The sequence below is a fragment of the Nipponia nippon genome, unplaced genomic scaffold (assembly GCF_047370975.1).
Source record: "Nipponia nippon isolate SJK-2023a ecotype South Korea unplaced genomic scaffold, ASM4737097v1 scaffold_1, whole genome shotgun sequence".
Classification (NCBI taxonomy): domain Eukaryota; kingdom Metazoa; phylum Chordata; class Aves; order Pelecaniformes; family Threskiornithidae; genus Nipponia; species Nipponia nippon.
Window position 1 is genome coordinate 81,903,033 of NW_028262290.1, and position 288,358 is coordinate 82,191,390.

At 41.0% G+C, this 288,358-nt stretch overlaps 2 protein-coding genes across 5 annotated transcripts; one reads left to right on the top strand and one right to left on the bottom strand.

Annotated features, from left to right (window-relative positions):
* Positions 1–10,368: 10,368 nt before the first annotated feature.
* Positions 10,369–206,441, top strand: FBXL7 (F-box and leucine rich repeat protein 7). 4 transcript variants are annotated; one of them, XM_087736892.1, is made up of 5 exons: positions 10,912–10,929; positions 58,678–58,767; positions 76,917–76,986; positions 196,748–197,359; positions 203,406–206,441. In XM_087736892.1, the coding sequence occupies exons 4-5, from the start codon at positions 196,762–196,764 to the stop codon at positions 204,140–204,142; spliced, it is 1,335 nt and encodes a 444-aa protein (XP_087593018.1). In that variant the 5' UTR covers positions 10,912–10,929; positions 58,678–58,767; positions 76,917–76,986; positions 196,748–196,761; the 3' UTR covers positions 204,143–206,441. The 4 variants fall into 4 exon arrangements, with proteins under 4 accessions (XP_087593002.1, XP_087593018.1, XP_087593028.1 ...); XM_087736876.1 differs by lacking the exon at positions 76,917–76,986 and having other exon boundaries at positions 10,369–10,929; XM_087736881.1 differs by lacking the exons at positions 10,912–10,929; positions 58,678–58,767; positions 76,917–76,986 and adding exons at positions 65,252–65,326; positions 67,410–67,483.
* A 35,066-nt stretch (positions 206,442–241,507) lies between these two features.
* Positions 241,508–276,843, bottom strand: MARCHF11 (membrane associated ring-CH-type finger 11). Its single transcript, XM_087736916.1, has 4 exons — positions 276,335–276,843; positions 275,032–275,187; positions 249,705–249,897; positions 241,508–242,592 (listed from the first exon to the last, which is right to left on the bottom strand). The coding sequence occupies exons 1-4, from the start codon at positions 276,638–276,640 to the stop codon at positions 242,270–242,272; spliced, it is 978 nt and encodes a 325-aa protein (XP_087593042.1). The 5' UTR covers positions 276,641–276,843; the 3' UTR covers positions 241,508–242,269.
* Between the last annotated feature and the right edge of the window lie 11,515 nt (positions 276,844–288,358).

A 288,358-nucleotide genomic window follows, 5' to 3' on the forward strand; every position in this document is an offset into this window, starting at 1 on the left:
GTGGCAAGGCTGCTGGGGTCTGGAAGATCTCTGAGCCTTGACTGACCAATGGCTCAGTCCCAAGTGCTCCCTGTTGGAGCAGACCATATTTAGCTGCTAATGCCTTGATAGTCCACTGGTTCTGGTGAGAATAGCTACTTCAAGGGCATCATAAGCTTTCATTTTGGGACTCACTCTTGTGATTTATATCTTAAGTATCTTGCAGTGTTATGACCTAAAGGAGAAAGCTGAAGTTCACTGTTTCTCCTAGAAACTGCTTTACATTAAGACACTGGCTCATGTTCCTCCAACAAAGGGCTGTGGGAGTTTAATATGCCACTGTCCTTCACCTGTTTGTAATGTCCATCAATTGCCCGTGGACCTGGTGTGAAGCAGAAGGAGTTTTTTTGCCCAGATGTCTGTCATTCCGGTGTGCTAACACAAACCTGCATTTACTGATGGTTTAAATGAACACCTGGCACCTCGGTCAGAGGTGGCTGAGGAGTACCACTCAGGTTTTAAGCCACTGGTATGGTAAAAATTGAGTACTGACAGAGCAAAATCTACCAGAAAAAAATCTGTTAAAGGCTTTTAAACTTTTCATGGCAGAATTTAAGCTATTAATTTTTATAGTCCTTTAAGCAGTAGAATATTAGATTTTGACATATAAAGAGAAGGCAGTGGGGTGGAAAAAAACATCTAAAGAGACCCAGAGCCTCAATAATAGATGATATTTCAATACGGGATCTAAAGTTTTATGTCACACACTCCTGTATGGATTGCTATCACCATCTGCTTGATCTATTTGATCTTCTGTCCAAGGGAAAGGAATGAGTTAGGTACTTGATCCCAGCTCCTGTAATCTGCCAGTTGCTATGAAGGCCTCCTCTTCATTTCTTTCCATCAGATCCTGAAGAAAAGACCTACTCTTGTCTATTGCGCTCTTTGCACTGTCATCAGGTGTCTCTTTAAGCCAAGTTTTGTGGTAATGGAATGGGCAGACTCCTCCCGGAGCCATCAGTGAGGGGCACGTTGTGCGGTGAAGGGCAGAGGCCCACAAAACAGAAGTATCAATGAAAATCAAATTTAAAAAGCAATGCTTCAGCTGTTGGCTCACTTTGTAATAAGATCCCTGTAATATTTCTCTTAACTATGAAGGACATGTGCAAGTGATTTAATATGTATGAGCAAAAATATTTAGAATAATAGATCTGAATGTTAGAAATGAAGCAATGACACTTTATTTTCCAGAAGCAATTGACTGATTTAATTAAACCAGAAACCAGCCGGTTACATGATGGCTTATAAAATTTCTGGAAATACCAAATGCATGCTAATTGTGTTGGCTTTACATGTGGACACTGTCCTTATGGCAAATTTCCAAATTAGTCATGGACATATGGGACAAGGCGAGCTGTCTGTGGGGGGATGAAAACTGGAGGAGGCAGGGGGTCTTTTCACCGAACCTGATGCACTGCGTGCTCGAATCACTCTGCTGGAATATTTGCCATAGGCGGAGAAAACTTGCTCTGTTATTACGTGAAAAACCTCCTAGCAGAGCACACAAACAAGACTGTCCTGTTGTGCGAGGGGAAGTATACATGCTCTTCATGGGCTGATGCTTGAACCGTTCCTTTGCCTCAGGACAGCTGCCATCAGTGTCCTTCCTCTGTGGGTTCATGCCTGGTGTTCGCACCTTAGCTTTGCTTCAACAGTTAAATGCTGCTGCTTACGTGGATGTGCGCTTTTCCTGCACTGTAGCACAGTAATCCAGCTTACAGTATTGAAAGAGCTTCTTATGCATGCTTCTTCAAGCACCCATTTTTCTCAGAGTGCCACACTGCTGTTTACAAACCAAGTTCTGGTTCTTGGTTAAGAGTGCAGGGTGTGGTGATAGAGTGGCATTAGCGTTACTGACAACAGAGGCACCATTTGTTGGCTTTACCTTCGGGAGAAAGCACATAGCTTGCTCTCAGTGGGCGCAAGCTGCCTCAGAGGAAACCTAGTTCAGCTCCATCTGTGAGTCAGGTCACCCAGTGACTGGGCAAGATATGATTCTGCCAGGCCTGTGAGGAGATCTAGGGGCATCAAAGAGACTTTTACCCCCCCCCCCCAGTAAGCCTTGTGCAGAGCTACCTGTCTGTGAATTCTTCACTGAAAACCGGGGGAAGTCAAGCCAGGATCTGAAGGAAGACAAGGCTGGCTGTGCAGGGAGTGACACCACCAAGGGAAAACGAGGCATTTTGACTGCAGGCTGGACAACTCAGTTGTGATGTCTCAGAAAGCTCTGAAATATAACAAAACTTTCTGATAGAAACTTGGTGGAACTCCCTTTCGTGTGGCTAAATTGTGCTGCCGCTCCTTATGAAAGGAAGGAAGAACTGGGAGGGAGCCCATCAGGGCTGAACAATTCAAGAGCCACTGCCTGTGAATTTTCTTAGGATGTTTTGCATTAACATCAGTCTGAGGCAGAAGAATGGAACTGGCAGCAGCAGCAGCGGCAAGAGACCAGAAGAAAGCAATTGGTTCAGGGAACACCGACAAAGACTGAATATAGAGGGACATTAGCAGAGATTAGGGCTGAGCAGAAAAATTCTGTGGAAATGTAAGAGGTTACTTATTACTGCCTTAGGAGGGAAGACAGTAGAGGAAGGAAGCAGGAAGGGAAGACCAGATGGGTGGAAAGGAGATTTGTTGAGTGAGGCATCTGGGATAAATGGGGCTCAAGAAGCTGAGACTACAGCTAGCCAGATGCGAAGAAAGGATGTGAAATGAGGTGTCGGTGTGCGTGTGGTGTGGCACTGTTTATATGGGTAGGGGACCAAGGTGAAAGCAGAAGGAACAGTGCTTAGAGAGATGCAGGGGTCAGAAGAAGCTTGGTCTAATGCAGCGTCCTTTGTCCAGCACCCCGTGATCCCGCAGCACCTGCTGCTTCTTGGGAGAAAATACACATTGCTGAAAAAATGCTTTATTTTTCCCCAGTGTTGATTCCTGCAGGCTGTTTCTAGACAGGGGTTTCCAGAGTTCGTCCACATCCCTGTTCAGGGAGTGTCCACAGTGCAAGTGTCCGCTACGTGCAATCCAGGGACAAATCTCACCCTGCTGTTTTTCACTGAAAGGAAACCTGGCCACACCAGCTGCACAGTGTGCTGCAGCCAGGGTCCTGAGAAGAAGCACAGCGTAGACACAACCATGGTGCTTGGAAAAATCTGCTGCTGCCATCGGTGCTTCTCTTAGTCCAACTAACAGCAGTCTGTTTAGTAGAGCTTAGGCTTCCAACCCTGCAAATGATCGCTAGAGGTGTCAATGAGGCAATGTATCTTCCTAAGTTCATTCTTTGCTTAGTTCTTGGAGGACACACCAGCCAGCCTGGTGTTTTAAACTAAACAAAACCCCCCTGCATTAAAATCACAAGGTCAGACATAGGCTATGAAATGCCAGAATTAATTTTGCCTCTGCAGTCCTACTATGTTTCCATTGTGCTTATGCATTATAACGCCATAATTTACATAGTTGCAAACGGCTTCTGGGAATGAAGTGGTTTTGCAGCGTTGGCTGTAGGCCCCAGCCTTGTATGCTGTGGAAGGTGTATTGTGGGCAAGGCAGGGGAATTCAGGACAGTGGTTCTGGAGTTGCACACCGTCTTCATTCCTGTGTTTTCTAACACTTGAGACTTAGGAGCTTGACTTTGCAAATTCACTGTTCTTTTCAACAGATTTTACATGTAATGTGAAACATGTTTCAACACAGTTTGAACTTTATTGCTTTTGTTGTTGGAAGAAGGGAAAAATCAGGTCTGAGTGAGGATTTTCTCCTGTAAAAACTGAAAAAAATCAGCAAAAATGTGTTAAAATCTCAGGCTGGTTAAAATCTTTTTGTTTAAGATTTTAATTAATTGAACTCCTGAAAGAAGTTTAAAGCTGTGTTTTTATTTGATAGAACTGCTTGTGCTTCATCTGTTCTGCGATCCCATCAGCACCTATCATAAGACAAACTCGTTAAAGTCCAAAGTGTCCTAGAACTTGATCACCACCTTGATTTAACGCATTTTACCCAGACCTGTTGGAGTCGCTGTGGGACCAGAGCCTTTCCTTGGCTGGAGCAGCCTGACCTCCTGCGAAGCGGTGCTATGAGAGTTCTCAGCCAGCAGAACAGACTCTACTAAAAGCTACCCCTTAAAATTCAGTCTGAGCTGTCCTTAGATCCTGCAGCTTTTTAGCCATGTAGATCGAGTCACTCGTAATTATACTAAGGGTACTAATGATAAAATGGCACATACTCTCAGATCATATGGCGATGAGGCCGTAACTTTTACCTATAATGATGGAGATAACCTAGATTTTTTTTTTTTCTTTAGGAGGTAGGTAGTATTAATGGATCATTTTGTAGTTAATAAAACAATATGCTTTTGATAATTGTTTTAAGTTGCCAGCAACATATTAGTCAAATTGCTTTTGGATTCTTTTTCACTTTAGAATGCCCAAAAGCAGTCAACACAGATATCATCATGGAGCATTCACAAAATATATGCAGCCATATGAACATGGTGATGTAAAAGTAGAATTAATTAGAAAAATATTACTTGGCTTCTGCTATCTTTAAAAGGATACTCATTTTTTTCACCTTTTTATTTAAATACAAAGTGTGAAAACAAATGCTTAAAATGTCTCAAGTATGAAAAATCAAAGCTTCCTACACCAAATAGCAAACTAGTCTGAGTTTTGTTGCTGGAATTTGAAGGCCTGGGATACAAATGCCTTTTAAACTGAAGTTCTGCATAAAGCTAGTTGGAAGTAGCTGGAAGTTTTTGATTTTTGTTTATTATTATTTCAAAGAGGAAAGCTTAGGCTAAAACTGAAGGAAAAAAACCACCAAAAACAACTGTGGCAAAAATTCCAGAGCCAAAATATTTAGTCTTGGAATTGCTGCGATGATGCCTTATGGAAATAGTTCAGTTGCTTTCAAATTTTTATTTTTTTCTTTATCCAGAACCCTTTGTTTGGCGACTTCTTCCAAAAGCGCTGTGGTTTTATTCATGGAATAGAAAAATGGTGCATCATGAGACATGTAATGCACCGCAGAGGGAGGCTCATAATGAACAGAGATGTAATACAAACACTCCCGGGAACGATTGTAGCAACACATCCAAATAGAAACATTTTGGACCATAGCTTTCTTGTTCTTCCTCAGACCTAATAATTTCTAAGTTCCTCTCGCTGGGACAGGATACAAGCCTAAGAAAAATGCATTGACGTCTCCTCATGAAGAAGGAAAATGGCAATATAGGAAGGCATGTCTCATATAAAAACTAATCTTTCCCAGTCTTGCAAAACCAGTAGTTGATAGTACTCCATTTCCTCCCCTCTGAGGTGGGCTCCTACTGCTTATATTAAGAGGCAACGAATGGGAAAGTTATTCTTGTCCTTACAGAAAGCACTTCGTCTCCTTTGGATTGTTGAAAAGATGGCAGAACCGATGTGCTTTCAGATTCTTTACACTGTTTTAAAGGTGAGGATATCTTAAAGGGTTATTGTAAAGTTTCACAAAGGAATTGTATGATGTGGTTCAGGCACAGCCAAGAGACTCCTACCAGTCCTTTGTATTTATATACAAATATACTATGTTTGTAGTTCAAGCTGAATAGTCTCAAGGTATAGGGTACTGACCAACTGGAAGACAAGGAGGAAAAAAAAAAGACTACTACATAACTCTGCCAAGAATGAGTGAAACATCTCTGAATCTGTTAAAAGAAAATACCTTCTTAGGTCTCATCCACAGGCACCATAATGGTACTAAGTCCCAAACCGTATGGCTGGGCATAACAGGCCTCCCAGACTCCCACAGCAAGTCCCACAATGAACCAAGCGTTTGGTAAATACTGAAGGGCTGTAAGATGACTCAGTCCTAGTTGAAACTTGTAGGTCTTCTTTGACCTAGCATTTCCCAACTTCTCTGTTCATGTTGGTGTTTTTGGGCTTATGAAGCTCCAAGACTGACTGTCCTAAATGCCTTTCACAAAACGGTTACCCATTGTCAGTAGTATCATCTGTGACAAATATATTTCTGCTGAGAGTTTTATGTCTTTGTACCAAAATGAGTTTGGTAATTTACTGCTTCTCCATGTGCCCTCCATCTCATTCTCCTCTAGAAAGAGTGTAACGGGATGTGCAGCAGAAATATTCAGTCCTTCATCTGAAAGCTGAATTCAGATCTCCTAAACCAAGATGTTCTTTCTTCTCTAGGCTTTTTTTCTGTTTGTTTTTTTCTTTTTTTTTTTTGGTTTGGCGGGGGTTTTTTCCTTTCCTTTTGGTTCTGGTCATGTAGGGATATTCCTGGGATTTATGCCATAAACTTGACCGAGTGGTAACTTGTTCTTTACAGGGCTCCCCTGACAGCTGAACTCCCTGTCTCGCAAAGCACCAGCCTATGTTATTCTTGATGAGCAAAAATACTCCTCAGCAAAGGGATTAATTTTCGTTGTGGTGCATCAAATTTTGAGTTTGGAGGGAAACTGCTATATTCTTTCTCAGGGAGGCTTTCCTCTTTCTGAATCACATAACTTTATTTATGTACAGCTATGCACTTTGGTCTGTGTCAGGTTATGTTTCTAAGCGGTCCAAGAAATCTCTCTCTTATATGCAAGAAAGGTTTCTGCAACAAATGCCAGCCTTCTAGGCGCTCAAAGTGGGACTGTTGGCCCACTCCTATGACCCACACAGGAAAACTTTCAGGTGGTTGACCGCCACGGGTTGCACAGCACATGACGTGAGATAAAGAGCTGAGAGGTTGCCTAGGGAGTCGTTTGCAGTGGCTACTCCTGTCACTGTATTTCAGGCTAAGATTAAATGCAGCTGGGCTGCACATGGAGCAGGGACACGTGTTGGTTTCAGCCTGTGTGCGCTCTCCCACAGCTGGGGACCAGCACTGCCCTGCAGTACTGGCTGGGGGGGAGGATGGTATGGCTGGGCCTGCTAGCCACAGCTGCCCATCGCTGAGTTGGAGGTGAGGGCTTGAGTGACAAATGTAGGCTGCCGTGCCATAGAAAGCCCTAGTTTTTTTCTTTAACATCCTACTCTCCCTAGATGAGTTCCTAGCAAGTGTTTGGGGTGGGGTTTTCAAACCCTACAAGCCACATGGCAGGAAAAAAATGCACTTGGTTTTGTGCTGGGTTTGGCTGGGATAGAGTTAATTTTCTTTAAAAGTAGCTGGTTTGGGGCTATGTTTTGGATTTGTGCTGAAAACAGTGTTGATAGCACAGGGATGTTACTGCTGAGCAGTGCTTACACAGAGTCAAGGCCTTTTCTGCTCCTTGCCCCACCCCGCCAGCGAGTAGGCTGGGGGTGCACAAGAAGTTGGGAGGGGACACAGCTGGGACAGCTGACCCCAGCTGACCAAAGGGATATTCCACACCATATGACGTCATGCTCAGCCTATACAGCTGGGGGAAGAAGAAGGAAGGGGGGGGATGTTCAGAGTGACGGCGTCTGTCTTCCCAAGTAACCATGACGCGTGATGGGGCCCTGCTTTCCTGGGGATGGCTGAACACCTGCCTGCCCATGGGAAGTAGTGAATGAATTCCTTGCTTTGTTTTGCTTGTGCGCGTGGCTTTTGCTTTCCCTATTAAACTGTCTTTTTCTCAACCCACGAGTTTTCCCACTTTTATCCTTCTGATTCTCTCCCCCATCCCATCATGGGGGGAATGAGCGAGCGGTGGTGTGGGGCTTAGTTGCCGGCTGGGGTTAAACCACGATAGGTTGTACGTCTTTGTTGGCAGTCTGTGGGCCCATATGTGAGGCAAATATTAACCTTGCACTGTAACCTTTTACCTTTTTACAGAAGGCAAATTGCTTCTTCCCCACCCTCTGAACAGGTAACTCTCAAGAAGAAAATAGAGAGGATGTTAAAAGCAAACACTTGTGTCAAAGCCTGCCTGCCTTGGCACAGTACAAAGTTTGTTTAATATCAGTGGTTAGAAATTAGCCTTTGATTACAGAAAACTATATTTTTAGACTAATTCACATTTTCTTTCAAAAAACCTAGGATGATCATTTGATGAGTCTGACCCCAGAAGGCAATATTTTCTTAGACCTTTACTGATTTTTGAGAATTGAAGGGTGTGTGTAGTCATCTTGAATCAGGACCAAAACTTTTTCACAAGGACAAGCATTAATGACCAGTATCTGATGGGATTAGAGCCTAATTAGCATTGCCTGATTACTTGTCATCTGTGCTGCTGGTACTCATTTCAGCTTCAGGTAATTAGCTGACCTCTTAATGAAAATGCACATTTTTTCTTTTTAAGTTAACCTCCTGTCTACAAAACTTCAGATTTTAGAAACTTTCTCTGTAGTGCTGTCAGTGCTGATGCTTTTGCCTCTGCAGTTTCATATGCCATTTGCATATGTTGACAGAGATGTAATTTGCTCAGAATTATCTGTACATGCAGTAATTGTCTAGTGTGTGCTGTGATATATTTAGGAAGACAGGCTTTTTCATACATAAGATCATAGCGTGGTGCAGGGAAAACTGCTCAACTCATGGTTTAAATCAAATCAGGATTAAAGCTGTTTTGTCTTTTTAATAAGGACGTGTAATGACCTGGCAATCAGTGAGCTCTGTGTTGAGGATCAGTAATACAACACACAAACCACGGTAGATAGATAGATACTTGCAAACGTTAGTAAACAACTAAAAAAATTCTAAAGACCCTTCTGTAACTAATGCTAAAGAGTCCTAGTCTCACACACGCGCGGCTGTGGGCACGCCACTCCCCAGGATGCGTGGGTTACAACATGCACCCTTCTTCTGGGGGCATGGGTCCCCCCATTCGCACACACCTTCTGCGGGTACCTGCATAACCCACGTTCTAGGTGTATTTACGCATACCCATGCTGCTCTCTACGACTGGCTAACACACGTGCCACAGGTACCCCCGCACACCTGGGACGTGGGTCCCTGCCCGTCGCACCCTGAGCTGCCCGCGGGCAGAGCCGGCGCCATCAGGCCGAGGCAGAGGCGAGATGCTGGTGGGGCGGCTTTCGGCAGGGTCAGAGCAGGTGGGACTGCTGCTCCGTGCCTGTGCCAAGGTCCCTCTCCACCTCTCGCAGACTTTCATCCTTCTTTTTCAGTTCTTTTCAACCTGACTCTTTTCCAAAAATCTTTTGGTAACCCCTGATTACCACTGAATCTGGGTAATAGTTGTATTGAGCAAACTTCATCGTTACTATTTTTGTTGTTTTAGTGTTAGCCCTTTGGGGGCAAGCATCCTCCCAGGACTGGCAGTTTCGGGTGTTAACCTGTTCACACACGCAGTTTACTTTCGCATCCGTTCGAGAGTCTGTCTCTCGTTATCCAGCGCCTTCCGCCGGGCAGGGGCAGTGCGGGCTCTCCCGCGGCAGGGAAAACCATCATCCCCAGTTCTGTCGTTTGGGTGGGCTGCCCTCGGGAAGGGCCCTTATCCCATCGGTGCCATCCCTGATGCCGCTGAGCGTACTCCGCCATTGGAGATATGTAGTGTCCTGTTAGCTGACGTTGGTGACCGTAGGTGAGTCCCTATCAGAGTTTGTAATAACAGCCCTAACGCTTGTGCTGGACGGGCGTACGTTGCTTCGCGTTTCCTGACGATCCCCGTGGTCTGTGAGAGTTAAAGAGTCTGTCTTTTGGGGTGAAAGAAGTTAAGAGAAAGCTGAATTAAATAGAAACATCTCATCTCAAAGCACCAGCCCTATGGGATATCTGAAGAACTAATTTGGGGACGTTAAACCGTTGGGTTTTTTCTCTCTGATGTGGTGGCAAAGGCCAGGGGTGATCCACTAAAGCGGAGTGTCTGTGGGAAGACTATTTTGCAAGGGGGAAAACAGCTCCAACTGCGGAGAAGCGGGGAACAGAGGTATCGGACCGCCTGGGTGGCTCCCTGTGCGCACCCTGGCTGCCGGCAGCTTCTGCCAGCCGCAGCGACCTGCAGGCCGCCGGGGCGGTGCCGGGCCCTGGGAAGGGCGCCCGGGCAAAGAGCTTCCAGCCGCGCCCCGCAGGGACCCCCGCCAGCCCTCCTGCAGGGACGCCCGCTGCCCTCCTGCAGGGACCCCCGCTGCCCTCGCCGTGGGCTCCGGGGCTCGGCCGGGCAGCCCGGGGAGGGCCCGCCAACCCCCCCCGCCGGGGCACGGCCCGGGGCCAGCTGAGGAGGGAGAGCCCCGAAAGGAGAAGGGCGGGAAAGCGGGGCCGGGGGAGGCAGCGGGGGAGAGCGCCGTTCCGGGCGCTGTGTCTTTAAAGGCCGGGGCCGGCTCTCGGCTCCGTCCTCCATCCTCCATCCTCCATCCTCCATCCCTCCCCCCGGCCCGGCGGTGCTGGGCGCCGGGAGGAGGCGCCTGCCGCTAACAAAAGTCTGCGGCGGCGGCGGCGGCGGCTCTCCCTTTCCTCCCTCCCTCCCTCCCCAGGCAACAAGTGGCTGGCGGCAGCTTCCCGGGGGAGGCAGGAGCGGGGCTGCGAGGAGGAGGAGGAGGAGGAAGAGGAAGGCGGAGCGGTGCTGAAGGACCGGAGGAGCCCCAGCGCCGGCCGCGGGGCGGTGGAGCCTGCGCCCGGGGGCCGTCCCGCCCGTGGATTATAACTGGAGCCGCCTCCCCTGCCCTGACACCCTGGCTGGAAACCGGGGCGGCCCGATACACGGCATTTTTTATCCTTTCCCCCTCTCTCTTTTTTTTTTTTTTTTTTTTTTTTTTTTTTTTTTGAGGGTGGAAGGGAGGGTGTCGGCCACTCGAGAAGAAAGTTACAGAGCCGTTTCGGACATATCGCCGTGAAAACCCCCTTGGGTTTTTCCCCATCCACCACCACCCCGGCTCCGCTCCATCATCCCCGCCCCGCGGTAGAGATGCTGCGAGGCGGCGTGAGGAGGCGACGGCGAGCATGAAGCCGGCGGGATGGGGGCGAACAATGGCAAGCAGTACGGCAGCGAGGGTGAGTCGGAGGAGGGGGAAAAAGAGGGGGGGCTGGGGCAGCAGCGAGGTCACCCCCGAAAAAGGGGGGGGGGGCCGGGAGAGGCGCCGCGGCGGGGTCTCCCCGCCGCGGCGCCTCTCGCCCGGCCCCCCCCCCCCCCCCCCCCCAGGTTTGGGCGACCCCCGCTGGGATCCAGGACGCGGCCCTCGGGTTCCCACTGGGCTGAAACCCTTAAAATACCTTTTTTTATTTAACAGATAGGAGGTAACTGCCGTCTTAATTCCCGATGTAGAGGCAGCGGGTGCGGCTTAAAACGTGGAGGCAGCTCAACTTTTTGCTACAAAACTTTTAGAGCGCTCTTTGTAATCCTTCTCTACTTGTCCTTATATCCCAGGATCCTTATATGATGCAGTATGGTATATGACTGCTTCCTGTCTGAACAGAAAAAAATAAAAAAAATTAACCCCAGGAAAGGAGGCGGGGGGGGGGGGGGGAAGTTAATGTTCTCCAGCTGTTATCCATAGATTGTACTCCTGCAATTTTGCTTCAAGTGAAACTTTAGCGGGTTTGGTTTTAGATATGCAGGGCCTGATTCGTTCTTGTGGAAACCTATCAGTCTGGCTGGGGTTGCATCAGGGACGAATTTCGCCTGCTTTGCTGCTGGTGTGAAGGGCTACTGGAAGAGTCAGCTGGTGTCAGGCAAACCTATGGCAAGTACCGAAAGTCTGTCTTCCTGCCAGCAAGTTTTAAGCTTTCTTTAACTTTTAGCAGTCTTGTATATGTCTTGCCCTCATAGCATTTAGGCAACTATATAGGACATATGCCTTCCCCTCATAGTATTGGGCGACTATATAGGATCACTACGTTACCCCTCTCCGTTTTTTCTTTTTTTTTTTTTTTTGTTGAGGGCTTGTGGGTGGAGCGAGGGAGATGGTCCTATGGTCTGCTCCGTTCTTTGGGAGTCCAGAAGGCAACTGCCAAAGAATACACCTCTCTCACATCCAAAATATGCATGAAGATTGTGAAGAGGAAAGGGGAAAAACACCATTTCTTGAACAGATTCTGCAGTTCCTTTCATTTATTGCCAAATGAGCTCTGCTTTCGGAAGAGTTGAAGAAGTCGGAAGCTTTAAGCTAAAGATACTCTCGCTGTTGTAGGGTTTAGCTCACTTGATACCATCACTGGAATAACTTCTGCATAAATTCCGTGAACCTGGAAGTCGCAATCAAAGCCTCTTCGGATTCCTCCTGCAAGGGGAAGTCCTAGTTCGCCCCCAGAGTTGAAAGGGTCAGTGTTCATAGTTCTGGTCGCTTGCAAGAATCACGTTGCCAAGGGGTGTTTAGTGCGATGACAGGAAGGCATGGCTGCATCCCTGAGCTTGCCTGTGAGTTCAGAGGAATGCTTGCTTCAATTAATGTACAGTTTTGCAGGAGGAATGTGATGGGCACTGAGTCTTCCGCAGCCCTCGGTGAAGCGGAGGAGAGCTTTACTGCTCCGGAACTACCTGATAGGAACTGTGAGGAAAAGGAAGATTGGTGCAACTAGGATATTCTTAATTCAGTCGCCTCTTTCCTCCATTCCGAGTGGAGGTTGGATCCTGGGAATGCAGACTACATGTGGCAAATTAATCTTTGCAGTACAAACCATTAGTTGTGTTGAGAAATAGATAGAATACTGGTTTAAAAATAAGAGAAAATAAAAACAAATAAAAAAATCCCCAAACCCCATGGCCAAAACTTTCATCTTTCAATTTAGGTAACTTGTCCCATGCATCATTAGTGTGCTCATAAATCTGGGTTTCCTGGCACCTTCTAGCATCATTAATTACTGCGAAACTTGGAGAAGCTCTTGTTTGCTACCTTCTTTCTAGGTGATGCAGAGAAGAACAAATCTAAATCTGGTAAAGGGAGGCCTTTTCGCATAAGCTACTGAGGCTTTTGGTGCCTTTGACAAACTGAGCTGCTTAACTGCCACAAAAAGTTGCTTTTTACAGGATGCGATTGTGATCCCGGGTGGAGGGGTGGCGCTCTGAGGAAACTCCCGATTGCTGTGTGCTTTAAGAGCAACCTGAATATCTGGGTTGAAGTTCATAGAGCGGTATCTGCGGTTAGGCATGTGGTACGTCGTTTTCAGCATAGTGGGCTTTGTAGGCTAATGTTGTGCTATGTTATGCCATTTTAGGGGCGGAGAAAAGTACCTTTATTAGCTGAACTTCTTGAATGCTGTTTTTGCATTTGCCGCTTGCTGATGTCTTAGGTGAGATTTCAGAAAGACAGCTACAAATGATTTTTAAAATGGCTGTTGTTCTTCACGCAGCTGCTGTGAAACTGCAGAACATCAGGAATTTGCCCAAACTGCTTCTCATCTCAAAGCTGAAGAGAGAGATACATTAGGGCAAGGAGAACTCCTGCTCAAGATACCACTTCTAAAACACTAGATAACCTTTATTACTAGGAAATTATGTTTTGCATGGATTTTTACATTGTTACGCTTAGCAGTACTAGACAATTTTTTGTAATTCACATATACACCGTGTATGTGATAATCGCTAAGTGTTTGGACTAATGACAAAAACTACACTGTACTGCCTTTTTTTTTCTTTTTTGCTTGTCTAAGGCTTTATTGAATAGATTTTTATTGGAAGCAACAATTGTCATGTTAAGATGGACAGGAGAGTGGGATGTTTGAGGAGCCTAAATCAGTTTGTTTAGAGAGTCTGGTGAATAATTCCTGGCACCTTTGAGAAGTATGTCTGTTTTCCACACATTTAGTTTTCTAAGACTGGCTAAAACTTGCTCTAAACAAAGGTTAAACGTGAATAAAAGTGCTTCTCTGAAAAATCGTGTCATGCAGATGGGATATGAACACAACACTCATTTTAAAAAAATACAATTATAACATACCAAATTTTGTCTACAGGAGTTTACCTCTTTTTAAAAGCAAATTATGAAATACAAGTTTATTTTCCTAGTTTTCATTTGGCCTTTTAAAATGTTTCTATAAGGGAGATGATTTCTGAAAGCTTGTTTACCTAGAAAAATATGGAGCTTGAGATTTCAGGCTTATCAGAGTGTGCAGTAGATTTGGACTGAAGTGTTAAAGCTCGAAGTTAGTCTTTCTGAATGTGTCCCGGCAGTCATGTTTGAACAGAACAACTGAAGGTAATAGATCACTGGAGCAAGAAATCCATTTGGTTCTGGAGCAGTTCTTGTAAGGCTTGCACCTATGCAGTGGAAATGTATTGTCAGTTACCTTAGCAATTGTGCTTATTGTTGTCGTCCTTCACTTTCTTGCGTTAGGGAGAAATCATTCCCCTTTCTGTCATTGATTTAGTTCTTTACTTGATTTTTATATAAGAGGAGGCATGCCTATCTCATGTCTGATAGCAGAAGGAGCAGCCTGTTGTTGTAGAAGCTATCAAAAATCAGGTTTTTTGTTCAAGGACCTTTGTTAAAATGTATTGCTGAAGAGAATTGCAGCTGACCAAGTAAGACATGATTCATCATCACAGATGAGGAGGTTGAATTGAACTATATCGCCCTTTAACTATTGCAGAGTTGATTAGACAGTTGCTGTTTGTACTTTGCTGCACACCATTTCTATGGCAGTTCTGCACAGAATAACCTCGTGTGCTGGGCACGAGGCTAGGCGGGGGCTGGCTATAGAGCCCGCTGCTGGAGCGGGGAGTAGCTGACATCTACCCGCTTTCTTTGGGAAAGGTGACTGAACGCTGTCCCTCTTATCGCCTGAAACACTTTTGCATCTGCAAGATGAGAGGGAGGACTTTAAAATCACAGGTTTCTGTTTTATAAGGAAATTGGCTTTGTGACGTGAACCAGCAGAGCAATCTGTGTTCCTGCATATGAAAGGAAGCTGTGGCACTGAGGTGGAATGGCTGCTTTCCAAAATAACCATAGCTTTTCAGCATTTGCCATCCTCATTAAATTGTGAGACTTGGGAACCAGTCAAATTTGAGAGCAGCTAAATAATAGTACCACATTTTGACAATACCAATGTTCAGACCTTATGAAGAGATGTCTTTTTAATGAGTCAACTGTCCAGATTGCTGCAGTTGTTGATAAAAATTCCTTTGGGTATCTCCTGCCCCTTCTCCTTCCAGAAGCTGGTCTAGAGAGGGTTGGTGACAGCGTGCAACAGCTCTGGTCGATGTGCTAAAACGCACCATGAAAGACTTGATATGATGCAGGAGCCTGGTGCTGTGGAGAACAGAGGATGGCAAGGGAGAAATAGATGAAATGGCAGCTTAGGCAAGGAAATCAACATCCTTCCTGAATCACAAGCCTTGCCGACAAACTCTTTTTTTTTTTTTTTTTTTTTTTTTTTAATCTGAATATTTAATTTGGGAAGATTTAAATGGAAACTCTTTGGGAACAACTTTAACTCCATTCTGGTTTTGAAAGAGTTCCTTCTCCAAACGTTTATTTGTGGCATTCTATAGTCACAACCCACTTGGAGAGAGAAATTCTGTGCAGATCCCAGTGTCCTGCTAGTGTAAGTGCCAGTGCAGAAACCTACCTATGTAATGGGATATAGATGCCACAAAGCACAGGCAACGTGGTTCACGAAGGTGGCTTTAAGTACGACGGTGTGTGAGCTGGTGTATGGGAGCTGAAGCTCTCTAGGGGTTGTCAGCATGTAGCACTGTGGTCAAAAAGGTCAGTCTGCGTTCATTTTGGAGTAGGCTACTCCCCTAAATCCCTCCCTTCAGCAGAGGGAAATGGTTACGGTCTGCTTTACAGACCTAAGATTTCATACTTGTGTCTTCTTTCTTGAAGATGCTGTTGGACACAGAAACTCCTTGCGAATGCTGCCTTTGATTAGATCCCTGCTAATTCAGTGATGGCAAGTGTTCTGACACATCAGACATCGCGTGTGGAAATCCTTTAAATCCAAAAGTTCTGTTATTCAGGACATGTAGACTTTTGCATACGTTAGGCTTTGTTTCCTCTCAAAGTTTTGGTAGACTAACTTCATGTGCAGTGTTTATGTCAGGTCTGAAAAGTGGTATAATATGGTGGTCTTGCACTAGAGAAATGCTATTACTGATAGGTAAGCTATTTTGTTTAAAGAGTCAAATCAGAATAGTTTATCAATGGTTTATACTGGTTGTTAGTATCTGTGGAGCCTCACAGGATATGTTAATGGATGTAAGGGAATGGAAAAGACAGTGAGTTAGCTTTTATTGAATTATTTAATTACAAAACTATGATTCCTTCCCCCCCCCCCCCCCCCCCCCCCGGTATCTTCTCTGTGCACTACACATTCAACAGCCAGGGCGCTTTTTGATTCTGGTGTTATTTTTTTCTTTTTTTCCTGCCCCATTAGACTCCCAGAATCAAGTGAAGAGTCTCATCAAGTTAGGTGCTAAATGGCTCCTAGGCTGTGCAGTTTATTCCCACTTTGCTTTGATGTCTGAGTTGCGTTTATGCATTACTATCTGATGTGTTAAACATGAAATTTAGCATGTAGCTTTTACCAGTGTCTTGCTTACTGTTCTGACCCTTTCCCAGGTGGTGCGTTGAGATAATGTATCTTGCTGTACTTGAAGAAGTCTTTTTGTCCTGGTTTGGCCAGTCTTCTCTCCCACACCTCCCCAGTGCGTAATAGCTGCAATTGAACCTTAACACCCTCCATAGGACTACTGTAAATATTATGGTGCTGCTCAATGGCACTTCTTGTGTTGTGCTTACTTATGCAATCATGTTCCGCTTTCTGGTGCGCGGCTGGGATCGGTTCTTGCATTTTACCTGTAGCTGTGTTTCACTCTGCTGCCTTCAGGGAGCTGAGACTTGCCTCTGAACAGGCAGATTTGGTCAACAAAGATAGCAACATTCAAAATGTCAATCCTTCAAGCAATGTTGATTTTAAAAGTGAATTTGCACTCTGACAGTGGCCAACTGCTGCTAACCAAAGGTAACCTCTGCAGACAGAAACCTAAACCTGCTTAGGATATTCTTGTTTTAATGCAACTTTCAACTGAGTGATGGAAAAGGATTTTGTGTGTGTGTTTACTCAGTTTGTTTCCAAAAAGTAAATTTACTCTAACCTCGGTGCTTATGTTGCTGCTTGTTGTCCAGATCACATGGCAGGGGCAGGAGGAGGGTCGGATACTGCACTTAACTGAGCTGCTGTGCTGCTTTTGGTTTCTCATAATACAGTATTTTTTTTCTTTAAAAAAAAATAAAAACACAACAAAACCAAACCCACAAAAAACCAAAACAAACAAAAAAACCTCCAAAAAAACCCACCCAAAAAACCAAACCAAACCAAACTGCCTCTGCGTGTGTATGCAGGCATGTGTGTTTATATGCACACACAAAGTAACAGATTTGTGGGGGGTTTAGGCTTAAAAAGTTGCTAATGTTCTCTGTAGCTTTCTAGAAAGTAACTTAGTGGGTCACATGCATGTTATTTCATAGGATGTTACTTGTTTCATAAAATGCTTCTGGTGGAAGGTAGGGTCTCTTTTACTTTATTATTATTTTGTTAATAGATATAAGCTAAGTAACTGTACTCTAGGGAGTTATCTTTGGCTTGGATGGTTGCTTCAGCCCAGTGCAAAAGTAACTGGATGCTCCTTCTTTCGCACATTTTATTTAAAAAAAAAAAAAAAAGGGGGGGGGGGGGAACTTAACTGGGTGCCAGTTAGAGGCCTGAATAAACTTTGGTGCTGGTGATGCATGTCATGGAAAGCTTCCAGCAGAACCCTCTCAGCTAAGCTAGTAGGAGTCTAGGATGTGCACATCCTCGTCTGTCTTTTACCCACTCCCCACAGGCAGCGAAGGAAATGAGATTGCTTTGGTAACTTTCCTAAACTGAAACTGCATTTTTGTTTTCTTGAAAGAAAGTGCTTCTACCAAACTGGCCTCATAAAATCCAAGCTGAAATTGATACTGTATCGTTACTTGTGGAAAAACATCAACATGTATTCAGAATTGGCTACATGATTTTAAGTCTAAATTGCTAACCCCAAAAATCTCCTCAGCAAACTTCGTTTTCTGGTGTTTTCAGTCCTTCGGCTACTTCTGGATTCCTCACTTCTGTGAACAATTCCTAACTAGGAATTGGTTTGCTTCTTTGTGGGTCTTGTTAGTGTTAGGAAAGTGATTGGCAGAAGGCAGTGGATAACATTTGAAGGCTGAAACGCACAAGTGGTTTATTTCTGCTCTTTGTTTTGTAGTCAGCTATGCCTATATTCTTTAGTACAGGGTGTGTGCTTTGCTAAATTAGGACAACTATTTCATTAAGGAGTAAAAACCTTCAAAACTTGAAAAATGGGTGGTAGGCTGTCAGTAGAATCTGCTCCTTTTTCATAACGAAAAGAAACATGCAACATTTTCTAGGAATATGGATGTACAAGTTGTGACTGGATAGATGTGCTGTGGGATTCTGTTACTCAAGTAGCACTTAGGTTGAGTACTAGTAGTAGTGTAGCTGGCCTCAGGGGGAAAAGCTATTGGTTGTATCTGGTCATGTTCCTCACTTAATGCCAAGTCTACCTGCGTGCCTTCTAGCATAGACATCACATGAAGGACAGTTTTGTGCAAGACCTCCTTGGAGGAGCTGAACCATAGAGGAGGTAGCACCATCTTGATGTTACGCTGTAGGTCATTAAAGAAGTCCCAGTTATCCTAGATCACACCTCTTACGTGCTTGCCACTGTGGTTTCTGTATCTGTAGATGTCTCCATACAGCAGGAGACTTCAGCAAGGAGCATGGCCATTCTTCTTATGAAATTAGTAAGATCTGTGTATTGACCAAAGTAAGGGTCTTTACTCCAAGAAGCTCTAAAGCAAAACCAAACAGGACTAAACTGTGCTGATCAAATAAATGCTCTCATATATCTTCTATACGGAGGTGTGAAGAAGTGCTGTTGTGATTGTGTAACATAGACTGAACTGTAGTAAAGCCTGGAATAGGCACAAGCAGTTTCAAGTACTGCCTTAAAGAAAGGCTTGAGTTCGCTGTGCTTTGAACAGATATTTAAGGAAAAGGCTCCAACTTTGTGCCAGTATCCAAACTCAATAAAAGTAATTTCTTGGCAAAGTAGGTCTCTTCACCCTACACACTTTTGTGACCTCTGTCTTAAACAAGTAAATGGGGAAAGAATTGCTGGGTGGTTTTTTTGTTTGTTGTTTTTCCTTTCTTTTTTCCTATATGCATTTTCCTCACCCCACCAAGTTGAAACCCTTGTTGTAAAACTACCTGTTCACGCAAATGGATGTTTAACACACACATCTGTATTTATTTGAACTGGGTAATTACTGTAGGCATCCGGATGGCATTGGGAATCTTTTTCCTTCCTGTGCTCAACAGCACTGTTTGCTGAAAATGCAAGCCCAGGTTTCATTTATATGCGTGGGCTTTTGAACAGAGGAATCTATAGTGGCATATCAGTTATTGCTCTGATTTTAGTGGATCTTTGCTCAGTGGGAAGGGTTTGTTTTCTAACACATCCATTTTCAGAATTGAGATATGAAAATGCATAACATACAGCAGCTTTCATTCAGAAATAGGTGGCATAGGGACTCACTTGAGCTGAAGAGTCATGTAGTTAGACTTACATTGCCATCATAGCCTTGCTTTAGTAGTGTGCGTGGTAGCACAGTACTTAAGCTGGAGCTCTGTATTCGAGGCAGGCTGTGCTAGTAAACCCTTCCAAAGACCCTTCCTGGAGTAAAGAGAGAAACAGGAAGCTCTCTTTCATGCCCCTGTTTTGAATCAGGAAATTCCTGTCTGCAATACATAAATTTGCCATATCAACATCTTAAATCATGTGGCAGTTTGCTTTCTTGGGGATTTGTGTACAAATGTGTATAATAGCCACAGTCTTCTCAAACAGCATACTAACTTGGAGGAAGGTGTTTTAATAGTCTTTTCAGGGAATCTATTTTAAAAATTATCTTCCTCGATTTCCTTCTCTGTTTCCATAAAAACACTAATGAAATTTGCAGATGATATTATAAAAGGAGCAGTTATGAGGTCAGATGTCTTTGTTTGGTTGGGTTTTTTTGAGAAAGAAAAGGAGAAGCCAGAAACACTGGTGTAATATCAGCGATAGTTAACTAGGAAGAACTGCTTTTGATCAAGAGTCACACAGGCTTGTTTGACAGGGAAAGGAGAATTTGGATCAAGTCTAGCTGTCATGTTACAAGTGTAACCTAGTCAGTTCTTGGAGAGCCCAGTCTTTTATTGCTGGTATGACCGCATGCATTGTGGAGAAGCAGGCCATCTATTTAAGGCTCTATATTACTTTCTTGCCAGATTGCACACAATCCTCTTTCTGTGTGACTGCATGGGACAGAGGAACTCGGAGAGTTTTTTCCTTAAATTGTGTAATAATTACTTAAAGAACTAGTGTTACATTTAAATCCTGTCCTTGAGAGATAGTAAAGCTATTGTGGGAACTGATGAACAGAAAGTGCATGTATTTGAGAGTTTCTTACAGTGCTCGTGGCTCTGATAATGAAATATGTTGTTGTTTTGTCACTGGCACAATGATGGTAGTACTTTATCTAGCTCACCACTGGAGTGCAAGACAAAAGGCAACAGCTGGTCACCAACAGAAGTACTGAACAGATCATCTTTTATGTGGTACCTAGTAAAACATATTTCTATTCTCTGTATTCCATTTGCCTTTTCTCTGACAGTTTATAAGGAAGTTGCTTGTGGCATCAACATAACTTTTTTTTTTTAAACTAAGATGATGGAAACAATAAGCAATTGCTGAAATATGTGGTGAAAATTGTTGATATTATACTACTACGACTCATGCTTTTAGAATTTTTGGAACCTTAGGATTTACTAAAAGAGGTATAAATAAAAGCCTCAGCACAGAAGGATTTCAATTCCAGTTAGCCATGCTAGCATTAAGTTGAAACTAACAACATGCTCTTGTATGTCAAGAAGATCTAGTAGCTGACCTTCCTCCTTGAGTTCATGTTTGATTGTACTCTTTTGTAGCCAACAAGCTTGAAGGCCCTCATCTGTTTTTAGCAGGGTTTGAGAACATAGGTGTTCTTACTGCAGAGCCTTTTGCTGAGGAACTGCTCTCTTGCTCTGCAATGCTAGACTGTCAGGGGAGATCAGTACAGGCAGTAAAATTAAATTAGAACATCTTCCAATCAACGCCTGGTCATATCTTGATGTCTGCTTTAGAGCTTGAAGTATACAAACTCACAGATCGGAAGTGACACCTCTGGAGATGTCTAGGCCAAGCCACTGCTCAAAACAGTCAGCTAAGAGCAGGTTGCCCAAAACCATGTGCAGTCAGATTTTTGAGCACCTCCAAAGATGGAGACATTACAACATCCCTGGGCAGCCTGTTCCAGTGCTCAGTCACCTGTAGATTTAAAGAAAATAAATATGGATGTTTTCTTATGTTTAAATGAAAGTGCTTGTGTTTCAATTGTGTCCATTCCCTCTTGTCTGCTCACTGGCTGTCACTGGAAAGAGTCTGATTCTGTCTTCTTTACTCCCCTCTCTTTCTCCCTCCAGGTATTTATACACATTGATAAGATTACCCCTTGAGCCCTCTCTTCTCCAGGATAAACTGTCCCAACTCTCTAAGCCTCTCCTTGTGTGTCAGATGCTCCAATCCCTTTATCCTCTTTGTGGCCCTTTACTGGACTCATTGAATGTCCATGTCTCTCTTGTACTGAGGAGCCCAGACCCTGACCCAACACTCCAGATGTAGCCTCACCAGTGCTGAGTAGAGGGGAAGGATCAACTCTTTCAATCTGCTAACAATGCAGTGGTGCAGGCTGGGATACAGTTGGCCTTCTTTGCTGCGAGGACACATTGCTGGCTCTTGTTCAACTTGATGTCCACCAGAACCCCCAGATCCTTTTCTAGCAAGCTGCTTTCCAGATGGTTATACCTCCCCAGGTGCAGGACTCTGCATTTCCTTTCATTGAACTATCTTCCTGAGGCTCTTGTTGGCCCATCTGTTATCCTGTTGAGGTCCATCTGAATGGCAGCAAGCCCTTGATGTATCAGCCAATCCTCCCAGTTTTGTATGATCTGTGAACTTGTTGGGGGTGCACTCTGTCCCATCATCCAGGTCACCACTAGTGATGGGGCTCCAGGTGCACTTCGTGCTGCTGATCACAACAATTTCAGCCCAGCAGGTTAGTCAGTTTTCAGTTTGTCTCACTGTTTGTTTAGCTAGTCTGTACTTCATCAGTTTGTCTATGAAAGTGCTATGGGAAACAGTTCGAAAGTCTTACTGAAGTTAGGATAAACCACATCTGCTGTATTGCCTTCATCCACTGAGCCAGTCGTTGCCTTGTCAATGTCTATCAGGTTGGTCAGGCATGACTTCCACTTATAAATCCACACTAATGACTCTGGATCACCTTCTTGGCTTGGAAATGTTTTCCAGAAGGCTCTGTCATTTTTCCTGGATTGAGGTGAGGCTGACCAGCCTGTGGTTCCCTAGATTGTCCTCCCTGCCCTTCTGGAAGACAGGGGTGACTTTTGCTTTCGTCCTTACATACCTCTTCTGATTGTCATGGCCTTTCTAAGATAATTGAAAGTGACCTCACCATGGCACTGGCCATACCACTCAGCCCTCGGAAGCGCATCCCATCAGGTCCTATGGATTTGTGTCTGTCCAGTTTGTTTAAATGCTCCCTAACTTGATCCCCCTGTACTTCTACTGGTTACTTATGTTTACAGAAGGTACTACCAGGCTTTCAGAAGCAGTAGAGTCAAACTGTAGCAAGTTCTGTCAAGTGTTAAGGCTGTCTTACAGTAGTTGAGTATCTCTAAAGAGCGCTCTGTAAACTTGTATCTACAGCTGGTTTGCAGTTTTTCAGCTATAATTTATTTTTACCTTGTATTATTAAGGTTAAAAAAGTCTTCATTTCCACTGTATAAAGAAACTCACTCTTTCTCAATGACTATGCTTTCTCTTGGCAGAGAACAGATAAAATAGAAGAATCCTCCTAAGAGTTGTGGTGGTAGAATCCAGCTCTGGAGTTTTTTTGTTGCTGATTCTGGCAGCATACATGGTTTGTGCTTTCATGAAAAGCTTCTTCAGTGGAGTTTTGCTTGTTTCAGAAGGAACAGCTAGCCCAGGATCACATTTTTTTGCTCTCCTAGATAATGAAGATTGTTGCTTTAACTAATGAAGAAGTTATATTTGTATTAATCATGGTAGGAAATAATTTCTGCAGTTTTCAAGTTGATGTAGCCATGACTGATAAAAATATTTGACAGTAATCCATGTTCTACTGGTGTAAAGATTTGCTTCTTTCCACATATTCTAGAATTGGATCAAAAAGGATTTAGATCTCCTATTCAAATTATGGTGCAAGGGGTAGGTTAATATTCAAGTTTAGAAGAAAGCTTATTTTTCATAAGTGAGATAATGAAATATGATTGTCTTAAATTTTCTTCTGAAAACAAAAAACAATCATTAGCAGATGACACAGTTAATTTTTAATGCTCTAAAGCACTCATAGATCCTTCTCAGTTTAGAATCTTCTGTTTAAAACTAAAGCTATGTACAACACAATGTCTTTTGGGTATTGCTACGTTACGCTACTCGGCAATGAAGTTTACATTTTGGTTTTAGTACCAAAAAGCTACCTTTAGGTTAATTCACCTGTTAATATTATCTATTCCTTGAACATTTGATCTGTGTGGCAGAGGGGGTAACTTTCTAGCAACATGGAAGGTTAAATGCCCTGTGACATAATCAGGTCTATGAAAGATATTGGGATCAGAACTATATCCACAGTGCCTGAATTAAAATGTTCAAACAAAAAATTTTAGGGGTGACTTTTTTCAAACAGGCTTTCTTTCCATTTCTATGTATAGACTATACAGCATGGCCTGGTATGAAGTTTTCTTTGGCACTCAGGCATGAGCAGAATATTTTGCTTATGTCTTCATTTCTCTTGGGAAATTATTGCTTTTTATTCCCCTGTGGGTGTACCTTTTGTTGCACTGCGTGGTTGTCTTTATGGAGAAACATGAATGCTTGTTGTGGGTATTTATTTCTCTTGCCAGGAACTGCTGGAACAAAGGTGAATGTGAAACTTCCTCTCCCTCAAACAATTACTAATTTTTCCTGCTTTGATTCTGGTTTCAAGAGACTGTATGTGAGAGAGCTTTTCTCGTATCTGAGAAATTATCCAACTGTGAATGGGCTTACAGTTTATCAAGAGGTAACACAGGAACTGTGAGTAAAGGGAAGGGTTAGTTTCTGTTTGGTTGTCCAGGAATTTATTGATTGAAGGACTGTGTTTTGATTTAGGGCTTTGGTAATGATGTCATTTGCATCTCACTGTGAAAGTACATGGTATGTCAAGCTGTATTTCTGTCTCTGAGAGCGGAACTGGAATGACTGCCCAGCATCTTAAAAATTGTACATGTTTCTCTAGCTGTGCATCAGGTAACGAGGTGGAATTGAACCACCCTATCACTTACCATTTTTGAGCACAAGAAGAAATGTTGGCAGCGGAAGTTGGTCACAAGTGAATGTTGCAGACCTGTTCCTTTCTGGGTTTCTTGCTTTCATTTTGCCAGGCCTCATTTTCTATAGAAAATAAATTCATGCCCTTCTGTGGATAAGATCTCCTCCTGCCCTTCCCCCCGCGTCCTTCACTGAAGTGTAGGGTTTCTTCATTAAGTCTCTACATGAGCAAAAACATTCCTAGAAAGTGAAGTTTGGCTTCCACAGGATTAGAGTCTAAACCAGAACAAGTCTAGTCAGACACAGGAGCCTTTCACGCAGCTGAGTTGGCTGTTAGTGGTTGTGGGGTTTGTCTGTTTGTGCCTTTTAAGTACCAATTAATCCTACCCGTGTTCTCCTCAATTTTCTTCCTAACTGAGGTATCGGTGCTTGGCTGAAAGGAATGTGGTAGGTAGGACACAGAGCCTGGTCTTTTCGTGAATTGAGTCATACTGATAACTGCCTTGTTTCTAACGCTAGCCGTCCATGGTTTTGAGGAAATGTAAGACAAATTGTGAAGGATTCTGAAAATTTAGGAGGTATTTTTGAGCCAAGGCCAGGTCTCTAACTATGCACGTGAGAGAAAAAGAATCCTCACACAATCTTGCTTTAACTCTGTAGGTGCTGGCTTATGCGTAGCAAGTGGAGTGTGGACGAAATCCCTGTGTGATCAATAGAACTAATTCTTCTAAGTTTTTGTTTTAGTTGAACAAATCCTGTACTTACTAAGGGCTGAAAGTGGAGGTACTTGGCAGTTGGGCAGCCCTGTGAAGAGAGCCCTCAAGTCTGCTGGCTTATGCCCAAAAGCAACCGTTTTGTACAAGATGAATCCTTGATCTCACATGGAAAAGTCTTCCAGTAGCTAGCATTCTCCAGAAATAATGAACACAGTCTAGTACAAAACCTCTCTGGAACAAATGGGATAGATCAAGCTCACATATTGGTATGTAGCGATCTAGCCCTGTAGTCCTAGATGGCTGATGAGGAAGCCTGCTTTATGTACCCAGGTAAGGAAGGGCAGGGTGGGGGAGAGGGTGGTGTCTCTGGAGTTCCTCAGTCTTTCACACAAATCCTTAACTAGTAGGCAGCATGACCACACTTAAACAAGTGTGTGATGTTTTACTCTCAGTTTTACATGAGAAATCTGCTTTTGGTCTTTGTGTTTGTAACCTGTAGCAGTGTTGGACATGCAGGATGAGCAATGTGAGAGCTCAAGGGCAAATGCAAAGAATTCTCGGGGTTTTCATTAATTTCTAATCCGCTTTGATTTAGCATGCTCTCCGGAAACTGTATGATAATGGTGCAATGCTGCTCTGTGGTACCTTTGCACTCAGATCTTTCCAACTGTCCCTTAAGCCCTCCGCAATTCCTTCCATCTCTCTAGAGCTTTACCTTTCCACAGGAGGAAAAAGTATACATAGTTTCTTCTTCATAGTTCTTGCAGGAGCTATACTTCGCCTGGTTGGAATTTGATCTGTTTGAGGTTCTGTAGTGTCCAATGAAAAATCTTTTTTGTTATGAGCAAGAACTGCTGCTATCCCTTTTCCATCCTCATTGGTTTGGAAGTGTGTTGCCAATACAGCTTATTGCTGCTTAAATCAAGCAGGGTCACAGGAGAATTGGGGACTGCTCTTTAGTCGGTAGCAGTGGATGTCAGAACTAAGACTAACAAAATTGTTCCGCCTCCTCTCCCCCACTTCACAAATGGTAGGTACTCTAAGTTGATTTGAAGATGAAGATTAGTCCTTTCCAGCACTTATTGCATTGTAACAACGCATGCTGTTCCAATATGAGGATTTTCGTGTAAAACTTTTTCTTTGCTGTAGACTTGACAATAGGAGGTCTGAGGAAAAAAAAACCTCAGTGTAATCTCAACTACATATTCTAGCGTCTTGAGTCTTACAACTGAAAGCACAAAGAGGTGGAGTTGCAGGGGAAAGGGGTGTGTGTGTATGCAGAAGACTGAGAAAAACCTTTCCTGGACCATGAAAGAGATGTTTAGCAGGTAAAACATCCTTTGAATGAATGCCTTACAGAGAGTAGGTCAATTTGTTTTTCTAGTGAATCATCTAGTGAACTGAGATGTTCCTGGTTTTAACTACGTGTGTATTTGGATGACAGAAAATGGTGGAAGATTAGCAAATTACATGAAGTGTTCTCTGCTATTCTCTTCTACAGTAATATCAAAATTGACTTTGCTTCAGTTTTGAGAAAGGGACCTTATCTCATGGTATGGCTGAGCCTATTGCCTCTGGAATAAGAGCTACTGTTTTTTTTTTTTTTTTTTTTTTAAAACGGTTATTTTTTAAAATAAGGACTCTATTTTTTTAAATCTTCCTCCATGATGGAGCCATAAAAAGTAAAAAAAAAAACCCCAACCAACCAAACAAAAAACAAACCAAAAACCCCCACCTTCGTATGCTAATTCCTACGTTTAGGTTTTGAGTTTGCCTGCCAAACAGCTGAAGTCCTGTGTTAGTGATACCAAGACTGCAACATTAGCAATAAGTTTTGGACTTCTGCAAAGCTGTATGATGGGAATAGAAATACCTGAACAACAAAATTCTTTAGGAAACTGGCCTTAAAATTTTAAGTTCTATAAGGTCAATGTATATAATGGAGATGTTGTGTATTCACACTATGCAGTGTTGTTGATATTCTGGCCTTTTAGTTTAAGTGTACTGTATTTAAAAAAAAAAAAAAAATTGCATTCATGACTTGCTTCAAACCCCTGCTTCTTCTTAGTATATGTGTTAAGTTAATGGAATTTCTAAAATTTTAAGCTCTAGAATTCCAGTAAGAATCCTTAAAGGAGTTTTCAATCTGGTTCCAGTAAAATGGCTTTGAAGAAATAAGGCTGAGGATACGATTTTCAGTGTTCTGTGGTGAGCATTGACTTTTGTGATCTAAAAGGGATGGCTTATTTCTGAAATACTCCATTTGAGTAATGGAACTGTATTTTGTTTTGTTTTTTTTTTTTTTTTTATTAAAATGCAATATTCTGGTAGGGACAGTCAAATGTACTAAGTTTTGCCTTAAAAAAAAAAAAAAAACACAAACAACCCAGCACAAGTGATGTGAGAATGAAATGTGTTAAGGAGACTGGAAACCAGACTCACTGTACTTTCCTTGAGACTGTCTAGCCCACATCAGTTACACAGGAAAGTCATTAAATCCTGGCCGTCTTCTGAAATGCATCAGCTGAGTCCTGATAATTCTAGTTGCTAGCAGACCAGAAACCAACTAATTGCATTTTTCATAAACAGTTTACCATAATGTTTTCATAGCTTCAGCAGAGAAGGAAAGGAAAAGATATGCTTTCTGACTTTTTTATGTGAGACTGAGAAACAAATTGGCAAAAACTGTACTTGTCAACAGATGCATGCATCTTCAACTCTGATGGGTTTTATGGAGGTGTTCTTCTTTTCACCACTGTTGTCTGCTTTCTTTTAAACAAGTTGATATCTACACACACCCTTTCCTGGTATTAAAAGCCTTAGCAGTATCTTCATTAAAAGCAGAATGTGATTTGTATTTGAATGTATTCAATATATACAAACAATGCTAACACTAATGCTTTGTGTTAATATAATTAAGGTAGTGCATTGAATTGACCCAGTGAAATGTGACAGGCCTAGTCTTGTTTTTTTGTAGGGCTATCCCCTTCGGAAAGTTGCGGAATTGCAATTCTTTTATTGATGTAATGTGTTCTTAGTTTGCTGCTCTTCTGATGGAGATGAGATGAGACATCAGATGCAATAAGCTGAGTATTACCCTGGGACTTTTTGGTGGGGTGTTCTGTGATGGAGGAAACAGGGATGCTGCATCTGAGCAGTGGCAGAGTAACTCCTATAAAGTGCAGCTTTAATGTGCAATCAAAACTTTTGTGAACTTAAATAAATTTGTTGCTGTCTTCCATCTATTAAAGGACTGACTTTTATCTTCCTCTTTCCCAATAGGTAAAAAGAACTAGAGTAGCTTAATATTATCTCCTGTTTGGTCGTAGTCCAAAACACATCAAGGATCTGGCACATCAGGCAGTCCTTCAGTGCTTTCTAACTAGGTTGGGAAGAGTATCATTGGTTTGATTATTTTTTTTTTTCCTTTTTTCCTTTCCTTCTACTCTTTACAGTAGACATAAGAAAACTCCTCTGAAGAGATTGCATTAGTTGTGAGAAGTAAACGGACAACTCTTCCTATCTTATGTTTTGTAGTTGCTTTGCCATTTATGTTAAGATTTGCTCTGAAGTGTAATGGATTTATGATTTGATAACATTGTATGTATAGATAACACCATTTAGATGAGTGACACAAAGGCTTTCAAAAGTACTTTTAAAGAAAGCTTGCTGCTTCAGTTACTTCCTGTGCTATCCTGCAGTGTGAACTGCTGCAAAGCTCTGCAACAATGTTGGAAGGGTTAAGGATTAGGTAAGAAAGATGTTCTCATTTTTCCAGCTAGGGCTTTGAATGTTTGAAGGAAGTTGAAAACATAACAGGTAAGGAATCCATCCAGAAACTGCCAAAGGAATTCAAATTTGTAATTTTGGGTCAAATCTGCTACTGCTCCTTCAAGAGCTGCCACTCAAATTGTCTCTCAGGAGCAGAAAGTAAACTTCAATCTAAGATCAGTCTGGATTCACCTTATTGTGTTCTGAGAGACGAACATCACTGGTTGCCTCTGCTTCTCTGATCCTTGGACTCACTGTTAATCCAATTGCCTGCTGTGCTCTTGTAAAGTCTGACAACAGTTCTTCATAGTTCACTGGCTGTCTTCAAAGTAAATAAAACCTTGGGTATACTCCCATGTGGAGATGGCTGGCTGGCTGCAACTGCTGCTTGACTTTTTGCAGCTCAGGTAGTGTTTTTTCTGTACTGGTGTAGTTCAGACTGTCCAGAAGTGTTTAACGTCTTAAAGAATTTTCCCTTATACCTCCTAATCCCTTTTGAGTAAATTGTGAAGTGGCTAAGAAGCTATTCTTCCCTTGCTTAATGGCACAGTTGTCTCCTCAGATAAGCATAAGTATTTCTATTCTGCTGTATAGCTTGAGGAGAAGTGTGGGAGAGTGGGCACTGCAAGTGCTTGTGTTGTTTTGTAAATGCTTTTTGGGACCCAGACAAAAAGTAATGTCTGGAATATTTCTGTTTATTGTCTGTGAGAGGCACAGGAAATAAGAAAGGCCAACTAAATTATAGCAGCCAGAAAACTCCTCTGAAGCAAAGGAAAATTTAGGAGTGACAGAACTGGGCCTTGCTGTCCACTGGGTCTCTGTTGCACATTTCTCATAAATCTGGTGACAGAACTGGATCAAGGCTCCTTCATTCCAGAAAAGCAGAGGGGGAAATGAAGCCAGAGGTTCAGAGCCAGATTATCAAGTAGAAAAGGGAGAAACCTCGCCTTGTCTCTCCCAGAATCTCCTAACTCTGTAGGTGAGTTCTCAAGTAGGTACCAGAGCTGCAGGCAAGTTTGTAGGCAGGATTTTCTTCCACATTCACTTAGTAGAATAAATGGTCTTGATTTCCTTTTGCTAGTTGGAGTTGCAGACGGTAGTGGAGGATGCTAAGGACAGGTACTCTAAGTGAGTCTTGTCTACTCAGCAAGTTGAACATGAGCCAACAGTGTGCCCTGGCAGCCAGGAGGGCCAGCCGTGTCCTGGGGTGCATCAAGCACTGTATTGCCAGCCGGTCAAGGGAGGTGAGTGTCCCACTCTACTCCGCACTGGTGTGGCCTCATCTTGAGTACTGGGTGCAGTTTTGGGCGCCACAGGACAAAAAGGATACGAAGCAACTGGAGAGCGTCCAGAGGAGAGCCACAAAGATGGTGAAGGGTTTAGAGGTGAAGCTGTATGAGGAGCGGCTGAAGTCACTTGGTCTGTTCAGCCTGGAGAACAGGAGACTGAGGGGAGACCTCATAGCAGTCTACAGCTTCCCCCCGAGGGAAGGAGGAGGGGCAGGGGCTGATCTCTTCTCCCTGGCGACCAATGATAGGACCCAAGGGAACAGCAGGAAGCTATGCCAGGGGAGGTTTAGGTTGGACAGTAGGAAAAGGTTCTTTACCCAAAGGATGGTGGAACACTGGAACAGGCTCCCCTGGGAGGTAGTCATGGCACTGAGCCTGACAACATTCAAGAAGCAACTGGACAATGCCCTCAGACATATGGTGTTAATTTTGGGGTTGTCCTGTGCAGGGACAGGAGTTGGACTCTGATCCTTCTGAGTCCCTTCCAACTCAGGACATTCTATGGTTCTCTGATTCTATGAAGTGTGAGGAAATTGGTGTAAAATACTGGATGATCCTGTACTGCCTCAACTAATTGGGAATCTCCAGTCTTGGCAAAATTCCACCTATGTTGCTGTAGAGATAAATGACCTGCAAGGTTTTCAAGTCCCCTCGTCTCAAGGCAAAGTTGTTCGCATTTTCTGCCTTCTGTTTTCTTGCAGCCTAAACTGTCCAATCTTTAAGTTAAACACATGCATGAAAAAAAAAAAAAATTAAATCTGGGCATTTGGCCATAGTAAACAGACTAGAGTTGCTGCTTCTTTGAATGTTTAATGACAATAAAATAAATTGTTGCAAAGTACTTTATGCCTCATTTGTAGCAAAGTACCACTTTTCTCTTAAAATGCACGTGAGATGTAAAAGTGCTATTTAGACTTGAATGTCTTTTTTGGTTGATACTAACCTCAAATGGTGATTGATTCCTTGGGATTCATTGGCGCGCTTTCTGCTAACACAAAACGTGTACTTGACCTGTGAGAGTGTGCTGCTGTGGGACTACTTGCCTTCCTCTGTAACATGTGGGCATCTGAGTGTCCTTCAGAGCGGAACTTTTTTGTATGGATTTACATCAGGGAGAGACTCTGTGCGTTGTGCTGTTGTATTTCTGTCATGGAGTTTAATACTGATTATTTGCTCTTATCCTAAGAAATGTTGTGTATTGACTGTGCTCATCTCTCAAGACTGAGAGCTCAGGGTTTGTGTAGTGACTCTGTGTGTGTCCAATGATTCATGCTTTAAATTTAAGATTTTAATGGCAGTTATCAACAGTGGCAGAAGTAGGAATTGGAAGAAAAGCGCTGTATGGGCAAGATCGCTCTCTCAAGATGTTCGTGGAAATACCTTTGCACAGAGCCTGAAATACACGTACTGGCTGAAACAAGAGATCCCTGTAGCCGGGTGTCCTATCTTCCACAGTAACCCTTAGTGAATTCCAAAGAAAGAGTAGTTTAATGCAATCACATGAAGAATTATTTGACAGAACCTGTAAGCTAGATTTTTTTTTTTTTGCGGGGGGGGGGGGCGGGGGCGGGGCATGACTGATATCTGAAGCAGGAATGAGAGATATGTGGGTCTGCTTTTCTTGTTCAGTCTTCACTGCTCCGTATTTGAAATATTACAATTCTACTGCCTACAGTAGTCAGCAGAAGTAAAAAGCTGCGGTCATATTTTGTGTTTAAAAAATAAATCCTGCAAATTGTGATCATGCATCACTACAGTTATCTGAAAATGTTTGTTTCTGACACCTTGTGGTTGAGCCCCAGAGCAGCAGCAATATGAGAAATTTCATTAGGGCGAGTCTGTTTTTATCTTGCTGTATAATGCTACTTTTCTAGCTCTACTCCAAAAGTACAGACTTGTTATGTGACAACATATTAACCTAGTTGTGAAAACTACTCCTCTCAAGATGATAAAATTAGTTGAAGCTCCATGAATTTGTGTTGAACTGTGAAGGACCATTCTAGGGTTCTGGAAATTCAATTTTGTCACATGTATAGTACATCCCTAACTATTGGATTTATGGACCATAAGAAATAAAGCTGCCTTTTTCCAAGCTTTTTATTTTTTTCTGCATAAGCATTTTTATTGTTCATCTGTTTCTAATAGCTCTCAATAAGGGATGGGTTTTATAAAATATTTTTACAGCAAAAGCTTTGAAGCATATCATTGTTTGAGTTCATCTTACCCTGAAATATCTTTTTCTCAAATACTTTGCTTGTATCACATGGGAGTGATGGAGCTCCAAGCCCTGGCTTGTACTTGATGGGTCTGAGTGGGACAGCTTTCACTGAGAGTGACTTTGTCTGCAAGTCCAAGCCTCTGTTCGCATGCAGAAGGTATGCTTGTTCTTCTGAAAAGCTCTACTTCAGAAAAATGAGACTACCTTTAAAACTGAGGGTCAACATATAATGAGAGCTCATCTATCAGCTAGGTACAGCTATAAGCCCTCTTAGTTTTAGTTTGGCTTATATGGGGAAAAGGGCATTTTCAAATGTAGTCTATAATGATTTCCGCAGATCAGGTAAAATACCATTGGAGAATCCATTTATTGCTGCTATAATTGTCTAAACTGAGATCCTCATCCATGTAGAAGCTTTGCATGAGAAGAAATGCTGTTCCTAATGGACATTGCTTCTTCAGCAAAAGTTTCTAAAGTTGATCTGGCCTGTGAATTTCAAATAACTTGTGCAGAATTCCTTTATGGACTTGAAGCCATTCCAGGGGTTTAAGAAGGATTGTGAGGTTTATGTTTCCTCCTTGGTAAGGACAGAAGACAGGCAAATGGACACATTTACTATCTGTGATTATTGGCTGAATCCCGCAAAAAGCGGATTTTGTAGCTTGATAACCACTCTGACTCAACGCTGCATAACTTGCATGTCTCTCTGTTTGTAATTATCTAATCCTGCCTTAGGCTTGCTTTTCCTGAATACTGGTTTTTGTATGGTGAGCATTTCCTGCAATACAGGACTAAAAAGTGTTTTGGAGAGGTTCTTTCCCATCACAAGATGGGATGGTCCATATCTAGACAAATGTCTGGTAGTAATGGCTTAAGTTTTTCTGACTTATTCTGTAGGTCATATTTTTCTTTAGCCTTAATGAGGACTGTTGTTCTCTCCTAGACTATACTCTTAAAAGAAGAATGCTAAGTACTCTGAATAATTTAGGTACTTTACTAAAAGCTGAATACTGTCAGCAGCTGCTGCACTTCTCCAAGGAGTACTCTTGTCACTGGCCAGTTTGTTCATGTTTTTTGTCTACTGGCAGTAACAGCTCCTGATAGCTGGACGTCAGATACTCACAGGCATGTCAACGTGGCTCTGCTTCCCATGTTGGGGAATCTATCTTAATGCTCTGGATTAAACAGAGCAACTGGGACCTGGAAACACTGATTGTTCTGCATGCCCTGGCCCTTCCTATCTTAAACTATCAAACAGCTGTAATAGGTGATTCAAAGTGGGGGGAACCCCCTTCAGGGAAACTTGTTCTGCAGAAGTGTAACCAGAGAGGAAACTTAGGCCTGAGGAGTTTTTTGATCTACATGTGCTGAATTTTAGGTATACTGTTTATCATGTAATTCTGGAAACACAGAAGTAATCCAACTACATCTTAGTTAAATGCCACGTCTTTATTAAAAGGTAAAGTATTTGCATGATTTACCAGTCATTGATTGATTAATTTAAAAAATAAAATAAAAAATGTTTTAATAAAAACCACTATGGGAATTGTAAAGATAAGTTCCAAAAATGTAGAGGTTAGATGTGGTTCTCACTTCATACACAAATGAATAATAGTTAGGAAACAGATGGAAAATGACAGCATAAGTAGATATAACAGTGTGGCTGGACCTTCAGAAATTTTTCCAAGCAGGCATTCAGACTTCCTGCCATGGGAAAATCAAGGTAAATATTTTGCTTGTTTGTAACAGCAAATCATATAAATTCTTTTTTTCTGCTTAGTTATGCCTTCTGTTAGAGGGTCCATGTGTTGAGGATTGCTTTTATCATTAGTTTTCTGTTTCTGTTCATATTCTTGTCCAAATCACCTGCAGCACAGGATCCAGAATCTTAAGTAGCCTGTCTAGACTATTTAAGACCTCTACTATTTGAGCTAACAGCAGTCTGTGGTAAGCCCTGATAATATGTTGTTGTTATCCCCAAGGATTTGCTTATTCAGTTGCACAATTGACGAACACATCAAAGATTGACTGGTAATCATGGTTGCCTCTCTTTCTTAATATGGTTTTGCCTGAAGATCAGGATGGTGACTACCATCTATTAGTACATCTTTCTGAAGCAGGTCTCCCAGGCATTCAGAACAGTTACAGGGAACATTTAGTGGTCATTTCAACAGTTTTCACTTCTACACAGGTGTCCCTGGGTAGCTTTTAATGTGAGTGGTGTTGCAGAGCTCCTAAAGGATATGTAGACTGTGAAGTGTTTGTAATACTAATTCCCACAGTAACTGGTGTATAATAAGGCGGTTAAGGTTTAGAAAGGTCTGGTTAAAAATTGCTGTCCATTCACGAAACTATTGTAACCTTTGACATGAAAGGAAAATAAGCATATAGATTCTTTATGTTAAAAATAAAATTTGGCAATAGAATGCAAAAAGCCATTTTGACTGCTTCTGACTGAGTTTGGAAACCGGGTGGGGAATGCCTGACATTAAGCATATACTGTAACCCATTATGAAGTCAGATCGTTGTTAGAACTTTCAATGTTTCTTTAAGAATTCTGACTCAAATGTAAGTAGTTATTGAAATAATATAGGTATAGTGTGAGGTACCCAACCAGTGCATATCATTTACCAGTACATATGTAGTTACGTACTTTTTTGTTGCAAGGAGATTGTGAGGAGGAACTTTCTGAGATGAGATCTGACACCTCTACCTCGCTGGCCCTAAGTGGCATAAGTTTTTGTATTAGCAAATGTGTTTGTTTTACTTCAGCTGTGCTCTGTCTTGCCTGCCTGCCACAGTACTTCTCTCTACTTCAGATGTAGCAAGTTAATGGTGGTCTTTGGAAACATATTCCAAAAGCCTCATCTAAAATGTGGGTGTACAAAACAGGTGTTTGCTCAAGGTCATCGGGACTCCCATTGCCTCTTGCTCAGGCAGAATGGAAATTATTGGCCTAGTCATAGCCAAGACCCAGGAAATACAGTTAGTATTGGTATCAAACAGATGGAGAAAAATAATCTGCTGTTATTAATCTTGACAATAGAAATTGCATTCACATCGTGTATCAACTTTCAAGGTGTATTTAATTGTGTTTTGAAGTCATTGCAGTCATATGAATTTTGACAGCCTTCAGGTACCTGGATTTTTGTGGAGAATTTTAGCCTCCATTTTAAAAAAATGTCTGTCTCTTCAGAGTTAAAATGACTATGCATACAAGAACTTTAAAATCTGATATGTCATATTGGATTAAATTTAAAATTTAGTGTTTGCTACTGTGCCCTATAGAAATCCAATCTTGACTTGAGAACAACTTACAATACCATACTGCAGCTATTGCATACAACAGAGAAACTTTTAAAAGGTTCCCCATTCCCGTAAATTTTCATTTGAACATGCAATGTGCTTGTAAAGACAGTCCAAGCTCACATCTTCCCTGTAAGGTACTTTGTCTGGAAATCGCTCAATTTAGTAGGTTCTTATGGCAAAACGTTCGAAGTTTTGACTTGGAGCACTACAGTGGAGCACTACAGTGTTTGTATACTAAGGTCAGGTATTCTTGAAAATGTGGGTTAGACTTAAAACAAGTAGCTTGATTTTTCATAGCATTTCAATAATTTTAGCTGCAGGTATTATTGCTGTTATTGGTTTGTTTGTGATTTTTTTTGTTTTTGTTGTTGGGGCTTTGTTTGTTTGTTTTTGTGGCTGCTTAGCTTTTGATTTTTATATGTGCAAGTATGAATCTTAGTTAACTAGAAGTTCAAGTTCATTTTTATGAGGTTTGACCATAGATCAGCCCTATGAGTCTTCAATTGACCTTGTGTTCTTGGTGGCAAGTGTTACACTTTTTTTTTTTTTTTTTTTTAAGATTGCATTGAAAGACATTTGGTAAAGGGAGAGGAGACCTTTGAATAGATCTGTTACATATTTGGTGTCTTACTCTTCCTTTTCTCTCCAAATGCCATCAAAGAAAGTTTCATGATTGACAGTTCACAGATAGGAAGCTGTAAGGTTTTTGTAATGCTTGTGGTAATGGTTGTCATTATGTTGAACATGCTGCTGCTGCATTGTATTTTCAAACTTTCATTTTTGTCCAGCTGAATTTTAGTACAAAATTATATCAAAACCAAACGTATATCAGTTTTAGTTCCTTAATGAAAGGAAGCTCTGCCTTAGGTTGCTTATGTTTAATGTTTACTTCAGAAAGGGAGTGCGTCTTTTCTACTGACCAGTACCTGCAGGGTCACTGCAGCTCTTTGCTGCCTCGTCTCCTTTTCCCCTACCACCAGTAGTCCTTGCAAACCTGTCTCCTGGGACAAGGCATTAGCCTCTGAGCATGCAAATGCTACTGCCATGGTAGTCCGAATTTTCTCAAACAGCGAGGCCAGCCTGTGCAGATCCTGCCTATCACAGGCCTTTTAAGGGCTTAAGGAAACAAAATTCACACACAGTTTGTCTGTGTAACCCTTCAGCCCTCTTTCAGAATCCCCTTCCTGCCTGGGCTGGTAATCCTCTTTTGTAGAGGCCCAAAGATCTCTTTACTTTGGGGTAATACCTGCAAAGAAATCAAAACAGTACAGCAGCAGTTTTCTGGTAGCCTCTCAGGTTGGGGAGCAGATGGTGGTGACTTGGGTGGAGAAGGGACAAATTAAATACTCAGTGGGAAATAACTGATTCAGGTAGTTGGCCTTATTTTTGTCTTCTCCAATCCTCTGCATTTTTGAAAATGAGAGATCAAGCACAAGAGTTAAATATGAACTCAGACAAGAGATGCTATCTTGGCAAAGGTGGGTAATTTCTAGTTGAAATGTAAGACAATTGATTACATCTACTGCATTAGCCTTGCCTGTGTAAATTTAATTAAATCCTCTGATACAACTTCCTGTAGGGGGAAAAAAATGGGGATTGAAATGAGACTTGTCTTTGAATGAAAAAAAGCTTGGCTGATATGAAGAGTATAGTAAGCTCTTTTCAAGAGGAAGTTACCACAACGGAGATGTTACTAGTGCTGTTCCCTCAGACCTGTCTTGACTACGCATTTTCATTACTGACGTTGAACTAGATGAGCTCCAGCAATTTGTAAATAACGATGGGAAACATCCCTGCTGCAAAAGGACTATACCATACTACAGTGAAAGAACTTTGTGGAGTGGAAGAGCAAACGTGGCATGAACTCAGTGGTGCAAAATGCTGAGTACTGCAGGAAGGAGACCATTACAGTAAAATTTTTAGTGGGCATCTCACTGATTGGAGGCAGCTAAGAAGAAGGATCAAGAGTGTATTGCTTGAATCTAAACTGACCATGCACTGTCAGCATGGCATGGCATATAGCTGGAGGCAGGGGAAAGGCTATTGTACATCAGGGAATGTATTTTTGATAAAAGAATACTAGAACCTGTGTAAAAGATCGTATTCAGAGGGCCAGGATGGCAATGTTGACTTAAACCAGAACCTCTGTAGGCAATGGGAACTCTACCTTCCATGTAGACTTCCTTTAAGACTGCTGTGTTCAGGACTGTGAAACCAGAAACGGGTCTTGTCTCCCAGAGGTAGAACAGATGTTCTGGGCGGATGTGCTTACTCTGCATGTGCTTCTGGGGAGTCATCCTTGGTTCCTCTACACATGTTCAGAGGGACATAAATCAGTCATGGGGAAAAAAAGGCTGAAACTAGAAGTTGTAATGCTTGATCAGAGGAATGAAGTTTTAAAGTTATCTTCCAGACCTGGCAGCAGGGGTAGGGATTCTGTGTTAAAGCAAGAGGTCTTTAAACTGTTACAATGGTGCTGGCCTTTCTCTGTAACCTGGGGAAAAAGTCACTTTCTAGGTAAAAATGCCTAAAAAATTCTGACTGTCATGCTTGCTATTTTGTTATCTTCCTGTTGGGCCTTACATTTCTAAGTGTGTAGGGAAATGTGGTGGCAAGGCTACTCTGTGGACCTTTTTTCACAGAAGGCAATTTGGAAAGACCCAGACCATCTTTTCCTAATACTGGTTTCAGCTGGTTTCAGCTGGGATAGAGTTGATTTTTTTCTTCCTAGTAGCTGGTATAGTGCTGTGTTTTGGATTTAGGATGAGAATAATGTTGATAACACCCTGATGGTTTAGTTGTTGCTAAGTAGTGCTTACACTGGTCAAGGGCTTTTCAGCTTCCCATGCTCTGCCCAGTGCACAAGAAGCTGGGAGGGGGCAGAGCCAGGACAGCTGACCCAGACTGGCCACAGGGATATTCCATACCATATGACACCATGCTCAGTATATAAATATGGGAGGAGTTGGCCGGGGGACAGTGGTTGCTGCTCGGGGACAGGCTGGGCATCGGTCGGCGGGTGGTGAGCACCTGTATAGTGTATCACTTGCTTTGTATATTATTATTGTATTATATTACTATTATTATTGCTACTACTACTATTCTATTTCATTTTACTTCAATTATTAAACTGTTCTTATCTCAACCCACGAGTGTTTTGACTTTCACCCTTCCAATTTTCTCCTCCATCCCACTGGGGTGGGGGGAGTGAGTGAGTGGCTGTGTGGTGCTTAGCTGCTGGCTGGGGTTAAACTATGGCAACTGGCTATACAGCTTTCATTTGCCTGAAGTCAGTCAACTGCAGTTTCACTGCTCTTGGAAAATGTGAGTGGCTTTTGTACTCCTGGGTGTAGATGACGCCCTTTAGCCTGATTTTAGGCAGCCAGTGACCTGAAATGTTACATTTCTGGTAGGACAGGACTACTCACAAAGTTAGTACTGGGCCATAGGGAAAGAGCTGTTATGAGGCTCATCTTCAGGTCTCTGTGTCTCTTGGTCTGCCCTACTGTGGGCTTTGCTTCAATAAACGGCTGTTTAATTAAATGCCAGGACTGTTGCCAAACTCCAGCATGATGTAACTCAAATGTTCTCCACAGGCAAACTCTGACCCAGCCGTCAGTGTTGATGAGAAACCTGATGCACCATGGGGATTGTGCTTTCTGGTGGGTGTTCTTCCAGTTCGAACAGAGACCAAAAGGGGGTGAACAGATGAGGAGTAAACAAGGTCGTCTGCAGTTTGTAAAGTTTTCAGTGAACTGAATCTCTTCCTCCCGCCTGTGCAGGAGAAGTAGCCATTTGTAAGCACACAGCTCAGTCATCCATCAGTTACTGATACTTTTGTGGATTTTGACAATGCTGTCATGAAAGTCAGTCTAGTTCAGTGCACTGTATCAGTGCAGACTTGTTAGATGAAGAGAGTGACATGACCACCTACTTCATCCCCTGATTTTTTTACAACTTTTTTAAAGGAATAAATCATTGTGGAAGATAGAGTATATCATGACCCTGCATTCCTTTGCAGGGATCCTGTTACATGTCACTTGGCAGTTTGTTTTACCCACTGGGGTGGGTACTTGATCAACTTGCAGAGAGGTTTTTATTCTCTGCTGCTCTTTTCAGTGAAAATTAGAAGATTAACTGCTTGCCCTTGCCAGCAAAAGGAGGAAAATCTTTCCCTGGGCTCTTCCAGATTTGAAATGTTGGTTGGGTTGGTTGTTCTTGCTGCTGGACTGCAGCAATAAAATAAAATTAGAATCCTCCAGAGCTTGTTGTTTTGTGTGTTGAATGAGTCAGATGGATACAGGAAGCCAGATTTAAGCAAACTAATAGCATTTAATACTAGGTGGCTTGATAGAAATTCACCTACCTACTGGCAGACTGCCTAACTCACGGACAACTTCAGCTGAGAGATGCAAAGAGGGAGGTAGCTTTGCAGAGATTTCATGAGCTTGAAGGTCACCTTTGGAAAGAGCCTGTGACCTGTGGATGTCACTAGGGAGTAGCTGGAATTGAAGGCTGTGAAGAAAGAGGCTTTGGGTTGGTTTGTTTCAGTGGACCAACAGGCAGGATGGGTACAGTAAACCATGAATGAGTCTGAATCAACCAGTCGTACCTCCCTTGTGTGAGGTAGTCCCTGGGGATAGTTTTCATTGTGTTGATTTTTAAAATGAACAGTGCAAGCAATGTGAGTTCTTGCTGTAATATGTTTTTTTATCAGCGGTGCCTGTTTTGGAAAGGGGGACTGCCAAAATGCTTAAGGAAGGTTAGTCTGCACTATTGTAAGCCAGTGGAGTTGGGGTAATGAAAACTGAGGCTGAGATTTATCCCGCTGAAATAGGGATAGTTTTACATAGTGAAAGGTCACCCTGGTGACAGATGGAGCTTTACATAATGGATTCCTCAAAAAAGGTTCCTTTTCAAACAGGTATTTACTAATAGTTGTTATGTGGCTTTAAGGTAAGAGATAATGACAAGGGCGTGATAGTAGTCCTTTCTGAGAGAGGTGTGCTTTTCTTCAGTGTCAGATATGATAACTGTGCCAAAAAAGGCGTCTGCTGTCTGGCATTCTCAGCCAGAGCTCAGAGACGGATCGACCTTTCTGTCTGACCCAGTCCAGTGGATGCATGCTCAGTATCCATCTCTTCCTTTGTGTGCCAAAACCACTTTGGCAAAAGATCTTCAATACTTGTGTATGTTTTAAAATGCTTTAGATATTAGATTAAAAATGTATTTGGTCAGTTGTGAGTGGACTTATTTACCAAAGTTGTTTGTCATTAACAGATGCCTATCTCTACAGCTTCAGGTTTTATGGTGATGCTTTCTGAAGCTCGATTTTATTACTATGGCTCAAATTAGACTGTCTTTCACTTCAAAAAGTGTGCAGTATTAGAAAGGAAAAGGTCAAGGAGCATCGCACCTTAAGAAGTAACCAGTGAGAAAGCTTGCTGTGAGGCGTTCACTGACATCTGAAATCATGAATTTCAAAGTCATATGGGTGCAGTTGTTGCATTGTATGACTTCCATTTCCAAATGATCTTAAAAATGGAAGCACTACTACATTCCTCCTTGATTGTATGCCTCTGCGTGTGTGCATTTATATGCAGAAATAAAGTCCCTCGCTGAGCTTTCAAGTAAGCATGGATGTTCAAATAGCATTTATTCTTTGGTTTAACTATGAATTACTAGATGCGCCATGCTGATATCTTGTGTGCTGTACCTAGTAAAAACAGTTGCAGAGGGAACCTTTCTAGAAAAGAAACGGTGGTGTTACTGTCTAAAACTCTTCTCAGTTATTTTCCTACGGTGACTTTCTTTTGGTAGATTTTTGATTTATTTCAGAGGTGCAGTATGATCATTCCCTTAGTACAAACATCTGTTCCATACTGTTGGAACCACAGGGGTTTTGGTGGGGTTTTTGGTGTGTGGTTTTTTTTGTTTTAGAAAATATTGTTTATATCATCTCACTTCTGCTGCCCAACATTTTACATATATTCCTACTTATTTTCTGACATAGGCATAGGATAAGCTTCTCTTGTATTCTTCAGTTCCCCTTCCTTCCCGTACAGACTGTCACTGTTTATGTTTTGAGCAAGTAACATCTAATAAAGCTTGTCACTATGTTTGCCAAAAGAAGCAGCAGACAATGAAAAAACAGGTGTGGATGATTTTAAGTATTCTTGCCTCTGGTAGCGCACTTTAAGATGAACATGCAGTTATTGGCTCAAGTGGAAAAATCAACCTGTTTGGTTTAAAATGCTGCTGGAGCTGGCTTGAGCTAACACAGCAGATTTTTGCACGGAGGCACATACTGTGCAAGAATGTGATCTGCTCCACTTGTGTTTGCAAGTATTGCTTACCATCAGTGCAGGTGAGACAATAGCTGAAGGGAGGGTAGCAGTAACACGGGAGGCGGCTGCTGCTGCACTGGGACCTGGTCCGGGTACTCTACTCCCTGGGCAGAGTTAGTGGGCTTGATTGTTCCAGGCTGGTGTAGGACTGTGGTGGTCTTCCTGCTGCTGTAGGGCTTGTACCTATGTTTAGAAAAACGTTAGCCTGAGATTTCCTTTAATAAAGGTAAGGAGTACCTGAGGAAGTACTCAGATAATGTTTGAGAAATTGCTGCTTCAGTGTGTTGTATAGTTTTGGAGAAGTCAGCTTTAGTAAATGGGTGCTCGTGTTTCAGTATTAATACATGTCCATTGGCAATTACCCCCTGACACATGGAATTATCTTTGCATTTCAATTCCATTATATTTTGCACGACATACTAATGAACTTGTAGAAGAGTATCTTGAAACCTTCTGAAGGCCCTTTCTGTGTTTTCAGTGGTTTAGCTCATAGACTTTTCACTGAATGTAGCACTGAATAGCATGGTTGGAGAATGAGATAAATCAGCAAAACTTCTAAATGGGTTGGACAAGCAGTATTGCTCCTTGTTGTCACAGTACAGATGGTTTCTGAAGACTAAATTTTAAGAGGAGTAAGTCAGGTTCTTGGCTTGGCATGCAGCATTTCTCAAACTGTAATTTTATAGTGGCATTTAGTTAAAACATATGTTAGAAAAAAAAAAAAAATCATATGAGCAGTTAGCAGCTCTCCTAAGTGTAGTTAGCAAAGGATAAGCTGTCCTTTTAAAAGGATATTGTGGAAATGAACACTGGAGCAAGCTTCCTGCACCTGTGTCTCTTTGACATCAGCTATGTTTTGATCTGATATGCAGCCATGGGCATACTAAGACCAGAGAGATGCAGGTGTTTCCCTCTGGCTCATGTAAACTATATGCTTCCCTGGAAATTAAATGCAGCTTGCAATTGCCTGCAACTACAAAAGTAGATGCTTACTAGTTAAGGAAGTGCTTAGGTATGAAAGGTGCCAAATGGCACTAGGCAAGATTTTTCAAAAAGGGGGGAGTGGGAGGAAATACACAACTGTCTTCAGTTCCCGGGATGTAACTTCTCTGCTCCATGCTCTACTTCTGCATAGGAAAGTCCAGACTTGCTTTGTCTGCTAGCAAAAACTTACTAACGTGATTGCAAATTTTATTAAACTTAGTTGCTAGAAATCATTAGACAGGTTGGAGCGAATGCAGGAAGATGCAAAATACATCCCAAATGGTTAAATTGTCAGACCTCTCTACTCGACGCTTGAAAGTCGCATTGAGGATGTTTCTTGTCAGACAGATTGTGATCAAGGAGTTGGAGTAGTTCTTACAGAAGTGAGTTAGCAGTGATGACTGCTTTCAGCAAAATGAAGCTAACCAGAGAGACTGAAAGAACTGGAAAAAGTTGAGTTTTATTTTGTTCAACAATAAAAGTATTCACTTATGCTAGGATACTCTGGCCTCACAGGTCTGCCATAAAGGCTGCTGTTCTGGAGTCTGTTTAATTTCATTTTGGTTCATCAGGTCACATCTTTCAAAGTCACAAGAAATAAGGTGCTAACCCTTGAATAGAGCCAATGGGGCCATGTCCCTTCATTGCACTACATAGGTAGTGTAGTCAGTTTCAGAATGATGCAAAAAACATTAAAATGAATAATTGAGTGGAAGTTTATGCAAGGAAAGAACCAGGAGGAGCTTGCAGATAGTGCACTTGGACCTTAGCCTGTTGACCACAGAGCCTGGTCTGTGTTTTCCATTAACCTAAGACCAGTTGACAGCCCCATTTGCATTTCTAGTTTCATTCCCATCTTACCAACCCTTCTTGACATCCTTTTTTTGAGATAATGAACTGTTTCTTCTGTACTCATTGCTGTTGCATTGCCATAAGCAACTGTACCACTTTCTATGCCCTCTCTGAACTTTTAGCAACTCCCTTACTTAACAATGTTTTTTGTTGGATCATTTTAGAGGATTTTTTTTTTTATATTTCTTTGGTGTGGCTTTTGTTAGTTTTTACCAGTACTGCTTAATTAAAACATGCATGTTAAAGTGGGGTCAAGAAGCAGAGGTGATTTACTGAGGTTACACCAAGTGTTTCAGGTGCTCACATGGCATTGCAGTAGGTGAAGACCTGGTGTCAGATGACAGGATATCAATGTAAGCATTGTGTCTTCCTCTGTCCCCCCTTCTGTACAGGTGATGAGTTGGGTCAGAGGAAGAAACTTAGCATTAGTAAATGAACATTGCAAGAATCAGTGTGGCACAGGGCAGGGCTGTGGGGAGCCGGAGACCGGCCCTGCTGCAGCATCACTGAGGCAGGGACTGCTGGCCCTAAGAGGTTGAAGTGGGGTCCTGGGCTGTGGTCAGGTGGGGGGAGGTCTGAGGGGATGTGGTGGGCATGAATAGACTGGGCTAACTGTGCCTTCCAGGCCATAACAGTAGTAACTTTCTTCTGGTATGCATTTTGATTCCCAGAAACCATCCAGACAAAAATGTCCTGAGGTAGATATTGTTTGGACTGTCATATGTCATGGTCACAAACGCACCCACTCTATATAAATATGGCTAACCCCTTTGGCTTCCAGTGTCCTGGCGATTCTACACCATTGTCAAAGGCTCTTGTGATTTTACAGACCTAATCTACTTCTCATTATCTTTTCTGGTTTTGTCTTAAATGCAAGAAGTCTAGGCTGGTTAAAGTTGAACTGTGTGAGCTACTCTGGCAGTTAAGCAGTTGCTATCCTTACCTTTCTTCCAGCTGCTTATCTTGGCTCTGGCTATTCGTGGCTGTCCTGTTGTTTCTGCTCTCTTTACATCTGCTGCAGATGTACCCTAGTTTCAATATTCTTTTCCCCTAATGAGGTGCTAATACTGAATACTACAAGTATGATTTATCATGTCTAATAACAGAATTATTTCTTGTCTGTACTGCAGGAAAGAAAAAGGACTGAAGCATGCCTTTTCACAAAGATATGGGATAAAACACTTTTGAAAGCAGTGCTGTTCTAAAATTTTTTCAGAATTACTCAGTTCAATCTGAGCTTTGCAGATACACTTCAGAAGGAATTTTTTTTATCCTCAAATTGTAACCAAACAATCTTTATGCCAGTGGCACACATACTAGTAAATAGTGAGAACGACAAAAATTTCAAAATTAATTACTGATTAATCAACAGGGTAGATATTAGCTACCTTCATTTTTGCCTTAATGTGTCCTTCCCCCACTGAATACCTGTATGGGTTATAAATAACAGTGCCCTGGTGAAGGTTGTAGGGCAGGCTAAAAAGTGTCCTTTGTCTTTTTGTTGCTAGTCTGTTGGGATACCTTGGAGTACGCTATGCTTAAAATAGATGAGAAAATTCTAATATCTTGTAGCTAATGCATTTATATTTAACTCTTCTGAGAGTTTCCATGCCATGTTTCCATGTTCTCTGAAAGGAAGGTTTATGTGGAAGACAGCTGAAATATAGATAATGCTGCAGAAGAAACAAAAATGCTGAATTGGCATTGAAAGCCACATTATTTCTATGGAGAATTAGTATCCTGCTCATATTCTGGGGATAGATGAACCTCTGTGTTGTTTCGGATAAGCATCTATTCCCAGTGTTCAGGCAGTGACTGCGGCAGCAAACTGTAGTGTGCACAGTCTCCATATGAAGTTAAAATCAGATTATTAAATTATGCAATTGAAACTACAGAGAGTTTTCAATAGGAATAATGGAATTATTTCTATTATAATAGTGATCTGTTAAAACTCTGTTAAGAAAAAAAAAAAAAAACAAACAAAAAAACTCCCAGTACCTGTCTGATTTTTTTTATTTATTTATTCTGCTTGCTAACATTGCCAGACATTCTGTGGTTAGTGCAACATTAGAGCTTCTTTAGATTTCTTCCTCCTTTTTCTCTGAATTCTGTGAAATTCAAAATTGATTTCAAATGTACAGTGTGAAGCCTTAGTTTAATTCAATTTTCTTTTCTAAGCATAGCTTCTTTCATACTCTTAATTGTTTTTAATCTGGTTATGTGTGCTGATGAGTTTGGTTTCTGAACCTGCTAGTACATGGCTTGTAACTTTGCCAAACCTGACGGTCAATAGAAAAAATATAGACATATTTTCCAAGTGCAGGTTATCTCCTTTTAATTGCCTTTAAGATACCACTTTGTATCACTGTATGCCTCTTTTGCAAATCTGTTTTATTTAGTTTTTGTAATCCCACAATTTTTGAAAGTCTCCTTTTACTGGCATCTTTGAGTCAGCCACTTCCTTTCCCCCGTCCCCCTCCCTGTATCCATCAGTGAAGAAAAGCTGGAAGTGACTGTGCTTATCTAAAGCAGTAAAGTGATCCTTGTCTGTTTTTCCTTAGCTGTCAGATTCCTTTGTTCTTCTCTACTTAAAAAAGTCTTTCAGATCTGTATTGTCATGTGAAAGATTTTCTCATCGCTTTTCACAGTGTACATTGATACCAGAGTACTTTGTACGCTGCCTCGATGAAGATATTTCACTTCCTCACCTCTCTACTCTTGACTCTGACTTAACCAGCTGTCAACATTCAGACTGAAAATTTGGGGGCTATTTTGAGGTTGGCTATTGTGGTGTTACTATGTACTATGCCAAAAGAGCTGCTCCCCCAGCACTGCTGCAGCAGCCACCTCCAGCTGTGCGTTCCTTCTGCTTCCACTGTACCTGATTTAGCAGTCATGCAGTTATAGGAAGAATGTTTAGTTTGCTAATCCAGCTCGTGACTAAGGTACAGGAAAAAGGAATTACTTTTTTTTTTAATCAGATCTGCAACCCATGCTATACCTTATTGTGCCAATTTAGTATCAGACCAGGAAAGTAAACCACCTTTAGTAGAAACTTCTGCGTGAATATTTTCAGCATGGTAGCCAAACTTTGTTAGATTTCAGACAATTACATCAAAAGTAGGCTGTGGGAATACTGATACCATAGGTGAGGTTTTGGAGATCTATTACCTGACTTAAGCACATGCAGAAGCTCCTATTTGGGTGGAAAGACTTACATAAAAATCTAGACTTCAGTCCAGCTTGACAGATGTCATACCAATTGCCTTTGCTCTGTGTTACTGCTGCTGTGCTTGTTTTGGTAAGTTGGAGAATTTGCCTTCACTTGTCAAGCTTTCCCAGGTGGTGTTCTGCAAACCGGTCATGCTAAGAACCAAGTCCACAAGGGAGGCTAAGAGCAGGGACTGGTGAAAATTTAGCCAGCCAGGAAAACGTCTGGAGAAGTTAACAGAGTAATGTGTAGTAAGATTTCAGTGGAAGAGATAAAAGTCAGTTATTGAAAACAGGTTGAGAGCTGGGAAGTGGATTGGGACCAAGACTTGCTTTGGATCCTCCTCACAGATGAGCAAGTGGAGTTGTGCAGCCAGATGGACTGGGTAACTTTGCTTTTAGGCTTCCTCTTGGATGGACAGATGAGGCATGACTGGGGACTAAACACTGTATTAAAGAAAAGGTTCTGCATGCCCAGTAGTTACATCTTTAAGTGCTGATTAAAACTCCATCTGTGAGATTGATGATGTTTTATAAGCTGTAAGCAGGATAGCTGGGCCTTGATACCAGAACATTCACAACTACTCTTGACTGTGAACATTGTGTGTCTGTTCCTGCAGCAGTAATAGGCACTTTGTGTTTTAGTGCATGCATTGGATGCAGTTCTAATAAATGGATGAAAATTATCATTGAGAATATTGTAACTTTTGTGCTATAAGTGAAATGAGCAGTAAAATTGATAGTTCAAGTTTAATATTAACCTTTTGTGTTAAAATGCTGGGACTAGTTGCTTGTGAAAATCTAAGCACAGATATTAAGTGTAAATAGTGTTATTGTGGAAGACAAACATATATTTGGTGGTTTTGATTTTGGACTTCTAAACAGTATGTTACTATCTAATGAAATTCAGACCTATACCAAATGCCTGATGCGTTCCTGCAGCCACTTCAGAATCTATACCGGAGTTTATCCTCTTGGGCTACCTCCACCCACTGGCACATCTTATGTGGTAACATGCAAATGAAGTCTCTACCAATTTATGTTTGGTATTGAACTGACTAGCCATTGCCTTTTCTGAATATAAAGGATGAGAATTTTGTTTAAATTTCAGTGGAGTTGGGGAAAAACAAATTTGAAGCAGCCATTAGTGGAGAACTTGGCAACGAAGTGGCATTCTCAAAGACAGTATAAAGCCAAACCCAGCATTTTGTTTTGCTCTGACTCAATTGTGTTTATTAATTTCTTGTGTTGGTTTAATAATTATTTTCCACTGTTGGATTAAAATAGTAGAGTTAAGGTTAGGCAATATATACTAAGGGAGCGTTTCTAACTAAACTTTACAACAGCCTATTTTCAGTAAATACCCTTCTTAAAACACGTTAGTGATTGGAAGAAGACAATTTGTAATGAAAAGCCCAATATTGAATGAATGTAACAGCTTCTAAGAAAATTCTGTGATTGGTAGGAAGGCCAAAGTTTTATTTGCCTGTTTCTGCAGCAAAATACAAGGCTACAGAGTAGGAATCGCTTTTGGAGTACAGGCTAAGCCACTTCAGTGAAAGGTAGTATTTTAAGACTCAGCCATGAGGCACGCTAGTTCTGTTAACTAATAAAAAGAGGATGTTACAGATTTCTCATCTTGTTTTCTCACTTTGGGTTCAAGTAAGAAATGTACTTGCATTCTTTCCTTCTCAGGCAGCATTACTTAAATAATATTTACCTCCTAGACTAAATTGTTCACGAGCTTTTACCAGTGTTTGAAATGTAGAACTTAACACTGGGAGTGGGTGCAAAGTCTGGCTGCAAATTAGCATTATCTTCTGGCATGCAGGCTGCTTAATAGGCTTCAAAGAGAGGCCTTGTACCAGAGTAGTTTATAACACATTACTACTTCCTTATAAACTCAGCAGTGGTATGTGGTCTTCATCCCTCTGTATTGTGAAATGCTTTTATAAGCAGAGATGTACTATCTTCAAAAATTATGGTGACTTTAGTACTCCCATTTAGCAGTTCTTGGTTAACGAGCCTCATCAGTGAGTGTTGAAATTCTGGAAAAGGGATCGATATCATCAACTGTTACACAGGGGGGGCAAAGGTACAGGAGTGAGATAGGTTACTTGAGAAAACTAAAATATGTGCCCTGCCCCTTTTTAATCATTAGATTAGATGAGTCCACTTGAAGACTTCATTAAGTAGTCTTTAGCCATTCTGAAATCATAGTGAGTTATTTGGCACCAATACGTGAGTTAAGGATGTCCCAACTACAACCCCAGCAGACTTCCAGCGGGGCACAGCAAGTAGAGTCTGTGTCTATATGAACAATCTTACTTAAGCTTTACATTTTTAATCCAGCCTCTCTGAATAGGCTTGCCTTGCTAGCAAGAAACATTCTGCTAAACAGTTCTGAAAAATTCAATCCCACACATGTATTTTTATATAAATTTTTCAAGCATTTTGCAGTACAATGGATAAACCATTATTATCTTACCAGCTGCAGAACTTCACAGTTGTATTTACATCAGAATTACACCAATCCTTATTGCCCTCGGTATTTCATCTTCACCTTGCAAGTGACTTGCTGAATCTTGGTCTAACACTGATTAAAATAGGCGATACTAAGAGGCCGTGTCTCAAGGCTTTGCTACTCTGAGGCGCCGGCCCGTGGCTGAGGGGCTCAGCTGGGCCCTGCGCTGGGGCCGCTGGAGCTGGCTGGAACCGGCTGTGTCCAGCGTGGGGCCGCCCCTGCAGAGCCGCCCCGCCGCTACCAGCACCCGATAAAAATTCCTAGAAGACATTAAAAATGAGTAAGGTGACTGCCTCCCTGCAATTATAGAATCAATCATAGAATCATTTAGGCTGGAAAAGACATTTAAGATCATGGAGTCCAACTGTTAACCTAGCACTTCCAAGTCCACCACTAAACCATGTCCCTAAGCACAACATCCACCCGTCTTTTAAATACCTCCAGGGATGGACACTCAACCGCTTCCCTGGGCAGCCTGTTCCAGTGCTTGACAACCCTTTCAGTGAAGAAGTTTTTCCTAATATCCAACCTAAACTTCCCTTGGTGCAACTTGAGGCTCTTTCCTCTTGTCCTATTGCTTGTTACTTGGGAGAAGAGACTGACCCCCACCTCGCTACAACCTCCTTTCAGGTAGTTGTAGAGAGCAATAAGGTCACCCCTCAGCCTCCTCTTCTCCAGTCTAAGCAACCCCAGTTCCCTCAGCCGTTCCTCATAAGACTTGTTCTCTAGACCCTTCACCAGCCTCACTGCCCTTCTTTGGACACGCTCCAGCCCCTCGATGTCCTTCTTGTAATGAGGGGCCCAAAACTGAACACAGTATTTGAGGTGCGGCCTCACCAGTGCTGAGTACAAGGGAACGATCACTTCCCTGGTCCTGCTGGCCACACTATTCCTGATGCAAGCCAGGATGCCATTGGCCTTCTTGGCCACCTGAGCACACTGCTGGCTCATATTCAGCCAGCTGTCGACCAGCACCCCCAGGTCCTTTTCTGCCGGGCAGCTCTCCAGCCACTCTTCCCCAAGCCTGTAGTGTTGCATGGGGTTGTTGTGACCCAAGTGCAGGACCCAGCACTTAGCCTTGTTGAACCTCATGCAGTTGGCCTTAGCCCATTGATTCAGCCTGTCCAGGTCCCTCTGTAGGGCCTTCCTACCCTCCAGCAGATCAACGCTCCCGCCCAACTTGGTGTCATCTGCAGACTTAGTGAGGGTGCACTCAATCCCCTTGTCCAGATCTTTGATAAAGATTTTAGACGGACCTGGCCCCAATACTGAGCCCTGGGGAACACCACTCTTGACCGGCCGCCAACTGGATTTAACTCGAGATGATACTTTAGTAGTTATGCTCTGTTAGTGTTTGCAGGAGACTTTGAAACATGCTGTGGTACTTGAAAAGGTGAGGAAGGCGGTGACTGGAAGAAGAGTAACGAAGGCCAAACTGGCCTATGTGGCCTGAGTTGAAATTTAGCTTAAAACTTACAGAAATGCTGCAGAACTAAGTATACTATTTCATAGCTAAGTTATGCCAAATTTCACAGCCAAATTAAGTGATCCTGGAAATTGGAGTTATGATTTAAAAATAAAAAAAAAAATGTAAAAATGTTTGTGGAAATTGTACTCTTGGAAGTTTTAAGAAATATTGTCCTAAAGTGCCAGTGCTACCACGTATCTGCAAACTCTTCAGTCTTCAGTATGCTTCCTGTGAAACATTCAGCTTGTTTCCTCGGGGTTGGAGTTTGTGCAGATTACTGCATGTTTTATCACGTCCTGACAAATGTTGGGTGGAATGAAATTTGTAGCCTGCGTGTGTGTTATGTTGGCACGTGTTTTAATTTGGTTTGAAAAAAAAAAATTACTTGAGAACCCTACTCCTAAGATTCTAGGGCAGAAGGGCAACGTAGATTTGTAAATTAACGTACAACCTATCCTGAAAGGAGTTCAATGAGTGACAACGCTTGTAGGTAGGTAACTTCAATGTTAAATCAGTGGCAGTTTGCTCAGCAGTTAAAAGTTTATTAATGAAACCAGTTTTATGATGTCTAATTTCCATTGGTAGAAATGTAAAGTCCAAGGAGAATGAGTGTCCAAAGTGTGTAGTCCAACTTTGCTTTTACTTTGGATAAATGAATTGATATATTGCATCTTTGGAGGATGCCATATATCCTCAAAGCCGAAGTACCGCAGCGGGCTGCTGATTTCCATGAGGATACTTAGAAATATACTAGGAGTCTGCAGTCTCTGGAGGTGCAGATTCTAAAGAGACACATTTGAGGTTTTGGAGGCTTGGACCAGCATAACGCGTGTCATGGAAACTGGAGAAGGAAAAGATATTTTTCTTTCCTCTTGCATGATCTCTGATGCTTTGAGGTTTGGATTTTTTTTTTCCCCTGGATCTCTTCTTAATGTAATTGGCATATATTTGATTAAAAAAATCTTAGCTGAAGAGATAAAAGAGAAAGTAATGATCATCTGCTAGAAAAGCCATATGCATATGCCCCTTCATGTTGAGAAGTTGAATTTGACTAACGTCGTTTGTATAAGAATTGATGGCTTAAGTAAAATTTTTCAGACTTCTATACATCAAAGTCATTGCAATATAATGCTTTTGGACAATTAAAAATATTAATGGCTCTTATTCTGGGCTTTACTGCTTTTTGCTCTTTTTTCTGAATTATTACATTTTGGTTTTCTGTTCTGGCATTTCGTCTAATGTTTCACTTCAGCATGGCAAACAGTGGATTTGGCCCTACTGTCCATTTAACTCCTGAGGTAACAGTCAGTGCCTGCTGAAGGCAGGTGTCATTGGATTAAAACTTGGTAGAGTAATACTGCTCTTATTTTGTAGGGTGGCATATAAGAATCCAGCCTGTTTGTATGAGATCTTAGAAGGGCATGTAAAATGCAGCACAAAAATGCCCATACATCAGAATTCAAAAGCATATGTGCTGCAAAAAAGCTAGTAAAACTATTCCAGAGCAGAGTGAAAGGGACTTACTGCCAGGACATACCTTCATCTATCACAGAGGTCAATGAGCCCCGTGTATCTTATGACTTGCATCACATAATTCAAGCAGCCTCTGATGATGCTGGCTGGATGTGCAGTAGCAATGAGGAAAATAATAAAATGCAACAGAAGAGGTGATAGTCATACAGTCAGAAACGCTGTCTGTAATAGGACAGGCTTTGCATATGTGCTTCTGAAAATGAGTTTTCAGTCTTGGATGGTTATAGACTGTACTTTCCTGGGTAAGTTTAAATTGCATTGCTTCTGTCCTGACTGATGTGTGATGTTTTTGACACTTCTCAGCATGATTGTGACTGGCAGAATCCACAGTTAGCTTTTCACCAGTTCATGCTGTTTACGTTCCAGTGTTTATCAAATGCTTCCATTTGGCTAAGATGCCTTGCATGTGTTTAGTCTTACTTCTGTCCTGCAAGTTTTTGACAGCCTGAAATACATTGATAGAGGTGTTTGGAGAAATACTGCTCTAATCAGTATGCTTTTGAAAAAAAAAGATTATAACTAGGTATACAAGCAGCTGGGAAAAGCTATTGCTTTTTTCAGCAATACTGAAATATGGAGTAAGACTGCCCAATTGCATGCACAACCTTCTAATAATCATAGAATCATAGAATGCTTTGCGATGGAAGGGACCTTTAAAGGTCATCTAGTTATGTTTCTAGTCATCTAATAATGTTTCATTGGATAGTCTGTATCACCTCTTTTATTTATATAGGTATTTATTCTGTTCTGATAGAAAAACTGAAGATGCAAACACTTTTATAGAACAAACAAACCTAATGTTTTAGTCAGTATAGCCATATGTGATAAAACCAAAATGGAACACATTATTTTAATAGTCATGACTCCAAAAGAGACAAGGTAGACTTAATAGGACTATAGGGCTACTGAGTACAAAGACAGCTAGGACTAAAAAAATTCCTTGGGCTACAAAAAGCTGGAGGCAGAGACAGTGTTCAGGGGAAGTATGTGTTACATGCTTGCCTTATTCTAACTTTCTTTCCAGCAGGATCAAAATAAAATGTGTAGGAAACAGCATACTAGGTTAGATGGCTGGAATCTTGTTCCTGTGACTATTGTAAGGCTTTGGCACTAGCATATGGAAAAAGATATCCATAGTCTTACTTCTTCAGAAGCAGGTCAGAGACATGATTTGAATTGCAACTGTGTAGCTGTGTGATTCTTTGCAGGTGTGGTGAAGTCCATGCTACCTTCCCTCCTGGTGTGAATTATGTTGTATTGTAGGAAAATTGCTTCTGCCACCATATCTACCTACTAACACAGTGCCGTTTGCTTTCTTTTGGATTGCAGCTTCTGGCTTTGAAATAAAAAACTGTTGAATGTATGAGGGAAACTCTAGACAATCCCAAGTCATGCTAGGGAAACATTTGGCAGGCCTTTAATTTGTTTAAGCAGAGGGTCAAATACAGTCATCACTTCCGTAGTCTTTGCAATATTGCCCTCTGTTTGATCCTTCTAGTTGTCATTGTGTTAGAACCCCTGTCAGGTTATATTTACTTGCTATGACTTTCTCAATGCATTTTTTTAAATTAGAGAGGTGAACTGATCTCTGAATACTAGTGTTATGCTACATGTCAAGTTTTCCTATGGCATTAGGGCAATCAGCAGTCTTTGAATTTACATGGCATATTAAGCAGATAATGCCCTGAGAAAAGCACTGCAGAAGGACCCTGCCGCAGATGAGCTCAGGTGAGCGTGAGATCTGGGAATTCACGCTACTTGCTGAATGCTTGACAGCACCGGTCCTGTATACTAAATCATAATTTGCCTCTTTCCTTTGCCTTGCGACGCGCTTCCTGAAAATAGTAGGTGGGCACCAAATATGGCATGGCAAAAGGCTTCTCTGTCGAGTCAGGTATTTTCTGCCTTGAGGACTAGATGGTGTCTCCTCTGACACTGAACTTCTGCTTAAAGCATTTTTATTGAAATGCTCCCTATTGTTACAGACCTTTCTTGATGTGGTTTTCAGAGAATGAACCCTTCATGACAGGCCTACTTTCTTTCATGTCTGTTTAGTTTTGGGTGTTTAACTTGGTGTACGTTAAGGATCACAGAAGGTGGCTACTACTTTTGCTGTTATTCATTGCTAGTGCAGCTGCCTGCAGATCTTCCCTAAAGAGCTTGATTAAGATAAGCTGTCTAAGGAAAAAAAGACAACATCTTTGAGAGCTATTTTTGCAGCTATTTTGCATATATATTTGTTGGATATGTAAGTTTGTAGTGGTCACATAGTAAGATCTAGTACTTTACTACTAAGTTGCTACTATTAAAGGCAAAAAATGAATGTGTGGTAAAAACTGGTGTAGTCAGCTGGAAAAGCATTTGTATAATGAATTTTTCATAGAAGCGCTGAAATCATGGGATGATTAACACAGCCTACTGGTCTACAAAACACTGTCCTCACAGACGTACCTGAATTATAAAATTACAGAATTGTTGAAGTGGGAAAGGACCTCTGGATCATCTGGTCCAACCTCAGTGCTCAACGCAGGGTCAACTAAAACAGGCTGCTCATGGCCATGTCCATTTGGGTTTTGAATATCTGCAAGGATGGAGACTCCACAGCGCCTCTGTGCAACCTGTTCCAGTGTTTGACCATCATCACAGTAAAATAAATAAGTGAATAAATATTATGTTTAAATGTAATTTCTTATATTTTGATTTGTGTCCATTGCCTCTTTTCCTGTCACTGGGCATCACTGAAAGAGCCTGGCTCCCTCTTATTCACACCCTTCCTTCAGGTATTTATATACATGGGTAAGATTCCCTCAGAGCTTTCTCTTCTCCAGGCTGAACAGTCCCAGCTCTCTCAGCCTTTCCTTTTAGGAGAGATGCTCCAGTCCCTTCATCTTCATGGCCTTTCTCTGGAATCTCTTCAGTATATCCCTACCTATCCTGTACTGGGGAGCCCAGAACTGGGCCCAGCACTCCAGATGTGTCTCTCCAGTGCTGAGCAGAGGTGGGGAAGGATCAATCCTCCTAATGCAGCCCACGGTGCTGTTGGCCTTCTTTGCCACAAGGGCCCGTTGCTGGCTCATGTTCAACTTGGTGTCCACCTGGATTGTCAGGTCTTTCTCTGTCAAGACAATTTCCAGTTGGTCAGTCCTCAGCATGCATTGGTGCATGGGGTTATTTCTCCCCAGATGCAGGACTTGGCATTTCCTTCTGTTGGCCTAACTTCCTGAGGTTCTTGTCAGCCCATTTTTCTCAGCCTGATGAGGTCCCTCTGAATGGCAGCAACCTCTTGGTGTATCAACCAGTCCTCCATGGTTTGTATCATCTGGGAACTTGCTGAGGGTGCACTCTCTCCCATTATCAAACCCAAGTTGTGTGGAGAATGCTTAGATACTCTTATGTGTTAGCTCTTGCATGTGTACATGAATCTGCAGTAGCCAGATCTAGCCTATTAGAAGTGAATGGTTTTGTTTTGCATTAAAAGAATAGATATAGTGTCTTCTAGTCTATTTAAAACACATTGAAAATTTACTAGAAACTATCTCCTGCTTCCCCCCCTACCTGAATGGAGAGTTTCAAAGTGGACAGTGAGGAAGAAGGCTTGTTTTGGGGTTGTATACAATAAGACAAGACTCTAACAGTGTCATAAAATATTAAAAGTATAATTGCAGGAAGAACTGGTATCCAACCAAAGCAGTAAGCACTGTGGATTCTTTTTTCTTAATTTCTAGTTTTAACTTCTCACAAGGAGTTAAAATGTTTTAAAGTTCAAGTAGATTTAAATGGCAAATATCTGAACTTATATCTGGCATTTCACAGTTTCTACAGAAGTGTGCAATTGTAAATAATATGTTGCTATTGGATGTACTGGAAATCAGCACCCTACAGTGGGTAAAATATTTCTGTTGTGCTCCTGGAGGCTTGCTTGTATATGGTGTAAATAGAAATATTATTGATGTTAATGAGGGAGGTATGTAGCCACAGAAAGCATAAACTTTGTGTAAACAACCTATGCCAGAGTTGACCAGCTAGCAACTCTGCTGTTGTTTGGTATCGCTGACTTCCTTTTCCCTCAAAAAGATTTTTTATTTTTTAGAGGAAATCCTGTTTATTTCCTTCGAGAAAATATTTTTTCCAGTTGGTCTTTTTTGTTTTGGTTGGTTTTTTTTCTTTCTATTAATCTGTTAAGGAGTGCTTTCTATTAATCTGTTAAGTCCCTGCAAGTTTGTTTTCTGCCCCTATAGTTGCAGTGCTTGGTACATGAAGAGTTGCTGGTAGTGCCAATGCCATCTAAATACGTTTCTCGTCATTAATGATTTGATTATCAGCTATTGCAGGTGTTCCAAGTTGTCTGGCCTCTTCCTGGGAAAAAGCATTTTACATTTATCCTTCTCTTTTCTCATCTGCCTTTCTTCTACCACAACCCTAGTTGCCTTAGCTGGAGAGCTATTTTGGGGCAGTCATTTCTACAAAGACCACAGTCCATTACTCCAACTCATGTCACAGCTTGAGAGCAATTGAAGTGATATTCTAGAGGCACTGCTTCTGGGGTTTGCTTAACTTTTTAAAGGAATGTAAAAAGCAGTTAGTGAATCACTGAAAATATCCTTTTTTTTTTTTTTTTTTTTTTTTTTTTTCTTCACCCCACCCAACTACTAGCCTTAGCCATTTATTTTTTTACTTCCTTCTGGTCTTTTTAATATCCTTTCACTCCACAATCATCTCTCAAATCTGAGCATGTTAACTTAAGCAACTTTATGTGGAGAATGATTCTCTAGGGCTGGCTGACGGATTAAGTGGCAGTACCTTGGTTGTGAAGCAACCTACGTTTGCACATTCTCCAGTCGTTTCCCATTAAAACTTAAATCCTTGTTCTGTTGTGGTACCTTTAAAAAAGCAGACCTCCTCCTTACATCTAAATGTTATGAAAACCAGGCATACTGTAACCCAGAACCCCAAGGAATGCTTGATTGAAATAACAGATCAGAAAAGTCTCTTGCTAACATTCCTGTGATTATAGGTTTATTCAAGTGACAGAAACATGGTGTCAGCTAACTTTCTGCCTACAGCCTAATTTTGGTCCAAAAACTAGCATAGCTCTTAGAGGCTTCGCCAATGCAGTGTTTGTGGGGATAGATAACTTCTTAAAATGTAACAGTATTCATTACCTTTCCTGTCTCTAGAATTATCTTATGTATTGGTGATTGGTCTGGTTCCTGCTGCGGATCAGAGTGTATTCCCTGTTAGGAGTTACTGAGATTGAGTAGAGTGAGCAAAGGCAAAGAGAAATGACTCATTCTTAGCTCCCCACAGGTAAATGAAGAGACAACTTTGGTTTAGCCCCCTCTGCTCTTCTGTGGTATCTATTTGAGTTAATTTTTTCTTTGTATTTGGATTTCTTCTGTTTGTAACTTGTACCTGGTTTAACATCCCAAAAATAGGTCTGGGGGTATTGATGTAGGAAATGCAGGAAAAAGTCTTATGAAAGAAAATAAGAGAAGAAACATCCATTGGTTCTGATTTACAGTTAAAAAATGAAAGGTGAAGAACAGCAACTGTAGAAGTTGGTTTTAAAATGGTGTATTACATCAAGCAATGAGCATGGTGTAGGAGGAAACAGCAGATGCCTCACTTTCATTTTCGTGTGACCACATGACTTGAATACATGATGTGAACACATAAGCCAGAAATCTAAACTCATTTAACACATTTTGAATTTAACCCTTCATGCTAATGAGGGTCAGAGTCCATTTGTCCTGATCTGTGTTAGAGGTATTTGAATGAGAAAACTGATCACGAAAGTTCTTCTAGTGTTGTTCATCACAAACTTTTCATTTACAATGGAGCTTAGCAAATACATAATGAGAGCCCCCGTGACACAGGAGGCTGTTTGCAGCCTTAGTACACGTAAAGATGCACGTGCTATAAGTTATAATGCAGTTAACTCCCACCCCAGTGTGTACAAAATGAACACCAGCTGCTTTAAACTTAGTTTAAAGCTTCCTGGAATTGTTCCAGGTTCTGATATGGAAGGTCTTTCTATTTCGCTGTTGATACTCATGTTTGTTCTCTCTCCCTCCCACCCTCTCCACCTCTTTCGCCCTTTGCAGGCAAAGGCAGCTCAAGCATCTCATCCGACGTGAGTTCAAGTACAGATCACACGCCCACCAAAGCCCAGAAGAATGCAGCTACCAGTGAAGGTAGGCAGCTGGTACTCATTTCCCAGGTCAGGCCCCACAACATAATCCTAGCTATTTTCAGAAAAAGAACCCCTCCTCCTCGTTCCTTCTGTCCCTTCCATTGGCATACTAGAAATTAAAAAAGTTGTTCTTCCTATATGCAGTTTCCACTCCTACCTGTTGTAGTTTCTGCTTTAAGCTTGTGACAAAGGATTTAAGATTCTTCTGCAGAACAAAAATGTAGAGGGTTTTGAGTAATCTTGCATGTTACTTTTTCAGCAAAGGCTTTTATACTTAAGATTTGATGCGATCCAATTTTGAACTTATTTTTGAAGAATATACTTAATGGAAGCTTTTTGGCATACGTTCTAGGTTAAATCTCAGCCTCTTATTTTCATACTATGAACGCCATGAAAATGTGAGTTTTGTGTGCCAAGTTTTCAAAAGTGTAGCTATGAATATGAAGAGCTGACAAGATTTAATTAGATCAGTGCATCTTACCTGCAGTTGCTGGAGTATGGGATCATCTGGGACAAAATTTTTAATGTCTAGGGGAAGGAGATGTTTTATGTGTCAGTGTTAATACAACGTTATACTAACTGGCCTATGAATAGAGAAATGCTGATCCTTTCTTGCTGCCTTCTTATATGTGAGTAGGTGTGCTCTGTTAAATGAAAGTATATTGGCCTTTGTTTTTACAAGAGTGTCTTCAAGGGCTGAGAGGAAATCATTAAATCTTACGTAGCTTAATGATGTAAGCTGAAAGGATTTTTTTAAATGATAAATTTATGTGACTTAACTAGCATTTCTGCTCAACTCTGCCATAATAAGTTGGTGATTATCAAATATTAATTCTGATTTCTTTACTTCTGTCATTACAAATTAAGTTACAAGCTCTGATTGCTCTCAGTCTGGCTTTATTTCTTATGGTTAAAAGAAATCATAGACTTTGAATAGTTCTAGTTTGGCAAGTCTGCCTATGACTGTAGAACCTGTACAGTAAAAGCAGTTCATGTAAGTAATAAATGACCATATAAATCACAAGAGTTTATTGTTAGGCATGCATAATCCTGTATCAAGAATGAAGATCTGGCACCTGTGAATCATGAGAGATACTGGTTTAGAATCTCTGCTTTTTAGTTTGGGCAATAAATTTAACAATAAATTAATATATGGTAAATAAAGTTAAGTTGAATAGTAGACTTCATGTTTCTCTAAGCCTTAGATTCAAAAGTTTTGAGATACCTGAAGGAGGTGAATTGCCAAGGCACAAAATAAATTTAGGAAATGTATAAAATCATTTTAACTTTTCTGTATGACAGCCAGGGAAGAAAAAAAGAAACCACAAAGGAATAGTGGAAACTCTGAAGTCAGTACTTAAAAATTGCTTTAAATTTCTGTTTTACTTCAGTCAGTAAAGCATGTTTTTTTCCTTATTTTCAAATCAGATAATGCAAAATAATCCTTTACTAATCTCTAAAATTTATGTTCTTAATCTAGTCCATTGTAGACCCAGTGAATACCAATGTTGACCCTGAAATCTTCACCACTGTTTTGTAGCTGATTAATTCATTAGTGAGGGAGGCTTAAATGCAGGTCAGCAGATGCTGTAGTAAAGATATGTTTTTATGAGTTCTCGTGAAGATTCAGAAAGAGTTCAGAGCAGTGGAGTTGTGTATTCTATACTTGGAGGCAATTTCAGATGTGAGCCTGGTTTTTCTTTGCCCTAGAAGAGTGTGATTTGACAAACACTTACTTTGACAACAGCAGAAGTAGTTTCTTCCTCAGCCTGTGTTACTACTACTTTCCTATGAAGTTTTTCTGCTGAGGAGTTACTAATGTGGATCAGTTTAATATAAATTGCCTTAATGTGGATTGCTGTATAATCTGACAGATATTTTGAATGTCATAACCAGGGACCATAAGAGTTCCTTGAAGGCAAGTGAGAGCAGAGACATGGAAGTGGTGTTGGGGAAAAACAGGGACTGTTGAAAGCAGTGCTGTTACTGGAAGGCACATTTATCAACTGGTGTGTGTCTGGATTTTTTACTAATGCTGCCTCTTTTCCCCATGTACAGTAGACTCATGCTGTAGGAGGATTCAGCTGAACAGAAGGCCTCATACCTTCTGCAAGACGAGTAGAGTTCTGTGCTTACAAGGCTGAATGCTTTTACACTCTTCAGTTATAGCGTAGTGTCTAGGGACCAGCTAAGAACAGGAGCCTGATTGCGTTAGATGCTGTACAAGCAGTGGCAGTTATATCTTTTCATTGGGGTGTTTACATAACATTTTATAACTGTTTGTTAAATTTACCTTTATAGCACTCCATGCTCTAGTATTTGCTTGCCATGATACAGTAGTACCTGCCCACCCCAGAGACTGGTAATTGTATCTTGCTCTTCACCATGAGACTGGGTTATCGCAGGGACAGAAAGCTCCAATTCTGCCGTTTGCTTTAGCCCTGTATTGTAAATTCATAGCACTGTATACTGTCCTGTGAATGAGCCACATGTTGTGTGTGGTGAGATGTATGCACTCTAGGTATGGGGTGGGAAGGACTGTGAAAGATTGTAGGTGAACTTTTCTTCACGTTCATTGACAGGTGAAATGATCTTAATTGAACAAGTTGCAGACAGCTTCTTTGCGTCCCTTAAATTTCTATTGGTAGCTGTATTCCTGAGTGCCCAACTCTGTAAAGAACATAGAATTTGTGTTTGAGGCTGAAGGCCTTTCACGTCTCCTGCTTTCCAGCTTTGCAAACAGACCTAATTCTTTCCAGTTCTGCACAGCATGTTTTCTCTTCTGTTTCTACAAGACAGTTGACACAACACTTGTTGAAGTTGAATCAATGAAATGCCTTGAAACAACTAGAAAGGGAATCTGTGGGGCTGATTCATACAAGCTCTGTGGTACTCTACAGCAGAGAAGCAGACATGTAAAGTACTTCTTAGACAGGTATGGATTCCCAAGGACTGCAAAAAGGTGTCAAGCAGGAATCTTGCTTGAAAGAGCAAACCATCTCAGGAAGCATCTGACAGCAGGTGTTACCTTGCCACCAGTTTGAACAACCAAATGAACCACACTCTTCATTTGTCTACTGCAACCATTATATTTTTCAAGTTTCAGTACTGTGATGTTTCTCTATAGGATGGGTACAAGGAATGGGTAACAAGCTGCTTGAAATGCTTATGTGGTGTTCCAGTCCTGGATATGCTGTTAAGGCAACATCAGTGAAATCTCTTGATGGGAATGGGAGATGCAGTTATAGCCAAAATATGGTACGCTCCCTCACATTGTGGATTAGGAGCATCTGTAGAGTTGTGGAAGGAGATTTTATGTTTCAAAGAGGCAAGATGCTTGTCATGCTATTAAATGTGCCTGGGTGAACTACACATCCTCTACCAGTGAGGAACAGACAGCATGTGTTAGTATCCTTAGCCAAGCCAGCTTCACTCAGTGATGCATTAGAGAGGTAACTACTACCCTGTTTCTGTTGTGTAGAGGAATGCAGACAGTAGCTGGCAGACCATGCAACTTCCTAAATTCAAACTTGAGATACCAGTGGTGCACTTGAGAGGGATGCAAAGGTGAGGCTGTACTGGTGCAGAAACTGAAGTCCAGTCGCTATCATTGTGGCTTTCACTTTCTGTACTTCAGTGAAGGGCAGGTGGCAAAAAATAGATGTCTGGTCCTCTCTGTAAATCACAGAGCGTGCTGTAGGGACTGTTTGTTTGCCTACAGCTTGTCTCAGAAGGAAGCATGGTAGACTGTGGGTGTGCATGCGCACTGATGCCTCCACACTGTCTCCTCTTCTGAGGATACAATTTTCTTTAGCTTTGAATATGCACTGCCTTTTACTACTTTTTCAGTCTCAGACATTGTCTGCAATTCTTTACCCCATCAATCAATTACAGTTAGAAACTTGAGAACGCATGAGTTTTTGCTACCCCCCATTGCTCTTCTGGCAAGTGAAAGACTAAATCGATTTTTGTGGGCCATTTAAATGCAATTTGCTAGACACAGTCTCAGCTGGAATATTATTGTCTAAAACTTGATTTAGAAGATTAGACTGAATGTTTTTGTACGGGCTTACCTTGATCAGGGAGCTTTCTTCTAACACTTACCTGCAGAGTGTGGAATGTTATGTCCAGGCTGGATGCTTCATATTAACTTGACTGTTTTTCAAATAAAAAATCAACACTGCACTTCATGTATATGGCTGTTAAGTGGTAATCCAGAGGCAGCTTTAAATTGAGAGCTTGTGTATGAGTTCTAATTTATTTCTTGGTTTCTATAAAATCAAATTGAAGGATTAGGCCTGAAGCAAAACACTGGTTTAGCAGAGGAGCTCATTGCTGAAATAACTCTGAATATATCCTGTTAAATGTTTATACTTTTAATTTTGCGGAAATACAGTGAAGTCAGCTGCTGTATTCTGCCGAAGCTAAAATTATATCTGCTTTTAGTGATGTTGACTTTTAGAGACCTTCAAAAAGTAAGTATTTAACTTTGTTTTTCCTTCTGCAGTACTCTGAGAATTCTAGAGTCTGGCTTCCTCATATGATGTTCATGTACCTTAAATATACTTAAAGACTGTGTTTGGAATACAGACGAATTAAGAGAACACAGCATTTCACCCATTAGTGCTGTGATGTATGTTTAGTGTGGAGATCAAATGCATTTGTTTTGGCAGTACCTGTTTGTATGCATCTCAACAGAAGAGGTATTTCTTCTGAAGTTTACCTGTGTACTAGAAAAGTCCCCTATTCTCGTAGTTGTATCCTCCTTTCTGTTTTATTTGGGTTTTTTAGTGGTTCTGGTGGACTTGGTAGTGTTAACAGTTGGACTTGATGATCTTAAGGGTCTTTTCCAACCTAAATGATTCTATGATTCTGGGAGAAGCAGGCCTTATAGCCTGGCTGGAATAATTACAGTCATTAGGAACCATTCCCTCCATGAAATCATGTTTGGGGGGTAACTAAGTGAAAATGTAGCATTTTGCAAATATGTAATGCTTTAATTACTCGTGTAAGAGTGTTGCTTTATACCCTGTGCAAGACGATACCTGGCTAAGGTTGATCAGGCTGTGTTGCTGTGGTCCTCAGCATCCTTTTATGGTGGGTCCCTGCCACTGAAGCTTCTTGAAGTGGATGGGATGTTAGTGAGTGCTGGTCTATGCTATGGAATTTCTGCTGTCCGTCATCTTCCCCCGGCACGTGATAAGGTCCAGAGAAAAGGACGGCTGAGAATGAGGAACTAGCCTTCTCTCAGTACTGATTTTTCGTTCTGCTGAAGTCCTTGAAAAAAACAAAAAACCCAAAACAACAACTACAACAAGAAAACAACCAGACCACCCCCCCAAAAAAACCCTCCAAAACCAAACCAACACAACAAAACAAAACAACCAAAACCAACCAACCAAACCCACTTAAAACCAGGCAAAAACCAAACAATGCCCTCCCCAAAAACCAACCCCTGCCCCCCCCCCCCCCAAACCAAAACAAGGCTAAGAGTTACAACTGATGGCAAATTTTATGAATTTAGGAGCTCTCAGTAGGACTTCTACCATTTTGAATATAGAAGTACAGGTTTTCTTCAATTATAGAAATACCAGCTACTCAAGTAGATGAACCTGGATTTATATCCAGTTTTACGTGAAAAAAGCATAGTTGGATAAGCTTTTCTAAGAGAAGTTAGCCTCTATTTGTGTAATAATAGCAAAAGTCCTTCATGCATTTGCTGTACTCTTCTAGTAATTTCTTAAGAAAATAACTTTCAAGTGATGTTTTGAAAACCATTGGAATTTGACTGCTACTACTGTATCACTTTATTCTATAAATTTTAAGTGGATTAATCCGTAATTAAAATCTAGTTGAGGAAAGTAAGAATAGAGAGTGTTCAGTCATACCATTCTTACTTTGACTCTTAAGATATTAAAGTCATTTTAGAAGACTACAGTGAATAATGGAACAAGCAGCTACTTTTGAAACATTTTTTTATGAACTGTGGAAAGATAGCTTGAGCTTTATCAATGTGTAAAATCTCTCAAAGCAGTTGTTTTGCACTCTTATTTTCTGTGTCTAAGAATGATAGACACTTTTGTCCCTGGCTTTCATACGCGGAGGTATAGAAAATTAGTGATATCTTGGCTCTCTATATAGAAAAACTTCTTTTCCAGAAAAATTTGAGCTCTATATCAGAAAATGTTTATCACTGCTCTACGTGGGAATATAGTAGCTGACATTTCTTGAACACAGAAGGATTTATTTGGGTTGTGTGCCTTTCATTTCACTTTGCAAGTGAGGGAACAAAGTACACATTAAAGGATATTTTCAGGGAGGATGTCATGCTGTTAATTTCTCTTGGCTTCATAATCACATTCTTTCAAAAGGCTGGGTGTCTTTTGGATCTCTGAGTAATTCTTAATTTATTCATTGAATTTAAGAGGAGGGGCCCTTGCGTTGTGCACAGTAATGGACACTACAAAAAATTTATAAAGATGGAATGGGTCCTTTGCTACCGAATACTTTTGGTATTTAAAATGGTTCCTGATAGAGAATCAGCTCAGACTGAGATTCAGGTGAGTGCAATCCTGATCTTATTTCAGAGGGAGATAAAAAATCTCAGAGAACGTTTGCAATTAAGCAACCCTTCTGTGTATTATAGTTCATATAATAAGGTAGGTAGTTATGTTTCATATGCTGCAGTTCCATTGAACCTTTTGTGTGGTTTGTGTATCTTCTTCTCAGGACATTGAGCTAATAAAGTGTTGTGGCAAAAGCCTGTTGCTGAAAAGAGATGCTGTTTTCTGCCCATTTTTTCTTGACAATCCTTTCTAAGTCTGATACCTGTTAAGAAATCTTTTCCCACTTCGGTTCTTTAATATTTTTCCTTTCGTTTTCTCTTTAACATTAGAAGCTTACTAATCCACTATCAGAAATGAAAACATATATATGCTCTTTCTGGATGCATGCAAGCATATACGTAATTCCTAATTCTTTTGATGGCAGTTCTCTCCCTGTTTATCTCCATTCTCGTGTCTTTGTAGTGTCTCTTACTGGGAATTTGGGCTCTTGGTTCTGCTGTTGAAGTGCTGTCTCAGCAGACTTTCTGTGCACCAAAGAAAGTCTGAATTTGATATGAATGCCTGAATTTGCCCCTGCTTACTTGGAACTGGGCTGAGATTCAGTTGGCTTTGAGTGAACTGTGGCTGTTTTGAGTTGGTAGTGAAACTGGAGACCAGGTAAGTTTCCTAGGGCTTTGTGTTACTTTTCTAGCAGTGGAGTTTTCTAGAAAAGTGAAATGTTGCATTACTCAATGTGCCAAGACAGAATCACTTGAAGCCAAAAAATTGGGGAAGAATTAGAGGGGGGTGGGCGGTGTGACAATAAATCCAAACCTATGAACGCTTTGGCAGAATAAACAGAGCTCACTATTTAAATTCCTTTAACCAACATATCTGAATGCATACGCAAACATAATCACCTTGAGCAGTATGTAGAGGTACCAAGTAGTATAGAGGTTGTTCTTAGGCACTATTTTTTGTGTTTAACCACATCTTGTTATGCTTTTGTTATCTAACAGGCTGTGTTCCTGTAAAGCTGTTCTGCTAATTATAACAATACCATTGCAATCGGCATTTAAATCAGAGTTCAAATACAAGGCAAAAGTAGTTGGGACGTTGGCAAAGATAAAGCTGCAAATTGAAACCTTACGTTATTCTGGCTAATTTGTACTGAAATGTTATAGCCAAATGTTTAAAACTTGCCCAAACAATACTAGGAACAAATTGGAAAGGTACATAAAACTGCAGCCTTACTTGATCTGCTGCCTGAAACATGAGACCTACCAGAGCAAATGCACTTACAGTATAGTTAAAGAGAAATGATCCCAATTTAAAAACCTAGCATTAGCTTTTCTAAAGTAAGGTCTGATGTTTGGTAGGAGTGATTACGGTTTATTAAATTACCTGTAAATCTGATTTTAAGGAATCCAAGATCCCAAATGTAATTCTTTCTGTAAAATGCTGTACCAAAATACTTGAATACTGTTATCACAGGGAGGTTCTGGCACTAAACTGTTCTTTGGCTGGTATTGCCAATGCTAGTTGTTTTTGAAGTTGTTTCCTTCTCTGAAAAGTAAAGAGTCATCTTGAAGTATCTGATGATTGCCCAACATTTGCTAGTCTAAAAACCATCTTTCTTGAATGCTAGACTGTCTCCTAAGACTGCTTGAAGAATATATACAACCTGATAATGCATATTTAAATATGTCGGGCTTATCCATTTTCCAGAATTTATGAACTGACACTAGCAAGTTTCTCCACATTAATTCTAGTACTTGATTGAACTAATAAAATAAAATTGGAACAACAGGTTTTTGCCTTTAACTTGACAATCCCTGGTAAGATGCTGTTGTTTAAACTTATCGCACGAAATATCCTGCCTTATTTTCCTGTATCTTATCTTTTTTTTTATGTCAGCTTGTCAAATGGCTGTATAATTTTTAAGAATGGCCAATAGTGCCAAAACTAGCAGCATGCTTGAGAAATATCTGCTTAGAGTTGCTGACTCATTCTGTTCTCTTCTGGCTATTGTACCATAGTGCCTGCTACTGTGTTTTTCTCAAGTTACTGAAGTTTGGCATCTCCTTGTTTCTGCCAGCATTCCTCAGATTTCCCTTGAGAAGTATGTACTGAGACTGGCTGATGAAAATGGCAATTCAAGAATGGACAATGGTAATTCTTATATTCTTGTTAATTCTGCCTGCTGGATCATTGTTGGTTTAGACAGTTACAGTAGACTAGGCTGGAAGTATAAGCAGAAGTTATGAGCATGAGTATAATCTGGCGATTAGCAGTCTACATATTCCTCTAGCTTTAATCAGCCACGCTTCAACATATAACTTGTGTTGTGGTGTTGCGCTTGTTCAGCAACTGTCCATTGTGATATTTCCTTTCGTATTTAAGGCTAGTTTTCATCTTGAACTGTGATGATGGATTGGGAGTTTGTATCTCGTGAAACTGAAAGTATAATTGCTGTTTTAATGGTTTAAATAAAGGATTTCTTTTCTGATACAGGAAAACAAGTGCCCATAGCAGCCTATCAGCTATACTGAGCTAGGAGATTTCTACTCACCTACTCTGGTCTCTTGTGTGTACATAGTCTTGCCAGAAGGCGGGCAGGATTTCTTTAGGGATGCATTGTAAATGCTTGTTTGTAAGATTTGGTAGTCCATTTAGATCAGCTAGTTTGAGTTACCCTCCAACAAAGTGAAGTATGGAGACTTTTCGTAGGCATGTGATATGTTTATGCTACCTTACAGATGTGAATGCATGGGTGGGAAGAAGCTTGATGGCTGTACTGGATGACTGTAACCTGCCACGCTGCTTGCAATGACTTGGATATGTCACAGTTCTCCATTGTAAATTATTATCAGACTCATGATAGTGAAATTCCAGTTTGTGCCAGTGCCTTATTTAATCTGTAACGCTTTTGTTTTTCCCTAACATGAAGTCCATTTCCATCTTGTATATCCAAGAAAGTGAAATTTTACAGCACTGTCAGGTATTCATTGTTTGTGGGAAGTCTTTTACTTGTTCATTATATGTAAACAGTGCTAGGTGGGAATCTCCAAAAGACAAACATTAATGTTAAGAGGTCTCAAGGATGTGGGTAGTAGGAACAAATTCTTCTTCTCAACTGCGAAGTTTGTGATTTGCTTAATCCGAAGATATTTATATATTCATGTAGACATATGTAAATGTAGATATCCCCCCCCAATCACACGCCCCTGGCAAGATAGACATTTGTAAGCCTTGCCAAGTTAGGTCTTTAGCTCCCATTTGAGCAATAAAAAATTTTGTGTGGCACCTGAAACCTCAGAAACTATGCACTGTGCAGAGCAGTTGTTTACATGGCACAAGGAAGGACTTTTATGGTGGTTTTCCTTATAGAACAGAAACAAATGTGGTCTAAACAATAAAATCATAATTGGACTGTCTTCAGTGGGCTCTGGCTTGGGAGACTATGTTTACTTGGTCTTTCTTTATTGTGGACTGAGATAAACCATTAGCTTGAACTCTGCTTTCTGAAATCATCTTGCTCTTTGACCCTTTTGCTTTTCTTTCACTTTTGAAAAAAGACTTCAGTAACTTTTTGCAATCTGAGGCAAAATTACACTCCAATCTGACTTTAGCTGTGAGTGTATTTTCTTTGCTGTTCTAGCAGAGTTAACTTTCTCAAATTTCTTTTAACGCCCTTGTACCTCAGATTCAAATGTACTACACATTTTCTGTCTGGCCTTGCATTTGTATTTGGAAAGCTTTTGCAATGTTAAGCATGTGAAGCTGATAAAGAAGCTGGTGTGCCTGGTTTTAATGGGAGATTATTCTGGATCTGGTTAAAATTCACAATATACTGAATCTGCTTTGGCTGCTTCCAGTAAAAAGAACTGACATCAGTAGGTGTCAATTGGTGCTGCTAATTTGTCAGACTACTTGACAAATGTATTTTTTAGGAAAAAATTCTTGAGGAACACTTGTTTTTCTTTCGGCTGATGTGGCATTGGATGAATGATTAATCTGCTTCTATCCTTCAATATTTAGTAAAGATAACTTCTGTCAGTGTCTAATTAAGGAAGGCAGACTCCCATAGCATTTAATGAAATCTGAATATTTTGCTGGACTATGGTAAGAATGTCATCCCCAAGGAAATTATATCCAAATCAAAATAACAGCACTGCCATTCAGTCACTGGGTTCAGGTTTTACCAATCATATTAAATAGCTCTTTGGGGTGAAGGAGAATTAGTCTCTTCTCAGCTTGATGTGTTAACGCTTTCATATACTTTTAATTTTGTAAATGATTTTTGTTTAGAATGTGCATTTGTATATGGCCAAAAAAAAGAAATGAACCCAAAACACACAGGAAAAACTCACCCCCACCTGATATTTTCTGTGTTTACTGTGATGACACCAGTCTTTTTTAAAATATTGCTCATAAGAAGAAGACTGGGAGGCTTCAAAAGTAAACGTGAGATTCTGTCATCAGAAACAATTTGTCATGGTTATCCATACATGTCCATTTTGAATTAGACAAATGCTGATGTGAACTGAAAAAACAAATGGCATCAGATCTGAGCCTTATCTCATGTCCTGATTTCTGTTATTGGTTATTCCAGTTCTGATTTGGACAGATACCTAAAGGGGAAGTACAAGGGTATCCTCTTGAATTTGGTAATAAATTAAATCCCAGATTATTAGTGTAACTTTATTATACTTCATTCATGCTTTGACTCAGAACTTTAAGGGGTTCTATGCTGCTTCAATTTTGCACCTGCTAATTTAGTAGAAATTGGAACATATTAGAGCAACTCCTTATTTATCCCAGTCTAATAGAGAAAGATCTTTTCTTGTGCATCTTGGAAATAAGATGAGCATAGAAGGACAATATGCCATGAACTTGTTCCTGTTTACCATTTGTGGATTTTAAATTAGAGCAACCATGTTTAAATATGTAATATTCTGTGCTATTTAGAAGGGAAGAATAATGAAACCATAACTAAGCAGTAACTAAAATATTGGCCTCGCTAAGGGGAGGAAAAAGGAATGTAGTTGGAAACTGCAAGCAGTAAAACTAGTTATGTGAAAGAAACTGAAAAACAAATAATACTAGCTGCAAAGTCATAAAAAAATGAGAATGTGGTTAAAAGTATGAGTGACCAAACCTTTGTATCCTACTGTCTATTGCTCAATATGATATATTATGCTTATAAACTTAGCAGGCTCAGGTATTGCTGAAAGGATTAAGTATTTTCTTTGGGCCCCTTCATAGAAATTGTGTCTTTTTGTCTGAATGATTAGCCAATTCAGACCAGAGAAACAAGCATTTTGTAGTGGATGATTTAGTTAACAGTAAATGTCATCATGGTTAATCTCTGGAATTTGGTGGCTGCTGGGAAAACTGATGTATGATGTTACTTTGGTGACCAGATAGGCTTCCTTAATCCAAAAGATAACTCATAAACTCTATGTGAAACTTAATGATTTTTATGTTAGGATTGTGACTGTGGTTCTAAAAAATAGTTCACGTATCAGTCCCAAAGTGTTGCTTATTATCATGGATTAAATTATGATTTTACTTTCGTTGAAATTCAAGTGTAAGTGTCACTTACTAATTTCAAGTCCTAGCAGAGGCCATATTTCTTCAAAGCTTTGAAAGGGTTCAGTCAACATTTGAGGCAGTCGTGGAACTTCGCAAATACATCCCATCAAGAAGTTTCCTTAAAAGCTGAAGTATTTGACTGTTTGAGCCATTCTTGAAAGAACTTATTTTCACTGGAATAGGGGTCTTGCAGATTTAAAAATGCAGCCATCTTCTTAAGTTGTTACTGGACTGAAATAACTCATCAAAAAGTTATTCCTTTGTTAAAGGGATATAGAAAATTTATATTCATAGAGTTAGTAATAAACTGTTACATAAAGCCCCTATGAAAAGAAAATAGCTGAAACTTGAGTGAAAATCTGAGGCATGTTTGTCAGCTCTTTTGAACCTCAGGACCAAGGTCATCTTTGGTATGAAATGAGGTGCTGTCAGTGACACTGGTCTCCATTTATGTCCTGACACATTTCTCTATAGCAAGAAAAATATGTGTATTTTATGTGCTAAGGTGCTATTTGTGTGTGTGTGGTTTTTTATTTATTTGTGTTTGCATTCATTTGCTTGTGTCCAGGAAACTAAATTCAAGATTTGGATGAGCTTCAGCTCTTCCCATCTGTGCACGTATTGGAATTTTCAAGAAACCTGGCATGGGAGGATGCTCAAGTGAAAACACGTTGCCAGTCCTCACCTCTACTACCAAACTACTGCAATACACGCTGTATTGCAGTGGTTTGCAGTGTGTGTTTTACTCATTAGGAGAGCTACAAAGGTTTTGTTACCTTGGTTGCTTCTTGAAAGTTAAACGAGTAACATCAATTCTGTTCTGACTTTGAGTATGTTTTAATATTAATGTGGTTCAAATATTAATTGAAAGAATTTGTTTCTCCTTGAACAGTAATCTTCTTTTCACTTCTGACCCAGTTTCGTGTGCACTCTTGTCGTGGTTTGTGAATGACTTGCTCAGCTCAGAATTAGGTCTTCTACCCTGGAAGTTTTTAGGCTCCTGTGCTGTTTTATTGACAGACTAGCTTAACTTCCTTATTTGTACATCTGTGTTAATTTGATCCAAATGAAGGACACTCCTGCCCCCAATTCATTGGGGCACCCTATGCAGAACTCTGGAAGTGTGATGTGATGCCTTTGCTCACCAGGTCAGATGAATTTAGAATGATTCATCTTAATACAGATGTACAGATTATCTGAAGCTTTTGAAGCTTCAAGTATCCTGGTCAGAACCACTTCCATTTAACATCTGGAAGTAGTAGAAAAAACAGCATTTTTTCTTTTTCCTCAAGGAAAGGATTGTAGGCTGACAGAGCAAGGCCACGGAAAACCAGGTGTTTAACTGTGTCACACCATCTTGGAAACGTTGTCATCTTACACATCCAGAGTATAATAGTCTTCAGATACAAGTATTCAAACCACAAATCACTCAATGGCAAAGGTTTTTTAAAAAAAAAATTATATATAGGTGTTGAAATACATGGTCTTATTCTCAGTGTTTGACCATTGCATGTTGTATCTTGGCCCTGAGTGAAATACTGTGTAGGAAAGTGACACTGATTTGTAATGGTTTTTAACACCACCCCCCCCTTGCCCCCCCCCCCCTTTTTTTTTTTAAGGGTGAACTTTTGACTGTGGTGTTGAATCTGATAACTCCCGTTCTTTTGTGTCTGATTTTTGAACTTCAATGGAACTTAGCTCTGGTATTGAGCTTGTGACTGATGAGTCTGAATGGACTAGGATTTTTTTTGCCATTTCTGCCACAAGTTAGTTTGGTTCCGTATCATGGAAGTATCGAACAGAATTTTACTTTTGGGAGGGAAGGGACTACTCAATCTAAAGGCACTGAATTTAGACTAAAAGGAAGCAGTGATGACAAGAGATAGCAAAGGTAGTAAACCATAAGTTGAAAGTAAAGCTTCTGTGCTGTATAATAGTAAAAAAGGTAGATGTAGTTCTGGGTTTCATATGTAGGGGTAACACACTGCTAAGCAGTGAAAACAGACGTTAAGGAAGATGTAGGCCATTTTATTCTGGCCCTCATGTCCCTTTACAGAAAGCTTCTGGTGGAAGCAACAACATAATCTTGATAAGCTAATATAGAGATCTAATAAAAGGAACCTTGCCGATTCTAGGAGTGTGGAAATCTGGAAATGCTAGAAGACTAGTACACTGTTGAAACAATAATAGCTTGTGATGTTGGATAATTTTGAGTTTTATTCACTGAAGAATCCTTATGTCCTGGGCTACCCTTGAATAAGGTCTGTGTCAGGATGTTCGGATTGTTATGCTCCAGACAATAATGGCTTTCTTCATACACCGGTTGGAGCTCATGATTGTAGGTATGTACCACTGAATGCAGCTGAGCAAATGCATTTCAGCTATGAAAAATGGCATGAATGAGCTAAAAAGAGTGCTTTCTGTTGTTCATAGAACATTACTGCTTCAGTATTAGAATCATGATTCTATGATTACATAGAATAGAATATTATATACATAGCATGTGTAATATACTGTTAACTTCTTGAAGGACAACTGATAAAATAAAAGTTGAGACTGAAATTTGTAGTGTTTAACTAAAGTTTACAGTGGAAACGGTACAGTTCAGAGTTTAATTCCTACTTTTCTCTTTGAAAAATCTTATAGAAAATACTTAATATTTTCTTTAATCTATCATGATGCTCAAACATGTAAGTCAGGCCAGCAAAATCCTTTTATTTCTGTCTGCTTTCCTGTGGCAACAATACCTCTTTGCTTGGCCCTGGTTTTACCATTGCCCTGGCAAGCTTTGGAAGATACCAGTAACCAACATACTAGAAACCCATCGAATGATGGAAAGGCGATGGCTTTAAAGACCTGTATGCTTGCCACCTCCTTCTCTGTCATGATCAAAACTTGTTTTGCTGGGCACTGTGTTCCCTTGGTCACACGGATGGTACCGGACCTCATCCCTCTTAAGTTCACCTCCTGGAAATGTCTTGCCATTCCTTATTCCTACCCGAGTCTTCCACTTTCTGAATGTGAGATGAAACTGTCCTCACTGCCAGCTTGTTGTTTTCCTGAATATGCTGGCCAGGCTGAAATGATATACATCATATTACAGGCTGCTTGCTGCCAAATTTTAGTCATATATATATTGCTCAAGCTGCAAACCTCCAAAGCAAACACAGAGAGGAAATCAAAATTAAATTAATCCTCTCTAAGGATGTATAAAGTGTGGCTGCACTGAGGTTTACAAGTTGAGGGTGAGAGGGACTATTGATTGTGTGGGAGTCAGAAGCCACTGGTATGCACAGCCCCTTTCTTACTGCATTGCTTGTCTGGGCTGGAGTCGCTTATGCATGAAGACCGTAAGGTTTTTTAATGATAGCTAGACAAATGACTTTGCAAAACCATGGTTAACTATAGAACCATAGGGCATTCTTGGCAGTTTGCGTTCACGGGATTAAAGGCAAATGAGTCACCCGTTTCTCTGGAGCCCTCAGAGCTGTGCATTTGCTTCATGTAATGTACTCAAAGCGTCTTAGGTGAGACTGAACAAAGCTCTGGACATGGTATTAAGGTTAGGTTGGATACCTACTTTCTGTTGTTTATGGTTGAGAGGACTGGTTTAGGGACAGTGCTTAGTTCTGTTGTACCGCTGCTTTCCTTAATGCTGAGTGTGGGCTGGCCAGCAGAAGAATTCAGTGTTTCTTGAAGGCTTTGATGCCAGCTCTCTCTCAACTGTCATGAGGGGTGGAGGCGTGAGAAGTAGTGGCTGATGGCTTTTTTGAAACACCTAATGGCTATACCTAGTCCATTTTCATGTGGAAAACATGGATGAAAGGAGTACTGCCTGCAGGAGATTAAAATTAAATGGCATGGCATAGCAGGACTTTGTGCAATTGCAAAGTAGACTTGAATGATATTTCATCCAGAAATTTTTTCTTTTTTTTTTTCTTTTTTTTTCTTTTTTCTGGAGTTACAGACTTTGGATTTTGATAATCTCACCTGAAATGAAAAGATATCCCATATTGTATAGTTATTCAGAAAAATGCCTTAAAAAGCAATAGCAATTATAAAGTAGTTAATCTGCTTCCACAAGCAGAAAAATAGGCTTGATTGATGGAGTGACAATCATGACTACTCTTCACCAAATATTGTGCACAGGAAGATGGAAATAAAAACCTTGCCTGTTTTTTCTATAGGCTTAAAAGGGCGTCAGGATTGTAAACCTAATATAGAATGTCATCAGTGATCACCATGATCTACCTGCCGCTTGCTCTGAAGTTTTTTAAATTATTAGGAGCAGTTAAACTGTTGTCTAGGATAATTTAAATGTCTGGTCAAATTGTTTTGAGAAGTAAATCTGTAACTGAATAGCTTAATCTTGAGTTGTTTTGGGGGAAAAACTTTGAAAATGAACACACCTGAAGTAGATGAGTTCAGGGGTTGAAAATGTGCCCTGCTTATCCTGCTAATGCAGAGGAAAGCACTGCTTGCAGTCTTGTAATATTATCTGTTACTGAGACTTTGCTACTACTCCCTGTTGTTCAAGATGAGACTTGCAGAAAGTAGTAAAGCTTTTCCAGAAGAGTTCCTGTGGTGGGAAGTTGCCAGTGTGTTGTCCTGCTGCAAATTAACTGTCCCATCTTTTGTAAGCTTAATCTTTGTACAAGTCCTGTATGATTAATTTCTACTGATAGACGAACAATTTTCCATGGCTTCCTTGCTAAATATGTTGGTTTAGGTTACTGGTGAAATTCGGATGTCATTAATCAAGCACATAGTGTAGACCTAGAGGGGAGAATGTAAGAATTATTGTCTATACTTCTTGATGACTGTACAAGGGCTGACTGCTTGCCAAAACGGTTAACAGAGTTGAAGTAATGTACTGTGAACGTCAACTTGTTGATCTGCAGACCTCAGAATGTTTCCATGGAGTACAGAGTCCAATCGTGAACTTAAGTGTGCTGACAATGGGCTTGCTTTTTTTTTTTTTTTTTTTTTTTTTTTAATATCACTGATAGTAAAAGGTCTGAACCCTCAGGTAGAAACTTCTGATGTAATGAGATCTCTGCCAAAAAAGGAGCTGTTCTGGGGACAATCAAGGAACTTGCATGTCTTAGAACCCGTCCCTTGAAGCTGTCATTTATCATTTCAGTCCACTTCCTCACCAACAAATGAAGCAGGGCAGCTATCTGCCATTGAAGGGAAACTTTAACAACATGTGAAAAGGTGTTTTTTTTTTTTCCTGTGTGTTCAAATGGTGAATATTAAGTTATAATCTTAATGACTCATTTAACTATACTTTGTTTTGTCCTATATGTAATAAACTTGTTTCTAATTTGAATAAACAGGTATTAAGTATCCATCAGTTTGATACTCGCTGACTCTGAATCAAGTTAAGGTTCTGACTTAAATTGTATTACGTAGCAAAAGCTTGGAGCACAAGACTGACTTAGAGCATGTGCTCTACTTGATTAATAGTTAGCTGTGTAGCACAGCAGAAAATACAGTAGGAAGGGTGGCATGTATCTTGCAGTAGTACTTAAAAATGCTGAACAGATTTGGCAAAGTTGCTTTGGGATCATAAGAATACAGTTTCTTCCTTAAAGGTCTGTAAACTACACCATTAAGATTATTGCAAGATATGTTCACTAATGGAGAAAATTTTTAAGATGAAAGATGTCATGCCAGTGGGCAACGCTTTCTCATTGCTTTTGTATTCTTGCTCTTGCTGTGTTGTAGATATGAATGTCTGCCAAACTAGACTGGTTTGTAGAAGTCAAATGCAGGCCCTAGTAAAAAGGAATTGTGTAGTTTATCTTTCATAATCCATTAACTTAATTAAAACTGATCATAACTTGGTTGCGGTTTACTGAAACGCCTGGGAATAAAATGGAAGCTGAATTTCATCAAAGTTAAATTCTAAAATAGAATAAGGATTTTGCTTTGATTTTTTTCAAGTTCCATGAATGACAGTGGTTAGCCAATTAATATTTAATTTTTTTCTTTTTTCTCTAAGCTGTTACAAAAGTTCTTCTGCAATTGGAAAGCTCTTCTTATATAAACAGATACCTAAGTGTGCATATTTGGTAAGTGTTTCCTGGTAGTATCTAAAGCAAGCATTGATATTGTAAAAAAGAAGCTTCCCTTGAAAGACAGCGTAAAATGAAGTGTAGTTTTTTAATCACTGCAGCTTTTGCTTGAAACACAGAGAAGTTTTATATTCCCATTAATGGATGTATGCTTGACATATGGTATATATTTCTTTATAGCATATATATATTTTTAGTTGTTTTATTAATATATTAAAAAAAGTACGTGACTGGAAGCTCTTCAGTCTTACAAGAAATGCTAGCAACTGTCTTAGACAGTTGTAGTAAAGCCCTTAAACTATGGAAAATAAGTATATTTCCCTTTACTAGCTTAACTGAAAATTATTCAGAGATATTCTTTTTGTATTATGACTTTTTCACAAAAATATGTTTTCATATTTAGCTAACATTGTCTTATGTCAAGTACCATGGCTTGAGAAGTAGTCTTTTGAATCTTCAGATTTCAAATGTGTTTTTTTTTCCCCATCTAACTTCCACTTTTGTCCTGTGTACATAAAACTATAGTGAGAAAATTGTTAACAGTATTGAGTTGCATTACTTTCTCCTCTTTTTCTCCCTGTCTTATTTTAGAGGCCAACTTAATGCTCCATCTAGGTAGACTTGATAAATGGAATTGTTCCAAGTCTTGTGTGTGAAAACAAGGCAAGGATAGACTGGAGAGTTGAAAATCTGCCAAAACAAACTTGAGTGGAATAGCTTAGTTCATCCGGTGCTGCACTTTCTAACACCATGGGGCTTTTTAAAGGTATTTCCGTTCTCAGATATATGTGGTCCATCGGGTGTCGCAAGACGCAAGCGCCTTTGTAATGAATGAAGTCCGTGTCCTGCAGCACTTAGGTGGGATTTCAGCCATCTTGGTAAGGAAGAAGGGACTGAGCTAGGCCCAGCCATACTGTTTGACAACATAGAAGCTTGTGGTATTTAAAGTAAAATCTGCTATTATGTATATAGGTGGCAACCTGGGTCTTAAGAAGGCAAGTTAATGTAGGTGAAGTTCTTTCAGAGTTCTTTCACATTGGCATTTCAAGTGCCATCCTCCAGCTTGCAGAGCACTGAAGTAGAATATACAAGCTTCTCTCTAGATTGAATTTGAAGTACTTTGCATTTTAAGCCGTGTGTTTGCTTTTAAGAAACATCTTGATAGTTGATTTGAGAGTTTATGAGTGTATTTCATTAGAAGTGTAATGATTAGAGTAAGTTCAAGGGAAAACAAGAACAAACAGAAGACCAGAAAACCTGACCTACACGGGAGATCACTGAAAGATCTTTATTTCCTTAGCCTAGGATAAGGTTGGGAAGGGAAGAGGAAATAAGCATGTCTTTGAATACAGAAAAACTTACTGCAGAGGAGAAAGGATTAAGATCTTGTCCATGCTTGCTATGGATGAAAGAATTAGATTTTAATATTAGATCAAATTTTCCTATGTGCAGTGAATTAGACTGTAGTAAGTTCTGGTGTCTTTGCTGAGACGTGAAGAAAAGAAAGATTGACCTAGATATTTGTAGGACTTAGACTAACTAACAGCTAACACTGTTGTGAAACAGAAGAACTAAAGATCAAAAGGGGCTATTCATGACCTTTTGCAGACTGCAAATGAACATTTTCCTTATGATAGTGCTAGTTTTAACCTGTAAATTGGAAATGAATTGTAATTTATGAATTAAGAGTGTATTCACACTGCGGACAGACTCCACCTGCCTACGTGAAAGACAACATCCTTCCAGCTTTACTACAAAATTCTGGATTTTCCCTTTAGGAGAATACTAGCCTAAAGCAAACAGGGATTTGAATTGCCTCACTGGCTGGAAAAGCATCACTGACAATGTAACTGCCAAGGTAGTTTTCTTGAAAATGGCTGAGAGGTTTTCTAAAGGACCTCCAGGAAGCCTCCAGTACTTTTGATCTACCTGTTCTGTTGTTGGATCAACTTTTATAGGCGTTAAAACTATGGTAAAATCTAGCAGAGGGGCACATGGGGAAAAAAAATTATTTGGCCTCTCTCTTTGTAGAAACACGTGAGATAAAACAGAACTTAGATGTTCTCCTGTGCACAGGAAGGACTGAAGTATATGAAAATGTGTTTAGGGAGTTCATTGAAAGTATGATGCATGGTAAATGAATAAATTATTTTCCTAGAATAAACACATGTAAATAACAGGGATCACTATTTGCTATAGATGTGAAGGTCAGGAGTTACCCTTTTATAGTCTCCACTTCAGGTAATAAACTGTGCTTAGTTGCTGCATCAAAGCTTGTAGGCTCTGACTAAAATAGAGTATGTCTCGGGATATTAACCTCACTGTAAAGTTTGATAGAGTTAGAATTTACTTCCAAATTCTAGATGCTGAATGTCATAACTTCTTTCTCTATTACATTAAAGTCCTTCCTTAAACCTTAGGATGAGAGAATAATTGATGTAGGAAGGGTCAACAGGAGGTTGCCTGTAGCTTCCTGTACAATTCCCCTGGCTTTTTTTTTTATGATGCTATCTTTTTATGATGCTATCTTTGTAGTAGCTTTTGTCAAAACATCTCAGTTTTCTTAGTGAACTGATAAGACTGTAGGCTTAGAGTGGTTTCGAGATGTGGAATCTCCCTCCCACTCCCTTCTCCAGCTTGGACATTACATGTATATGTGGAGGTTCACGCTGATGCTATATGCAAGTGACGGTGAGCATGATTACCAGGAAGAGCCGAAAAGTTTCTTTCCTGAAAGTGTAATCAGTCAGCACTGCGGAGTATGAATAGTAAATATGGAAGATCCCTGAAGGTAAACAGAACAAGCTTACTTTGAGGAGAAAAATAGGTAATAAAAAAAATAAGGAGATGTCCTTCCATTTTTCAGTCTAGATAAATGTTTAACAATTTTAGTAAGATTACTGCTTGAAAAAGTATAGCTCTGTTGTCTAATTTTGAAACTGCTAGGCCTGCTAGAAACCAAGAAGAGGTTTGATATGAAAAAGTAAAATAATAGATGAAATTAAACTTTATTTTCTTATGGAAAGCACTAGCTGTTTTTGAAATATTTCAGGTACAAAATTATATGGTGCTGTTCAAAAATCCCATTTTTAAATATGGGGTGGTCTTATAACAAGATAAAATATAATTCATTTTAGCAAATAATTTTGGACCTTTTAAGAGGAGCAGATATGGTTCTTAGAGTTCAAAGCAGCAATTTTTCATGTGTGTGTTGAAGCTATTCAACCATTAAGATAACCTGCACAACACTTACACGGAAGGATGACAGAAGTTAAGTTATATCACTTCTTGGTGTGTATCTGTGGCATGTGCTGTTGATCTTTAACTTTTTTTAGCCTTTTTCATTGCAGCAGATTAACTATTTGTGTGAAGGGTAATTGGGAAAAATACTTTGTAATCATACTATGAGGTTTACTGGGGTTTTATTGTTTATTTCTCTAGGTGTGGAATGCAGAGTCCCTGGTTTGAATTACGGTAGTGTTTGTCAGAAGCATGTTTCCTTGGGGTGCCTCATCCAAATTATGTTGAGTTACAAACCTTGGAATTTTCAGTTTGGCTGTGTTTAATGAGACTTGTTAGAGCTTAGCCTTTAAAACCTTAGGTGTCACCGTGAACACGACCTAGAATCATTTGCAGAGGTACTAAAGCTCATCAAGAAACTGCTTCCTAATTCCCCAATGTCATCCCTCTGTTGCTTGCACAGATGCTGTGGTTTGGACTGAGAAAGTGGAGAAAAAAAAATAAGGAAGGGTGAACAACTTGCAAAGAAGAAAAAAAAAACCCACCCAAAATAAAAAATAAAACAAAACCACACCCTCTACACCTTCACACCCCAAACCTCAAAACCCTAGAAATTAGGGGCAGACACTGGATGAGGAAGTGTTTGTGTTTTACAGCCATCTGTGAAAAGGAAGATGGACAGGTATCTGAAGGGGGAAGGAACGTAAGAATAAAAGTCTGAATGGTAGGAGTCCTTGCCTGGTCAGGAAGAGTGAGACAGGGTAGAAAACCTCCAAGGTGGAAGGCGGGGAAGCTACTTAATGTCTTCTGTTTGTAAATGCCTGTGAAACCCATTGGTCACCTCTCATTCCAGTCTACTGCCCTCCACCATGGTATTTGACAACTGCTATTTTTTAATTCTCCGCTTGCTTGAATAGCAGAGGTTTGTGTAGTGGGTCAGAAGGTGATCAACAGTTGTTGAAACAAGCAGATTTCAATGCAAGACTGTAATGTAAAATTTTATTTTAGGTTGGATTTTTTTAAATAAACTTTGAAGTGATATGCGACCTAAGTTCAAATAATAGTCATGGCATTGAACTCAAGCACTCTATAATTAGGAAATTTGTAAAACATTAACTTACCTTTATCTTGCTTATGAATTCTAACAATCTGCATTTCAGAGCTTTTCTATCTCAATTGATGTTAAGACCAGAGGATGCTCGTTCAAGGAGCTTCTGTTTATTTTTTGTGGTCGCTCTTAACTGTGGTACCAGTATTACAGGTATAGACCTCACAGCATATTTTGGATAGAGCAATGTTTTCCTATCGTTCTGATGTATCAGGAAAGCTTTGGGGCGAGTTGCATGTAAGCACTCTTCAGTTGCCTAAGAGCTCTTCGGGGTGCAGTGATGACCTGTCTAACAACTACGTCATTTTGGCATTGTCAAGTGTCCTACATTTTAACCTTGAATTTTACCTTACAGCAAGAACATATGAAAGCACATTCCATATGGGCAAAATGGTGGCCCACAGCTCTAGGGACTTTGTTAGGGGATATCTAAGCTCTTGGTATTGGAATACTGAGCATCACAACAGCAAGCTCCTATTGTGGATTTTGCTGAGAATAAACTAGCCCATTAATAATCTCATCACACAGTTCTCTTTGGGCAGTGTGCCCTGTGCATGTTGTGTGGACTTCTCTCTTGAATGAAGAGTGAAAAACCAGTATTTTGTCTTGTAAATGGCTGCTGTGTAGTATAGTCCCACACAGTAGGAAAGGACAAAAACTAATAGGGCTCTGATGTTTATTTTCCAGCTCTGGAGTGCTTGACTTTACAATCTTAGTAGTGTTTTTAAATGCAAAAAAGAAAAAATGTATGATTCCAGTATTGCTCAGTCCAGTTGCGCAGGCAACTGAATGGAAGAGTTAAACCCAAACTTCTGGCATCTGGATTCAGCTCCCAGCTTTGCTTCATACTAATTCCTGTTGCCTGATTTCTGCAACTCTTCCTAGTTTTCGCATAGTTATTGGCTTAGATTTTTGAACTAACTCTTAATGTATTTTTAAAAAATATATACATTCTGCTTTTCTTAAATGCCACGTTTAAAAATTTTTTGGCTACCTGAACCTCTGTGTGTACTGTAAAACATATGAGTTCCTATGACCATCAGATGCTAGTGTGTGTGTGAATTTATTCTTACGGTGTTGTGAATGAACAGGAAACAAAGTGTATCTGTAAGCTTCACAGCCATCCTCTTTGCAGTTAACTATGATTTCCGTAAACCTAAGATCCCATTTGCTGTGACCTCTCTAGGTAAGAGAAAGGGAATGGGTTTGTAGTTTGCCTTACCACTGAACTCAGGCCAAATAGTGACTAATGAACACAGCAGATGTTTCTACTTTTGAAGGCTTTTTTTGGAAAGGGCTTTATTAACCAATTATCCTTCCTCCCAGGAGATAACAGGACGGCGGCATAGCTGAGATCTGAAAATTCATTACATAAGAGAAGAAAATATTAATGTTGACCCTTGCTATGTTGACAGTAGGATTTGAATCTAACCTTCTGCTCTTTTTGCTCGGAAAAACACATTCAAGTAGAGTTTTCTTCAAATCTTTCAGCTACTGTGCTACGTTGTGATGTCAGCCACATATTTAGGAATTTGGAATATAACGAGCCAGATTTTGTGTGCAAATCCAGGGTAGCTCCATTGACTCAATAGTGTTACTCCAGATATTTATTCATTTTACCATGAGATCGTAATCTGACCTCTGTTTTTGATGAACAACCAACCCATGTTTGATTTTGTTTGCCATTGGGATAGGAGGGCTGTGGAGCTGAAAGGTTATAGCAAGTTCCTTCTCCACTTTGTCGATGAGCTCTCAAAGGCATTCCTCTGTAGTTAATTATGTTAAGTATGAGAGAGGATGGCTGGGTGGAAGTTTCTTACCAGACAGTGCAAGGAACTTTTTGCAGGCAACCTCATTTCTAAAGTTCTTTTTGTGCTTCAGTGGATGTTCTCCTACCTTCTCTTCCTGGCAGGAAGGTAAAGGTAGCAGCTGTGAGGGCCTGTGTGTCAGATAGCCAGTGAATAAGAGGTGGTTGTAGTTGCTTTAGTCATTTTTAGTAGTAGTATAAGTTATGCAAGAAGATCATGAAAAAGAGAATACAAACATGGAGATATCCTCATAGTCTTTGCTCTTTGCAGCTCTTCCCTAGGGAGTCCCTCTCTGGGTGAAAAAGAAGGTCTGCTCCTTGGTATCTTGTCCTGCCTGCCCAGGGGAGTGAGTGGCAGCTTCCACAGACAGAGCAAGGTTTTGCATGGCTCCTCTCCCTCCCTTTCTCTCATTATGTGCAACCATTCCCCTAATGGCCAGCGTGCAGCTCTTACTCCAAACACTTCAGTTCCCTCATCCTGCACTCAAGAGTTCAGGATGCAAAGATATTTTGAGCACCTCATGCAGGTGGTCTGTGTGTCAAGAACTTATGACCTTTAAAATTAGTTTCCTTTGATCACGCTCTGTTCCATTGTTCAGGAAATATGGTTAACTCCAAGGGGTGAAGTCAGGAATGATGTAATCGTCATGGAGCCATTAATCAGTACAGTCACTGTGCCTTTCCAGGTGGAAAATAGTAACAACAGTTAGTTATGCTCACATCTGCATAGAATATGTACAATAAATTATGCACAAAATCAAACATCTTCTAAGTGAGCAGCATTATTTAGGGCATGCTTCCAGAAATCAGAAAAACCAAACCCACTTGATAAGCAGGCAGTTGCATCATTTCTACTGATTGCTTGCAGATTTCTGCTGAGGCAAAAGACTGGAGCAGTGTGGGTCAGCAAACCAGTTTGTTGTCTTGAGCCACCCAGTTAATGTGAGAATAGTCTCCTTAGAAAGCCTTTTTCTGTGCATGTGTACATCATGATCTCTCTAGATTGTTTATTTCACCTATAAGATTCAGGAGATGTTAAGCTTAAAGGTCAGTAACTTTTCAGTGCTGATTTCTCAGTTTCAGCAAACCCCATGCTGAGATGAATGTAGGAATTAAATGCAAGAGTGACCTACGCTTAAACTTTTGAACATCAAATTTTAAACAATAGGCTGACACTTGTAAAAGGTCATTTTAGACCAAAAAGAGGCTGTTCTTGATGTTCAGACAAATCAGATTTAGTCCCTACAATCTATCCATATCTCTGTGAAGCAGTGTAGATTTCAAGTTAGTTGGAAAAAGCACTAGAGCACTTAAACTTCATTGCTAAGCAGCAAGGGTTGCTTTGCTTTTGTAACTGGACATGTGTTCTCCTATAGTAACATCCCTGTAATGATTTGTGTGTGTGCTGACTGCTCCCATACACAATGTGGGCTTGAATCCTTTCTAGGTGAAAATTCAGGAGTTTCCGGTGTACATTATTGTTCTTCCATGAAACACAGAAGCTTCTTATAGAGCTGTGTTGATATATGCCCTGCGCAGGCTTGTGGAAGGGCAGAAACAGTCCTTTTAGTCTTCTATGTCTGTGGCAGGATGCTCCAGCTCTGAGCTGGAGAGGGGAAGAACAGAACCAGACCTGGCAAAAACTGAATCTGGTGTTTCAGTCTGTGGTCCTTGTAAATAGAGACTGTCTCAGTTTAATACCTGATGTGCCAGGAGGGTGCGTGCAATTGGACAGCATATCTAAAAGTGGGATTTTTTTTTTTTTCCCCTCTCATTTTTAAGCTTGCTTTGTTCCAGAATGTGGTGGCTGCTTATAGGTGGTCTGATAGCAAGATTTAACTATGTTGCTTCTTCCTTCTTGCTCATACGTTGGACTGAGTGCTTATATCAGCTAAACTGTGATTTCACCACCTCCAGTCTGATCTGGGCCTTATTTTATGAGCTAGTATATGTATAGGCCGCATAGTGATAACTTAGTGTAAAGAGCTTTTGAGCTGCTGCTGTTCTTGTGTGGCTTTGGTTTGTTTCGTGTGACTTAAGGTGAGAAAGAGGCTCTTGACCTAAATACTGTATTAATATTTCACTTGTCGTCTTGTTAGATGTTTTCACAAGGTTGTAAGTGTACTGGAAGACAAGAATAAGCTTAAAGATGAGTTCTGAAGTTGTTAGGCTGAACTTGGAATATCTTTCTTGGAGCAAGACAGAGAAGGGAAGAATAGTGGAAAAAAGGCAGCAACTGAAGGGGGGAAAAAGCTGGATGGGTTTTACAACCATAAATGGTAAAAGTAACCTTGCTCTGCTGCCAGCAAGCAGAACGATGGAATAAGGTTTTGATTTACAGGAACAGCTCAGCAAGGGCCTTGTAGAGTGCTTCATGCCTCCTATAAAAATGTGATTAGCTATAAAATGGGAGAGATTTAACAAGAGAATTTAAGCAACGGCAACAGTGCTGTTTCACGCAGAATGTGGATGCCTGCTTTTAGAGTTCTGGGAACACAAGCTAGTTTGGAAAACATGAAGTTTTCCAAGAGAGAATGTGGATTATTTTGACTTATTACCTGAACATGTTAAACTTTGGTTCCTTGCCCATTCATCATGAGGTCTCTAAAATTAAGCAACATTTATCCTTGTAATTATTTCTTCAGATAATTGTCTCCCAGGAACTAGGTTTACAGTAAGCCACCTAAGGACATACAGGTAGGTGTGAGATGCTTTCCTTAATTCCAGTATTCTGTCTTGTTGTTACATAGCCTGTATGGTCTCTCCCTACCTGTATATTACAGCTTTATTCAAGAAGGTAAATTTGTCGGCTTTAAGCTCATGTGGTCAGTTGACCAGTAAAACTTCACAGTTGTGGACAGCAAAAGCCTCTCTCTACTTTGCTGTTCCCCAGCCTCCAGCCCTGGAGTGATGGAAGCTCGATACTTAAGTTTTCTTGATGGAAAGCTCATGAGCAAATGACTTATCACCAAATGTGCCAAGTAATGTTTGGGGAGTGGAGGAGGGGGAACGGTAGCATTTTTGGATACCCAGTGTCATTCCTTGTCAGGGCTTCACTGGAGGGGAGAAGAAGAGAGGAAATGGGAATTTCTTTCTGAAAAGTGAAGCATCAAGTTGACTGATGCTGAATTAGCTGTCCCTGTTGAAATCTGAGACCAAATGTTTCCTTTAAAGGACTTGCTCTTTGTCAAAGTCAGAAGAAGGGGAGACTTAGTTGTATGTCACTATATGACTTAAGCTGAAATTAAATGCTGAGATTATCCATCACTCTTAATTAAGCCAAGTTAAGCCTTCTTAATTTGTTTTAATTGCATCTCCATAATATTACTGCTATTTCAGGTAGTTCAGAAAAATATATCCCTGAAAATGTGCAAGAAGCAGGATTAAATTATTAATGCCAATTATTTTCTTTACATTAAATTGGGAAGCAACTCAAAGATTGTGGGACGCCAATGTAATAGAATGTATAGGTGCCTATAAACTTGTGGGTATCATCTTAAGATGTTATTTTTGTTCCTTTTCAAATCAAATGGAAGCTTTCTTAACCTCTAATGAAGAATAAGAGATTTTTATCTTAGTTGTTTGTATTGCTTCTCTGAAGACTATTGATGTAGATGTCATGTCTTTATAGGAACTTAAAAGACATGATTTGAAGTTTCATTTGTGTTACACAGCTGAACTATTGGATTTAATCTGCCATGCATAAATTCAAAATAACAATATGCTTTTTATGTGTGTATAACTGAAAGCTAATAAATACATTAATTTATACTTAAACATACTATTTGTGCAACTATTGATACGGTTCTGCCAGCATTTCAAATCTAAACTCTTCATTTCAAGGTTTTGAAACTCTACACAGTGGTAAAACTGTGTTCCAGACTATCTGGAAGATGTTATCCTCAAGAGATCAGGGATAAAAGCCCAGTACTAGAAGTATTTACTTTTTTTTTTTTTTTAAAGTTTTGTTGTATGCACAAAAAATAAATGCAGAGCTCCTGAATGTGATAGTACACCTTCTACTAATCTGACCTGAAGGATATTTGCTTAATAAAACCAAAATGGCTTAAAACTTACTTTTCAGTATATTTGCACTATAGGATCAATAAGCAACACTTTCAAACTACTAAGTAATAAATCTCCTTAACTGAAAAGAGTAATTGAGAGGATCCGTACAGGCAAAGTTTTGATTTTCTATAGTATTGTGATTAACATACAATGACTTTGGGAAAAAAGATTGCTAAAATCTCTCAAAGAAAAAAAAAAAAGTTCTTTTTTCTCCACTGCAGATACTGTGTTATTCATTAGTATCATGATATACTGAGAAACTATTGCACTGTAACAATTTTATGGCTCTCTAAGTATGCTTACATCAGGGTTATGATACAGATGCAGAATGCAGAGTTGGATTTGGAATACCTTTCTTTGGCAAAAATGTAAGTGTAGCTTTCCTCCCTGTGTTATATACTCTTTAAATACTGAAGGTTTAAAATGTTAAAATTAAGCCCAAAGACACAAAATCGGTTGCTGAGTAATTATTTCTTAAATATGACAAAGCCATTTTGCGTAGTCTGAATACAATTCTGTTTTTAACCAGGAAAAAAGTTGTGACTGAATACAGTGCATTCACCCTCAAAGGAGGAAAGTATTTAATCCATTCGAATTTCAAGGTCAGTGATGTTTCTTGGTAGTTCCAAAGCAAAAAGAGGTTAAAAATTTGGATAGTTCTGCTAACTCTGAAGACAACTTATTGATGACTGAGGTGAAACTATGGGTTTGATCTGCCGTGTTCTTGTTCTGGTCTCTCATTTCCTAGCTGGAATGTGAAAACTTCTTCCCCAAGGTTCAGAAGCGTATCTAGTTACTTAGCAGTGATTTCTTCCTTTCCTCTATCAAGTTACGGACTTTAGGTGGCATCAGGTCAAACTTCAGGGTAAGGAGGTAGCTGCTAAAAAAAGTCTTGACCTTATCCAAATTCAGAGGTTTACAGAGGTGCGAGACAGAAAACGCAATTCCTGAACTGTGATTAAAATCTCCTTGCCTTATTTCTGCCCCCCCCCCCCCCCCCCCAATGAAAAGCTGATAAGCAATTCAAAGTTTGACACCTGTACTTTAGATTTACTATTACTATGAGTTAGCTTTGTGTGCTTTGGTCTGACTGAGAAACATAGGGTCATACTGTGGTAAAAGCTGTTTTTTCTCTGGTTTTCATGGTGCAGGGTCTAAAGATGACTTGTCTGTGTAGAGTAAAAAGATTTCGTATCTTCTCAGTTTTATCTGTGTCTCTTTAAGTACATGGTTATCCCCAATCTTCACTTACATGAAATGGAAATACAGTCATTAATATCAAAGCTGAATCTTGCAGTGTGGACCTGTAGTTAAGACTGGAAGCCATGTCAACTTTTTCTTAACACTGGTGCAGAATTTTCCTTCCATAAAGGTATGGTTCAATCTCAGTCATGGTCAATGCAGAAGAAATGTTGCAGTGATAATGATTACTTGGTCACTGTTAAGATAGATGGTGACTTGCAGAAAAGAGGGTGCTCCTGCATGTTCTGATTAGCTGACTGTTGTCTTAGCAAGCCTAAAGCACAACTTACCCTATTCCCCAATGTTAGTGGGAAGTTGAACTTGTCTCACTCTTTGCAGCTTTGCAGGTGTTTTGTCAAATGATTTGGGCTGCTTTTTCAGCTGTAAGTTGATGTCTTAAATATATTGTTGTGACCAGTCCTTGTCAGCATGAATATCAGTACACAGAATCACTGGTTCAGAAAGCTCAGCATTATTCTACTGCAGTGATGCTTTAGGTGATACTGACTTCCCCTTAGACTATGTTCATTACTTATGTAGACAAAAATAATTAGATGTTTCTTGCATACACAAATGTCTGTGTGGCAAAGCAGTCCTACTTAGGATTTAACAAATGATTTTGTTTCACTGATACAAGCATTAATCTCTATATTTTTATGCTTATATTAAGTAAGCTGCCAAATAGAAATGTGAATTAATGTAAAAGACAAAAGTAATATTTGTAAGCTTTTATTATAAAGGCTTAAATGTAACAGTTTTATTTGGATACTGGAAAATACCATTGCCACACCAAGATAATGTACCATAAATATCCAGTGTTAGGACTTAGTCTTGTGCTCCCCCCCCTTTTTTTTTTATGAATTTGCCTCATTTATTCATGTATTTAGCACTGTGGATTGAAGTTTTTGTTCTGAATGTCGCATACAGCTTCACAGTGCAACATATTAAAACATTTAAAATTCTCTGTGAGCAATACCACATGCTTGACATTTCACATAAATTAGTGAAGTGCACTAAGAGCATGGGTAGTGCTAACTCATCGCTTCTCATTTTTCTCAGAGGTTAAAAGAGAACATATCCCCCTGCATTAAAAAGGGGAGAGAGCTTGATGCTTCCCTTGCTCCCTTTCCTTATCTGACAAAGATGACTTCTCACCAGTGGAACTTTGAATGATTGTAACACATTATTTGAACAGACAAACCTATTGACCGAAGCAGGACTTTATTATTCATCAGTGTAATAAAACCTGACCAGAGATGTTTAGCTGTGTTGCTCTAATTTCATCATTTTTCCAATGTTGACTGTGTACCATCTTCTATCCTAATGCTGGAGTTCCTTTGTATTCATATTTTGATGCCATTAGGATCTGAAGAAACCATCTGAAGATAGCTTTGTGTTTGGGGGGGGGGGTGTAGACATATACATATGTGTGGTCTTTTTAAAGAATTGGGCCCTCTACACATTTGAAGAGGAGGAGGTCCCGTTGGTAGTAGTGGGTAAGTAGTAGTGGGTCAGTGCCTTATTTAAAGCTAAAGAACTTGCCCCTCTTGAGAACGTGTTCTTTACTTTCCTACATGGGCTTATGAGGAAGTGGAAAAGGCACTGGTACCAATTTATTTGCAGGTACAGGACTCTTGGCTCAGTGTAAAGTACAGAATTGCTGTTATAGGTTTAATCAAACCTTGTCAATGATATGAGGGTCAACTGTTGTGTAGCGATATCGCATTTTATGGTTAGATCTCAGGGTGGGGCATAGTCCATCAGCACTTTCGTCTACTGAAAGGTGTTTCTTTGCTGGTGTGTGTTTAAGTGTACTACTATAATTGTGCCACAAAATGTATGGCTAGCTACCCACTGGCAAAGGTTTTTGCCTGTTTAGTATGCAGAGAAAGAAAAGGAGTGATGATCACCTTCAGGACTGAGGAATATGAAGATGAAGAGAATAGAGCTGCTTCTGCTAAGCTCCAAAACCCTACAGAGAATTTGTTATAGGATGGACTGGAGGAGACTTGCTTGTAATTCTCCCAAAGTCCAGCTTTTATCTGAACCCAGTTAGGATGTGTCCTCTGGCTAGTAACCTGCTTGCAAATGCGTTGGAATTAATTCCACTGGAACCTGCACAGAGTACTTAGGGTGGGGAAGACCGTCACTAACTGTGTAAAAACTACTGAGTGGTTCCACATGTTGAATTTCCTTCCCCTTGTCGTTCACATCACCACCAAACGTTCTCTCTGGCAAGCACACCCCTGCTTTCAGGTATTTAGGCTTGGCGTTGAGAAATAGAATGTAACATTCTTTTTTCTGTCTTCGTGTCCTTGCCTGTATTTTTTCCTCCCTTAAATCTCTGTCTCTGCTTACTGTACTTAGCTGTGCCCTTTTGGATCCTTAAAACTCCAAACTTTATTTATTCTTGTCTGCATTCCATTTTATACCCATAGAAATTAATTTAATTTCCTGTGCATACCTACCTCCCCCACTTTTTTTTTCTTCCCCCAATCTGCAACTTTGTGCTGTTTCTCATTATCCTTTGCTGTGAGACTTTGAGAAAATTTACAAAGTAGAGGGGGCTTAATCCCTGTAACTATTACTCCCCACCACCCAACCCCCTCTACCCCCAAAAAACAACCCTTCTTTAACAGACACTTAAACAGTTAACTGTGATCTAACATTCAAGGACAAAGATTGCTTTTTAACTTTTAAAGTCAAAGTTTAGTTACTGCTGGTGCTTGAGCAGAGGGAGTCTTCCTCTGTGACATTCCTGCTCCTTGCCTCTTTCTTAATCCATTTTTCTTTTTGTGCAGGAATTTATGAAGCTACGTAGAGCCAGATTTCCCTGCAAAAGGACAAGCATAGTGTTACCTCATCACCATGGTTCCACTTGGTTTCTTTTGGAGGTGGCAGGTCTGTGGGATTGTATAGGGTACCTCTGGGTAAAACTGTTTTCTCAATAGTGCAGGTTCTACAGTATAACTTGATTTTTGGTTTCTTCTCTTAATTTTCTTGGTAGAGTTAAGCATCCTCCACCTAAACACATGCCACTTTCATGGCCGCAATGAAAAATTGCATGTCTGTAGCTGTTCTGCCTCCAGCAGTGACACATCCTTGTGCTAACTGTGGAGAGAGTTCCCATCCAGTATGAATATATTCCTTTTCTTTGCGACCACTTGTCACAGGTGTGATTTTGAAATGGCTGTACTTCAGAATGGAAGGTCACCAGGCTTTTCTTAGTAATAGGTAGGCATATTGAGAAGTGGTTGTGGTTAAGCTTTTGAAATACCCTCTTTTTTCTGTAGAACTGAATCCGTGATCCTAGTGTGTCTTAAGAATCCACTTTGTGAAATTTCATTCTTGGTAGATTTGTTTTGAGTAAAGCCAAGAAATGAGACTTCCTCGGGAACAGCAACTCTTGAGTTGTTGTCAGCTCTGGTTACACATGCTGCTCTTCTTACAGTTTCCTTTGTGAAAGTTGCACTTGTAGGAAAGGAATTCCTATCTGATAAGGAGTGTATTGTAGTTATTAGTCCAGAAACATTTTTCTTCTTACTGTTAACCTAAAATAATATATACTTTTGTAAAGTAACCATTTTATAGCAATCAGGAGAAAGGGATAAAAACACTCAAAGACTTTAGCCAGTCATGACTCTTAGATGGTAGTGTTACCCATAAAATTGAGCTGACAGGAAAAATAGTGTGCTGCATTTTCTGTTACTGCATTGTTCTTAGTCATGGTCAATTTTGCTACTTTTGAGGAGATTATTACCTCTAGGACTTAGACACAAGGACTTAGTTCACCAGCTTGCCATGGTGTTTTCTGATGGGGGAATCCCTTAGCTCTTTCCCTCAGTTCCTCCTAGAAAGGAAGGAGTAACAGCCCATCCTGTTTTTCTAGCTGGCTGCACCTGGAAACTTGTGCCTGGAACATCTTTTGTGAAAATGGGAGTGTTTTTCCCTGACATCTAGTGGAAAAGAAACACTTCATGATTATGTAGGCTGTTACCTGAATTCAGTTTTCTATCATTCTGTTCAATTCAGGAAAAATCTAATCTAAGTCCTGCTAGCAGTTGAAAAAGCAGTCATTGCATTGTGGTGAAATGCCAAGCAGAGAAGAGGGCTGTAGTTAATGAAGTATTCAAAAAACGTGTGGATGTGGTGCTTAGGGACATGGTTTAGAGTGGGCCAGGCAGTTACGTTAACAGGTTGGACTCGATGATCTCAGAGCTCCTTTCCAACCTTAACGATTCTATGATTCTGCAGTTGTATGATTCTAATGTAACTTCCTGATTATTTTCTGGAGAGCCGCATGTATTCTGCTTTTCCCATAATATTAACTGATCTATATTTTATGACCTTCTGTGCTCAAGCAAACAAGTTTCCATCCTTCCAGCCTTTCCCTCTGATACCTGTTGTCCAAGTTATTCAAGCTTTTCAGTACTAGACTAGCGCAGGAATCCTTTGCAATTGCTCCGATATGAATGGGGTTCAGAACATTTACATCTCTGTAGGCACAAGATTTGCAAACAGAGACTTGGCTTATTTTAGGTAATCTTTGACTGTATGATTACTGCTTGGTCATTGCTTAAGAACAGCTTTGAGACCAGCAGAGAAGAGCCTGTATAAAACCAGCACTACTCTTTTCAGTTAGCAGAATTCAAGAATTGAATTTTAAGAACATTTAGAGGGAAAAATTGTTCTTGCAGAAACTAGCCTCTTATTAAGAACAGTATGATTGTCACTATTACTTAATAGATAAGGCTTTGAAAGACGTTCACGTTCCTCTCCCAAACGCTAGGAGAAAAGTGCTTTTCCTGTCCTAGGCATGGAAGAGCATGCTTGTGGTGCCAAATGTGAACTGTATTAATGGGGCTTTTTGGACAAACCACAAATGCTTTGAAGAGCTACTTTCCTGTAAACGTGTGTCCTTAAACACACTTAAATTTCACCCTCTTTGCAGATGGCTGTTTAGGAAGGCGGGGAACAAACAAAAACCAAACAAAATAACAATTGAGCATCTTGGTGATAATCAGAAGTTTTTCATTCGGAAATGTTTTCCCATTTAGAAATTATTGCTTTCAGCTGTGAAAATAACAGGCTTTTCCTGCAAAGAAAAAGAAGAGGGAAGGAGGGAGGATGCATTTAAGTATTTAAAATAAATATAAATTCTGTTTTGCAAAGATGGAAAAATAATGACTCGTGTTTTAAGATCGCACAGGGATTCCATAAATATTGCTTGCATTTGTGGATGAGTTATTTCATTAGGTCAGGTCAGAGAAGCCCTGTTTGAAAGTAGACCTCTTAATGTTAATGCTGAAGCTGTGCTGATGCCCTTTTTGAGCACCTCTTAAAAAAACAAAACAAAAAAACAAAAAACACCAACAAACCTTAGGGGCTGTATGTAAACAGAAGCCTCAAAGTTCTTTTATTGGTTGCATGGCATAATCTAGCAGCGATAATTATCTCAGGGCTGGCTAACTGCAGAGTGCTTGGAGAGATTTGCTGTGTTGGAGTGAGAACCACCAGTCTATCAAAAGATGGGATGTTTCAAAACACTGCTGATCAGGTTCATTCATATCTCCCACTTTTCCTAAAAAGCAGCCTGACATTTATTCATGGTACCTTTTCTCTGTGACAAGAACAACTGCTGTTCGGGCTTTTTTCCAAGAATAGTCAAATATTTTACAGTAACATACTGTGACTCAACAAAGTGTGACTTGGTAATCGGAGTGGAAGCCTCCAGCGAGCGTGCAGTATCAGATAGCTGGACAATAAAACTTCTTGCTGGCGTGTTGCTTTCTCTGACTGTTCAAGCGTTACTGAAGGAGAAAAACAAAGCTTTGTGTCAAGGGGCTACATGTGCCACCCAGTGAGGGTTTCAGGCCTCTGTGGGTTTTTTCTATTTTCTTTAAGAGCAAAGGTCAGAGTACCATTTGTCTGGTTTCATCAAATTCTTCCCCCTGCCCCCCCCCCCCCCCCCCAATGGGTCCAATTCAGTCTGAGATCTCCACTGAGTGCCCTGCTCCAAGAGCCGTGTTACCTGCTGGTCCCTCCCACTGCAGCGTGGAAATCTGCTGTCCCACGTGGGAGGATGGGCTTTGAGTGAGAAGGCCCAGTGTTACATTGGTTTTGTGATCTTTTTAGGCAACAAGGATGGAAATGTTTTGATGTAGGGGCTGTTTTTAAACAGAACAGGTAGGTATTATGCCATGTGCTTGTTGCTGGGTCGTGTTGGTTGTGGCTTTGTTTTAAAGAAAGATGACAGTGTGTTTTTCAAAAATAACTTAAGTCTCATGCCAAAGTATGGCTTAGTGAAAGTACTGTGTGAAAGATGCTTTAATCAGGCATGTACTACCCGTTTTTTTATTATACTAGTCAAAGGAAGAATTTTCGGCAGAAATGTATTTAATAGGTAGCCAATGGCTATTGCTTTTCAAGGAGTTGCAGAAGTACTACTTGGACCCTAATGTTAGGTTACTTGGCCTTTCCTGAAGGTGATGTACAATAAAAAACAAATGCAGTTTCATGTTCAGACATGCTTAGTTTGCAGAGTTGACTGTTTGAAAAGCTTAAACCTATGTGTGTGATAAGAGAATGGAGCATGGTTTCTCTTTTCAGAAACTTGAATAAAATGTTAAATGAGAATGGTTCTGTGAACAGCAGCACTTCAAAAGAATATTACTGCAAGTAATGCCCTCCACATCCTGGGAGGAACGAGAAATAAGCACGACATATGTGCAGTGTGGTCCTGCACATTAAAGCATAAGGAGTCCAGTTTTTAATTTTGGGGCTTACATTCCGTGTTTAACATGAATTGAAGAAACAGGGAAAACTACTACCTTTTTTTTTTTTTTTTTTTTAAAACTCTTTAGTTAAAACAGCAGTTCAGACTTAGTGCAGGCGGCTATTGGCCAAAAATGGTGAGTAGCTGTAGTGTGTTCTCCCTGAAGCACCTAGCACAAAATAACTGTATTCCCATTTGGCCTGGGTTCAGCCTCAGCAGGCAGTGGTGGTTGGATGGATTTTCTCTTTCAGGATGGAACTAAAGATACAGCTCCTGATGTGTTCTGGTGTGGTTAAAGACTTGTAGGAGACTGGTAGTGACTGTTAACATACTTAGGTTGCCTAGGAATAAACTTCTATTTACTCCATTAGTTTTAAAGGATATACCTCCATGGTTGCTAAAGCTTTACCAGACCAACATTGCCATAGAGTAAGATGGAGGGAAAACCAAAGACATGAGCACAAACTACCAAATGCTAATCTGAAAGTTTCTTTTAACTAATTCTATGGCACTGGTTGATATTACTAGAAAAATATCTTTTGATCATTATCCTATTTGTGTTATTCCACTGTTTTCCATGCTCTGGCTCATGAGACACAATCACTTGCTTTCTGTTTTCCTCTGATTTCTTTTGGACTAGTTTGTTTTGGAAGGTGAGTAGGCTGCAATAATTAAGCAATTACGTTGTCAGCTTGAGTTCTGCTTCCTCTTCAGATTAGATTCAGATCCATGAGTGTAACTAAGGAAGAAACATTCATGCCAGGAAAAGTAAAAATTTTGAGTAGCTCTGACATGGAACAATAAGCTATTCTGCTCTTGCGTCTTTCCTAGAGGAGACTAAGAGATTTGACAGAACGGTAGGTTCTTGGGAGTCAAGTGCTTTGTGGTCTGGAAGCCATCAGTTCTCTCTCAAATGTCTCTCCAGATAATATTCTTAATGAAAATGATGAGACTCTCTTGTGGTGGATTATCAACTAAAACCTGCAGTTTGCCTCTGGGGTTTTAGCTCAATTTGGAGTCTGAAATTTGAGACTTTTTTTTTATTCTTTGATGAATCTCATTTATTCATTAGTTGGAGTTTCTAATGGACATTGCTCATACAAAGTGAGGATATTTTTTTCTGATTAAGGAGTCTCGTTTTAAGATATCTTTGAAATACTGGAGTCATGTTGTGTCATCATTTGGGTGCAGATTTAAATGATAATTATAGTTGAGGGCTGTAGTTCTTGAACCACTGGAAACTGGCATGTTTCACTAGAAACTGTGATGAAGTGTAATGGGGATGCTTATATGCATCAGATTGAACACAACTGTCAATAAGTGTAGGGCGAAAAACCAAAGAATTCCAATGATACAAAATTACTTTGCAAAAATGCCTTACGTGACAAATTCTATTCATGAGCACTTGTCTACACGCTAGGTTTCAAAACAGGCCTTGTACATGAAGACTCCCAGTTCAGACTCAGGGCTTTGCATATGAATTTTGAAGTTGTGTTTTCGTTGTATAACTGGGAAATTATTTAGGTTTAAATGAACGATATTGCTTTAATAGATGTAATAATGTACATAAAATGTTTGATGTGTGGCTTAGGTTGGAACCTAGCTTTATCGTTTATGGTGTGGAGTTAGCATTATGTGTTTTCTAAAAGCATAGCAGCAACTTCTAAGTGTAGAAGAAATGCTGTTTGGATTATGCTCGTTGATGCTTTTCTCCTATGGTACACAGCACAATGGGTGGTTTTTCTGAATATGACAGCAGATACCAGTGCAGTACCAGCTTGATAAGAAATAAAATCTGCATGTGTTTTAAGCAGAAGAAATCATTAAAAATCTTGTGTATTAATAAGCTAAACTCTTATTTTGGATAAAGATTAAAACAATTTAAATGCAATATTGTCTTTAAACAAGTTTTGTGCCAAACATGACACATTATAATGTCAAAAATGTTGCTTGTCTGATTTCTAGCTATTGGTGTGACACAAGTTTTGTTCTGGGGATGTTCATAATCTTGGTCCATGGATTTGGGGGGAGGTCTATCAACACAATTAGTGCAAAAGGCAGTATCTTAAGTTATTTTTCACTGTAAATGTGGAAGTTTAGGAAAAAAGAAACATTCTGAAATGATTGAGATTATTTTGGCAGGATTAGCTGTTGTGGAAACATGAAAGAAGAATTTAGTGACTGTGGCTGTTGTTTTTTCTCTGAGATCATCTAGAAATTGTGAACTCCTTTCTCACCCCCTGCTTGCAGAGGATTGTTCACTGTTTTATAGAAATTGCTGCACAAGACGCTAACTCCACGAAGACCTGTCATGTATGTAGGGTTCAGTCCTACTTGGAATGAAGTGTGCCTGTAAATTCATTGGTTTCGGTCAGTGTTGCTTCTAACAAAAGCTCTTTTTGTCTTCATGTGGAGACCTATGTTACTAAATATGCATCAGCCAGATAATGCTCTCTGACCATAGATAGTCTGCTTGAGAAAATGTACTTTGGTGAAAATAGTATGGAAGCTATCTAAACATAATCCTTTGGCTTCAAGAGTCTTGGTTCTTCATGTTGAGAGTGCATACCTGCTCAAAAATTGGCAGATAACTTATTTTCTCCCAGTAGCACAGCCGGCAGACTGTTGGCTGATCATGAATATATGAAGTTATCTGGTTCAATTTTGTTCATACTCTCAGTTTAACACTGGGCTTCCAAGGCATTGCTTTGATGTGAGAGCAAAATTTGACCCTTACCTTCAGGGTGATGGTGCTTACTCTGCAAGAATTAAGATGTATCTAAACATTGGCTATGAATTTCATAAATGTATGAGATAAATATTAGATGGGAACCATGAGTGATAAATACAGTAGTGCAGAAGAAAAGTACTGTTAGGCAGAGAGATTTATTCTTTCTAGTACATGACATTTTTGTTTCTTATGAAGGTGAATTATATGACTCAGTAACTAGCTGTGATTTATTTAATAATGATATATAACTTATTCTCAGAGGCATTACAGTCAATGGGTGGCCACAAGAGCAGTTTCTCTGTGTTACTTTGTTAATCCAGGAATTTCCCAATGAGATGTTGGCTTATTGGTCTCTTACAGCCCTCTGATACCTAAAAGAATGTACGCTATATTTTGGTTTTGGACACTGATAAGTGTTAGCCTTTTTTAATGTACTAGATCTGATATTCCAAGTCAAGCGCTGCTTTCTGTGTACAGCGATATTAGTCTGTGTTCATAAGCTGATGCAATTTGTTTTGCTGTATTTTGAAGCAGCTGAGCAGAGCCTTGCTAGTATCTTTCTTTACATGTAAACTACATAGTGACTACTGGGCCTGGTTTCACTCACACACACAAGCCTTTTATCTAATGGAGTTATCTGCATGTATACAAAGTGGATATAGCGTAATGATGTAGGATACTCGTTTCTAGTCACTGTGGAGGTACCAAAATAATGGAAAAAATGGTGTATAATGGTTTTGGGGAGTTTGGGGGGGGGTTGGGTTTTTTTGGGTTTTTTGTTTTGGGTTTTTTTTTGAGACTTGAATATTGACTGAACTTGAAGTAGTTTAAAGTTAGAGAGGATTGCTGTTATTGTTAACTTTCTATGAGCTAGTAAGAGACTTCAAAGAGAACCACACTAACAAGAAACTGAGGAGTAAAACAAGCACATCTGTTCAGTAATGTGAATGTCATGAATATTATGGGAATTGTTGGGAAAAATGGTGTAATTCACATTTAAGTGTTATGCTGCGTTGCTGTATGATCAGATGAGCGATACATACGTGAGAAGCAAAAGCTGCGCCACTTAAAGGCTAACCACACATTTTGCTTAGGGGGGAAAAATCATATGGGGATTCATACATTCAAGCAAATTGAATGGATATGTTAACGCCGTAGCTTTCTCTGTGCCTAGGAGTGCTAAAATGGCACCAATCTACACTTTTCTATTTGTATTTCCAGGTGTTACTGTACATTGTGTGGTCATTCTGATTATGTAAAATTTAAGGGGAATCATTAACCCTTTTGGTGGATCAGTGGGTTTTTATAATCATAGCTCAGATCAATTTATCACATCTTCAAGTGATGAAGCGTATGTGCAAGCCTGTGTATTACTTACATTAACAACATGCATTTTAATTTTCTCTTACACTATATGTATATATATGAAACTTAAGTGTAAGAAAACAGGTAATAGAAATTACAGGAATTTTAAAAAGTTAATTTAAAAACAACTGTTGCAACTGCAGTGTGTCTTTAAAAAACTAAAAGGTAGCGACTGCTGCAAACTAACATCTGAATTTAAAACAATAGTTAAATATTCTGGATGCATTTGTGAATATCTGTAGGCAACAGTATAAAAACTTGGGAGGAAAAAAAGAATTGTGATTCTAGCAGGTTTTTTTTCTTTGTCTCCCTGTAGAACCTGTGATGTGCACGCGAACTTTTAAGCAATCCTCTTTCAAACTGGTCAGTTGTGATAGTCAGTTAACACGACAGTACCATGGAATTCCCTTTCAGTGTTATTTAGAAGGTGGTAATATTTCTGGTTGTATCTATTGAGAAATGTTACTGAGAGCAGAGTTCGTGGAGACTGGTCTCTCATAGACTTGGAGAGCGATACTTGGGCTTCTTAAGAGCCTTTTGTAAATGCCTTGCCTCTGTGTTGGGAAGAATGGATGGTTTTTCAGTGTCGAGATGGATGCGACTAACATGTTCTAATTTAGTCTCTCACAGGTTGAGTGCGCGTTTTGTTTCCAAGTTCTTCCTGACTCTACGAGGAGTGGATTTTCCAAGGTTGCCTTAAGGCAAGAGATATTTTGCATAAGTCAGAAGGAAATGTGAGGGAAGACAGAGGTATCACCTGCACTCTTGGTATTGGTCAACTGATGTGGGATTTCAAGGAGACTGGATGCTTGATGACTGCAGGACTAAGCATGACTAAAGGTTGGAATCTCCAAACAGGTCTTAAAGTGGCCCCGAGAGGATACTGTAAAACCAGATGCCCAGCTGGTGACAGCATGCACGCTGGCAAGTTGCTTTATACAGATAACATAGACCTCAGGTTTGGGGTCAAATAGGTACTGGTCAAAACTTGCTTGCCATGTGAAAATGAGTCAGTGATAGGAATGCTGAGTGGGCACTGTAAGGTCACAGCATTAATGAAACGTCTAATGGACGACCTGGAAGTGGTTTAGTTGGAATAGTTTAAGAATTTTAGGAACTGAGCCTCAAAAGAGAAAATAAAACTTTAAATCATCTGAGGAGAAAAGCATTCAAAATGAGCGTAAACAAAGCAGATCATAATTCTCAGCAAGTATGTTTGCTGCATATACAGTATTAAAACCCAACACTTAGTGTTGATTTAGAACAGGCTTGTTGCAGTATAATCAGATTTTTATGACCTAACAAATATTGTTATGATCAATAGTTTCCTTACGCTAAAATATTTCTCTGCAGTGTTGGCTCCTCAGCCAGAAGTGCAGGTGAATGTAGTCCAAAGTCCAGACCCTTTCTTTTCCCTCAGTAAAAGAAGCAGCAAAAAGTAAATGAACTCTTGCAGTGCCAGTATATTTCCATTTGAATACATTTAGATTGGTCAGCTGTTAGCCTTGACATTGAGTTTCAAAGTATATCTACGCCAAAAGTTAAGTCCTTGACATATGTTTGTAAACTCAAGCATCCAAGCATCACTTAAAATTTTTTGCCCCTGTTAGTTAAATGTTACAAAAAACATCTTTACAAGCATTAAGCTTGCAATTAGTCTGTTTAAAGATTTGATGATGACAGTAACTCACCTGAGGGCTTTTTTTATTCCAAATTTGTCTATTTAATGACTTGAGATTGCTTTGAAAATTCTAACCTAATTGTGCCGCCCCTGTGTGAAATTAACTCATCTTGTAAAAAGCGCCTACTGTTCTCAAATATGGAAATATGGTTCGTTCCACCCCCTAAGTATACCCATTTTTAATTATCCTAGAAAAACTTTTCTCTGAGTTTTAACCCATGAAAAGTTAACCCTATCTGGTACATCTAGGCAGAACATCCTAGAAATATGGCATGCAAACCATAAGGAAGGATGCCCCCTCATCTTTTTGACCCCCATGGTCTTTAAGGATTGTGTTTGATTTCTTTGTGAGGAGCTCTTAGTCTGTTCTGTTGCCTGTAATTTTAAATCTGGTTCAGGCGAGGCCAGTCTGCTTCTGCAGCTGGTAGACACTGCTCTTTTATGGCACTGTAGTTGTAATGCAATGTCCTCACGGTCCGTATTATTGTTGCCGTATGAGATGGGGGATGAAGCTCTGAGGCAGGATGGATGAAATCGAAATAAATTCCATGTGTCTGTCTCACCCAAAGGGTGTGATAGTTGAGTTTTGTCCCAGATAAACCTCAGCTTTTTTACTTGCCCTGTGCTTCGGGAGGTTTCAGGAAGGCTCCCTCCAAGTATGTTGCTGCTAGTTAAAATTCAGCACTGTGTTCCTTGTTGCAGAGCTGTTGAATATAGTGAGGGAAAGGGGGAAGAAGAAAGAGCTGAATTTGTTTAATTGGCAATGGCTTTTTCTGGCACACTAGCGTGCTCTTGATGATGCTATTTATGGATGCACATTGCCAGAAATAACATTCATGTCAAATTATACTTCATGGTTGACAAAAAATTATCTCTCCAGCATGTTGCCATATTTAAGCCATTTGTTCACTCTCTGCTGTTATTTGTTGTTTCAACCTCCTTGGTGAATCTTTTCAAATCTTTTGCTCGTTCTGTATTTTCATTAGAAAAAAATTGTAGATCTATAATTCAATATTGGAAAGTTCATTCTGGCGAATATAAAATAAAAATTCTTACAGTAATTTTGCAGCTGTTTGTTTTCTATATCCAAACTGCATTCTTTCTCAGATGTCAGTAACTCTGTAACTCTCCCACTAGTCAGCTACTGTTCCTTTTGTTATATATGAACAATTTTTCTGACTAGTAGCAGGCATTTTTCATGGAAAGAAGAGAGTTCTTTTTTGTTGTCCAAAACAAATGCAGATTTCAAGTCTTAAAGCACAGATTTTTACCTGAATTCCCAAGTTTCTTGTCTGGTGGCAGTATTCAGCTGGCATCTGTGTCAAGTACCATGTTCTTCTGTGCTGTTTGAGTGGCCAGTATCTAGTCCCAAGATGCTATGAATTAAACGTAATTATCGGTTTTCCATTCAAATCTTTTAGTTGAATTTTTATGGGGACTCCATGTTGTTTGTTTTTTTTTTCTAAAAATGAGCATCTGTTACAGATAAGCTGAATTACTACGGAATTTTGTTTTTAAAGGGAATTAAGATCCCTGTGTGCCTTTCCAGACATCTTCCTGGGGATATCTATTGCAAATATGTAAATTTGTAAGGAAGACTAGTTTTCTAACAGTCAACATTACCAACTGCAAGCAGCTGTCTTGTTTTTTCTATGTCTGCAGCTGCCCGTCTTTGGTAACCAGATGATTTTGTGTTCTCACCTGTTGTTTGTGCATTTAAAAGTTCTGGCTGCTGTACTAACTCTAGCCGTCTTTTTCCCTCAGGGTTTGGCCATATGTGGTCATCAAATCATAGTGGTCAGCTGCTGAGACCGATTAAGTCATTTAGCTGTTCAGGTCTGAAATAAATTAAGCCGCATGAAGTAAGGCCAATCTCCCCTACACAGTTGTCAGACACATATCTCTTTCCAGAAGAAAGACATGTTATTTGCTTACATAGTACATCAAGTGGCAAATATGCTTGAGTTTTTGTGCTTGCCTTGGAACGGCTGCAGTCTTGGAAGGGCTGGAAGAGCAGTGGGAGCCAAGTGAATTACCCAGAACCCCATGGGAGTCATTTTTGCAATTCATCTAGGAACTGGAAATCAGATCTGCAAGGCAAGAGAAACTTCCATTGCAAGGCAAGACTCTTGAGGAACAATGCTACACCATGGCAATAAAGCTACCCGTAGCATTTTTTTACTTAAAATATGAATTCGTTTCCTAACAAACAGTTTAGTTTTGGTTTGGTTTGTGGTTTGTTAGTTTCTTTGTGTGTGTGTGTGTCTGGTTTTTGGGTTTTTTTAGAGTAATGGGAGACATAATCCTAGTTCATTAGGATATACAGATATAGGTACTCTGTGGCAGATTACCCATATCTAGCCAAAAATGTATTAATAGAAAAGCCTTCGTATCCTGAGGCAGACTTGGCCTGTTTGAAACAGAACAGCTGTCTGGAAATGTGCAACTCATTGAAATCTGAAGTGAGGGAAAGATTCTTTTTGCTTCACTGCATGCCAGGCCCTTCATATTTATTTCTCTCTTTTTTTCTTTTTTTCTTGTAGGTAAAATGGGGAGCTGCTTCTAAACTTTACTCTTTTGTTTATTCAGTGTTTGTGTGGGTTTTTACTAAAGACAGTTTTGTTCATGTTTTCCAGAAAAATGCCATGGTCTGTACTGTAGTATTAGAATGTTATCCTTTGCCCCTTTCTACAGGGGAAAAACTAGCATATTAATACATTGAAACACCAGCAAGAATTCCATCCACTGACATATGACTGTTAACTGAAGGGTAGATCAAATGATCATAAGAACATAGAAATATATGCCAGAAAGATACCTTGTGTGTCACAGGAAATTTGCTAAAGAACATACCAAGATATGCACGTCTTTCCCAATTGTTTTTGTGTTAGGAAAAAAACCGAAGATAAATAACTTAAGTAATCTTAAATCATTTGTAGAGTAGTTAACATCTCACTAGCACATAATATTTAGCCATCATGATGATGTAACTTGCAGGGATAAAATAATAAAATAGTATGGTTGGAGATATGGTGGAGTTGAAATACATGAGTGTATTTAACTCCCTTTCAAACTTGCTGTTAGTATTTTCTATTGCCTTCTAATTTGTGGCAGCAATATTTTAAATCAGCAGCATGTTGTTACTGATACCCGCACCTTCTTGGCAACTGCTTAAAGATTAGCATCATTTACTATCCAACTTCATTTAACATCCAAGTGGAACAATGGCAGCTCCACAAATCTGATGATAAAATATTATAGGAAAGCAGACTGGGTTGTAAGTGGATAAATGAAGGACTTAAATTTGCTAAACAATTTGCAGATGCTAGAAGCACAGGGGATTAAAATGAGAACAGCAAACTTAAGACTAACAAGTATGTACACTGTGGGCCAAGTTTGCAGAGGCCTCTACTTGGCATCTTATGTGCTATTTGGTTACTTTCACCCACAATTGACTTGTTGAAGCAAAATTGGAGCCACAAAAAACAAAATGTGAAGTCCTCCTACCATAATGTGCAGAGGCAAACAGCGCCTGTACCCATAAATCAGGTGTTTAACTGTCTGCAGTAACTTGAATCTGCAAATGATTGAAAGCTTCCCTCTCCCTCCCATGTGATGGAAGTAATGCTTTTTGAATGTTTTTATGCATAGAGTAGGCAGCTCTGAAATAAAGGTACCTTATCACCTTACAGAATAGCTAAATGTTATTTCAGAACTGCAGCTATACATTATTAAGCTCGAATGTAGTCGTGGCAAAAAAACAGTTTTTGCCATTCACACCTGCACTTAGAAGTGCAATTCAAGTCCTTTTGCAGAATTAAAATCTAGAAACTGGCTTTCAGAACCCTGATTTCAAAAGTACTGTTGGGGTTCTAGGAACCACCAGTGGGGATGTGCTCACTGCATTGCTGAGCAGTGTCAGCTGTTTGCATTTCTATGAATTCATATTGTCATATATGGTAAGTAGAAGCCTTCTCAGAAATTGAGATATACTAGTTCCTTGAGCCAAGGGACAAAGTGCATTTATATTAGCAGTATCTTGAGACTTGCAATAAAACTGAGTTACTAATGTGAGGTTTTCTGGCTGCAGATATCAGACTCTTGCTAAAGTGTTTTCATTTGTTCAGACATCTTTCTGGGAGATCAGTGACAGCTGGAATATTCCAAAAGTGAGTCATTTCTCTAGATAGCTTCCAAACTGTAGTGGTTGGTCAAAGATTACAAATGATGGAAGTGGAAAATCTGTGGATTTAGGAATCTTTTGGAAGACCTTGATCTGGATCTTCTTCTCTCCCCCCATTTCCAGTAAAACATTGTTCTGTCTCAAAAAGGCAGCACTTTCATTGTGAGAGTAAAATATGGTTTTCTACATTTATTTTATGTTTTAGAAATATGTCAACAAATGCTATAGTACAGGTCTGTTGCTAAAGGTTGTCAGAATCAAGGAAGCATATGGTAGCACAGTAGGATGATACCTGGAGATAAATGCTACAGCCTGTTTTAGTCTCTTCCAGACTCATTTGGTCAACTTCTTATGTGTTCCTCGTTAACTTCCAGAGTGTAGACGTGGCCTTAGTGACTTCGTGCTTAATCATGTGTGTTGTACACACTTCTAATTCGTGGATGTTGTAATACTTGTAGTATGAATTTTGTTACAGAGAGTATCTTGTGGGACCAAGACCTCAATATTCAATGGTTGGCAGAATGAAGTACTAAGTAGAGTCCAGTGCTGCATGCGTGAGATAGTAGTTGCCTGGCCTTGACCTTGTTGTTAATAAAAACAGACAGGAGGGAGATCTCTTAATACTCCTGCTGATAGGAAGCCTTTGGACAGAGCTGACTGTAATGCAGCGTAAGGGTGGAATCCAGCAGGCTGGATGGGACAGACCTCAGTCCTGGTTTTTGATCTACAGTATGATTGGGATGGTTCGTTCTTTTTGTATGAAATAATTAACTCTTTTTATATGGGGCAATAGTATGAATGATTTAATGCCATGAGGCAATCCTGAGTTTTAGTTGTAAATCCTTCTGGAAAATTTAGGTGGTATTTTTTTCATTGGATTGGATATAGGTGGTCCATGCTGGGAAGAGCTGCTTTGGAAAGTTTTGTGTACATATAGCTATTGTAGGTCTGTGCTAGCAAATCTGTCAAATCTTTGAGTATATCATCCTATAGTGATGTTTTCCTATAAAAATCAAATAGTATTTTCCAAAATTATAGAATAATTCAGGTTGGAAGACAACTTCAGTGGACAAGCCCAACTGCCTGCTCAGAGCAGGGTCAGCTATGTCACACCACGTTCCCTGATCTTTATCCAATTGGGTTTTGTAAACCTCCAAGGGCAGTGGCTGCACAAGCTCTGAGCGTCCTGTTCCACTGCTTGACTTTCCTCAGGATAAAAAAGGCTTTCCCTCTTATAGCATCTGAACTCCTTCTTTCAACTTATGCTCATTACTTCTTGTCCTCACACCATACACCACTGTGAAGAGCCTGGCTCTATCTTCTTGATAACCTTCTTGTAGGACTGGGCAACTGCTGTTAGACCTATTGCCCCACCACTTCCCCCAGCTGCCTCTTCTCCAGGCTGAAGCCCAGGCCCCTCAGTCTGTCCTCACAGGGTAAGTGGTCCCATTCCCTGACCACCTTGAGGGCCTTCTGCTGGTCTTGGTCCCATTTTCAATGTCTGTCTGGTATCAGGGACTCCAAAACTGGATGTATTGGAGATGTGTTCTCATGAATGCTGAGTAGAGGGTTCTTAACTGGGCAGTCTCCGGCCTGTACCATTGCATCGTGTTAATCCTACTCAGTGCAGGACTTTGTCTTTGATGAATGTCATGAGGTTCCTGTTGACCTATTCCTCCAGTCTGTATAGGTCACTAAGGATGGCAGCTCTGCCCTCGAGTGTGTTGATAGTTCTCCCCAGTTTGGTGTGATCTGCAAACTTTGGTGAGCCTGCACTCTGTCACCTCCTCCAGATCATTTATAAAGTTGTTAAACAGGAGAGGCCCAGGATTGGCCCCTCCGGTGCTTGTTACTAACCAAGTAATCACTACCCTCTGGGATCAATCATCCAACCAGTTTGTTGCCCATCTGGTTGTCCAGCCACCCAGACCTTGATGTATCAATTTATTTACAAGACTATTGAAGAAGATGGCATTAAAAGGCTTAGAAAAGCCAAGGTGACAGAATCACTGAAGGAAGTCAGGTGAGTCAGACGTATTTTCCTCTTGGTAAAGCTGTGCTGACTGTTCCCAATCACTTTCTTACGTGTGCCCAGAAAAGGGTTCCAAGAGGGGACATGCTTGAACTCTGAAATTTGGGTCACTTCTCAGATGGGAGAGGTAACTTGAATAGGATTTTGATGGGCCCAGCTCAAGAAGTTGTTAATGGCAGGATGATTATTCTGCTGCAGTTTCTCATACCAAGGACTTTGCCATGTAAAGATTTTCATATGCATCGACAGAGCTGAAAACTCCATGAATTTTCCTGGTTCCTGAAGCTAATACAGATTAACAGCACAGTAGGATTGAATACTGAACAGGCAAATTGTTTTGACACAAAGCATCACTCCAATACCAGACCCGAGGCTGACTGAAGCATTCAGTGGAGTGTCACATTAGAAGATGCTTTGTGCGGTGCAAGGGACGATCTTTTGATGAACTTTCAAAACAACTCTTGAATTGGCTGGTGGTTTCCTAACTGCTAAGTAGGTATTAAATATCTGGCAGACATGTTCCTGCTGCCTTTCAGGGGCATGAAGAATTTCCTCAGCAGTCACTCCGTTGCTATTACTTATAGTCAGCACTTGGCTTTGTCAGCTTTGTTCACCCCTTCTAGGTCTAGCCCCACTGCTTGCTTGCATGGGGGTTGCTTTCCTGCAAAGGCATCCAGGCTCACTGCAGCTTCTGCCAAGACCTCTCTCAGCGCTCTGCTGTGGCTGTGTTCCAGCAGCACTAGAAAGGGGCAGTATTCACCCTCCTCTTCTGTTGGTATCCTTGTGTTTTAAATGCAGCACGAGGTCCTGGAAACAATAGATTTTGGCTGCTCAGAATCTCCTTCCTCACAGCCCCTCTCCACAGTTGCCTGTGCATCAACTGCGTGCCCTCATGGAGGTGTCATCCCCATTCAGCTGTGGCACCTGGCAGCCCTCCAAGCAAGGCTGTCCCACAAAGGCGGTGCCCCCAAAGCCCGCACCAGCTTTCCTGCCTCTTCCCCATCTGCGCTGTCAATCAGGACTCCAAGGCTGGTGCCAGTTTTTACCATGCTGCTTGTGTGCCCAAAGTGGGACTTAATATTTCCAGCAGAGATGAGTGATTTACTTAATTTGACTCGTCTACAGGCCCTGTAAAGTCTGTTGTTGTTTTTTTTTTAAACATACAAGCAAGAAAAAACTTTTTTTTAATGCTTTTGATTGCTGTTGGCTGGGTGTATGCAGCTGCCTAGACACTGCAGTTTTAACAATTTTTGCTGTGGTTTATACAGATTGACGTATCCCAGCAAGGAATGTAAGCCACAGAGAGCTGAAGATGAAACCAAGCAGGGACTATTAAACTGGTAGCAGCGAACAACTTAGTTGCAGTTTAGAATAGTGTTTAATTTATGGAAGCTTCAGTTACATTGTTCCGTTTTTCACTTGACACCCCAGCAGCTGAAAAGAGGCCCTTTGCACACATCTTGCAAATCCCTAGACCCAGCTCTTCCTGCCCCTAAACTTGCATCATAACTGCAGATGCCTTGTAGCATTTTTGCTGCAACAGAAAAAGTTGTACATTCCTGAAGACTTACTCCGTTTCTGCTTTTCTTCTAAATTCTGTATTCAGTTGACTAACTTAAGGCTGTGTTTAATTGACTGAGAGAGTCAAGTGTCTTTACTGTGGGGGGAGAGGTCTTCCTCTGTTCAATTTATATTCTCATTCTAATAAATACAGTAAAAATTTTATAAAAGAAAACTTCTGCCTTAACTTTTTACAAAAGGGTGAGGGACAGTACAAGTTCAGAAAAATGTGGGGGTTTATGCAGTCTGGGAATAGAGATAATAGAGGGAGATAGAGGTCAAAATTTTCTGTAAAGATAGTTTACAGTGTAAGACTACCCCAAACAGGAAAAATTTTTCATTTGATTGTCAGAATTTTCAGTTGTTTCCTGTCAGTTGAAAATTTATTTCTATTTTGACTTTTAATACTGTTTTCCTAATACTTGATGCAAGAGAAAGCATTCATTTCACAATGAAAAAAGTGACATTTATGTCTGAAAATCTTCAACTGTTGTGCTGACTTCTTCCTAAAATTGGGCAAATGATTGGCCATTATACCAGTCTTCTGAAAGACACTTATTTCAAGGGAAGCACATCTCGCCGAAGTACTTCCACTGAAGCTTTTCCAGCCATTTTTCTGAAAAATTGAGTTAACATTGATGCATGTTAACAAACTGTGCCCTGAGCATGTCTCAGAATTGGGACCAATGTCATTAGGAATGGAGGAAATGCTTTTCAGTGTGTCTTCACTTGTAGAGTAATTTGGGATTTTAGCAACCTTGATTTACTCCCATATGGATCAATCCATTTTTGGAGATGGATTAACTGTATGTGGAGGAGAAAAGGCTATGTAGAACAATGCTTCAAGGCTTTTGTTCTTTAGCACTAACATTCATTATTTCTTCAGCCGGATTTTTTTTTGCACATAGTGATGAAATAACACTTATAAGGTTAAAAAAGGTTTGCAAATCATTACAGTGTGTGATTATTGTAATAAATACTGACTATTGTAATAAAGGTGGGCAAGGATTTTACTGGCTTTTTCTGGAGGAGAATAAAGAATTTGAAGGGATGTCTTGGGACACTGGGACCAACTGCTCTGCTGTTGGAGCAACCGCCTCATGCAATCCCTTTCATTAACTTGTTGAGCCCTTCTTGGAAGCACTTTGTCCCCTCCTCTCCATTTCTGTGGGAGATTATTTCAAACCTTTATTTCTCTGAGGATCCAGAATATTTCTTTCATTCAAAGCCTAAAATTATTCAGGGCCAAAATGCTTATTTATTCTTAAGCAACACCCTTTAGTTAAAACAGCTCGTCTCTTACTGTTGTATCTTAGTTATCAGGCTGCTCCTAAACGATCTTCATCCGCAGTTCTTTCTGGATAACATCTCTACTACTTACCTTTGATTTTCTTTTTTCTTTTCTTTTTTTTTTTTTTTTAAATGTAGCTGAAGAACTTCTTAGTAGATATTTTAATCCTGCAAGGTCTCATTAAACTTGATTTTTGGCAGTTTCTGCCTTATCCCTGTGCTTCTTGACTGTGACCAGTGCTTCTTTTGGTGTTTCCCTATTCCCTAACAGCACCCTCCTGTATTCTAACCAGATGCCTAGATGTCATCTTTCAGGGAAATCAGTGGTCCCTTCTTATAGACTTCCTTCCCTCCAGAGCACTTCTCATGTGGGACAACTTCCTGAGTTCAAGCACTTCTGAATCTGAGCCAGCCCTCCGTCTGCTCCATTAGCAGTCTTTAAGTAGTTCTCTCATTGTTTGCACCTTTTCAAACCGAGCACTCTCCTTTTAGGTCAACTCATGGCACGTCGTTTTTTCTTGGGTGTCTATAGGAACTTGTTGGCTCTAGTGTAGATGGAGTATCACTTTTCCAGGGACCTGTACTGTCAGAGTGCTTTGGGAGCTGGTGCAGATTCACTGGGATTTTCAGCAGAGTCCTACCATAGACTGGTCATAAGTTTGAGAACATCAGATTTTCAAGCAACACGCTTTGAGCTCAACAAATGCTCATTTCCGATGATATTGAGTTAATCAGAAAAAGAATTGACTAACTGGAGTTGTGAAGATCATTCTGGATTTATTGCATTCTCAGCTGCAACTTTTGAGTCTTCAGCACTGGAGTTCAAGCCTAGTCTTGCCCTTTCAGGTGTCTCAAGAAACTTGTGACAGAATGATGTGTATCATAAGCATAAAGATATGGCAGCTTTTAACTACTTTGAACTCACCTGGGTCTGTTGCCTGTCTTTAAAGAGCAGTGTTTAACTTTCATTAGAGTTCATCTCAAAAGGTCTTTCTTTTCAGTTTTATATTTGCCAGACTGAGAATACTTTTTTTCTGCTAGTTTTTGTGGATATTGTGGTGTTAGGCTTACAATTGTACCACTCTAACTCTTAACCATTTGTACCTTTCCAGTTTTATCCATTCTGTAAAAGCTAATCTAATGTAAAGGTGGTTCTCCTAGTGTCCTCTGAAATGAAAGCCAAGGACAAGAGACATGTTTCAGAGGACCAGGTTGTTCAAACTGCTAAAGACAGTGATCGTATGATTTTTTTAGGGGGCAGGGGGGAGGGAAAAATATATTTATGTCTTTTTTGACAGAAGGCACCATTTAAGCAAAAATCAAGCAATAACTTAAGTTGCAAGTGACCTGCAGACCATGTAGTCCTCCATCCTACTCAAAGCAGGTTCAACTAGATTAGCTTATTTCAAAGATGAAGATTTCACAGTCAGTCTGATATCTAACCACCCTTGTGATGAAAAAAAAAATTTTTTTTTCTATTTGAAATTTCGTGTTTTGCTACTTGTGTCCATCACATCTCTTCCTATCGCTGTGCACCTTTGAAAAGAGTCCATCTGCATCTGCTACCTGTGTCAGCCACCTCTTGTAGGTCCTCTGCTCCATCTGCCTGGTCACCTGGGTGGGTCCGCCTGGGTGCTCCTTGCAGGTTGGTCAGGTCCTTATTGTTATGGGGAGCCCTGAAGTGGATCCAGCCCTCCCAGTGGGCTTTGACAAGAGCTATGCAGAGAGGAAAAGTGGTTTTCCCCACTCTGCCAACTCTATGGTGGCTCAACAGTGTGATCTGTGGGTAACCACATTTGCTGCAAAGGTGCACCTCTGACTGGTGTTGAACTGGTTGTGCACTGGGCTGCCCAGGTCTTCTGCAAAGCTGCTGCCCTGGCCATGATATCATCCCTGGGGCAGGACCTGGTGTTTGTACTTGATGGAATTTGCATTGGCCCATTGTTTGGGTTTTTTTGTTTGTTTGTTTGTTTTTTTCAACCTGTCAAGATCCTTCTGCATACCAGTCCTACCTCCAGCACGTTGACTCCTCACCCTGAACTGGTACCATCCAGAGACTTGCTGAAAGTGCGCTCACTCCCATCATCCAAGTCCTTAGTGAAGGTGTTGAATGGTATTAATCTTAGTATCAACCCCCGAGAGTTTAAATCTTAAACTATTTAGCTGGTTTAAGATAAGGAATCAATATGTTCCATGTAAGTACAGGTGAAGCATGAGATGAATATAAATTGAGGGATTAAACTGCATGATGCTATCAGTCAGAGCCAGCTGGTTGCCAAAATACTATCACGTTTTTAGTGACACTGCAGCAATAAGTGTTTATAAGGAGTGAACAAAAAATATTTCCTGCCTATGCAAGGCTTAGAGGAATCACTTAAGCTGTGGCAGGTGCTGGTTTATATTTGTTGCTTCATCAGATGAACTGTGATGTTTCTTTGTAGCTTACTAGGAAAATATGAAATTGGATTTGATAGGGCACCATGCACTTAAGGTTGTTCTTCACTCTTTGCTGCCTGCTGGGGAAATGAAGGAAACTGTTCATCCCCGCCCTGCCCAGCCATTTTTCTTTCTCTTGGAAAGAGCACAGACACGCACACACATACAGTCCTTTCAAATCTTAGGCAACAACTTGTTGCCTAAGATACCAGGCCAAGTTGTTCAAAGTTGCTTACAGGCTTGAGAGGGCACTGTTCAGCACACAAAAAAAAAAAAAAAGGCAAAAAAAAAAAAAGCAAGCTTTTAAAATGCAATTGTTTTAAGCAACTAAGCTATTCTTCTTCTCTGTAAAATTCTCTAATAGAAGATCCCTCCGCCCATTTCCATGAATTATTTATACAAGCGTCAAGCCTGATATTTAGCTTTGCACAGAAACGGAGCTGAGACTGTTCTCATAACTTTTGCTCTAGAGATGCTGCTGGTTTAGCCCACTCCAGGCTTAGACCTCAGTGCCTCACCTATATGAACAATCCCTCCTGTAAAAATCTTAGGGAAACCTAGGCAATTTTGTTGTGATTTGAGGTAAACTAGATGAGTTCAGTGATCATCTGTGGCCTATCTAAGGCTATGGTGTGTTGTCTTCAGGTGATTTACTTTGTTTTCCTTTTTTAAAGAAAGTTAGTATTGGATGCCCCCAAACAACCCCATGCTGAATAAACTTTGTATCATCACCAGCACCACTGGTCATGCCTTCAGGAGCCCAAGAGGGATTAACCACCCAACCATTTACCTGCCCTTGTGGGCAAGTTTTGCCACCAACAAGATAAATGTATCTGAAACTGAGAGTTAATTCTTAAATGACATATTTTCCTCAGCCTGCTTATGTACAGGTTTTTTTGTTTTGTTCTCTGTTCTCCCCACTGTGCTGAACAAATACAAACTTGTCTTTTTTAGCTAAGTAGAAGACTAGGATAAGCATATGGGATGCTTAAACTGTCATAGGCTGGCCAGAAAAGAAGGAATCAAAATGGCAGCAGTGCAAGGAAATAAAGAAAACAAAGACACTGGCAGAGGTCCTGCAGATGCAGGTACCTAATAATGGCTTTTTTTCTCAACCAATACCTTGGATTTTTAACATTCTGCTCTGAGACTCTCAAACTGTGAAAGCTAATCTGTATACAGTTATGGAGGGCAAAGTTTTATTTTATCCAGAGGGAAATACTAAATGCTGAGTTAGAACTGTGGGTAGATCTTTATTGCATGTATTCAAGGTTGTTTAGGTGTGTGGTTCAAGACAGTAATTTGAAGAGTGTAAGGTGTGTGGTAGGTAGGTAGCCATTTCTCAATGGGGATATGTCTGCACTTGTACTGGCAGAAATGGTCCTATGCGAGCTGCTCTCAGTCTGGTTTGGTATGTCAACAGTACTTCCAGGCAGTATATACCTATGGGACAATTACAGTGAGATTTTTTTTTTTTTCCATACCACCTCAGCCACAATTTCATGTGATTAAAAAAGCTTACTTAAAGTTTAGATGGTTGAATAATTACATCAGTTGGCGTAAGAGACATGCAATGGTAGGTATCTGAAATGAACTTTGTGTTGGTGATACATGGTATGCAGTTATCTTCATGTGCGTTGCTTCAGCAATAGCTGTGGTTTATTAGAAAGCCTGAATTGTTCTGATTTCTGTCAGGCTGGATTACGTCAGTGCTCTGAATGACAATTGTCTAGGGCTTGGAATGCGTGGAGTATGTCAGCAATGCATTTTAGAAACAAATAAACATAATGTGTAGCACTCTTCCAATAAACTTTAATTCTTTTGTATAAATGTAATACATCTCAACACACTAGAGTTGGGAGTAAATGACTTCTAGCACTTATACAGGCATGGGCTGTCAAACTTCATGGCAGTTTAAAAGGAGGTCTCATGATTTGGCAGACCCAGTGAATCAGAAACAACCTTCAATAAACTGTAAAGTGTAGTGTTTAAAATCTGCATGTATTAATTTGTTTAACATCTCATTTACCTGTTGCAAGACGTTTAAGACTATTAACTGTGTATTAAACAATACACCAGAATTAATGGCTTGTCTGGGAAGATTGTGAAGATGCGCCAAGTAGTCTCAAACCCTACTTCCAGAGCTAGCATCATCCAAAGAGCTGCTTATTGTTGGCTCAATAAGCAGCTACCTGGACAAACTGAACTTTTTCCTTTCTGTGGCTTGTTCCCCATTCATTTTTTTCAAAGGAAGCAGGGAGATGTGCAGAGAGGTCACAAGAAAATGTAAAGTGCACCATTGCAGATCGTGCAAGGAGGGAAATAGGGTCAGTTTGTATGCAATTACATATCTCTCCTTCAAAATGTTGGCATTGAAAACTGTCCTACTTTGCTCAGTGTTTTGGGCAGGTACAACAGAATGTGCACACAGAAGGAGTAAGACGTAATGAGAAGTAGCATATTGCATTGATGTTGGAAGGAACATGATTCTTCAATTTCCTCTCCTTTGTTCCAGTGTGCTGCTGAGTAACATGCAGCATTAATTTTTTAAGTAGGTAATTTCCTTTTCTCTCCTTTTTAAAATAATTGTAGCAGAGTGTGCACCAAAAATATTTCTGCTTTCTGTCTAGGGTTGAGATGGAAATTGCAATGACATACTGCAGCTGTCCAGCACAGTGGCAGCAAGAATTACTCCTGTTGTGTGTAAATGGGACTTGGGTTATATGGGAACTGTTTTCTACATCGGAAATAGCTCGATTTATCTGGAACATGCATGCAAACATTCATTTTTCTAGACAGTGAACCCAGTTGACTCCATAGTAAATCAGTAGCCTACTCCTGGTTATATCTAGGTATGACTTTGGCCCGCTGCCTGAGTGAGAGCCCTGGAATGCTTCAATTTATGTGTGCGATGAGCAGTACAAGTTCCTGCTATTGCTCTCATCTGTGTGAGACTGCACAGTGCTTCATGAAATCATGTTGCCTTGCTCAGAAGCAAGCTTACAGGCTGTTAAAAATGATTTCAAGTAAGGAATCAGTCTACATTGGTCTACTCTTCTGCAAGTATCACGCATTTTTCATATCTGCTAAAAGAAAATGGATATTTTTCTTAATTCTATTGAAATTCCAGGTGGTTTTCCTCATGTTAGTAAGAACTAGGAAACTTGTCCTTGAGACATATCTTTTTTTTTTTTTGCTACTGATTTTCCTAAGCATGGAGGGAGAATATTCTTAGACTTAAAGGAATATTATAATGGGGTTTAAAAATGAATAATTAGGTGTCTTATTTTGGGGTTTTGTTTTCAGCTTTTTTCTTACCAAATAGCTTGCAGTATGAAGACAAGAACTCCAGATGTTAAGAACTTGAGTTCCCAGTACACTGGGGAAATTAGGACGAGTGATGAAGAAACTAAGGAAAATAAGGGCTCTTTGTAGTGCTGTCATAAAAGATGAACTCTTGTCTGGTCACACATAATGTATTTAGTTGGCGAATAAAAGAAACCTTTCCTAATTTTGGAAGTCGTCTCTGTCTTGAAATTTGGTGAATCCTTTTCCCAATATGAGAGGTGAGCATGCAGGCCTCTGTAGAAGTTCATTTAAATTATTTTTGTTCCCCCAAACCACTTTCTGCATTTCTTCATCAAAAGGCCATATGAGTAAGCCTCTCCCAAATCAAGAGCAGCTGAAGGGCTGAGGTAGCAGATTACAATCTTCTTATTAAATACCTTTGTTTATGCATGGTTTTGTGCTCATATGTGCTCTAATGGGTGATTTTTTTTTTTTTTTTATTTTATTTTGGTCTTCTCTGTGCCCCCAGGGCAGAAGAAGAAAAACAAAAGCTGGGAGTAAAGGATTTGCTACCAAGTTAGTGTAAGCATTTGCAATACTCCTTTCATGTGAGTTTTCTGCTAGCTAGATGCATCTAGAGGATACTGCTTTCTGCTGCCAGGGCAACTGTTACAGTCTTTTGCATCTCTTAGGCAGACAGGAATAACTTCAGGGAGACACACTAGTGTTCATCTAAGTAGGAGGTTCATAAAAAACCCTACCAAATACCTGTGTCGCAATATTTCTGAATGTAGTGGAGAAACTTTGTTGGGGTGGGAGGAGGTATCAGTTATGGCTTAGAGGAAACTTGTCCTGACAGCACTGCAGTTCTGGGGTGGCTCCTCAACTCTGGTCATGTGTCAAATTTCACTGTCCTCTTTAACAGAATTATTTGGGAAAGGTGGAGTAGGATGAGGGTGAAGAATAAGCTCCTGATGCCAAGGCAACAGTTGGCAGCTGGCCACCTTATTTAATGTTTTATTTCCTTCATGACCTATTGTTGTCTGCCTTGACCTGGGTTTGAGCTTTTAGGCCCTGGCAACAGTGAGATCAGATTAGGTTAACTACTATATTGTTTAAAAATCGCTGGACTGATAAGTACAGCAATCTTCAGTGTAGCTTTCTAACAAGATTTTCAACCAAAAAACAACCTGACAGATGGTCTTGAACAAAAATACTTCATTGTTTCACTCCTCACTGCTACAATATCATAAAACTTTCAGTGGATTTCAGATTTTACTTGAAGGTTAAAAATCCCTGCTTTGCCCTAAGCACCACTTGCTAATGTCAAGGGTTTAATAAATTCTGTCTTTATCCCGTTGATTGCTGGAAATGAATATGTACCTTTTTAAAAAGGTATTGTGTAAAGATTATTCATCTTACCATAAATTACTATCTTGCCTGTAATAGAAGTGTGATTCTTCATTAACCCCCCAAAAATATATTGACAAATTCTGCTTTGTTATTCCAGTGCAGTTACAGGGTTCCATTGCCTCGACACAGCTGAAAGCAGAATCTGGATAGCAGCAGCTGCTGGCACTGCTTAAAGGCCGAAATTCCCTGGATTTCCAGCAGCACTTCTTTTTACAGTACATTTTGGAAAAGTTAGTCAACAATCTGGGGAGAAGTTGTTAGTAAACTTACAAACAGAAGTGTATATTAATGAGAACTGCATTTTAGAGTTTGGGAGAAATTTTTACCAAGTGTTATTATCTTCAATATCACTAAAAGCGGAGAGGAATGTTTGAAGACTAATTTAAAAAACTAACAAACAAAAGCCATTACCAGGTTCTGTGACCAGGGCTTGAAAATGATAAAGGCATGTGGTTAGAGGCCTGATGCTGCAGCTACAACTCCAGTCTTGCAGTGAGCTAGGGTTGGCAAAGCTGTTGAGCACTCCTAGCCTCACCCTAAAAAATTCAGCAAAATAGACATCTTCAGTAATGAAGCATTAAGTCCTCTTCCCACCATCCCCCCTGCCCATGTGGTCCCTCTTCCTGCTATGGGTTATGTGGTAAGGGAATGTTGTAATTTAATTTAATTAAGTCTTGAATGCACTTTCTTTTCAGCTGAGGCTGCTATGACATTCCTTCACAAGTAGGCAGTGCCTTTTAATTGATTCACAATAGACTCAGGATCTGAAGTGATGGAAATTGTGTTGCTGATTCCTTCACTCATCATGGGCTAAAGCAGTGGGCTGGGTGCTAAGACCCAATGACCTGACATTGTTCGGATGTAGGTTTTTTTCTAATTAATAGCTTTAAATTTTTTTTCAGTATCAATGACTGGACATACCTAAACTAAGTCTAAATTCTGTCCAGTGATAACTCCTTAAGAGACTGGACAAAGTAAATGTTCTCCCCTGCCAGACTCCAGGCACTGCATGAAGCACACACACTCTATCCCCTCCTCCTTTGTTGGGGCATTGGCACCTTGTGTTTTCTCAGCGTCATGCTGCAGCTTCTTGGTGGCTGTCGCTACAGCATAGACAACCAGCTCTCTGCTGGAGGTTGAATGTAGTAAGCTTTCCTGACAGTTTGCAAAACCCACTTAGGTATACAAAACAAATATTGATCAAAGAGCTAATCTATGCGACCTTATTAAGGAATGATGTACAGTCTGGGTGCACTGGCATTCCCTGCTCCTCCACTTTGAATGCTACACCATGCCAGGAAATCTCCCTTCTGAGATGATGCTAAATGCACTGGCTGTCAAAGTAAATGCTTGCAGAGAGAGAAGTCACAAGAGAATCTTATCTTGTATTATAGAGAATATGACCGGACACAGACTATATAAGGCCACCAGCATAAGTACTTGGGGCCTGCGGAGATTGCATGTGAAAAACAGCATAACACTCGCTGTTTCAAAGGCCATCCCTGCAGAATCATGGCTCGTTACGTGGTAACTTGGCAGCGTCAGTACGGTCCTGGTTTGCCCTGTGCTGTTAAACTGTTAAAGGCTGTACAGTTTCTCATTGTTGGTAAGAACTTTTCCCATTGTATTATTGTTCTTCACCCTTTTTGTTTTCTCATGGTGCACCTCTTGTTTTTATAGTTCTTTAATGGAGAGGTACTGTGTCTTCTAGTTTGTTTCCATAGAAACACCCAATTAGAAGAGTAATTTGAAGAGATTGAGACACAGCTGCCAAAACTCCTGAAGAGAAAGTGGGGGGAGTGGGGGAGGAAGGGGAGAAGATTTGGGCTGGCGAAATGCAAACAACATTGCCTGTCTTCTGCCAGCTATTTCCTAACACTCGTCTGTAAACTCATATCTGACTGTACATCTTGCACCCATTTGGTTTGAGCTACATCTGTAATGTATTTTAAAAGTATAATTGAGTCTGGTGTGCAGCATATGTGATGTTAATGATTGGAATGTGAGAATTTTTTGTTGTTGTATTGCTTCTTTCATATGTTTTTTATCAGGCAATGGCCAAGGCATTGAGATCAACAGGGAAGGCGAGAAGAATTGAGGCATCTCGCTCTTGCCAATGCCTCACATATATACACATGTTGAAAAAGACATTTTTCTGTCCTTGCTTTGACACAGAACAGGGTAACCCAGGTACCTGTGATTCAATGGATCTCAAACCATTTATAAAGGGAAAAAAAAAAAACCTAAACATGTTCCACTGAGTCATTTTTCTGGTAGTCAAATGATTAGATGATCTGCCTGTGTTCTTTTGGCCAGATGGAGGCAGTCAGGAATTAAATCCTACTAGAAAAGGAGAATGGAAAGCAAAGTGAATAATGCAAAAATAGAGTATTATGTGTATCTTCTCCCATAGGTGCAAAATCTATTGTTTGTGTATATAAAAACGTACCCCTACCCCAAGAATCATCTCCGTATTTAAAAGTGCAACTTTCTTACTGCCTTTCACATAGGAAAGAGGATAAAAGTTTAAATCTGTCATGGGATGTTAGGCTCTACTCATATGCGTAGAAATCTGTACTTTACTATACTTCACAGCTTGCACACACCACTTTTAATTTCTGTTTTCTCAAACAGTGGTGGAGCTCTTTCAGAATTTTCATTACTAAGTATCATCTAGACTGACCAAAAGGCTCCTTACTTTCCTTCCCAACTACAGGTCTGACTTCCAAGACTCACAACAACAACAAAAAAAACCCCAAAAAACAATTAAACAATCCCAAAACAATAAAATCTCCCCCCACAACCCCCAAACAAACAAAAAAAAAACCAAACCCACATAAAGCCCACCCTGAAAACCCCACTTTTATCAGAGGTGCTTTGGCACAAGAACTTGTCAGAAATCTGGCCGCCTTTAGGGATGGCAATTGCGGAAGCGAGCTAATATTCATGGTTGATTCCTACTCAGATCTTCAGCAAGATAACCAGGGTGGGCACTCCAAGCCTTTTGGCTGGCAGACTTCCAGCCTCCTCTGGAGGCAGCAGCAGCTTCAGGTATATTCCCATTTGCTCTGCCTCTGCTGCCCTTTGTGCAGCTGAGCGATTAGATCGGTGCTGTCTAGTAGCTTTCCTTCCTCTTCTGGTTGTGTCTAACAAGCTGTGTACAGCTTGACTGTCAAAAGTTTGCACAGTGATTGATATATATATACTGTTTCTCTGGAAATGGATTTGGCAGTACCTGACATGAGGATCCCAGTCTAAACAGCCAGTGTAGATGCCACCGACTGATTCCACAAGCCTCGCTGGCAACCTTTAACGAAGCATTGTACGGTCAGGTTGAAAGGGTCTGGTTTGCATTCCCTCTGTGCTGTCTGGGTACCAGCTCAGTGACAGAGGGGTTGCACTTGAAGCATGCAGGCTGAAGTCAGTTAATGACAGCACCCTTAGATGCATAAGGAGGAGAGCGAGAGCTTCATGACCTGTATGTTGGAGTGTCTCAACCAAGGTGAGCGTTCTTAGATGCTTCCCTCATCCTACCTCTAAACCGTCATGAAAATGAGGTGATTTGGACAGTATTTTTAAAACCTTAAAAACTTGTTGTTTCTGACTGCTCAGGGAATTCCTGAGGCTGATGAGGGAGAAAGGCCTTGGGGAAGGAGAAACTGGTTTTACGGCTCTTCTTAACACTGTAGTTGAGTTAGCGCATGTTAAAAATAAACTATTCGCAATTTGTGTTATTCAGCTGGTGGGGAATCAGGATGGTTTCTGGGTTAAAATAGAGTGGGGAGAAGAATGCAGAAGCCTCAGTGGCAAAGTGGCTTTGCCCTGTGTTTGTGTCCTTACAGCAAAGTGGGCACTAGGTTATCTAAGAGCATCACCCTCCCTTGGCATCATGAGGCATACTCAGGACCTTAGGACTTAGCAGAGCAACTGCTGCAGTGCCTTCTTAGACGTGTCGTCACTCGCTTTGCCACACTGTCAAACTGCTGTGTTTGTGAATATTTTAGATCTGACAGATACCTCATAATTGATAAAGCTACAGTGGTTTGGGCCTTCAGGAAATGCTTTGTGGGTTACTAAAATTTCCAGCTACTTTCATTATGGAAAGTAGAGGCAATATAGCTTAACGTTTGAAATTCAGTTAATTGAAATGGAAATCTGATAGGAATCTCCTGTGACTACTTTTTTGCCAACTAGGTACATGTTACATTGAACCTCACGAGAAGCAAGGATGCTCTGTGAGCTTATGCAATGTAGTATTGCAAGAAAGCAAACACTTTGTGTTGCTGAATGAAGATTAGATTAGAAAACTGTCATTCAGGTTGAGTAACAGGCGGTTTGTGACTAAGGTGTTGCTGCCTTTTTGCTCTAGAAAAAATGGAAGATCAGTCTTTTTCTGTTTAGGTTGTCATGCAAATTTTCCACAGAACAGAGTTTCTCAGCATTATCTTGGTGAAATGAACAGTCTTAAAAAACGAAGCAACCAACCACTCCCTAAGAAACAAACCCACCCACCCCTAAAACAAAGTAATGCTAAAAAAACAGTCATTCAAAAACATCTGCAAGAAACATGCAGTGAACTGACAAACTTAAAATCTCTTAAAGGAGACTGACAGTATCATGTTTAACACCACATGTTTATATAAATGTGGATATGTATGCATATAGGCCCTTATTAGCTAGCAGCTCTGATTAATATTGAACGCTTGAGCGAAGTGTTGACTAGTGTGTGTAGTTAATTAGATGTAAGTATCTAACGGACCACTGTCAACAGTTGCTTCCTATTAAATGGTTATCTCTATTACAGAAACATGTTGCTGCAGTTTTTCAATGCTAGAGTTAGAATATATGTATTAAAACTCTGTTGAATAAGTTTCAGGTGTGCTTTGCTAAATTGTTACCGGAAAGCGGCAAAATAATTCACTCTCTAAAACTTAATTTTGGAGTTTTAGAAAGCAGGCATTTTTTATTGCAGTGCCAGGCAGCACTGGGGATAAGTCCACCATAAGTGCTCTGAAGGCGTGATAAACTGTAGTAATTATATACTATGAAAATATACATATTCATAGGATTTCCGAGAATTCATCTACATAAACATGAGATTTCCTGGAATTTACTAACGTATGTAAATGTCCGATCCGCATGCGCAGTCATCTTCCATGGTGGTCTTCAGGTGGTCTTTGGGGATCTTCAGATGAAGGCTCGTAGTCTTCTTCACTGTGTTTGCTGACTGACCTTTACTTCTGCGCAAACTCAGTTCTGGGATCACGTATACTACGTCCTTCAAGGTCGGTTTGTTCTGGTCTAATGGTCATCTTGCAACTTTCTTATCCTCATGGTTCCACACATCTGCTCTCCCAAGGCCTAGCTGTCTAAAGGGGAGTATTCAGGAGCTTCTTATCTTACAAGTGTCTTAACTATTCACAAAGATTTGCTTTTGTTTCGTTACATCTGTTGTATAATGATTCTAACTACTTAAATTGATAGCTTCTATCTATATTCGCAGGTATCAAAATGCTACTTGTTTTGAGAGAAGTTGATGGTATAAAGTTTGTCTTAGTTGCTTGCAATAATAACTATAGCTAATGTCATTTGTGGTTTTGGCAAATGGTCATGATTTTCCTAATGCATCAAAGTCTAGACTGGACATGGAGAGACTGAAGTGCTACCAGCCTGAGCAACTAACTTCACCTTTCACAAAGTTTCTTTTTAATATCCCTATGTTTAGTATGGACAATTGATGTAGCTTGGCATTAGAAAAGCTTTTTAAAGCAATTACCTTATTATATGCAGCTTTTTTGTGGTGCTTTTTAAAGTACTTGTAAGTTTACAAGAAAAATATAGTTTCTGGTCTTGATGCTGCACCTGTAGCGAAGCAGGAACTGCGAAATAGTTTCTTGTAGTTCAACCAGCCAAAATTTGCAAAAAACATGTGTCTTCCACTGAAACAACCAATTAAATCATAAAAAGCAAAGTACCTGTTATGACCAGACCTTTCTATAAATGCTACTGTTCTGTTTGTGTGACTTATCTTCTTGATAGCAAGTACTCATTTTTCTGTTCGTAGATCTTTAAGACTTTGCATATGTATGGCTTAAGCCATATCGCATGAGCTGCCTGCTTCCTGCTCCTTCCTTTCTATCAGCAAGGGTTGTGCCAGTGTCAAATCTTCCAAGTTTGCTTTTTCCCTTCCTGGTATTCTGATTAACTACAGCTCTGCTGAGGTTTTTTTTACAGCCTTCATTACTGATGTTTTCATAATGGAAAGTTTATGGTCTAAAATTAATTGTTAGATGATTTTATTTGGTAGCAGTGATTTTTTCTGCAAACTTCCCACACAATTTTGGGAGGCCCCAAAAAAACCTTATTGTGCTGTATTCATTAACTCTTTCCCTGCCTGTATGGCCGCAGCATTCTTCTATGGGCTCTTTGTTATGAAATAATAGTGTTCTTTGTTATGAAATCAGTTTGTTGTGTTTTTGTTTTTTTTTTTTGTAATAGCATTGTATTTAAACAAAAAGACTGCTTTATGTAATACCCTGTAGTGACAATTTTTTTTAGTCCTCACTTCTAAGGACAAGTGAGGAAAGCAGCAGGAGCCAGACTCAGAGTTCTAACTTTGAACTCATTTTCAGCATCTGGTTTTAGGATTTGATTCCAGTGAAAGTTCATGGTGTCCTGCTTCCAAGGCTGCTTTTCGACTACACCTTGTGCTGGTTTTCTTCTATTCCCATTGACGTGACTGAGAATACCCTTAAGCCTTCTCTGAATCCTGAGTGGCATGAGGAAATAAATTATGAACGAGACTTGTAGGACAGGAGTCCTAAGCTTGTTGCAGCCATTTTTACACGATGTACACACCCAGTTTATCTCTAGGATGATCTTGTCTAGCATGTGCCCACTGTTTGCTTACTGTGGAAAAATGAAGAAATAGCAAAATGTGTTGTAAGTAACTGGCAGATACAGTCCTACACACCACCAATAAACCAGAATTATAATAGCAAAAAGCATGAAGTTTAAAACAACCTAGAATGGCTTTTTGAAGGGAAGTTTGTAGATTGTCAGTTCTTGAAGTCTATTCTTTGTCCTGAAAGCATTTTTGCAGGTGCTGGAAAAGACATTGAGTTTATCCGATGAGTGACGGTTGTTATTTAAAAAAGTCACGTGTTAGAAAAGCAGGCGCCACTAAACAAGAAGACCTGACAGTTCCATCTGTAATGTTTTTGCTGGCAAAGTAAATCAGATATCGTTCCAAGGTCTGTACAACGCATGCTGCAAACCTCTAACACTGGAAAGAACTTGAGAGTTTAATGTATTCTGGCTTCACGTTACATAAACAGGGGTCCCCATGGTCCTATATTGATTGGGCTTGTGTTCCACCACTGTTTTTGTGGGTATATGCTAGCCCATAAAATCACATTTTTGTTTTTGCCTGCCAACTCTCTTCTATTGCTTTGTCTATTAGGCTGCAGTGGTAAATGCTACAGCTGGTGTGCTGAGGGATCCAATGCAGAACAGTCAGACCACTAAATTTCAGGCTGATGAGCCTGGGAGAAACCCTTGCAATTTGATAGTACAATTAAACATATGTCATGAATTGTCACAATTACTTTATGCTATTTGGAGGATGACTGTGTATCCCTTGGCATCAGCACAGGCTAACATCACAAGCACTAAAAATACTTTGCAGCGTATCTCTAGCAGTTATAGTCTAATAAAATGACTACTGTTTGCAACCCAGGGGTAGTCAGATGGGGAGAAGACCCTGAAGTGAAAGATCACGTTTAGTATACTCCAGTTATTTCATCTGTTCCCTCTCTTAGCCTTCAACTTTTGTTTTTTAGTAAAATTTCTCATCATCTTTGCCTGTGAGTGTGGAACATGAAGTTTTAGTGAAATAGGGAAACCTTCCTAGCTTTCTTGACTGGTTGCCATTTAACTACCCAGTAGGATTTGGGAAGTCATCAAACTTCTAGGAATTTATTTTTTTTTTTCCTTTAGCAGGCAGCAATTAAACTGGCTTAATAATCCTTGTACAGAGGAGACTGCAGCTTCCATTATATAGTTATGTGGTGTGTTTAGACTTCATTAAAATACTGACTTAAAATAAGAATGTCTGACACCTGTATGGTGAAGGACTCTGCAAACTGGCATCCTTAGATTCAGGATTCTGTTTATGTGGCCTTTTGCTGCTTCATGTCACGTATATCTCTACATCTACATGTACATCTCTCTGATGGGGACAGACTTTTTAGTAGGGTCTGTAGTGATAGGACAAGGGGTAATGGTTTTAAACTAAAAGAAGGTAGATTCAGACTAGATATAAGGAAAAAAATTTTCACAATGAGGGTGGTGAAACACTGGAACGGGTTGCCCAGAGAGGTGGTAGATGCCCCATCCCTGGAAACATTCAAGCCCAGGCCGGATGGGACTCTGAGCAACCCGATCTAGTTGAAGATGTCCCTGCCCACTGCAGGGGGGTTGGACTAGATGACCTATAAAGGTCCCTTCCAACCCAAACTGTTCTATGATCTCTAGAACAGCAGTGTAAAGCCTTTGCTTAGCTTTACACAGACATGCAATGCCTCTTTGACGCACACCCTTAGCTGTATTTTCTTCCATTTCCCTTTTGAATACTTCCCCTGCAGATCTTCCTGTGCCGTGCCGTGCCTTAGCTCTGTCTGCAGCAGTTTCCACTAGCTTGCGCCCAGCTGCACAGTTAGTTTGATGGTGAGGATCAGACTACACTTGTGCAGTAGGGTTTAAATGTAGTAGGGAGTTAACAGGGTGAGGAAAAAGAGCGTCTTTTTATTAAACTTTCTTGACTGTCACCAGTGTCCATGTGAGCAAGGTACTGATAACTCTAGTTTTACTGCCAAGGAGTGAATGACAATGAGCTTATTTTTCCTACATAATGAAGTCATCCTCTTGCCTTCAACTGTTGTGATATATAAGTTGTTATGGCTAGCATGCTTATTTCTCTGTAGATTTCCCTGTGCCAGTCTCCTTAGGACTTTATCCCAAAATAATCCATTCTCTGCCTTCTCTTTGTGAATGGGAAAAATGCACCCATCAGCAAATACGATTTTTTCCTACCTGCTGCTTCTGTCCTTATGATCCCTTCCCTTTCGTCTGTTTTCACAATGCTCCCGTGTGCTGTGCCATGTGGAGGTAATGATTACTTGGCAGAACTGGACAAAATTCAGCATGCTGTTTTGCCACCAGTTAAGCAAAGATTCACCAGGGCTGTTTGTGTGGAAGTTATGAACAGCGCATCTTAGCACTGTGTAGTGTACCATCATCCCATGAGGTCAAATCTTTCTTAAAGATCTACTGCCTTTTAAGGAAAGGGGATTTTACTGTGGAGTTAGTGCAACCATACTAGAGTGAGACAATGTCCTCGCAAAAGTGAACCAAGAAAATGTTATCTGAGTGCAAGAGGCAGCTGCTGAGTCTTGAGGCCTATTGGTAAAAACAGTTGCTTATGCAAACTGTAGAAATATAAATATTGGAATAATTTAAAATTAAACTAGAGGGAGAGTTTCCAGCATATTTGTGCACTCTGGACTTCTAGTAGGATGATCTTGCAATAAAAAGCCTTTCATTCAGTGACTGTCATGACTTTTATGACAGCAAACACTTGAGAGGCTGAGAACCAGCAAGCGTTTGGTCATAAAACCTTTGAGTTTATGATAATTGCTTTTATTTTGCATATAGCATTCAGGTGTACTTACTTATAAGTGAACTTCATAAAATTAAAGTCTGTGTAAATTTGAACTGCAATATTAATTCATTCAGAGTGGGCTGACAGAGGAAGCTATGTAAATGTTTCCTAGCTCATCTACCACATCTAGTATGTGTAAAGATGCTGTTTGCTCTCCGGTTACTTTTTGTGACAAGGATTGCATTACAAAAGTCATCACTCTAAGGAAAAAGGCACTTTAATAGTATTTGAGAATAAGGATGTTCCAGTGTTCTGAGTTTATTTTCTAGTGAGATAAATAAGATCCCTATAACAATTGCTCTAGTTAATAAATAATGTCCTGTGTCACTGGAGGGAACACACTATGTAAGGAACAACTAACCACTGCCATGTTAGCTTTCAGTTGTCTAAGGCAATGCTTTCTCTCACTCATTTCTTACTGTGGCACTTATTTTCACAGGATCAGAAAGTGGCAAACGCACTGGGGTCCCTATTGTGGTGCTATGTAATACAAGTGAGAGTGTTCCCCAAAAAAGTTTTTAATTCGTACGGGAAAGGTAAAGCTGAGGCAGGGAAACTAAAAGATCTGCAGTTAAACCTCCATTGCATATAGTTTTCTTAACGATTAGCACAGCTTCTGCAAAGATCCTGTCTTCTGGTTGTCTGTTTCCTTGTAGCAACTCCTGCTGCTTCCTGCCTTTATTTGCCAGATCTTGGATGGGTTTGCACGTGATAGCGCGGGGATGCTGAACAAGACAGGCCTCCACGTGAAACATGCAGTCGAAAAACCTGAGACATGTTCAGCTCTGGGCAGGGTTAAGCGTCTCATTTCTCCTTTTAGCTTCCATAACTTTGGCAGATCAAAGCTTTCTTTAATCTCTGTTGAAATCCTGTAAAATAATTTTTAACTTATAGTTTTACTTTAATGTAGTTTTACACTATTTTAAGAACTGTGTCGTTTTTGGACACTTCATTCGCCTGAAATTCTCTTTGGACTGATCATTTTGCATGTACTCTTAACATGCTTTCTTTTGTTTTTCACATGCATCCTACAGCTGATGTCTAAGGTGTGATAGCTAATGTCTACCATAATGCTGTGAATTACTTATCTGTATGTTGCCTAGAAAATAACTGGATGTTAAATCTGAAAATCAAAGTATTTTACAATTTCTTTAATTATCATCCTGATATAAAATTATATAATCATAGTATCTACTATTGTAACACGTTAAAATATATTGTTATGCAGTATTGTATAATATCTTGAAATATATTGCTATATAAAAATACTTTTCTTTAACAATATTTGGGGTTTTTTCTGCTGTTGTTTCAGTCAGTTTTGCCAGGCAGGTTAAGTCTATATTTAGTTGAGTAAATGCATAGCAGGACAACTTCTATCATTTTATCATGATCTGAAGCAAATCCAGGGGCTCCTTCTGAATATGGACTGTTTATTTTTACCTCAGTGCTTGGAGGGAGATTTTTGTCTTAAGAACAGAGGTGTGTTAGGACTGTTTTAAATATGCTTCTGGTACATGTCTTGTGTACCAGATCAGTAGCACATTTTATATGAGATATAATTTAATAGCTCAACATCAACAATACAACAGGTAAATGTTCCACCAGTGTCTTGCAGGGCAGGAGTACTGCAATGGAAAGAAGTGAGAAGTGAAGAAAATACTAGCCTGTTCCTCTTTGGTTTTTAAATTTTGGTTTTTTTAAGGAGGAGGGGAGACACTCCTCCCCTCCCCACCCCCCGCCCCCAGTACAATGAATACAGTGTGGAGTTCAAAGGCGGACAGTCAGACTGAGGTTGAGTGATATCTATCTTAGAACTGTACTGAATTTAGGATGAATCTTCTCCTCCCCAGCATGTGAGCCAGAGACTACTTTGGATCACAAGCACCTGAGCTGTCAAGTTAAAGCAGTGTGAGTTGAAGCATGTTTTCATAGTATGTTTGGGTTTCTTGACAGCTATTTAATCTGTATGGCTTTGCTGAACAGAATATATGGTGTTTAGCACGATTGGTCACCACGTGCAAAACACATCATGCTTAAAATGCTCATCTCTTCATCTAGAAGTAACAGATGTACTTTTCAGCAAAGGCTTATAATTGTGCTGAAGAGTTTGACCACTAAGCTTGGTGTGTAGTTTACTTTCGCAAAGTGGAGTAGGACTTCTAGCAGCACTTTGCAGTGCTGCTACGTTTGATCAATTAGTTGCAGCACAGCAGCAGTAGCAAAACGTTGTTTAAGGTGGGCATCATCTAGTTCTCCCTTTATTTTTTTCAAAGTGGGACAATTTGCTCTTATGAATAAGCACCACAAAAATTTCCCACTTGCTTATGGGACTCTGACCCACTGAAAACACAAAACACAAGCACAGCATATTATCGTTATATCTGCTAGTATGGCTGAGTGAAGCAGCGAACTGAAATCCTTTGATGCGACAGAGAACAGGCACAGCTGTAAACCAGCTGAAAATCTGCACAGTGACTACTGCTGCTGCACACCCAGAAGGCTCTAGTTATATCGTAACCAGGCAAAAACACTTCTAGAAAAGTCCCTCCATTTCTGGAATGATAGTTCTGGCCTGGCTTGTAGAGTAGTTTTGTGATCTGGAGCTTGGTCCTTCTAGCCTGGACCTACCTCGGAGGTGCCAAGCAGGACCTGGGGTTTGGAGCTTAGGGAGTAAACTGCTTAGGGTTTGGAGCTTAGGGAGTAAACTGCCCCAGACCCTCCTTCATGTTCAAGGACATAGAGTTATGATTATTATTCCAAATAAATGTTCCAGCTTCAGGCCAGTGTTCTCATTTCTCCTAAGAATATTTATGGTCAGAATAATTAATCATTTAAGTAGTCAAAACTGACAGCAGTTATTTGATGGAGGAAATAGCACAAGGAAAGAAAAATTGGCAAGAGATTGTGGGAATACTGAAGTGGCCTTCTGCATTGTTGGAAGTGACAATTTTGTTCATTGTTTCCCTTGGACCGTCCTTTATCTTCTCACTAGTCAGCTGGATAGCTTTGTGCCTGCAGTGTTTCGGAAAGGTTGGGACACAGGGCTGTGCGATGATCACACAATTGTGCACCGAGCTTCGGCTCCTGTATTCTTGCCATAGAACAAAAAGGCTATTGTTTCCAGCCTAATAATAAAGCAGGAAAAAAATCACAAAGGTCTTTCCTCTAGATAGAAGCCTGGCTTAGAAACAGGCGGGAGAGAGCTAGCAAGGAGCTTATCTTCTGGAAATGGCTTCTTCAGTCTGCATTTTCGTTTCATCTTGTTTTACTGATGGCTGGAGAAGATACTTAGTAACGCAACTGCAAAATCAGGTAGGGTAGATTTCTGATGGTAAGCTGATGATATGAGTAGTCTAGCACTGGAAACTGGGAGGTTTTCAGGCTGTGTTACAGTTCAGTTTTTAGAATTATCATTAAATCCTAGTGGAGAAGCAACCATGCCTTTGCGTATGTGCATTCCCCTGTCACATTGAGGGGGCTTTAGACCCTTGTTAGGAGCAGCACACATCAATAAGAAAATACTTAAGGACTTGCCAAAGTAGAATAAATAGTACACGTTAGTCCTTTCTGGGAGGCAGGTTCTGCTGAAGTAAACCAGGATATGAAGCCTCTTCTAGGAAAATCCACTCCCGAAAGGTACTGATGGAACTTCTAGGGTCACCTCGAGGAGGTGGGATTGCGACTTCACCATTCATCCACATGTTGGAGGAAGCAGATACGGAAACTACCTTCCTACAACTGGCCTCCTGCCATTGCCAGTTTGGACTCTTACTGCGTCTTATTCTGGTGTCAGTAGCGTTGTCTGGTGTTGACCCAGTGCTTGTATTAGCAAAATGTAAATCTATGTTAGTGTTAATATATATATTGATAGATATGCGCACACACACATATAAAAAAATATCTAAATAATGGAGTAATTATTCTATAATTTCTTATACAAACGCTTGTATGTTTGCATGTAGACACTTCCCTTTCTAGGTGAGATCACTTGTTGCTTTAATCAACTGCCCAACAGGTAATATGATCTTCAGAAGAGCCTATGTTTAACAGCTACTAACAGTCTGCCTTCTGGCACAAACTAAATTTTATTGAATGGCTTGCACTAACATGGTAAGAGGTGACTTGTTCCTAGAGATGTACGATATTGAAAGCATAAGAAAAATACTACTTCATGGGGAGTAATAACAACTTTATGGGGAGTCTGCAGTCATCAGTGATTTCTTAGTGAAACTGAACTTTACTGCTTCTAGAGTGAGAAAAATAAGGAATGTTTAATGATTAGATAGAAAATATTGCTTGATAGGTTTAGGAAATAAGGGTGACTTTGTTTTTCTTTTAAATGCTATCAAACATACTGAATATTGCAAATGGTCTTGAATTGCCAAGTAAGCTAGAAACACATTCTTTTTTTTCCCCTTGTTGATTTCTCTAATCAAATCAGAAAAATAGAAAATATTCATTTTGATGCTAGGTAAATGAGCATTATATCCACAAGGCTCAGAAATGCTACATAAGTTAAGGCAATGTTATAATGGCACAGTAATGAAGAAATTTGAATTTCTAGAGGAAAACCTGGAAAATGGATGTGCCCCATTATACATAATGATGGTGGTGATAATACTTCATCAGAAGCACTTTATTAAGACCATCAATAACTTGGCCTATTGTATGTAACAAAGTTTTACCAACACACTTTGTTCAAGTATCACAAACAGTTCCTGCCAGTGCAAAGGGAGAAAGTCTTTGGCTATTTAAACAGTACCTACAGACTGCCTTTTGGCAGAACTGTTTTATAGGAGCTGCAGCTGATCAATGCTATGCCTTGAAATAGAGTAATATTATTTGAAATACCTGCTGCACTAAAAATTTGTTAGCTTTTTTTAATGTGAAGTCTTTCAGAACAATTTTCCCAGTGTTCCAATTCCCCCAACTTCCTTTTTTGTCTCTTCCCCCCATATCAATTTAGGTAATGAAGCTCTTCCTCAGTTTTGAAGAAGAGGAGAGGTTTTGGACTCCCTAATCTCTACATGCTGCCTTACCTGAATATCCCTGCCAAATGCAGTAGAGCTGCGTTTTTTTTAGGTAATTGGTGCACGCTCCAGAAGAAGGAAACAAAGTAGCCAAGACAGGGAGAAAGTTTATGCTGAAATTTGTATTCAAACCCAGTAAACTTGTAAACAGAAAAGTTGGACCCATTCTAGGAAGTAGTCTGAAAACCATTTGCAAAAGGAATTTGAGGTAGAGATTCACAAATCTACCCCTGAGATACTGAAATGAGAAAAGGAAAGGTCTTCTGAAATAGAAAGTGTATCAGAATGAAAAGTAGGGTTTTTCTTCTGGAAGGAACACAGATTGCTTCTCAGCTTGCTGAGATGTCATCTCTAGCCCAGCTGGAGAAGAACAAGCACTCTACAGACAAATGAAGGGTGCTGTGGCTGGCTTACTGTAACATGCTGCCCGGGCTGCTAGAGTCCTAGTCTGTTCCTCTTGGGATGTGATAAGCCAAGTGATGATCGATACCTATTGGTGCTGTTTTCTGCAAGTACAAGTCATGAGGTATTGATTTACTTCCCTTCATAAGCAGGAGGCCAAGTTGTCTGATCTTCATATTCCTGCTGTTCTTCGTTGGACTGCTGGAGAGGTTTATGCGGATGAATAGTGAGTTCTGGTGTCACTTCCACTCTTACCTGTAGAATGACTGATCCATGCCAGTCAGACCTGCTGACTCTTCAGGAGAGGCAGAGTCAGTTTACGGACAGAATTTTTGGCAGTTCCCCTATGGACTGAGGGAGAGAACAGGACAGCCTTCTCTTCGTCCTGCTCCGTTACTGTGGGGTGAGACTGGGCACTCTCAGCAGTTCTGAATTCCAATTTGAAACAGAGACAAGAAGTGCTGCATGTGGACAGCAAAACACTGGAATGTCTGCTTATTCACTTCCTCCCAGCGAGAAATTATATCTTCCTTTGGATATATCAGACTGGCAAAGGGACAGCAGCACAAACTGGGCACATGATGTATTGTCCAAAGAATCATAGAATGGTTTGGGTTGGAAGGGACCTTAAAGATCATCTAGTTCCAAGCCCCCTGCCATGGGCAGGGACACCTTCCACTAGACCAGGGTGCTCAAAGCCCCATCCAGCCTGACCTTGAACACTTCCAGGGAGGGGGCATCCACAACTTCTCTGAGTAGCCTGTTCCAATGCCTCACGACCCTCATAGTGAAGAATTTCTTTCTTACATCTAGTCTAAATCTACCCTCTTTCAGTTTTAAACCATTACCCCTCATCTTATCACTACCATCCCTGATAAAGGGTCCCTCCCCATCTCTCCTGTAGTCCCCCTTTACGTATTGGAAGGCTGCTATAAGGTCTCCTGGGAGCCTTCTCTTCTCCAGGCTAAACAACCCCAACTCTCTCAGCCTGTCCTCAGAGGAGAGGTGCTCCAGCCCTCTGATCATGTTCGTGGCCCTCCTCTTGACCCACTCGAGCAGGTCCATGTCTTTCCTGTGCTGGGGGCCCCAGAGCTGAGCATAGTAGGCCAGGTGGGGTCTCATGAGAGCGGACTAGAGGGGGAGAATCGCCTCCCTTGACCTGCTGGCCATGCTTCTTTAGATGCAGCCCAGGATGCAATTGGCTTTCTGGGCTGTGAGCACACATTGCTGGCTCATATTCAGTTTTTCATCTACCAGTACCCCCCCCAAGTCCTTCTCTGCAGAGCTGCTCTCAATCCACTCATCACCCAGCCTGTATCCATGTTTGGGATTGCCCTGACCCAGGTGCAGGACCTTGCCCTTGGCCTTGTTGAGCTTCATGAGGTTCACATGGGGCCCTCTCTAGCCTGTCAGGATCCCTCTGGATGGCATCCCTTCCCTCTAGAGTATCAGCCACACAACTCAGCTTGCTTTATTCACAGACTTGCTGAGGGTGCACTCAATCCCACTGTCCATGTCCCCAACAAAGATGTTAAATAATACTGGTCCCAATACAGATCCCTACAGGACACCACTCATTACTGGTCTCCACCCGGACATCAAGCTGATGACGACAACTCTTTGAGTGCGACCACCCAGCCCATTCCTTATCCACCAAGTGGTCCACCCGTCAAATCTATGTGTCTCCATTTTAAAGACAAGGATGTTGTGTGGGACAGTATCAAATGCTTTCAAAGAAGCAGATGTAATATGGGATGGTGCAGACTGTACCTAACTCAGTGATTCTTGACTATTAAGAAATGCTGTTAAAGGTGCCATTTAAAAAAACGGTGGCAATGTAGAGAATTTAACTTATTCTTTATGCATGGAGTTAACCCAGGAGTTCTGAAACTTTGTTCAAACTTAAGTGGTGGAAATCAACAAAACAGATAAGAAGCAAGATGCTACTTTTGATGCCCGATGGGTAGTGTTCCACTTCCTTTTGAAAGAAGCTAACTTTCCTTTGTCACAACCAGGTTACTGAGAGAAAGTATTTTGATTGAAATGTGGTATACCTCTGTGAGGTAGACTGAATAATCAGGCTGTGACCCTAATGTTACAGGGGTAGAATTGGAAGTATGATGGGCTATCTGGAGAAGAAATTGCTGAAGGATGCATCAGGTTTAACAGGCAAAGAATTTAGATAATGCTAGCAATTTCACTTTGGAATTTAATTAAATGCTAGTAGCATGTCGCAGTTATTAATTGAATTACTTGTTTCACTTGTTCTTTTTACTCTGTGTGATATAGCTTGACTGGACAAAGTAGAATAGTTAATACAGCACATTGAAAGATCAGGATGAAATAATCCATATTTTTCTAAATTAAGTTGTCAGGACTTGGTTTAGACTATAGGAGTGTTTCAGGCAGGACTGATGATCTTCCCATGTTTCTGCAGTTCCTTGCACATGGCTGTCATTCAAACATCACATCAATTTAGGTGATGCACTTAATTTGATGTAGCATCCAACTCCCACTGGCATGATGTGTGGAAGCAAATGCTTTTGACTTGGCATTTTAGAAACACTTTTCATGAAGGAAAATGTAAAGAGGTTTGGGCCTTGTCTCACTGCTGCTTAAGCAGGTTTTCTATTTGCTTCTTTGAGTGTGCTGATTATTAATATAGCTCGGAGATTGAGCTGGTCATTCTATCTTAATGGATCATCATTTTTATATTTTTTGCAGTAGCCTCTGGAAGTTTTCAAATGTGAATTTTAATCTGGTCCTCAGACATCTTTGGGGTGGGCTGGACTATGCAGTGGGAATGCGAGGCCGGTGATGCAGCACGTGCATGTCGTCCTGAGTTGGTTGGCAGGAGAAGGAATGCACATAGCAGCAGGTCCCTCAGCACCAGTACGTAAGCGTCTGCTGTTTTGGTGAAAGAGGGGGAAGTGGCTGTGAGGCTTGACAGGGCTGTCATAGGCACACATGAATACAACTCCTGTGTAGACAAGGATTGTCATTTTAGTGAGATATCTAGATGTCTGGAAGAGATGCACAGAGGGAGAACAAGAACACCCCACAGGACATAAGGTTCAAAAAACCCAACCTAGTCAGTCTTAGAGCTGTGAAGTGACTGTCAAATAACAGTCACTTCCTTTCCTGCTATTTGTTTTCGAGTTCTCAAAGTTTTTTCTTTTAACTTCCAATTTTTGATCCTTTACTGCTCCAGCTACTGTTAAGTTTCAAGGATAGCAAAGTTTGGTGCATCAGCAGAGGTCAGCTCACCTACTGAAACATGGATGTGACAGGCAGTTGCATTCTTGTTTGGGGAAAAGAAAAAAGTTGTTATAACAGAAGGAAAGACTTTCTAATAATTCTGAAAGAATATCTCCTACAGCTGAGTTTCATGGGAGGGGCTTTGTTATTGGGTGTCATGGTGTAACCCCAGTCAGCAACTGAGCACCACACAGCTGCTCGCTCACCATCCCCCCCACAGTGGGATGGGGGAGAGAATTGGGAAAAAAAAAAGTGAAAACCGTGGGTTGAGATAAAGACAGTTTAATCGGACAGCAGACGAAGAGAAAACAATAACAATAATAATAACAAGAAGAAGAAGAAGAAGAAGAACATACAAACCAAGTGATGCAATTGCTCATCACCCGCCCACTGATGCCCAGCCTGTCCCCAAGCAGTGATCGCTGCCCCCCGGCCAACTCCCACAGCTTATATACTGAGCATGATGTCATATGGTATGGCATAGCCCTTTGGCCAGTCTGGGTCAGCTGTCCTGGCTGTGCCCCCTCTCGGCTTCTTGTGCACCTGGCAGAGCATGGGAAGCTGAAAAGTCCTTGACTAGTATAAACAACACTTAGCAACAACTAAACCATCGGTGTGTTATCAACATTATTCTCACACAAAATCCAAAACACAGCACTATACCAGCTACTAGGAAGAGAATTAACTCTATCCCAGCCAAACCCAGGACATTAGTTTTTTTGGTTTGGTTTGGTTTTTGTGTTCTTTGACAACTGACTAGTCTGAGCAGTGTAGTTGGAAAGAATAGTTGCTTGGTTTATCTTACACTGCTTTATGACAAAGATTTTACTTCCAGCTCTGTTAGAACTAACAAAAGCAAGATGCTAATATTTTGTCCTGCCTAGTTCTTTCAGTTTGGATGTGGACTAATGAACCTTGTCTGTAGTGGTGCTGAACTGGCCTTTAGTTTCCTTTGATAGTGGATTTCAGGAGACCGCTTACAGTTTGTGACTGAACCGACTGCACACGGATGCTGATCTTCTGTTCTTCTGCCCCTAAAAGACATTTTGCCCATATTGTGCTCTTAAGCCAGTAGGGTTTTACCAAGGTTTTAACATGGTTTAGCTGACTAAAGAAGGCACCTGTCTTGCTGCTTTGTGCGTCCTAATGGAAAACTTCATCTGCTTTCACTTGAACTTTGATATAGTCGTGGACAGGTATGGGGTGGTATTTTGTTCTCCTCAAGTAGTAACTCCAGCCAAATATTTTTACCTTTCATCGCCTTTGAATATTTTTAACCGATCCCGTACGGGTTGACCACACGAAAATAAAAAGACCACACTTAAACTAAGAGTTCATGGCTTGTAAAATGATAATCAAAGCAAGCCAATGAACTTGAAGAGCTGCTAGATTTGAAACTTCCTTTTTAACATGCTTTGAGTATTGCTGTGGAAATCTTTTCTCCAGTTTTGGGTTAGTTAGTATTATATTGTGAGAAGCCATAGCATTTTCTTTCTACTGTTCACACGGTAACTATTTTGATAAATGATTGTGTGATTAAAGGCCCTGGAGCTGACTACTAATGACTGAAACCTTGTGGTTTTTCTGTATGCACATAACAAACATATTTATCAGTATATAGTTTTCAATAGCTATGCAGGCAGTTGTTCCACAGTGAGAAAGTGAAGCAAGCAGTTGAACAAAAACCCTGCTGTCATTTGGCAATGCTATCGTGAGCAAAACCTGTAGTTATGTTAGAGACCACTAATGTTTGGTATGTCATTGGCAAACTGCTCATTTTATTTGTGATGGCAGATCCCCAAGTGTCTGTATGCTGCAGCACACAGCAGTAGATGTAGCCAGAATTCACATACACACACTTCTGCCTTAAAGCACTTTCTCTCTTTTCATAGAGGGACATTTTAGGATAGGAGCTCTTTGATTTATGCTTCTTTTCGTCCTGTCATGTTCCCTTCCTAGCTCAGTTTATAATTCACTGGCCTTTTGTGTGCCGATAACAGACATTGAAATCTCTGCATTGTTTTAGTCTCAATCAAGTACTGTTGTTTTTATTTTGGGGCCAGATTTGTTATTTTTAAATGTTTTCCCAGCATCTCTGCTTTTTTGGAAGGTTTTAAGAGCCATTAGTGACCTATGATAGCAGTGGTTCTGTAAAATGCTGACCTCAATTTTGTTTTCTTTTTTCTTTTTTTTATTTCTAAGGTTGTTGGAGTTTTGAAGGGTATACAACAACACTGAAAGTTTACAACTGTTAAAAATGAAATCCTATAATTATCTTTGTCCTTAGATGGTAGAAAATAAAATCTGGTTTAAAAAAAAAGAAAAGAAGCTTTTTCAATTTGTAGCTTTATTTTGTAAGCTATAAACACCGAAGATCCAAATTCTGCTAAACTTAATTAAATGTAGTTAGTATTGGGTGGTTTTGTTTCTCCTCGCACTTGAAAGCAACTGCATACAGTGGAATGAATACAAACATCAGTCTGGTCTCCAAACCTAACCTGAAACTTGTCCTGGGAACAGAAAATCCCCATTTCTCCAAAATTATTTTATGGGATCTGGGCCTCAGTCAAGCTCTGAGAAATTAGGTGACTGGTTCAGTTTCCACCTTAACCATACAAGCTTGTATGTTTTCACGTCTTTGTGACCCTTAAGTCAAACAAAACTAGGCATTTCTGGCTGCTGCTTTTGTGTTGTAATGCAGGTCAGAAAGCAACAAAATTCTGGGAGTGGCAAGCCTGTGAAGATAAATGCTGCCAAGTTCCTTGCAGCCTTGATTTGAGCTGCATATGTACGCTGGTGATCAAGATAAGTACAAGCTGTCCTGGGATGCTCGTAGGAGAGAAGGGAGTTGCTGCTTTGAGCATGTAACACTCTGTAGTTGGGAGATTCTTTTTTCATGACTTTTTGCATTAAAAGTTCTGCTCTAGAAGAGAAGGGAAGACAAACGTAATCAGAAACCTGTGTTATAGGAAGGGAGTAAAACAATCTGATTTTCAATAACCATATGTTGAAGATCATGGAAAGCAATTGCGTGTAAAAATCCATCCTTAGGCACTGCTCTGAAGTTGTATTTAATCCATTTTCTTGACAGTTCATGGAAACTTAGAACGGAGCTTTGCATGGCACTGATTTAGCTGTATAGCTGTGCTCAAGCTAGGATTTTGCCTTTGTTTTTATCCATAAAGTCAAATCATGCTAATCCAGCTAAGTAATGTAAATTGCCCATTTCTCATCCGTGGCATATGTCTATGTGCATCTTTTCAATCTAGAGTATCACAATGTGTTGTGTAAAGCAGCACCCGTCTACAAATTCTTTGTCAGTCTTCCCGTGTATCTATTGAAACACCTTACACCATTTCATAACCATATAGCTTCATTGCCATGTTCCCAGTTATTCTTCCCCATCTCGCTTCATTGTGTCTTGGCTAAAATAAGAGGATAAATTCTCTGGGCCAGAGCCTATGTTTATCTACTGCAGTAACAAGATGTGCCATAAAATAACATAGATACTTGAATCAGGAGGGTAGGTATGGATGGATAGCTTACAGGACAAAGGAGACTTTCAGTAAAGGAATGTTTTTAATTGCTTGCTTTGTTTTCGTGGAATCAGAACAAGTTAGGAGCTCTTCTGAAAAAATGTGTAATCTTAATAAGGTATATCTTGATTTCTGTAGTTAGCTAGTCATTTTTTGTTTGGGAGGCTGAAACTGCTGCAGATAATCATTTGTGACTTTAGAAAGAGGTGGTCCTCTGAAAAGATTTGAAAATTGCTCAGCTGAACTTACAGCACGTCAATGACTACTGTAGGCTCACTGGTGCTGGAGGGGGAGACCCTGACAAATGAGCAGGCTTCCAACAGCCAAGATCTATGGCTTTAACTTGAGTAGCAGAAACCGGTGCTCAAATAGATTAGCAATGCTTTACATAGCCTTATCTTTCATCAGTCCAGGAGAGACTTGTTGCCACCTTAACAAATTCTTTTAGGACACTGTTTTGTTATTTAACACAAGCTTGGCAGAGCATCAGACAAAACGGTTCTTCTGTTCTCCCTGAGCTATTGTTCTTTTCCTCTAATCTTCCCCAAAGTCCACTACAGGATCCTGCTTCTCTTCTGCAACTTCTGTCAATCATTTCTCAAAAAACCCCTCCAACAACCCAAACCAATGTAAAACCAAAACACCCTGACCCCTGGCCTGCCACATCTCATAACTGTGTGGGCGTGGTGCTCTGTTCCAGTGCTGCATTCTACATTCCCTGAGACAGAGTCACCTCTGAATATGCATGTGGTTATTTATCTACTTTATTTCATGACTATTTGATCTTATATAGCAATAGAAGTGTGTATTTTATGTGGCTATAATTTGCACCAGTGTGTAGGCTTACGTAGAAAAGCTATGTGTAGTTTGTCACTGCAACATCTTTCTGCTAGTGGCGCTGGACGTGCCCTTTCCATTCCTAGACCCTCACGGGGTCTTTTCTCCACCTCTCTTGGCTGGAGACACCACCTTGTCTTCCTTAGCATTCAGTACCGCTGCAGCTACTTATCTCATTGTGTGAATGAAGAGAAATGGATGTCAGATGACCCTCAGAGGCAAGAAAACATTAACAGCACTGAGCAGTTTTCAGATGAGGAATAACTTTGTTTGCTCCATGGAAACAGCATTCCTCGCTAACTCCATTATATATGCAAACTTGTTAAGCTCTTTAAAAGGCTCAAGCCTGTGAGATGCCTGATGCTGTGAATTGCTATGGAAGTCATGGGGAGTTACAGCAGGTGTTGCTTGCTTGCTTGCAGGAGGCATTAAGGATCCTAGTAGATGAGGGAAGGTGATGTTGGTGTATTTATTAAGTCAGTTAACAATGTTCATGTGACTGTTGCATGTTAAATGCATATTTTAAGCAAAACGGGATATGGATTAGTCTCTCCTTAATTAGAAATCTGGTATGTGAAGGAGGGAGGAAAAGGGTTGTTCTGCTGAGTAGCAGCAAGTTATGCTGTTAGCATAACTTACTGTAGAAGCCTAGTAGTTAAATCTTCTGGGTCATAAAAGTGACAGCTGAGGCCACAGAAGCAGTTGGGAGACGTATTACAGATCCTGTATTTTCCTGTGAGTGCAGAAATACGGTCGTATCTCTTTCCGAGCTGTACAAAGAGCTTGCTAACTTGTGTTAGCTAAGTGTACAGTAAATGAGTTTATTGACTTAGTATATTTTAAGTGGCAGCTGCTAGCAGGTAGGATGGAAATAAATGAAGAAATAAAATGTGGTGAAGGATATGAACTTTATGTAGTGTTAGGTGAGTGTGGGAACATTTGCCTTTAAGATAGCCACCAGTGAGAAGAGAAAGTAGGGCTAAACCTAAAACTGATCCTTGCATGCATAGCTCCTTTCCCAGCATTTTGAGCACTGCTGGTGAGGCCTGCTCAGCCTACTCTCAGGCTTCACAAAGTGTGTAGTGCATCTGCTCCTAAGTCTGAAGGTCTTCAGTATGCTTAAAACTTGAGTTCTCTGGGAAGTTTGGGCCAGTGTTTATGCTCGGCCCAGGTCTTCCTACAGTGCTGCAAAGGTGTGGGGCTTTTTTTATTTTTAACTTTTATTTTCTTCTTTTCCTAAGTTCTGAGCAAGAAAATGTCTGTCAATCAATACTTTCATGGAAGTCAGGTGATTGCCACAGATCATCTGTTTATAGCAGGCAGTAAGCTAAGCTGCTTGCAAATAGTGTTTCCATTGCCCTCTCCACATCTGCCATGGCACAGACTGACAAAGCTAATGAATTCAAAGTCTTCTGTATAATCCAGTTCCACACTGCTTGAATCTATGCCCTTCAAAAACATTGTGTATTTTAATTTCCCCTCTTCCTGTTTTTCCAAGGATTTTTTAAACTGTGTGTATACATGTATGAATATTTAAAACAAAAGCTATATGCACACACGTTCTATATGTTTAATTGCCTATGCTATCAAAATTCATCGATAAGACTTGTCAGTAATATATTGTGGAACTGGAGATGGGAGAGAGCAGATGGTTTGCACTCTTGCCTTCTGGATGTGCTTAACAATACAAGATTTAGATGCAAAGTTATGGTACTTGATCCTAGGGCTTAACTCAAAGGCGTGGCCACAGATGAAGCCAAGCATCTCGATTCAGAGAGCGTGTGTCTGTGTGTTGCTGGACCAGGCTCTTGTTTTTCCATTTCCTTTAATCATTTGAAATTTAATAAGGGAAGATAAATCACTTAAGTAGCCTAATATTTTCAGAGATGGCTGTCAAAGGCACTATTCTGTCTATTGACACTGAGAATGTTTCTGATAAGAGAATTTTTTTTTCTTTCGAAAATGCTGATTTACTGGAATCAAAACTTTTTAATAGGAATACATGTGTCTGGGGAAGCAGAGGTACCATCTGTTTTTGAAATGGCCAGAACTTCAGTTACTAAGGGTATTTGTCTGAGACATGGGAGACATGCACCCAAATCCAATCTCTCTTTGAGTAAGGCCAATTTCAGTTTTCAGGGAAACATCTTTGAACAGACATGTTTTTATCCTAGTGTGAAGTAGAATAATACTCTGTTGACTAAATTGTTTGCTGTGACTGCTCACTATCCAGGGCAGAAAGAGCACCTTGCAGGAAAACAGACACCGCTAAATGCCTCAGCAGAGGCACGTTGCACGTGTTTGATGTTCAGTGGTTTTTCAGCAAGGCTGCAAACGTGCAACCGCAGCGGGGCTGAGCCGCCACGCTCTGTGGTGCCCAGGAGGTGCAGCACTGCACAGTAAAGCTTAGCCGTGATCTGTTTCAGTGCTGCCACAAGCTGTAGAGATGCCCATACCCATTTCACAGATCAAAAGAGTGGTCGCTGACTGCTCAAAGGTGACAGACTCTCCAGGGAAAGCTGTCTTCCTTGCAGCTTCCTTCTGCTGTTTCACAGCCCACAGAACCACGAAGACAAATACCTGTCGTGTTCCTGCTGCTGGAGGCACAGGCCTCTGAAGTCTTTCTTTGCAGTTTGAATCAGTGTTTGCTAATAGCACAGGTTCTCAAACTAATGTTGTTTGTACATGGTAGAAGTGTATTTCTATAAAAACATCCACTACGGGTAATAATCAAAGTTAATAGCTTTTCATCCTATCAAGCAATTTAATGCTGAAGGCTTTGCATTCTAACCAGGTAATTCATAAGCTCCCCCTACCCCCTGCAGGCATGGTCTGTCAATTTTTGAAGATTAAAAACTTAAGCATTATTAAATTAGTTTCTTCTCAGTAAGAACCTCTCATACTTGACATCAAATACTGGTCTCCCAAGCAATGTTCAATGACAAATGGAACGGAGTGGGAGTAGGTTTGTTTGGAACTGAGAGCAGAAGTTCTGCATGTGCAGCATCCTGCTTGTGGAGAAAAAGCAAGCTTCAGCTGTGGGTCTGGACAGTCAGGATCCCTGCCATACATACTCCACTGCACTGACTTTGAAGGATGACTGTGAAGCTGTCCATCTTTCTGTGGTAATCTTGACACACTGTCCTAGCGTTTGCACTTCTGACAAAGCAACTCTAAGCAGCTCATGGTGTAAATCATTCCCTGAGCTGTGGCATCACTGAGAGTATGTGGTGCTCCCTGGTTAACTTACAGCTACACAAAGTCCTGAACTTGTGCCTCATGGACTTGTAATTCAAGGAAACAAGCCTCTGTTAGGATAGACACTGGGAGGTGTTTTCATAAAGAAGGTTTTTAATGAACTCTTTTTAAATTCTTTTTCACACTATAAAATGCATTTCAGGAGCGAGATTATCAGTTACAGTATGAATCAGCAGGTGACAAGCTGCACAAAGTTCACCTAGCAGCCAGTTACCAGTAGTATCCCTTGGGGACCGATACCAGGGCCAACACTTTTTAATATCCAATTTAATAACCTAGGTGATGGTATAGAGTGCGTTCTCAGCAAGTTTGTGGACCATATCAAAGTAAGTGGAGTGACTGATAACACTTGAGGGCAGGGGGAACATCAACTGGCTGGAAAAATGGCCTGAGCAGGACCTCACAACATTTAGCAAAGACAAATGCTGAGTCCTGCACCTGGGAAGGAATAACCCCGTGCAAAAGTACAGGCTAGAGGCCAACTGACTAAAGAGCAGCTTTGCAGAAAAACACCAGAGGGGACCTGGTAGACACCAAGTTGAACATGAGGCAGCATTGTGCCCTGGCACTGAAGAAACCCAACAGCATCTTGGGCTGCATTAGTAAAAGTGTGGCCAACAAACTGAAGGAAGTAGTTCTTTCTCCTCATTTGGCACCTGTGAAGCCACACATGCTATACTGTGTTTGGTTTGAGCTCCCCAGTCCAGGAAAGACATTGGTCTAATGGAGTCAGTCAAGTGAAGCACCGTCAAATATGGCCAAGGGCTGGAGAACTTACCTGTAAGCAAAGGCTGAGGAAACAGGGCTTGTTTTGGTTGCAGAACAGACAGATCTTGGGGAGATCTTATTGCTGCCTACAACTACTTAATGGAAGACTAAAGACGAGATGGAGTCAGACTCTTCTGGCCATGCTAAGTGAGGTGGGTTAATCTCAATTTGTGCTGTCATACTGACTGTCAGATGAGCGTGCTTGGCTCTGCTGTTGTTTCCTCAGCAGAAGTTAAATCCTACTGCCCAACTTTCCATCACTATTTCCAATACTTGTGTAGTACTGACTACCCCAGAAGTACTTTGAGCTATACCAAAAGGTACATTCATTGACATAGTAATAAAAATAGCAGCTATATAACAACTTCTGATATTGTCACGCTATTCGAATGGGATTTTGCAGATTCAATTGATGGTCTAGTTAGTTCCTAGGAAGCTTTTAACTTTTGGACTTGAGTGAAAAAAATCTATTACACTTGTGTATTTCTGGCATGAAATGATAGCTCTAATGTAAAATCTTGATTAGAAACAGAAGTCCTCTAAAAACACTGAAATAAGTTATAATTAATCAGTCCTTATTCAGGTTAGGTTAGATTTAATGGATAGAGGAAAGTAATTAGGCTATTTGTATGCAGCTTGCTTTCTTGTAGCTAAGCATGCTGAAGCCAGCAGATTTGCTGGGACGCGAAGTGATACCATTTTGTTAATGAAGGGGGAATAGAAGGCCTTAACCAGCAATACACTGAGTGTACGGAGACTATTCAGGAAAAATCTGATATCCTTCATTACTTCTCAGAAAGGATTTGGCACCTCATTGCTTGTGCTGTTCAATGAGCTCAGTGGCCATGAAATTTGCAGGCTTTGAATGTCTGGTAGCAACAGTATGACCCAAGTACTTGTATATCAGGCTCTACAAAATTAGAAGATACAGAGAGAAAGATTCTGGGTAAAATTTAATCCAAAGGCTAGCTCATGTCTGCTGTCATTCAGATCCAAAAATTTCCCTGTGAAAAACCTATCATAATTATTGACTTTTTTTTTCCGTTAATTGGGATTCATTCTGGAGTTTTGGCAAAGAGCTTCTGTCACTGAGAGCTTATGTGCTTTCATTCTGATTCATTATTCATTGTAGTAACTATCATGGTGGGTTTTGGGGCAAGGGGAGGGGGGTGGTTTTCTGGTTTGGGTTTTTGAGGGGGCTGGGGTGGGGTCTTTCTAGGTTTTATTCCAGAACTTTCATTCTAGCTCCTGTCCTAACAATATGCTAGTGTTGTATAGTTATTCAAGGAAAAAAAGAGAAGGAGATTTGGGGGAAGAAACAACATCTAAACATAAATGTTTGGAGAACCTTCAAGCGAGACAGCTTTTACCTAACCCTTGGTAAAACTGCAGAATTGTAGAGAAGAATCAAATGGTAAAGCAGCAACAGGAGTAGGGCTGGAAAGAGTATTAATAGCAGACTCCTCATTCAGTTCCCAGGAAGGAAAATATTGCTATCTAACGCTCTCCAAGCAACACACAACTATCAACTTCTTTTTCAGTCACAGTGATACCACTGAGTGTTATTAAATCTGCCAAGTAAATCGATTGTGTGTACTCAGTTAAACAGTAATTGCTTTGGGTAGGAGCAAAACTTGGGACAGGAAACTTGGAGTCAGGTCTAGACTTCCTCTTCCAGATGAGGAAGATGAGTGTGAGCAACAGTGTGGGTAGGGTCATTTCTAATGTATTGGAAATGGTTTCATTTTAAACCTGTTTACATTTGACCTATTAGGCTGAAGACATTCTTTCTTCATTAGTCTTGGCTTGAGAAGATAAGCTTCTCTGTTTAGAGATTAAATGAACTGGAACAAATGAGACCAAATTGCTTTTTCCAAATGTTTATAGACTGCAATAGTGCATGCTGTCATCTAAAGAACATCACCTGCATGTTTCTTTAGTTGGAGTTTGCTTTCTCCTAAGGGTTTATTAGTATGTTGAAAGTGATGGTTTTGTTCTCATTTTGAATGTTTTATTTTAAGTGCCAGGGCTCTAAGCAGTATTTTTCAACAGAATTCTGCTTCCAATAGTTCTATAAGACCCTTTCTAATTCTAATCTTTTTTTTTTCTTCATCCTCATAAGTTTATTCCCATCTCTGAAAAGCCTTGTGAAAGTTCTGGCAATTTTGAATTCTTTTTTTTTGATTGATTCTTCTGTCTTAACACTTTTCCCCTTTCATGTCTGTTCTGATATCCATCCACTTTGTAGCATATTTGTTGCTTCACAACAGGAAGGCCTCTTTTGTTATCGGTCCTCCCAAACTCTCTGGAATTCCTACCCTACGAGTCGGGGGGGGGGGGGGGGGGGGAAGGGCAATTTTCTGGTTTAATTTATGCTCCCAAGATTTTTATTTTTAACTAGGGGAGGGAGGCATCATTTTGAAGCATATGTATGGTGGAAATTTCATGGTCACTCTGCCTGTGGAAGGTCCTTCCCAGATTGCTGCTGTTGCTCTCTTTAAAGCTAATCAGTCAGGGAGGGAGCAGGTGCTGTAGGGGAGCCTTTTGCCTTTAGGTTACAGGCTCACATTCACAATGTTTGTTACAACCAGAGGGTGATGACTAGTGTCACGTGTTGCCTACCGTATTTGTTCACTATGCTCTCTCCTGTCTGATTGCTGGTGGAAAGATGGCCAGAGTGTGGAGAAAGATTGAGGAATATTTTGCTTGCTTGGCATATTGGCATGAAAACTATGGGAAGAGAGATCTAACATTTGTTGGATGACTCGACAATGAATTTATGGTAGAAATACCACTGAGGAATTTTAAACTAAACTATTCTAAGCTGTCCTCTGATTCCTTGCTCAGTCAGATTACCTGAGGTCATGGTTGCTTTACAGAGGCTTCTTGACTGTTTTCTTCCTAAAAGTTCTTGAGTAATTGTTAATACACACAGCATAGAAAGCTGACTCAGGAGAGCTCTCCTGTATTTTCCACTTCAGTAAGAAATCCTGTTACTGCCTCTGCTTATTGGAAACCTAATTGCCCTTTTATTCACCTTACTTCTTAGCATCTTCCTCTGGATGATGTAAGACTGGAATGAGCATGCAGCTAAAGCAGGGAACAGAGAAGTAAAACATAGTGTTTGAACATGCATTTTCTATTATGAATTGTCTGAAGTTTAACATGTGTTAATTAGCTGCTTCATGTAATGCTAATTCTTTCTAAGCTTGCTTATTTGAAGTGCTGAACATCACCCCTAAATGACTGGACACTTTGAATTCCCACTTAGGGACTAACACTTGCAAAGTTAATCCCTCTCCCTGTGTGTATGTTTTCTAGATAATTTCCAAGCGTTCACAGATGCATTATGCAATGCACCAGTCACCTTTTGGGTGGGAGTTGTTTTCACCTGAGATACCCACAGTTGGTGCATTTTGCTGAATTTAATTATTTTCCCTTGCTCATTGTCATTAAGGTTGTATACGTCGGTGGCCTGCAGTGGACCATAACACAAATTAAGAGGACATGACTCAGTTGCCAAACTGCATAAGCAGCATGAAGGAATAGAAAGAGCTTTCAGTTGAGTAACCTCTACTGACTTGGGGAAAACATAACTTGCTCCTGGCTGTCTCTTTGGTTTTCAGAGTGTTGCAAAAGCCTTGCCAAGGTTGTTTTGCTTGCTCTGTTCCAGACCAACATTGTGTGACTGGCGTTCTCTTGCCACCGTTATCCAAGTTCAGTTATCGTAGTAGAGGAACATTAGCCATAGAATCGTAAAGCCAGTTGCAAACTCCCTAACGTTCAGATTTCTTGACAGGGCTTTTGGTTCAGGTCTGCTAATTTGTTAAGGTCCACTTTTGTTTTAGGAAAAAAAGATTCTTAGAACATATGAAAACACATTATGCTAGGAAATAATGGCAGGAATAAGACTTTTCCACTCGCAAATGAGCACGTTGGCTACTCTTGTCATACACATGGGTTTAAATACAAAACAGTTTTAAGTTGCACTAATTCTCTATATATGAAGTATAATGAAACTTAAGTGAAAACAAAACCCTGCTGCTGTTTGTTTTGTTTGGATATTGGCAAAGTTCGAAGCATGATTTTTCTTCCTTCTTTCATAACTATTTCAATAAAGTGCAGACAAAATTAACTAAGAATTACTCTGTGCCCGTTCTTAAGTGAAAACAGGCATCTCTGAATGCTCTGTCTATTGTTAAGGTATGCACAGTATTAGCATAGTATAGAATATTTTGTTCCTGCTGTGGAACTACTTTTTGCAACCTCATTTTTGGGAGTTGAACATGGAAGAATCGTTTTAGGTTTTTCTTTAGGAGAAAGAATTTTGCTTTAGAAGGAACAATTAAAGTAAGTGTGAAAAGGCTTGAAGGTAGCATATGCACGGTCTGATGTCTGAAGAACTCCACAGTAAGAGTGTTCTATCAGCATCATCCACCCTTTTTCTCTTTTTCCTTCCTCTGTCCCACTGCATCCTTACCTGAAATCGCTGTTCTGACTGAAGGGCAAAAATCAGTCTACACTACATACTGACAGAACCTGAGAGCCTGTCAAGCAAAGTATGAAAAAACTTATGGTGTTGAAAATATTTGCTTCATTATTTAGCCTGTGGTGTGGTTTCTTCACAATAGTTTTCATTTTCCTTCGTACTCTCAATGTCTAGTTACTCTGAGCTGGGCCCTTTCTGCTTTAACATCATGATAGAATTGCTGCTTTGCATTACCAGTACCTCAGAGAAGTTTCTTTCAGCTTCTTCCAGAGATGTAGATTGGCAGTTGAGGTATGTCATTGCTTAAACTTTTTGAGGATAAAGCTCTCAGTTAAATGAGAAGCCATTACCTTAAGCCTTACCTCAATGGGGTATCTTCATATGTGTCTCAAGGTGGTGAGTCATCTTACAAGCTTGAAGATGCTGTCTTTTAAACTGTAGACTCGTTTCACTATTTCTGATATCTTTTGAATTTCCAGCATTATTTTTGTCTGACTTTGCTCTTAGTATTTTATTTCTTTACTCATCATCCTTATGTCTGTCACCTTATACGTTTGATTCTTTTGAAGTTGCAAGTAAATTTTTCCACAAATGTTTTATTTTCATTATTATAGTGAGTAAGAGGATATAAAAACAAGGTACATCCACTGCAACTGCAGGAGCCTAGTCTTAAACCAGATGCTGTGCTGGAATGGTGCAGTGGAGAATCAGGCCCAAAATAATGATTGATTTTAATTTATTGTAAACATGGGATTCTTTTTCCAAGCAGCAATTTTTTTGGATGAAAAGTACCCAGAATGTCTGAATTGACTCTAACATTACAGCCATCCAAAACATTCATAATAAAATCCAAACCAGCTCAAACATACTTGGTTTTTAGTGTTTCATTATAAACCCTTAACTCAGCCAAGGTTAGCAACCCTCTGAAAACCTGGCCAGAACCGTGAGGGAATCTAAGAATGAGAGAATCTAGGTCAGTTTATTCTTTGTGGATGGAAACATGTAAAACTTGACAGTTTTACGTGGTTTCAGCTTTTTAGCCAGGTAAAAATTCAAAGTTGCATTAAGTGAGCAGTACAGCTAAAATGAGTGGCCTGCTTCCTACATTGTGCCTACACGGTCCTCCCCCCTTGCCTGAGCTGATTCAAGTTCCAGTGCCTTGCATTGGGTCTGTGAAGAAGAAGACAATGCTCGTCGCTGATCTTCTATGTGGCACAAAAGACATCTGTAATTGTAGTCTTTATTTGGCCTTTTTGGGCATTATTTCAGAGCACAGGGCAAATGGGAGAGAGAACTAAGGGCAGATATTCCAGGAGAGGACAATGGTTGACCCTCCCGCTGGCAGTGCTCTGTTGCAGTATGTGTCCTCCAGCGTCACAGGACCTGGGAGAACACTTCTTGGAGCCATAACTGACTATATAGGCAGAGCGCCCTAGCCAGGTGCATGAGAAAAAGGATTTTTTTTCTCCAGTACAGAGTGCTCGTTTATCCCCAGCCTTGGCATGTTTCTGGTGGGTCTGAGGAAGAGGAGAAGAATGTGCCCAGTATGTACGCTTAGCTGTGACCAGGGGAAAAGGCTTGTTCCTAGCTGAGGTAGTGGAACATTTGATGTCATCAAGCATAAGATCTGGTAGTGTTTCTTGTAGTCTTCGTCTTTAAGTGTTAGGAATGCATTAATGGGCAGGTAATTTCATTCCCAGAAGGACTAAACTCCAGTGGTATAGGGCCTCTTTCGTGCTGACAGCCTGTTGCTAGTTCAAAGGCTAATCAAACCTGAAACAAGGCTGGTGTGGAAAATATAGGTGGAAAGGGTGCTGCCCACATCTTGCCTCATACCTGTTTGGTCCTATCCTGTGTGAATAGGATGTCACAGAATTTCTCAATGCAATGGATGCTCCTGTGTGGGTAACCAACAGTTCTCTTCACCGGCCTCTGAGACATATTGTGGGCTGTGTCGCGTGGCCTTCTGCACAGAGAGAAAATCTCTTGTGGCAACTTCTTAATAACAATTGATAAATCTTTACTTTTGAATAGCTTCTATTGTAGCTGCACTGTAGCTGGGAGAACTTAGGAAGTTTCACAACAACAAAAATCATGATTATGAAAGCAGTCTGTCAGTGGGATCTGGACTTAAAACTATCCCGTATCATAAATCACCAGGATAGTAGACAGTTCAAAGTATCAATTATGTCCAGAATTATTTTGGGTGCTGTGACATTATTAGTGCTAAAATTGCTCTATTGCCTCAGCCGCAGAAACTCTCAATAGGTTTTTTTGTTTGTTTTGTGTGTGTGTGTGTGGGGGGGGGGTTGTTTCTTTGTTTGTTTGAGGTTTTTTAGTACATTTGAAGCAAACTCATCTTCAGTGCTTGTGTCAGTAGTAGTCGTTTGCAGACTCATAGGACAAAACGAACATCTGGATAGAAATGTAGAACGTGAAAATGAAGTGCGATTGCAAGACATCCTGGGAAAGTCGTTTGTTTTATCAGATGAATATAAATATTTTTCATAATGAGAATGGTGGTTTTATCCTTCTCACAAATATAGTGGGGGAGAGAGAGTATCAGAAAAGCAAAGTGTAAGATACGAAAAGTCATTGAAACAGAGGTTGGTATTTCTGATCTGGTTTTCAGTATTTTGGGAGCTCTTGTGTAACTATAGGATTGGAGAGAACAAAAATTTGTTTCTGTAGGCAAACTACGAAGAGAAGAATATACTAAATCTGCTTTGCTTGAGTACTATTTCCAACTTAAAGCAGCTATCCACAGAATTCAATTCTGCTTAGTAAAGATTAAAATTATTTTAACAAGGCCTTTTATATCTGATTAGGATTGATATATAAGGCAAAAATACAGGAAAAAGAGGTGGTAAAGAGGCTAAATAGCCAAGTACTCCTGTCCTGACATTACCTTCAGAAAAAGGAACAGAGCTGACTTTCATTCAGACCTTTCAATTCATTTATTTTAATTTCTTCTGAGATTGCTATTTTATAGAGGTGGACACCAGATCTATAGCTTGCAGTCAGCCTCCAAGTTGCTCAGGCTGTGAAGATGTGGACAGGGAGTAGACTGTAAAGTCTTCTGAGGTCTCCCAGCCTGCTTCTCACAGAGGCCCCCTGCTCTTCATGCAACCCAAAAAGCTGCATTTCCTCTTGTGCCAGAGGAGCCTGGTAAGTGTGCCTGCCGATCCCCTGTTTGGGGCCTGCCTGCTGGCCTGGTCATGCCCCGTCAACCACGTACAGCTTTTACATCGCAGGGGACTGAGCAAAAGTGCGTTACTTCTGTGCCAGGCCCTCAGTGTTGCAGAGCTCAGGACGCTGGCTTCATGCGCGCAGGTCTTGAAAGTCACTGGGAGAGGCTATATGGTGTGAAGGTTGGGTAATTCAGCTTGAACATCAAACTGGTGGTACCACTGCTGAAGGCTGTGAGCGTGCGACGGTGCCCTGAAGTGAATGACACTTGGCTGTAAGTTCTTTCTGTGCTGTCTGGATCATTATGTTACGTGTTATAAATAGGGTTTTCACCTTTAAATTCACAAATGAAGAAGTGAACATGAATTCACATATGAAGAAACTGAAGCTTTCCGTTTACACTTTAGCTAGTTATCCTAATTGTCCTGAAATGCATCTCAGAAAGTCTCACTGGGAGCTTGAGAATGTGTTTTGTTTAAACTGCTGTTTTTTCACGCCATGTCTTGTTTTTGATGGGGGAGGGGGTAGTGTTGGCTTTCAAATACTGTTGGCTCCCTCTTGTGGCTAACCTTAAAAAAAAAAAAAAAGAAAGAAAAATACATCAGTGTTTGTTAGTTCCAGTATTCGGTCAGGTTAAAACCTGTGCAGGTTTTAATGCCTGTTAGAGATAGTGATTTTTCTGTATCCAAAACCTTTCTAAATGCTTTCCCCGGTTGTCCTGCAAATGTTTAACTTGGAGAGGAGAGGCAGAATATAATAAACGGCTGCAATTAAGTGGTAACAGTTTATTTCAGGTACAGGTGGTCATTTGTGTTTTGGCAGGTTTCAATGCAGGGGAATGCTGGCTTTTTGCAAGCAAATAGTCCTTACCCCAATCCATTCTCTAAATATTTCTGCATTTCAGTGTTTTCGCATTTACCATATATAAAAAAGTGTGTCTGTGTGTGTGTGTGTGTGTGTATGTGTACAGAGTTACATGTGGTTGCTGCATACATTTCAGATCAGGTTTTTAGTACATCACCAAATTTTTCACTTCCGCAATTACTCAAATGATGAAGCTGCAGCTGCAATGGAAAGGGTAGTTGCGTGATCAGTGATTAGAAGATTTCCTTCAGATTCTTCTAGTGAAATAGCACCTTCACCTATGATTCAGGGGCCAATACCTGCTTTCTTTGTTTTCTTGCTCACGTTTTTACTATACGAATATTGGCATTTGAAGTGTTACATAATACAGCATTGCCTGTGAATACCACTCTATGTATGTGGCTAGCAGTAACTTTTTTTCCTATCATCTCCCCCATTTTCGTTCACTTCGGTTAGCACTGAATGAGAGGGAAAGGTCTCTGAGATTACTGTGCATTTATGATATCTCTACCTTGTTTGATTTTTTTTTCCTCTCTAGCAATTTATCACAAATATTTCTATTGCAAATGTAGATTCTGTAATTCAGGATATTCTGCCATCTGATCTCTGTTGTTGAAGGCTTAATTTTTGCAAGTGCCTCTTAGTGGGCTGGCATGCTTTTTATTCCATCACAGCAACATGGGAATCTTTGCTCTTGCTAGCACATGTTCCCCAGGCTGTTCCAAGGCAGTTTTTTCACATGTCATTAAACTACATCATCAGATATTTAATGAATAGATTACACTGCCTTTGTTCTTAAAATGAAGGATTAAAACCACTTTGTTCATCTGGTTTTAGAAACAGTTGTCTCCATGACTGTAGAACTTGTATGCTTAAAGAAAGTTGTTAAACGAAAAGTTACATTGGTTGTTACAGGGCTTTTCTTTTTTTTCTGTATGCCAGGTAAAATGTATTTAATGTTAGGTATGAAAAGAACAGACTTTTTCCTGTTGTCTTCAGGACTTGTTTAAACTACAGAAGACACAAAATATTTAGTAGAACTCTTAACTGGAGTCGCTGCATTTAGCATAGTTTAGCTGCAGGCTTGATCATGGAAATATTGAATTGAAAACATGGAATTCTTGATCCTTATTCATCTAAGATCCAGTGAGAAACAGACATACAGATCTTTCTTAGGGCCACCCATTATTTTAGTTTTAGTCTGGAGTCCACCCACTGAGTTCCCTTGTTTCATTCCATCAGAGCGCCTCTTCACTTAAACACTGTGTGCAGGTTGCTGGTTACATTTGATCCAGTCGGTGACTTCTACTAATCTGGCTGGTTCTGAAATTTGTCTGAAACGCCTGGTCTCCTATAACACATCCAAAGCTGGTGGGAGCTACAGAGGAGAGGGAAGCTAGGAGCAGATATTTACTCCTCTCACGTACTTAGGCATACTGCTGTTCTGTATCAAATGCACCGTACCAGTACATGGCTTGGACAGCCCCCGAGACACATCTGTAGATACCGACATCAAAACCTGTGTGGCTTAAGCAGCAGGGCACCCAAACACAGTGAAAGCTTTTAATGGGCTTTTATTTTCATTCTTTGCAACTCAGAAGTAGCACCAAGGAAGCAAAGAACATCACCGCAGTTGCTTTAACGCTTCGGGTTTTGCCTCCCTGTCAGCTGAGTTAAGGATCCAGCTGAAAATCTTCCATCTTGTTCCAGCTGGCCAGCATCCACCTGGAGCAGAACCGCAGGTCTGTCAATTGACTGATTTCGGAAACTATTGATTCTCCAGGGGCTGTAGGAGACAACTGCTTAATGATTTTAAAGGATTCTGGATGTGCATTTATTTGCAAAAGGCCCAGTTGTTTAACCTCTAGAACCCACAGTCAGACATATTTCAGCTTCTGATAATGCACAGACGAACGGTGTAAGTGTGAGCAGACGCACTGAGATGAGTAGCGGTACTTACTGCTGCTGCTTAATGAGCCATGAGGCCTCCTTATCCTGGCAGGGAGCAAACCACGAGTTCCTCTAAAGTGCTGCTCCTACTGATAGACCTGGTTGTCTGTCAGAGAATGCTGTTCCCTTTGAAATCAAGGTGAGGCGCGAAATGCTGATGCTCCCCCACCTCTCACTTTGATTTGGGAAGCGAATGAAAATGAGTTTCTAACAACGCTTGGAAAATGCACTTCTAACCATATTTGCCACCCACAAAAGAGTTTTTGCTTTGAAATGTATTTAAGGCTTTTGTTGTTCTATGCTCTAATACATCATCAAAATCAGAATTAAGCCTATAAAGAAACCTCTTCAGACACCTTTCTTTAGAGAATATTTTTACATTTTGTTAAAATATGAAACAAAGCTGAAGTTTGAACTCTTAGAAACTTGTCTCTGTTTTACCACATATTTTTCAGAGATATGGAGTTTCTGTATTTTACAGTATTTTGAAAGTCAATGGGATTAAAAAACTAGCACCATTATATCTTCAAAGGATAGGTGTTTATGCCTGGCTTCTACGGAAAATCTAGATATACATATAGACTATGTAAATTCTGACTCATCACACAGGCTTTAGATAGTGTAATGCTAGATAAACCATTTAAATGCCAAGGCAAGTTACAAAGTGGGCTTTGTCAGATCTGGGATTAGAATGAATATTTCTGGCTTTTTGCTTGCAGTGATTATACCATCAAAGTAAATTCTGAAGCCTTTGACCTTGGTTAATAATTTTCTTATGTCAGTAAGTTCTTAATGTAGCAGTCTGTTGGGCAATAATAGGGAAACATCTATTGCGATTTCCATATTTTTGGTTTTCACGGCACAACAATATCATATACTGTCTCACACTTTGGCACATGTAAGTGCTGTGGTAAAGGAACAGTCTAGGTTTTAATAGCATGTATATTTTTATATTACGAGCTGCAATGCATATGTCTTAATTTCATGAATCAGGCTGTGTTGTTTTTTCTTTTTTCTTGCTCCTTTGTAAAACTCTTACATCATTCTGAAAGTGGTCAATTAAAGAACTGCTCTCCCTTTTGCAAACAGGGTTGTGCTGTACAGATTTATTCGATACAGAACACAGCTTTTGGAGCTATTAGACATAAAATCAGCAGGGATATGTTTCCCCCAGCTCTTTCCTGAGCAGAAAGTTGCCAGATTATTTCATAGTCTTTTTTTTTTTTTTTTTTTTTTTTTTAAGATTGTATTCTTCAAACTGTCCATTGGATTCTGAACAGGTGAAGTAATTCCCACATACAGATGGTTCATGCCTTAATACACAGGCCTGCTTTTCCCTTCTGGATTCCTACAAGTAGATTAACAAATGAAGCTGTAAGCCAGTAACTATCCAGCAGTATGCTCAGCCTCTCTGGTCTCTTCCAGACTCCTCCTGCTTTGTTCTGTTGGTGGTGTCAGGCTGTGCTCCACGTTGCACTGGCGGGGAGCTGGCTTTGCAGGGCTCCTTCTGGCTTTGCATGACGCTGGTGGAGTCTCCTTTTAGCTTCTATAACCATGCATGGCTTCAAAGGCAGCCAGGCCTCGCCGCCTGATGGTATCCTTCCATGTACTTGAACAAAGAGGCTCCCCGGATTGGAAAGGGGTGCCAAGCTGGGTACTTTCCCCAGCTGTCGGAAGAATGCAGATAGCAGCTACATCTGGGCGGTCTCCTTGGTGAGATTCCTGCCCTGGGTGGGCACTGAGGTTCAGGGGAAGGTGGCAGGAGCCTGCAGCCCGTCTAAGAATGTGTGTCCAGCAAAGCAGAGCCTTCGTCATCTTCACTTTTCTTCCCCGTGCTCCTTTTTGTTATAAACAGATTTCAAAATTTTCATTGGGTTAGCTTGATGTCTTGGGTACTGTCATTAACAAATTCGTTGCTGTAAAGGAAGCCCACTGATTAGATGTCGTGGACCTTTGCAGAGCTCGGTCAGGGGTAAGGTCCTCCTTTTCCTCTCTGAACACAGACAGCTCTCCAGCGTCAGTGACCTCTCTAGTTTTTGGCAGTATGTTCTGTTAAGATCTAATGAAAGACTGATGAGGTACCATATGACAACAGCTTCATTTCAGCAGTTGCTAACCATAGGGGCTGGAGTTTCTGCATTTGCTCTGAGACATATTTTCCCATTCAGCTTGAAACAGGTTTCAGCTGTTGATAGTTAGTGCCTCTGAGCCATCTATTATACCTGTGAGTACAATGCTTAGCAATTTCCCCTCCAGTGAGGACATACTTGAAGCAGGGAGCACTTTTGGTGTGCCAAGAGCTGAGGGAGGCCAGCACTGTGGCTGTGGCAGCAGGCTGCCTCTCAGGAGCCGCAGGCTTGCAGCCGGCCAGTCCCTGGGCACGTCTTTTAGCAGCAGCGTGGTTGCCCTCCCCACCAGAGGCCGTGGTGAGGTGGCTCATATGCCAAACACATCATGGCATCTCAGGCTGTGGAGGAGGGAGGCCCATTGGCAGGCTGCGGCGTGGTTGAAGGAGAAGATCAAACCAGAAGAGGAGGCTTCTTTTCTGTGGGTTAGTCACCAGATGGTGATGTTGCATGGCACTGGGTGAGTGCAGGGTACGTGAGCAGCCACCACTTTTCAGATACTCCAGAATAGCAACTTTGCACTCACACAGGGGAAGGCAGTGCTTTGCAAGAGCAGATGAGAGGATGCACACCAGCTGTGGAGCATCTGTGGTTGGGATGTTTTGGTTCCTGGCACTGAAGGCTCCAGATATTACTGAACTATAATGTGAATTAAATGGTACTCATTCTTTTTTTTTTTTGAAAAGTTAGCAAATTAAATGATTTCATGATATGGGAGATGCCCTCCTTGTATACTAGCTCTTGCATTAGGCAGTTGAATAATTAGGTAATATATTGCTTTTTTTTTTTCCTCTCCATCATTCCTCTTTCATTCTTTGTAGTTAGTCAGGGATATTGCTCAAGTGGTTGCAAGGATGGTGGCAGAATAATTTTTCTTAAAAAGTTGAAACCAAATTCCAGCATAATGGTAATTATTTCCAGACCTAACTGGTGGTGATTCTAAAAGAAGAATAATCTCTTTGAAGATGTTGCAAAATGTCTTTCAAGTTTCTATGAATTTAGTCATTTCTCACACCAGAAGGGACTGTCATGAGTGTGTTTTACCTCCTTCATAGACAGGAGCCACAGACCTTTCCTTCCTTATATGACAGTATGTCTTTTTTAGAACTATAAAAATCAACTAAAAAATGGGTAGAGGGAATCCATCTCCTAAGTTGTTCCAGAGCTTCATTGGACTTGGTGTTTTAAAAACAACAACAAAAAAAATTCTCATTTCCAATAAGAATGTCTACTGCAATTTCCAAATATTATACATAATTATATGTTTTATATCCAAAGTTGAGTGGTCCTCTATCAAATCTGCCTTTTCCTACTGGCACTTACAAATGGTTATCCTGGACCTTCTCTGTAAGATAAATATCTTGAGCTGCTTGAATTTCCTAGTCTGATGAAATATGTTTTAGTCATTCTTGTGGCTCTTATTGATCTCTCTCCAACTTTTCCTTACTATTTGTGTTGTGGACAGCAGAACAGTGTGGTAAGCTAGCAGAGGTTACGTTAGTGCCAATAGAGACAGTGTTATCTTGCTGCTTGGTATTTCCTTATCCGCATACCAAACCACAACTCTGTTGTGGTTACTCATGGAAGATGATAATATTGGATTATATACTTTTTCCACAGAACAGGGGGATAAAAATCTAGTACTTTTGCAATTGCCTTCTGGTTGAACAGCAAATCCCCTGAATTGGAGTCTGTAAAATATGCTTATCATGTATGTATCGTGTTAGGACGGATATTTGTAGGGCTTCCTTACTGAGTTGTATTCTATGGGCATCCCAAGAAGGGTATTACGATATATGAGAGGCAATGTAGCTTGAATCCTTATGAGGACCGCTTCCAACAGCTGCTACCTTGGCTGATGACAGAGACTGGGAACTTTCAGAATTAAAATCAGTGTTTTTCCTGCACTGAAGAGACGGGCTCTGAGATGAGCTGTGGCGGTTCTCTGTGGAGATGGGGGGTGGGGAAACCAACCAAACACACACACACACACACACACACACACACACACACACACACACACACACACACACACACACACACACACACCCCCCAAGAAACTCCCCCAACAAGGACAAAGAAAAGTGATTGCATGCCGTCTGGCATGTCAGAGGGTATGCTGGTATGTGTGATGCTTCCATTTCCCCTCTGAAGGTAACTGCAGGCAGCACTTAATTTCCCTTACGCCTTTTTAGCAATGTTGTTGATTTTGATTGACTGGAACAGGCAGTGTCTTGGCACTCACTTGTATCTGTAGTGCAAGGACTCCAGAACAGAGGTAAACCTGACAGCAGAGCAAAGGCACCTGAGCTGGATCAGTGGCAGCACCTTGGCAATATCTCGCTTGGGCCCAGAAGGACCTGCAGCACCTGAGAAATGGGTTATATTAGCTTTGCCAGGTGGGAGCTGCCTCTCTTGCTGTCACAGTACAATCCACTCTCTTCTGGGGTATGTGGATATTACTTCAATGCACAGGCATCTAAAAATGGAGAAAATCTGAGCTTCATTGTTAGCAAGTGAAATAGACACTTGGAGCACAAAAGAACAAGGAAATAGATGAATGAGGGAGAGAGAATTGGCAGAATATGTCAATTTTTCTTTCTTTAAACCACCAAATTGTTTTTTTAAAAGGTTAAATGAAACTGAGCAACCACATAATGCATTTTTAAAAAATAAAAATTAAAAAAAAAAAAAATATTGCATTTTTTGGATAAGCCGTGTCTCCCTAAGGGGTGTAAAATCTTTCTTACCACAGACTTATTTGACAGTTCAGTCACAGTTTGGCCATGGTCTGATCAACATGGTTAGCCAAGAGCATCACCAGCCTGGAGGACATTGTTGATATTTGATGCCTTAATAAACAGTCTGGGGGCTGTGAAAGGAAATATAAACAATAGAGAAGTTTTTAGTGTAAATACAAGCGCAGAAAATAACCCACATTCCTTAAAGACCTTGTGCAGGATGAATCATTAACATGGCTTAAGTAAATCATGTGGAGTTGAGGAGGGCCTGCCTGGCAGCATTAAGTAGTTATGGATGGAAAATAATTAGAAATGACTGTTAGGAGATGAAGGTAAGGATGCTGCTGGCTTGGGGGCAACACTAAGCTGTGCCTTGCTGATGCAGCTTTAGCAGCACCCCACTTTGCCAAGGGCAGTGTGCTTCAAGTTTCACAGGTGGAATTTCTGAGGAGAGGTAATTTATTTTTTGGACCAAATAATATAATATTAATGGGTGGGGGGGGAATACAAGTTTTTGGAAGCACAAGCTGTTCCAAAGTAGCTGCCGCAGTCTTCACAGCTCGTTAACAGTTTAACAACTGTTTGGAGTGTAGATAGACTGCGTTGGTCCAGCCACCTGACAGCACAAGTGATGGGTGACTATAAAGCAGGAGGAAAGGTGGACAAATGCTGGGCTCTTATGGAAAACAGCATGACTTGAAACTTATACTGCCTGTGGATTGTGGAGAGGCTGTCTGGGAGGAGGGAGGGGGCTTGGAAATACCTTAAGACCAAGACTCCTATTGAGTCTGTAATTTTGTTTATTTTATGTTTTGGTGTCCAGTAGAACCTATATGAATTTTTGTTTCCAGATTCTCTTCCGAAGGGATCTTACAGATTTCTTTAAAGGATCCAGACTGAGCAAACATAGGGTTCTTTTGTGGTTTTTTTTTCCTCTGGTAACTGGATACTTCTGGCCTTTATCAACTATGAGTTCATTCAGGCATCTACTGGCTGCGGTTTCTTACCCACACAGTTTCCCTCAGGGCATTTGTCCACCAGATGACATGTATTGCTTACTGGGAGGCACAAGCCTCTGCTCCCGTTATGTTGTTGATTGTGTTGCGAGGGGGATTTACCACCATGGTTGTGGAAATGCGTTGGAAAATCATGTTAGCCCAAGCATGGTTTAGTTCCTTTTGGCACATATAATTTAAAAGCATTAATACATTTCTGATATTGTATGAATTTAGCAAATTGAAGGCTTGTCTAAAAGTGTAATTAGAGATGGGGGAAGGTTTCTAGGGAAACCTTTCTTTGAGGCCAGCATGGGTTGCGGTTGCAGTTCAACTTAGCTGAAGTGAACTGGCTGTACATCACCACTTTGCCAGTCAGGGGTGAAATGTTCAATCTGGTTCTTCTCGGGCATCGCCTCCTTTGAGTTATCCAGCAGACTGTGCAGGGACTGTACCTGTACCTTGGCGAGCAAAACGTTTAAACTCTATCCTTATTTTTTCATGTTATGTTCATAGAATCATAGAATGCATTGGGATGGAAGGGACCTTTAAACCTGCAGTTGGCAGGGACATCTTCAACTAGATGAGGTTGCTCAGAGCCCCATCCAGCCTGGCCTTGAATGTTTCCAAGGATGGGGCATCTACCACCTCTCTGGGCAACCCGTTCCAGTGTTTCACTACCCTCATTGTAAAAAATTTCTTCCTTATATCTAGTCTGAATCTACCCTCCTTTAGTTTAAAACCATTACCCCTTGTCTTACTGCTACTGGCCCTGCTAAAAAGTCTGTCCCCATCTTTCTTATAAGCCCCCTTTAAGTACTGAAAGGCTGCAATAATGTCACCCCGCAGCCTTCTCTTCTCCAGGCTGAACAACCCCAGCTCTTTCAGCCTGTCCTCATAGGAGAGGTGTTCCATTCCTCTGATCATTTTCATGGCCCTCCTCTGGACCCTCTCCAACAGGTCCATGTCCTTCTCATACTGAGGACCCCAGAGCTGAACACAGTACTCCAGGTGGGGTCTCACCAGAGCAGAGTAGAGAGGCAGAATCACCTCCCTCGACCTGCTGGCCACGCTTCTTTTGATACAGCCCAGGATATGGTTGGCCTTCTGGGCTGTGAGAGCACATTGCCGGCTCATGTCCAGCTTTTCATCTATCAGTACCCCCAAGTCCTTCTTCTCAGGGCTGCTCTCAATCCCTTCATTCCCCAGCCTGTACTGATACCGGGGATTACCCCGACCCAGGTGCAGGACCTTGCACTTGGCCTTGTTGAACCTCATAAGGTTCACACAGGCCCATCTCTCCAGCCTGTCCAGGTCCCTCTGGATGGCATCCCGTCCTTCAGGTGTGTCGGCTGCACCACTCAGCTTGATGTTGTCTGCAGACTTGCTGAGGGTGCACTCGATCCCACTGCCTATGTCATTGATGAAGATATTGAACAACACTGGCCCCAGAACAGACCCCTGAGGGACACCGCTTGTCACTGTTCTCCATCTGGAGATCGAGCCATTGACCATTACCCTCTGGATGCGACCATCCAGCCAACTCCTTATCCACCGAACAGTCCACCCATCAAATCCATATCCTATTGTCATGTTCAGGTGAATATGACCAGAACCTTGTTCCTGTGTTATATTATTTTTTTTAAAAAAGTGAGCTCCAAACATTTGTCCTACAAACAAAGTCTTCCAGCTCTAGGGAGGTTCTATTATAAACTGGATTATTAAATTCTGTTATCTAGCAAATTATGTTTTCTCCTGTATTCTGTTCAGTTCTCTGTAGGTAAGTTATGGAGGAGCTTCGTTCAGCCACTGTCAACTGAGGAGCTCCCTGCTATGATAGCTTTTACTCATCTAGCAGATGATTGCCATTTCAGCCAGTGACTACAGAAGTGTGACTGTAAAATGTACAAGGAGCAGAAGTCAGTGGTGTGAGTTGTGTGGCACCTCTGTGTAATGCTACAAAAATGGCTTCACCCTGACATCGCGTGGGAAAAACAGTAACAATTACGTGAGCATTTCCTATTCCCACAGAACTACTGTAGAGATTACACTTCAGGTATTTCTCTGTCAGAAGGAAATAAAAATGCATCAACTTTTTAAAAAGTTTTTGGTTTTAAGTGTTTGGGAGGGTGAGACATGAAATGAATGTTGCTGAATCAGGTACCTACAGACATCATCTGTCCAACTAGAATGAGTGTGACTGAGGCACAGACCAGAGCCCCCAAACTAAGCCAAACAGGCCATAAAAAAATAGAAAGTGCTACGTAGTCCCTTTTCTTTTCTTTCTTCTTCTGGGGAACAGGCAGGTAGTTATCACTATTCATGATAAACAGGCAAGTTAGAACCTTTGTTTTATGAAGTACCTTTTCAGATATCCCCTAACAGTGATCAAGCATGTGATTTACCTCTTATAAAGAGCAGGAGCTAGTATGGCCCAGGTGGGTTGTGCCTTGCACTGTACTCTAGGGAGAAGAATAGTAGAGCAGTTGGATGGCAGAGTTGTAACCCCCAGATTTGCATAGTAGTTCACTGGTTAGATGGAGTTGAGGGTGCACATCCACTTTTTGCCTCCTTCTTTTTGACCTGGTAATGCTATACATCAAGTTGGTTGTATTGACCGAGAGAAATTTTGCAAGGAGAACAGGTGCAACAGAACCTTCTTCACAGCATTGAACAAGAAAGCGTAACTGCTTACAACGGGTGTTTTATTCAATAGCATCTTTAGGAAAGGCTGTTGAGATGCCCAGTCGGGAGGAGGATAAAATGTGATTTCATGTCTTAAAGCCCCCTCAGAGTTGGAAGAGTCTGTGATGAGGTGTAGTTTGGTACATCCTGTGCCTTGGGGGCTGGGAGCCTTCACGTCTAGTTTCCTGGGACTCCCATCTCTTTGCCCCATTTTCTCATTACATTGACCAAGGCGTTTGGCAATCCTTGATCTTGGGGTAAGTTTTGTACTGAATATATGCCTGGTTTCAGCTACAGCACTAAATAAATGTGTCTGTGCTATGTGCTTATGTGTCCAATCAAAAAATTTCATACAATGGACCCATTTATAGGGCAGTAAAGATTATTTGGAAATAATGTGAAGCTTCATTCTGGAACGCATCCAGCAGTGTAGAACATGTGCTTGCTAAATAAGACTGGATTTAAGCATTTTGTGCTTAGCTTTTTATGCACGTTTTCTCTTTTAATTCTACTGAAGTAACTGGGATTTTATATACCATGTTTCAAGAAACAGAATTAAAGAATTACGAATATAATTTGAATTCTGTTGTAAACCGTGTCATTTTCTTTGCAGTCACATTCAACATGGGAGCATATTTTGTACTAAGATGAGAAGGAGGCATGAGGGGAGAAGACTTTTATAAAAACTAAAAAAAAAAGCAGCAGAAATGGTCACTTCTAACAGTCATCTAAACTCACTAAACAATTGAATTCATCTGTGAGTAGCAAGGATAGTGTCTGGAGTAGTTGTATAGCAACAGCATGAGTACTTAGGCCTTTCTCCCTGTGGATAGTTTGCAATGGTTCTATACTATTCATTTAAAAGACATTTACTTGGGAACAAAGGTATATTATTTCATATATCTTACAAGCCTGCAGAGGCTGAGAGTGGTTCAGAACCTATACCTTCATCTCTTTCCCAATGTCTGGATATTCTGTTTTTGAAAGCAAAGGTTAAGCACTGGAAATCCTTTGCCAGATGTCTAAAGTACCTTCACGTTACAGTTTCATTGTCACGAAGTTAGCTGTCCATAGGTCTCTCTAATTAGCTGATTTGTGGGTCTGGTCTCGTATCCTTTTTCATTCTTGCTGCATATATCCCAGCTGCCACATGCCTCGCTAATGTTGAAGGCACAGTGGCTGTCATACCTTGCTTGAGCTCATGACAGCAGTTACAGATCATGTCTCTCTGCAGCAAACCTTGGGTTTCCTTGTGACCCCTGGCAGAAAACTCCCCAGTATGTGCGATGATGCGTAGCATTGCATCTATTGACACTTCAAAGGACTGCTTTTGGCCTCTTAAAACTGGCCTCATTTTGGCTGCAGCACAGCACATCCCACCTGGGGTTCACTGATCCATTTCTTCTGGCATGTGAGAGAAGAGACTGTGGTGCTGCCTTCCCAAAACGTGAGCTAGAGCCAAACTTCGGAGCGGCGGGACTCAGCTGTGCGAGTCATGCAGTGCTGCGACACAATAGGATGCTCTTCAACTAGAGCATTTCAGCAATCCAGTGAATGATGTGGCTCCACGTGGAGTCGCATCAGCCCAGTTGACAGGGTGGAACCTCCTGCGTCTGGCTTGGTACTGAAGAAAATATATCTTGTAACTCCATCCTGTGGCATGACAGGTTTGCAGTATCCAGAAGAGCAGAAACAAGCTGTTAATCAAGGGCAGCTGCTATTTTGGTCCTTGAACTAAGAAAGTGTTCTGCAAATAGTGAGAAATCCCCTGGAACATTTCACCTTGTCTGTCCCTTGGAGCTCGCATTAAATTCTGCAGAGTTGCGTTCCGTAAGAATAATTGCTTTCTGTTCCTTAATGCTCCTCATTTTGGAGAGCCTTTCTGTCCCCATGTGTGCCAAAGTAATGCCGTTGTAGTTCCTTCAGCTTGGCATATAGTTTCTCTAGTCTGAGTAATCTTAAGAGAATGCAGAAACCTGTGAGCCTGTTAAATTATTGGAAGCACTGGAAACGTACGTCCGAGTCGTCCAGAATCTCAGGTAATGGAGTGGAGGAATTTGTCAAGAACTGGTCATGTTTTTCTTTCCAGAGAGCATGAAAGGGTTGATTTGTGCCCATGGATGATATAGTATACTTCAGAGATAAGCCCATCAGTACATTACTTCATAGGCAAGTTTTGTCTGCTTTTAGAAATACAGTAGCATTTAGAGGAGCATACAGTTGATCTGCATTTTTTCCCCTTTAGAGGTACAATATTCATTATGAGTCATTAAAAATTTTTCAATAGCTGCTATAGCTGGCTGAAATGTTCATAAAAGGATAATTTCATGACATTACAAAAATGTATATATTTTATAGCCACTATACATCTTTGCAAATAAATTAAATTAGAATTTCCATAGGATAGGTACTGAATTTAGGGCAGGCTCTTGGGTGCAACTACACCAAAAGTCAGTCTGTAGGACTCTTTTTCAACATTATCAGAAATGGTGGTCAGACAGAAGTACAGAAGATTCAGTAATAACAAAGTTATGTTACCAGAAAGTTTCTTGCTCTTCATTATTTCATGAAAATCCGTAAGACTGCAAAGATTAACCTTTCATATGACAGCTTTTATTTCCCTTCAAATATTTCTATATTTTGGCAAAATCTTAACCATGCAGAACCCAAAAGTCTCTTTTCTTGTGCTGTTTATGCAGTGCTTATGTTCAGCCTGGCTCTGCAGGGGCAGGGGTGTTCTCTCTGCTTGTACAGCAGTACAAGGCAAAGTTGACTTCAAACTGCACTTGTGGACCACAAATTGCTGGTTTTCTTGACACTCTTCAGCCACACAAAGTTGCAGTTGATGGTCAAGATTTTTTTTTTTTTTTTCCATGGTCTGGTGGAAATGTTACAATGGCAGAGCAGATTATGCTTGCATCTTGCATTTCAAGCTCAAGCAACTGTTTATGGCAAGTCTGGGTGTAGTCACTCAAGCTGAGCATTCAGAACTGGTGGCTCCCAAAAACCTGAGTGCTTGCACTAAGTATGGAAAGCTTGGCTCCACGCAGAATTTCCAAATGGGCAAGAGCTCTTCCATGTATTCTTGGGAAAGAGATGTAAATAGCATCCCTGAAAAAGTTAATGATGCGCTAACCTAGCATATAAAGTTTGTGGAGTTGCCTTTAAATATGCTAAAGACATTATGGCTTGAGAAAGAAATTAGTGTCTGGCAAATTATAGGTTTGCATGTAAAGAACAATAGTGTCTTAAAACAGAAAGTAGACTTATGGGAAAATCCAGGCTATGCACATTTGTGTGCTGCAAATGCTGTGATGAGGGCACAGTGAAAATGCCCTAGAGCATTTCTGGAAACTTCAAATGGAAAGATTGGGAATAAGTGCAGAGGATGATTTTGCATAGGAGTACAGTGTAGAGCATTATGGAGACTTAATCTGAACAAACAAATAGAGAGACCTATAATCAACTTGTATCACAATAATTTTCTTGTTGTCATTAGACAGAATTTGGGCCAAATTATCATGTCGGAGTAGTGTGACTCTGAAATTGCTACTAACCCAAGGTTCAGAATGGCTTTCTGGACAAATTCTAGTCTTTCACCTCTTACGTTAGTATCTCCACTTCTCAGATATGGAATCTTGCAGTAACCAAAGAGGAATGCTTTTCTTGGTCAAGAAAAATTTTCCTGGAACTGAGGAAAGTGAAGGCATCAGTCCAGTTTCCAGCAGAATCTGACACTTTCATTGGCATTTTTTATCTTATTTAGGGCATGAAATACTCAGAGAAGCAATTGGACAAACTGATTAAAAATTGAAAATGAAACACCTGATTTTGGTGCTAGGATTAAGAGTTATTGGTCTTATAATAAAGTTTACTGTTTGAGAAACACTATTAAAGGTAAAATTGAATTTTCACTGTAAAGTTTATATGATCATGTTTATTAACGTTGCTTTCCCTAGAGTCACTTACATTTTAAGTAAAATACATTAAAAGTTAAATACTGGTCTGGCTGGGTTAAGGCGGTTATATGTTAGGATCCTTTCCTTTCCTCGTTACATTTTTATGAAGATCAAAAGTTTCTGTATTGGAGTGAAGGCCTATGTTCAGGAAAACGTTGTAGTCACATCAAATCAGAGTGAAAACGGAATAGTTCTGCCACTCTTTAATACAAGCAATGCTTTCAGAATGCCCTGCAGTATGAATGTAAACTTCAGAAATTTGGAAGAAGTTGCAAGTATAAATGCTGAGATCCAGATTAAAACATGTTTTATGTCGGCATCGAGTGTGTCTTGTGCAAATATATAAAATAAAAACCCCACTTATTAAGTATTTCTAAGTAAGTCTAGCCTATCACATAAAGATTGAGTCTGAATTCTTTGAAAATAAATCACATAAACCAACAGAATAATGTCTAAATTCTGAGCTGTTGATAAGTTTGTGAGCTTCTCCTTCTATATCCCTGATTTTTGTATTTTAAAAAAGGAACAAATTCAGTTTTAAATTCTTTGCTCTCCTCAGCCTTAAACTCTTGATTCTTTTATATCTCTTTCCCTGTAGACAGGATCAAATGCGCTTTCTTTGCCATTGCATTGTGCTTTCCCTCTAGCTACACAGAAGAGGCTTGTGTGCAGCAAATGCTTAAATTCAGTGGGCACAGTGAAACTTTTGTTGCTGAAAACTAAACCTCTAAGCATGTCTCTTTAAAGACGTATTTTAATAAAAAGTGTGGTGACTAAAACTGCTGTACAGCACTGTCTCTTCCTGCCAAGAGGCACACGGGAGAGTCAAACTGCAAGAGCTTGCATGGCATTGTGTGGAGTGTTTTGGTTAGATGCAGATATTTGACTTTGAATCCAGCACTTTAGACCACACACCTTTTGGCTTTGTTTTCCTTCTCTTTGTTTCTGACAAGGAAAAGGTTTTCCAGGCTGAGGGTTTTTTAGGGGGGGGCTTTTTTCACTTCTTAAATTTTTTCCTTTTTCTTTTCTTTTAAAACTCGTTCATAATTTGACTCAACCCATTCCAGGGTTTGTAGAGCTGTTAACAGTGTTTGCTGCATAAGCTGGGATAGCGTCTGCTTTTTTCTTCACTAATTTTGTTTCTCCAGTCAGTTCTGTACTGTTTCCTTCCTGAATGTGCAAAGGTGATGGAGGCTATAAAAAGCCTATTAGAGTGTAAAGAAGTGGGAATATAAAACAGCGATACAGATCTCCTTTGGAGCTTTGTTACCTGAGGGGTTTCTAAGATGGAGAGTAACAAGTTTCCCTTAAGGTGCCAATTGGTTAGTCTCTATGAACTAGACCTGGGTTCAGAGAAGAATTACAATTATAAATGCTGAAAAGAGGACAGGATTTTGCATGAGCTAGGAGAAACTACTGAGGGGGAATGCATGAGAGAAGCTTGATGCCCTACCCGCTGCACAAGCGGGAAGACAGAGGCGCTGGGTGAGACGGGGCTGCTTTTTCATGCTGAAAAGTCAGCGGGGGGGAGAGCATCTGCAAAAGGGCTGTGTGCTTTAGGGAACACAGAGCAGTGGGTAACACACATACAGCTTTTTATCCCTGTTCTGGGTGACTTATACTGTTTGAAGACATGAATTTGAGGGGGGTTTTTTGAGGACGTCACTGGCTGCTAGCTATACTCCAAGGCTGGCTGGGTCTGCTGAGGATCATGGAAGCTGTCCCGTGGTATGTAAACTAAGTCTTGGGCTAGAAGGTCAAATGGCAGGATCCCGTCCCAGGAAAAGGCACGCTCCTGATGGAAGAGGTACACTTGGAAAGAATCAGAGATGTGTCAGTGATGAGGCTAGTGCAGTAGCAACGGTATTTCGTACCTGTAACTCTTTCAAGAGATTAGGCAGTGCTGTGCTCTGTTCCACAATCCATTCACAATAGGGAACTAAAGGTATGATAAGCATATGCACATACATATTTTGAAGGAGAGGTCTTAGCTGGTGCTGTGAAAGATGAGGAATATTGTGAAAAACACTGCAGAAGATTATGGCAATAAGTAAGAATTTCTTAAGGTGAGATCTTTCAAAATGTGTACTGGGCATGGAGAACAGAGGACGGAAATCAAACAATGGTACTGAGCAGAGTTTTATTAGTAAGCATGCCATTAGAGTAGTTTCTTGCACAAACATTTAAGCTGGATGATCAAGTGGATGCTAGACAATATGACAGCAGTTGTTCAGAAAGTCTACCAGAAGAAGTAGCATGAAGCTCAGAAGATGAAGCTAGTCAAATGAAGCAGGCTGAGATAAACACACTACATAGGAAACTATTTTTAAATAACCGTGCAGAATAAAGATGACCCTTGCCATGAACTGCAGAGATGAGGCTCAAGGCAAGCAGTGACTCAGAGGTGAGAGGGAGCTTATCAGTACTGATGGGTTTTTTTCCTGTAATTAAGCAATGTCAGGTAAACTTGTGAAGTTCTTCTCTGAGGTATGCTATATGCCTTTTTGCTTATACTTCTGGTGCGTTGGCAGTGATCTTAGCTATCGCCTGTGGGACTACATGGGTTATAGCTACCCTTGTCAAGTGAGCAGGGTTAACCTCCAGGCTGGGGCTGGCCAGGTTCTGCCTGCTCCACTAGGCAGCTGAATGTCTTTGGTGGCTGGCTGCCGCCACTCCTAAAAACATGGTGGTAAGGCTTGTCTTCTGAAGGTTTGTATGAGAAAAGATGAGGATTCAAGAAATCTACCTTTGTTTTTTCTGCAGAAAAGTCAATGAATAATATTTTGATGCTCAGTATACCTGTCCTGACAGCAGTGTAGGTTTTCTCTCCATTTACACCTGGTTTTTGTGTGTTGATAATACTGCAGTTGTCAGCCCAACCATGGTGATTTGCCTCATTGATAATGTATCATATAAATCATTGAAGGGAGTGGGTTTTTTCATGTTATGGCAATGTGCCTCCTTACCACCGGTACTGTAGTTCTAGTGATTCAGACTGGGCATCCAAACATATTTGTCATTCCTTTTCTGATGCTAAGTCATTAATATCTTCGTTCCTGCTTAGTTCCTTTCCCTTTTTCTTCATGCTCTTACTGTTCTTTACAGGTGTTTAGTATACTTAAAAAGCTGTAATAAAGTTGTCAGATGATACCTGTTCCTTTTCAAATAGCCTAAAAGGAACTTAGCTCTTAGCTCATTTATTTATTTATTTATGTGGCTCTTCATTGTTCCTGGAGTACAGCAGACCATTTCAGAAACAGCAATAGCGTTGAAAAAAATGTATGAAATATATGAAAACTGAACTCCAGTGAACTCTGTGCATTATGTGGGGGTTTTTGCTGCTTTTTCACTAAGTTTCTTTCTTACCTTCTTCCTTTAAGCAAACCCTTTAAAAACACCTTGGTGGAGTTTCCTTGTTTTATCAATTACAGACCCACTGTGTTCTCAGCACTACTGTTAAAATAATGTTTTTGATAGAGTTGCTCATTATTGCAAAAGTGACCTTTCTGCACTGGTAAAATTAGGGCAGTCTTGAAGGTCAGCATGAGCAATTCACTGAAGCACCTCCACTTCAAGCTGACTTCTCCCTTCCTGGGATTAAACCACTGGACAGGCGTCCACTCCCCTGGCTCTCGGCACACGCTCTGCCTCTTGCGCTGCTTTAGCTTCAGCCCAGCTCTGCTCCAGAGCAGAGCTCACAGCTGTAAGGCAGCAAAAGCTGCTTGCTGCTGCACTTGGGCACTGCTTAGGGCTGCTTGATGTTGTAACTACGTGCGACTGCGAGGATGCTGTAACATAAGTACGCTCGAGGAAGATCAATCACGCTTTGGCTGGGCAGCATTTGGTGTGTGCAACACAGGTAACGACAAGCCACGGTACTGCCTGGGAGCCTTTCTGTAGTATTCTGGGCCCTGGGGCAGGGGATGTCTCTAATTACTGCAGAAGGTCAGGCATGTGTGTGAGTGGAGAGATGCTGAAGGGGGAAAAATATATCTTGGGAAAATGCCACTGCACAGTTATTCTGTAAATTGTGCAGAAGCACCACAACTGTGGCTTAGGCTGCCTGATATCTCTGTCTGCAGTCCTGAAGCGGATGTGGTAACTTAACTAAAGGATCATTCTTCCTTCCCACACCATTGCCCTTTTCCCTTTCCTCAGGTGACAACAGCAGCTTTTGCTTCTTCATTCACTGGAAATGAATTGCTTTTTCCACGTCAGGCATTCCCAGGTTGGGGCTTCTGTATGTGAGCTGCTTGTGTTAGCCTGTTCCTCAGCTTCTGTTGCCTCTTATGCCCTGAAAAGGGGAGTGGTTTCTTCTGTTTTACATTTTTTTCTCTGACAATAACAAGCAATAACTTTTAGATCCTGTTAGTATCAAACCTTGTCTTTCCTTGCCATGCACCTACTACAGTTCTGTTTACTCATCTTGCGATTTGGATAGCTGGGAAAATATTCTCCTTTCTTCCTTGACTAGATTTTAATAAAAGTAGCATCAAATACCAACCATTTTCTGGATGTTTTTGTCTTGCAGGACCTTCTGGGGAAGTAAATTTCCCCTTGTTTCCACCAGAGTTCTTGTATAACACTGCAGGTGGTCAGACATGGATCGCAACTCTCCTGTATGATTTTTACAGACGGTCTTTGGCTGAAATTTAAAAATCTGGTGAGAAAACTCTGTCAACTTTGCAGAACTGAAAATTCATTTGGAGTAATGCTAGCTTGAGCCATTGGCCAGTGTATAGGTACTGGGAAGGTTGTTTCCAAAGATTAGTCTTAAGAATTATTCTCCTGGTTCTCTGAACTTCAGGAAGGCCCTAACTCAGTTTTGGTACTAGCAAGTGGAGGAGCTTGCTTACGCACTACACACACCAGTCTTCTGAGTTAAATCACTAGTTCCTCTGTGTGTTACCTAGGTCTACCTTACCTTTGTGCTGTTGTCAGAAAATGCCCATCTCCTGCTGTGTTTTTTCTTTCCCTTACCTTCAGACATGTTTATTAGGAAGCCTAATATTTACCCCCTTAAGCAATTGACTGCACATTAATTTTTTGAGTCCTAAATGCCACATTGCCTGTTTACAACTTAACCTTTTCTTGACCTGGTTCACAGCTTACTTTCTTGACTTATGGCCCTCACCAGTTTTTCACCACCATTTGGCTCCAGCTGTTCTTATAAAATGAGACATTTAATTGCACCTTCCAGTCAGCTTTAGGGCGTGAGAACACTCATCAGTTTTAATCATGTTTGCAGTACTCTATAGAAGAGACAGCAGCTCTTAACACTTTGCAGTATAATGTGTTTTCAGTCCTATATTTATTGGAAGTGCTTATATGGCATTCTTACAGGTTTTGAAAAACCATGTGGGAGAGGAAGGAGTGAGATTTAAAACAGTGGTGGAGCTGAGCAAGAAGTATAAGCATTGTGAATTGGATAGAAGTAGAGGTGATAGGTCTTGTTCTCCAAATGCTGCCATCGTCCAGCTAGAGACCGTTACCATCTTGCGTCCATTTCTTTTGAGCCTGTCAGTGATTAGTTTAATTTGTCTCCTCTGTTCTCTAGTGTAAGAGAATAAGTGGGATATAGCTTTTTAGTGCCACTTGTGACTGTACAGATCTTCATCATATTCTTTTTCAATTGTCTCGTTTTCCAACTGAAGAATGTTTAGTTCTTTTTCATGCAGAAGCTGTTACTTATTTTTGCTTGTCCTCAGGGTCCTTCTCTGGATCGCTTCTGCTTATACTAAAGTGTTTTGAGAGGAGAGGACCAGGACTGCACGCAGTACTTGAGTTGTATTTTTGCTCTGTGATGAAGATAGCTTTTTCCTGTGCTTTATTCCTTTGCGAGAGTTTTGCTTTTGCTTTTTGGGTTTTTGTTTGTTTGTTTGTTTTGTTTGAGACAATACTTACTTGGAACTATGGTGTGTAACTGCCTATTTCAGTCCCAAGATCTTACTCCTCAATAGTAATGGTCAGCTCAAACTGCTTCACTTTGTATGGAAAATTGTATATTTATGTGTGCATGTCTGAAAGTTTGTCCAAACGAGTTTCATTCATATCTACATTAAATTGTTTGACAATGTGTGATTAAGACTTTTCTGCAGGTCTTCAGAGTAAGCCTTCATCTTTATCTCCTTGAACAGTTTAATGTATCAACAATCATTTTCATTGTTTTCCTATTAACCACGTTTTCTAGATTACTTATGAGCATATTGAACTGTATCCTTCCAGTTTTTCCAGATCCATCCATATTGAAGGATCCTTCCTTTAAGGGCAAGAAGCAACTGATAACTCTTACTTTGTTTCCTATTCTCATAAATAAATAAAGAGCTCAGCTTTGAGATCTTCCCACTTCTCCTTTTGGCTGCCCAGTTTCTTTCAGGACCTTCCAGGCGGATGTTAATTGAGCATCTTCTGGAAACTCAAGTGCGCTATATCCACCAGATCTTTCTCTGTCCTTTTAGTACCTTTTTTTGGTTGAGGCTGCTGCCTGCAGAGGTTTTGTTTGCCAGCTTACAAGTAACACTAGATTTTTTGTATTTTGGCCCTCTGTATTCAGAGCTCTTTAAGCGCATGAGGCTGAACCATGCGATAGGGGTGAGAGGCTTTCTGACTGAAAGGCCAGTTTATACAGCTTGGTAATCCAGCAGTTTCTCTTCTTTGTCTGTAGCTGGTGGAACTTGGGTAAATTCCCCTCTCCAGCTGGGTAGCTTAAAACCTGCAGAAGGAGATGCTGGTATCCGCACCCTGCAGTCCAGCAGGATTGTTTAAAGCAGTATCAATGGGAACAGTTCCAGGTTAGTCTCTGCAGCACAAAAGACCTACTGTGAGCCAGATCTGTGTCCAAGATGTATTCACATTATGCAAGTATTTCCTGTTCAAGATGACTATTAATCAAACCAGACAACTCTTTTACAGCAAAAGCTTTCTATAAAATTCATATTTAGGACATGGCATAAAGTTACTACATAAAAACAGTTGTTGATGGTTTAAAAAAAAAAACTAAAAAAAAAAAAAAAAAAAGAGGATTGGGGAGTAAAAAGACTGCTTCTGGAAAGTAGAATGGCATTTAGCTCTTGTATGATCTCATCTTTCTGCTTTTCATGATTAATACTTCATATTTCTACCAAAAGATGACTGTATTCATTTAACCTTGAAAGCAGGTTCTACAAGAAGAGGAACTTTTATTTCAGAGATGCCTTGTTGAGAGTGTAATGCATCCTGCATCATGAAAGATAAGCTCCTTTATTATAACTTGACAAGTATCATGAAGTCCTATTACAAGATCTCTGCTAATCATATTTGGACATGGAAACTGTATTAGGGAGTGTCAGTGACTTTGGCTTATAAAGAGCAAGATGTACTTTCAGCCTGCAAGTGACCGGTCCTTTCCTTTTTCTGCATTGAAACACTGAATTTCAGTGAATAAAAGTAGCCTAGGTGATGGGTGACTGCTACATGGAGAGCAAAACAACCACTGAACTTTACTCAAAGGCATGAGTTTTCCCTGTCATAATTAAGAACCCCCTAATTTAGAAAATGCATTTCACTTCTGAACTATCTTCTCATCAGGCTTTGTTGAACAAAGCAACTGCCACTTTCCTGGAAGACTTTTTCCATGCTGCATTTCTGTTCTGTGCCCCAGCGGCTTGTGGTTGTGCAATGGCTCTGCCCACCAAGCAGCTTTCCTTGCACCCGCCAGCCCTGTGTTCCCTTCTGTTAACACAGCTCTGCAGCACTTGTTTTAAAAATCTCTCTTTTTTTTTTCCCCAAGATGAAGCTCAGCTACTCTAGATCTGTCCCATCCTCCTCGCTCAGGAGGATTTCTATGGAGTTTCACACTTGAAAGTATGATGGAGGGTTTCTCCTACCCAGGGCATCTCATAATAAAGCACAGTTTCAGTCATTACTGACAGCGAGGAGGTGCGTGGCTGAGGAAAGGGAGAGCTACATCACCTTTCTGTTTCCTTTCACTGCTGCTGCTGTGGCTTTCCAGGCAACTAAGCTTTCTTTTTCATTAAGTAGATGATTTCAAAGGTTCATTCTGGGTGTTGCCTTGTGTAGCAGAGGGCACGTGATGCAGATTCTGGAGAGGAAGGAAGAACAGCGGCCCTCGGGGTAAATAGCCCGTTGGCTGCAGGCCACAAGGCTGTTCAGGTCTTAAAGTCTTGGTGGAGTTACAGGAATGACAGAGCTGATATGTAGGATCATTTTTCTCAAACGGTTAAAGGAAGTCCCATCTATGCTTAGTACTTGACAACTCTCTGGGAAGCACGGTCAGACAGTCAAGTGCGCTCGCTTGCAGACTTCAAATGTGTTTTATGTTGTCAGTATTAATTCTGAATAGAGGAGTGCTACAAAGATATATTTTATTCTTTTGGAAGTTATAATTTAATTCATTCTCTAGGGATAGCATGGGCTTTTTAAACCCCCAGCAGTGAGTTTTTACTTTCCATCTCATCTGAACAGATTGCAGAAGGGCCAGTCAAATGTTCAAACCCTACCCTGCCCTAGTGCACAGTGGCAGTGAGGTACTTAGTAACTGATGTGTACTACGATTTTTAATTTTTTTTTAAAGCAAAAGCAGCCCAACTTCATAATGAATTTTATAGAGGTATAAAAGCAAAAGCTTTATCTATTCCTCCAGACAATTTCCTTGCCCAGCTTTCATTTGAACTGGAACAAGGCTTGATCTCTTCCTCCGGCTCCTCCCCCCATCCAATGGTTATAGCAGAGATTTCCTCCCATTAGCTGAACTTCAGATGGAGCCCACCCTCAAATAAAAATCCAAACATTTTGCTTTGTTTTGGGCAAAGGAGGCAGGGAGGCATTTAAAAGACAGGAGAAAGACAAATAGCCTTTCTAAACAAACAAAGGATAATTGCTCTCATAAATGTGGGTCGTCATGATTTAAGAGCAATAGTTTATATACTTGGTAAGCCTTATAAACAGAGAAGGGAGACAAGGGCCAGAGTTGTGTTCAATAAAAGGTCCAACTCAACAAGGCCCTTGATTGTTAAGTTGTGTGTTTTGTGAGCCTCCGCCAAGTTTACTTGCTAGCAGCACTGTGCTGTGTGTACTGGTGGCGGCCCAAAGGAGCAAGCTCTGGGAGTTTCTCTGCAGAGGGCCGTAGGAGTTGGAGGGTGCTGTGACTGAGAGAAGCCAGAGGCACAAACAAACCGTCCAGTGGATGGCAAATCTCTGTTGTGGTGCGCAACGGGATATTTTGGGTTTTGCAGGTGGAAGGCTCATATACAAAGCTTAAATCTAGTATGTGTTTATAGTACAGTGTATAGAAAACTAAAATGCGTCATATATTGGCCAGGTGGTAGAAGCCAGTGGTAAAAGCTTTAACTTCACCCTCGCTACAGGCTTCTGACAGTAGGTAACTCCATGTTTTAAGGGACGCTGGTTAATTTACCTGGTTTGATTTCTTTTTTTTTTTTTTTTTTTAAGTGACATCTAGTCTTCCTTCATAAGATTTCAAAACAGTTAATGAGTGAATGTTAAACAGTCTTCCTCTTGAACAGACTTTGTTGTGGTTATTGATTTAGTAGCAGAATCCTCATAGCTTGTCTCAGCTTGGCTATGTTCTGTCACACAGGTAAACAAAACTTGAACTGAAAACTGAAACTGTTTCAAATAATGAACCTTAAGGTTGCCAGGTTTTTCAGAGCTGCTTGCAAGATGCTGGTGATTCCAAACTGCATAGTACAGTGGTGTGTCCAGAGAGCTGTATTTCAAGCCTGCTGGCACCTCTAACTTGAGGTGTTTGAGAAGTTTGTGTTGTATTATGCATTAGCTTCTTTCCCAAGCACTTGCAACCTGCTTGCTTTTGCTTTTTGTTTTTTTTTTTTTTTTTTCTTTAAACCAGAACACTTTGTATCTGCATGTTCAGATTTTGTCTGCTGCAACTACTGCCTGTGATGGGGGACAAGTTATGCCTGGCTCTGGCTGCATGGTTTTTACTACTAGTGCTGGGAAACAACAGATTGCATTTCAGCAGCCATATCTGAATGCGAAGAGTAGTAGAGGGACCTCAGGACAGAGAAAGATGTGAGCACAACTATTAGATGCGTTGCTTACTGTGGTTCCCAGTATGTCATATTCTGCGTCATCTTCATGGGATATCCAACACAGTCAGGTTGCTGGCACATTCTGGTCATGCCAACCTATAATATTCCTGTGAGGAAAGAAAATTTCTGCGGCTCTGTGAACCTCACTTGCCTTTAATGCTCCGGTACCGGAATGTGCAATTGCAAGGAAACAGACCACTTCTGCGACCGGACTGTGCTTGCTGTCTGAGAGCTGCTTCTCAGGCTGCTAAATGATTATTGGTGATTAATTAGACGCGATAGAAGCAAGCTGCCAATGCTGTGGTGGGGGATGCAGGGGGCAGTTAATACTGTGGCATGCTCGCAGATGATTGATGTAATTTAGGTGCCTGTCAGCTGCTTTGAGACCACAGGCATCTCAAAGTGCCCTGGGGCTCCGTCGGTCCTTCCATGTTACCAGGAACACGTAAGTGCCAGCTGCGGAGAGGCTGCTCAGCCCTACTGTGTGCCGTGGCTGCCTGCGTGCTGAAGCTGGAGAATGCCGATGGGAGCGGACTGATAGGGAGCGTGAAGGCAAGCGGCTGAGATGTCCTGTTCAGCTGTCAAAGGAAGATGGGCAACTTATTTTCTCCAAGTGGTGAATCTGTCAGATGCAGCAGCGTCAGGTCTGTTGCTTAAGCTTCTCAACCACCCTGACTCGTAAAATTTGCCTAGGTGTCGAAGCACGTGCTGGGGAAAGTCTTAACAATACTTGTGATGTAGTGTTTCTTTTGGATACAGCCTTTTGAAAGAAGCAGAATATGAATTTACATCAAGGTTGCCAAGGCGTCCAACAGCCTCTGAATTCCTTGTAGGTTAGTGCAATAGTTATAACGGCTTATTTTAAAATATACAATTAAGTATAAACCAAATTTCCTAATCCAGTTTATATTGGTTAAAACATAAGAATAAACATTTGGCTTCATCCTCTGGCTCCGCTCGTCATTATCTGTATGACATTTTTGACATCATGTTGTGCAGTGGAGTTGTGGGTTTTACCAGAGGGCACGCAAAACGGAAACGAGTGAAATGGCAGCACTGAAGCCAGCTCAGTGCACGTGGTATCCTCTGAAACCACTGTGCTTCCCATTATTTGGGAACGTGTCCCGTTTCTGCAGCATGTCTCCCGCAGCTGCAGCTGCCCCCGGCTCTGCATTTCCGACGGTTGGGAGTTCTGGTCCTGCATTAGTGCGTCCTCAGGCTGCCTTGCCCCGCTGACTGCACTGGAGCTCACCTGAGGACCAGGTGCAGTCTAAAATCATTCTCAGGGTTTATTGTGTCTGTGCTTGTGCCACTCTGGGGAAAGGGGAGACATGTTTAATAAGGGAGAATTTAGTTAAAACATGAGTAGGAGCCTGGAATAGACTATAGTGTAGTCGTGCCTCTCATAGGTTAGTACAACTCCAAGTAACGTTACTCCCAGGAAAGTGAGAAGGGCCATTGCCTGGCTGAGTGACAAGGATGCACTGGACACACACTGGAAGCTGTTTTCCTTGTGGTGTAAGTTTACAGTTACAATATTTTGGTAGCTTGCAATCTCTTAAAGTTTTACAGCTCGTAACTATCTGTTTTCTGAGCAGCGCTATCACAGAGTGTCTCGGTTTTAAACATAGCAGATGAAACCTGTGTAAGTGCCCCTTATTGTAAAGGTATATCAAATACCTGTCAGAAAAATATTCTGTGGCTTAACGAATTAATTTTTAATTAATTTTAGCATAATAAGCTAAATTTAACTCAGCTTAAAAAATATTCATTACCAGTGTGCCTCTGGTTCTTTTTTTTTTCATATATATATATATAATTCTGCAAAGAATTATATTGTATTATATTGTAGCGTGCCAATTCCTGATCTTAAATACTTTAAGACAAAAAATAAGAAAAGAGAGAAGGTTAATAGGGTAAAATCCTTCTGGTTTAATTGTGTGATTGGAATATCCTTATAAGGTATATGACACCTTTCCCTAGAAGAGTGTTTTAAATAATTGATCTAATTGTCTTTAATTTGGTTTCCTAATGATATTAGGTGTATATTATTAAGTTTTCCCTGGCACACACTTTTATAAATGAAAGGTAAGCCTTTTATTCAGTCATAGCACATCTGTGGTTTCCAGTACTTTCCATACTTAGTAAGAAAATTCAGAGCCACTGTTTCATTTCTGGCCATCTGTAATTATAGTAATCTGCCTATAGATATAGCCAAATATAGCTATATATGGAAATAATACACATATATGTATGGAGAGATAATTAGATTATACCAAGGTTGTGATTCCCTGCTGGAGAATGGGAGTCTGAATCAGCTGCAGTCCTTGCCAAGGCAGAACATGATCCCTCAGTGCAGGTGTTCAGCATCTCCGTGTTGCTCCACTATGCAGTGCTACCGGTGCTCCACAAATCCACAGCGAGATCTAGGTTGCTTTTGGAGTTTTTCCACACCTTTTCTAAGCAATGGCTTGTTGCAGCTGGTTAAACAACATTCTTTAATCCCTAGCTTTATTTTGAAACTCTTGTCGACACCTGCTATAAATCAGTTTTCTCATCCTTAAGGATATAACAGAAACAAACAGCAGTGAGTGATGAATCACAGCCATGTGCTGCCGTGGAGTACTATTCAGTTCACGTAGTTTAAACCAAAATTAGGATCAAAGCAGCTTAATAATGACATGAAATTAATTAGTAGTCAATGAACTGCACATTTGGATTGGTACCAGTAATGTCACAGATAAATCACAACACTGAACACTGAATAAATGATAATAAACACCTACAGATAAACAGCTTTAACTAATCCCCAAAAGTTCTAGTCTCTTGCAGAGGTACACACGCCCTGCCAGCACGTGCGGGTTACTACCCCCCGCCGCCCCATCTGGGGCTGCACCCACATCCTGCAGGAGATGTGGGTGCTCTCACCTCGTGGGGCCCCATGATCCTCCTTGCAGCTGGTGAGGCAGCACCCACGAGCTCACACGCACCCCATGAGGTGTGGGCCTCTGCCTGCAGCAGCCTGCCTGAAAGCAGGCAGCACGTGGCCTCTGACTGGGAGGCTGCTCTACCTGGCTGATGATTTTCTTCCTCTTCAGGGTGACTGGTTGGAGGGTGATGATTTTCTTCCCTTTTAACATGATCCATTTTGGGAAGCACCCTCTGGTTTTATGCATTTTTTACACATGTACACCACAAATGGTTCACTCGCATTTCTATCCTAAAAGGTGGTGTTACCCAGACCATTTGCCAAGGTTCGGCCATGCCATCATCATGTGTTCCTAGATCTCATTTTGATATCAGCAGTAGTCTCATGCTGCACGGGCAGGGCATAGAAGCACACTCTCTATCTGTACCTTTGTGTACAGCAAAGCTGCTAAACGCAGTTCAAGTGTGATGAGGTTGCTTCATGTTCTTGACATTTTGGAGTTTTTCTGTAAACAAAAATCTAAATTCCCCTCAAGGATCAAATAGCTGCTCACAAAAAGGCTGGTGAGCTTGCTGCAATGTACTGCAGGCAGATGAGGCTTTGTTGTGTTACAAGGACTTAAGCGATTTGCCAAAGGAGTGGGCTCTGCCAGCTGTAGTCTCAGCTAAAATAACCTATTCTGCCTGAATTGTTCCCCAGATAGAGCTGCACTTGCATGAAACTCATTATACTCAGTAAAGAAGACTCAGTAGCATCACTGGTGAGTGCTGTAGATATAAAAAGTAATGAAGAGAAGTGACTGATTGGCTGGGGTGTGCAGGAACCATGGCTCAGTGCCAAGGCAGGCATCCCACCTTTGTTTCGGAGGAAGGAAAAGCTGATGTCCATGCCTAACGATCAGCCCTCGTGGGTGGAGGCACTGCGCGCCTCTCTGAAGCCTTTTCTTAGTGTGTCGTTTTCAAATGGCTTCTGGCTGCTTTATACATAGCAGATCACTTGGGAATATAGGCTTCTCTCCTTCCAGAGTTTATGAAATGGAGATTTCTAAATCAACAGAGGCCATTCAACATAAAAGCCTTGTGAGTCAAATATCACTTCAGCAAGGGGTGTGTTTGTTATTTCATTTCAGTAAACTCAAAGCCTTATTAGGCATTTTCCTTAAAAAGGAAGGATGGTCAAGACCAGGTTTTGTTCAGTAAGGGGTAACGCCCCATGTGAACTCTGCAGTCTGTCCATCAGCCTTCTGCTCTGCTAATGCAGAGGAACAGACACCTTTCTGTAAGGTATGAGCTACTTTCATGATAGGGTTTCACGCAGTTAAATCACAGCCTGATGCTGTAGTGGCAGAATTCAAATACTGCAGAAGCCACGTGTGAAGAAGCTTGGTGGAGAGACAGATCACTGATAGTCTGTTTTCCATGCCCAGGTTGATGTACAGACATCCCATTTCAGCAGGTAGTGAACAAAAGACCCATTTCATGTGGTACGGAGATGCTCCTAGGGAAAATTTAACTCCTGAGATTCAAATGGAAGGACTTCAGTGCTCTAGTACTAGAGACCTCTGTAAGACACAAGCTGCCATATGCACTCCTGTAATTGAAAATGTTCTGCTTCAGAAGGAGCAGTGTTTTCGTCACCTCTGTTTCCTTCCATGTCCCATGTCAAAACAGTCAATCCAAACTGAACAAGAGGGATGCCTTGTGGTGCAGACACCTATTCCCACAAACTAAAGGGTGATCAGGAATTGGCAACAGATTTCACTGTCTTCCAAAATAGGTAAGATATTAAATAGTGAAAGCTTCAACATTTGTACTAGCTCTTGAATCACCCTCAGGGCTACAAAAGTATTTTCCCGAATTGCGTGTAATACCGATATTATCACTGCCTTGTACATGGCTCAGGTGTTCTGTAAATGGAATTAAAATGAAGGAACAAGTAAATGTAACTATAACTGCATTATAGTAGCTTAGTGGTCCAATGTTTGCAATCTCATCTCACTTCTTAATTCAGCATCTCTCATATTGACAGTTTCGCAGTGTCATGTTACTATACATGGTACGTGCTATAAATAGTCACGAATCCAGCATGAGTGGAGTGTAGCTCAGTATAATGAAATGAGGGGAATACTTTCCAGGCAATTACTGATGTTAGAAAAGTCTCTCTGCCACAAATAGAACAGAGAGACTGAACCAACCCGGCAGTGTTTCAGATTTAGCGTGGGGTGAAGGGAGTTGTGATCCTGTGAGATGCTGACCGCTCTGAACTTACAGCAGCCACCGGTACTCCGCGCATCCCAGGAAGTACGCGGCATCCAGATGCTGCAGCATCAGCCTCTTCACTTGTAAATCCAGTGAGCTGGAAAATGTGAAGTCACTGTGGGTCTCTAAAACATTTCCTAATATAAATTCTTTTTACCGCCTCATTAGAAGTTTTAAAATGTGACTTTGTGATCTCTCTTTATTGGCTGTGCTCCATGTTTCCAAATTATACTGAAAAATGCTGGAAATTAATTTTTATAAATTTCTTTTTTGTGTTAGTCTTTTGCTCGAAGTCTTGTGCACTTAAGAAGGAGAAGATGAAGTCATTACTATAATTGGTCCACCTGAAACTTCAGTACCTAGTGGAACTGTGGCACAGTGTTAAATGCCTTTTTTAGAATCCAAGGGTCATTACACGTACCTTAATTTACATCACACATCCTGTAAATACAACCTTGTCATCACTTTGCTGCTTAAATATAATAGTAGTACACCAGTTGGACACTGCTTTACTCTCTCTGCAGCTTAACAGAGCACAAATTTCACCTGTGCTTTGTGTCAATCAGTCTAAGTTGGTCTTATAAGGAAAAGTGTCGGTTGAACAGAAGGTAGGCTGAGTGTGAATTGACTAGGACTTCAGTGCCAGTTCAGTAGTTCAGGTAGTCCTTGTCCACAAGCTTAACATAGGGCATCCCACCAGAAAATCTGTAGCCTCAACTCTGCAGGGAAGGAGAATGCATGCTACTTTTTGTGCACCGAAGAGGAAGACTAGCAATGGAGTATGCTGCTCAGGAGTCCCAGGACTGAGGCCACCGAATGCTGTCTTTCAAACTTACGTCATAAGTTACAAGGACCTTCAGTATATTCATTGTATTATAGGAAAAAAAGAGAGCATCTTGAGGAATTTTCACTCAAGCACAACAGTCTTATCACCCACATGAGCAGGGTTTAATATACTTCTGTGGATCACATACATTGCAGTGAACTTCATCCTCTTTTCTCCCAAAATGGAGAATGGTCTGCATATTATGAATCAGGAATACAAAATCTGTAAAAGTGTGTACTGAAATAACTTTGAAAAAGTTGTAGCAAGGGCCTTGCTTCTCAGCACAAACGTGTATATCTGTGCCAACCTGATGGAAAAGAGTGGCACAGCTTTGCTGATGAAAATAAGCATCGTTTACTCACTGTTATTCTATCCTTCATTTTTCATGCACCCTGATAAATTCTTTCAGTGAGGGTTTTACTTCTCTGTTTTAGAAAGGCAAGGACGGCTGACAAATCAGGGCTGGCTGATGATAAAGGGTGGGAAAGTTCTTGGGTCATCTTGTCTAAACAGCAGCTTACAGAAGAATTTTCTTTATAGATTAAATCCTCTATTGTTGTGGAGTTTGGTTGGTTTTTTTTTTTTTAATTTCACTGCTTCCTAGAAAGCTCAATCCCAACTCACCCTCTTGGCAGCCTATGCCTTGACCTGTGTACCGTCTGATAATTTTTAACTCTCAACTACAATGTTTTCTCTTAGTCTTAAACTTTGCTACTGCTCCTTCTCAGATACCATCTCAAGCACAGTAACCTTTCCATCACCTCTGTCTTCTATCTACATACGCTGGAGGTAATGGTACCTATTAGCATATCCTTTTCGATCTTCAGCTACACAGGTCAAGATTACTTAACCTCTTCACTCAGAGTTTGTGAATTAACACATTTATTATGACATTTTCATGAGGGTTTGATTTGGTTTAATTAGGCATAGTTTGTTCCTCTATGCGAGGCCTCAAAGAGGTTTGATGAGTTCAACTGAATTGGTAATCACAGAATGGTTGAGTTTAGAAGGGACCTCTGGAGATTGTCCAACCTCCAGCTTAAAGCAGGGCCAAATACAGCACGTTGCCCAGGTCACTGTCTTCAAGGACTCCACACTGCGCTGGGCAACTTGATCCCATGCTTGACCACTCCACCATGAAAAACTTTGTTTAAACAGGGATTTCCTGTATTTTGATTTGAATCTACCGTCTCTTGTCCATTCACTGGATACCACTGAGAAGAGTGTGGCTTCATCTTATTTGCAGCCTCCCTTCAGGTATTTATACACATTGATAAGATCCCCCTGAGTCTTCTTTTCTCCAGGGTAACCTATCCCAGCTCTCTCAGCCTCTTCTCATATGTTAGATGCTCCAATCCCTTGATCATCTCTGTAGCATTTCTCTCTAGTATGTCCATGTCTCGCTCATACTGGGGAGCCCAGAACTGGGCATCAGTCCTGAGCAGAGGGGAAGCATCACCTCCTTCGACCTGCTTCAGGGAATTCTCTGGATTGGGGGGCAAACACCAGGCAACAAGTATCCCTTAAGCCAGTTCTCACTAATGGCTGTGTTACTAGCTGACAATAGCTGCCTGCTTGAGCTTTAATATTTAACGACAAGGGCAATCATTTATCGTCTCAGTCACAAAAGGTGGTTTTGAACAGGAGGATCAGGCACCAGCTGAGATGGAACCTGAGTTGGTGTAATGAAAGAAACAAACTCTGCAAGACCCCCATGATGGGAGATGAGATTTGAAGATGCCTGGAACCATAGTGCCAAGGTTCATGCAGTACCTGTTTGAAAGTGGGACTTAAATTTCATGTACTCTTTGTAGGAGGTGTATTAGAGATATTTCATAGAATCACAGAATGGTTGAGGTTGGCAGGGACCTCTGGAGGTTATCTGGTTCAAACCTCCTGCTCAAGCAAGGCCACCTACAGCCGGTTGACCAGGACCATGTCCAGAGAGCTTTTGAATATCTCCAGGGATGGAGACTCCACAACCTCTCTGGGACACCTGTGCCAGTGCTCAGTCACCTTCACAGTAAGAAGTGTTTCCTGATGATGTTCAGAGGGAATCTCCTGTGTTTCAGTTTGTGCCCATTGCCTCTGGTCCTGTCACTGGGTACCACTGAACAGAGCCCGGCTTCATCTCCTGTACACCCTCCCATCAGGTATTTATATATATTGATGAGATCGCCCTGGCAGGTTCACTTTTTTCTTGGGCTTTGTAAAGAAAAAGGCCTTTCTCTTTTGCCAAGATGCCAAATATTTCTTGATTCCAAATGCTGCTGGTGTCTTGTCTTTAAGCCTACTCCCTAAGATACTGCCATAAGCTGGTGATACTAAATCTAGGGGTAAATGGGAAATAGCACATACAGCTAGAAATCAGTGATGGTGTTTAATATAATTAGGTTAAGTTAACATGAAAAATAAGAGGCTGAATAATTTAGGTAATGACAGAGTTCTTGCTTTGAATAATAACTCCTTCAGCGATTGTGTAGATGTAAACATCACATTTTCTTTTTCCACATATTGATTTTGATTTAATGAAATCAAAATGACATACAAACAATCAGTGAATAATTTTGTTTATCTCATTTCAGTAAATTGAAATCACAGTGAATAGAAAAGAAATAATTACAGTCAGTTAATATTTTATGCACAATGAGGCAATTATTTATCATGGCTTTCAGTAGGCTGGGAAGTTACTGAAGTTGCCATAAATACAGAGTGCTGAATTCTTGATTTACTTGCATGTGTACATCTGATACTCCTCAAATGTCAGAGTACCATATGCTACTGCATATAAATAGCAATCTGCAATTTATACATCAGAAGTCACAGACACAGCAAGTGGGACCTCAGACGGCAAGGCTGGGTTTTAGAGGATGGCTAATGCACTGCTTTTGCAATTGTAAGTACCATCTGTTTTGACACGGTCTGGGACTGCTTCACACTGGTGTCAGGAATCCATGTAACTCAGTGCACTTGGGCTTGAGCCAGTTACATTTTCCAGGAGGAGAAAGCTGCCAGTGGCCATGTCTCTTTCCCAGTTTAACTCCTGAATTTCCCATAAACAAAATTTTAATCCTTGTGGTTCTGAATAAACACTACGTGCTTGCTCAGTGCATCGTTGTATGAATATTGCGTGTGTTTGTAACAGAAGAGGGGACTGCTGACTGTCACTCCAGGGCTCTTGTAACGTGAAGTGTTTATTATGAAAAATTCTCGGTTTATGTATCTTTGTTAGAGAGGTGTTGGATAAGTTAGATTGTGCTGGTGTCCTGGGTTTCTGCTTTGGAGACCTACGTTTCTTTTCTTTCTTACCCTCCAAAGTGTTCCTCTAACGCAGGTCCCAAAGGCGATTTGTTGGGGAACTGGCTTTGGCCAGCTCTTTGCTGAATTTATTCCTTTGTCTGTAAGAATAGTGGTAGCATTGTGGGTTTGTAAGAGACGTAAAACTGTGGATTAAGTGAGGTTTTCTACCATTCCTTTCCACCATTCTCAACCCTGGAGACCAGCTTTGTTTTCTCTGTTTGGCCAAGTGTCAAAAGGGAGGAGGGATGCAACCCTACAAATGAGGTATTTGCCTGCAAAACAAGAGAATGCTTGCCAGGATGCTAGCAGGTGCTTTTGGAGGAATCTCATTCCTGGGAAAGAAAGTAGGCCTGTTGCAGGTCGGCCTTCAGTTACTCTTTGCACAATTCTGCTGATTTTCTGTAATCTGTGGCCATCCTACAGACCCAGGCAGGGCTCTTGATGGAGTCCCTCCTAGTCTGCAAAAGCATTAGTCTGGGAATAAACACCTCTGCTGATTTGTAAAGCCTGGAAAACTCTTACTGCCTCGGGGTAATTCTCCTACAGGATTGAAAAGAGCTCACCTCCTTCACCCTGGGGTGAGCAAGGACATGGTAATTAATTGGGCGTTTTTTACAGAAAAAGGTTGTATTTTCTTTTCTATTGGCAGCATTTTTTGTTGTTGTTTTGTTACCACTCCCTTACTGATAACTTAGCTGGTAGAGGGATATGTCATCTGCTTTGGCGTAGGACTCCTCAGCTGGGACACCAGCTGGGCACCTGCAGGTATCTCACAGGACAATCCAGAAGGAGCTGGGCTTACCAAGCTGAGTTGCGGTTGGCTTTACTTTCTTAATTTGTTTTGGGGTGGGTTTTTTTTAATCGAGGCCTCTTCTTGTACTGTGTACAACTCTGTCCCATAATTTGGAGGATTGTGTCTTCCCAGATTCAGCAAAGTCTGAATTTATTTTAGGAAGGATATTTAGACTATTCTAAATTACATTGATTTAATGAATCTTTGACATCTAAACTTGCGTGTTAAGAGGGGAGCACAATTTCATGGCTTTAAATCTTTTGCTACTGTTCCTTCTTCTGTTTATCCTATTGCTTACCATTTATTTCTCCAATTTTAGAGGTCAAATCCTGGATCCCTGTTAATCTGAAAGTCAGTCATTTCTGAGACTTGTGCACTTTTAAAATGCCAGTATTTGATTATGAAAAACAATGTTCTTTTACACGAATAATTCACTTTTGGTGAATATGCTAGAAACAATCATGCTTGGGGGAATTATTTGTCTGCTGTAGAGTTTGCTACCAACAGGACGCAAGTCATCTTGATTACACAACAAAGTGATTATATTCTCAGCTTTCCCCAGAGGCAAGCATTCCTCTGCTTTGTATAGTATTTTCCGTTTAGAGCAACGCACATCTACCAGAACTACATTTCAGGGTTCTGCAGGTCCTCTTGGTTTTGATCCACGTGAGAAGCTGGGGATTTTGAAAATGTTTCCCTCCCATAAATTTATGTCCAGCAACTTATCTTGAAGTTCTATAATTATGTAAACTGATACATTTTTTATTCCAAATTCTTCCATTTTTGAGAGGTGAAATAGTGGAACACTACATCTGACTGGAGCAGCTGACTGGATTTCTGCATTTTGAAGTTGGGAGCCATTAGGCATCTGTTCCAGTTTTCTATATAAATTGTAAAGATGCATTTGCATCAACACAAACTTCATGTCAGCATATCATTCAAAGACACAGTAGGATCTGTTTGCCCCAGCTCAGTGTCACTCTAAGTGACTGGTTCTGGCCACGTATGTATAGCTTGAGAGCCAGTATTAAGCAATGTGTACTCACCTATATTTATGTAAAGTGGCTTTTAAATGAAAAATTAAGATCAATACATAAAAAAGTGGAACACGGAAATGTAAATGTTGCCTAATCAGGCAAGAAAGTGTTTTACCTGACAAAATTTTGACCTTGGAGTATGTCAGAGAAACTCAAAGAAAGGCGGAACATAGTTGTAAGCCTGTTTCACTGAACCAAGTCGCTCTCTGGATGAATTGGGAAGGTTTTTTATATTCTCCAGGATGGAGTTCCTGGGTTAATTAAGACTTTCTAACAGATTGTCAGGCAGAGGGAGAGAGGATGGCAAGCTTTTTAGTATGACTTTGAAATTAAGCAAACTTGCTATCTTTTTTTTGTCGTATTTATCTTAAACATTTATATAGAAGTATATAGAATATGCTTATATATAAGCATCTTGTACATGCTTCTTTTAATTTTAACCACAATTGGTTTGCACATTTCAAAGCAATGCATTAAACAACAAAGGACTAGATCCCCGTAAGTGTGGTAATCCTGAAAATGGGAGATGATGAAATGCAACATCTGGTCCACTGATAACCCAGTCTTGAGAACCCAGCAGGGCACAGGATGCCTCTCCTCTGCATGGTATGGGTTAGGTTGGGAGGTGGTAACTCAGGGTTTGGAGGAGGTGGACAGGGGGTTCTTCACTGGCCAGTGGGTTCATCTACACTAGCATTTTTGTTCAGGTCTGAAGTTCACCTTTGAAATGACTCTCCCCTCAGTCCCTGCTTACTATGCTTTAGTTACCACCATAAGGTGTATGATCCCAATTATTTTCAGGTGAAACTAAAGCAAAAATTATGTTCTGGCAGGAGACCTAAAGCACCAGAGACAATCCCTAGTGAGCATTCAGGTTTGGGGATGAAATTAGACATTGTCCGAAAGCTAACACCAGCTTCCCAGGCCTGTGGATGTCAGGTTCTCAGCACTAACAGTTTTGCTGCACAGATCTCCTCCTTCTGGGCTGCTAATGTAGACATAAACTATCTCGGCTGGAGGAGCTCCCTGGCATACCGCAGGGAGTTGGGAGAGCATCTGACCTGAAGAGGTTTAAGAAGAGCTTGTACTTAAGCATGTATGGAATTCATTTTGGCATTAGATATTTACTGAACATGGAAAAAATGCACCATCCCATCTATCTCTATGTAATTTCCCAGCAATGACGCACTGACAAACCCTTTTCTCAGAACTGGTGTGCTAGTATCATCAGTGGTACTGAAGGCAAAATTAAGATGCTCTGACTTCATAAATTAATAGGTTGATTACTTTTTTCTTTTTTCCCCCCTCAGTCTTTGTATTTTTAGCTCTGTTCAAAAATATGGGGATAAAATTAATTCTTGCCAAGTGGCAGGGGACAAAGTCAGTAGGGGGGAAATTAGTCCCAGCTTTTGACAAATGCATTGTAAGGAAGAATTACTTGCTTAATAAAACTATAATGATTACTTCACTTACAGTGCTGTTTGACTTTAAGCATCTAGTGTGACTGCCAGGAATGCAAGATCAGGTCTCCAAATGTACGAGGAGGAGTTTATAGACTAAAGAAAACTGGAGCTCAACATCACAGGGAAGTTACACCAGTGTAATCTGAGGTGTAAAATGTCACACAGAAACTACCATGAAATGGCTTCAAATTTAAGTTAACACATCCCTCTTCCACATGGTCTTGTAACAAAGTCTGTAATCTTGTACAATAGGTACAGTTTCTTATTACATTCTATGGGAGGTTTTTAAAAACTCTAAAAGGTTATTTTAAGTTCTGTGGAACCATTCCTTCCAGGAGCATGTGGATATGATTACTTCATGAGCTCCAAGGCTGCTCATTCTTACACTGAAAAATCGAGCTTTGTCGCAGGTCTTTGCTCTCAAAAAGAGAGTTGCATGACCTACAAGATCTCACAGGAGAAGAAATAAGTTTTCATCTTTGCTGAAGTGTTTTTGTTCTCTTGACCTTGCTCCTCTTAAGTTTTCAGTCTAATTTTCTGTACTGGTAAGAATAAATTGTCTGGTGAGAGGCAAACAGTAGCTGTAGCCTATCTCAGGTTTATTTAGACTTTTGCATGTCTGTGTTGGAAACAAGCCGGTGAAATATGGACTAAATAAAATCATCATAAGGTGGCCACTGAAGGATATAGTATATTGCATAGTTATCACTGATTATTTGTCAACTGTGATGATGTTTCAAGAAGAACCCTTTGGGGATCTGCCATGCTATACCCTACAGTATTCATTACGAGGTTGCTAAACTTTTCCATCCCTCTCCAGAAGCCATCTGTTTGAATTGCATTGAGACACAAAACTATCAATATACAGAGGAATGGGCTAAAATTTATGGCACTGGACCTGCAGTGTATTTGGAAAACTGAAAATGGGCACAATTTGAAAAGGTTGCTCAGTATTCAAAATGCTCTTGAAAAAATAGAAGATTAAGGAGAGAGAAAACGTACCACTCTCTAAGGAGACAGGTGTGGGGAAGATGAATAGATTATATAAACATGGATGAAGAAAATAAATGGCCAGGCAGCTGTATGGGACATGGGAATCTGGGCAATACGTTGAATGGCATACTGAATGCATCACCCTTCTGAGACTGTTGAAATCTGGAAGGTTGACAATGTGGTTTCCATGAAATATGGGTGGGAAGGACTCCACTTTAGGCACTGCTGGTGAGGTGCAGTAGTGTGCGGTGTTCAGTTTGGAGTGTTGTGCTTTAAGAGAAACACACACAGATTGAAGAAAATCTAAAGGAGAAACTGTGGATATTAGTAATGTGACTAGGAAGAAAGAGCTGAACTTAGAGCAAATGCATGTGAGAAATCCTTGCAGGAAGAGTGGAGACCTCTCGTTCTTTGCAATCACTAGGAGAGGGGCAAGAAACAGCTTCTTGTATGAGTTGGGTAAGAGGAAAAACTTAGAAACTTGATATGGTGACAACACTGGAACAGGCACCTCAGTGAGCTGAGTAATAGCTGTCCCTGGAAATTAAGAACAGGGCAGACATGCACATCGGAGATGGTTTAAGTGTACTTGGTGTACTTGGAGAGAGACGAGAGAGCTCATCCAACTCCGTTCCTCATTCTGTACATTTCTGATTGTAAGAGGTTACAAAAACACATAGGTATCTCTGCTGAGCAACCCTTTCCCTCTGGCATAGTTGACCGGTGCAGCCCCATGCGCATTTGTACCATGAGTTTTGTTCCAGCTGCCTCTTTGCTATCGTGGGCTCTCCAATTCCTCCCATCCTCCTGGAGCTGGGAGAGACCATGGTCAGTTGGGTAACTTAGCCTGAGAGAAACACCTGAGGATATTTGCGATGTGGAAGACACTCTTTTGTAGGACTTTGCCCGTACCCAGGGCCTCAGAAAGCAAACGACCCTGCTGTAGCCTGCTGTCTTAGCTAACTCCTTTTCCTAATCCCTTGTAAGGGCACACAGCCATGTTTGACATCTGTCTGTCAAATTCACAAGTCTCTCCTTGAATCAGCTCGCAATGTTCCACCTGTAGAAGCCTGTCAGCTGCTTCTGTTCCCCTTCGTGCCATGGGCTGTAGCTGCTACAACGATTAAGCTCCCACTTTCCCCAGTCTCTGTAAAAGGAGTACTTCCTTGGCATGCTCGAAGTTGATGGTAAAAATGTGAAGTCTATACCCACATTGCACTTAATAAAATATGTAATATCTGTGCAACACTGTTATTGAAGGGATGCTAAGTAAGTGATGTTTCTGTACTGTGCCTAAATGCTTCTTGCACATATTATTTTGCATCTAACATTTTGACCAAAATGCCAATTGCTTTTTATTTTTCTCAGCAATAATGACTTTTCAGAGCCTGAACATAGTTTGGTTTAATTCTTGCCTTAGTTTTGCTAAAAGCTAAGTCAGTGGTGACGGCAGATGGTGACAGCAGATGGTGACAGCAGATCAACACAAAGGATCCTTTTCAGTTGTCAGATAAGAATCTGAAGTTTGATTGATATTTACCAAAATTTTCATTTTAAATTTATTAACTTGAGGAGCTCAGTATAGGATTCACTTTAAAAAAGGCACACCCGCAATACCATAGTGGAAGGTGCGGTTGAATGGAGTCGCGCTTTAAGCAGGGAAAATGGTTCAACCTTAAAAAGTCCATGCTGGGGTCCAGCCATCAAGTGTCCCGTGTTAGTGTGCGTCACTGGACTAATGAAAATACAACATTGTTTTCTCTCTCTGGTTCTGAAATCGGAGACTGCATATTGTTGTCAATGCCAGAAGGAACAGAGACTAGATCTTGGTTTAAATCGTATATATTTAAAGGCTTTTTTTCCCCAGATGTATGTATTAATTGGAAAACAAACTGGGGGGAAAAAAATCCTTTGAAATAAACCAGATTCCTAACGGAATAAGAAAACTCCCTCCAGTGCATTTTCTCCCTCTGTGTCAGCTTTTATAGTTCTGTTTCTGGCACGCATCTTTTGAGATGTCTTTAAAGATTGTTAAGAAATTTTCTCTTACATCAATAAACAATTTTCAGAGCCTGAGCAAAGCTTTAATAAAAAGCATCTTGCACAGAAGATTGGTGACTGGGGAGGGAGAGGGGCAGAAGAGGTCATAGGGAGGGAAGCACAGGGCTGCTTTGTAACTTGTTTTTTTACTTTCTAAGATCACCAAAATGCAAAGCTGCATTTCAGGCTTGTAAACAATTGTTTTTTTCAGGAGAAGAAATGCTTGTATAGGGCATGTTTGTGGAAAGATGTGTATTGTGAACTGCAATCGGTAACTTCATTTGCACTTGCAGGGTTGCATTTATTAATGTCACACTGTCATTAAGTTGCCCTGTCTCCGACTGGCTCAGGCTGTTAGCTAGCACTCAGTAAATGGTGAAGAACAAAATTTGAAGGAAACCCTTAGAGGTTCAGATAGTGCTATAGGAAGCCCCTCCCAACAATACTTGAAAAGCCTGGAAAATGTACAGTAGACCAAATGTTTTGCTGAAGCTTTAAATGCTAGCAAAAAGCTTTCCAAGTTTTTACTGGCAAAAAGCTGCTGGACTCACCTGCTGGTTTTTTCTTTCCCCCTTAGGGGTGTACAACGAACAGTAAGCGGGAATACCTCCATACAGAGTTCAGCTGAGCTACCAGCAAAATTCCTGTCTGAGAGCATATTGCATTACGGGCTCGGCAGACCAGTAATGCTCTCTCGACTCTCTTGTTTAAGCATCATGACAACACTACAGGCTTTTTCCAAAAACACTTTGGGGTAGGGAGACGGGCTGTGTGTGTGTGTATGTATGTGTATGTGTTTGTCTGGAAGTCCGTGCCCCGAAGGTGGAGGGAGCAAGTTTCACATGATGCACCTTCAGGATTGAAGGTAAATGAAATACAGGATGCACATCTGGAACTACTATACTAATGAGAGAATTAAGAGAGCACGAAGCAAGCATGGAGCGTACCCATAAAACAGAAGGTCAACCTTTTTTTAGCTCAAGGTCTAAGTTAAAAACCACGTTTTGGTAATTCATTACATACCCAGAATGTCTAAGGTATTGATTATTCACAGTGTGCCCAGGAGTGATGAAGGAATGCCACTTTTGATCCAAAAGGAGTGGAGATTAGCTGTATTAGCTTGGTGCTTTGATCATCAGGGGAGGAGGGGAGAATCATGGAGCACTAAATGCTTTTTTATACTTAAGTAGGAATGGAGAGTAGGGAAGAATGTAACCCTGCAGAGATTTTTAGGTGTTTTTAACAATAACTGACTGAAAATGTACGTTTTCAAAATACGCTGGGAGACTGTCTTACAGGAGGTAATCATTCCCACAGTACTAAAAATTGTTTATAGCAGATGTTAAAAAATGAAACTCTTTGTGTTTGAGTTTAGTTCCATCTATTTTGTGGTGTAGAAACAAGTGTTTGTTCTATGGGTTTTATTTGTATCATTTAGTTTTCCCTTTTTGTGTTGGTTTGTGTAAAAACAAACAACAACCAACCAAACAAAAAGCCCAAAGCAAATGAAAAAGTAAAAGGAAAGGAGAGGAATTCACAATATGAAATATATGTAGTAGTGGAAGATACACCCAGCACTTGAAAAAATGTGTATTCTTTTGTATTAGAAGCATCCTTGTCTTAAAATCTCAGGGAAAGAGCAAAAAGTAAAGGCTCCAAGTCTGCCACATCTTCTGCACACGTTAACTTCAGGCACTGTCGTTGCTTTTGGTGGTAATGTGAGGGAGGTCAAACATATGGTAAGTCCTTGCAAAAATTAATCTAGGGGACTGTTGCCTAAGTGGTCTGTGGAGTCAGTGCTTGTCTGCAGGAGCCTGGCTGCTGCTCGTGTTTTGGTTTTTTTTCTCTCCAGCTGTGAATCTCATTTTTAAATACCAGAGTATACCAGGCGCTTTCCAAATAACACTCCTCGATGCAATTATTTGCAATAGCTGCCAGGGGGGTATTAGGAGGTCTCAAAGGGGAGCAGCGTGTCTGCAAAACCCACTCTGTATTAAGATACAGTTCTTGCTCAAAAATATAAAAATCCCTGGGTTAGGTCCACGTAGCCACAGCATAGACCAGAAGCCTTGAATAAAATGTTTTTCCTGTCACTTGCTGAAATACTGAGTTTCTGTGTAAGTTTTGTTTCTGTGTAAGTAAAAGAAGATACAGAAGAGGAAGAGGGAAGGAGCTAGGTAGCGTAGGTTTTTCCTTCACAGTGTGAAGTGATGATTTTGATCTCTCTGCAACTGAGCTGGGTGATCTTGGGCAAGCTGCTGGACTTTGTGTCTTCGGTTCTTCAGCTAAATAGCTGTGCCTCTCTCCCCTGTGAAAATGCAGGCCTGTGGTTGCCACTTTTGTAGCTAGTGAGATCAGAGCATGCCTGTGCTGGACTAAGTAAAAGCTTCATGGGGAAATTCATGTGTAAGGCATTGATGAAATTCATCTAAAATGTACTTAATTTAAATACTCTGCCTAAACCCAGATTTGGGCAGGTTCGTTGAATGCATTTCTGGCTCTACCCTGCTTGGCCCATACCTATGCTGTCAGAGTCACAGAGCTGTAGAGTCAGTGTTACTTAAGGAGATGGCTTTGCACGCTTCCCTGAAATGTCTGAACACTGAAGTGATAGCAGATGTGATGTGGAGGGAAGCTTGGTGCTCTACAACCACTGTTCTTACTCCATTCATGATATTTGTTACTCTATTGGGCACTAAATTGTGGTTCCTGTGTTCATCTCTGGATGGTGCTTTCCTTCATGAAGAATTTCTGTTGAGATCAGTACTGAAAGGTCAGAGGTTGAAGGAGTGAGCTCAGCAGCAGCATTGATCTCACATACACTGGTGCATCTTGTGTGGTGTACTGCTGAAGTATCTCGGGGTGTCTAAATATATTGCCCACAGCATTTGCTTGACTATCAATATCACATCCTAGTTGTCTTCCACTCTTTTACTTGCTTTGCTTGGAAAGCTGGGAGCAGGAGTGGAAATGACTCGTAGGCAGCAATGTCAGCACAGAGGGAAAACAGCTGAAATAATCTTTCAGCAAAGGCAACCTTTTTTAGTAGCAGAGACCCTTTATTTTTGTGCCTGCTTTTTGCCAGTAAAGTGAAATAAAGAAGGTAAAGAAGTAGCAATTTTTTTTGGTGGGTTTTTTTTTGGGTTGACTGCTTCCAGTGTGACAATTAGCCCTAGCAAAAAGAGCATATAAATGTTGTGCAACAGCTCTATAACAAGTTTCCAGGCATGTTCTTTCTTCGCCACTTACTTTTCTGAGCTTTTTTTTTTTTTCAAATCCAACTGAAGTTCACTTTAGTCCATTGGAAAGGAGTGCTTTCTGCATGCACATGAAAAGGCACAGTCAACCCCCCTTCAAGTCACTGGGCTCTTGGTTGAAATGCTGACTCCCAGTCTGCGTGAATGAAAAATGAGTTTTAATGACACAATGAAAATAAGTGTGCGGGGTTGTGCCTTTCCCATCTGCTCAGGTCTGGTGAAGGAAGTGGCATTTGCCTTGTGAGCTCTTCTTTGGCCTCCCACTGAACGGCTGCAGGAGCTGAGAAGCAAAGGACCACAGTATCCCTCCCCCGACAGCTCACAGCTGCCTAGGTAGCGCCAAGGTTATGGGCAGTTACTCTCTGTCAAAAAAGCCTGTGATTCAAATGTACTCATTTCTTGCAGTGTTTAATTGAGAGTACAAAGAATTAAAATCCCTGGACTTCCACTGCCGTCTCTTCTTCATTACAGGGCTCAGACCTGCAGCCCCTCCTTTGCTAGCATGGCTTTGACACTGCAGCTAGGGGTGCATCTGTCATGTACCCAACACTAAGGTGAACAGTGTTTTCAGAGTATACTCTAAGACAGATTTTGATTTTGAAATACATTTTTCCTCACTCTCATTGGTAAAAATGACTGCTTGACCCCCAACAAATCCTGAAGCCCATCATGCTCCATTAATAAATGGGCTAGTGGGGTGCTGAGCTGCACAGAGAGCTCTGCGTCCACCCACCGCTTACTGAAATCATGTGTTTTGTCTTCCAGACTCCGACCTGAGCATGCGGACACTCAGCACACCCAGTCCAGCATTAATATTTCCACCGAATTCCCCCGGTTTCCAGAATGGCAGAGGGTCGTCGACGTCTTCGTCCTCAGTCACTGGGGAAACGGTTGCCATGGTCCACTCGCCACCTCCAACCCGTCTCACTCATCCTCTCATCCGGCTGGCATCCAAGCACCAGAAGGAACAGGCCAACATAGACCGGCTGCCTGACCACTCCATGGTCCAGATATTCTCCTTCCTGCCCACCAACCAGCTGTGCCGCTGTGCCCGCGTGTGCCGCCGCTGGTATAACCTTGCCTGGGACCCCCGACTTTGGAGGACTATTCGCCTGACCGGCGAGACAATCAACGTAGACAGGGCTCTTAAAGTGCTGACCCGGAGGCTTTGTCAGGATACACCCAACGTATGTCTCATGTTGGAGACGGTAATTGTTAGTGGCTGCAGGCGGCTCACGGACAGAGGACTCTACACCATTGCCCAGTGCTGTCCAGAACTGAGGAGGCTGGAGGTGTCTGGCTGTTACAACATCTCCAATGACGCGGTCTTTGATGTTGTGTCACTATGCCCAAACCTGGAACACCTGGATGTGTCAGGTAACGGGAAATAATTTCAATGCCTCTGATTCTAAAAGCCTCATGCTTGTCAAACCCCTGACCCCACAACTGCACACTTTCCCTTTCTGTGTTGTCTTTTGAAGTAGGAATACCAGTCTCCTAACACAGTACTGGTGAGACAGGCACCACTAGAATCTCAATGCCCCAAATGCCAGCAGCACCTCTTGAGTGGCCGGGCCTCTTCCAATGGAGACAAGCTAGCAGAGATGGCCCGTTCAATGAGCACGAGTACTTTTTATAGATTTTTGCACAAAGCACCCTTACAAGGGCCCACATTGCAGTCAGTGCTAAATTATATGGTGAAGCGTAGTTACTTCAGCAAAATTTGTTTTATCTTTTTCATGTATATATATACATATATATTAAAAAAAATATATGTAGATTATATATATATATAATGTATATATCTGTAATCTGTTAAGTGACTTGAGGAGGAGTTCAGAATCAGTGCTAGGCTTTTGTCTGGGTATAACTATCAATTGTCATCCCTAGCGAAACTTCAAGGTCCCCTTGTTTCCATTGCTATTTTAACGAGACTTAGCTAGCTTGGGCTTTTTTTTTTTAATAGTGTATATATTTGCTTACTGGCTTTCTGCTTTTCCTTTCACCCAGTTACAATGTATCACTGCAGGTGTTTAGATCAGCAGAAATGTTTTAGAGGATTTTCCTCAGACCTGCTCTGGGGAAACAAGATGTTTTTTCACAAGGTCAGCCACACAGAATTTCCACTCTGCGAATAGGTTGCCACTTAATGGAAAGGATGTAGCCAAGCAGAGCACTGCAGTAAATTTGATGTCCAATACTTATTTTGTGATCTCACTTGTTATCAGTCTAAAGTTTTTATTAATCGGCCAGACCCGATTTGCCATTGCAGAGGCAACAAGCAGGATGAAGTGGGAATAGGAAGCAATGCTACTGAGTCACTGGTACCCAGATAAACTGATTTTTCCAAGGCTTGCTGTAGTGTACGCTGATTTGCTTTCTTTTTTCTGCCTTTTATTTTTTTAGCTGATTTATCCAATTCTTTCACCTAATATTCCTAGGGTGGCAGAATGTCATGGAAGGCATCAAAACAAATAGCAACAAATCAGAATTATTCACTCTTTGTAATTGCTCTCTGAAACCGTCAGGTGATAAAGAGTCTCTGTGGGACTCCATGGGAGTCCTGTCCCATGGAGCCTGTTCACAATGACCTTGCATATGACTTACTTATTGTCTGTACATACTGACATTAGTTCTGGATTGCTAACCACACATTCAGGTTGAGGCATCTCTGACACCAGGAGAAAATGTATGTGCCTGTGTGATTTAGACCTAGAGCTACATATCACTTTGAAGGCTGGCTGTATCCCTGGCGTATTTATGCTTTTCTTACTACATCCTCTAGGGTGGTACGGAGAGTTGAGTGGATCAAGTATCCTGGGCCTGGAGAGACAGGACAAGTAGAATTGCAGAGCTGAGGGTAAACTGCCTTGGCACATCAGTCTGTTAGCTGACACCCTGAGTGTCCTTGGGGGCTTGCAGGTGGCTGAAAATGCTTTGGGCTACAGCTCCTACTGATAGCTATGCTATAGACTGAAGGTGACTTTTTCAAAAGCAGAGAAAATGAAAAGATGATACCAGGTCCTGAAATAGGTTCTTTTGTGGTCTGTCTTCATTTGTGGTTTCCCCAAGGCTGTTACCTTCAGACCTAGAGGATGGTGTCTGTCCCTAAGAGCACATCAGTTTGGTCCAAAGTGTGTAGAGGACAAGTAAAATACCTGTCTTCCTTGAATTTTGTCTCATCAGCGGGACAGGAAAGTAATTTTAATCTCACATTTTTCTAAGTTGTCCTTCCTTTTTGGAGCAGGCGAGGGAAAAATCCTGGTTTTGAACATGCTCGGAAGTCAGGGTGCTTGGGTTCAGACATGGCTTTTGCTGCATGTGCCTGCATATGAATTGAACATAATTCATCTCTGGGGTCTTGTTTTGAGTCCACTTTTTTCATTCTGATGTGGGTAATTTTGGAGGATGTTTTGGAAGCAGGATTCCATTTTCCCCTCCTTCTGTCTGTAGCTAGGAGGATAAGGCTTGCACCTACACACTCAAGCAATTCTCAGGCCTGAAGTAGTTCACTGGTTTGGTTTCATACTGAGCAAGAGAAGTTAGGTACATGTGCCGGGGAATAACACTATAGCTGTAGCTAGTTAATTAAAACCCAGTTCACAGTTGTACATTTAGTTGAATCCCTCTCCCCCTTGAATGGTTACTTGGCAGCAATAGCGTACCAAAATTTTTAATGTCAAAACCAGATGTTCATACTCACTTTAAGAGTTTTCCACAATGCAAGTTCTGTCACTCTCAGCATCCACTTTGTGGGCAGGTCTGAGATATCTCTAGAAGTTGGTTGAGCTTGACTGCAAGTTATTATCTAACACGCTAGCCAACATTTTCTTCAATCTGTTTGGAAGTTTCTCCTCCCTTTTAAAAATCAGTTGTACTTACTTTATGGAAAATCCTGTTACAAGAGCTTTGTTTTTACATTTTTTATTATTTAGGACAGAAAAATTGTTGCAGACCCAGGAACCTGTCATTTTGCCTAAAAATCAGGCAGTTCTGTATCAACATGGACTCTTTGTCTGGTGAAACCATTTTGAATATTCTTCCCATGAAATATTTTACAGTGTAGCCAAAGTAACTAGACAAGGCGATGCTGAGCTTGTCAAAACAGTCATCACACACTGATGTATGTGACTCCAACCCTGCTGTGAGACTTCTGACCCATTCACTTTCTAATTGTGGTCATTAAAGCATTCCCTCTTCTTGGATCCTCAGCAGACAGAACATTCTCCTCGGCTTTGTGGACCCTTCATTTTCACTTAGCCAGATTTTAAAATTGAATTCTGGTCAGCATGTAAAACATCCAGACTGACTCCTTAATCCAGCAACCTCCTCGGGCAAACACAATAGCAACAGCTATGTCGCAATAGCGACAGCTACGTCAGGTCCAGCAGAACGCTGTGCCTAGGTGCCAGCTTCTTCTGTGGAAACCCAGCTCAAGGATGGGGACTCCTGTGGTGCATTTTGTATCACCTACTCCAAAGAACACACTAGAGATGAAATTTTTACACTATTAATATTGTACTGCTTCCCTTTAGAAAAATCACTTTGCATTATTGAGCGTGTATGTAGTACGTATTTGAAGGCAAACGTATTTCCAAAGATTGCACCATAACATAGACAGATCTGCAACACAGTCTGAAGAGGAAATAGCAGCATTCAGTTTTAAGATGTTATTCACTGAACAAAATGCTGTGCTTCAAGGTCCCAGAGCTTCGGCATAACCTATGGACAATTTGCCCATTTCATTGTGTGAGGCCTATGGTAAAATTTGTGTCCGTTCAAATAAATTTGAAGCCTAAATTAAAAATCCAGCTCCAAATTCAAATGAATGTAGAAATCTAGTTGCAGGTGGCAAACTGTTTCAAGTCCGTATCTCATGCTTCTTACAGCATTTGTGTGAGCCCACTGGATTATCTCAAGGGATTTTTTTTCCTTTTTGTTTTTAAGAACTGTCACAAATGAGCAGTTAGGTCACTTAAATAATCACTGCCAAAGATATTTGCAAATAGTGATTTTAATAGAAATCTATAAAAGGGTGATTTAACAAAGTTGGATGGCAAGGTTCACTCTATTACTTATTAAACGAATGGAATACATGTATAGAGAGAGAAAGAGAGAGAGAGAAGGGAAGATTGAAATAGAAGGAAATACAAGGTGGGTAAAGGAGGCCCTCCCATTGAGTCACAAGGTTTGGAACGGACCCCCTTGCTTTCTAAACTCCTTCTCAGAGAGGAGCCTAGGTGCAGCTGGATCCAGTCCTAGTCTCAGACTTGGTCAATGGTTTATGTCTAAGGACTTAGCAGCAACTTAAGGTTTGTTCACAGTGAGGAGAGAATCACAAGAATTTAGCAGTAACTAATTATTGGTTACTCTAGCATCTACAAAGTGATTAAATAAAGTTTACTACGATATTTGAATCAATTCTCACACACACAGAGCATACAATAGGCCTAATAAAGGTACCTCTTAAAATCCCTCGCGAGTTTGGTATGCGCAGATAAAGGTACCTATTAAAAATTCCCCTCGAGTTCAGTGAAATACTCACTTCAATGATTGTCTCAACAGGCAAAGTGTTGAACCTCAAGGAGTGAAGGGCACTGGAGGTCAGTCCAGGTCCTGTTGCCAGGCCTCCGTATGCAAACTTAAGAGTTCGCAGCTCTCAGAGGCATCCCGCTCAGAGGGAGATTCTGCCACAGCCCGCTGCGGTCCAGGAGAGCTCAAAGGGTCTCCTGTGGTACCGTTGTTTATAGGGTTGTCAGATGATTGACTTTAGGCATCAGTAAATTTCCATTCTGGCCACAGCTCCGGTCAGTAATTACTGAGTTCTCATGAATCTCAGCAAGGGAGGTACGATCTTCCCTTACCGATCCGCCCGAGTTATGATCCACAATGATGTGTTCCCATGCTGCCAGGGGGTGTCTGATGATGCCAGGTGGGATCAAGGCATTCTTGCTCCCCAGCTCAGCCATGCAGGAGTGCCTTGTACGACCAAGGGGCACTTAACCGCCAGATTCATTGCTCAAAGGTCAAGCCTTGACAGGAGTCCCTGTGATCGTAAGGTGATCCAGAGGAGGCGGGGGGGGGGGGGACAGGCACCACCACAAGAACTGAAGCATATTCATACCTTCCACTAAGCCTCTGAATGAGAACCTGTTGTATCAAGTGGTATGGGTTTGGGTCATTCACGTTTTTGACGTGGTCTCCATACATTGTTGTCCTCTTTACTACCAGACTACAGGATTTGTGTAGCACTTCTGATACATGGAGCTCTAAGGTTGTCATCCTAACTTTTCTGGCTTTTTGTGGGTCACTTCATCCCCATTGGCCAGTGTTTCAGCAATACAGAAAAGCTCTTTTTATCCCTACCTGAGGGCACCTCTTTAGGCACAAGCTGCAGAATTTGTCTGAGTAGACATTTACGGCTAAAACTGTTGGGCCTTATCACTAACAGGTAGACCCTCCCTTCTTCCTTGTAGATGTTTCTAGCTATGCTAATGCAATGTGCCCAGCTGAACTTGGTACAGATAAGAATTTCCTTTCAGGGGCCCGAGACTGACAGTTTGCAGTACAGGAGAAACAGCACTTTCCCAAAAAAGCTTTCATTCACCACCATGCACAGAGTGGAGGTTAAAAATGGGTGAAGTCTGTGAGCGTGTTTTTCCCTTTAATCTAGCTCTTTATCTTTCCTTGCAAGGTCTGGCGTTTCTCCTCTAGTCTAGTTACCTCCATTCATGGCCAGACTTTGTCACTTGAAACAGTCCCTTTCTGCATCTGTCCATGTCCTCCCATGCCCTTACCAGTCTGTTGGCTCCTGCTGGCTCTCCCCATTCTCCTATGTTGCCCAAATCTCCACCCTTCTGCAAGCACATAGTCTTGCCATAGTTTTGCATCCTTCCCACATTGCAGGCTTGGGGCTGGATTCACATCTGTTCTCCAAATGCTTTTTGGGAGAGTGGGTAGAGTTTGTCTCTTTTATAATGGGGTTGGATGGTGAAAGAGCCTCTGATGTTGGTTTACAAACTCAGCCAGTCAGCAACGACACTGCCTCTGATCAAAAAGCTGCGTTGGCTGCCACGTAGTACCATTTTCTCAAATTGTCACTGGGTTTGTATTGCAGTAACAGATCATAGACTGTCCCTAGATAAACCTAGGTCCATCATTTTACATTTGGAATATGGTCAAAATTGGTCTGTCGCTTTGCTGGTGCTCGAAATCCCAAAGCAACCTCACTGACTCCAGCGGAGTTCCTCTGGTGTAGGGACACATCACAGGAAATCCAGACTAGTCAGTCAGGATGATTCTGCCCTTGCAACATGAAGATATCTTCATCAAATCCAGCACATGATTTCATGCCCACCTTTCTGGTCTTGCTGAGTGATTTGTCTTTACTGCTTGCTTAAATTCACTGCGTTTTTCCACTTAGGCTGCTCCAAAGTAACATGCATCAGTTTGACTCGTGAAGCCTCCATCAAGCTGTCTCCTTTACATGGGAAACAGATCTCCATTCGCTACTTGGACATGACAGACTGCTTCGTCCTGGAGGACGAAGGACTGCACACCATTGCCGCTCACTGCACTCAACTGACCCACCTGTACCTGCGCCGCTGTGTCCGCATCACCGACGAGGGTCTCCGCTACCTGATGATTTACTGCACGTCCATTAAGGAACTGAGCGTGAGCGACTGTCGCTTTGTCAGTGACTTCGGCATGCGGGAGATTGCCAAGCTGGAGTCGCGCCTCCGATACCTTAGCATTGCTCACTGCGGCCGGATCACAGATGTGGGCATCCGCTACATAGCCAAATACTGCAGCAAGCTGCGCTACCTCAACGCGCGGGGCTGCGAGGGCATCACGGACCACGGTGTGGAGTACCTCGCCAAAAATTGCACAAAACTCAAATCGCTAGATATTGGCAAGTGCCCTCTGGTCTCAGACACCGGCCTGGAGTTTCTAGCCCTCAACTGCTTCAACCTGAAGCGCCTGAGCCTGAAATCATGTGAGAGCATCACTGGGCAGGGCCTGCAGATTGTAGCTGCCAACTGTTTTGACCTGCAAATGTTGAATGTGCAGGACTGCGATGTCTCTGTGGATGCTCTGCGATTTGTTAAACGACACTGCAAGCGCTGTATTATAGAGCACACCAACCCTGCCTTCTTCTGAAAGGACACCCCACACCTGTTGTTACAATGCAGTATTAAAAACACTGATGTATAAACACATGCTCCCATATTCAGTAATGCTGTCTTTTCTATAGCTCACGGGAGTCAGCTTTTCTTGTATGTTGTGGGTGAGGGGGGTTTCTAGAGGACTATTTTGTTTGCTTTTTGTATGATCACTTTTTAAGGTGCGGTGGGTCTCGTGGAGAGGCTGCCTTAATGCAAAAGCAATGAATGCTCAGCATCCCCAGTGGGGTGCCGTTTCCATAACAGCCGTGATCTTGTCCCAGGCTACAGTAGCTACCTCCAAAGGAAATAGCACATAATCCCTCCTTTGGAAATGCTACTAAGCTGTGTCAAATACATCTGAATTCCAGCTGTGCTCATGAAGCTGACTATGCAATATGTGTCTGTGTTCCCCAACTTCTTCCAATATGGCTGATAAAGCATCCCCTTGTCTCCAAGTAGTTTCTCTTTGGTAGTCATCCATTGTAATCCCTCAGGAAATACTGGGTAATGTTCTTAACCATACTTGATTGAGGCGGAATAAGACCTGCTGGCCATTGCCGAGCACTCTGCTGAGTGAATCAGGAGATTGTGCCCATGCATGGATTCTCTTGGAAAGCCCACCTCCAGGTCACTCGTGCATCATCACTACTTGCCTTCATTTCTAAATCCCCCCCCCTCCTGCATGTGTAGTACCACCCTCTGGTAGCAGATAGGGACTTCTGGGTCTGATCCGCAGTGACATATTCACCTGAGAGAAGGAAAACAGATGAGATACTGGTAGCCTGGAAAAGGGAAAAGCCAGCAAATCAGCCCGAGAAGCTGCTGTAATTCTGCAACAAGGTGAGACAGCACCGCAGTACACTGGGGACTCTCTGAGGCGTTGTGGAGCAGCCTGCGCGGGGCAGGCCCCATTGCCGTGCTGCGCGGCTGTCACCAGAAAGGCTGTCTTTGTCCCTTCACTGTATCTCTTCAGCAGCCGTGGCACCACTGCGGTTGACACTCCCTGAGCAAACCAGGCACGTGCGTTGAGGTAAATTCAGTATGTGCCTTAATACACATAGAAACCTGACCCTTTTCTGTGGCCTTCCAGTTCAAAGGATAGATGGCTGATCTTGAGACTTCAAAGACGTTAGCCTGACGTTAGATAACACCTCTGGGGACAGAGGGGCTTAGAGTGTTATTCACATTAGATTTAGATTTTGTGAAACCTTGTCTGTGTGTGTTCCCTTAGGCTGGAGAAACAGCTGCTGTTCAACAAGGAATTAAAACGCCAGCATTGCCCTGTGACACTGGGAGCCCCTTGTACTCTCATGGTCACTCTTGCTCAAGCGAGAGCAAGCGTGGTTTGGAGGTTCCCCCATCTCATTGCTTCCTTCCCTGGAGCATGTGGTTGTTTCATGGCTACTTTCTTCACAATTTTCTGGGAGCTGTTTCCCTGCATTTTCACATGTAATGCTCAGATCTGAAAGCCAGACACATTAAGGGTGATGATATTTTCAGGCAGGCCCCCTGCGCCTGACTGACAGGTGAATTCATACGTTCAGCTCAAACGCTATAAATGTCTCAGTAGAGAACATAAGAAGGGAAGCACCATGTCTGGTTTTCATAAGCAGTAGTTCCATCATCTCCAGACAACACTAATAAAATCATTGATATGAAGTGAAAATCCATATGCTCGAGAAAAATACATAACTGCTGAGGAAATACTTGTAGCAATGCTCTCTCAAATTACAAAAAAGCAATGGTTTGGACATGTCCCTGCAGAGGGAACTTGTCCTACTGCTGCAAAGATTCCTGTAACTTATGTATGTTCCTCCAGTTTTGAGTTTCTTTACGTACAGGATGTCATCAGCTCTGAATTATAAATCAGATTGTACTAAAGCAAAGAGGGCCATGGAAAATGAATTTGTCATTGCTACTATTACTGGTCAGTGACTAATATGGGGTGATGCCATCCTTTGGCCAGTTAATATCACTTTGGTTTTCCTTTCTGTGTTTTTAAAATTAGAGATTCTTCTCCAGCAAGTAGTACAGTGTATTTTATCCGAGCCAGCTATACTCTCTGTTTGTCCTTTATCTCAAAATGGCCCCAAGGATAGTTAAATGTTAAGCCTATTCCTGAGGATGGTGGGATTTTGAGCCATTTGCACTCATGAAATATAAGGCCTCATTAGTAACATTTAACTGTTTATTAAAAAAAGAAAAAGCTACTTTTCTGGCTATGCTAAATTGAGTGAATAGTGCTACATGGTTTTTAAGGTTTCTAATGTTTAAATTGGCCTGTACTGTACAAATCTCACTATAAAGCCTTAATTTGCTACCAAGAAATAAAGCAATATATTGGTAACTGATGAGCATGCATCGTCATTTGCACTGATTGATTAACTTCTGGTGAAAAAGATTAAATACTTGTAAAAGGTGAATGAGCACGTCAGCACATCAGGTAGGTGGATAACTACATTAAAAAAGGAAAAAAAAATATTTGTTATAGATTATGACCTTGCCTATCTGTCTCTTTAAAATTTGATTTTCCTCATAGGGTTCTTCTTGAAGCTGAAACATAATCGGTAACTGGAAGTGTAAGTAAAATAAAAAACAGTATATAAAAAGCACATGTATAAAAATTTCAGGAGAGCCTCTGCGTTGGTTTAAAGGTAAGTTAACATATTTGATGTGAAAAGTAAAATGGAATGACTGAAAGGGTAGAGGACTTACTAGTGCAATGTTGCCTTTTGAATGCTCTAAAAAAAACACTCTGGGGGGCACTGGTGGAAAAAGAATGAAGGTAATTTTTCTAAGCCAAACATTTTTAAGTATGCAGTCTTACATGATCGGAGTTGGCACTCTGAGACTGCTACTTATTTCAAGAAAATTTGAATTTAACTTATTGATACAGCTTGCCTGTTTTGACTTTTAACCTTTTCCCTATGTCTACTTGCACAATGATACAACCAGAAAAGAAACTGAAATAGTGCATGTGGAGCTGAGTTTGCTGGAAAGGTTGCAACATGCGACTGATGTGTCTTCATTCCGGTTTGGGGTTGGCAAAGACTATAAATTTCCTGAGCGAAAACATTGTTGATTCTTGAACCATAAAATTTGGGCTCAGGCACTGAGGCTTCTTCTGCTCTGCAATAGCATGTGGTGATCTCATCAAAGAAAGCAGCGATGAATCCCATCAGCCAGGCTGGCATGTTTTTTCTGTCTTTGGAATGACTTGTGTCCTGTAGAGAGAGGTACCTTAGAGCAGGCGCATCTCAACTACCACGCACTGTGATTGCAACCAAAGCTCTGTCTCTAGGTATTCATCCTTCTCGTTCCCTTGGCTTTCGTAAAAAGTGGAACTGTATTTTCCCCAATAGCAGCATGAGATTGATGTGACGTGCAACACTTTTGCTTTTTTGAGCTATGCTCATCTGGCTTCTTACAAAATGCAAACCAGCCTCTGCTGGATGTCTTGGACTCAGAACCGTGGTCCAGACTGTAACCTTCAGTAGTGGCTTACGTGGTTTCTGAAAACTTCTAGCCTTTGAACTGGAAAATTAAAAAGCTAGCAAAAGACCTAATTTTAGCACTAGGCTTGAAGCAAGTCCAAACTCTCATTAAAAAGAAATGTAGTGACCATTTGGACTGCAGACTGGCTGACCCGCTGCTGCCAGTGTTAGTTTAAAGGGGAAAAGTTCTCTGACAGAGTTGGTGCCTGGCTCCTCTTCCCCCAGCGTTCCCCAGGAAAGTAACCTGCCCTCGTTTTTTTATAATTTTGTCAGTTTAGCTATTCGTGCTGAAACTATCCATGCTGGGCTTTGAAAATGTTAGTTGAAATGGTTCATCTGGTTCTGTAAATAAAGCTAGGAGGAAATGTCATTTTGCTCATGTTAAACTCCTGGTGACCTTTCCTTTGAAAACGGTTCATTGCTCTTCATCTCCTCTAAGGCCTTCAGACTGAAAGTGTGAGCCATGCCAGGGGGTCAGCTTTGGGACAAGGATGTGTCTTACTGAACTCCCAGTTAAAATTCACCCCAATTTAGCTACGTTACATGTCTTTGAACATCTCCAACTCCATTATCAGGGAGAAAAGGGGCATGCTCAGATCTTCCGGAGCTTGTAGTCTGGCGAGGCTGAGATTTGGCAAAGCTAAGAGGCGTTGTCGTGGTTTAACCCCAGCCAGCAACTATGAACCACACAGCCGCTCACTCACTCCCCCCCAGTGGGGTGGGGGAGAGAATTGGAAGGGTGAAAGTCAGACAACTCCTGGGTTGAGATAAGAACAGTTTAATAATTGAAGTAAAATAAAATAGAATGATAGTGGTAGTGGTAGTAATAATAATAATAATAATAATATAATACAATAATAATGTACCAAGCAAGTGATATACGACACAATTGCTCACCACCCCCTGACTGATGCCCAGCCTGTTCCCGAGCAGCAATCCCTTCCCCCCCGGCCAACTCGCCCCAGTTATATACTGAGCATGACGTCACATGGTGTGGAATAGCCCTGTGGCCAATCTGGGTCAGGCCCCCTGGCTGTGCTCCCTCCCAGCTGCTTGTACGCCATGCAGAGCATGGGAAGCTGAAAAGTCCTTGACTGGTGTAAGCACTACTTAGCAACAACTAAACCATCGGTGTGTTATCAACATTATTCTCATACTAAATCCAAAACACAGCACTATACCAGCTACTAAGAAGAAAATTAACTCTATCCCAGCTGAAACCAGGACAGGCGTTTATCACTCTCGCAGTGTGAAGGAGGAAATAACCTGAATTATACAGAAGCTGCCGGGAAAGTCAGGGCAGGGTTGAAAGATGGGGTTTTGAGAACTGGGACAAGAAGGAGGATGAAGATTTCCTGGGCAAGGGAGACTGGGACTGAGATGAGAAGAGATTGAATGATTTTCAGTAAAGAAACTGGGGCTGGGGTTAAGAGAGGTGGGTGTGTATGACTTGTTGAGCAGGGAGAGTTGGGCCAGAGAAGCTGTAAGTACAGAAGAATGAAGTTTGGGGCAGGGGCAGAAACATGAAGAAAATAAACTGAACATCATGTAAATACAGTACCCTCCCTCGGCGAAGACTCTGATAAAGGCTGACAAACTGTTTCAGTGAGGATGCCTCAAATTTGAAACAGCCTTTCAAAAATGAAATAGTAATTTTGCATTTAATGCATCCAGTATCTCCCCTTTTATATTCTTTGTGAAGCCAGAAAATCTTTACAGTCAGAACTTCTGCCTTTACCAGCAAATGTATGCAGAGGCCTGAGAGACTGTCAGCCTCGGTGTCTTGTTCCTGCCTGTACGCCTTTGTGCGAGGTAGTTGGTCGAGAAGAACAAGGCAAGGCAGGTTTGTAACATCTATTCTTCCTTTTGCATTGTATTTCAGCAACACCAGCTGGTCTGCTTTGCTAAGGTGCAGGCGTCAGTATGGAGCCAGATTCGTGCCCTTTTGATGACTGTTAAAGGGCATAATAATAATAGGTTCAAGTTACTGCCAGGCAGTAGACATCAGAATTCAAACTTTGCTTAACAAAAATACATTTAACTGAACGACATTACTGCATGCCATTAAACAGATTAAATCACTTTTCCCCATAAAATAGCTGAGGGATGTTTATTTTCATGCACCCCTGCTGTACAGCTGAATGCTTCAGAGCAGGTTTTTCCTCTATTTTTGTCTTCTGTGAAAACTGGGCAGAACCATCAGGTCATTTTTCCCTTGTCCTCTGGATGATCATAGAGGCGCGTCTGAGATTTAAACTAGTTAATGGAAATCTTTTCCAAGTAGGCTCTGCTAATAGAAATTTAAAACAATATTATGAGTGTAACAATCCAGTTGGCCATAGATATGTCAAATAAAGCCATTATAAATATAAAGGTTACTAAACAGGCACCAGAGAGAGAACCAGAGGGACCAGAAGGAGGGGTCTTTTTAAAAAAATGAAAAAAACATGAGCTTTTACAAATGACCCTGATACTTTTAATGCAGAACAGAAATCTTAACCGTTCCTTCTAGCACTAAAGATACTGTGTTCTTTGGGTTAGAATAGATTAGTTTTCCTTTGTTTTTTAAAGAAACATTGCATGCTGTAGCCTCAAGCTCACATAAATGGTAGACATGGCAAAAACAATCTTAAAAAGATGAGAGAGAATGCAAAGAGGGATTTGTGCCAAAAGGAATGAATATTTTTAACAGTTTCATGTTGCATTGTCTGTCTTTGATGGCTCCTAAAACATTTTTTTTAAATCAAGTAAATGGCCATTCTTGAGAAGTTTCCGATACTTCTTGAACATACTCCCTTCACACAATTGCCTCAGCAGATAGACATCAGAGCTTTAGAAAAAGTGATTTTCTAGCTATAAAAAATAAGTGTAGCTAATTTATCATTTACAATTTGCCTTATCAAGTGTTTTCACATCTTTATCACTTCTCATATAAAGGATATCTCCTAAGTCTTTATCAGGACAACTGAAAAAATATTTCTATATATTTATTAATAACAAACTACATTTTTCTGACACCCAAATTTGCTCTAGTTATCAGTTCCTAGTCTATTGTATGCTGTGAAAATACTTTGAAGAATAGAGCTTATTTCTGGACTTGAGTTACACTGTATTTGACTACTCTATGGTCATATATCTCCTGTGGTATTACGGTTGTTGATGTGTCTTTTGTGACACGACACTGCAGAGTGGCTACCTGCATTTCAGCATGGAAATAGAATTGCCTAACACATGACGTATGTATGTGACACATAGCAGTTGTCAGCGCTCAGATCTCACGTGCAACTGGCTGCTGGGGGTCTGAAAATACCCATCCACGGTAGCCTCACTACTTTTGTAGTGATTCATTCCTTAACTGCATGAAGCATCTTCCATTTTATTGGGCATAAATTATAGGAAAAGACTCTAACTAAGTTCGACACCTGCTTTGGTGAAGGTAGTAGAGCTGCGACCTTTTCTCCATACTGTCTCTTCCTTTTCTCTTCTGCCCTCAGAGAGTTATCCAAGCTCCTGTGAGAGTCTGAGGTGCTCTGTCTACATAGTCATGGATAATACAAATAATGAATGGCTCGGCATTAATAGGAGGAGTAAGGCCATTTACTTGGCAGGCAGTCCAGGTGAGGTGATTGCTGCAAGTCAGTGACCACTCAGTGGCCAAATTTTGCTCAGGTTTCTCGGTGGAGGTGGGAAGTCCCTGCATGAATGTCAGTAAATATGATGCTTTCCAATGCTTGTTCTTACAGTGATATGTAAAACTACAAGATGAATCAGCTGGGGGAGGGGGGGGGGGTCCACATAATCAAATCATTAAAGTCATCTTTGTTAAAGTAGCGTAGTAGAAAATCAGGTATACGTCTATCATGAGCCACAACAGCTTTCACCGATTGCCAGCATAAGACTGAGCTGCTGGTGAGTTTTCATAACATTGCAGGTCATCACTCGGTGGCACTGCTGGGGCAGCACTGGCTTGGCTTTTTTCTCTCTGGTGTTGTATTCCTGTGCCTGCACCACTGTGGTGGGACCCACTGCCTTTTCCAGAGCCGAGAAGGAAGGGAAAGCTCAAGCAAGCGAGGAAGTGCCTGGCATAGGACAGTAACAGGAGAGCCATGAGCTGGGGAAGGGAAGGAGCGGGGAGGCACTTCATCTGTCAGGACAGAGAGGAACGTCCTGGAAATACAGCTGCCTGGAGCGGCCTGGGATGCAACGGAAAACCTGGGAAGGGTTTTACAACAAATACGTTCTTGCCGCTGTGGCATCACAGCATCTGCGTGGTTGTGTGTGCAGGGGGACCTGAAGTCTTAAAGCAAGGAGCCCGCTGGCAACATCTCACAGTGAAAAGGGAGAAGAAATGCTGTCCTTCCCGGTGGAGCCGGGTCTGAGAGGGAGGGAAGCTGGGGCCAGTTGGGAGGGGGCTCTGCGGTGCCCTGGGGCATGCTGGGCCTCACATCAGGTGTCTGGCAGCTTGGGTCACTTTACTTTAAATGCCATTTGTTAGATACTGGAGTTGCAAATGAGTGGAAAGTCTGCTTGGTGTGGTGTGGCCAGGTGAGGGGTCCACACTGCAGTGGCTGTTGGAGCCCTGTCATAAGCCAAGGAGAGAGGGGAGAAAAGGGGTCAGGGGCTCCTCTTAAAAACATGCGTTTTGCAGCAGGGGCTCTCCCGGCATCCAGATGGGCCTGATTTTCTCCAAAGAGATTACGCTGTGCACTGCTCATAAGCAGCAAACAGAGCTGTGAGAAGGCAGAGGCAACTGTGTCCTGATAACCTGAGAAGAGGTTGTTGAAGACGCAACACAGGCACGGGCTAAGAGACTCCAGGCTCTCCAGCTTATTTTTGTCAAGAGAGAAGGGATGGCAGGGGGGTTTTTTGTTGGTTTTGTTTTTTTTTTTTTAAGTAACGGTCTTTTAGAGTTGCTTGGTATTTACCATCTGTAGGGGAAGATCATTCAAAAACACGGTGAGACTGGCTTATCTTCAGGTCAGAGGGGTATCTGATTTCTGAACGTTGGTTTACTTTTTTGTAAGGCAAATTGATGAAGGCACAAGAGGGCCTTGCAGTCTGAACTTCAGAGGTCATAAACCTCTGGCAGGTTAAATTTGAGAGCATGATAAAGGAGCCTCCCCTTCCCCTGCCAAAAAATAAGAAAAAGCAAGGAAAAATTGCATCAAAGCTTCCAATAAAGAGAGTAAAGGAATTCAGGGCTGAAAGCTGAACTGCAAATGGTAACGTGTAATCTCTTGCCTTGGCATCACAGTGTGGGCTAGGATGCTTTGTCTGGAAAAGAGATAAGTAAGGTGGGATATGACAGGTACGACAAAGGTCATTGCATCATGGACGGCTTAAGGGATGAAGGGACTGAATGTTTACCATGACTAATATTTAAAAAAAAAAAAAAGTTAGAGGGCATCAAGTGAAGCTAGCAGGTAATGGATCCATAGCAAATTAAAGTAGTTCTTTGTTTGCCAGGTGTTAAAGCCTTGGACTCTTGCTACAGGGTGTTGCGGATCCTGAATGTTCACACTGGTTAAAAAGAGACTGGAAAAGTTTGTGGAGGAGGAGTCTGTGCGCAGCTATTAAATACAACAGACAACCTCTGTCTCGGGAAATGCCTGAGGCACAAAGTGTTGGAGGCTGGCAGGCTACGCTGGGAAAATACGCTTGCTCTATTCTTGTGCTTCTCTCTAGGCATCTGGTTTTTGGCTACTGTCAAACAGACTGTTCAGCTACACAGACCTTTCGTCAGCAGCTGTTTTCATATTTTGATATTTTTCTCAGCTGATCCCTGACATGGAGCACACCCTCAGTTCTCTCTTGTGATGCCATTAGTCAGAGTTGCTCAAAGTCCTCCAAATACTAAATATTTTTTGGCACCTTCTTTTCTAAAATCCTTATGCTCCAAAGTGCAAAACCCAATCTTGTCAGAAGCTAACATCCTCATCTATTGACTCTCATGGGAGTAGGCACCTGAAATTTTGCTAGGGGCTTGGTACCCTGAGTATTTAGGCCCTATTGCTGCAGGCCTGCAACAAAAGCATCTCTATATTTGGAAGAGAGAGCACGGGAAGAAGAGGATTTTGTGCCCCCTCTAACTCCTGCAAGTCAGGAAGCCGGTCATGGAGACATGCTGCTTTTTCAGGTCTCTCTCACTCCTCTGATCTACAGGGTGACTGGGAAATCAGGAAACCTCTTGATTTCTTTAAGACAGCTGTGCCGCATCTTTGTAATCAACACCAGAACTTGCCTGTAGCCTCTGCTCAGCCAAAGAGGTTTAAGCGTCTGTGCTTCCCTTTATTAATTTTTAAAAGGGCCTGCCAGTTGTTACGATAATTTCAGATGTGAGAAGCTGTATAAGGGCAGTTCACTGCTCAGTCGGGTATTCAGCAATCTTTAAACAATTGTCTCTGATGCCTGACATCTAAATTTAATCTCCTTTAGATGCCCGGAAGCCAGAGCACAACCCGTGAACATAAAGTTGGTACAAACTGTGCAGTCACTAAGCGGCAGTTCACGGGGGTGTGATTCCCAGACTCATCTGGAGGAGGCAGAAATGCTGTCCAAATCGGGGATGCAAAGTCCCTTCTCTGCTTCTTCAAACCCTTTGCCTACTTCTGGCCCTGGGCCCACACAAATACCCAAACACAGTGAGGAATATAAACTCGCAAGGGTCTCAGCTTTCATAATATGACTAAGTTGTTTTGATTTAAGAGTGCTCGTCTTGCCAAGATTGGAAAAAATGAGTCCATTCTCTTCACGGCTGGATGTCAAAGTACACCCAGGTTTTCAGACAAATGCCCCAAATGGGCTTACTTAAATGAATGACTGGACCAAGACTTGAGTGTTGGAGAACTTAACTCTTTAATATTGCTTTTAGGGAAAACTGGAGAAAAATAACAAAGACAAGACCATTATCAACCTAAGTTAAAAATAGAGTTAAGAGGACGGGGAATCATGTCCTTTTTTCTTATCATTCTCTTCTCAGGCCAACAAACATGTTTGGTTGTTTGGGGTGCTCTTCTGTAGGGCACAGAGCATCGGCAACATGTGGAGGCAAAGGCTGAGGAGGGAACTATGGCACTACAAAAGGGACAAGTCCTTGCTGTTTGCATCTCTGAAGTCACCCACATTAAACAACAAAAAAAAGGTGCATACACAATTACTGTGCTGAGCTTAGAGCACTGAGACACTATTTGAAACACTCCTGGACTTCACTTAATTTTCTACACAGAATTTGCCTACAGTGCTGCAGTATTTCATGTGTTTAAGAAAGAGCTTTGCTCAATTTGCCCCTTAATGCACAGTGTGTGGATAAAAGGTATAAACAACACCACTGATGATGTTTAAACATATTCTGGGTCTTCTCTAAGGTAATCAAAAATGACTCTTTGCTGCGTAATCTAAGCCTGCATTTTTTTTTAATAAGGTGTTCGTCCTGTAATACCCTTATAGCTTAATATAAATGTAGACTCATATTAGGGAAAATCATAGGAGTGTAGAGCAGCAGTTTGCAGGGAGACCTATCACTGTGAAGGGATCCACGCATTTGTGAATTCCTGGCACATTTGCAGGCCTACATTTATTCCTTATTAGAGGCAGAGTTTCAGGAAAAGTGTTAGACCAAAGGCTCAATTTCGTTGTCAAAACATAGGTATTGGATGCCATTAAAGATGTGCAAGGGTATCCGAGACATCCACAGAAGGCTGGCAGGGATGACACAGTCCCCGAGAATGACTTGTGCCCTTTTGCCTCGGCAGAGGGAGGCCAGGCAGATGCCATCAGACATCTCAAATGCCTTTAGTTGTCCTTACTTAGCCAAACATGCTTCCGAAAGTTATAGGGAAGATGTTTGTGGTTAAGGTCAGACAAACTGTTCAGTGGGCCACAAACACACAAAAAATAAACCACAAATGATTGACTATGCAGGCAAGTATAGAAATGACTGTCATGTGAGGCTATGATCATTTTGTAATGCTGGCTGCCGCAATTTTTGTGCAAATATTTACTCTTGGAGAAAGGACAATTCGGGCTTCCTTTTCAAAACTGAAATGTTTCTGATGTTTAAAAAAAAAGAAAAAAAGTCAGACATCTTAGCTCTTACTGCCCAGGCTTTGCTGAAAAGTCTCTAGGCCCCTCTCTGGGATTTGAAGGAAGAAGTCATCTCAAAGCACTGGCTCCATCCCCAGCTGAAGGGGAGGGGACGTTGAGTCACAGTCTAGGAATCGCTGAGGACATCCTACCACCTAAAATAGCTGCAAGGATACAGCCCTGCTCTGCTTTAGGTTCTGCCATTTAGCTGCTGAAGAAACAGCACCTCATGTTGAGCCCCAGGTCACAGGAAGAAGAGCGGAGCTGGTTGCTCTTTGCAGTTACGTTCGGGCTCCTCTGCAGCCCTACACAGGGGATGGTGCCTAGCTCAGGGTGCCTTGCCAAGGGCACTGCGAGGGATGAGGTGTTGGGCAAGACCTGCAGGGCTTTTCCAACTTCTGGCCTTGACCCAGAGCATCATGGAGGAGAATCCTAACTCATCCCCTAACCGGGGACCTCCACGTGGCGAACTCCAGGAGGGCTCAGTGTCCCCTTCATCCTCCCTTTCGTCCTCCGCACACCCCAGGTGCGAGTGGTGAGCAGAGGCAGGGAGGGATGAAGACCTGAAGCCCAGCTGAGTTTTTGAAGCAGGGGCCGTAGCGCAGGCTGCAGCACTGAGAGGTCTTTGCTGCCAGAGGCTGCATAACCTTTGTTTGCAGCATACACGGCCGCTTTAAGTTGTTGTAAGTGTTGTCCTAGGTTTCTTTTCCTACATTATGTTCTATGAGGTAATGACAATTTGCACTGCTGCCTGTTTTTCAGCACTAAATAATTTTCTATTAACTAGGCTCTTTGTTCTGCCTGTTTGTTCGTTCCCTAGCTATTTTTCCTTTGGGTTCCCCCCCCGCCCCCATCTTTCCTGCTTCTGCAGTGGCATTTGCACCGTACCTGCTTCGTTTTGATTTAAAACCAGCATATTTTCTCTCAACCTAGCAGATGCCCTGAAGGTCTCTCAGAAATCCTTCTTTTTTTTTGCTTTTCCCTCAGAAGGCCAGACTAGGAAGATATTACCATAAACCATTAACTGCATGCATAAAAGAGGAGCTAGAGTCTTGCTTTCCATAATATCAGACTATTAAATGCTGAAAGCTATCCCCCAAATGTTTTGTTTTGTTTTGTTTTTTTTTCCAGTAGCTGCAACAGTTGATTGATCCTTTGCAAGTAAAGGCTGAAAAATCTAGCGGCTGATGACAGCATGAAATTAATTTACTTTTGTTTTTCGCGTGAATGTTTTCCTGTAAAACAGTCATCCTGGATCATTACCCAAGGTGAACGATTCATGTGAAAATGATAAATGTTTGTGCTGAATAGCGGTGTCTGTGATATTTATTGAAGGCAATATCAGCTTTCATTGCTAAGCAACAGTGCCTATTTAAATAAAAAGGTAGGGGTGCCTTTTCTATCCTCATAACGTGCAAAAAGATTATCCTGGTTTATTTTGTAAGAAGGAGGTGTTAATGGGTTTATTCTGCAGAGAAGATTTCCCATCTCTCCTTCTTCATCCTTTCTAATAAAATCAAATTCTCTTAATGAACAAGTTGATCAAATTTCTATTTCACTTAATTAGTAGAAATTACCCTAAATAAAGCCATGTATTGTGACAACAGTGTTAGATTAAAAGCTATGGCACCTATAACAGTCCATTTTCATATTGGGCAGCTTAAATCACTAGGAAAACTCATGTCACCCATGACAACGTACCTTATATTTAAAATACCAAATTATACAAGTGCCAAATAGCAAATAGAATAAATATAAGCAGCATTGTGGCTGCATGGCTCCTCAGTGTTCATGTCAATTTTGAAAATTAGATACTACTCTTTACATTTCTTTCATCTTGCAGAGTTGGTCTGAGTGCTTTGTGCTGCCTGCGTCTTGCTGAGAAAGACAAGACCTCTGAGAGCAAGGGAGACTTCTTCCAAAGGCCTGCTGTCTGAAGACAGTTGTCCTTGCATGGGTCCTTGCAGTCTGAAAAAAAGTTTCCTCTGCTGAAGATTTGTTGGCATGTGGTGATTCATTTGAATCCTTCATTTCTTGAAGTATGTGTATGTGGGTTTTGTTGGATTCACTCAAGATGAGGTTCAGGTGAGAACCTGGGAGGTTCAGTTCCAAATCAATGAAGAGTTCTTGGTTCTGTATCATAAACAACTACTTATTTTTGTAGTATCACATGACGTTTCATAATTATGGAGGCTCACACTTCATTGCTCACCCAGTGTGAAAGCAGTATATTCAGTATATGCATTTATCTTCATCATATGTTCTGAGTAGTGACATTAGTTAACGTCACAGCTCTTGATTTTCCTGGAATGCTGTTGTGTTTCCTCATAGCCTGACCAGATTCAGAATAGAGAGGACTCTCTTGTACTGAGACATGTAGTTATTTCTTGGCCTGCTATTATTGATAACATCTGTCTCAGTATTATAAGCCAGTTCTCTGCTGCACTGGCAGCCAAGAAATGTGGTGCTTCGGGATCAAAAATATTGCTGGGTTTGTTATTGAAAAAAAATTTTTTTTAGATGAAACTGTTTAATTCTCGTTGAATTGTGAAATGAGATCAGTTTCACTGACACAGAACCAAAATATTTTCAAACCAATGTTAAAACTTTTTTTTAAATGCTGGGCTTTTAGTTTTGGGTAGGATAAAACCTGTGCTACATTCCTGTCCTTCCGAGTCTGACCTGCCTCCTGACCAACCTGACCAGCCTCCCTCCAAAAATGTCTCCGTTCACTGTTTGAACAAAAACACTTAAAAACAATTCAATGAAATGATAGCAGCTTCCAAATAAAACATTTGGAGTTCATCAACATGTATCATTTTACTGGGTTTAGCATGATTCATTTGGATGTAGAGCTCTACTCTGTGAACACTTTTAAAATTGTTTTCTCCTAGTTCAGGATAAAACAAAATTTGAAACCTGCAGTGTTCTGGGGGAAAATGGCATTTGCAGATTTGTGTTGGCTCTTTCCAGGAGACATGGCTTGCTGTGCTCAACCACTCATCCTTCCTTTTGCATGGGTAGCAACCTATAACACACCCCTTACCTGTGCAAGCACAGAGTGATCCATAAATGCATCTTACAGAAAGGTCAACTGCTAATCACAAGCAACGATAGGAAATGGGATCGAAATGTTATCAGATTTTACAGGTTCCTGCAGAATGGGGTCTTTTCCTGACAAAAAACCCCACGGTTACTTGACAACTCTGCTTACATACTTTTAATATCTTTTCAAGTCCCCCTGTGATCCTGATCCCCTCTTAGGCCAGCAGCAAGCTGCCGGTCCCACTCTACACTTCCCCACGATCCTGGCTTCTCCTGGAATTTGCTAAAAAAAACAGCTCATTTAATACAAATCTCCCGGAGTGAAAAAAAAAAAATCACGATCTGATAAGACCAAGAGAATGAGCAGCTGAAACCTGACTCTGCAGAAGACTGGCTTTCCCTCCCGGTGTGGGGTTCAGCCAACGCACAGGGCAGCTGCACTGCCGCTTGCTTGAGCACGGGCTCCATCTGCGGGAAAAGGACCAGCATCCTTGCCAAAGAGATGTTATGTCCTTGTAAGAAGAAGGGGAAAACCCTCAGGGTTTCTCCTTCTCCAAATGCATTGTGAATTACTGTTTTGCTAAAATGCATTGCCTGCAAAACCCACACAGAAAAATTAACTCTCTGAATCCATGTTCCAGCAGCAAGCAAAGCAAACTATGTGCTGCTGATGTGGTGATGCTGATGGGTAAGGATTTGCTTTTTCCAATGTTAAATTACTACAGCTTTAGGGCTTGCCTGGAACTGGTACCAGTACAGGTTGTCTGAACTTTTCATGCACGAGAGCAAACCGGGAATGCTCCTGTAAGTGTCTGTCTGTTTGTCTGTGTGTGTATGTGTGCATGCACGCAGCTCCCGCTCCATCTACATTCTCACTCTCTTTTTTGTTTTTTTTTCAGTTTGCTGTTGCCACACATGCAAAGCATGGGCATTTGGCCTTGTACCTGTCCAAAGGAACACATCTTCTGTAGGTGTCCCCTGCCATAGCTGAGTCTGTCCAATGTCGCCCAGCAGCAGCAGCAGCTGGCGTTCCTGGATAGTTTTACAGTGGGAAAGCAGGTGAATGCTGATGCTCCTGGAAATGCCTAGCAGGGTGAACACTTTCTCAGAGCTCTTGGTCATGACAATCCGGCAGGTAGTTCCCTATTACTTTTGTTATTACCTCATGTAATTTGTCTGTGAGTTGTCATCTTCAGAGTTTATATGTGGCTAAGTGCAATCCCTCTGTTCAGCAAGGGAGAGATGTGGCTCACTGATAGCTGGGGTCCCTTCTGCTGTTAGGAAAATGACAATGTTTTATTTCTGAGGACAGAGACCTCCACTCCATAGCTGTTGTCTGTTATTTCTGTCATCAGCTAGTGAAGGGTCCCGTGCCTTACCATGCTGGATCGTCTTAGTCGGATTTATTTTTTTTCTTTAGGAGGTCCAAGCTCAGTTGTTGTTAATAAAAGAGAGAGGAGGTTTTGTTCAAGGTCCCCACACACGGACTTGCATTTTGCAGTCCGGGCTTTGCAGGATACCCACCTGGCTTGTGAAAATGCTTCCTTTGGGCCTTAGAGGCTATGAATCCATATCAGTGATCTCTTCACATGAGAATCTTCCTACAGCTTGGCAAACAGCTTGGCATAAGCCCAAGGTCCAGGGACTCCAGGTGAAACAAGAAACGCTGCTGTAAATTTGCTCTGTCTCAGTCTGTGTAACTTTCATGCAGAAAAACAACACACCTATCAAGTCAGTAAATGTCCTTATACCCACAGGCAGCAAAATGCAGAGCTAGCATGACTGAATACACACAGAGTGTTCAGTTTTCAGAACACGTCCTCTCCTACCCATGGCAGTGCCAGCTGAGTAGCGCCCAGGCGGACTCCCTGCCCGTTTTCTAGGAGGCTGTGCTGCTCCTCTTCCTCATTCAGCTCTTCACTGGCCGGCCTGGTGATGCTACGCATGGCCTCCTGCCAGCCGCTGGTGGGTCAGGGAGCAGGATCCCACGTGTATGTGGAGGGGCCGAGCCAGCATTTGGCATTGGGGTGCACACTAAGGGCTGCAGCACGCATCATGTTTCCATCCAGATATTTCTCTGAGCATATTGGTGGCTTGCCCAGGAGATGGATGTTGAACCAAGGCTTCCCAGGCCTTTGTTTCAAGAGGATTTTTCTTCCTTTAAGTAGACAGTGTATTTCTACCCAAAAATTAAATAAAAATCTGGTAAGTAGCCATGGTTAAGGCATAAAAGTGGTAGCTTTTTACCTGAAGCATTAGCTGGAAGCTCTTGTGCTTTAACAGCAATCCTTTTAACTCCATGGATTATTACAGCTGACAAAACAGTGTCTCCTAATTATTAGCCATACGCAATTCCCTCTGACTTTAATAGGAAAAGGTCTTTCCTTGCTGTAGTAGGTCAGTTTCTGAATTATACTCCGTATTCTTTTCTGGTTTAAGTTTTCTTATGAGACTCATCACAGAAGAGGTAGGAAATACTTTTACTGCTGTCCCTCTGTATAGATAACTGCTTGCTTATGTTGTAAAACATCAAGGCTATAACCATTAGCAGCGTCACTGCACCATTTCCCCCCTAGTGTTACCAAAGTAAACATTTCCATAATAGGTATCACGAGAGCTCCCTAGGGAAGAAAAGTATGTATTGTAATGTGGGAAGGTTTCCTTTGCTTGCTTTCAGCACTGTTAACACCATGTCCTTGCCCTGCTCTGATTAATTGCCCTGCTTTTATCGTGATTGGCACATTTACCATTAGGCTGGCCAGCTGCCAAGCGAAGCTCAATCACAGTAGACAAGCACAAACTGCCTTTGTGATTTTATATTTCTAACTGATCATCCCAAGAAGATATAAGGCCCAAATCTCACAGTGCTGCTTATTCTGGGCAGAAAAAAACCTCCTTCCCACGCAATGAATAGTACTGGCTTAATTAGCCTAACTCGAATAGAGTATTGCACAACAGCAGAATTGAAAATTGAATCAAATTTATTTTATTTTTTTATAAGAACAAATTGTATGCAATTTAGATAGCGGAATTGCTTATGCACCCAGTATTCAATTACATCTGGCTCTAGAGGAGAAAACACTTATTGGACAAATTGGATATCGCTTTGCCTACTTCTGAAATGCGCACTTTGATATCGATGCGTAACAGGAAGGTGGGACGCAGGGGAGAGGGAGTGGGGAGCTGGATTTCTTACAGGTCTTTGCATCACTACTTATCACTGCACTCGTACAATGGAGAGAGCAGACACAACTGTCATCCAGAAGTGTCATTTGAAAAACAAACAAAAAACCCAAACATCCTCCTCTTTTTTTGGTGGTGGGGGATGAATTCTGTGTCTTGACTGAGATAATCCTGCTGTGATTTGAGAAGGTCTCAATCCATGATGTCAGGTTCCAGCCCCTGTATTATGCAGCAGCTCAGCACGCATATGCTTTCTTTTACTTTATGGACCATCTCACCTGGTGCTGCTTCGCTGTGTTGCTCCTATGATTTTTCTCACTGCCGCTAGTGACCTAATTCTTCTTTTCAGGCAAAATGACTGGGGAATGCATAGGATATTGTAGTTTATTGAAGTTAGATATTTTTCAGATTTCAGGAATAAACAGATGTGTGCATGCACACTGGGAGCCCAGTCAGGATTTCATGAGGAAACCCTTGGTCATCAAGTAACCCGATCTGCTTGCAGACTGCAAAGCCTGAACTTCGATTTAGAAATAATACCAGCAAAGAAAGAGAGCTCCTTTGTGGAAAATTACCCATTTCCCTATCATCTGTAGTGAAATTTATATTTATACTACCTAGTGTTCAAATGTCTATATAAAACAGCTGGTTTACAGGGGCAGGGGAGGAAGGCTGCAGCACATCTGCTCTTAGGACATTGTTGTCTCTTGCTGTCTACTAGTTTCCCTCTTCCTCTACTAAAACTCAAGCTCTGTAGGGACAAATCAGTTTCTGAGCACTGTGCATGAAAGAAGAATAGACTTTCAATGCCAGAACAGCAATTACAGTTTAAGTCCAATAATTTTGATCTCTAGACAATTAAGTAGGTTGAAACAGCCTAAAAAGTACAGTACAGTTGACATAGCACAAGTATTTCACTGTCCCAAAGCAGCTGCTATACAAGTGGCTGGATTTTTACAACTGTTGCTTGGTAAAAGTTGTTAAGGCCTGAGCTCATTGCAACAGGGACAGCTGATGCTCTCCTTGACACTTAGAGATAGCTGACATGGTTTTTACCAGGTAAGCCAGACGAGAGTATTTTCTGGGTTAAATAAGCCAGAGTTGTACCCTGCTTGTTACTAGCGAAAGTCACTTTTTTTCTTTTTTGGTACATGCCACCGTTATGATCTTCTAGATTCAGAGGTTTTAATCCTTTAGCTTCCTCCAAAAACAGTAGCCAGCCATTACTGGTGGATTTGCAGTGTGCACATGGAAACTTGTATGAGGTGCTTCTCTTCTTCTTTTCTCTTGCTCAGAGTCAGTGTCTGGCTCTGAGCTCAGGTTCCTAGAGGTGTATTTCTCTATTACTTGGTCCTCTTTAAATAAAACTTGCATTTAAGTATACTGTGATTTAATAAAGGCTCTCCAGAAAAATCTAACCTTTCCTCTGTAATGTTTCTCTCTTCTGCTCTGATTTCTCCTTTAAACAGCAGCATGCAATTCACTGGCATTAATCTGTGGGCTTTACGCTGCAGAAGAGGACAAATAAGTGACTGCTCACAAATAAGTACTTTTCCCCTTTTCCAGATGCCATCAAGGCTAATTTATCTAACTTGCAGATGAGACCAAGGAAAGATTAGATTGTAAAAGTGAGAATAGATTCTCTTTTATACAAGCAGAAAAAAAAACCATTTAATATCATAGCACACTTCTGCTCTGTGGGTTGTAGCTTTCTCAGTGTTCTGGGTTAAAATAGCATGATCGCTTGCTTTTGTACAACAGCAGCCTCCTCGGCTTTAGTTTTGCAGAGGAAACATCTACATCATTGTCGATGCTGAGACAGTACATACAGCGTAAGTCTAAGACTAATAGCCCAGAGCAAGCGTGACTGTAGAGAAACAACATATTAAAGTAGAGGAGGAAACGCTGCATAGAGGAGGCAAAGTGCTAATGTTTCTATGATTAATAATCACCTACTGCCTGTTCCACTTTACCAAATGCTACTGAAAATAATGATGTACCTTCAGCATAATGAATTTCCCTCAGCTCATCTGAAAATCTCTTTATCTGGGTATTTTGGCTGTCATCCACTTTGGCTGAGTAGAACTGTTTCGTCATTGTGAAACCACTTGAGAATTTGAGTTGAACAGGACGAAAGGAAAAAACAAAATTCTGAAAGAGCAAATGGCAGCTCAGTTTGAAGGAGAGTTCATGTAAGCAGAGAGGCCCAAGCTAGCAAAAGCTAAAATGCTACAGGGTCTTAAGTTTCTTTATACAATCTAGATGACCATTTTTTCAGAAATATTCCTTTTCTTTTATAAAGGAAGGCTCTATAAAAATCCTGGGGGTTTTCTCCTTACCAAATCTGGCCTTAAAATCTTAATCACTGGCTTTATATTTTCTTTTTAAACTTAGTATACAGCTCCAGTTTATATTGCAGGGAAATATATTCAAACCTAAAGCCATACTAAGATGAATGAAGGTTTCGGGTTGACTCTAGTGGTCTGGAAACTTGTGATTCTAGCCAAAACTGCATCCTCAACTCATCCTGTTCTGCTCAAGCACCTGGCCTGTACGGTTTTGCACTGCCATTTCTCTGCCTTCATTTCTGAGAGATGCAGGAGAGAGGTCATACGCTTTCCCGCAGGTCTGAGCTCTCATGCCGTGCCTGGCCAAGCTCTGGAGGGCACTGAGGCCTCACTGGTGGTGGGCTGCCTGGCTGGCGATACACACACACATACCCCTACACTTTTCCCCCTGGATCAAAATGATGGTGTTTGAATACATGCAGTAGAACCAGAGTTTCAATACTCCCATGTGTTTCTGTAAATATTTTCCTGGAAACAGTAAGTCTGGCTCACTGAATCTGCATATGTTTTTCTACACTGCATCTTTACTTATCGAATTAATTGAATTCAAGCCAGTATCAAATAATGGATTCATATTTAGTACGAGTTTAACATTATTCTGGAGAGTTAGAGTGAGGATGCTGTTACATTACATTACATTACATTTACATAGGGTTTAAAAGGCCCTGCTGGAGAGCAAAGGGTCCTTGTGATATGCTATGTATGCACAGTGAGGAAGCTGTATATTAAATTTAAAAATCTAAGAATCTAAAATCTAACCTAACTACATAAAAGGTGAGGGGGATCCAGGCACAGAGAAGCAAAGTGAGTAAAAAGTTATCAGCAGAACTGGGATGAAAACGTAGGTTCCTGTTTGCCAGTGTCCCTTTCCATCAATAACTCTGTTTGTCCTGTACTACCTTGGCCACTTAGCAACTGAACTGAAGCGACTTTGGGCTTTATTTGTGATTTCTTCAACCAGTTAATGGTTCACACTGTCAACATGCTCAAGGTTTTTTTAAATATGTAAATACCAACCTTACTAGAAATTTAAGGATGGAATGATATTTTTTTTAAAAAGAGTCATCAGGTGATGGGCATCAAATGACTTTCAAATATGAATGGAAGTACATCCTAAACAAATTGTAACCAAAAGGAATGTAAACCAGAAAAGGCATTCTTGTATTTTTTCAAGGAAAGATAATTCCGCGCCCGCCCCCCCCAACACCAATTTTCTGCTTTCTTTCAGCTGATTCAAATTTAAAGTGAGAGAAGTTTCTGAGTTTAAGGAGGATAGCCAAGAAGCTAGATAGCATCATGTACACCAAGGGCTTAAGAGTTTTCACATGCTTTCTTACATCATATCCAGAAGTTATTGGATAAGCTGTGTTACAGGATATGGAGAAAATTGTACGCGTGGCAAAAAGAACCAGTGAATGCAACATTGAAACAGGGATATTGCCTCTAAAAATTGCCCAGTTCTTTATATGTAGTGAAGTATTCAAGAAGATGCACTATATTAGGCTTAAATATTAATATTTCACTTTACCATAAGATACAATTTCTAAAACTGAGTGTACTGATCATCCCAAGTGTCTATTTTAAATCGTCTACTGTCAATGCATTTTTCACCCAGGCTCTACTTTTAGCAGTGCTTTCCAGCTCTGTGGTGTTGACATCTGGGAATCTTTATAACAAGATCTACAAATACCCAGGATCAATAATGCGGTTCTTCTGGGCAATGTTCTTATCTAGAAAGATATGTAGGGAGTATTATTCACCATGGGGTTAGTACACATTTCTCAGTTGCGAACAACCTGTAGGTAAAGAGATCATCAGACAACAAAAACGAAGTTACAACTGGTCCTAAAGATGAATCACCCTACCTTCTAAAGGATTAATTTTATCATGCATGAAGAGGAAACAAAGAATATAATGGGAAAGGGAAAAAAAAAGGCAATACAGAAATACTAAATGAAAATTTAAAAGGACTGGGAATCCTACAAGTTTGGAAGCTCCTATATTTGGGCTGCTTTGTGCCCTACTCAAAAAAATTGATGTTCTGCTGATATGAGAAATTCTGTATTTTTCAGGTAGCTCTGTATTTTAATACACACTACAGATTGGAGGGCTAGGCCCACACAATAAATCAGGTTTGTAGCCTGGTAGTTCTCAGAAAACCTCACTTCAAAATCAATTTTCATGTGTGTAAAAGGATGTGATTTAGTAGCTTGCATCTGTTTCCCATGGAAAAATCCTTTTTATAATGGAATGCCTAAGGAAGCTTCATTTCCTTGCTGAGAACATACTCAAAACTAGACAAGCAAATGTTTTATACAGTGTTAAGGTAGCAATGAATTGGAGAATCCATAGAAAACAGTTCCTTAAATATCTGAATTAGTTTTGCAATAAATAGTTGTTCAAAAAATTTGTCCTGACATTTTTTTTTTGCGGCTGAATACTCGGATGGGCACACTAGTTGCACACTTCCTTTTCATGGCCCTGCCACCTCCAGGGCAAAAATGGAAAGCTTTGCAGCATGTTCAAGATTTCTCAGCAAAAGAAAGAGTTGCATCCCAGCCTCCTATGTCATGGAGGAGTCAACTAATGACGGAGCTGCCAAGTGCTTCTGTCATGCTCAATCTGGCAGAGAGACTTTGAGAGTGTTTGCTTCCTTTGGCCCTACATGTGAGGGAGGGAGAGGAATAGCAACCTGCAGGTTGTGGTGGGAATTATGGATAAGCTTTGCTGTGTTGCTGTTGGTAAGTGATGCGATTTGGGCAGCTGTCAGTGTGTAAAGGGACCTCCCTGGCAGCAACCAAGGTAGCTCACCACCCTTATATGATGGCTGAACCGAATCATTTTAGACTTGTATTAAACAAGACGGACTTAGCTACCTGCTGTGGCAGTATTTAGGCACCTGAGATAATTAGACTCTCTCAAAGCTAATTATGAGCAAATCAGGTTACCTTCACCATGGATGAGGCTCAAGATTGAGTACTGGGACCAGGGACTCTCCTACAAACCCGAACCCCACAGCAGGCAGACTCACTGTGGGAGTGCACTGTCCCCTGGGCCAAGCAGCCACCAGATCTGGGATGAAGCTGAAAAATTGAAAGGTTCTCGTAACTGGAGGAGAGGAAAGGGGAAAGCAGGCTTGCGCTAGCTGTTAGGAAGTTGCTTGCGAGCAGTAGTGGAGAAGTTAGGAGATATATAAGAACAAAATGCTAGAAAGAGAAAAAGAAACAGTTATAAAAAATAACGTGATGTACACAACACAGTGTATGCAACTAGAAAATCAAAACAGGTTCTTAAAATCAGAACTGTGGCCTCAGACCACAGCCAATTCTCATATGTGCATAGGGATCATTTACTATGGTCTACTCAAATAGACCCTGTTAAAGTGATGGCTGCTATGTGTACCAAGGACAATGGATAGTCAGGAATTGTCCGTCTTGAACCTGATTTTCTTGATCCTCCTCATGGTGATGATTCAGATGATCCAGGACATCAGGAGGCCACTGTGATGGCCACATGGATGGGTCACCTTTGGGATGCCCCATGGACTTGACTGTGCCACTTCTGCTCTCGTGCTTGGTGTAAAGCCAATCACTACCTTTAGGGTCAGGAAGGAAATTTCCCTAGGTCACAGTGGCTGGGACAAGGCAGGTTTTTCACCATCCTTTGCAGCACAGAGCAGTAACTGCCTGCTGCCGTCACTTGGGTCCACCTTCTTCAAGTCACTCTCATCTAGGTGGGCTCCTTGTGCCCTGCTCCCATCTTGCCTCTCTACACCTCCCACATCTGCCTGGGAAGAGATTTTTCTCTTTTTTATATTGTATTTTTATGTCAATAAAAATGGGTTTAAATTTGATTTGAACTGTATCAGTTAAGGGTTTTTTCATTCTAAGAGATTTGCACTGTCAATGTAAAACAGTGTCCAAGCTTAGACATAAGAATCCAGCCGGTAGTGCCAAAATGTCATATGTCCATGCAAGCATTACCACTGGGGGTGGGGGAAGCAGCTGAAGAGCTGCCATGAATGTCAGGAGAACTAATTTCTTGCACTCTGATGCCAGAGGAGGAGGATGGGACACCATAAACCCATGTGCCGTAAGGGTAGCAGCATGTTGCTCCTCAGGAGAACCTCTCCGCTCTCAGTGCGGGTAGTCAGGGAGCTGAGCCCAAGGTTAGGAGGTTGGGTGTCAAGCAGGGCTGTCTGCTATGTTCATCAGGGTCCATCTCATTCAGCCCTTTTCCTGGCAATCAAGAGGCCTCAAACAATGGGAGAATTCATGTCCTCCCACAGGTCACTGGCAGAGGCTTGTTCCTGCCTTCTTACACAGTTTGCTTTCAATAAAGGAGGAGTGGAAGGTAAATCAAGTTTTCCATTTTGGACAGCTGCAGGATGTCTTTTAAAGGAAGCAATTCTGCAGCTGAGACCAACACCCTGCACGCAGCAATGCCTTTTGCTCCTGACAGGATTATCTCCACAGGATAAAATTTCCCCTGAACTTGAGGAGGGAAATGGTCAGTGAACAGCAAAAAATCCTAGTGGTGTGGCTAAGCCAATACCCAAAGGAATCTCCATCTGACAACTGCCAGCTCTGCACGCTTCAGCATTTTTGAGCCCTGGCATGCCAATGAGGCACTGGGACAGAGAAAGAAAATGTAAGAGGGGTTAGCAGAACAGAGTTGGGCACAGACACTGTGCCAGCAGTGAGCTATAGCTGAGACGTGATGCCAGGCCTCTATTCCCACATTACACTGAACATACGGTATGTCCTATAGGAAATGCTGGCCACTGCTTTCCTCACCCAGAAGTGAAAGAAAGGGCAGGCAGTATCCAAGACCCACGAATGCAGGCGCTCAGGAGATAGTTGTGACACTTTGCAAACAGATTCAAAGAAAATAGCTGGTCAATGCCGTTTCGCTGCCTGTTTCCTCTCAGGACTAATCCCAATCTAATGCAGCCTTGCCTGAAGTGGCTTCTGCTAGGACAATGTTGTGTCCCTCCTGCTGTCCCCCTACCTCTGCCTGCCCAGACATGGCGTCTCCTTCTCTGCACATAGACTCGTTTCCAGGCGGGAGTTTGGTTAGTGCCACCTGTGTTTTCTGGAAAGCTGCAATAGACAAAGAGGTGAAGCTCTCTCCCCTCCCACTGGAGACAGTCAGCCAAAGGGGCAGGCTCTGCAGAGCACGGCAGTGAGGTGTGAGAGGGTTCCAGGCGCAGAGGGGAAGGCCAGCAGCAGAAGAGCTGACCTGTGCATGGAGGGAGTGAGGGAATATTTGGGCATCCTTAGGCTTGGAGTTGCTAATGAGGTAAGAAAGCAGTCCATCCACTGCCAGGGAGCTGTGTGACCTTCCTGGCAGGGCGTGCCTGGCTCTGGCCGGTGGTGGTGCAATGATATCCAGCAATGTCCTGAGGACCGGGCTTTACATGCAGTCCCTCTCCTGAGGGACTCATCCTCACAGGCTGTTTTTTGAGTTCACAGAGTGCAGCAGTAAAAGGACGCAGCAACGTAGCCATCACTGCCCCTTCGTGCCACTGCTGGAAGGCAGTACATAATGAAGGGCTTGGGCAGGAAAGGGAACAACTTCTATTTCCAAGAAATCTGGTTACAAGTAACTTTCCTTTTTCCTTCTGGTGGCGCTACTGCATTTTTCCACCCATGGGGCATGATGAACAAGGCGTCTTGATGAGAAGGGAAAGGCAGAACGGGGAGACATAGCTAAAGAACGAAGACCTGTTCAGCTGAACTGTGCAACGGGTGGTCATGTTTTCCGTGCACATAACGGGACGGCTGCTGCCCTCTGAAAGTTTTCGTAGGGCTTGGGGCGTCTCAGCTCTTGAGGTTGCGGTGGCATGAGCAGAGCCCATGTCAGCTGGGGAAACAGGGGCAACTGCTGACACGCAGTTCCTTAACTACAGGGTTTAGGCCATCTGGAAGATGCTTGGGAAGAGACTGTCTGACCTCTGCCCCTTCCACCAACAGGGTGAAGGCTCAAGAGCTGAATGCTAGTTTGACCTAAGTGGTGAGTTTAAAGCTGTCCTGTCGTGCAAAGCATACACCTTTCAATGTGTGAGGCATGGTGTGTCTGGGGCTTTTCTTGAGTGATGGGTTAGAAACTGTCACAAAAAACATGACAATTTGGGAAGAGGACAGAAAAACTAATTTAACCTTACGAATGACTGGAAATGGTGGATTGGTCATTAGGGGTTGTTACTTACCATAAGATTGTGTTTGCATTTTTTAAAAAGTTAAACAACATGAAACATGCCTTTCTCCACTGGAGTAAATGGGTGTTTTATTAAATATGTAAACCCCAAATTAACATCCTGCGAAGGTGATAAACACTTGATGTGAGGATAAATGTTGAACAGGTCTCTTAGAAACTCTTGTTTCATGGACAAATGCCAAATTGTCATTAGCGGCAAATTGGGATGTGGATAAATTACCTTAACATCCAGGAGTGAGTGATAGCCCACATGTGTTTACTGGGAACGAATGCCCCACCCCAGTGTGTGCTGAATGTGAGGCACTAGCTTGAAATTTCTTGCTAATATCTGCCAATGGACAGAAAAGTTTCCATTTCAAAGTGTAAAAGCTTCTATAGATACTTTTCTAAAGTTCATTAACACAAACTGAATCTTTATGGGACAAGAAACAGCAAAGTCTAACAAGAAACACTACCCAGACGGAGCCAGTCTGTGCCTGGATGATAGCTTTTCTTATCCTGTTAGGTCAGTAGGTCAGGGACCTACTGCACGGCATGGGAAGCTATGTCTGAGGGGACAAAACATGTTATATTAAAATTTTTTGGGCCTTTTTTTTGAGCTGCACTTGGGGGAAGGAAGGGACACGTTCCTCAGGGACAACTCTGCTGGCAGGGGTGTCTGAAGCGGAGCAGAAAGGCAAAGAGGGGCTGAGCCCATTGCAGGCATGCAGGCGGGGACTTGCCAGAGGCCCCTGCCTGCAGCAGAGAGCAGAGCCAAAGCCAGCCCCAGCGGTGACGGAGCCCGCTGAGGTTTCCCAAGGACTGGGTCTGTTCCCAGGCAGCTGGTAGGCAGCGCTGCACTAGGTGAAGCCTTACTTCAGGGGCGTGGGAAAGCAGGGGGACATCGCTCACATTCAGTTTGTCTCCTACAGCGGAGGTCAGTTTTCCCCTCTTTAAAGGCTTAGCTGCTCCAGTTCAGCTTTTTGAATTCTAGCAAAATTTGAATGAGGAGCATGTGGTGACTTTGATATGATCCCTTAGAAAAAACAAGTTCCTTGGGTTTGGCTGCATTTTTTCCAACCTTTTTCAAAACTGGCAGGGCAAAAGTTGCAAACAAGGGAGGGGAAAAGTATTCTTTCCTTGAGAATTAGTGGTGGTCAGGCCTAGAAAATGGGACCTGTGAACTAATTATTCAACATAATTTTTCCTTTGACAAGTTTGGCTATTCTTCTTCCAGCCTCACATGTAGGACAAAGCAAGGTTTTGGGCCGGGAAGGAACTATGGAAGCTGGAGGAAGTTCTCCAGGTCACCAAGCCACCACTGTCCAAGCCCCTTTCATTCACCTTAACTTTTGCTCTTGTGGCGACCTCGGCGGCTTTTCTGGTCTCTGTCCATGGCTGATCCTGAATTCTGGCACTCAGATGGACTTGCCAGCACAGACCTGATTCAACACTATTTGCTTGGACTGGTGTTAAAAGAAGTTCTGTGGTTGGCTCCAGCCAGCTGCTTCAGGCTGAAAATGTCATTTTTATGAGGCTTTTACAAATTTTCAGCCAGCTAATACGCTGTTTATCCTTCAGAGGACAGCCTCTCAAGCCCACTGCCAACGTCTTGGGATGAGAATCTCCCTCCTTTGTTGGATGCAGAAGGTAACCTTGCTGCAAAGGATGAGGAGAACGCAGAGGTACTTAATGCCGCCTTTGCCTCGGTCTTTAATAGTCAGACTGGTCATCCTCGGGGTTTTCAGGCCCCTGAGCTGGAAGATGGAGATAGGACGCAGAGTGAAGTCCCAGTTGTTGAAGAGGTGGCCTGCTCCTCCACCTGGATGCTCACAAGTCTACTGGGCCAAACAGGATCCACCCAAGGATACTGAGGGAGCTGGCAGAGGAGCTGGCCAAGCCACTCTCCATCATTTGTCAGCAGTCCTGGTCAACCGTGGAGGTCCCAGATGACTGGAAGCTAGCAAATGTGACGCCCCTCTACAAAAAGGGTCCGAAGGAGGATCCAGGGAACTACAGGCCTGTCAGCCTGACCTTGGTGCCGGGGAAGGTCATGGAACAAATCATCTTGAGTGCCATTATGCAGCAAGTGCGGGACAACTGGGGGATCAGGCCCAGCCAGCATGGGTTTATGAAAGGGAGATCCTGTTTCACTAAACTGGTCTCCTTCTATGACAAGGTGACCCACTTAGTGGATGAGGGGAAGGCTGTGGATGTTGTCTACTTGGACTTTAGTAAGGCCTTTGACACTGTCTCCCACAGCATTCTCCTGGAGAAGCTGGCTGCACACGGCTTGGGTAAGTGCACTCCGCGCTGGGTTAAAAACTGGCTGGATGGCCGAGCCCAGAAAGTGGTGGTGAATGGAGCCAAATCCAGTTGGTGGCCGGTCACGAGTGGTGTTCCCCAGGGCTCAGTACTGGGGCCGGTCCTGTTCAATATCTTCATTGATGATCTGGATGAGGGGATTGAGTGCACCCTCAGTAAGTTTGCAGATGACACCAAGTTGGGTGGAAGTATCGATCTGCTGGAGGGTAGGAAGGCCCTGCAGAGGGACCTGGACAGGCTGGATCGTTGGGCTGGGGCCAACTGCATGAGATTCAACAAGGCTAAATGCCAGGTCCTGCACTTCCGTAACAACAACCCCATGCAACGCTACAGGCTAGGGGAGGAGTGGCTGGAGACCTCTCTGGCAGAAAAGGACCTGAGGGTGTTGGTTGACAGCCAACATGAGCCAGCAGTGTGCTCAGGTAGCCAAGAGAGCCAATGGCATCCTGGCCTGTATCAGGAATAGTGTGGCCAGCAGGACCAGGGAGGTGATAGTGCCCCTGTACTTGGCACTGGTGAGGCAGCACCTCAAGTACTGCGTTCACTTTTGGACCCTTCACTACAAGAAGGACATGAGGTGCTGGAGCGTGTCCAGAGGAGGGCAACGAAGTTGGTGAAGGGTCTATAGCACAAGTCCCCAGCTGAGGGAGCTGGGGTTGTTTAGTCTGGAGAAGAGGAGGCTGAGGGGAGACCTTATTGCTCTCTACAACTACCTGAAAGGAGGTTGTAGCCAGGTGGGGGTCGGTCTCTTCTCCCAAGTAACAAGTGATAGGACGAGAGGAAACGGCCTCAAGCTGCGCCAGGGGAAGTTCAGGTTGGATATTAGGAAAAAATTCTTCACCGAAAGGGTAATCAAGCATTGGAACAGGCTGCCCAGGGAAGTGGTTGAGTCTCCATCCCTGAAGGTATTTAAAGGATGGATAGACATGGTGCTCGAGGACATGGTATAGTGATGGGCTTGGCAGTGATAGGTTAACCGTTGGACTCGATGATCTTAAGGGTCTTTTCCAACCTTAATGGTTCTATGATTCTATGATCTTCTGAACTAAGGGAGCAAATGGTGACAAATCAGGGTCAAATTCAGCTGGAGTTAGTACATGTGGAGATGCCAGGGGAAAGGATCGTTTCAGTCTGTCAGGCGAGAACTCATTAAGTAGGGGGATGACCATAGGTTTTTACATGCCTGCAGGATAGTTGACTGGCCACAGTGGGGAGAATTTATGCTACCGATTGCTATTTTTCTGTTATCAGGAGGTGATCTTTGAAAGGTGTTTGTGCTTCTCAGTGGCCCGTCTCCTCGTGTTTCCTTTTTATTTTTTGCCATATGACTGGTTTTAATGTATGCGTCACCTTTAATTCACTGTGGTTACAGTCTACAGTGCATTATAAATATCTCTTCTTATATCCAGGAGAAATGTCAGTACCCACCTGACAAATTTCTGAATGTAGAAAAATCTGGAACCTCATTTCTGATTTTAATAAAATGAAATACAAGTATTCCCAGTTTTTAAAGATTTCTCTGGTGTCCTCTCTCATCCCTGAGCAGTGCTTTATCTCCTCTTACACAACAGCTAAGAGGTGATTCTAGGAACTGTTTTTTTGAAAAAACCCTGGACACTAGGGTTTTTTGAAGTTGTTATGAGATTTATGAAAATGAATTCTTTCATGTAAGGCAAACAAGAAAGATGAAATGTTTTAAAGAGCATCTTCATTTCTCTTCAGAAAACCTGCTAACAGTGCCTGTTTTTCAAGCATTAGAAAATTGTCATCTTTCTTAGTACATAATTATTGGAGTCACAGATCTGACAGATAATAACAAACTGTTTTCAAATTTAGTCCACTGGAAATCTTCAGTTCCCTTTAAAACACCTGTTAAGGTTTCAGAGGGAGAAATACGCTTCTCAGCATTGTAGCCCCTGCTTGTATTGTCCTGTGCTGCCATAGGTAGATTTCAATATTGGTAATCGTTCCTTGGGTATGTCATTTACAGAATAATGATGCAAAAAACTAAGATATTACGTAATTTAAAAAAACCAAAACGTTATCAAGCAACTAGTATGAAATGTCACCAACCAAATCACATATATTCTTTCCTCAAAGTTTCTGTTGCAGTGGAGACCAAGTTGCAAAGCAATTCTTCAGCAGATAACAGCAGTTTGCTTTGCAAACATGATGGGTTCAATGGTGCCTTATGAATGGAGCCAAAAAATTCCTGTGAAAGTGTTGTGGCTTGGTGTGGAGTGTAATCAGACTGGCAGAGCTCAGTAGGCAGAGCTCAGTAAGCATGCTGCCTATTCCATTGCAGTGCTGTTTGAACTGCTAAATTTGATTTACACACCAGAGCAGGCTAATACTGATGATACGCAGTTTCAATATGTGAAAAGGTTTGCTTTAAATATTACATGACTTGTTTTAACAATAAGTTGAATTTTAAATATAATTCCAGAGCAAAGAAATGAGAATGCAGGGAGCTATTCTGTAGAGCTCCCATCAGATTAGTCTTCTGTGGTCAAGAAACTGTTTATGAAGCAGCTTTATTTTGTATAATTGTTTCTATGTTTTTAAAGTAAAAATGGGCTTTCCGTTAGTTTTCTTGTTGATATTCAAAAGGGTTCTTGAGTGTGTCCAGTCCAGGGACCTCTGCTGAGTTTGAGCCCCTAAACTACATGCCTACAATAGTAATCTAATTGTTATAAAACTGCATTTTTTTTACTTTAAACACTTTAAAACCTTATATGTACAGCAGCGACTGGAAATGGCTTTGTCATTGAGAGCCCTGGAAATCTGTGTTTTTACCACTTACAGTTTTTGGCTAGTGATCTTTAGTTTAAGCAGCAAACGCCGCTATCCTTGAATGAGCACAGTCTGATTCCTTGCTTTCCTGATTTCCTTGCTTTCAAGTTGATAAGAATGCATGGGCCATTTCAAGCAGAATTCTTGCTGTTTCTTCTGGGTCCCAACAGGGAAACTCCAACGTTGCTCTTTCACTGCCTGTAGGCCATTGTTTTACTGGCAGTGGGGACTAATGCAAGGAAAACAGAAAAAATCTGACTTTCCAGAGGTGGTGGTGCAAAACCTTCAGTTTGTGCTACACCTAGATTCTCTCCCACTTGCAGTTTTAACAGTCAAACAGGATGGTGACTGAAATACAGGTTTTTACAAGAGGTCAGATTTCCAGTGTTGTTTGTTACTCTGTCTGAAACTTCAGGCAAGACCTCACCTCACATCATAGTTTGGTTCTGTGGCTGGGTCAACAGTGGTTTTTTGGTGTCCATTACATACATGCTTTTTACATAACTTGATTAATTCCAAACAAGTTTAGTTGTCTGGAGGAGACATGGAATTCTTCAGAAGAGGGGATGTATGCATTTTGTGTACGTAGAAACGAGCATGGAGAGGGAAGGGTATTAATCCCAGTCTTCTGCCACCACTAGTAATAACATCTTAATTACTTCATAAAGTCATCAAACTCCCTCTGAAACAGGTTGGATGTTTTGTTGTTGCTGTTTTTATTGGGAAGCTCTTCCAGTAATTCACTGTGGCACTCTCAGGAAAGACAGGCAGGGAAGAAGAGGAGGGGGGACACTCCCAGTTCGAAGGAGCAGCTGGGATGTATGGAGCTCTCCTGTGGGATGGACAAGGGTCAGGTGAGAGCTCATGGGTCAGACCCAAAGGGAGGCCAGGGAAGGCGACAGCGTGGTGGGGAGCATGTTACCAACCACAGACTAAGGGTGAGGGAGTGGATGTCTTCCTCAAACCCCTTGAGGAAGCCTGGGGAGGGCAGAGCCTGGTGCTCCTGGGGGCCATGAACCTCCCTGACACCTGCTGGAAGGGCAGCACAGCAGGACACACACAGTCGCAGAGATTTCTGGAGGGTGTCAGGGACAACTTCTTGTTGGGGTCTGGTTGGGTCAGCCCAGGGGTCGCACTGATGGATCTGCTGTCCCTGCCAAGGATGCACCGGCAGGGGAGGTGGTGACCCATGGTAGCGTTGGCCATGGTGAGTGTGAAAGAGTGGAGATGAAGATCCTGAGGGGAGGGAAGGAGGAGAGTCACAGAGCCCAGATGTGGGGCACCAGGCGAGCAGCCTGCAGCTTGTCCAGGGAGCAGGCAGCTGGGCTCATAGGGGAGCAGCTCTGAAGGGTGAAGGAGATGAGGGGAACTGCCAGGTCTGTATGGACTGCATCCTCCAGATATGAGAACGGACCATCCTGATACCCAGGAAAACAAGCAGATGTATCAAGATTCTGGCTTCGCTAAACCAAGAACTTATGGCACAGCTCCACTGCAAAACGGCCACATACAGGAGGTGGAAGCAGGGTCAGACTTCAAAGGAGGGCTTTAGAAATATTGCCCAGGCATGCAGGGATGGGATTAGGAAAGCCAAAGCTCGGCTTGAACTGCCAGGGACATCAAGGGCAAGATGAAGAACTTCAGCTTCTACATGAGTAGTAAAAGGCCAAACAAGGAAATGTGGGCTCACTGCTTAGTGAGGTGAGTGATTTTGTGGCACTAGATACAGAGAAGACCAGTGTCCCTAATGCCTTCTTTGTGTCTGTCTTCAGCACCAAGTTCTCACAGCCTTCAGTGCTTAGTTAAAGGCCTCAAGGAGGATAGGAACAATGACCAGTGGGTAAAGACTGAGTCAGGGATTGTGTGCAAGAACTTGTAGAGATCAAGGAGGTCCCTGGCAACTGCACAGAGCAGCAAATGTCTTGCCCATCTTCAAGAAAAGCCCAAAGGACAACCTAGAGACCTACAGGCTGGTTGGCTTCACTTTGGTCCCTGGGGAAATTATGGAGCAAGTCCTCCTGGAGCCCATTTCTGGGCACATGCAAGAAGAGGAAGGTTGTTGGGAACAGTGAGCCTGACTATTGAAGGTTAATCATACCTGGCCCACCTGTTTGCCTTCTGTGTTCAAAGGACTGCATTTGTGGTTGAGGGGAGAGCAGCAGATGCCATTTACCTCAATCCCAGCAACACTTTCCACACCATCTGCCACAATAATCGTCTTTCAAAGTCAGGACATTGAGGTCTGAATGGCTGGACAATTTGACTGCAAAAAAGCTGGTTGGACAGTTGGGTCCAGAAGGTGGTGGTTAATGGGACCTACACTGCCTGTAGACCAGTAACAGGTGGAGTAATGCAAGGGTATGTGCTGGGCCCTGTCCCATTTGACATCTTTATCAGTGACCTGGAGGAGGTGACAGACAGTTCTAGTCTCAAGTTTGCAGATGATGCCAGATTGCAGGGACACACAGTTGGGTCAGGGCTGCCATCCAGAGGGACCTAGCCAGGCTGGAGGAATAGACCAGAGGGAAACTCATGAAATTCATCAAGGACACATGCCAAGTGCTGTCCCCAGGCAGGAAGCACTGGTGCAAAGATACAGGCTGGTCCATGCCTGCCTGGGAGCAGCTCTGTGGGAAGGGACCTGGGGACCTTTGCAGACACAAACTGAGCATGAACCAGCAGTGTTCCCTGGTTGCAGGGACGGCCAACAGCGCCCTGGGCAACCCAGTGCAGGAAAGACATGGAGCAAGTTCATCAGAAGACCCCCAAGCTGGCTGAGGGCCAGAGTGCTTTTTCTGTGAGGGGAGGCTGAGGGATCAAGTCTTGCTCAGCCTGGAGAAGAGATGGCTTCAGGGGAGCCCTAACAGCAGCCTGCCAGCACCTGCGAGGGGCTTATCAAGAAGGCAGAGCCATTCACTTCATAGTGGGGTGTTATGGGAGGATGAGAGACAACAGGCATAAGTTTGAACAAGAGGTAGGATAGAAGGAAATACTTTTTCACTCTGGGGACAGTCAAGAACTGGAGCTGGTTGCCCAGAGAGGATATAAAATTTCCATCCTTGGAGAATTTTAAGACCTGATTGCTTAAAGCCCTGAGCAACCTGGTCTGACCTCAGAGTTGACCCTGGAACTTGGACCAGATGTCCTTCCACGGGCCCTTCCAACTTGAATTATTGTCTGTGATTCATTATATGAATATTTTAAAACTACCTTGAACTTCCAGCTAAATTTATTTGTGATCTATTTGTGTCCTTGAGTTCTTCTTCTTCTTAGGCTTGTTCTTTGCCTAAAATAAATTTTATTCTACAACATATTAACTGAGAACAATAACATTCGCTCTCAACTTTTGTTAAGCAGAAGAAGCCATGCTCTTCTAACTTCCTCATGTGAAATAGAGTCCCTACTCCTTTTTCATCCTAATATCCCCTCTCTGCACCTGTTCTGATTTGAATTCATCTGTCTTGCATGTAGGTGATCACAGCACTGCAGTACTGCACAAATCCAAATACAAGGTCAACGAAGAAATATTCATATCCTGCACTAGGCACTCTTACTACTGAAAACACTCCACAGCACAATACAGCCATAGATTTAATTTATTTTTTTTTCACAGCTGCACCCTGCCCATACAAATCCTGTCACTGTTTATCATTTCCCAATCTTGCTTTATATATATAGAAACACGGAAATGCAGACATATGCAGAATTATTGTGCCATAGAAATGATTAATGATGACAGATCCTACTATTAAAAAGGCTTTTCTGATATTTGCCCTACACAATTCTCTCACCACTAATTTTCATTACTCTTAATTGGACCATTTTTTTCCCTCGGAAGCTGTTAAGTGTTATAGACCCAGATGTCTTTTGAGTATTTGTACACAGGAATCTTGTCCTCTTTTAAATCACATCTATTGATCTTTTCTGGTGAGTCATTTTTTTCCAGCACCCTAATTATTTGGATGCGAATGAAAAAGATTTCTTTACAACAAAATGCTTTCATATAGTGCTCAATTTTATTTTTAGGATCCTGTAAAAAGATCACTGAAATATTCTTTAAAACCGAGAGATCGCAAGTACCTAAAAGGTGTGAAACATAACCTTTTAAGTACATTGACCACAGATGCCTTATTCTCCTTGTATTACAAGTGCTTTTGAGATACTAACTCTGATTCCAATTTGGTCATGTGGATTTGTGGTCCTTCTGGGAAAGCAGGCTTTATTTAAGTAGTAATTAAAACCAAGAAATTCCCAGTGATACAGCAGGTTTCCCCAGTTATAGTTTCTCTCATCTTCTGTTTCTCCACAAACTCCTCCTGTGGGAAATTGTCTAAAGCTGATCTGGAAGTGAATTCCCATAGTTTCTCAATCAGATTGCCAGTCGTATGAGGGTAATTTGCCATGCAAGAGAGAAACTAGCTTTTTTTTGAGATTGCATTTTGTTGTTCATGGCTTATATACTGCTTTTCACATTAATTGTTTAAAGAGCAGTAAGTTATCTGGAGATTTAGTAAGTGTAAATTTGAGCTTGTGAGAGTGTAACGCAGAATGCTGGGCCCTCTGTAGAGTTCATTGGCTAAATGTTTATGAATATGGAAGGAGTTCTTAGCTCTAGTGCTTAAATTATTTCTATCTCCCTTCCAAGTGTAGTTGCAGAAGCCTCCTGTGTCTGGTCTTGGCACGTGAGCTTCTTGTAAAGGGAAAGCATGCGCTGATTCCAGCACCATCCTGTTGATCTGTGCGAGGGAATTTTCCAGCCCCAGCACTCCAGCTACTGCACAAAATGACTCTTACAATTTTTCTGCCATTGGTCGCCACTTATTTTGAAACAGAAAAATGTTTGAGTCTGTACTGGGTGCAGGGGTCCAGGTGGGGGTGGGAGCTGCAGGGGCGGCCTCTGTGAGGAGAGAGACAGCCAGTCCCAAGCAGAGATTCCCCTGTGACCCTGGAGAGGTCCTGGTGGAGCAGGTATCTCCTGCAGCCCATGGAAAGGACCATGCTGGAGCAGATATCCACACTGCATCCCCTGGAGGACCCTACACAACTGCAGGTGGACAGGCCCTGAAGGAACTGTGGCCTGTGGAGAGCCCACGCTGGAGCAGGTTTATCCTGAAGGACTGCAGCCCCTGGAGCAGGGAGAAGTGTGAGGAGGAAGGAGCAGCAGAGAGGAGCTGCTATGGGCTGACCGCAGCCCCCCATTCCCCATCCCCCTGTGCCACTTGGGGGGAGGAGGACAAGAAGTCAGAAGTGAAGGGGTGAAACTGAGCCTGGGAAGAAGGAGGGTGGGGTAGAAGGAAGGTGTTTTAGGTTTTGTCTTTGTTTCTCACCATCTTACTCTATTTTAATTGGCAATAAATTAATTTTCCCCGTGTTGTCTCTTTTTTACTCATGACAGTAATTGGTAAGTGATGCCCTTGTCTTTATCTTGACTCACAAGTTTTTCATTTTATTTTCTGCCCCTATCCTGTTGAGGAGGGGGAGAGAGCAGCTGGATGGGGATCTGACAGCCAGCCAGCCAAGGTCAACCCACCACAAACTGTTTTAAGTAAGCTAGAGCTCTGAGTAATTTCAGCCCTACTTTTTCATCTTGATCTTCAACAGACTTAATTTTTAACTTGGAAATTATTTCCATTTCCATTTGATTAAATGACATTAGAATTTTTGCCATGAGACAAAAACAGAGATGCAAACTTCACGGCATTGATTAGCTATCATGATAAAGATGACTATTGGCTCATTTTTAATACCATGATTCGTTACCAGGCAAAATTAAGGCTCTGAATTATTTCTATTTCAGTTTCCATTAGGATTTATTATTATTCCAGAAGTTGTAATGTACATTTCTTCTTTTTTTAAAAAAAATATGGGATATCGATGCCCTATAGTTAGGATGGTACTAGAAATTCACAGGCTGCTAAGTTCAGCACCACTGCTTGGAAGGTAATCTCATTTCTGTGCACAGGCACAGCACCAACACTCTGCAGATCTTAGAGACTCAAGAGGAAGTGCAAGACTCTTTCCCTGCTGGTGTCATACTTGTGTCTGACATCTTGCACATCCATGTGGGAAAGCTAAAAGAAGAGTTGGCGTCTTCCCTCATGTTTTGTAGAACATCAGTTGGACTTCTGCTTAAAGGCAAGGGACAATACATCCTTTGCTTACTTTCATACACCTGAACTGAGCTACAAACAACAACAAAATAAAGACAGAAAAGGAAGAATACTTGACTTGTGTCAACACTCTTTTTCTTTTTGGAAGAAGGTTGTTCAGTTTAATCCTCATGAAAGTGGGAAAAATAACAGTAGTGGATTAAAAGCAGAGTTTAAGAAAATACATTTAAATATTTTTTTTTTACTTAAAAATGAGTTTCCTCATCATTCAAAGACCTAAGAGTTAAACTATATTGTATACACCTCAAGTACAAATTGACAAAAGATCTAATAAACCAGACTATATAAAAAGCAAGAGACTTTTTTTTTTCCAGAAAAATGTATTTGTGTTTTAGCTGATCATATAAAAAGCATTAAATTTTAAAAAAATGTGTATATATTTTTTCAAGTGTTAATGGTTTCACCATTCATTGTAACCACATTCCAAAGTCCTGTAACATCAGGGCACATTAGCCTTATCTGTGTAGCACAGTGAGCATCATCTTTACACTGAGGTCACTCTCATCACTACTTCCCCAGAGCCATTATCTTCTGATGAATCTTCCTGAGGTCTCATGCGGTTGAACAGATGTAACAATACATAGCCACATTGAAATCTTGGTGAGGTTAACTGTGTTGGATGAACTAAACTTCTGTTTCTAAATGCAGTCAGCGGTAACCACAATGTCCTTCCTGCTGAGGGTTCTCCTCGATTGCTCTCTTCTATGTCTGTGGCTTTATCGTAATTTAACACATCCCAATGTAGATTCACAGCCCTCCAGCGCTTAAACACTCGATAAACAGATGCACCTTCATGTACTATCAGCCCTGAAATTAAGAAAAAAAAATTAGTTTGTACAAAATGTCACTGGATACCATTTTGAGAGCAAATACAGATGTAACACATTGTAATGAATCTGGCAATTGCCAGAGCCTATTAAATTACTTGTAACTGATAATTCAAATAAATTGTACATATGCGTTATAACTGGTTATTCATGTGTTTAAGATTGAGAGGAGGGAATATGCAGAAGAAATAAAATTGCTCTGAATGAAAGCTCAACATAACCAATACTGGAATAATCTGAGATGCCTAATTAAATAAAGTATTTAGGCTTAAGTAAAGCAATATAAAAGAACCTTACTGGCAGATTTGTAAATTGACTGTTTATTCTAGTGTTATCCTTGTTCATGGTAAGTACTATTTACTGAGATTTGTAATGGTTTAAGTAGATCTTTAACTAAGTTAGACCTGTAATGAACAGGAAGGTCTTAAATTTGTTTAAGTGTTTGGCAGAATTCAGAACACACAAACAAATTTAATTGTTTTCACACTCTTAGTTCAACTTGGGAGCACAGAAGATTTATGAAAACCTGAAATAGGTGTAAGTATAATGACTTTCCTGTCTTGCTTCAGTAGAGCAAGAAGAAATTAAATGTTATTATTAACTATGATAAGCATGGCAAGGATGATAGGTTTTCTTCTTTCTCTTCAAAATTCAGTAGACAAAAGCTGAGAAACATCTTTTTTGTTGAGACCCAGGAAATCTTTTAAAAGGTCCTTCAAGGAAAATACAGAGCATCTAGAGTCCTCAACAGACCAATCTGCTTATGAGCTTCCACATAACTAGTATTTATGCTTATTGCATGCATGCAAGCACTTTATTTACTTAAATGAAACTCTTCATTTTTTGGATGTATGTATATATGTATATGTATTTATACACACACTGTTTATGTGTAAGTATTTCTAATATGGATTTACTGGGGAGACACATGGGGCTTCAGCCTTCTTATTAGGTTTTTCCTCTGTTCCTCAACCAACCTGGTAACTTACATAGTTCGGAGCAATGTCACATTTCGTCTCACTCTCTGCTTTGGGAGGAGAGTATTCTGCCTAGCCAAACGCATTTATGAATTTTTTGTCTAGTGTGTTTCTTGCCTAAAATTTTCCTATACATGGGCACATCTATAATATGATCTGCGGTGTCACAGGCTATAGTCCTTTATCCCAAGAGATTGTGTATCACCTGTTCCTGTGCAACGAAATTGTGATTTAAGTGCCTGAGGTCTCCTAGTGGGGTTAACCAATACCAGAAAGGAGACATTCAAAGAAAGATGACACAAGCAGAAAGGACGATAAAAACATTTATACGAACAGCAAACCTCAGATTCAAGCGCAATGATTTCGAGATAGCAATGCCTACTCTAACGCATTTTTAAAGATCATTACACTGAAAGATGGACAAACACAAAGATTGCTTTCAGAAGGACATGATAGCAATTGTAGCATCTCTGTAAGGCTTTCAAGTTGCCTAGAATTCGTTGAAGCGTCCAATACAGCAAAACTAACACAATATAAACTTAATTAGATGTTAAATATTCTAAATGTATTTTGTATCAGCACAGCATTTTAGTGGAAAATTTTCTTGATTGCAAGATGTCTATCTTCATCTCAGATATATATAGTGCAACTGTCCTAAAAATTTAGCAGCCATGTTAATACATAAATGCACCTTCATGACTGGCTATATTCTCTTAAAAAGGATAAATGTGTTCGATCACGTACAAAATCTACAAACCAAATAAGCCATGGTGGTTTTATTGCTGTGACAAAGATCCCTCACCTTTTTTTTCTGTTGCATTTCCTCTAGAATGATAAGGCAGATGAGCATAATTTTCCCTCTACCTGTCACTGGATCATAGTACTCTGGCCTAATTTCCCTCAAGACTGTGATGAAGCAAAACTGAGAGAACCTATTTATTTAAACCAATGTAAACATTTTTGATACCTGCCTGCTCTCTATTCAAACCTGAACAACGTATTTCAGAATAGAGAAGGAAGCAGTTGAGAAAGGATCATTGAGGCACATTTAAAGTCAAATATATCCTCCCAAAATTATGACAGAAAAAGTCATAGGATTTCTTCTTTTAAGGAGCTCTTTTTTTACTGTTTTTGAGCTTTTAGGATTTACTGAAATTATGTTTTCAAAGTTTTCTCAACAATGGCAAGGAAGAGAAGTTTTCTTTAAAATGAAAGCTGTTATTCACATATGCTCTAAAAGAGGTAAGGAACAAAGGATCAAATATTGCAGGGCTTGAAATGAAGTTGTCACATTTGGTAATGATGAAGGAGAAAAGGAGTACTTTCATAATTCCTCCCATAAAAAGATTTAGTTTCCATCTGATAAAACTACAGATTGAAAAACACCTATGTAGAAGAGGCAAAAGAATTCCAACAGATCTTTTGTCTCTTTGAAAGATATTTTCCGGGGGCTGGGGGAAAAAAATTCTCGGCACCAACAGTTCCAAGACCACAAACAAGGGAAAATCTGTGTAAGGTTTAAATGCTGGAGATGTTCCAGTTTCAAAGAAGTTCTGATGCTCAAAATATAGGTAGTTAGTCACTAAAGTGAAGCGGTAAGAAAATGGCAATGAATCTTCTTTTTCTTAAGAGTTCCACAGCAATGAATGAGGATACGAGAGAGAAAACAAGGATAAATCCATGAATAATATTGACTTGTTCCAAATACTGTGGTTTCAACAGCACAGAGGACATAGTTGCACAGTCCTAGGGAAAAAAAAAATTACTTGTTTGACCCAGATGATCCCAAGAGGAAGTGTTAGAATTCACTACTGTTAGCTGTTCTGATGTTCTGTCCAAATATTACCTACAAGGAAGAGAGTTTTGGGATGACAGACCTGGCAAAATGTTCTAAAGTCTCTAAGAGGACTTTACCTTCAGGATTTATTTGTAAGATGTTGCGATTGTAGTGGGATCCAGACAATAGGATTATGGGGAGATCATAATTTTCTTTTGTTTTATTGCTGAGTACTATGAGATTCTTTCACTCTATCCAAAGGATTTCTTACCCTGAGTCACAAGAACACTTGAAATTTTTCATACTGAATGTCTTTACAAGCAGGTAACTCCTCTTAGTTCAGATGTGGTATTAGGTTCCAATATTGCCTTATTTATCACACTAATCTTAGTTATAATCATGTAGGAATGGTCCTCCCAGAAACATCACAAACTTTTACCAGGGAATAAAACAACCTTTTCAGAAACAGACTTTACCAGTGGACAAAATGCCATCTCTTAATCCTATTCTAGGGTCCACAGATACAAAAAAATGCAATAAAGTGCTTAAAGCATTAAAGTGAAACATGTCCACTCTGAAAGTAGCAATAAAACTCTCTCAAAACTATTTAGAATTAGTGAAAGACTGACTTTCTGAGTAAAGAAATATTAAGTGCAGCTAGATGCATTCATTATAAATAACTTCAATCTGTACATTTTTACAACTGAGGGAGTGACATGAAAGTTGCTAGGCATCAAGTTCCTTGGTGGGGAAGAAAGAGGCTTTCAGAGGGTTAGTCACACCTCACGTTGGCTCCCATCTCTTACTCCCTTGCCATAGCACTGGTACCACTCGTTTCTGGGGCAATGTTCCAGTTGCTTTTCATGCTCTAAAGGAGCTGCACTGCTGTTCTGGGATTGCAAGTGAGCTGTTAGTATTTGTGAGAGGTTTTGTTCATGTTAGAACCATTTATGACCAGTAGTTATAATTATATTCCAGTGAAAATATACAAAATTATATGACCTCACTGTTAAGAGAAATAATTGCCAGGTCTACAAAGCAGAATTGCAAAGACTTGGTGTACCGTCCTTCAGTGGCTAGATAAGGGTTTTATTAATTCTTTCCTTTCATATTAACTCGTGAACTCATTCCCTTTGGTAATCCCTACATAGATGGTCTGATCTTAGCACTATCACTGCAGTAGCTCTGATTAAAATGTTCAAGGTTTGCCTTAGGAAAACTTCTACCATCAGCAAGTTTCAAGAGAGAACACCTTTACACACAGCTTAGATGCACAAGTGTACAAACTAGTGACTTGTAGGATTGAAATTAACATTGAGAAGTAAAAAAAGATGATCCTGTTAGGAATAAACTAGAATTCTAGAAAAATTCAGAGTGGAACAAGAAAAACAATGGGTACCAATAAAATATGTACACTGGAATGAACAGAACATTATATTGGTGATATGTAACCATTGGGATATTTCTTTTGGTAAGAAGATAATCAAGACCAAAAATTAAAATACAAGTTACATGTCATTTACTTGACAAGAAGGTGGGTGGTGTACTACCTATGGTATATAAATCACTCATTGGGAAAACAAATTAAGATATGCACGTTTTCAAAGATGTCATATAAATATGTCATTACCTTTGGGAAAACTGCTTTTAAAAATTATGGCAATAAAACATTTCAAAAAGTACAGATATTTGCACTTCACAAATGACCAAAAATATTCATATTGTTTATGCAAAGCTATAGGGAGGCATAACTGAAGGCAACTGGAGTAAGTCTTGGTTATACCACCAGTAACTCAAGCACTTGTCTTGAAATACGTGCTGCGCAGGAAAACCCATCTGTCTGCATAGATTTTTCATTGAAATAAAGAGAGATTCCAGTGGGAGTATAGGTATTCACTCACTGCAAATCCTGTTGAAATCTAAGAGAATGCCATGGATGACTAAACACAAATGAGAGGAGATAGTAAGTGAGAACTGCGGCTGGCTGTAAGCATCACAAGCTTTACGATAGAAGAGATTATATATAATATGCAATGGTAAAATCATACGTTAATGCCTTTAGGAAGTCATCGGCATAATGGACAGTGTTGGGTTTTTTTAAAATCCTTCATGAGTTATAATTATATCCATCTTTTAGAGAACTTTATTTGAACGTTTTAGATCAAAACTATCAATCTAAAATCCCTCACTTTATGATGAAAGAAAAAGATAAAATTGAATATGTTTGAATTACTAATAAATATTTTCAAGAGTTACAAGAACTCCTGGTCTTACAAGCTTACAGAATGCAGATTACTTGAAATTATATGCAGAATAAGTGGGCTGAATGAATCTGGATCATCAGAATTCTGCAATTACCAAACCTCCTTCATACAGCTTTCTGAATTTCCAGATATAGTTTAGTAAACTGTTAAGTGATATCTGCACCAAACTTCATAATTACAAAACAGTGTCCAAATATGTTTAATTATAGGTTGTTTTAAATAAAAATTTCCATGTATTATTTATGATAGGACTATAAAATATGCATTTATGTAATTACAGGCAAAGTCAGTTTATCTGGTGGGTGAAGACAGCTGCACGTCATCCCCTTTGCTCCTGTGTGGTGCCAGCTAGGCTAGAAGCTCTGTAGCCATGCGAGGTGCATGTTAGTTCAGTAGCTTCCAGCCCAGAGGGGCCTTGAGCCCAGCTGGCTTGAAAGGCAGCTACATAACTGCATGTACCAATCTATTGCAGGCTCACCTTAAAATAGTTTACTTCTACATATAAATACACTAATATTTCTGATCACCCACAGATGTTCTCAGTTGATTTTGAGATTAATTTGGTTTAGGTGTTTTAACAGTCAAACAAATTGAAAGAAATGGCAATAGTTTGAAATAACAGCTTATTCCAACCAGTTGATGCATACAAAAGTATTTTTTTTACAATTGTAATCTTTGTAAAAAAAAACAGAATTCCATATAAATTAAAAGTTTAGAATGCCTGGAGCACATTTTGTCTTCACTTACTGTTTTTTTTTTTAAGAAAAGCAAAAACCTCAATATTGAGTGTTAAGCTGGAAAAAGCAGTATTCAGGAATCAGCATGTAAAAGGACATGTAGCTGAGCCCTTTTTTTTTCATTTAAAAGCTGAGCACTTGTCCAGGGTATTAGAGACCTAGATTCTGTTCATTTTTCTGTCTGAGAAGATTTGGGTTCACAGAAGAAAGCCTCTGTTCTAAAATATTCCAGAGTGGGCTCCTCTTTGAAAAATTACAAAATAAACAGAACTGCTGATCCAGCTGAAATATAAATACTCTTACAGAAATGGGATGGTTTCAATAAAAGATGATATGACTTTATGGTTGGAGCAAAAGCCTTGACATTAGGAATCACTCTGTTTCTTTGCACCTTACTGAGCAGAATTCAGCACTGTCCTTCTGAATTCCCATATATGAGATTGGGATAACATCAACATTTATCCTCAGAAATCTCAAAGCAACCATCAGATAGCATTTGACTTCTGGATTTTCTTGGAATTGCAATTTTAAGAATGTGGTTTAATGTTTATTGCAATTATGAAATTTTCTCTGCAAATAATCGTAGCTATTCTAACAATCAATTCAAGGTCGTTTTATCAAATACTAAAGGGATTTCTATTTAATATTTCTGGGTCCAGTGTATTTTCAGAAATTTCAAAACTGGTCAAAATAGCTTTTCAGTAAATTGCATTTTCTTTTATAAGATTTCAGCTAGAGTTAAATGACTTGAGACTTTTTAATAGTATAGTAAGTTATTATAGTTAGCACTGTTAGAGTGTTTCATAACTGTTTACGATGTACAAAGAACTCAGGTCTGTCTTCTCTGTTCTCTTCTATGACTAGCACAGTGACCTATATAAGTCTGTGCAACTTTATTTTGGATATGCAGTTTGATGACATCCTCAAGGGCTTCTCCTGCGCTTCCTGATGGTACAATCTAATGCAAAGTGGCATCAGTAGAAGACTTGACAGCACATAATTTTACTAATTATTTTAATAACGTCTTTGTTATTTTCATGTATTTTGGTTCTTCCTGAACTTTGCTAGCCATCTGTTTTTTCAAGAAATTGAAACTGATCCTGTTCTCACCACTAAGATCTTGGGGAGACACTTTGATGAATCTGAGAGTAAAGTTTCTTTGGTTCTTTCCTCTTTGCAGTATTTGTAACACTGTAAAAAGCAGTATTTGCCAAAGGTACCAGCTGAGAATAAATCTGCAAAGAACTGGAGTGATCGATTAGAGTGACCAATTAGAAAAATAGATATAGTCACAGTCTTAAACCACAGTCTGTGCTGTTTAAAGATTTTGAGCTTACCTATGCACACTAGATCCATAAAACCATACATTCCATAGCAGATTTGAAAAAGGATGTCCTTTCTTTGCCATACTGCATAAGGGCTGAAGGCTGACCATAGAAGCCAAGTCACACTTGCTACTAAGAACAGAGATCCTAGGATTACAGCAACCATCTGTACTTTCTCAACCAGTGTTATAGTAATGCTTTGCCACTAAAAGAGAAACAAAGTTGTATAAGATAAAAATGTTATTTTCTGTGATTGTACATTCAACTCCACTTTTTTCCTGAAATCAGAAATTATTTGAATATTTATACATATCTTCATAGATCTTTACTAATATCCTCAGTACTGACATTTTATGGTTTTTTTTTTACCTATTTCACTTTCAGTTAAAGTGAAACTAATAGTTGCTTCCCCATCCCCTCCAGCGTCACTATCATCACCATCTAGCTGTGAACTTCAGAAGAGTTAATAGTTTTATTTCTGTTTTGAATACATAGGCAAAAACAGATTTAGTCTTAGGAATGGAACTCAGCCTTTCATATTTGTAGGCTAATGAAGAGAATAAAAAAAATGTTAGGAAGACAATCTTAAGTATGTTTTATGTTAGTGTGACAAGTTGAAAGGGACAGCTTTCCTTTCCATCCCGCCCTCCTCAAGTCTGAAGCCAGTTTCCACTTTCCTGCTGCTCATCAAAGAAGTTCCAGGCTATCTCCAGACATACCAAGGGAGCTGGGTTAACCAGTGTTAACATTACAAAGAGACACCTGCAGCCTAGTATGGAAGCAACCTGAAGACTCAGGAGGAGCCCTGAATAGAGGGAGCATGAATATTTCTTTTCAGTGCACCTCAATTATGTCCGCCTTTCCAAGGAAGGCCGTATCCTCTGTATGTGAGGTGACTCAGATTTATAGTGTGACAAGGTTTAAATATAAAAGAGTATGCTTACTGAATTCTGTCAAGATAAGAATAGAAATAAAATTTTGTTAAAACAAAGAGTCACAAAAGCAAAACACAGCACGAGGAAAAAAGCAGTCTAGATTACCCCTAGCCATAATCATCTAAATTAGCTTGGCAGCCTCCCCAGTCTAGCCCCATCACCTATGCCAGAGCTAGTATGCAGACTCTGTAGACTGCCACCTTTCCTGTTCCTAACTTTGAACATACCTGCCCCCTTAAACAGTTGCATAGGGAACAAGTGGAGAAAGAGCTACTGAAGTAAGGGCTCTATTACCTCTTTTCCCATCTGGCAATAATTTTTCCGTTTTATTGTTACTTTATGAAAGCTTTCTCTTCTTACCAGCAGTTGGGTACCCAGTACTGTATGACTGTAGGATGCTAGAATAATTCAGGTGGCAAGGGAGGTCTCTAGTTCAATTTCCTGCTCAAAACAGGGTCAGGGATGAGATCAGACCAGGTTGCTCAGGGCTTTATTCAGTAATACCTTGAAAACCTTCAAGCGTGGAGACCGGTCAGCTTCTCTGGGCAACCTGTTCCACTTTTGACTGTCCTCAGGTTGAAAAATGTTTTTCTTAAAAAAAACATTTTTCTTATATCCAGGCTGATCCTCTTTTGTTCTAACTTATGCTCTCTTCCTCCCGTCAAGTACCACTGTGAAGAGCCTGGGTGAGCAATGAGGTCCTCTGCCCCTTTCTTCTCTTTCAGCTTTTTCCATTAACTTTTCTGTTGTTGCCTAATTGGCACATCTGGCGCTGCATGCCTTCTCTTGTTGCAGCCTTCTGAATATAATAGCACAAAAAGATAGCTGTATAACAATTTGTAAATTGTCTGTCTTGAAATACTGTCCTTTTATAATGAACTTCTTAAACTCATACTAGCTATTTCATTGAACTTCAGGGTTTGAAATGGGGCTATTCATATTAAATAATACCTTTTTTACAGTAAAGCAACTATGGATACTCATTTCCTTTGTTAGAAATTTTTTTTATAAGGTCAAGGAAGGTCATTAACAAATGATGCATGACAGAATGGTGTGAGCTTCTCATGACTCAGATATTACTTGAATACAGGATTTAAATGTCAGGACTGAAATTCATAGAAGTCTCTTTAGACTCTATAAGGATATGTTCAATAAAATTATTTTTCATTTCTCAGCTGAAGCTACATAGTGTGACTTGGCAGAAAACTGTCAAAAATGCTATTGGTTATGTATCTCTTTCTATCTTCTTTCATTATCAGTGTGAGACAGACCTGTAATAACTTTGTTCAGAATCTCTGAAATCAAAATACATTTACATGAAGTAAAGCTTTAACTGTCACAAAATATTAAACTGTCAAATTCACGGAAGAAGCTGGCAATAAATGGAAAAAAACTGTTATATCACTGAAATAAACAGCAGATCTTTCACAGTGCTATTTCAGCAATGCAGAAGTTCCTAAACTCACTTCAGCTTATTTGGCTTTTCTTTTTTTTTTAACTTAGATTACTCATAATTATTCTGCAAAGATAGCACTGAACAGAAGGAAAAATAGTCCAAACATTTGGGATAAGTAATGTAGCATGCAGTATAGATATAAAGCCCATCCCTTATGCTGGTGGTGTCTGACAACCAATTTCTATTCCTATCTCCCTCTCCCAACCAGAATCAACTACTCCTACCATCTTTTTCCATCTCATGAGGGCTTTTGTTGGCTTACCCAAACTTCTTCTTTCTAGAAAAGCTTGACCTTGAAAAGTCCTAAGAAACATAGATATGATCCTCACCTCTTCCTAGCATCCTCTCAAGAATGTATTCTAGTTATTTTGCTATTCTCCTGATCAGATGAATTGTCTGTCAAGAATGCAAGCAATTGAATCTCTCAACCTCAATAAATTCAGTAATTCCAAAGATTCAGCATATGAGCATGCTACCAACCAGGAAAAGGAGCCACCCCAGTTACTGAGAAAATGCTCAAGCATTCCACAGGCTGTAGTTCCTAACTCCTTCATCTTTAAAAATCAAAGAACAGTTACAAAACAAAGCAAAATAAGAACCAACAAAACAAAGCAACCCTGAAAGGGGGTTGGATGTTTTCTTCTATTACTCATCTACTTCGGCCTTTGTGGTATTCACTGCCTGTCTTCTACAAAAGAAACTGTAGTCCTTCACCTTCCACAATATGAAGGCCAGCAATAGCCAAGCAATTTAAACATTTTAGGGAAGTTACCTCCCTATTAGTGTAACCTCTATATTAAACTAATTGATGAGATCCCACAACAGACAGGAGGAAGGGGTGTATGCATAAGATGGAACACATTCAAGAGGCCCAGAAAGTTTTACGCGAAACTGCTAACTTGCCTCCTAGTGCTAGGCAGTCTGCCATAAGAATCCAACACTGCAAGAGTGATAGGGTGGGATCGATTGGTATTAAGCTCTAACATGTGATCAGTTTGGGAACCTTCGTTTCTGTGTATGTCCCTCCTTAGTGCTAATGGCAAGACGACTGTGGATGTTCCTGACAGCTAACTTACCTCAACTGAAATTTCCTCATCTTGCCCCCCTCCAATCAGTCTTGATTCAGAACAGTCTGAGATTGCCTCTTGAGAAATGAATGTCTTGATTTTTTTTCCCATGTGTTTTGAGACAGGTTTGGGGTTTTTTTTGAGACAGGCATATATTTCACATAATGAAGAAGGTATTCTGTAGTTATGACATTATTCACATCTAAAAAAGTTTGGAAGGTTCAGTTCTTCACTTACCCATGGACAGTATTAGCCATTAGGCAACAAGAGGAACTACATAGGCCTGTATTGCCTGGTGGCATTGCATTTCATAACAAGGCTTGTGAGGAGGAACAGGAGTTGCAGTCACACTGTTGTCTTCTACCTGAAGTCTTACAGCATAGCTAATATGTGTGAGTACACACTCTGACAGACACCCAGGAACAGAAGACTCCTCTTCTAAGAGTAAGATTCTTTTCATAGTATCAAAAGCCAGTTAAACTTTATTTGATTTCTCACCATCATTTACCTTATTGTATGCCCTATTGCATGTTGTTATAATCACTTCACCTTTTAATGTCAGATTAATGACTCACAATAAAGGTCACAAAAATAATGCAGTAAAAATAATTCAGAGATAGCTAATGTTGAGAAATTGCACTTAGAATTTCACAGACTGAATTATTTAACATTCCAAATTGAATGATCTCATTATTAGTGCGTCATAATTTAGATCCATTATTTCCATAAGTGTTTCTCATTTTCTTCATATAACTTGTCTCACAACTCTTAATTGCTCATGATTATATTATAATTTTATTTTATAAGTCATAAATTATATTATGACTTCCTAATTTGTTTTTGTCATTTGCTGACTATACATTCCATAATCAGTAACAGTTCTTTTAGCTAAGTATTTTGCCAAGTCAGAAAAGATCTATACAACCTTTTAGTATCAGCTTCTGTAAAGTACAAGACCCTAAAAAAATAAATATTATGAGAAAGATTATCATTTTTGCTTAAAAACTAGAAGTTGAAAGAAAAAATTTAAATATTTTGTATCTAGATAACCATAATAATGTAAGTAATTTTTCAGATTCATAAAAAAATTCTCATTTAAGTATCTACAAAATAAGATCCTGTTTCATATTCCTTTGCATCATATCTGTAGTGTTATGATGTACCACGCCATCCCTGTTGCCCATGAAAAGAATGCATTTTACTTTAAGATACTATGATGAAATCGTCCTTTGAAAATGGTGCCTTCATAAACAAAATATAATTCATGCATCTGGTTTTAATGTAATACAGTCTGTCCCTTGAAAACTTCCTACACTTTTACTTCTACTGACACTTCATTATGTTTGGCTCTTTTAACCTCTTATTTACCACTGGTCTTCCTTTCATAAATCATTTGGGAGTCTAGTACATTAATGGTACACTGTAGTTCTAATGCCAAGCCCAGAAACATTGCTCCTCTTTTCTTCTAAGGGCTCTGTCAAGCAGAAACACTACATAATTTCTTATTTTTTGAGGTTGAGACTTCCAGAAGTTGAAAACAAAATATGGCTTTGATGGATTAATTGTTAAAGAATAAAGTTAATACAGTTATAAGCGAGTCCTTACTGATGCAAAGATGGATATAATATTCAAAGATCTGTCATCTTCGAGATAAAGTGATATTAACTTGGCTTTTTTTTTAATCATGCCTTGTAAAAGCCCATTGATTATTGTAAAATACATGGCAGAAAAGTGACCTAAAATGTACTGACTGAGACTGTGCTTGTACTTAGCATACATTACATGAAAAATGTCTGCCATCAAACTAGAGGTTTTCTTATATCCTTCCTAAGGAACATATGAAATTTCCTTATGGCTCCCCAAATGTGTACCTGCTTCAACTGTCCCAGTTTGCAATCTACCAAAATTCCTTAAACCAAAGAGCTGTTGGGGGTTACCCCACTCTGTTCTCTCAGAAACATAGCTTATTATGGACACTGCTGACTGAAGCCTCTCATTCCCTCTAGTCATTCTGGAACGCATATTTTACATAAAAGTAACTAAAAATCACTGGCAGTGACATATTAATAATGTAACATGATTAACGTGAAGACATCAGTTATATGACTTCAGAAAGTTTTTGTCAAATTGCACTAATTGCTCTGATTGCTAGAATCAGACAGCTCTGACAAGAAAAAGTTCTTTCCTACTGTCATTCATTATGCATAACAGGATTTGCAATCTGTGTACGTATGAATAAAACTCTTTCAGAAGCAAAAGAACACAATGATTTAGGTCCAACAAACCAGTTTTGAAACACGTGTTCCTTACTTTATCTTGTTAGTAGTCTAGATTATTAGATAATTAAGGTTTCTAACATGTTTTGCAGTAAGCACACATTGACTACATGATTTAATACGCAGTGATATTGTTAACTTATTGACCAGCCTGGATAGAAAATGCATAGTTTTGAGTACACACACACAAACATTTGAAAAGTCATTTTTGGCTATAGGCTTCTATTTTTACGTCTTTTTTTTTAAAAAAGAATCAATGCCACAAAAATTGGAGCTCACCATTAATGCTTTCCTATTTTGATAAATTATTAACACATAGAGTGCCTGTAGTCATAACACCAATTATCTTTTCATGTATCAGAGAGCTCATGAATACAGATAGTTTGGCTTGTATGTAACTTCTCAGTCTCCTTGGAAGGCTGTACTAATATTTTACTTGGGACATTCCGACAGCATAACATTTACTGTGGAGATAACGTCCATCCATGCACCACATAAGCAATTTCGTTGACAGTTCTTGGAAGCGTTGGCTTACTTCATGTACACAACTGAGTAGAACATCTACACCTACAGTAGATGCATCTTGGATTTCTGAGTGCCCAGAAGCCGGGACATCCTGAGCAATGCACAAAATCTTCAAATTCTCTTACATTCATTTTTCAAAATCTTACTATTTATTGCATGTTCACTGTTAAGCAGAATAATTTAATGTTTTATGTTATGATTTTTTTTAAATGATGTTAGAATCAAGATCTGAGACCACAAGCAGAGCTGAAAAATTATTAGTGGTTATCTTTTGCTGCTCACCAAAAAATAAAAGGAATGAGGCAAGACTGCAGGATTTTGTGGCCATTTTCGCTCTCTCAGAGACAGAAAATGGATATTTAGTTTTAACGGCACATGGACGTGAACTCCCTCTCCACTTTGAGGCATTCTACAAGCGGTTGGCTGAAGTCTCACAATCCCTAGCCCTTGTTCTTGTGGGAGACTTCAACTTACCAGATCTCTGCTGGAAATACAACACAGCAGAGAGGAAGCAGTCTCAGAGGTTCCTGGAGGGTGTGGGAGATAACTTCCTGACCCAGCTGGTAAGCGAGCCAACCAGGGGAGGCGCCCCGCTGGACCTGCTGTTTGCGAACAGAGAGGGCCTGGTGGGCGATGTGGTGGTTGGAGACTGTCTTGGGCTCAGCGACTATGAAATGATAGAGTTTTCAATTCTTGGAGAAGTTAGGAAGGGGGTCAGCAAAACCGCTACCCAAAACTTTAGAAGGGCAGACTTTGGATTGTTTAGGAGTCTGGTTAGCAGAGTCCCTTGGGAGGCAGTCCTGAAGGGCAAAGGAGTCCAGGAAGGCTGGACGTTATTCAGGAAGGAAGTCTCAAAGGCGCAGGAGCAGGCTGTCCCCATGTGCCGCAAGTCAAGCAGGAGGGGGAGAAGACCGGCATGGCTGAACAGAAAGCTTTGGCTAGAACTCAGGAAAAAAAGGAGAGCCTACTGCCTTTGGAAGAAGGGGCAGGCGACTCAGGGGGATTACAAGGATGTTGTGAGGATATGCAGGGAGAAGATCAGAAAGGCGAAGGCGCAGCTGGAACTTAAACTGGCCACCGCCACTAAAGATAACAAAAAATGTTTTTACAAATGTATCAGCGACAAAAGGAGGGCCAGGGAGAATCTCCCTCCTTTGTTGGATGTGGAAGGTAATTTTGCCACGAAGGATGAGGAGAAGGCTGAGGTACTTAATGCCTTCTTTACCTCAGTCTTTAATAGTCAGACTGGTCATCCTTGGGGTTTTCGGGCCCCTGTGCTGGGAGATGGAGATGGCATGCAGAATGAAGTCCCAGTTGTTGAAGAGCTGGCAGTCACCGACCTGCTCCTCCACCTGGGTGTGCACAAGTCTATGGGGCCACACGGGATCCACCCAAGGATACTGAGGGAGCTGGCAGAGGAGCTGGCCAAGCCACTCTCCATCATTTATCCGCAGTCCTGGTCAACTGGGGAGGTCCCAGATGACTGGAAGCTAGCAAATGTGACGCCCCTCTACAAAAAGGGTCCGAAGGAGGATCCAGGGAACTACAGGCCTGTCAGCCTGACCTCGGTGCCAGGGAAGGTCATGGAGCAGATCATCTTGAGCGCCATTATGCGGCACAACCGGGGGGTTCAGGCTCAGCCAGCATGGGTTTATGAAAGGGAGATCCTGTTTCACTAAACTGGTCTCCTTCTATGACAAGGTGACCCGCTTAGTGGATGAGGGGAAGGCTGTGGATGTTGTCTACTTGGACTTTAGTAAGGCCTTTGACACTGTCTCCCACAGCATTCTCCTGGAGAAGCTGGCTGCACACGGCTTGGGTAAGTGCACTCTGCGCTGGATTAAAAACTGGCTGGATGGCCAAGCCCAGAGAGTGGTGGTGAACGGAGTCAAATCCAGTTGGCAGCCGGTCACGAGTGGTGTGACCCAGAGCTCGGTGTTGAGGCCGGTCCTGTTCAATACCTTCACTGATGATCTCGATGAGGGGATTGAGTGCACCCTCAGTAAGTTTGCAGATCACACCAAGCCGGGTGGAAGTGTCGATCTGCTGGAGGGTAGGAAGGCCCTGCAGAGAGATCTGGACAGGCTGGATCGTTGGGCCGGGGCCAACTGCATGAGATTCAACAAGGCTAAGTGCCAGGTCGTGCACTTGGGTCACAACAACCCCATGGAAAGCTACAGGCTGGGGGAGGAGTGGCTGGAGAGCTGTCTGGCAGAAAAGGACCTGAAGGTGTTGGTTGACAGTCGCCTGAATATGAGCCAGCAGTGTGCTCAGGTGGCCAAGAGGGCCAATGGCATCCTGGCCTGTATCAGGAATAGTGTGGCCAGCAGGACCAGGGAGGTGACAGTGCTCCTGTACTCGGCATTGGTGAGGCAGCACCTCAAGTACTGTGTTCACTTTTGGGCCCTTCACTACAAGAAGGACATCGAGGTGCTGGAGCGTGTCCAGAGAAGGGGCACGAAGTTGGTGAAGGGTCTAGAGCACAAGTCTTACAAAGAGCGGCTGAGGGAGCTGGGGTTGTTTAGTTTGGAGGAGGCTGAAGGGAGACCTTATTGCGCTCTACAACTACCTGAAAGGAGGTTGTAGCCAGGTGGGCGTTGGTCTCTTCTCCCTAGTAACAAGTGATAGGACAAGAGGAAATGGCCTCAAGCTGCGCCAGGGGAAGTTCAGGTTGGATATTAGGAAAAACTTCTTCACCGAAAGGGTAGTCAGGCACTGGAACAGGCTGCCCAGGGAAGTGGTTGAGTTTCCATCCCTGGCGGTATTTAAAAGAAGGGTAGATGTGGTGCTTGAGGACATGGTTTAGTGGTGGACTTGGCAGTGACAGGTTAACAGTTGGACTCGATGATCTTAAGGGTCTTTTCCAACCTTAATGATTCTATGATTCTATGATTCAGAGTTTCTGAAAACATCAACTCCTGTTGATTACAATAAGGATATTAATCCTCTCTGTTAATCCTCCTGTCTATGAAAATAAGGATTGTCTCAAAAGAAAGGCTGGCCCTTTAATAATGAGCATACTTGAATCTGGAATCATTCCACAGTAACTAATATAGTATTCTCAACACCTAAAAGCATATGAAACAAAAATATGAAAACTGCTAAATGTCCTATTTGTACCAAGTAGTATTTTTTTCTAATTCTTGATTTCTACTTTTCATTAAGAATTGCCTGTCAATCTATCAGGATCAAATTCTGCCCGAAATATATATCACAGAATACTTAAAAGTAAGGTTAAAGTGAATTATGCTCAAGTCAGCTTTTAACTTATATGAGATTCTAACCAATTAAGTTTAGCTTAGTGGCTTAGTTCACCAGTATTTTGACCATTCCATGGACACATGTATATTTGGTGAAAGCCAGTGTATGAAAATTACCACTCTAAGTGAATAAATACTATTCCTACTGTCAATTTCTGTTGCAACTTTATTGGAAATACTGAGTTTCACTGCAACCTAGCTGTACTCTTGATAGCATTATCTGAAAATTAAATATGAATGAATGGAAGAAATGAAAGCCTGCCATGGTTGTTGCCTTCTCTGTAACTTCAAGATGATCTGCAAAATTAAACTGAAAACAGCTGAAGCATGTGATGTTATGGATAGGTGAGAAAAAAACATTTATTCTAACTCCTAATATTTATTCTAATTGTAACTTTTATTCCAGTTGCTGAGCGGAAGTAAGTCTCAGCAAGATTATAAACCAGTTGTGTGAAGGAGGTATTAATAATTTTCATGCCACCTAGTCACTCAGGAGGGTTAACCATGTTTTGCTTATACAACTCTGTACTTCTCTTTGGACACAAACAGATGGTATCAAAAAGGGTTCTGGAGTTGCTTTTTCCTTCTCTGCTGGGAAAGGAACTGTTTGTAAATTCTAGCTAAAACTGTTGAATGCTTTGAATCTGTTCTTGATGTCTTCTCATCTATCTTATTGAAAGTATTCAAGTATTCATTCCAGTTCATTTACTGAAACTCAAATTTCATCTGCTAGCTGGACTTTCTGAAAGTGCTGGCTACTTTTTCTCTGTCTTTTTGACTCTATGAATAATTAAATAATTTTTATAACCCATACAAGAGGAAACACAGAGGGTTTATCTGAGAATATTCTACACCTTAATGGTTGGTGCATTCCCTTGTGAAAGACCTTTAATCAAACCCATTGCTCACCTGAGTTAAAGCAAGGTTTTAAACATCCACCTCTAAAGATACTATTTTAATAACTGAGATTTACATGGTATTCAGGATATTCAGTAGTAGAACTCCTGCAAAGTACTTTATTGGAACACTTCCAGTTCCCATACAATACATAGATGTTCACTGAACCAAAGAGAAAGCAAATGAAATTGATTCCTCTATTCACGTCACCTCCATAGGGATGAGTGGGGAGATGATTTTGGTATGGTACAAAGCATCAGGACCTATTTCTGACACTGGCCTATTTCAGTGGGTTTTGGATGCTGAAAAAGAGGTCATGGAAAGGCCTTTCTTGGAAAAGAACCATATAAATGATGTGAAGGTGGAAGAAATGCCATGTAATTGGAATTTTAGAGTTCAAAGTTCCCAGTTTACTGTAAGATAACTGAAAGAGGACTCTTCTAAAGCATTTAAGTACTGTAAAAGGAGTAGAAAATGCTAAGTATTAATGTGCTTTTCCAATCCAGGCATGGCTAATCCAGACGGTTAGATGATGGAGCCAAAGAATGTAGATGTACAAATTCAATTGGATAAGCACAGTTAAGAAGTTGTAAAGCATGAATTACCAATATTTTCTTTAAATTACACAGTATTTACTGCTTTCTACTCTCTGCTTCTAGGCAGTCTATGAATCCAAAGACATGAAATCAGGTAGTGCATCACCATCTATTGCATCCTGCAGCAACGTTATTCACAGCTGAGAATCAGGGACTTCACAATAGTTTTGGCACAAAACAACTCTGTACCCTTGGTGAGGCACAAAGAAGCACCTTCACTGTCCAGTCTTCTTCCTATTGCTATGTGCAATGATGTGTTTCAGCAGTGAAGGGTACAACCTCACCAGAAAACAACTGAGTACAAATATTGGCCTCTAGCCTTTTTGGCCCTGAATAAAAACTAATTCACAGAATGGGATCAGAATTTTCATGTGAAAATCTGGAAGACGCACAACATGAGGGAAGAGACAATCCTGATTTCATGTGCTTCTTTGTAAGGTATAAAACAAAGGAAACTTCAGATTTTGAGGACAACAAAAAGACTATAGAAACATATCCTGAGTTCAAAGGTAAGATTGTTGCCTTGTCTAAGCCCTAAGCAAGATTATGTGTATCTTGGGCGAAGGTTAAAAGGCAGGATGATAAGAATACCAAGGTATTATCTACTAGCATGTAATCTTGAAGAAGACATTCCTGGGTTCTGGCTTGTACAAAATCTGGCAGAGCCTGCTCTAAAAGTCAATTAGAATGTAATTTATTAGATTAGCAAATCAATTAGATTGATTCTCTAATCAATTAAATTAGCAATAAATCTTCACCTGACAATTTAGTCATAATTATAAAATTTTAGACTGTGCAAATGAATATGGTAAATAACATACTGCTTGAAAATTTGTTCTAATGGAAGAACTAACTTATTTATTTATTATAATTGTTTTATATGTTACATATTATGTATAATAATTACAACTTGATAGAAAAAGATGCACAATACATTTATAAATATTAATATAATGTATGCCTACTACAATTATTAATAATTATTATTTTAATTATTAAGTTATTAATTAAAAAAGCTAACAAACAGCAAAATTTAAAAAGTCAATTGCCTTAGTTTTTTCAGGTACTGCTAGATAATCACAACTACAAACTAGTTGGTACTGTTTGAACCAGTAATCACATTTTTTCTAATAGTTTGGGGTAGCCATGGTTTTGATCACCCAGTTACTTAAAAGACTCCATTTTTAAGATCTGAAAATGTATAAGATGCACTGTTTAATTACAGAAAGTGGCAATTTAGATATTAAGTATCATCAAATATGGTAGTTCTATCTGTAAAAAAAGAAAATAGTTGCCTTTATAGTATACACTACACCAGAAACTCTGTATTTCTCTGCAACCATATCATGATTATGACTGAAATCCCTTGGAGCAATTACATGAAATTGCACAATATAACTGATGCTTTTGAACACTGAAAATAATACCCAGTTTTCTGACTTCTTATGTTGTGCATCAGCATTCATAGTACTGCAAGAAGCAATGGTTATAATAGCAAAACCTGCAATATCCATTCATATCATTGTGTTTGAAAGCCCCCAAACTATAAGTTGTTCTTGGCTTAATGATGCTTATATGACTTACACATAACCCATATGCCATCTTTTGCAGTACAAATACAGATATAAAAATACCCTCGGTTTCTCTCACGTATAAAAAGCATCTAAGAGAATGAAAGGTAGGTACATGCTGTCCATATGGAAAACACGCTTATCAAAGAACCACTTACTCTTCTGCAAATTGTTGCTTTTCAAGTTTATTGCTATACACACAGTCACATTTTGTTGTCTCTAGACAATAGTCCCCTCTTCACATTCACTAATTACATATGACGGAGGTATTGGTGTTCTTTTCAGAATAGCAGCTCTCAGATTGCTCTGTCCTACAGTCAGCACTATTTCTGGATTCCTTAACAGTATTAATAATGACACTTGAGTTCTGATGAAACTAGTTTAGGGCACTCTTGGAAAAATGCTCTAGTGGTCCTATAGGAGGTAAGTCCTGAAACAACTTGTTACCCACTTAGAAATTTTTTTGCACATAGACTGCTGCTCTTTTTGACCTCTCTGGAATGGATAGAAACAGGCAAGTAGATCTTCAAATGGCCCTGGTTCTGCCATTGTAGTAAGACAAAAATTTCTTGATATCCAAAGTTTGTAAGCAACTCATCCTTACACAGACGATGCCTAATGAAAAAAGCAGGGACGGTTTCTCCATCTCAGATGGAATTCTCACTCACTCACTAGACTCTTGATAAACACCAAGACTGTAAGCTGAGAAAATGCAGAGCATCTAAGACAGGTGACTGCAGACAAAGCTAATGGAACATGTCTCAGCATTGTGAAATAGCTAGTATAAGATCTCATGGCTCAAAGCACACAAAAAGATAACTGGCTTAGACATCTGGTAAGAGGAGGACCTAATACCCTTCTTCAGGTAGGTTTGCCCAGTCAGACCTGGCTGACTGTTAGTAACTTATCCAGCATCCAACTCTGGAGCAGAGAATATCGACTTTGGCTCAGTATTCTAAAAAACTATGAAAAAAAAAAATTCAGGAAAATGGTGAGTATTCCAACACTGACATCAGACAGCTTTTGCTATACTGTAGTAAAGAGGACCATTTCTGCCATATTGGCCTTAACTCATAGAGGATTCTAAGGGAGAAGAGAGATTGAAGGAAGGAATGAATTATTTCTCCAGTCAGGGAACTGGGAATGAGTGGGCAGCCTCAGTGCTGAAGGAGAAAGGTTGGTATTGTTTTGTGACTATGAAAACAAGCCTCAGCAACCTTCCAACAGAAGAACAGCTTTTAGAATGTCACTTTTGAACGTCTGCTCACGGTCCATCAAAGTGAAGCAGCTCAGCCTCTCAGCCAACACCTTAATCGAGTCCAGTGGTGGAATTCTCCAGCAGGCAGCTAAGCAGCTGCTACTTTGGACCCACAACACCCCGCAGAGATGCTGAGTGCCACAGGCAGACTGAGCAGTAGAATTGCAGCCTTCCAGCACATACAGAAATTTTCAGAAAGTGCTTTGCTTTATTAATGAAAATAAACATGAGAGATGTAAATTAATCACCCCTTTCGAGCAATGCAAATTCCCACATGAATTTGAGTTTGTAAATAAAGTTACTTAACTTTCTAAAGTAATTTTCATATCATAAAACATATTCTACAAAACCCTATTCACCCTTAAGGGGGCCTACAGGAAAGATGGGGAGGGACTCTTTAACAGGGAGTGTAGTGATAGGATGAGGTTTAATAGTTTAAAACTGAAAGAGGGTAGATTAGATTAGATATTAGGAAGAAATTCTTTACTGTGAGGGTGGTGAGACACTGGAACAGGTTGCCCAGAGAAGTTGTGGATGCCCCATCCCTGGAAGTGTTCAAGGCCAGGTTGGATGGGGCCTTGAGCAACCTGGTCTAGTGGAAGGTATCCCTGCCCATGGCAGTGGGCTTGGAACCAGATGATCTTTAAGGTCCCTTCCAACCCAAACCATTCTATGATTCTGTGGTTCTATGATTCCCCTAAAGTGAATGGAATTAGGTCTTGATTACCAGAAGAAAAAAAAAAACAGTGTAATTCCTGTCGAAGTAGGTCTCTATCCCAAGAATCTTCCTGACTTCTGTCACAATACTGGAAAAGGAATAGTCAGCATAGTTACTGAGGGGAGTAGAGAAATAGTCACAAATTTAATGTCATAACCAAGGGTCACATCCTTAGGGATTCATATGTCAGAGGCAACAATGGTTCAGTACTTAGATAACCTGGCAAGGTTAGGGAAAGCAAAGTTAGGGAAAGATGAAAAAGGAGAAAGTGACACTGGGACAAAGACATGGTTTCTTATTCACACTTCAGATATGCTAATTCGGGGTCAGAGGACATAGCCTTGTAGAAATGCTAGGTGATTTTTAAGTAAACAGACTTGAAACCTGTACCTCTGAACCCAAAGAAGAAAGAAAGGAACCTTTTGGAGGTTATCATGAGGACCTGATGCATGAGAGTTGTACAATGAAGAAGAAGATTCACTTGTGTCACGTGATAAGCACCAAGACATATGAGAGTAACTTTGAACTACTGAAACTACTTTCTCTTCTGAAATACTCTAGGCTAGAAGACTGAAGGCCTTAGATCTTGTAGATCCTAATTGCTGTGGCTAGGTTCATAGCAATTATATTAGTGAGATGTACGAAAGCATGAGGGAAAGGCCCAGAGGAAAGATAAGTTTCTAAAATCCCCACAGCCATAAACTCTTCCCAGTGAATGCACAGCAGATTTTTCCACAAATTTCTACACACATTCAAGTACGTGGTAACCATATCAACTCTCAGTGGAGAAGCTCTGAAGTAGCCACACTTCCCTAGAATAACCAGCAATTTCACATATTTTCTAGATCTTTTACCCAAGGCTATAGGAAGGAAAGAACAGGCTGAAGTAGAGGATTTTGAAATCCCCAAGGTGTATTTGATGGTCCCTCTCCTTATACTGAGTAGTGAATGATATGAAGCTCTTCCCGTTAAGTTTGACAGATATCAGAAGGCATCAGTAATTAATCAAATTACTATTTGGTGCAAGCATCCAGAAAGCAATGAGATGATATTCAATACTCTCTAAATGCTGCTTGAGGAGGAAGTGACCCTCTTTATTAAGTCTCAGGATGATTTAAGTCATCAATGTATATTTAAGTACAGGCAGTGTCCTTTTTGGAAGGTGATATCGAATGATTGGAGCTTCTGATGATTCTTGTGGTCACTAAAGAAGGAGGTTTTGTGGAGGGCAGTGTTCCAAGTGCAGGAAAAGGCTGCGAGTGTAAGACTCTCATATTCTATTCATGTTATTCTGATGTGAGCCAGTGAGCTCACATCAACTGTTATGCTGATTCCTTCAAGTAAAATGTGTCATATTGCTTTCCTCCTATGAAACAGCAGCCCTGAAATTGAGATGCACAATTTAGTCATCCAAGGAGGAACGCAATGTGCTGAGAGTAACCACAAGTTACAGTAGATTGTAAATTGCAGATTGCTGAGATAATACCAATGAGAGATATATAATGCATTCCATTAAGAAGTAGATTCTGTCTGTCCTTGCCTGATGAGCAGAGGGAGCTTCCTTAGCATGAAAGAAGAGAAGGCATACTGAAGTTTACTCTCATTTTCTCCAGGTACAGTTTCCTGGATGCCAATTTTATGGAATTTGCCTTTTTCAAGATCCTTGTAGTGCTTGGAATAATCTTCTTCCAGTGTTTGCAGAGTAGCTAAATACACATGAAGCTACCAAGTATTTAATCTTGATGGTAAGGTTCATGATTTTCTGAAACTACTAAGGAATTATTTTTTTAATTCTATCTGTTGTTTGGGCATAAAAGACCAGAAAAAATTACCCTTAGCTCAGGAAACGGCCTTTATCCAATAATATAGTTTGTGTAGGTATCAATATGGTGTATTCCTGTACTGGGAATACGCTTGTCACAGAAATGGCAAAGTTTAATACTGCCATGGAGGGAAGACACTGCCAGAAAAATATGCAAAAATATAGGGGAAAAAAAATAATAAGGGAAAAGGAAACAGCAAACATAAATAAAATGTAAACAAAAGTAGCATGAAAAAGAAATGCAGAAATAAATAAAATAGGAAAGTTGAAATAAATTAAAACAAAAACCAAAGAACCCTATGGGAAAAGAGTCATGCAGGCAAAACTCCCAATGCAAAGAGAGTGCTCTGACTCAGACAAGCACTTCAGAAGAACTGACGTCAAACTCTTCTTTCACTGTTGCACTATTGGTATGAAAGGAGGCAGGGCTGTCCTTTGCACATTGCTGAAGCAATAAGAAAGAGTCTTTAGCCTGAATACCAAGCATCCAACTTGAATCTACATATGGGACAAAAATTCAAAAAAATGTACATGCAATAGGTTGAAAAACTGTCTCCCCAGCTGAGCAATTTAAGAAAGAAGTTAGTTAGCATGACTGGCAGCCATTTGGATGACGCACTGAAGACTTCAATGCAAACTGACCAACATACAAAACCAAGAAGCATTAAAAGGAAGTTTCAAAATTAACCCAATAAAGCCAACTTTTTTTGACAAAATTCAGTTGTGGAAAAAACTACAGTGGCACTTCACAGTTTACACAGCATGACTGGCAGAGAAGTCAGGAGGTTATGACAGTATTTGGTGCCGAGGGCAGGCTACTCACATTGCCAAATAAGCATGACCTAAGGAATCATAGGCAAGAGGTATAAAAGCAGTACACTATAAGTATACAATATAAGTTATATTAAGAAATAGAAGAAGCATGCTGAAACAACCAGTACTTGTCTGCAATGTTTTTCACTAATCTCTGTTGATAGGAATTAAAGACCTGAATAATCAGGATTTTGGCCATAAGACAAAGAGATAAAAATTTTTATTTGTAAGACTCACAAATCTTTCATCACTAAATAAATTTAATCAATTTTAGGCTAGAAAATCAAGCTAATGGGAAAATATCCAGTCAAACAGACAAAAAAATGACAAAAAACAGTAAAGGTTCCTGAATGCAGGTCCCATGCCATATCTTAAGCCTTGCATTGTTTACTGAGATCTGCTAAGCATTTAAAACAGCAGTAACTATGTATATGTACCAGCCCTGATTCCCATTCACACTGCCCTTAACTTTTGGATGTATTTTTTTAATGGAGTCTGTTGTAAATACGTAATTTATGCTTATAATTCCAGTAACAACTTTTATTCAAGGTATTTCCTCTGAAAAACAACCAGGCACCATGTTTCATGCTAGTCATTTTGCCCCATGAAAATCTTAGGCTCAAAGGAATCCACTTTTTTTCTCTGAAGTAGATAACCCACTATTTAATACACCAAGATAATGACACTCTTTAAATCTATATCTATATCTATATATCTTACCACTAGATCAGGATGACACCTGTAATTAAAACTTTATTTCCAAGTACTGTTCACAGTTTACATTGCACTGTTGTTTCACACCATTCAAGCAGTCAAACTGCCCTGGGCACAATTTGCACATTTCACAAAATAAAACAAAAAAACAATTGCTGTTTTAATAAGCTACAGGAAATAAGAGTAACATATGAGGGGCACATACCTATGTACTTTTAATGCTATTCCTTTTTAAAAACATGCTCTGTTTTATTTATTTTGTGTAGTTATTTGATTACCTTAGTATATACTTTAGAAGCCCAACAGAACTGCCTAAGTGAACACAAAAGAACTAGTTTAAAATCACTATCGACATGTTAGTACAAAATTGTTCTCTATGCTATAATCACCATTTCTTTGCCTAGTCTATTTTTTACTGATAATCCTCTATCTTAAATAGACAGATGTGAGCACCAGAGTGACTTGTCTAGCTCCCTGCATGCTGTAGCTGATGCTCTGACAAGAATAACAGATTTCCTGAGTTCTATCAGTTGAGATGCCAACGTTGACCAAATGTTCCATCTAGCAAAGCCTGAACACACAGAGAATCAGGAAAGCAGATCTCAGGTGTTTGCTAGTGGCACTCCAGCCATTGTAGCAAAATTCCAAATATTAACTACACCTTCTAGGTCACTGCTTCAATCTTCATCCATTCCAACCAGTGAGAAAGCATAATTTTTGCCATACAATATTAAAATCATGACTAGACTAGGAATATCCAAGATTCTGAACTGAGTCATAGGTTTCAAACATTTGCTTTCCAATTTTTGGCAGTTCTGACCTAAATCTCCCCCCCTTCCTCACTCTCAGTTCTTTCATAGGACTCTCTAAAGCAAAATCAATCTCCTTCCCCCTTTCAATCTTCTTTTTTCTGCGTACTTAACTCCTTTCTACTTGATTCTTCCAGTTTCAGTTCTTGACTCTCTTTATAATCTCCCATGTTCCTTCCTGATAGCTTCAGCTCCCATGCTGATGACTGCTCTGACCTCTTAGATGAATATCATCTCTCCTCATTGGACTTACAAATATGGTTCAGTGTTCATAGTCAACAAAACGGCCATTCATTGCTTTGATTAGCTTTTCACCTAGGTCTATATCTTGCCTTTTTTATTAGTTCGTCTTTATCCCTACCCAACTATCACAGTGATATCATTGTGATAGAATCAGTCTATTTGTTCACAGATTATTCTTCATTATTTCATGACTTTCAAATCATTGGTATTGATGACTCTTCCATCCCCTGTTGCCTCTTACCTGTCATTTGTTACCAATTTTCTCCATCCTTCTAAAGCTCCTACAGTTTTGTTCCTTCTTTCCACTGTAATGTCCATCTTGCACTCCTTCAGCTCTGTATGCTAACAGCCACATATTTTGCTCCTAGGATGCTAGTAGTGCACCACTGGCCTGCTCACTTGCTCCATGACAAATTTATTCTCTCTTCTGAATGCCTAACCAAATGTATTTCTCAAGCTTAACTGACGTTTGTCTCCACACCTTTTGCTGCCTTTATTTTCCAACTCTCTACTCCTTTTATCTTTGAGTCTCTCTGTGCATTAATTGCAAGAAAACAAAGAAAACAATATAACATGAAATTCATTATCCCCTTAGCATTTTCTCTCTGATGCCTTCTATTTTTGCAATTCTGTCCTTCCTGTCAATGGTGAATTTTTTACTGTCCTCGCTTCTTCTATAATCTCTCTACTTTGCACCAGTGACATCATTTTGTCCTTCCTCCTGCTCGACTTGCCTACCCCAGTTCTCTTTTTCAGTCTCTCACTTACCTTCAGATCTTTCCCAGAAAGTACACAGGAAATGTATTTTGCCTTTCCCACCACAGAAAAAAACACAACTTTGACACCACTGGTGTCTCCAACAGCCCTGCTATCCTTCTGTTTCTAAACCCATTAAGCATGCTACTTCTTAGAACTGATCATAATCACCAGCTTCTACCCAGTGCATGTCACCGAAACAACTCAAAGTGTATCAAATCAGAAGGTCTATCTAGTCTAGTAACTTCTCCCGAGAAGTAGCCAAAAGTAGATACTTAGGAAAAGAAAGAGTGTGAGAAGTACAACTACTATATCTATGCTGGTGACTGCAAGATCTACTTTTCTGTTTCAGACCTCTCTCTCCTGTCAAAACCAAAATATTCATCTGTTTCTACCACCTTTTGTATGAATCTTACCATACATTTAAGTTCATTAAAATCTCTAGTAATTTCATGTCCCAGCCTTCCTCAAGCAGTATGGATTCGTCCCCCAATCCATGAATCTGTTCTGTAACCCAGGAATTATCTTAAATTTAAATATTTATTTGGATCTTCCTGTTCACAATATTTCTAAAACTTGCGGGCGCTTTCTATGTAGCATATCTAAGATATATAGCATATCTAAGATATATAAAAATTTAATTTCTCATCATCACTTTTATCTTATGTCTCAATTACTGTAACACAGCTTTTAAGCTTATGACAAATGTAATTTTCTCAGTGAACACAAGACTGCTTCAAATACAAATTTTTTTTAGTCTGCTACTTTGACTGTGTTATTGCCCTTCTTTCTCTGCTATGCTGGTTCCTCTCTTCCCCATCATATCAAATAAAAAAGACTTGACTTGATTTTTAAAGTCCTTCCAGGCTTTTACTGACATATTAGTTACCTTCTAATGACTACTCAGACATTGAATCTCATGTCTGTTCAGTTCATGATACCTATCTCAGCCAAGTATTTTATTTTCTAACAGCCCTTCCATACTGCCTTCACATTCAAAGGGTGCCTGCAAAATTTAATTATTTTCTTTTCAAGAGGCATCTTAAAACTCATCCCATTTGAGATGCAAAAACTCAATAATAATTAAAAACAGTTAGTGTACAGAGACCACTGGATTTATATATATCCCCATAGACTTGTCCCTTATCTCTTTTTCAAACTTCTTTGTAAATTGTCCAAGATTGGGACAATCCTTTTTGTTCTTTGTGTGTGTTGACATAGTGAATAGCACAATGTATCCTCCCGGATCTTCATTGCAGGCAGTTTAACAGCAGCAACATTAGTAGATTGTTGTTAGTACATAGTGTAGTTTAAAAAGCACAATTGGAGATTTGAGCCCTCTCCCTTTCCCCTTCTTAGTTATGCCTAAAAGAAGTAAATGCTTTCATCCAGCTGAGCATAGTCATTAGCAATAGCTTTTACTAAACATTTACTACACATTTTTTCTGGACACTTGCCTCCATATTGAAGTATCCGAAGAACTTGATTTTTGCACTTTTTAATCTAATGTGCATGTACATATGTGCAGTCTGCTACAAAGTCTTGCTCCTGCTTATCTAATTGGTGCCAGTCAGACTACTCAAAGGAGTGAGGACTACTCACATTAACAAGACTTGAAAAATTGAACATGTAAGTCACAAAAACTGTTGAACACAGTAGTTTTTACGATGAATATCTCAAATGTTAATAATCACAATTCGGGCCACTGAAAACCCCTGAACTCATGAGCCACATTCCACCTCCAGTAATGAGATACTTGCTTAAATAATACTAAGTACGACCTTTATTTTTTCATCTATATTCAAAAATCAGACCTGACAATTAAGAATTTACTTTTTAAAATAACTTCTTGCTTTGTGATTTTCCTGATGTCAGAAAAGGTGTTGAATTGCCATGCAATTAGCTTTTAAATTAACACACCAACCTCCTGTATTACTTTTGGAATAGGTCTAGTTCACCTAAAGTACCAGAATATTATGCTTTAATGAAGAGAAGCATAGGGTCTACTAAACATCTAACATAATAATATTTTATGACAGACTACAGTAACAGTTTAGAAAAGGCTATTGTCTAAATATATTTATTGCTGACTTCTATAGAAATGGTAGCACCAAAGTACATTTTCTGAACCTCTGCATAACTATATTCCTCTTTTAAACATTACTTCTGAAACTTACAAGAGAATCAACATTCTTCAATATACATTCATGTTTAATTGCAAGTCTAGTGAACTAATTTACTAACAGCTTAATAATTCAATAGCACCAATAAAAATAAAGCAATCTGTTTATATTTCCTTTAGGAAGGAAATCTGTACAAATTATAAAGCTTAACAAACCAATATAAAAAATATTTCTGCTTGTGCTTTCTTTCTCTTTGTTAATCTAAAATGTAATTCTAAGTGGGTTTAACTTCTAAATCAGACATTTAAAGTTTCTCCCTCCTTTTTAAGTTGTTTCAAAAACCTTCCAAAACTCCCTGCCCAAACCAATATTTGTTCCATCTCCCCCATTACAGGTTGGGTTTTTTTCTAGTTATTTCTTAACATAACCTTGTCTATTATTGGATTGGATTCCACCCTGCTGTAAGGAGCACGTCCAGCAATGTGAACATGTGCTTTCATTGATGGACTAGTGCAAGGTTAACTATGTCTTTCTGATATGATCCTGAGAAGGATACTGAAAAAAATGCCTCAAATTGCATTTCTCTGTGAAACACCATATCAAACATCATCTATCTGTTTGTGTGCTCATCTTCCACTGTTAGGCCATTGGTTAATTTATTATTTTTTGTGTTTTAAGATCTATTGCTATATTAGAAGTCTACGTGTTCCCAGGATTGGGTTCTTAAAAGTGAATTAAGTAGTAGTTGCAGAAATATACAAAGTGACACTGGAAAAATTTCTATTGGAATAGCCACTTACCATAGCAAATTTTGTTCCTTGAATGTACTGCCTCCAAAGAGGCTCCCCTTTGGGATTACTTTCCCTGCCATGAAGCAACAGAAACCATAGAAAATGTTAGATATTAAATGGAATATTCACATCTATTCCAATGTTCTGGAAGAAAATATAGAAAGATCTCCCACTTCTTAACTCCCTAAGCATTGTTACATTCCATAAGTACCTGAGGTAAAAGTAAATCTGAGAAGCTGGTGTAAATCTGCATAGACAATTCACTTGAGAAAAAGTTATTTTGGCAAATAGCATCCTTTTTCTCTCTTATGACACTGCCTACACAGATCTAATAAGTAAAAGACTGGTAGAGACAATTCTGAGAACATGGGCTGAGGCAGACTACTAGTTGTAGAGAGAGTGAACTACTCCTGTCCAAATATTGTATCTAACGTAATGCAAGGAGTCTTGCTTGCTTGTACTTTTGAGTACATAAGCTACCTCAATGAAGATGTTGTCAACTACTTCTATATTGGAATGGTTTAATCCTTAGCTTTTCATCAAACTTGACCAAAAAGTTACCTTAAAAAATGCTTTTGTGTAGTCAAACAAATGATTCAGAACCTGTCAAAAAGCTTAAACCAAGACAGCTGTTAAAAATGGCCAATACTATTATAGTCAAGAATATGGGAGAGGAGTGAGGGCATTTTAAGACTGATCACCCTAATAAAAATACACAGACAACTGCAGTTTTGAGAGTTCCTTTTAGATTCTGTAACTACAATAGGAATATTCAGTGTAGGAGAATGAGAAAGATACCACTGCGACCCTCTAAAGAGATGTGTGACCTTTTGAATGTCAGGAGCTTGACCCTAGGAATGTATGTCTAACTTATTATTTGAGTATGCAACTCCATGAAATCTTTTTGCATGCTATTTTGTCAAGAATAAAAACGGACAGACCTAAATAATTTACATAAAAAATGAAAGGGTTAAGAATAATCAAGTATTTTTTAAGCTATCGAAGGAGAAACATGAATCTAGTTCCTCCCCTCCCCCCCCAAAATGTGCCACAACTCATGAAGAGAATGGCATTTAACTTTTGGCTCTTCAGTTTCTTTCTACTTCGCTTGTAGCTTGGCCAAACATTGTTGTCTACTGTGTCACCGACTGACACTTTCTTTCTTCTTTGCTTCTGTTTTCCACAGAAACTGAATAGTTGTTCTTCAAACTGGGGCTTGATTCTATTGTCCACAGATAGGTGTCTAATGACATTTCAGATTACTTCAACATCCCGGTTGGCCTCCAGCTGCAGTTCCAGAGACTCTCGTAAGTTGTGCCATATCTGCTATCCTGTGCAGATATTTTGGCTACCTTGGGACATCTCAAACAGCACTAGATGCCTCTTTGCAGGCAACTGTGTCACGCCCTTGCTGTCAAAAAACTAATTTCAGAGACTGTCATTGCAAACTGTTGATAATGATATAACCTTTGCTAGGAAAAGGATGAGATTGCTGTGCATATACAGGAAATAGAGATTTTTAAAAGGTTAAAAAAGGCCAAAAGGATCAAACGGAATCCCATGCCAAACCACCAGATAAAGTCTACATAGAAATAGAATCTACCACCTTAATCTTCTGGAGTGTTTTACAAGTCCATGACTTCTTTACATCATAAAGGTTCTCTCCAGGAAAGCTTATCAAAAAGTTTCCTTTGTGGATTCATAAAGAAAAAAAACTTGAAGTCACAACTGGCTCTGAAAGTACTTGCACCTAATCTGAACAGCTGTAAGCAAATACTCCAGATACCCTACATCCAAGGAATGCTTATCACGCTCACACAACTGCCGTTACCATCCAAGCATGTCTTTTCTATAAAACTCCAATCAAGCTCAGGCACAGAAAAATGACCCGAGTGCTCTGGCCTTTGAGAGCTCCATCATCTCTGAGCTCATGGGATCAAAACTAAAAAAAAAGAAACAATTATCTTACTAAATTTGTTCCTCAGAAGTATGAAATACAATTTCTAAGATGGAATTTTAAGCCTCTAAAGAATTCTGATATGCAAAGTGGTATTAAGGCTTCCCTAACAGATCTGCTAAAGCTTTGAGTTTCCCCTCCCCTCTCCCTGAACATGCTACTGCTATAATATTCTAACTTCCAGCTGCATGTCGTGATGCTGTTAAAATGTTACTGCACATTTCAGCTTCTGATACAACTACTGGTGGACAAAACTTAAAAAGCGTTCTGCTACTCTGGATTGTGCCAAGACTGAAAAGTCACCTCCTTTTACTTTTTTACAGTAAATGAATACACAGACAACAGAAGTTTTCTTTGCCTCTCTTCTCTGGACCCCAAGCTTGAAGAATGAATGAAATCAACCTTTGACTGAGTCTTAAACTATAAAGACATGTTTAAAGTTTAGAAAGTGAATCAGGGAGATCTAACTTGTTCTGCCATGTCTCAGTATGACTTATCTAATTATAGAATTTAAAAACCTCTGAAGACCACTTCTATGGCAAGCCAAAAGGTAGAAGAACGTAACAATCAAATGACTCCATATTTTAATACACAACTGGTCTTAAAAACTAACTTCAAGTGGGCACAAGTGCTAACTGGTGAAGCGTATAGGCTCTGCTGCTGCATTTTCCAAAAACCTTGAAATAAACGTATCATTTTGTTTTTAAAAATGACTGGAAAGACATATTTTTAAAAACAAACAAGCAAATTACCTGGCAAGGCTTCTTCATTTTAATTGCTATAACATGGTATCTGTAACAGCAGAGTTCACAGGTCCATGACCCTCTTTCACTTATCCACTTTAACAGGCAAAGCTGATGTGTGTACCGTACTGACCCATCGCAGCGGCAAGGATTTAACAATTCACCCTGAAAAGGCAGCACAGAAACATTAATTTTAAAGGAATCTGTTATGTACATGTATACTCGATACCAAAATATTTACAGGTCTGTAACAATGAACTAGTCTCAATTTCAGTGCATGAAAAAACATGTGGTTTTGGCTATAAAAATTCTAAAAAATTAAGCTGTCTTAAAAACATCTAAGTGCTTCTAGCGAGTCAAAGCCAGGTAACTGTCTATGCATGCATATGTACATATGGGAAACAAGTGAAAGATTATCGTGCATCAAACAACAGTAGCATTAGCCCTTTCAAATACCTCAAATGGTACTGAAAGTGGTTAGATGCGTTTCTCCAACAGTTATTTGCAGTCATCACTAGGAAAGCAACGGGTGACGTCACAGAGAACCATGCTCTCGGAGCTAGCCAGCTGTCGGGCAGGACCTCAAATAATGTAAATAAACACTTCCCCCAGTAGTTCACATATGTCTTTATTACGTAAATCGGATAGTCTCTTCCTTAGTTGAAAAGATTTTTTTTTTTAGCTAAACTACAAGACAAGCCACAAAATGATAGTTACGGCTCCATGGCTGATATTGTGCTCGGTAATGTAATGACAGAGAAGATACTTGGAGGTCTTCTCAACATTACCTGTAAGCTAACACTCTCATTTTAAAGTCTGATAAGACACCTGAGAAATTCGTACTGTTTAAAGTCCCTGAGGCGGAGAGCCAGCGAGCGTGGTGGCAAGAAGAGGCGCGGCGTGCCAGCCAGCCATCGCAAACCTCCGAGCTTCCCGCAGCTCTGCGCCGGCTCAGCATTGCCCGGGCGTCTGTCACAACCACCTCGCAGCGCAGCCGGGGCTCGCTGCACCCCTTTCGCCCCCGACGCCGGGGAGGGCTGTTCCTGGCAGCGGGCAGGTCTGCGAGGGGACGCCGGGCCTCCGTGGGCAGCAGGCGGCCGCGCTCGGCCACTTTCCCGCCCCGCTGCCGGGGAGAGGGGCCGGGGGCCGGGCGGGAGCGGCGGCGGGAGGCGGGCAGGCGGCGCCGAGCCCTGTCCCCGGTGCTGATCGCTGCCCGCCGCCGGCCCGCCCGGCCCCCGCCGCCTGCCGCCTCCGGGAGCGGGGTGGGGTGGGAGAGGGGCCGGCCCGTCCCCGCCCGCCCCGCTCTCCTCACCTGCTCGGGGCCCTGGAAGCAGATCTTGCAGATGGGGCCAGCCCCGCCGGGGTGGCTGCCGCTGCCGCTCTCGCTGCTGCACACCGAGCGGGTCTCGGGTTTGTCGCCGGCGGCGGCCCTCGCCTCGGCGCGGCCGCTCTCCGAGCCTCCCCCCCGGCCCTCGCCGGCGCTGGGGCCGCCGCTCTCTCCCTCCTCTGGGGTCTCCCCGCTCTCCTCCCCCGCTCCGGCCGGCAGCTCCAGCGGGGCGGCGGGGTCTCGCTGCGGATCCCCGGCAGGGAGGACGACGCTCCCCCCGGCGCAGCTCATGCCCGCGCCGGCCCGGGCCACCCGCTCACCCGGGGAGGGGAGGGCCCGAAGGGACGGATGGCGGCGGGGCAGAGAGCGGCGAAGGCGCCCTTCTGGCTGCCAGCGGCCGGGAAGGTGACCCGGCGTGGCCGCCTCCCTCCTCCAGCCGGGTCCGGAGCCGCGCCGGCGGCGTGTGCCTGGGAGCGAGTGTGCGTGGGGCTGGAGGCGGCGGGGCGGAGCGGGGTGCGGGGGGAGGAGGGAGGGGCAGCTCCGGAGAAATCCCTTCCCTCCCTCGGACGCCGGGGTCCCGCCGGCTCCCCGCCTCCCTCCCCTCAGCAACGGCTCCCCCCAACGGCCATGGCGGCGGCGGGCCGGGGGACGCAGCCGTTGGGCCCTGTCCTTCCTCCCCTTCATGGGAGCGTCGCCGTCCTCCTTTCCCCCCTCGGCCTTGGGTCTGGCCCCGGCCATGGCCTCTCACAGGTTGTTTCCCCTCCTCACCCGTGAACAACCCCTGATCCCGCTGCCGGCACCCCAGCCCTCACAGGGCTCCTCAGCCCTGGCACCCCAACGCAGGACCCGACCCCTTAATATCTTTTTACTTTATTGGGTTTTTTGTTGCAAAAGATTGCACTTGTAAAAGCTCAACAGAACCAACATCCAACAGTTGTTCTTTGGCTGTGAAACAGTAGTCCTAAGTCTTTCGTAGCTGGCCTTCTTTTTTTTCCTCCAAATTCATTACATCACCTCATTTTCAAAATTAAATCTGCTAAAAACATCATGATCAAATATCTTCCAAAAAAAACCCCAAAAAAAACCCAACCACCACCACGGCTAGAAATTCTTTAAAGTTTGGCTGGGGCTGCTAAGGGAACGTATGTGTGAATTTCAGCATCAAGTATAACACCAGCGCACATTTCATCTCGTGAAAACGACAGCAACTGTCTGCGCAGAGAAAGAAAAAAAAAAATCAAAAAACAATTGTGCAGCCTTATGCTCTTCCATAGCCACATTTAGAGTCAAAGTGTGGTGAAATCACCCGTTGTCTTCATCGGCTCCTTCATATGTAGTCTCGAGATGAGGATGTACCTGGATGAACTCACCCACTGCTTTCACCAGCGGTGCTTTGATAGTAGTGGCTTTCTTGGTGTGGACATTTCCTCAGAAGACTGAAGAAGCGCGCAGAAGCAAGCCAGCACTCCTCGGCCCATGGTCATGTGGCCCTCAAGCTCTCTGGAGAGGCTTGCTGAGGGTACACCAAACACCTGGTCCGACCCTTCGGCCTGGCTGGAGACCAGCTCAAGCAATATGCCGTCTGCAGAAAAGCAGTAGCCCCACATTGCAGGAGAGTGACATTCAAACTAATTAGGGCACGGTGCAGTTAAAGCCCTTTCGGCCCTCCTGCAGTCTGCGTCTCTTATGGAGGCCACGTGATAGATGCATTAAGGACAAAGAACACCACTGCTGCTTACAGCATTGCTCTAAAAAAGTGCATATTCAGAGGTTGTCTTCCTATAGTGGAATAAGAGGTATGTATCATCATACCTTTTCTCATCATCCACTAGTGCCTATTCTCATGAATCATGGAATCATAGAATATCCTGAGTTGGAAAGGACCCACAAGGATCATCGAGTCCAACTCCTGTCCCTGCACAGGACAACCCCCAAAATCACACCATATGTCTGAGGGCGTTGTCCAAATGCTTCTTGAATGCTGTCAGGCTTGGCGCCCTGACCACCTCCCTGGGGAGCCTGTGCCAGTGCTCCACCACCCTTTGGGTGAAGAACCCTTTCCTGATGTCCAACCTACACCTCCCCTGGCATAGCTTCCTGCTGTTCCCTTGAGTTCTATCGTTGGTCGTCAGGGCTATCTTTGTTCTGACGACTCTGCATTGGCTAAGCCAGCGCTGGCCATTTAGCTTGGCGTTAGGACAAGATGCTCCAACCCTAAAATTACTTTTGTTCACAAGGTGGTTGTTAAGTCAAGTAATTAACATGGATTCGTCCAGGTTTGGTAATGTGAAACAAAAAATGTCACATTGACAGTGACATTTTGATGAACTACAGATGCTGTGGAGTTAAGAAATTCTTCTCCATACAATTTTTTCATAGCAAAGTAATACCTGAAGGGGTTGCCAGAGCGACTAAACAGAACTGGAGACAGAATTAATCAAATAGACTAATTCTAAGGAAAGAAGGGGCAACCACAAACAATGAAAAAACAGGAAATGTCAGAACAAACAGATGAGTCCAAAACAATGGGTAGAAGAGAACTAAAGCAGAACCAGAAGGAAAAGACAGTGGAATTAAAGCAGTGAAGTGAGAAATGAATGCTGAAAAGTTACTCATCTGCATCAGTGGAATACAGCACACCCTTGCCATTTGCTGTATGTGGGGGTTTATGCCATTTTTCTTTCTCATCCTTTTGTTTGTCAGCAAAAATTCAATAAATAACACGGTTTTTGGAACGGATATAAAGAGAACATAAAAATGTCAACACAGAAATGGAATGACTTCTTAATGTCAGGACAAGAAGGAAAGATGTGACTATAGGGAATAATAGAGTATGTTAAGAAGGTCAATCTTTTTTACTTAATCTTGGCCAAAATAAATGTATAACGACTCTTAAAAGGGAACACATCTAATACAAATTGGAAGAATGTTTCTTTCACGTATATGTAATTAATTCGGAGAGCTGATTGCGAGCGGGTATTTCATAGACATGAGTTTTTTAATACATCACCTGTTTACACGTCTACCAACCGCTACTGGCACGCTAGCTAAAATAAAATTGCAAAGGCTATCGATCCCGGCGCGTCGGGGTACGTCAGAGCTGCTGGGCACGCGGGGGGTGGGAGGAGGTGCCGACGGATGAGCAGAAGGGGTGGAGAACGTTGCATAACGCAGCCTCCAACCGAAGCAGCGTTCAGCCTTCTGCTGAGCGAGAGAGGGGGACAGGAGCCAAAAACAAAGATCGAAACAGAAAGAAGAAAAAATTAAAGCAGGAAAGGATATTCTGCTCTCTAACAGCAGTAGTGTAGGTGGTTGGGAGAAAGAAAAAAATTGAAGCTGAAAACAGGAAGAATTAATTTGCGATTAAGACAGCGAACTGGAGGTCATGGGATTCATGTTCAAGCACAGCTTTGCTGCACGCTCCTTGAACAACCTTGAGCAAGTGACCTCAGGTGGGCTGAACGTGGGCACCCGGTTACCTAAACGCCGGCAGGTAGTTGTACTCCCAGCCGGGTGTCCAACAGTCTCCAGAGGACTGTGGCTGTCACATCTGCCGTCTCTTTTGGGAACAGTGGGACATTCAAGCTGGCACTAGGCTCCCAGATGCGGGCACATCTCCCTTAGTCTCTGTCTCTCTCTTGTTCTCTACATAAAACTGGAACAATAATGTTTGCTTTCTCTGTTCTTATTCCTGCCTCTTCCATTAGAATTTGCAATATTTTACTGGCAGATTCAGGCCATATTTGTACAGTCTTGATCTTGGCTGAGGTATCTAGGCATTATAACAAGACAAATAATAAGGAACAGTGATACAGATAAAAATAGCACCGAGGTAATAAGACTGTGGGACAGTGAAATGAATTGCATTTTCAGCAAGCAATGGAAAAGGCAGAAGTACAAACCCCAAGGGAATGGAAGTTGTCTCTCCTCTATTTTCCTCTCGGTTCTGCTCCAGGTCCGTTCTTTTTCCCACTACACCAGCTCAGCACTGTGCAATTTTTTCCTCCAAATAAACTAATGAAAACTCAAGCCCAGTTTTTTACCTGAGGATGATCAGCTGTAGGTAGAACATCCAGCAAGAAAAAACAGAGGAAAGCATTTGAACGGAGGGGAAATGTTCAGGGAATGGACAGAACAGGGTTTTGGTTTTTTAAATTATTATCTATCAAGATAAACACTGTAAGTGAAGTTTTATGTACTGAAGAGGTTGCACAGGAATAACGTATGCAGGTAACAAACTACTCGGGTGATATTGTAAGAATGGAAGCACTGTGTTACTGCACATTTAGAAACCGACCCCTGCTCTTCTTTTTTCTCAAAAAGTTTCCTTAATGCATTGGCCTGTACCATAAATACAGTAACAGAACAGCTCAGTGATGGGTTCATTCCATTTTGCTGCTTCCTGTATCTCTGAGGAAAACAAGATGATATAGTTTTAAAATATTAATAAAGGAGTAAAGAGAGTAATTGCCAGTGTACTACATTCAACACAAAATACAAATGAGATAGTAGAAAGTGAAATCTACTTAAATAATGATACAGACACATTATTATTCTTTTTACTGAATAGCATGTATATGTCCCTTTCAGAATAAAACTTGGGTTGGTGGAGATCACCTGTAAACAAAAATAAGGCATTTTGGCTGTAAGCAATGCTTCAGTTTAATTCGAAATGCGCTTTACATATCTAATGCAACATAAAATGTGCTTCTGAGTAATATCCCCATCTGTTAAATTTCCATGTTCTACTTTATTACACTAAAAGATCTGCGCAGATGGTTAATAGCCATGCTAGTGACTGTGTATTATTTGCTGGTTCACTGAACGTGCCTGATTTTTGTTATGAACACACACTCATCCCGCAGTCGAAGCTGTTACAGTTACGCCAACCAATTAAATCTCATGCAGACAGAAACCTATTGTCTAATGAAAAATCTTCATTTTCACACTGCTCTCTTGCTGTTTTGGAAATGCGTACCTAGGTTCCTATCCAGCCCAGCATTGCTCCACACTGATACATCTCTGCATAGCAAAAGCGGCTAGTCTTAGCAGCCACTGGTGTTTCTTCCTCACACCTTCACAGGGATTTCCCGTCCCTGTTGGGGCCCTGGGTGCATCCCCGCTCCCGGAGGGCTGGCTCCTGGGGCTCAGGGCTAGCTCCGGGACAGGGCAGCCGCAGGCTGTCCCCTTCCTTCCTTCCGTGACTGGGGGTGGTGGGGGAGCCACAGACGGGGCCAAGCCCTGCCCGTGGGAGCTGCTTTTAAGCTGAGCCTCTGCTGTTTGGCCCCTGCCTGAGCCACAGCTCCCACCATGTTGTAGGCCGTGGCCACAGCAATCCGGGCCTACCCACGGGACCACGTCCAGTCCTGGCCCCATCCCCACCCTCAGGGAGGTGCCCGATGCCCGGGGCTGGGGCTGCTCCGGCGCCCCTGGCTGCCCTGGCTGCCAGGCCCTGCCATCACCCACCGGGGAGCCCCCAGCACTCCTGGCACAGGAGCCCACCGTGCCCTGACGGTTCTCGGCAGCGCCTTTTCTTTTGTATTGTCCAAGAAATGGTGATTGACATCCTTTTCCTTTTACAGGAGACTTAGGAAAACATACATCCACTAATTATTTTAATGTGCTTTCAGATGCTTACATGGATGATGATATAAAAGTTTCAAATTTTTTTTAATATAATTTTTCTTCTTGGAGTATTATGATACCATTCATAATTACTATGTTTTACTTACTGAATTCCTGTCTTATTTGCCAGTATGCTGGTCTTCTTCAGAGCTGCTAATTTATTTTTAAAACATTTGAAACTACCTATGAATAATTTTTCTCCACTGTGAAATATAGCTTCCTGTGAAATATAGTCTCCCTTTTGATCTTTAACTGTTTGGAAGTATTTTTTTAGCATTTTTCCTTGTACCAGTTGTTGAGGGGGAAAAAAAAGCTAAGCATGGCTTCCAGAATGAGGTAATCTTTGTTTGCAAGTAAATTTAGTTCCTTGGTTTATTTTGGAAATAGATCAGCTGTCACAGATTCTAGAGAGCGGCATCACTGAGTTCAGTTTATTGCAACAGAAATGACAGAATGTCAATTAGCTTTTCCATTACACGTTACATGAACAAAAGCTACTGTGCAAGGCCAAAGTGAATTTATTTTAGTATCAGCTGTGCAGATCCCTTTTAATCTGTTTACAAAGAAAAGAAAAACAAGCCTTTCTTTTTAATAAGCGTTTTCCTTATTCCTCAAACCTTGAAAAGCAGTGGTGAGACATCAAAAATAATGTAACAGCTTCCCACATCCTTACCCGTTGGCTTTTAGTCCATCCTGTACACCTCCAGAGTATGTCTGACAACTTAAAAAGTTGCAAACTGTCCAACGTTTGTAGCAAGGCAGTGAAATGTGGCTTCCACTGCTGAAACGCCTTCTGGGGGATACCACCATGAGCTGCACCCTGGTGTGGTCAGGACTTCAGTACGCACAAGGCAGGAGAGAGCACTCCTCCTAAGCAGTTGCAGGCAAGAAGGAAACGCAACAGTGAGTTTGTGATGGTGGGAACTGGAGCTCGTCATACTTACATCATGGTGTCAAAACTCGCATCAGATACCCATTAAATGAGAATGGATGTTTTTCTTGATAAACCAAAGGGCAACAAAATACGTATTTTGCTGAAATATTTTACTGCTATTTACGTGGTGAAAGGAAAAGGGCATGCATCCAGGTTTGAGGTGTCCATTCCCGGCTGAGGAAGCACTGATCTAGTTGTTTCTCACACCATAGGCAGTTCTTGACTGTTTTGTCTCCAAGGGCTCAATCTCATTCTGGAAGTAAAAATACGAGCCCCTGTTATTTGAACTAAAGACCAGATTTTCCACCCTTGATGCAACAGCAGTTGTAAACTTCTCTGTGTGGTCTAAGCCATAGAAGGTGTCACAGCTATGATGAATCAGTGTAACTTACAGAATTACCTAATCTAGTAAGTGCTTTCTGAGAAACTGTGGCAAAAACGCCAGCTGTCAGGTTTGCCTCTGGTTGGACTGGGAGATTTGCAGCTCTACCAGAAATGACTTGTGGAAATTATCAGTTATCTGTTATATAGCTGCTAAAAAAGAGATCAGCTCCTGCAGATATGAAACTTTGCTTCCTAAGGGGTTCCAAAACATTAATGTGAGTTGATAGAAGTGCTGGAGATAGAATTTATAATTTCAAGGTTGCAGCCTGAGTGTGCTTTTCTGTGAAATAATCTCTTGTTCTCTTTATCTTGCTACCCACCAGCCCTCTCAAAAAGAAAAAAAAAAAAAAGAAAATACTATCTCATGATAGTGCCCATGTGTTTCGGGAGCCAAAATTCTGCTTCTTGTGATAAATTGGTAAGAAAATATATAATAGTCACCACAGGCCATGATGGATTAGATTAGGAAAGTGTTACATCACTGAAGAGGGTCTTCTAGTTCTTCCAAAATTCCCTGTATTTGCCAGTTAAATAATCTTGTTTCAGAAAGACAGTTATATAAACCAGAAGAAGTGACATCTTTTATGTTTCTTAAAGGGGAAACAGTAAACACTACATTCTCACTGATCCCACAGTCCTGCCAGATGACTACCTTATTGAACTGAGATGTTAGTTAAATCTGTTATTTTCGCTTTTTTGTCTTCATTTTCTTCCTCTGAAGACACTTGCAGAAAATGTGAGGTAATGCAGAAGCATGTAATCTGGTGTAGGAATGGAAAAGGAAATGGTTGGTTTTAGTGGAAGCTCGTGAGTGTTTAATCAAGGTCTGTGGCCTGAAATCTATAGTAAATGAAATGTAGGATTTCCTGTGCATTGGTGATCAGTCCTGGAGGTGAGCGTTGATTAGAGGTTTATGCAGAGAAGTGAAGGATAATTTTTACGAAGGATTCTTTATTACGGCACTGTGATACTTTGCAAGCAAGGTAGGACAGGGCAAGGACAGAAAAGGGAACCATGGACATGCCTACAGTGCAGTAACACCCAGAGCTGGCTTGTGGCAAGAGTTACTGTCTTTCATTGAACGTCTTTCATGCACGTGCTCTCAACACACCAAGTACACAACGGGTAGAGCACAGATCTGTTGGATACCGCTTCCTTCACTGCACGCTTTTCGCTTTCACTACAGGAAGGCATGCTAGGGATAAGTGTTCTCGCTAGTGGTTATAGCTTCACACTCACAGTCTGCAAGGTTACTGAGGTTACTGCAAAGAGAAATTGGACAAAATATGCTAAAGAGCTGCAGAACTGGTGGTTCATTATCTGGCTCCCCCGGTGAACTCTGCATTGTCCAACCTGAACCCGAACCCGAACCCGAACAGTGAATTGAATAAAATCTCCTGCGGAGGTGAAGGCATGTGTTAACTACATATGTGACCCTTTTGAAGCACAGCTGCAGGAAAAGGATAGACTTCAGGTTAGTCCTGCAACCAGTTTGAACTTTCTCTGACTGCTGAAACTGCAAAATGAAACATGCCTGAGTGATATTGGACATTGTGGAGGCACTGGGACAGGAGTGGCTTCAGATCCAGTGGCAGACATTTTAGCTAAAACTTTAGGAGTGCTCATCTGAAATCTGTGTCCTTTGGACGCAAGCTATGATTGCATTCCTCACACAGAGCTTGCAGATATGCCACAGGACCTATAAGAAACCCGTGCCCTTCTGGGGCAGCATCTGGAGGTCTGGAGATCAAGCAGGACACCTAAGAGCATTCAAAATGGCACCAAATACCTATGTGCATGCAGCTAATTAAAACCTGAATCAATCACCTTTAGAGAAATAGGAGTGGGGCAAAGTTAGACTACACTTAAGTGCGTCTCAGCCTCTCACTATGTCTCTAGACTTCTTGAGAACTAAAGCATTACCACCCCCACTTCTGTTTTGGCACAGTTCCTTTTCTCTCTGTCATTTGGAGTGGTGACGGTAGAGAAAGAGATACGTGGGCAATGCTAAACTGGATTAACAGCTCCTGGATACAACTTTAAAATGTTCCTAGATTAAGCCTATTGCTAATCATGAATCTACAATTAGTGAACTTGACCCTTGTTCTCCTGGTAACAAACACTTCTTTCTGGAACAATTGCTTGAAACAGCAAGCAATTACCTTCTTCTGTACATTTGATTACTAATTTCTTACCAGAACAATAAAAACCAAGTCACTTCTCTTCCAGTCCTCGTATTATAATTTCATGCCTGCTGCCAAAGCGTGCCTGGCTTCTGCTTTGTGTATTTGATGTGCAGCTGTGGTAGGAAGCCACAAATAGCAGCACAGCATCTTTAAGAGCTGTGCTGCCAAGGGTAAAAGGACCCTGCAGGGCAGCTATTCTGAGGGAGCCATCCTAACTGTTTGGAAAGTAGCAAATCATGTTGTGATGAGAAAGGTGCAGAATTAACTAGAAAAGTCTTCTTTTTCCAACTTTTCCCATTGCAGGAAAGAAAGTGGCTTTCGGCCAACATACACAAAAGAAATCGGTACCCTTTCTCGCTAGTTTGAAAGGCAGCCATAGGCTGCTCTAGCTGCGTTATATATTTATGGAGGCATGACGCAGTATGGAAGTATTATACCATATATTGCTGTTTATTTCTTTGCCTGCTGTAATAGATGAGGGATACTTACAAAGCAATCGATCTGTAGGATGCCTTAGGATTAACTGGAAGGGGTTTTGTCATCATTTACAATAAGGATGGACACATAGCATTTGTTTAACTGAAGAACCTTATACACTCAAGAGAGGAAGGGAAGCATCCTTAACCTGTGCGTACTAGAAACTAATTGCTATCCCTAATTGAATTAGAATGCATGAATATGCATGGACAGCCGTGTCTGTCTTCAGGTGAAATAGGGCAGCCTTTATAAAGCTTACATGACTGGCTGTGAGCTTTTAAAATTCTGCATGTCCCAGAGCCTCCTGTCTCTTTTTAGCCAAGTGCTTGAAGCATAGCACTACTTGAAAGATAAGCCTGGGTGTTTAATTAAAATCGGAAGAAGGATGTTTGAATATGTTACCTTAGATTTCAGCCCTGTATCTATTTTATTCTCATAGATGCTTCTCCTGACAGCATTGGCTCTTTTGAAATTGGTCTGTCCTTGTTTATTTATAATAAGCATTACCAACTCTCTCTTGATAATATTGCAGTGAATCATTCAGAGAGTGGAGTGAGCTGGATGATTTGGTCCGGAGTAAATCATAATACCCAGTGATTTTTATCTTTTTATGTCTGGATCATGTTCACCTGAATCACAGGGAAAATGGCTTTTAGCATCTTTAATAAAAAATGTTTCCTTGGGATGTATACCCAATTTGCAATGATTGTAAGTTACAACAGCTGATACAGGTATGAGAAGTTACCAGCTAACCTTAATTAGCACTTTAAAGCTGTAGATCCTGGGAACAAAGTTCAGTAGTACAATTAACTGATCTTTCTGCCTATTTATGTACATTGTCTTCTCATGCCCATATACATTCACTAGTAACTTTGCTATCAAACAAAAAACCTTGTGCATACATTCTTATCCAATTGCATGCCATTATTGACTTTTTATCAAATTTGATATTGCATTCTGAATAAACATGAAACTGCAGCATAAAAATCTCTAAGGGATTCCAGGGCAAGTACTTGAACAGAGGCCTGTGGTAACTTCAAATATTCATAGGAATGTAAGTTTCAACAAGCCGGAAAAATCAAGAGTTTAAATGCTGAAACGTCCTGCCTCTGGCGATGGTTAATTAATTATCTTTCAAAGAAAGTTTACATGGCTTATTTCCACACTAGGTCAAGCCTATCTGGGTAAAAATATTTGTTCAAATGCTAGTCATAAGGGTGACCTGCTTGTGCCCTAAAGCACTAGATTTGCTTTCCTAAGACATTCGAATATGAGTTTGCTCTTCTTATTGCTCTCAACCACACTCCTTTAATCTCATCTTTGATACCTAGAAGGAAAGTCAATCCAAAAAATGAGATTCCTTTAGCTGAGTGTTTCCACATGATTTCCCTCTATTTATTTATTTATTTATTTATTTATTTATTTATTTATTTATTTTTCATTAATACATTGGCTTCATTATAGGACATGAAAAATTCTAGTGACATAGAGTTTAATTACTGTACTTTTTCTCAAGGGGTCTTTATTGTAATCAGTATCACTACTATTACTGCCTTAACTAATAACTAAAAGAGGTCATGTTTTAGGTTAATAGGCTGCAGCTGCAATATAGAGAAATCGGCAGTACTAAATACTGCTGTCTAAATAAATGAGATATAGCTAATAGTGCTACTCAATGATGGTGAGTATTTGCACACAGACGTTGACATTAATCTCAAGTGCCAGTTCATTTCACTCTACTTGAGTTTATTGTATTTGCACCTACATTGAAAAACAGATCAGGTCTGGAAACAGCATGTTGGTCAAATAATTCTTTCAAGGTGAGAATTTCTGAAGGTGTCCACCTGGAGAGAAAGGTGTCCAAACCAATGAATTACAGGTGGTCTCAGCCATCTTGACAGTTTTCACTTTAGATACCTTTACACTTACTGTCAAAATAGACTTTGTGAAGACTTCTTCATCTGCCTGTTTGAGGGAAAATAAATCATAAATCCCACTTTGACTTGAATAATACTTTCAGATTTTTAACAGGGACACTGACAGTGTCCAAAATTATGCTATACTCAGAACTTGTAGAGTACAGCATAGTCAGTCTGCATTTCCTTTCCTGTCAAACCTAATAGCCAGATATCTGTATATATCTACTCAGCTATCAGGAGGGGGCTTATAGCGAGAACTCCATGGAATAAAATAATTGTCCGCCTGTATCTAACATGCCCATCTTGTTCCGCCAAAACAGTTCTCACAGTCTCTTGCTTGTGCCTTCACAATTCATTATTCTACAAACAAATGGAGTCTTTGTTGTATAAACTGTACAGCATGGCCACACTAATGTAGATGATAAAGCTACTAATGTCTTTTGCATTTCTGTTTCATACATGAGAAATGGTGTAGGAAAGTGCA

What these genes read in the sequence shown, in the direction of transcription:
- FBXL7 (XM_087736876.1), top strand. Translation starts at nt 10,893, where the DNA reads ATGGGGGCGAACAATGGCAAGCAGTACGGCAGCGAGG. An exon ending in GAATGCAGCTACCAGTGAAG is followed by an intron (nt 58,768 to 196,747) that starts GTAGGCAGCTGG and finishes TTTGTCTTCCAG; the next exon opens with ACTCCGACCTGAGCATGCGG. An exon ending in GGAACACCTGGATGTGTCAG is followed by an intron (nt 197,360 to 203,405) that starts GTAACGGGAAAT and finishes TTTTCCACTTAG; the next exon opens with GCTGCTCCAAAGTAACATGC.
- MARCHF11 (XM_087736916.1), bottom strand. Translation starts at nt 276,640, where the DNA reads ATGAGCTGCGCCGGGGGGAGCGTCGTCCTCCCTGCCGGGGATCCGCAG. An exon ending in GCTTCCAGGGCCCCGAGCAG is followed by an intron (nt 275,188 to 276,334) that starts GTGAGGAGAGCG and finishes CTGCCTTTTCAG; the next exon opens with GGTGAATTGTTAAATCCTTG. An exon ending in AAATGAAGAAGCCTTGCCAG is followed by an intron (nt 249,898 to 275,031) that starts GTAATTTGCTTG and finishes TTTCTCTTTTAG; the next exon opens with TGGCAAAGCATTACTATAAC.